The sequence below is a fragment of the Ambystoma mexicanum genome, chromosome 7q, assembly GCF_040938575.1.
Source record: "Ambystoma mexicanum isolate Mex_15411 chromosome 7q, UKY_AmexF1_1, whole genome shotgun sequence".
NCBI classification, from domain to species: Eukaryota; Metazoa; Chordata; class Amphibia; order Caudata; family Ambystomatidae; genus Ambystoma; species Ambystoma mexicanum.
In genome coordinates, this window is record NC_090941.1 from 1,136,062,490 (window position 1) to 1,136,346,975 (window position 284,486).

Consider the following 284,486-nt stretch of genomic DNA (forward strand, 5'->3'; position numbering starts at 1 on the left):
ACAGCCCCTTTCTAAATCTGCCTGCTTCTACTCTCGCCCTCTGCAATGCATCCAGGACAGGACTGCAAGACTTGTTCTTGGCCTCAAGCCCAGGGATCGTATCTCTCCTGGACTGAAATCTCTGCACTGGCTCCCAGTGGCTGTGAGGACCAAGTTCAAAACCCTCTGCGATGTCCAAAAGGCCTTCTGGGGCCTGGGGACCCAATACCTTCAACTCTCCCTTCCTAAAGAGAGATGGATTTTACTTTTACGGACTTCATCAGTTCACGGCGCGTCACCCTTTCTGAACTCTCATGCTGGACTTCCTTTGCATCTTGTACTCATGGTGGCCCTGAATCATGCTGTTCCCATTTTCATCTTGTATCCTGGCTTGCAACATTATGTGTTACTATTGACTTCTGCAATTGTATTTACTCTCCCCTCTTGCTTCTACACTCTTTTTGACTGCTTACTCTCTGTTCTCTCCTCCCCTTACTTTCTTCTATGCACTTACTCTATCAGAATTGTCCATGGACCTAGTATGATAGCAACCTTGTCTGTCGCTACCCCATCCCCTTACTGTTCCCCCCCTCCTCCCTCCAGCACTATCTGAAATGTTGTCAGGCCTAGTACGATAGTCGCTTGTTTTGTTCCTCCCCTCCCTTTCTGCACCCCTCTCCCTTACCTTTTGTTTTTCTCCTGCTCTACCAGAAATTTCTTCAGGCCTAGTACGGTAGTCGCCTGTCTGATTCCATTTCCTTCCCACTCTCTCCCTCCCTTCCTTATCTATGTCTTAGCTCTTGCACTATCTGAAATGTCGTCAGGCCGAGTAACGTAGTTAATTTCACATCCTTACTGTTCATGGCCTGTAAGATTGTCATTGGGCCTCATTACAACTCAGGCGGTAAGGGTTTTACGGCAGCGTAAACAGCGCCGACCCTTACCGCCTGAGTACGAGGTCCCTTAGCGCCATGGAGGTTTTAACACCTGCTTTTAGCAGGTGTTAAAATCCATGGCGCTAAGGGACCATGCAGTTAATTACGCCACCGTAATTTACGGTGGCGTAATTAACGCCTTCCCCACTCCCATTATGCCCTATGGGGCAAAATGGGAATGGGGAAGGGTAAATGGGAAAATGGGGATTTACCGCCCCGCCAAGGTTGGAATGGGGCGGTAAATCCACCAACCACCATGGCGTAAACGTAGTTTACGCCATGGTGGTAAAGTCACGGCCCAGGCGGTAACTTACCGCCTGGGTCGTAATGAGGCCCATTGTATTTTCCCTTGTTCCCTCCCTTGCCTTGAAGCGCTTTGAAACACATTGTGTATAGGCGCTATATAAATAAACTATCATATCATATCTAAATATCTTTCCTCTCGAGCTCTTCGCTCAACCGCCTCCAACTCCCTTAGGGTCAGTCGCTTCTCCTGACCGGGGAACCATGCTTTTGGCCAGTGCATTCACATGGGAGTGGGAACTGAAAGACTCACTGGCATCCCCTTGGCTGCTTGCCCCGACTTCGGCACTGCCAATACCCTCTATTCATTCAATGGAGTCATAGCAAGGGGTTCCATGGGGGCACCTATGGTGGCTGATGTCTCTCGCCTGTGCCCGGCGATGAGGCTGCGAATCCTGGCCTTCAGGTCGTTCCACCTCTTGCAGCAGTCTTCACTGTCCCATGGTGCAATGCCCACCGCCACGACCTTGAGGTCCTTCGCTGTCAGCTCTTCTGCATGTGCGCCAACCTCATCCACCAACATCTGCAGATCACCCTCATTGAACTTGTGCTTCCTCAGCATCATCTGTGGCACCTTCGCTGTACCCTTTTCCTGGGACATGTTCCTACCAACACTTGTCTCCGCATGGCACCAGGAAATGGAAGATTCAGAGTGGATTGGATTTTCAAAGATGGCCATCGGCACGCTTTTCGTTCCTGCAATGACGCTATTTCCGCCGGCGGTAACTCCGCTGGCTGCAATTCCTGGGGTGAGTCATAAATGAGCTTAGCAAGTTTCACCTCCGTAGCGGAGCTATGTAGTGATGCAGGGAGATTTTCAGGCACGGCAGTACACTCAGGCCTGTTGGGCCTTGTTTGACTCGCTTATCTGATATCGCAGTTTGAGAAGGCCCAGTCATGTCTGCCATGGGAGAGCCATCCCTAGCACTTTTAGGAACCTTTATGGAGGAACCTTCAAGCATATCGATTCATGTGGAAACTCCTAATTCCTCTTGACCTTCAGCGTCGCTCTGTGTCCGTTTCCTTGGTTATGTGCTAGCTGAAGTCGGCTTTGCTTGTGAGAAATTTGGACACTGTTGCTTCTCAGATAGTCTCTGAACCATGGTGCCTTTTTGAGCCTGATCTCTCAGTGGTCCTTGGTCTTTCTGATTCAGGTTGGTAAGATGAGGTTATTTGAGCATCTTCACCCATGTCCAAGGGGAAAGGTGGTTATGAAGTTGTTATTTGCAATTTTTTCCTGATTCAGTAAACTGGCAATTGGGCAGTTGGCGTTCAGCGAGGTATGTTTCAGACTTGTATGTGTCACCTACCCTCTTCTGACCTTGTTATCAGAAGGTCTGTGAAAGGACTCTGTCTACAGGCAACAGTTTTTGAAATGTCCCTTTATTATTCCCTTTATGATCACATCTATGTTTGGCTGGCATTTATGTTTGCAGCAGCTTGGAAAGGCAGCTGATCACCATGTCAATGCTTCCTAAGGAGTCATGTTTTGACAGGTTTATTTGTAAAGCGCAAAACATACACCAATCAAGACACCATGGCGCTGAATAAACCCGACAGAAACTAAAATGGAAATCCCCAAATCTTAAACCAATTTAAACAAAAAAGAAGGTGGACTTCAGTGGCCCGAAGCGGACGTGGTAGCTGATTAAATGAGGCAGCCGCAGCCACTGAAAAAGCACACCCCACAATCCGGAATCTAGGAACCTGGAAGAGAAGGGTATCTCGGGAACAGAGAGTACCTGCGGGAACATGCTGGCGAGACTTTGGGCCTCATTACAACCCAGGGGGTAAGTTACCGCCTGGGCCGTGACTTTACCACCATGGCGTAAACTACGTTTTACGCCATGGTGGTTGGCGGACTTACCGCCCCATTCCGAGGTTGGCGGGGGCGGTAAGTCCCCAATCCCCATTTACCCTTCCCCATTCCCATTTTTGCCCCATAGGGCATAATGGGAGTGGGGAAGGCGTTAATTACGCCACCGTAAATTACGGTGGCGTAATTAACTCCATGGTCCCTTAGCGCCATGGATTTTAACACCTGCTAAAAGCAGGTGTTAAAACCTCCATGGCGCTAAGGGACCTCATACTCAGGCGGTAAGGGTCGGCGCTGTTTATGCTGCCGTTAACCCCTTACCGCCTGAGTCGTAATGAGGCCCTTAGAATGAAGGTATTCAGCAGTGATAACATAAAGGCGCGATGAACAATAGACAATGGGCCTCATCACGACCCAGGCGGTAAGTTACCGCCTGGGCCGTGACTTTACCACCATGGCGTAAACTACGTTTTACGCCATGGTGGTTGGCGGACTTACCGCCCCATTCCGACCTTGGCGGGGCGGTAAGTCCCCAATCCCCATTTACCCTTCCCCATTCCCATTTTTGCCCCATAGGGCATAATGGGAGTGGGGAAGGCGTTAATTACGCCACCGTAAATTACGGTGGCGTAATTAACTCCATGGTCCCTTAGCGCCATGGATTTTAACACCTGCTAAAAGCAGGTGTTAAAACCTCCATGGCGCTAAGGGACCTCATACTCAGGCGGTAAGGGTCGGCGCTGTTTACGGCGCCGTAAACCCCTTACCGCCTGGGTCGTAATGAGGCCCAATGACTAAAAGTGAATGTGGCCAAGAACCAGCAGCCATTGCAGCAAGCGCAATAAAGGAGAAGCAGGGCTCTGGTGCGGGGACTGAGCCACAACTCTGGCAGCCAAATTCTGCAAGACATGCAGACCATGGATTATATATGCTGGTTGTGCTAGAAAAAGGGAGTTGTAGTAATCCATAATTCCAAAGACCAGCGAGGCTACCACTAGAGCACGCATGCGGGCCGGTAAGTAAGGAGGACCCTCCGAAGCATCTTAAGTTTGCCAGATTGACATACCACACTGATCTGAGGCTCCACTGGTTGGGATGCCGAGATCGTATAGACAAGATCCTTAACCATCGAAATAGGAGTCGGGAAAGACCCAAGCAAAGAGGGCCAGCAGGAAGGAGTCCAGAAAGAAGCAGCCAACGGAGGACCAACAACCATCACCTTAGTCCTGTCCCCGTTCAGCTTTAGCCAATTGCCACTCATCCAGTTCCCCACGTCTTCCAGGCAAAGCCTGAGACACAAAGCAGTGTCAGGCTGTGAAAGATCTAGCCGAAAGACAATATGAGTGTCGTCAGCATATGAATAACAAAGGGAGCCGCGGTATTGAATGAGTTTAGCAAGTGGCTGAATATAGACATTAAACAAGATGGGGAACAGGGCACAGCCCTGAGGAACCCCACAAACCAGTGGGACTGCAGCAGATTGATAGAGAGAAAGAGAAAGTGATTGAGCACGGTCTGCTAAAAAACAGTGCCACCAAGATAGCAAAGCGCCCAAAACACCTGACATCGCCAGACGATCAAGAAAGATGGAATGCTCAATGGTGTCAAAAGCAGCAGATAAATCGAGTAGGATCAATGCCCCAACCCCACACTTATCACAGAGCTGTGCAAGATTGTCGACTACTGAGACGAGCACTGTTTCCGTGCTGCAGCCTGGGCGGAAGCTAGACTGAAAAATGATTCTTCAAGAAAGGCACTAAGCAGGGGGGTACCAAAGATTCCAAATGATTCATTAAGAAGGGAAGAAGAGAAATAGAATGGAAATTAGCATGAAGAGTAGGTCCGATGAAGGTTTCATTAATAATGGGATCACCAATGCATGCTTCAGAGACGAAGGAATGAAACCGTCTGTGAAAGAATGGTTAACTGCCTAGGTAACCAACGATGCAATGGTGGGCATGACTCATTTCAGAGTGGTAAGAGGAATGGGGTCTAGTGGGGAGGCTGATTTCATTCGATTAGTGGCTGCAACAATATCAGCTCAGGCAAAAGAAGGAAAACTGGACCATAAATCAACAGGGTCCGCAACGAGCCACTGAGGCTTAGGGTCAGCAACCAGCAGCCCAGGCTCAGGGTCAGCAACCAGCCACCCAGGTTCGTGGTCAGCAACCAGCAGCCCAGGCTCAGGGACAGCAACCAGCAACCCAGGCTCAGGGTCAGCTGTCCTAAAACCAGAAAATAAGATTTTCTCCTGAATATTAGAAATGTTCTCAATAAAATAAGTTGCCAAAGAATCACAAAGGGGCTGCGAAGAGGGAACTAAGCTAGAGGCGGTTGTAGTAGAATGCATCAAACTGAATAGCTCCTTGAGTTGATTAAGAGCGGATTCGACCCGAGTGGCATAAAAAACACACTTCGCCTCATAAATAGCCTTATGATGAATGGCAGTGGCCAGCTGAAAGAGGACCTTAGCAGCTGGACAGTATGTCACCCGTCATTTCTGTTCATCTTGTCTCCAGAGGAGTCTTAGCTCTGCAAGGTGAGTGTTAAACCATGGCCCAGAGGGACGCTGACACTGCTTAGACAGTTGAGCTGGAGCAAGGAGATCATTAGTGACTGTAAAAGCTTGTGTAAGAGTGGCCCAATCCAGAGCTTGACCATCAGCACAGCACTCAATGATTTGAGCGCAAATCTTAGTATCCTACACTGAGCGCCATTTTTGCTCCCGAGGATCCCGAGCAAAGGATATATTGATAGATTGTGTACCCTGAATAGAAAAAGGAATAGGAATAATAAAGTGATCTGTCGAGAACACTTGATCCCTGTTAGGACTTAAATAGCCCAGTAGAGGATAATATTAAATCCAGCAGGTTACCTAACTGATGGGTCAGTCCAGTGACCAACTGATGAAGACCTAAATCACTCAAGGATGAGATAAAGCGAGCAGCATGATGGTCAGTGGGGTCATTGGTCCTAAGATTTAAATCCCTAACAATCAGCAGATTAACAAAACAGATCTGCAAATCAGCTGCCAATTCCGGAAAGGCTGCGTCAAATGCAGAGTCAACAGGAGGAGGACGATAAATGATTACAATGTGAAAGGTTAAGGATGCTGTAATGGACACTCGGACCGACAGAGCTTCCACTTTAATGTTATGAGAAAAGCACACAACCGTACAAAGCAAACAGGATCTTAGGATGAGAGCCAGGCCACCACCAGGGTGAGCTGAGATTCTGTCAAGACGAAGAATCGGATCATTAGCTGGTAGGGCTTGCACAACTGAAGGGCCTGATGGAACTCGTAGCCATGTTTCAGTAACATGCCAGAACAGGCGAGTATTCAAACAGAACATCATATCACGCAGTGGCAGGGGATACTAACGAGTGTGCATTAAACAAAAGACGTTTTAAAAAAGCAGGCCGAGCCTCTGAACCAGGCATTACCAGAGAAGAAACATTAAAACCTGTGGGGAAGACCATGCTGACAGGAGCAAGCTGCAGTAGTAAACTACGTTGCAGATGCACCCCTGAAGTACCTTCTGATGCAACAGTATGACAACTCGTTCACAGCACATCTGAGTCACGGAATGGCACAGATGGGCTTAACTTAGGTGAGACAGGAGTCACATTTATTTCAAGTAGGTGTTTGAGGCAAGTTCTTAAGGAATATCCATAAACACAAGTAGAGAGACAGCCAGAGGTCTCCCCCAAACAAGAGATAGTACGGGGATTATTACCGAGTGGCGTTGTTTCTGTTGCAGTTATAGGTGTTACCTTTCATAGAAACCAGTTGCCTCAAGTGATTCTTCTCTTCTGGTTCATAGAGTTACAGGTATGTCCAATTATATTCTCATCCTCTTGGCTTGAACATCTCCTTGATTGTTACACCTTTCCGTCATCGCTGCTTTTTACATTCGCATAAGTGGAGACTGTGCAGTTCCGCGCTTTGTTGTACGGCAGCGCTGTCTATTCCTGTCAATGCTAACAGTCTCAGCGGTACTGTTGTTCCGCGTTGCCAGCGCACGTCAAGAATAGGTCACATGATTCATCCACGCAACCAGCTGACTCTTACGACAAGTCATGTGACACTATTTCAGAACCGAAGGCTTTCGCCCTCTCGCGTCGCTACTGTCTTACATGACGCTCCGTAAGTTCGAATTCTAGGTACTCCTTACTCCTTACTCTTGTGTATCCAAGCTATCCTGACTGTGACTATTCCTTGTTCTCTCCTACCGTTTAGTGTTCCCCTACAGCGCTCCCTTCCAGCTAATACTACCTTTCAGCCTGCATTTCCGGGAACCCGTTCGCTATCCTATCCCAAGCCTCCATTACAGAGTGAAAACAGCGGAATCCCAAGTCTTCCTGACTCGGTGAGTTCCTTCCCCGGTCCTCCGTTTCTTCTCCGTTCCTGGTTAGTTATTTACCCGTTCTTTCCCGCTCCTGTTTAGTATTCTTTTCTCTCATTACTACAGAAGTTTCTGAAGGAACTAGAACTCCAGTCATTACCTCCCTTTCTCTCCGAGAGACCTCCACCTCTCATCAACCGCTAGAATCTACCAACACCATCCGTAAGAACATACTCACCTGTAATTATTCTGTTCTTCTATTCCGGTTTCCTCCTATATTTACCTGTTATTTTCTCCCGATAGAACCTGTTATACTGCCATCGAGCCAGGAGTTCGGTGCCTTGGATAGCCATCTTTCTGCAAGGATCTCCGACAACGCGTCCAGGGTTTTTTCCTCCTTTGGGGGTTTCCCTGGGGGTCCTGCCTCTCCCTGTTGAGGTTTTCTTTCCTCCTGAAGGGGTAGAGGGCTCAGGATTCTCAGGGAGGCTCTTCATTTCCGCCGTTGCTGTCCCGGTTCCGACGTTCTGACCAGGTTGGTGGAAACTTGTTTATACATTCACCCGCTTTTGGGTTATGTAGTTGATTTTCCGGATCAGATTGTAATAGTTAGCGACGCCAAAAAAGTTCATTAACCTGGTCGGAGCGGTAGTGCTGGGATGGAACAGCAAATGCAGCAATTGATGGCTGCTATGCAGTCCATGTCTCTTGAAATGCAGAGTCTTAAACAGGACAATGCACAGTTGAAGCAACAGTTTTCTCGGGCCTTTTCTGAAACCCCTCCCGTTACCCTCTCCACGGGCAAATATGATGGAGACCCTCATAGGTTAAAAGAATTTCTTGACAGTTGCACCATCCAGTTTACGTTTAAATCTCGATTCTTCCCCACTGATAAGGACAAAGTGGGCTTTCTTATTTCACACCTAACGGGCCCCGCCCTTGCTTGGGCTACTCCGTTAGTCACTTCCGGAAACGCTATATTGGATTCCTACCCAGCGTTCTCCAACAGTCTCAGGTCCATGTTTGGTCGGCAAGAGATTTCAGTAGCCACGCAGGAAAGGCTTTTAGATCTGAGACAAGGTAATAAGGACCTTATGTCCTACATTACCCAATTCAAACAGTTATCTTCCGAAACCGGTTGGCCTGATGACGGACTACTCACCCTCTTTCGACGAGGACTTGCTGAGGATTTGAAGGATGAGGTGTCCAAGATTCCACGGCCTGCAAACCTGGCTGAGATGATATCCTTGACTATGCAAATAGACTACCGTCTCCAAGAGCGTTCATTAGAAAGAAAGAAGGGGAAAGGCCCTCATCTTAACCCAGATCTCATGACCCTTCCACATAAGACCATTCCTTCTGAGGAACCCATGCAGATAGGATCAGTTAGGGGTCCTATTTCAGCAATAGAGAGAGAACGAAGGAAAGCCTTAAATTTGTGTATGTATTGTGGGTCTTCTTCCCATTTGTTGCGAGATTGTCCAGTCGTTCCTCCTCGCAGATCCAGACCTTTGCCGTCGGGAAACGCCAAGTCCCTACCGTAAGGGGAACCACGGTAGGAGTCCAGCTTCAGGGTTCCCCGACCGAAGATGAGTCCACTCTTGGACCGTTGGATCATAACCCTTCCATGATTGTACTTTCATTAACCATCTTGTTGCCTGACCGGAACTTGATGGGTATACCGGCTCTGCTCGACTGCGGAGCCGCTGGAAACTTCATTGACGATAACTGGGCAGCCAAGAATGGGATAGACAGAACTCCTAAGTCCTTTACTACACCCATCCTAGTAGTAGATGGAAGTCCCTTAAGCTCGGGACCTATACGAGAACAAACCAAGCAGCTAACTTGTTTGATCGCCTCTCATAAAGAGACATTGGTGTTTGATTTAATCAGAGCGGCACACTTCCCCATAATTCTTGGTCTGCCTTGGCTGCGGTTACACAACCCCTACATAAACTGGAAGGCAGGAACACTTTTTTTGGGTTCGGAGTACTGTGTCGCTCATTGTCTTTCACACAATTCAGTAGGCATCTATATTCCATCTGAGCCTCCTCCTGCCACTGAGTTGCCTTCCATCGGTCACTTGGGGCTGATTCCCGAATGTCACCAGCACTTTCTCAGGGTTTTCTCTACTCCCCAGTTTCCAACACTTCCACCTCATCGAAGAGATGACTGCCACATAGACCTGCTTCCAGATCAACCGGTTCCGTTTGGACGCATGTACGTGTTGTCCCAACGTGAGAAGAGTGCCCTTCGAGAATACCTACATGCTAATCTCCAGAACGGTCTCATTACTGAATCTAAATCTCCTGCTGGAGCTTCCTTATTTTTTATTCCAAAGAAAGATACAGAAGAATTGAGACCGTGCATCGATTACAGAGGACTTAATAAGATCACTATTCCTGACAAGTATCCAATGCCATTGATTAAAGACATTCTCGAAGCCGTCCGTGGAGCGGCACTTTACTCTAAATTGGACCTTAGGGGGGCCTATCACCTCATCCGAATCGCTCCTAATGACGAATGGAAGACGGCCTTTCGAACACCTTTCGGACACTTCCAATACCAAGTCATGCCCTTTGGTCTAGTTAATGCGCCTGCTGTGTTTCAGCGGTTTATGGATCACCTTTTCGCCGATTTGCTTCTCCACTGTGTCGTCATCTACCTCGATGACATTTTGATATACTCACCTACGCTTGAAGACCACATCCAACACGTCAACCTAGTCCTGAGTCGCTTACAGACGAATCATTTGTATTGTAAGGCGGAGAAGTGTGAGTTCCATCAAACTCAGATAACCTACCTAGGATTTGTCCTTTCAGCAAACGGGATCTCCATGGACCCAAGAAAAGTTTCTGCTGTGCTGGATTGGCCAGCACCTTCCACAGTAAAGGAGGTTCAGCGATTCCTCGGATTCGCAAATTTCTATCGGAAATTCATTCCCTGTTACTCTGAGACTATCCTACCTATTACTCGTCTACTCAAGAAGGGGATCGCCTTCTCTTGGAACCCTTCAGCCCAACAAGCCTTTGAGACTTTAAAGGGTTTATTCATCTCTGCCAGGGTTTTACTTAATCCGGATCAATCTCGTCAGTTCATCATTGAGACGGACGCTTCTCACCATGCTCTAGGAGCCGTCCTCCTACAAACAACAGATTCAGGGGAGGAGAGACCGGTGGCCTATTTGTCAAAAACGTTTAACTCCTCGGAACTCCACTACTCGGTACTTGAAAAAGAGTTATTGGCCATTAAGAAGGCCTTCGAAGAATGGAGACATCTTCTACTAGGCTCTCCCCATGCCATAGTGGTCCGAACGGATCATCAGAACTTGAAAGTACTACAACAGGCTCAAACCACAAATAGTAGACAAGCACGGTGGGCGTATTTTTTTTTGCCTTATCGGATCGAATTCACCTTTCTCCCAGGAAGCCAGAACCTGAGAGCTGATGCCTTATCCCGAAAGAAACCACATGTTTCTCAATTCTGTTCAGAGAAGTTGTTTCCTCAAGCAAGATTTGTGGCAGTCATTTCCGATTTTCTACAGTTACTAAAGCAGGATACCATTAAGAATCAAACCAGATGTGAAAATCTTCTTTCTACTCACCATCTTACAAGAGACCGAGGATTATATTTCAATGCAGAACAAGTTCTAATTCCTTCCAGCGTTCTTCAATCTGAGGTCCTTCGGATGTGTCATGACTCTAGAGCGGCAGGGCACCGGGGAATACAGACTACTCTGGATTTGATAAAACGATATTTCTGGTGGCCAACTCTTCAGGTCGATGTTCATGATTATGTAAACTCTTGTGCAACAAGTATTCAGTCTAAATCTTCACGAGCTCCTCCTTTTGGTTTACTTACCCGCATGCCTATACCAGAGAAACCTTGGCAAATCATCTCCACCGACTTTATAGTGGATCTTCCGCCTTCCTCAGGTTATACAACCATAATGGTCACCATAGACTACTTGACCAAGATGGCACACTTCATTCCCTTGGGCAAATTGCCAGGGGCAGCCCAAATGGCAAGGATCTTCATTTCTGAAGTGTTTTCCAGACACGGACTACCTGAAGTCATAGTCTCTGACAGAGGGCCCCAATACACTTCACAATATTGGAAGGGAGTCTGTCACTTTTTAGGCATTAAGAGGGCACTCAGTTCGGGATATCATCCCCAGACCAATGGGCAGACGGAACGTCTTAATCAAACGTTGGAGGGATACCTACGTTGTTACGTCTCCGCAGCTCAAGATAATTGGGCTGAGCTATTATCAATGGCAGAGTTTGCTTACAATAATGCCAAACACACAGCTCTTAAGACTAGCCCCTTCTTCTGTTCCTACGGATTTCACCCCTCTTTTGTTCCTACTACTACTCCTTCCTCCTCTAAACTACCAGGGGTAGACTGTCTGATAGACAACATCCAGTCTGGCCAAAGGAAGGCTCGTTTGGCTCTTCAAGAAGCCCAGGATCGAGCCAAGCGATATGCAGACCAACATCGACGCAAATTTCCAGAACTACAAGTAGGAGACAAGGTTTGGTTGGCCTCTCGGTTTCTTCCAAGACACTTAGTCCCTTCTAAGTTATCTCCTAAGTTTTATGGTCCTTTCAAGTTGTTATCCAAAGTGGGCTCGGCAGCTGTTCGACTGGCTCTCCCAGCTGCCTGGTCCCGCATTCATCCTGTTTTTCATCTATCTCAAGTGAAATCTACTGTAGCCGATCGTTTCCGACGCTCTACTAAGACCATTCCACCTCCGGTAATCACTGATACCGGGACAGAATATGAGGTGGCCGGTATCTGTGATTCCCGCTACCACAGGGGTCAGCTACAATTTCTCATAGATTGGAAGGGGTATTCTCCGGCTGAAAGAACATGGGAACCTGCTTCTGGGGTTCACTCTCCTCTTTTGGTTCGACGTTTCTTCCGTCTACACCCCGGGAAGCCTGGATCACCCCCCAGGAGGAGAGGGCATACTGTTACACCTTTCCGTCATCGCTGCTTTTTACATTCGCATAAGTGGAGACTGTGCAGTTCCGCGCTTTGTTGTACGGCAGCGCTGTCTATTCCTGTCAATGCTAACAGTCTCAGCGGTACTGTTGTTCCGCGTTGCCAGCGCACGTCAAGAATAGGTCACATGATTCATCCACGCAACCAGCTGACTCTTACGACAAGTCATGTGACACTATTTCAGAACCGAAGGCTTTCGCCCTCTCGCGTCGCTACTGTCTTACATGACGCTCCGTAAGTTCGAATTCTAGGTACTCCTTACTCCTTACTCTTGTGTATCCAAGCTATCCTGACTGTGACTATTCCTTGTTCTCTCCTACCGTTTAGTGTTCCCCTACAGCGCTCCCTTCCAGCTAATACTACCTTTCAGCCTGCATTTCCGGGAACCCGTTCGCTATCCTATCCCAAGCCTCCATTACAGAGTGAAAACAGCGGAATCCCAAGTCTTCCTGACTCGGTGAGTTCCTTCCCCGGTCCTCCATTTCTTCTCCGTTCCTGGTTAGTTATTTACCCGTTCTTTCCCGCTCCTGTTTAGTATTCTTTTCTCTCATTACTACAGAAGTTTCTGAAGGAACTAGAACTCCAGTCATTACCTCCCTTTCTCTCCGAGAGACCTCCACCTCTCATCAACCGCTAGAATCTACCAACACCATCCGTAAGAACATACTCACCTGTAATTATTCTGTTCTTCTATTCCGGTTTCCTCCTATATTTACCTGTTATTTTCTCCCGATAGAACCTGTTATACTGCCATCGAGCCAGGAGTTCGGTGCCTTGGATAGCCATCTTTCTGCAAGGATCTCCGACAACGCGTCCAGGGTTTTTTCCTCCTTTGGGGGTTTCCCTGGGGGTCCTGCCTCTCCCTGTTGAGGTTTTCTTTCCTCCTGAAGGGGTAGAGGGCTCAGGATTCTCAGGGAGGCTCTTCATTTCCGCCGTTGCTGTCCCGGTTCCGACGTTCTGACCAGGTTGGTGGAAACTTGTTTATACATTCACCCGCTTTTGGGTTATGTAGTTGATTTATCGGATCAGATTGTAATATTGATAGTGGAAGATGATTGCTCTGGTCATCTTCAGCTCCACCAGTTCCAAGATCGTAATGAGCTTTGATTAGAAACCTGCAGGCTGGCCACCCATGATCGATCAAATACTTACTCCTAGAATACATTGGCAACCTTGCCACCATTCTGATTATTTGGTGGAAAAGCCTGGGCAAGAGAAGACATAAGAAGTCAATGCAGTCCACGTCCAGAACGTTCCTGATGGTGCGGGTAGAATGCAGACTTAGCAGCAGTCTTGTGGACACTGCATATGGACCAGTCCTCACACTAATCTTCCACCTCTCAAGTCGTTCAGGGTCAGATTGGAGTTTCCATTGTGTCAGCTTGAGTCCTGGCGATAACATGACATGCCCTAGAGTGAAGATTGGAGGTTCTATCGCGGTAGTGTGACCTGGAGATGGCATGACATGCCCTAGAGTGAAGATTGGAGGTTCTATCGAGGTAGTGTGACCTGGAGATGGCATGACATGCCCTAGAGTGAAGATTGGAGGTTCTATCGAGGTAGTGTGACCTGGAGATGGCATGACATGCCCTAGAGTGAAGATTGGAGGTTCTATCGAGGTAGTATGACCTGGAGATGGCATGACATGCCCCAGAGTGAGGATTGGAGGTTCTATCGAGGTAGTATGACCTGGAGATGGCATGACATGCCCCAGAGTGAAGATTGGAGGTTCTATCGAGGTAGTATGACCTGGAGATGGCATGACATGCCCCAGAGTGAAGATTGGAGGTTCTATCGAGGTAGTATGACCTGGAGATGGCATGACATGCCCCAGAGTGAAGATTGGAGGTTCTATCGAGGTAGTATGACCTGGAGATGACATGCCATGCCCATGACATGCCCTAGAGTGAAGATTGGAGGTTCTATCGAGGTAGTATGACCTGGAGATGACATGCCATGCCCGATTGCCAGGCTGATAATGCAGGGCATATTTATTTTATTTTTGCATTTGTTTATTTGTAATGTGGTGGTAGCTCTCAAGCTTCAGAGCGCAGAGACAAGGACACAAAGACATACAGAACAATAGGAATGTGACAGAAAACGAGACACCCAGGTTCAGGTAACAAGGTAATTCATTATAAAGGAATGGAAACTTTAACTGAAGATGTGAGTTTTTCGTGGTTTGCCGAAGCACAGTTTGTTTGCCTCCAGTCTTATATTAGCGGGGAGGGTGTTCACAGGCCTGCAGCAATGACAGGGAAAGATTTTCCAGAGCCCCATTTGTATTTGTGTGGGGCTACCGTGATCTTGCCTAGATCGGTAGATCTTAGCACTCTGCCTGGTACGTAGATGTTGATTTTAGATTTTAGATATGCAGGAGCTTTCCTGAAGATACATCTGTGCACCAGTGTCAAAGCCTTGAACTGGACCCCATCTTTTATTTTCAACCAATGCAGCTCTCTTCGGGAATCGCTAATGTGATCGGAGCTTGACTTTTGCTTAATGATCCTCACAGCATTATTCTGAATAAGTTGAAAAATGGTTTATTTGCCCCTAGGATGAGTGCATTGCCATAGTCTAGGCGTGATAGTATAGTGGTCCTTGCTATAGTGGCACAATTGTCTTCCGACAGATAGGGTTTAATGGCTTTTAGTAATCTGAGATAATAGGAGCAGGTTTTTCTATGTATTGTGCTTGGGCTTCCATCCCCAATGATGCTTCAAGCATCATTCCCAGGGTCTTAACTTTACTCGGGACTTGAATTTGGGTGTCTTTTATCTGAAACGAGCTGTAAACAGGTAGTAGTTTAGCTCTGGCCTGATGAGAGCCAAATACCATTAGCTCTGTTTTGTTGCCGTTCAAGCACATCCAGTTTGCATCCATCCATGCTTCTACTATATTGTAGGTTGTTCACTGTCTTTCTTGAAGTTGCCACTCAGTTCGATCACCAGCTGAGTGTCATCAGCGTAGTTGGTGAAGAATATATTGATGTGATCTAGGACTAAGCACAGGTACCTCAGGTATAGATTAAATAGCAGGGGTGACATGTGTCCCCTTGTGGGACACCATATAGAATGTCTTTTTCCAGGGAGAATTAATCCCCCCAGCTAACCCTTGAAGTCCTGTTTTTTAGAAAAGACATTATCCAGCCAATTGCTTCTTTTGAGCAGTTGGCTGTTTTCTCTAAGGCTATTTTAAGAAGATTGTGGTCAAGCAGATCAAACGATGCACTTAGATCGACGAGAATAAGGAGACCTGCCCTCCCTTTATCCATTATGCTGAGCATTTTAGTTAGAAGTTCAAGCATAGTGGTCTCTGTGCTGTGGGCTGGGCAAAATCCTGATTGTTGGTGGTGTTGGGATTCTGCTGCTACGACATGGGCCTGGAGTTGCATGGTGGCTATCTTATACATGATTGTCAGGATGAAATTTCAGTTTGTGATGGGCCTGAGGTTGTTGGGGTCTCTTTGATCCAGCTGTTTTTTTCTTTTTACTAACAGTGTTACGGTAACCCTTTTTATCACTCTGGCTACTACCTGATCTCTAAAAGTGGCGTTGATAATTTTCATCAGTATTGGTGCGAAAATATCTGGGTGGTCCAGTATCATTTTGGGAGGTAGTATGTTTTCCACACAGCATGTGGGTTTCATTGCTGCTAGCACTTTTGCCATATCCTTTGTGGTGATTTCTGTAAACGTAAAGACTTCTGTGCCTTGGGCACCAATCGCAGGCAGAAGAATATCAGACTCCTTTTTACAGGATTGGGCTTTTACTATTAATTCCCTGGCCTTGTTGATTTTATGGGAAAAGGCCATCTGGGTTTTATCACATTCATCTTGAGTTGGTATGAAAGGTGGAGTGATTGCTTTAGGTTTTTCTACGGATTTCAGGATGTTAAAGAGTTTGCTGGTTGTGTTTGCTGCAGTGGATATCTGTTTGTTATAGAAATTATTTTTTGCCTCTGTGATCTTGTTCTTATACCTTTTCTCACTTTCCTTCCAAAATTCCCTTGGGATGGGTTTTTGAGCCATGCATTTTCTCTTCTTCTTTTTTTTCTTTTTTAGCTCTACAAGTTCTCCAGCGAATCACTGATGCTGTTTAGTATCTGATCTGACTATTTTAGTTTGTGGCAGTGCCTTCTGGTCCACCAGTTTCTTGATCATAGAATGCGGACTGGAGGTTCTATTGAGATAGTATGACCTGGAGATGGCATGACATGTCCAGATGGCCAGGATCATGCAGGGCATAGAGTGTGGATTGGAGGATCTATTGAGGTAGTATGAGTCATGAACATTACGTGACATGCCCAGTTGGCCAGGCTGATCATGCAGGGCATAGAGTGCAGATTGGAGGATCTATTGAGGTAGTATGAGTCCTGAACATTACGTGACATGCCCAGATGGCCAGGCTGATCATGCAGGGCATAGAGTGCGGATTGGAAGTTCTGTAGCGGTAGTATGAGTCCTAGAGGTGGCATGACATGCCCAGATGGACAGGCTGTCCATGCAGGGAAGAATGCAGATTGGAGGTTCTGTTGAGGTAGTTTGAGTCCTAGAGATGACATGCCCAGGAGGCCAGGTTGAGCATGCAGGGCATAGCGTGTAGATTGGAGGTCCTGTTGAGGTAGTTTGAGTCCTAGAGATGACATGCCCAGGAGGCCAGGTTGAGCATGCAGGGCACAGCGTGTAGATTGGAGGTCCTGTTGAGTAGGCACCTTCCTATATAGGCCATGTTCATTCTCGTAGAGGGGTGCCCGTACCTCTTTTTCTATGTTTAAGGTACTTAGGGTTGGTCACCTCTGATGCTTATTCAGGGCCAAGTTGTAAGTAAACCTTTTCATATGCTCAGCACACTAGTACGGTTTATCTCCAATCTGGGATTTCAGTTGAGATATCATGTGTGATGACAGATTAAAGTGCTTACCAGAGGACCTTTCCACATTTTGGGTCCTCCCACGCAAAAATGGGGTAGAAGTGTTACTGAAGCTCTTCTTTGATTGTTTGCATTGATGGGGGATTTTCCCCAGTATGGATTTGTGTCTAATGCTGGGTCAGATGTGAGCTCTGAATGAAGCTTCTCGCACACTCTGTACCCTGGTATGCTCCCTCCACAGTATGGATCCTCTGATGCTGCTCCTCTACCTTTTTTTTCAGATCCACCATTCCTGTACTTTTATTTTAAAAAGAAAATGTTCTGGAGTGGTTTCCTTTAAAAATAAAGTATAGGTTACACATGGTACGCTTGGAACTGCCCACTGTTCAGTTTAGACATGTTTGACTCAATGTGCGAAGTCATGTCACGTTACTTGGACACAGGTTTAGTACAGTGTACACTGTGCACAGGCGAAGATGACATCACGTCCAGAGTCACTTCATTTCACTTCTGCCTGGGAGGAGGATTCCAGTAGGACACCTAGGTCCTTGCAGCTCTCACTCCCAACCTTCCCTAGGATTAAACAGGCTTTGTGTAGCATGAACCCTGCTCTCCGACCTTCCCCCCCCCCCCCCCCCAAAGACTGCTTCCAAATAATAGCTGCATGACGGGCGTTCAGGACACGGCCATCGCATTTGGATCCAGTTCCTGGGGGGTGGACCAGTTTGGGAGGATCACCTGGGTGAGGGGTCTTCGGGGAGTGGGAGTGGGACACCGGATGGTGAGATGGTGTATCCCTTTCCCTGTAACACTTTTACCCCATCCTACCAAGTAGGATATTTAGGAACTCCAACCCGCTCCCCTTTTTACCACACAACACTTTTTCACGGACCACCGCTCGCTATGAGAGAAAATGAACTAACACCCGAGCCACATATACCTGACATGTCCCAACACAATGGTCAGGCGAGGTCAGGAAAATACTGACCATCACATACACCTGACATCCATTGCACTTCCCACACGGATAAAAGGCGGAGCACGAGAGCACACTATGAGCAAGGTAAAGCAAACGAGGAAACAGCAGTTCCAAGATGGCAGTTTAATGAGAGAAGAAAGATAGCAAGACAGAAGGGGGTCGCAAGGAGGGTAGATCCATTGACCTTTTCGACAAGGAACCATTACTTTCATGAAACTTTGAGAAGAGAAAATGTAAGACCAGTAAACCAAGCTGAAGAATCCTGCATTGTGTGTCGGAGGTACCCGGGCCCTCCTGAGTCGATAATCAAGGTGGGGAGAATCGCCAGCTGCCAAGGTACTGTCCTTGGCTCCAACAACAAAGCAGCGTTAGTGAAATCAACACAACCGTGAGTTGAAGAGACCAATACAAGACAGGTCTGTGTTAAAGCCAAGGTTGAAAACGGCAACATTGTATGGCGAACACTGGTACAAACATTGTTTGAAATGTATGTAATAACCAACATGAGTAAAGTTGAGATGAGTGATTGAAATTTGAAACCAAGATAAGGTACCTTTGACAGAGTGGTCCAGCACTGCACGTGTGCTCAGTCGAAGGTCTTTGTAAGGTATCCAGCTAAGAGTTGACAAAAGTGAAAGAGTGGCAAAGGATTGTGAATCGAAGTGGTCCTACAATGGCTCAAGCAAAATGCTGTGCACAATTGAAAGTCTTCGAAGTTGGTACATTAAAGAAAGTTTATGGCAAAGTAGATAAAGGGGGTCATTATGAGTTGGGCGGTAAGGGATTACCGGCACTGGTAAGGAGACCGGTGCCAGTAATCCCTTACCGCCCAATTCCAAGGTGCCTTAGCGGGAACCGTAACGAACGTGTGGTCTGACCACACGTCCTTTACGGGTCCCGCTAAGGGACCAGGGCGCTAATAACAGGCCTGCTATTCGCGAGCCCGTTATTAGCGCCCTCCCCATTCCCATTGAGCCCTATGGGGGATCAAATGGGAATGGGGAATGGTTTGTTCAATGGGGATTTACCGGTCCCTCCAGGGTCGGAATGCACCGGTAAATCCCCACTGAACAAGACCGATGCTGGACCCGGTATTGGAGGCAGCCATGGCGCAAATAACGCCATGGCTACCACCAATCTCGGAATGAGGCCCAAAGTTGACTCGAGCCCAGCAGAGGGAGATCAATTGAAACCTTTGGGTTAAAGCAAGTTTCTGTTAAAGTAGATAAATTGGTCCGAGCCTGGCAGAGGGAGACTGATTAAAGATTTTGTGTCAAAGTGGATCTGAGCCCGGCGGAGGGGGATCCAGAGTGAACAGTGAATCACCCGAGAAATTGGATAAGTGAAAATCCTGAGAACATTGTGTTAAAGCGCATTTGAGCCCAGCGGAAGGGGATACGAGGTGAATAGTAAATCACCTAAGAAAATTGTGTATATGTGAAATATAAAAGGGAAAGGAACTTTAAGGTTTGTTTGTTGCAACTGGCTCTCTGAAAGAAGAGACTTTGAATGGCAGAGACTTCGGAACAGAAGGCCATGATGTTGAAGTTCTGAACTGCACCCTCGTGCTAGAGAAGCCAGTGACTGTGCTAAGCTCAAGTGTGCCGCCTTGTCCCGTGCTGAAAACATGGGAAAGGAAAGGCTACGGCTTGAATATCCTGACATATGGTTTCTTTAATACTTTACTTTTGCATAACATTGTTTCACACACTATTTGTATTTGGAGGTAAGGATTGGCAATACGTTTATTAGTATCGGACCTTTTATTTGAACAGACACCACCTGGACTGCTTTATTATTATTTGAGGGTCGTAGCTTGCTCCCAACTGTAGAATTAGTATTAGATAGGCATTTTTCAAACCCAAATGAAGTTCAATAAACACCCTTGAACTGTGGTCACGTGTGTCTGTCTTACTGTTGATGCCAAGCCTTCCTTACAGATTCAGATAACTTCAGCAGATTGGAGGATGTAGCGTGGAATCCTCTAACAGCCAATGTGACTACGATCAGCCTGCTGTGCAGGTATGTCAGTAGGTTGTAATTGTCTTAGTTTTATTAGGATAATAATTGATTACATACATGCAGAGTAACAGACAAGTTAGATACAAATAAATGTATGTGGCATGATCCCTGCTGAAGTCAGAGGGGTATATATTTCTTTTTTGTTAAGCAAATTTTCCCGGTCTGTTCGTGAACCCACCTGCAGATGAAATTGATAAAACTTCTCAAAAGTTACACTCATGCAAATATTAACAAAGGAAAAGGCTGAGCTGGGGAATTAGGCAAAGGCATTGCTAAGTGAATGCTAAACACTGTAAAGCACTCACGACTATAGGTCTAGATCTGATTGACAGCACTGTGCATGAGTGGGGGAGCTGCCAGCACGCTACATGTTCTGGTCACTTCATCTTTAGCAGCAAGGAGCGATCTGAAAATGAACACCTAGCAAGATGTGTAGATGCTAGCATCGGTTCCACATCGGCACTATGGGAGTAAGGCCAGTCTATGTATGTGTGTGATTGGCACCTGCCCCCCACTGGTAGGTGTAAATGAAAAGTGAACAGCATGAGTGCAAATGCAGTAGGAGATGAATAGGTGTATTTGGGGGTAGTGGGACATGGGTATTGCAAATTAGGTCGTATCCCCCTGGAAAATACTCATATTAACATTACACTCTAAATGCATGTGATGTAAGTATGCCTAGCAGGCTCTGGAGGGGATACACCTGTGCAGGTAGTCTGTCTAGCAGGCTCTGGGGGGGGGGACACCTGTACAGGTAGTCTGTCAAGCAGGCTCTGGGGCGGGGGAAACACCTGTACAAGTAGTCTGCCAGCAGGCTCTGGGGCGGGGGGAACACCTTTATAAGTAGTCTGTCTAGCACACTCTGTTACATGTCCCTACCTCCTTCACATCCTGGCTTCTTAAACCACCCCACACCATGGCTGGTTCCTTAATTTGCAAAGCCTTGTTTGGCAAACAATGTGCAAATCCCCTAATTTGCTTGACTTATGATGTTCCTTGCTAGAGATGACGGTTACATTTAAAGATGTTGCCATTAGTAAACAAGGGACATCTTTGCGATGGACACAGGAACTAATGGTCACTGTTTATATTATATATGGAGCAACACTATAATCTGTCTCAATATGATTAAGGTTTTATTTTCAAAAGAACACACTGCAAAGTGCATCACTTCTATAGACTGGTAATTTTGGCTTTAAAAGGCACAGTTAGTAAAAATGACCTTGCCACCAAGTTCGCATACTCAAGTTAAGGGATGAAGCTAGGATTTGAGCCCAGTCAGCTGCTTACGATCTTGAACACCTATTTTCTTAGGTCTGGTTGGTAAATATATATAACAGGCCAACCTGACATGTGACATGGTACGATTGTGCACAATGTAAACAACATGTGAATTTCCTGAATAGCAAACTGATATATTTGATGGTGAGAAGTAGCCCTTGGAAGCATATTTCTGCGGTGGATGGGATTACCATAGAATAACTCTGAGCCCAAATAACCGGACAGACTCAAGAAGATGGCAAATTAGTGTTTTATTTCCAGGTTTTCAAACAGGGAGTGATAACGGATGTCGACGGATATACGCTCATTCTCAATGATCAAGTTTTCAAACAGGGCGTGATAACGGATAGATGGATACACGCTCATTCTCAATGGCCCTCATTACAACACCGGCGCTAAACCGTGGCGCTATTAGCACCATGGTTGCTGCCAGTATTGTAACAAGTCCGCCATGGTGAAATGGGGAAGTACCACCCCATTCCAAGGTTGGCGGGGCGGTACTTCCCCATTTCACCATGTCCCTTCCCCATTCCCATTTTTGCCCCATAGGGCATAATGGGAAGGGGAAAGGCGGTAATTACGGTACCGCAAATTGCGGTACCGTAATTAGCACCAAGGTCCCTTTGCGGGTCCATTCCTTAATGGCTGGTAAAACCAGCCGTTAAGGTGGGAACCCGCAAAGGGACCTTGTAATCAGGCGCTAAGGGATTACCGGTATCGGTAATCCCTTAGCGCCAGGGTCGTGATGAGGCCCAATGATCTTTGTTTTCAGAACAGCTTTTATATTCATAATGTACGTCAGTGTGACATCATCCTACGTTGCAAATACCAAAACCTATCAGGGGTTGGGATTGGTTAAGGGACACATCTAAGTATACAATCATATAGGAGCTAGTCCTGTTAGTGGCTGCCTTTTATCAGGTGGGCAGCCTGAGACTACCTCTCACTCGTAAAACACAAGGAGAATCAGTAATACAGCAGCTGATTGGGCGCTTCAATGCTAAATAGTCCATTGTTGTACGGACTCTAATAATTGGCTTGGCATGGCTGTACCCTATCTAGTACATTTTGTTGGTTTGCAGCATGTAAGCCAAGGAACCAGGTGCGGCTAAACACATCAGAGAGCTGTCCTACCACGTAATTAGCCCAGTATCTCTCATCACCCATGCAAGATTCTCTTTGTAGTTTAGCCTTGCAGAATGTTCTCTTCCTTAGAATTCAATGGGAGTGAAGGTACTCGCTATCTTGTCTGGAGCTCAAGAATAAATCTTATTGCCAGCCTCCGAGTCACGTGGTAAGAGACCACGAATGTGTCCATCTTGCAAGACTTTTCTACATTTTTATTGTTCACAGCTTGGCACCACCAGTGTTCTTTCTTGCACCTAATCTAGTTCATCCTATGCACACACGTTCCCTGAAGCGTAGGTAGCTGACCTTGGTGTACCACTCTTGACTTCAGGCCAGACAACCTCCCCTGGTTTTTTTTTCATGGATCTGTTGTTCCACTGTTGCAGCATCAGCTTTTCTCTTCATGATTTCTTCTGTTACTATTTTCACGATACAGATGTCCATCTTCTTTCTAATGGCGGCTTTGCTTGCGTTGTATTTACTTACTTAGCAAGCCTCTAAGACGACTGTAGCTACCTAGCGTTTCAGCATCTATACATCAATTGTGCTTCTTATTTCTTGACTTCTATTTGCATTTAATTTCTTTCTCTGTGCATCTGTTTTTGACTTTGTATCTTCAATTTCATCATCAATCTTCAATTTTCATACATCCTTTTCAGTATCTCATCTTGTTTCCTCATCAGTGACATCCGTGCTTCTTGGTATCACATCTTCTTATGATGTCACTGGGTCTCCTGCTTGGTTCCGTCTTATATAACTTCAGGCATTGGTTCCTGCAGGATTTTATCAACCCCGGGATACATTCCATACGGTTGTCCCAATGGGTATTGGCTCACAAATGCTTGCTGCGGTATTGGCATTATAGCATGTGTCAGACATGGCACAGTCTCATATCTCCAGTACATAGGAGGTGAGGGGTGGGATCTCCTGATGAAGTATATTTCTGCGGCACCACAATGACATACAGAACCCCAGCCGTGTATGCCCAGTGTGCCATGTATAGTCGAGGGTGTTTTGCTTCCCCAGCCTTGCATAGCGCCCTTGGACATGCAGTCTGGGGAACTGTGGTCCTTAAACTATGAAACTATGAAGTGGTGCACCTGCTCTTTCCTGTGCATTGACAGGGACTAGGGAGCAGGTAAGAGGCGAGCCGGCTCCACTGTGCATGTTAGGAACCCGGAGGGGTGAGGTGTTGGAAACACATCTCCCGATTCATGTCTGCAGGGTGTGCGGCAGATGAGGGGCCATGCAGCCAGCAAGTGGCGGCACAGGAGTTGGTTGGAGTGCTGAGGCTTTGGCATCGCGCAGGTAGGAAATAAACAAACCTATGTGTATGTATGTGTGCATCCCTGTAATGGGTTGTCTGCTTAAGCGCACTTATGACTAAGGATGCAGTGTGTATGTTGCAGTGTATGGCTACTTGTTTGGCGCATGAAAGTGCACCATGAATGTTGTAGCACATTAGTACATATGTGAATAGGAGGAGTGCAACGTGAATGTGGATGAATATTGTAAAAAATAGTCCAAAAAGACTTTTCTGCATGATCCAGCCACACCTCTAACACCCAGCAAAATATTTTCAACAAATTGCAGTTCCACTACATTTTTTTTGCACTTCCACCACTGGATATGTTCGCTCGCTTGTATGGATCCTCTGATGATGGTTCAGATTTGAGCTCCGAGTGAAGCTTTTCCCACACTATGTACACTGGTATGGTCGCACCCCAGTATGGATCTTCTGATGCTGGTAGAGATTTGAGCTACAAGTGAAGCTTTTCTCACACTCCGTACACTGGTAGGGTCGCTCCCCAGTATGGATCCGCTGATGCAGGTGCAGATGTGACTTCTGAGCGAAGCTTTTCTCACACTCTGTGCACTGGTATGGTCGCACCCCAGTATGGATCTTCTGATGCTGGTATAGATTTGAGCTAGAAGTGAAGCTTTTCTCACACTCCGTACACTTGTAGGGTCGCTCCCCAGTATGGATCCGCTGATGCAGGTGCATATGTGACTTCTGAGTGAAGCTTTTCTCACACTCTGTGCACTGGTATGGTCGCACCCCAGTATGGCTTTTTTGATGCCTGTACAGACATCTGCTCCGAATGAAGCTTTTTTCACACAGTGTACACTGGTATGGTCGCTCCCCGGTATGGATCTTCTGATGCTGGTGCAGATTTGAGCAAGAAGCAAAGTTTTTCTCACACTCCGTACATTGGTATGGTCGCTCCCCAGTATGGACCTTCTGATGACGGTACAGATGTGAGCTACAAGTGAAGGTTTTTTCACACTCTGTACACTGGTATGGTCGCTCCCCGGTATGGATCAACTGATGCCTGTACAAATTGGAGTTCTGAGTGAAGCTTTTCTCACACTCTGTACATTGGTAGGGTCGCTCACCAGTATGGATCATCTGATGCCTGTACAGATCTGAGCTCTGAGTGAAGTTTTTCTTACACTCTGTACACTTGTATGGTTGCCCCCCAGTTTGGCTCTTCGGATGCTGGTACAGATGTGACTTTTGAGTGAAGTTTTTCTCACACTCTGTGCACATGTACGGTCTTTCCCCTGTGTGGGATGTCTGACGCCTTCTCAGGTGAGCTGCGTGATGAATGTGCTTATCACATTCCATGCACTTTTCAGACTTCTCGCCAGCATGGATCATCTGACGGCTGCTCATTCTCTGTTGAAAGAAGCAAAGGCCCTTTGTATTATTTCATGACAACATACAAACTACAAATCAAAAGCTCTAAAACAGAACTGTTCATTCTCGTTAAACACAGTCCCATCCCCAATAATTATAACAAAATAAACCGTTATAAGCCTTCACAAACAAGGTACGTGAAAATGGCAAAAATACCTGGTAGGAGAATACAATGAATGCACCTGCCAAATAGGTTATTCATTTATGAAAGCACCTGCTGAATAGGTTATACATTTATGATCATTTATGAATGCACCTGCTGAATAGGTTATTCATGTATGAATGCACCTGATGAATAGGCTATTCATGTATGAATGCACCTGCTGAATAGGTTATTCATTTATGATCATTTATGAATGCACCTGCTGAATAGGTTATTCATGTATGAATGCACCTACTGAATAGGCTATTCATTTATGATCATTTATAAATGCACTTGCTGATGTGGGATGTTTTTACCCATGCATCCGAGCCCTACCTCAAAAACTGTGCAGTACTGGCATTGAAAACATCATGATGGCCAGAGCTTCCCAGAAAGTGCCCAGGGAAATGCATGAAGAATAGGCTGCCACCCATTTTTGCCGATGTTATGGGCACAGAAGGGCACTGCCTAAAACCACCATTGGACTACCCACACGGTAGCCTGAAACCATTGGGAATGGCAATGCTGATTGCCAAAAGCAACCTAGAACTGTGGAGAATTCATTTTCTTAAATCCCAAAAATGGTTGCATTACCAGTACTCACCACTATCAGAAAGCCGGCGTTTTAAAACCACCAGACCTTTGTGTAAAACTGAATAAATGAACCCAAAGCAGGCCAAAGAAAGACTTACTGAGAGGTGGATACAATGTAAAGTTATATTCTGAAGTGACTTGAATGTTCATAACAAGACTGGCTGAGCTCTGCAGGTCTGCAGCAGCCTAACTGAAACTGGATTTAAAACTACCAAAAATCGAAAATGTTTAAATTAACTGAGTGACCTACTTTTGAGCGTCACATAGTTTGTCACTGTTGAAATGTCATAGTTTTGAACTTAGAATCAGCATTCTAGCTGCATATGTAAAAATTGTCTTGACTTAAACTGGGGAACAAAAAGTGACATTTTATCTGAAACCTGGCTTAATGAAACTGAATTCTGCCCACCAGCTACCCCCGACAGGAGTTGAGACTTGCACAACAGCTGTGTTCCCAGGCCTAGCTGCCTTTTGCTGTTCCCACCAAAAGGGATATGACACTTCTCTGATTGAATTACCTGGGCTCTGCAGGAAATTGAACAAAGCCCTGTCCTGACTCAGGCAAATGTTTTATTATGGGGGTCGTAAAAGTGGCTTCCTCCTGGAAGGAAAGGGGAGGAGCACTGCCTGTGAGAGCAAGCTGGCTTGGCAGAACTGCAAAAACCAGAAATTCAACCTTGTGCTGGGGGAAACCACACCCCTTTGGGGCCAGAACATAAATCTAAAAAGATGGATCATTCATAGAGCGGACTTATGAACATTTTATAAGTGATATCATTATTCTTGTGATTTTTCTGTGCCTATTTGAAGACGTGGTAGGACCCGGTGGTATGTTCAGGGGGGTTTTAGCGGAAAAGAGGATATTACTCTAAATGTATGTATGTTAAAAATCTGACACTCCACCACCTAATGCCCACATGCTTTGCGAACATTTGTGTAAATGCGGGGACAGATCCAATATTGGTAACCCTACCAAAAAGTGAAATATGTTGCCATTTTTGAACCCAAGCTCCTAGAAATGACAGAATTGGAACAGGGGCTTACCATCAGTAAATGCATGATGTGTGTATGCAATGCCAAACAACTGTCTATCGGGGAAGTATGTATTTGTATCAGATATAGATTGTGTGTAAAGTTGACAGGGGTGGGTTCTCTGTATCATAAACAGACCTCATCATGATGACACTTCATGTCATTCCCCCAATCAAGGGGAAGAGGAGGAAGTGGCCAATGACAAGTGGAGAGGGGGGTAGGGCCTAGAAAGCTAGCCTTTCCACCCACTTTCAAAACACATAAAAGCAGACAGTCAGGACAGATAGAGACATTCAATTCCATTTGCTGCGGAGCATGCTGCCGGACCATACAACATCCAGAGATCCAGACTTCAAATCCATCAATCTCCAGAACCTGTAGCAGTACTTAGAAAGCAGAGCAGTATCCAGAATCCAGAGAGGCTAGACCAGCAGAGCAGAGCTGACCCAGACCGCTGTTCACAGAACCAGAGAGCTGAACCGGAGTCCAGTCCAAAACCTGTTGACCAGATCCGTGGCGAGGCCTATTTCTAAATATATTGTGAGTACCTAGCAGAACTGTGCAGAACCAATCTCTTAGTTAAAATAATATAATCCAAACGATTTTAATCTAAGTAGAACTGCCTCCTAGTTGTCACCTGTCATTTGCAAAGCTGTCACCTGGCATTTTCCATCTGCAAGCTGTAACTTGTCGCTTTGAACTTTTAAAATTTAAAATCCGAAAAACTACCTTTATTTAATCGTTCGTATCTCTGGAACCGTTTGGGCTAGGAACGTGGTTTAACTTTCCTCTGAAAGCTCAGAATCACACCTTTTCAACAAGCCTAGAACCGACTTCCTACTCCTTATACTTTCTCCGTAATCACGATTCTCGCACTCGCGAATTTTACCGCAATTTGCGATTTGGTTAAAAATCCAGCCACGTGTGAAAACAGCAGCTTCATTGCTTTCCTTTGCCAAAAATTCGTTTAACCTGCTAGTTACTCCTAGATCCTTGCTAAAGTGAGCCTGAACTCATCCCAAGTATATTTCACTCACCCTGAACCTCCTAAAGTGAATTAAAACCATTTTCAGCATATTTCTCACTGCATTGTCACCATATTCAAAGAATTTGGCCTGTGTTTCAAAACTCCTATCTGTTGTATAAGCTGCTGGGGGGGAATTGAACTGAATTCTATTTGATTGCATCCCTAAGAACTGTGTCATCTTCATCTCCTTACAGTGCATAAAAGTGGGGGTGAATTGTCCAAGAAAGTGATTACATTGTCTTTTGCTGAAATCCTATCAAGTTAATTTCTGTACTGCATTTCATTCCACATTGCATCCATTTGAAACCATCAGAGTATTGTTGCTATTGTATCCATCCTATAACCACTCATCATTGATTATAAAGAAGTGTGCTAGTGCTGGACTATCCATTATTGATTACTGCTCAGATTAAGTGTGAGATTCAATTATTAATTCATTATAAAGTGTGATATATATATATATGGTTTAAATTATCAAATAAACTGTTTAAACTGGCAAAACAGAACTACTTCGTGGCTCAGTGGGGTCAGGGGGATTCCAAGAGAGGGGTGTTATATAGGGGTAGTCATCCAGGACGCATGAACTGGACGTAAAGATATATCCATAAGGGTTTCCATTCAGTATCCCAGACTAGGCATTGACTTAGCTGTAGTGTTGAATTGAATCCTCTTACACTGAATAGGCTATTTGTTTATAATCATTTATGAAGGCACATGCAGAATAGGTTATTAATTTATAATCATTGATGAATGCACCTACTGAATAGGTTATTCATATATGAATGCACCTGCTGAATAGGCTATTCATTTATGATTATTTATAAATGCACCTGCTGAATAGGCTATTTGTTTATGATCATTTATGAATGCACCTGCTGAAGAGGTTATTCATTTATGAAAGAACCTGCTGAATAGGCTATTTGTTTATGATCATTTATGAATGCACGTGCGGAATATGTTATTCATATATGAAAGCCTCGAGACGGGATATTCTGGGTTAGATTTACCATTTGTGCAGATTAATACAGTGTGCCAGCTGACCAGATACACATATCCGGTCGGATCACCACGCTGTGTTACGCTGTAAAGCACTCCTCAAAGGAACGCTCTAAGAAAAAGGTCTGCTTTGCAAAAATAAAATACTAATTTCTGTAAGTCAGGACAGAGACCAATCTCTAGAATGACGACCTTAGTAGACATGAAAATAGCCAGAGAGCACTTCTTACATAAGTTATTTGTGAGAGGTGAGTGGACTCACCAGGACTGCATGGTCTGGTTGCAGGCCATCACGCAACAGGTCACTGAAACAGGGTCAGATATATGGGGAGATCAGGGTCCCCTACATGTGGCCCTGAGTGAACTATACATGGCTCCTAAAGCTAAGGATGAACAAGACAAGATGGTTAGGATAGCGGCATACCTGTACCTATATATGGGAGACATGCAGGATAAATGTACGGAAAACCAAGATCTGGCGAACAAGCGACAGATGGCGTTAGAGAAGGTCCAATCTGACCTGGTCTCTTCTAAGCAGAGGCTGCAGGGGAGCCAGGAGTCAGAAAATGATAGTAGGCAGTATATCATTAAAATGAAAGAGGGCATGGATATATACATGGATATACTGCAACAGGAAAAGACAGACCAGGATACCAGAATTCTGGCTTTGCAGAAGGAACGCCAAGACAGTTTGGACTCCCTACTGCAGAGCCAGAAAAAGCTGGAGCAACAGATCAAGTTCAACAGGGCATGCACAGAGCAGGTAGCCACCCTGCAAATCCAACTAGACAGAGAGAAAGAGGAGAGCAATAAACTGATCCTGAAAGACCTGGATACCCAGGCAGAGTTTGATCAGGAGCGCCAGAAAGCTGGTGCCTTCCAAAGGCAAAGGGACGACCTGGCGTCACAAATTCAAGCTCTTGGTCAGGAAAGGGACACCTTAGGCCAGGAAGTCTGCCACTTAAGGAGAAAAATGGAAGAAAATCACCTGGCCCACCAGGGACTGGGTGACCTCCAAAAAGAACACCAGGACTTTCTAGAGCACACCAGGAGGGTGGAGGAGGCTCTGGCAAGACAGGAGCAGGCCAATAGGGACACAGCTCAGGAGGTAACCCTCCTGCAGCAAAGACTGGCCCGGTGCTCCAGGACCAATCAGGAAACGCAGAGAGAGAATGAGGCTCTCTGTCAGCACAATGATAGGCTCCAACAACAGGTAGCGATACAGGAGAGACTGATAGAGTCTAGTAAGGCCTTAACTGAGGAACTGAAGGCACAGCCTCTTGCATTGCAACAGGGAGCAGGGGCGGATAGAGACCAGGTTCGCTGGGAAAGGGAAACTCCTGAGCATAACCTCAGGAGCCCTAGTACCAGAGGCCTTTATCTCTCGCAGTCCCTAGACTCTGCCACCCCCATGTCCCCTGGTGCGCATGAGCACCGGGCCACAGGGATGGCAGATTACTATCCAGCCAGAAGCATGGGGCTCATAGGCCAGTACCTCCCAGGAATGGATGGGCGGGCATCCGGGTATGGGCACCCAAGCACAGTGCAATTTAGTGGGGAACCCCAGGAGAATAGGCCCATTAACGGCATCCTGAAAACTTCTGCCCAGTTAGGTCAGTGGGGGGGTACCCATCAAATCCTGGCAGCAAAGAGGAATCTGAAGACTCCTCTGAACGGCGCAGGACACAGGAGACCAGGTCCCCACATTCTGCCAGCCATTCCCAGGCTCACAGAATCTGGGAAAACCTGGAAGATCAGACAGGAACCTCTGGGAGCAGTGCCTCTGAGTCAGAGGATGAATGGACCAGGGTTACCCGAACCAAAAAGGCCAATAAGGCAAAAAAGGGCCTTGCTTAAGGACCCATTGAAGCAAATAAAGGCAATAAGGAGTGTTATCACGCCTTATCATAAGAACGCCAAGTATTCCGTATGGGAACACTTGGAGCTCTATGAGCAAATGATGGAGACTTTCCATTTGAAGGACAGCAGTAGCTGCATCCCGTACGTCAAATGGACATTCTCACCAGAATACTCCAGTTTCTTTGCGGGGCTGGAGGACCAAAATCATTTAAGATGGTCCACCTATAAGGCGGCCATCTTGAAACATTTTTCTGTTCACAGAAATCCTCAAGAGGCTCGCAAGGCAGCCTACAATTTGCAATGTGGGGAGGATCAGGCCCCACAAGAATTCGTGCAAGAACTGAAACGTGCCTTTGCGCAGACCACCAGAAGGGTGCGCACAGACAGCAGAGACTTTGTTAATACTTTTTTCCATGCCTTGCCCAAATACATAATGACCCAGCTCGTGAGAGATTTTCATGAGAAAAGATCTTTAGAATGGGTCATTGAACAAGCCACCCGCATCTACGAGGTGCAGAAACCGGTGGAAAACAAACACCAGCCAAAAAACCCCAAAACCAACAGCACCCCTGCTGCTGCCAAGGTGGCAGAGGTAAAGGTTGCCCCCGTTTTGGATTTGGAGATGGGGGGGCCTAAAAACCTACCTGCACCTAATAATGCTAGGCCCAGAAGGTCCTCGGGCCAGTCACAGACAGGGAGCCAAGGAGGCAGCCCCACATATGGGGTCCCTCGCTCTCCTGATTATGTAAGTCCCCGTTACAAGGGAAATCGACCCATCCTGGGTTATGTGTGGACTCCTCCAGCCCAAGGGGGGGGGTCCAGCCAAGCACCTAACCCAGGGAACTTCCCTCCTAACTTCCCACCGGAGGGCAGAAATTCTCCAAATCCTGGGCAGAACTTTTTCCCCAGGTATCCACCCAATTTCCAGCCCCAAAATCATCCATCCTTCTTTCCCCAATTCCCTGAGCCCAGACAACCTATTCCGGGAGAGGGGAGGCCAAGGGTGGAGGGGTACCAAAATCTTCCCAACCAGGGGTACTACCAGAGAAGGGATAGCTACCCTTCCCGGGATCAGCCCAGGGGAGAAAATAGAGCCCCGTATCAGCCTGAGCGGGTTTCCCAGTTAGAGCGCCAGGTCCAAAATATGGCACGGGATCTGGGTCACATACTGAGGGCTCAACAGAACCCTCAGATGAGCATGCCACCGCAGAATGCCCCAAACTCTGGACCTGGTGCTCCAGAACAATGACGGGGCCAGCACCCCGATAACCCACCGGTTCCCAGGGAGGAGGCACAAGGGGAAGGGGGGTGTAAACCCTTGGAGGAGGCTTCCTTCCCAACTTGTAAACAGCCCATGGAAAACCAGGAACCAGAAACAAAATCTCCTGCCTCTGAAAGCCTGCCTCCCAAGGAGCAGGGGGGGTAGGAGAAACAAAGGACCCAAACAGACCCACTTTGTGGAGGAGGTACATGTCTTCCAATTTGAGGGAGAGGGATCCTCAGAGGATCCTGGGGAAAGGACCTTCTCCTTTAGAGATGGGGGAACTCCTCCCAAGGAAAAATGGGTCCCAAGGGATGCCAATTCAGACTGGGGAGATATGGAGACTGAGCTACCGCCGCCCATCATCTCATCCCAGAACCCACAGTACCAAAATCCCCTGGTTCAAACCCATCCTGATGACTGCCTCCAAAAAGGGGGGGGCGGCCCAGAACCGGAACCAGGGGAACCCACAATGGCTCTGATCTCCAGTTGCCAACTTTTTCTTTCAGATTCCCAAGGCTCTCCACAGAATTCTGCCTAAATTTCTTCTCTAGCAATGTCCAAAACCAGAAAGTTAGCCCACCAGTTGTCCAAAAATGTGCATTATCTGTGCCCCCTTGAGGAGAAGGAGGGAAGATATTATGCCCCGGTACAAGTACAGGGGCAGGGTACGATTTCAGCGCTGGTGGACACGGGATCTCAAGCTACCCTTCTGTCCAGAAGGGCCTTTGATGAACTGAATGCAGGAAGGGGAGGGAATTACCAAATTCCTCTCACCTCACTCCCTGGACAACTCCAGAACTTTGACGGGAAGGAAATTCCCGTCGAGGGGACGGCAGATTTGGACATTAAAATTGGGCAACACAAGTTGAAACACCCGGTCATAGTTGTGACTCCAGAGGGCACCCCTTGTTTACTAGGGAATGACCTCCTGAGAAGGTTGTCACCCCTAATAGATTGCGTAAACAAGGTCCTCTGGACCCAGACTAGCCGACCCATAAAATTAAAACAGAGTGTCAACCATGTTAGTTAAAACGGCACATGCCACATGGTTGAACAAAAATCTGACCAAGTAGAATTCCACTTCCAGAATAACCAAATTCCAGACGTGACAGTAATAGCAGTAGGACAACAGACTGGTGATGGGGGGTCCTCTCTATTTCTGAAAATCAACCTCCCTTCCAGTTTAAGGTGGTATTCCACACTGGAAGGAAACACCCTGAAATTCTTTACCAATCCACAATGAGAAACTCCCACTCCTATAGTCCAGAAAGATGTGAAATCAGCTCAGAGCCTGGCTGATATTCAGCAAATTGGAGAGCAGTTGTTCATCCCTGTTCAGTTAAATGATGGGAAGGACTCTGTTCTCGCTCGAGTGTGCGTGAACAATGGTAAGAGCTTCATCAGCGAAGCCATGTTCCGCCAACTCCCAAAAGATCCAGCCATTCCCACATTCAAACTGATAGACAAATGGGAAATGGACCTGGAAGCACCCAATTCCAAACATCTCCTGCCAAGCAGGTGTATGCTCAAAATCTCCATTGGCAACAAGAGCATAGTCCACAATTGTTGGGTCGTGCGAGACGTCACTGCCGCTTTTTACTTAGGCAGTGACATTCTCAATCGCTTTGCCATTAGTTTGGACCTAATAAACTTCAAAGCTTGGTCCCGATTAGCGGATAATCCCATGGGCTTTGATGATCCAGAAAAAGCATTTAGGTCAGCTCAATTGCTACCTTATGCAGTTGAAATTCAGATCAAAGAGGAAGTCACCATCCCAGAAAGGACCCGACAATTCTCCCTATAAGTGAAAGCTAAAAGAGGACAACATTTGAAAAACCCTGATGCTTACATACATCTAAACGCTTCTCTCCAATAGCAAGGGTTGGGGGTAAACCCAACTCCATTAGTCAACATAGAACATGACACCATTCTAATAGAGGTGGATAACAGCGACTTAAAGAGTATTACTCTAGCCGCAGGCACCATTATTGGAATGGCAGTTGATGACCGACATTTTTCCATCGATTTAGGTAATGAACTGTTAGGACCAATCCCCAAGGACTGTTTTGACAGTGACAGTGATGACAATACAGCACCAGACAGGATTTCTACCCGGCATGGTAAGGAAGATGTGACTTGTGACTTCAGGAGGGATGAGGTGATTTTCCAGGTCCATGAGGGTTGCCTTTCCCACCTGAGGCCTCCAGTCCAAATCAGCACTCTGACCAGGGACTTCTCCACCCAGCTGGAGGAGGCCGCTGAGATAGCCAAACCAGAAGTCTTTCCAGGCTTCAGGCAGATGGTGGAAGAGAGAGTCAACCTAGCTGATGCCTGTGTGACTCTGGAACAAAAGCAAAAGTTGAAACAAGTTTTCTTGGATTTCCAAGATCTCTTTGCGGTAGACTCATATGACTGTGGCCGCACCGACATCCACACAACAACAATCCCCACGGACCCTGGCATGACTCCAGTGTTTGTGAAGCAATATCGCTTGCCTCTCGCATCAATGGAGTCCCTTACTGAAATAATTAAGAACCTTGAGTCCAGGGGAATAATCCGTCCCGTCCACAGCACCTTCAATAATCTGGTGCTGGGAATATTAAAGCCAAACGGCCAGTGGAGACTCTGCGCTGACCTTAGGGAGCTCAACAAACGGGTCCATACTTCCCGATGGCCTCTGCCCTACATTGACCAAGGGCTGGCCCAGATCCAGGGGTCACAGGTATTTACTGCAATAGACCTGACCAATGGATACTGGACCGTGCCTGTCAGTAGGGAGGACCAATACAAGCTGGCTTTTACCTTTGGGGGCCAGCAGTACACATGGACCCGGACTCCCTTCGGATACCTCAACTCCGGCAATGAATTCAACATTTTCCTACACAAGGCCATGCCCGACCTGGGTGCAAGGGGTAACCTGGCTTATGTAGATGATGTTCTCATCAAAAGTTCATCTGTGGATGAACACATAGCGGAGATCCGTTATGTTCTGACGCAGTTGAGGGCCGCCGGAGCAAAACTTTCCTTTTAGAAAGCACAGTGGTGTAGAACCCGTGTTAATTTCTTGGGGCATGAGATTACTCCTCAGGGTCTCTGTCCCCAGGAAAAGAAAGTGGAAGCACTTGAGAAACTGAAAGACCCCACAACTCTGCGGGAACTAAGGAGCCTCCTTGGACTGACTAATTACAGCAGAAAGTTCATTGAGGGCTACGCAGAGATCACCAGACCCCTGATTCATCTCCTGAAGGGGGGGGTCAAGTGGGAATGGGGTCCAGAACAAGCCGAGGCGGTAAAACAACTCAAGAGAAGCCTCTCACAAGCGCCTTGCCTAGCTTACCCTGTCAGAAACAAGGAGTTCTTCCTGGAGACGGGGTTCTCTAATACGTGCTTGACGGCGGTATTATACCAAAAGCATGACAAGGTCAATAAAGTAATCTCCTATGCGAGTAAAACTTTATCCTCTGTGGAGGAAAAATTCAACGATTGTGAGAAGGCACTCCTGGCAACGGTGTGGGCATTGAAGAATTACCGCCCGTTTATCCAGGGGGAACACATCATAGTGGAGACTCCACACCAGCCTCTGCAATATCTCCAAAGTGACAGAATTCGGGCCGGAAATGTGAGTAATTCCCGAATTACTTCCTGGATTCTGTCAATGCAAGGCTTTCCTGTGGAGGTCAGATATGGCCAAAACAAGAAGAGTCCCCTCGCGCAAGGTCTGGCTGACTTGCATGATTGTGCCAGAGAAAACTGTCTCGAGGACGAAAGTCTAAAGATCAAGGACAACACGGAGGCATACCTTAATTCCCCACACAAAGTCTTTGAAGAAGACAGGGAATGCCCACTGTCTATGTGGATGGATGCTCTTACCATGTTGACAACGACGGGGAGAAAGAACTGGTGGCTGGCGTAGGGAATGCATGGGTGAAGGAGTTTCCAGAACCCTCCGCTGGATACAAAATTGGTCCCCGAAGTAGTCAGGTGGCAGAATTGATGGCTGTGCATCAAGCCATCCTCACTGCTGTCCAACATCAACTCCACGAACTGGTCATAATCACAGATTCTGATTATGTACGGAACGGGTTCGTGGAGCACCTGGTTAATTGGAAAACCAGAGGCATGTTATGTGCTAACAACAAACCCTTGAAACATGGGAAGTTGATCCAAAACATTGACGATCTGGTCACCTCGAATGAGATGACCATCTATTGGAAAAAGATCAAGGGTCATTCCAAAGTAGAGGGACCAGACAAAACTGGAAATGACTTAGCTGATCAGCTGGCCAAAACCGGGGCCATCGAAGAGGATCTAATTGAGATTGAGTCCCTGTTGGGGGAAATCCAGGTCACTGTTATCACTAGGTCCCAGACAAATGCTCACAATGATCTGTCAACTGCCCAATGGAGCAAGGAGACCCCTGATGCTGATTTGATTACCGCTCAGAAGGGGGATCCAATAATTGGTAAATTTTACCAACACATTGAGGACCCTGAGAACTTTCCCCTGACGGATACCGATTACAACGGGAAAGAGGACCTTAGAGTGTTGATGAAATGTCCAAAAATGTTCCGGATCCAAGACGGTTTGTTGGTAAGGAAATCCAAAGCTGGCCACGATCAGTGGGTGGTTCCTACCTCATTCCGAAGCCTGATGTTAAGTCACGCCCATGATGCGGCCACCGCCGGTCATAGGGGGTTTCACACAACACTGGAAATCTTAAGAGAGGTTGCATACTGGCCACACATGGGCCAGGACCTCAACCAATACTTGAAGGGTTGTCTTGTGTGTGCACAATTTCAGCCAACATCCCTCACACACCGGGCGCCTCTCCAAAAGAGGGGGATGACACTGCCATGGTCAGATTTACAAATCGACTTTGTAGGCCCTGTGATTCGCTCGACTAGAGGAAACAAGTACATGTTGACCGTTACATGCTTGTTTACCAAGTGGGTGGAATGTCTCCCAGCCCCGAATTGCAAGGCAGAAACAGCAGCTGCCCTGATGATTAACCACATCTTTTCCCGTTTTGGTCTACCTCAAAGGATTGAGTCAGACAGAGGTAGCCACTTCACCAGTGAAGTAATGACAAAGATGTGGGAGATACTGGGGGTCAAGAGAAAGCTACATATTGCTTACAGACCAGCTTCTTCTGGGGCAGTAGAGAGATACAACCGAACCATTGTGAGCATATTAAAGAAGTTTGTGGCAGATTCTGGGCCAAGTTGGGATATCCGATTACCTCTGGTCCTAATGGCCATTAGATCTACCCCTTCATCTGCAACCAAAATGTCACCATTTGAGTTGATGACTGGACGCAAGATGGTGCTTCCTCAGCATTTGCTCTACAGAACCCAAGAGCAAACGTTGATAAATGCCTCCACAACTCATGAGTATGTGGAGAATTTAAGGAAACACCTTCAGCATGCTTTTGCCTATGCTCAACGGAATTTAGAAAGATCAGCTGAGAGTATGAAGACCCACTATGACCTGAAAACTTCCAGGAAGGAATATCAGGTGGGGGACCAGGTCTATCTATACAATTTCCAAAGGAACCAGGCCAAGCAGCGAAAAAGGTTTGCCTACATGGAAGGGACCCTTTGAGATTATAGACAAGATCTCCCCTGTGGCCTACAAGATCCGCATCCCCAAAGGCGGTTTGGCAGAGGGGGAAGACAAGTGGGTCCATATAAACCAGTTGAAGTGTTCCCATCCCAGGCACACTTTGCAGCAACTGGAGGAGTCCTCGGTAATCCTAGAGGGTACTGTCTCAGATTAATTCAGTTCTAACTTAAAATATCCTACATATCGCCTATCAAATTCTGAGTTTCTCAATGTGGGTGTTTTCGTTTTTGAATGCAAAAAGAAATGTGCATGTTCATATGTTTTGACTATAAATGTATATGCCACCCCACTATATCAATGGTGGGGGAAAAATGTCTATGAATAGGTATTGCCGCTCTTCCTTTGTCGTCCTAGGAGAAAGAAAACCTTGAGACTGGCCAGGGAGGACGATCCGGAGACCGGGAGCAGAGACGCAAGGGGCCCGGGGTACCGCCCAATCTTCCCATCAGGACCGGCGAGGAGAACCGATCGATCCGACCGGATGGAGAAAAAGATGCTGAACTGTGCCATCTATTGGAAGAAGATGAGGAAGCATCCCAGATCTTGCGAGTTCCATCAGTGAAACAGAATGGCCATCGCAAGAGGGGGGCTTGTGGGATGTTTTTACCCATGCATCCGAGCCCTACCTCAAAAACTGTGCAGTACTGGCATTGAAAACATCATGATGGCCAGTGCTTCCCAGAAAATGCCCAGGGAAATGCATGAAGAATAGGCTGCCACCCATTTTTGCCGATGTTATGGGCACAGAAGGGAACTGCCTAAAACCACCATTGGACTACCCACACAGTAGCCTGAAACCATTGGGAATGGCAATGCTGATTGCCAAAAGCAACCTAGAACTGTGGGGAATTCATTTTCTTAAATCCCAAAAATGGTTGCATTACCAGTACTCACCACTATCAGAAAGCCGGCGTTTTAAAACCACCAGACCTTTGTGTAAAACTGAATAAATGAACCCAAAGCAGGCCAAAGAAAGACTTACTGAGAGGTGGATACAATGTAAAGTTATATTCTGAAGTGACTTGAATGTTCATAACAAGACTGGCTGAGCTCTGCAGGTCTGCAGCAGCCTAACTGAAACTGGATTTAAAACTACCAAAAATCGAAAATGTTTAAATTAACTGAGTGACCTACTTTTGAGTGTCACATAGTTTGTCACTGTTGAAATGTCATAGTTTTGAACTTAGAATCAGCATTCTAGCTGCATATGTAAAAATTGTCTTGACTTAAACTGAGGAACAAAATGTGACATTTTATCTGAAACCTGGCTTAATTCTGCCCACCAGCTACCCCCGACAGGAGTTGAGACTTGCACAACAGCTGTGTTCCCAGGCCTAGCTGCCTTTTGCTGTTCCCACCAAAAGGGATATGACACTTCTCTGATTGAATTACCTGGGCTCTGCAGGAAATTGAACAAAGCCCTGTCCTGACTCAGGCAAATGTTTTATTATGGGGGTCGTAAAAGTGGCTTCCTCCTGGAAGGAAAGGGGAGGAGCACTGCCTGTGAGAGCAAGCTGGCTTGGCAGAACTGGAAAAACCAGAAATTCAACCTTGTGCTGGGGGAAACCACACCCCTTTGGGGCCAGAACATAAATCTAAAAAGATGGATCATTCATAGAGCGGACTTGTGAAAATTTTATAAGTGATATCATTATTCTTGTGATTTTTCTGTGCACATTTGAAGACGTGGTAGGACCCGGTGGTATGTTCAGGGGGGTTTTAGCGGAAAAGAGGATATTACTCTAAATGTATGTATGTTAAAAATCTGACACTCCACCACCTAATGCCCACATGCTTTGCGAACATTTGTGTAAATGCGGGGACAGATCCAATATTGGTAACCCTACCAAAAAGTGAAATATGTTGCCATTTTTGAACCCAAGCTCCTAGAAACGACAGAATTGGAACAGGGGCTACCATCAGTAAATGCATGATGTGTGTATGCAATGCCAAACAACTGTCTATTGGGGAAGTATGTATTTGTATCAGATATAGATTGTGTGTAAAGTTGACAGGGGTGGGTTCTCTGTATCATAAACAGACCTCATCATGATGACACTTCATTTCATTCCCCCAATCAAGGGGAAGAGGAGGAAGTGGCCAATGACAAGTGGAGAGGGGTAGGGCCTAGAAAGTTAGCCTCTCCACCCACTTTCAAAACACATAAAAGCAGACAGTCAGGACAGATAGAGACATTCAATTCCATTTGCTGCGGAGCATGCTGCCGGACCATGCAACATCCAGAGATCCAGACTTCAAATCCATCAATCTCCAGAACCTGTAGCAGGACTTAGAAAGCAGAACAGTATCCAGAATCCAGAGAGGCTAGACCAGCAGAGCAGAGCTGACCCAGACCGCTGTTCGCAGAACCAGAGAGCTGAACCGGAGTCCAGTCCAAAACCTGTTGACCAGATCCGTGGCTAGGCCTATTTCTAAATATATTGTGAGTACCTAGCAGAACTGTGCAGAACCAATCTCTTAGTTAAAATAATATAATCCAAACTATTTTAATCTAAGTAGAACAGCCTCCTAGTTGTCACCTGTCATTTACAAAGCTGTCACCTGTCATTTTCTATCTGCAAGCTGTAACTTGTCGCTTTGAACTTTTAAAATTTCAAATCCGAAAAACTACCTTTATTTAATCGTTCGTATCTCTGGAACCGTTTGGGCTAGGAACGTGGTTTAACTTTCCTCTGAAAGCTTAGAATCACACCTTTTCAACAAGCCTAGAACCGACTTCCTACTCGTGTGAAAACAGCAGCTTCATTGCTTTCCTTTGCCAAAAATTTGTTTAACCTGCTAGTTACTCCTAGATCCTTGCTAAAGTGAGCCTGAACTCATCCCAAGTATATTTCACTCCCCCTGAACCTCCTAAAGGGAATTAAAACCATTTTCAGCATATTTCTCACTGCATTGTCACCATATTCAAAGCATTTTGCCTGTGTTTCAAAACTCCTATCTGTTGTATAAGCTGCTGGGGGGGAATTGAACTGAATTCTATTTGATTGCATCCCTAAGAACTGTGTCATCTTCATCTCCTTACAGTGCATAAAAGGGGGGGGTGAATTGTCCAAGAAAGTGATTACATTGGGCCTCATTACGAGTCCGGCGTTAACCGAGGCGGTAAAACCGCCTGGTTAACGCCGGACTCGTATTACCATTCCGCCTCCGTGATTCCCGGAATTACCGGGGCATCACAACCCCGGTTTTCCGGGAATCACGGAGGCGGAATGGTGTAAATCCCCATTCCCATTGAGTCCTATGGGACTCAATGGGAATCGGGATCATGGAAACACCGGCAGCATCTTGTAATGCTGCCGGTGTTTCCTCGTCCGCCTGCAGGCGGGCGGTGTTAAACCCGCCAGGTCAGACCTGGCGGGAACATCACCTCCCGCCTGCAGGGGTCGTGATCAGGCGGTCCGGAAACAACGGTGGCGGCGGGTTTACCGCCACCGCTATTTCCGGACCGCCACGGTCGTAATGAGGCCCATTGTCTTTTGCTGAAATCCTATCAAGTTAATTTCTGTACTGCATTTCATTCCACATTGCATCCATTTGAAACCATCAGAGTATTGTTGCTATCGTATCCATCCTATAACCACTCATCATTGATTATAAAGAAGTGTGCTAGTGCCGGACTATCCATTATTGATTACTGCTCAGATTAAGTGTGAGATTCAATTATTAATTTATTATAAAGTGTGATATATATATATATGGTTTAAATTATCAAATAAACTGTTTAAACTGGCAAAACAGAACTACTTCGTGGCTCAGTGGGGTCAGGGGGATTCCAAGAGAGGGGTGTTATATAGGGGTAGTCATCCAGAACGCATGAACTGGACGTAAAGATATATCCATAAGGGTTTCCATTCAGTATCCCAGACTAGGCATTGACTTAGCTGTAGTGTTGAATTGAATCCTCTTACACTGAATAGGCTATTTGTTTATAATCATTTATGAAGGCACATGCGGAATAGGTTATTAATTTATAATCATTGATGAATGCACCTACTGAATAGGTTATTCATGTATGAATGCACCTGCTGAATAGGCTATTCATTTATGATCATGTATGAATTCACCTGCTGAATAGGTTATTCATTTATGATTATTTATAAATGCACCTGCTGAATAGGCTATTTGTTTATGATCATTTATGAATGCACCTGCTGAAGAGGTTATTCATTTATGAAAGAACCTGCTGAATAGGCTATTTGTTTATAATCATTTATGAATGCATGTGCGGAATATGTTAGTCATTTATGAATGCACCTGCTGAAGAGGTTATTCATTTATGAAAGAACCTGCTAATTAGGCTATTTGTTTATGATCATTTATGAATGCACGTGCGGAATATGTTATTCATATATGAAAGCCCTGCTGAATAGGTTGTTCATTTATGATCATTTATAAAAGGACATGCTGAATAGGTTATTCATTTATGAATGCTCCTGCTGAATAAGTTATTAATTTATGAAAGCACCTGCTGAATAGGTTATTCTTGTATGAATGTGCCTGCTGAATAGGTTATTAATTTATGAATGCACCTGCCGAATAGGTTATTCATTTATGAAGGCACCTGCTGAATAGGTCATTCATTTATGATCATTTATGAAGGAACCTGCTGAATAGGTTATTCATTTATGGATGCACCTGGTGAATAGGTTATTCTTTTATGAATGCACCTGTAGAATAGGTTATTCATTTATGAATGCACCTGATAAATAGGTTATTCATTTATGAACATTTATAAATGCACCTGCTGAATAGGCTATTCATTTATGAAAGCACCTGCTGAATATGTTATTCATTTATGAATGCACCTGCTGAATAGGTTATTCATTTATGATCATTAATGAATGCACCTGCTGAATAGGTTATTCATTTATGAATGCACTTGCTGAATAGGTTATTCATTTATAATCATTGATGAATGCACCTGCTCAATAGGTTATTCATTTATGAAAAAACACCTGCTGAATAGGTCCATCATTTATGAACATTTATGAATGCACCTGCTGAATAGGTTATTCATTTATAATCATTGATGAATGCACCTGCTGAATAGGTTATTCATTTATGAAAGCACCTGCTGAATAGGTTATTCATTTATAATCATTGGTGAATGCACCTGGTGTATAGGTTATTCATTTATGAATACACCAGCTGAATAGGTTATTCAAATATAATCATTGATGAAAGCACCTGCTGAATAGGTTATTCATTTATGAATGCTCCTGCTGAATAGGTTATTCATTTATGAAAGAACCTGCTGAATAGGTTATTCATTTATGATCATTTATGAAGGCACCTGCTGAATAGGTTATTCATTTATGAATGCACCTGCTAAATAGGTTATTCATTTATTATCATTTATGAATGCACCTGCTGAATAGGTTATTCATTTATGAACATTTGTAAATGCACCTGCTGAATAGGTTACTCATTTGTGAATGCACCGGCTGAATAGGTTACTCATTTGTGAATGCACCGGCTGAATAGGTTATTCCTTTATAATCATTGATGAATGCACCTGCTGAATAGGTTATTCATTTATGAATGCACCTGCTGAATAGGTTACTCATTTGTGAATGCACCGGCTGAATAGGTTATTCCTTTATAATCATTGATGAATGCACCTGCTGAATAGGTTATTCATTTATAATCATTGATGAATGCACCTGCTGAATAGGTTATTCATTTATGAAAAAGCACCTGCTGAATAGGTTCATCATTTATGAACATTTATGAATGCACCAGCTGAATAGGTTATTCATTTATAATCATTGATGAATGCACCTGCTGAATACGTTATTCATTTATGAAGGCATCTGCTGAACAGGTTATTCATTTATGATCATGAATGAATGCACCTGCTGAATAGGTTATTCATTTATGAAGGCACCTGCTGAATAGTTTATTCATTTATGAATGCACCTGCTTAACAGGTTATTCATTTATGATCATTTATGAAAGCACCTGCTGAATAGGCTATTCATTTATGAATGCACCTGCTGAATAGGCTATTCATTTATGATCATTCATGAATGCACCTGCTGAATAGGTTATACATGTATGATCATTTATGAATGCACCTGCTGAATAGGTTATACATGTATGATCATTTATGAATGCACCTGCTGAATAGGTTATACATGTATGATCACCTCTCAGAGAATTTGGCAACCTCACCATATCCTCAGGCAAACTTCTGTCTATGAAGCCAAGACTTTCCCACACATCCACGATCAACATACACGTTGTCTACTGTGCTCCTGGCCCACTTCTCCCCTTTGAAGAGGATATCCTGCATCTACTCTCATCCTCCAAGCCATCCACTAAGTCCATTCTCCTTGACGATCTTAACTTAGGTTTCAAGGATGATGCTGATACTGATTTTTCTCTGCCTTAGCTCACTCCCTTGAAGATCTTGGCTCGTGCAACATATCTCAGCCCTACACACCTTAAAGGATGCACCCTAGATTGGTTTATCAAACTCAACTGCAACATCGACATCATTTCTAATCTGCCCTGCCCTTGGACAGATCCCATCATCATTCTATTCAATCTTCCAGTGCCCAGCCCCCTCGCCCAATGTGGCCCTCACCTTTACCACCTACAGTGACTCGGAGTAGTCGTAACATCACCAAAACTATTCTACCCATGTGAGATGAGCTACTCCTCTGACAGCCACCATATAATGACCCTGCCATCTTTGTAATGACCCTGCCATCTTTGTAGACAAATACAACCGTACCCTCACACTAGCTATCAATACAGTGGCACACCTAACTCAGAGGAAAGTCATAGCGACCCCACACCTGAATACCTGCTTTACTGCTGACATCAAAGCCCTCTGCATCCTCAAACGAGAGATGGAAACTAAATGGAACAGCAATCCTACAGAGCCCAACAAAATTGGCTTTACGTTTGCTGCCAATAACTACAAAAGGCTATGCTACATGTAAAAAGTTCAACTGTAGAATTGCAAACGTGAACTTGCGTGATAGAAAGCTCTTTGGCACACTTTGTGAGCTTGAATCTCCGGCGCCACCACCAACTCACTGTATGCTAATATTAAAATACTGTATTACATAAAATTGACTCCAGAATAATATACCCCTAAAAAGAATCCTTGTGTAACATCTCACCTATGCCTCCCACGACTGTTTCACAAGCCTCCCCACAGGACCTACCTGCCTTCAACTTGAAACAAGTCTCAGAATCAGAGGTCATTCTGATCATCAAAGACCTTATGCCCTCACGTTGTCAAGGGGACATTTGCCCTACCAATGTCATTAAGGACTGTGCAGAACCTCCGGCACTGTTTATCATAACCCTTATAAACACCTAATTCTCCTCTTGCATTGTGCCCACTAGCCTCAAGGACGCTTGGGTCCTTCCCCTACTAAAAATACCCACGCTGGACTTAGCCATTCCCACTATCACCCTATCACTAAAATCCCCTTCTTCCTTTAAACACTAGACAGCGTGGTGTGCCTGCAGAACCAACATCATTTGGAATCTCAATACCTCCTCGGTCTGTGGCAATCTGGCTTCAGACCAGGCCATGGCACTGAATCAGCACTACTGGACTTAGAAAAGCAACTGGAAGAGATCAAGGACTGGTAACACTGCTCTCCTCCTTTTGTTGGACTTGTGAGCAGCATTTGACTTTGTGGATCACTGCATTTTGTGCCAGCAACTTGCCTCAGAGTGCACTTCTCTCCAGAAGCCATCAACCACTGCCTCTGTTGCTCTGGCTCCTGTTACCTGCTGCATCCCACAAGGGTTGTGAATCTCCGCCACCCTCTACAACATCTCTACAAACCTCCTTTTTGACCTAGACACCCAGGGTATTTTGTACATTAAATATTTTGACGATACACAGATCCTTCTCTCTCTCAGTGGAAACTACTCGACAGATTCAGATAACCTGCACTCAATCTATCATTGCATCCAGGAATTGGTGGCCTCCCACCTTCTTTGCCTTAACGACGAGAAGATGGAAATCCTCCTGCTTGGCTCTGAATCTTCGCTCAATAAACTAGACCACGCCTACAAAGCTTTTACGATTGAAGGCATTTCCATCCGGGTCTCCAGCAATGTCAAGATCTTGGTAATATACACTGTCCCTATCAAGGCAAGTTAATGTGATTGCCTCCTTCGCAGCCTACACTACGAAAGTAATCAAAGCCTGCAGACCCTTTCTATCTAGTGACAGTTGCCTTTCCATTACCAGAACATCTATTGGCGTGGACTACAGTAACACCCCCTCTGCTGGTTCCTCTGTAACATCAAAAAACAGCAAATCATTCGTAAATAACTCACATAGGGCGGCTTTCAACATACCTAAACGTGAGCACATCTTAGCTGCAAGAGCAAGGGCTCACTGGCTACCCATTAGTGAACGCAACATGTTCAAAACCTTAGCCATTATGCACAAATGTCTAGCTAAAACACCCCAGAGATACCTGGCCCAGTCTCCAAGGCCTACCCGTTCACCCTACTCCAACAAACTTACCATCCCCTGATTCAGGAGGACGAGATCCGGTGGGAGCAGCTACCCAGTCCATTGCCACCAGAAACTGTAATTCCCTACCACCTTCACTGAGATCTAAGCAATCCTATTGGACCTTCAGGAAACAACTTAAAACTGTACTCTTCACCCTGAATGACCAAATTATTTGAACTGGAATTATGTACCTGTCTATCTTGTTCCTTACCTGTGATACTTCTATCTGTAACCAGTGCCTTGATGCCTCCCCTTAGTGCACTTTACAAATGTAAAAAATAAATAAATAAATCCAATGCACCTGACTGAAATAATGGTGTACTACCAATCTGCGATGGCCCTGGCTTAGGTTTTCAGCTGTGTTCCCCCTCCGGCTCCCCATCCACAGCTCACTAGTCAAGTTCTAACATTAGGGTATTTGCTCGCTCACCTTAATTATTTTGTGCATTATTTCTGATAGAAGAACTAAGATTCTTCTTCCATAAGTACAATGAGTAATGCTGCAACTGGACATTAAGGGTCACTTTCGGCCAGTTCTGGTTTTTTACACTAAAGCAGCCGCATGTCGGAATATATAGAGTTTCTAGGCCCATGTGTAATCCGACAAGTCAAACTACAACTCCCAGAATCCAAATCATTGCTGGCTAAAAGACCAGGCAAGGCTGAAGGTGAGCCTCGTGACTGGGGTCCAGTTGCGAGGAAGGACCTCTCTCCACAAGAAACACAGCTCACCTCTTGTGGCCCCCTGGCCGGGCATTTCTCTCCAGTGATCTTGGATGGATTTCTCCCTAGTGAGCCTTGGCGGGTTCTTCCACAGCGATCCTGGATTTCTCTCCGTGATCTTTTATTTCTCTCCAGGGTTCCTTGCCTGGTTCTCCCAAGTAATCTTGGGGTTCTCTCCAGGGGTCCTGGACTGCTAGGAACACCCACCAGGAAGACAGGAACGGGTCAAACAATGCAAGCAATGTCTCAGAGGTGAGCCATCGTAAGGTCTCACCGCTCTACTGAGGCTGCGCAGCACATGAGATACTAATTCCAAATGCTCTACTGAGGCTGCGCAGAACATGAGATACTAATTCCAAGTGCTCTACTGAGGCTGCGCAGAACAAGGGTCACGAATTCCAAGCGCTCTAGTGAGGCTGCGCAGAACAAGGGTCACGAATTCCAAGCGCTCTAGTGAGGCTGCGTAGAACATGAGATACGAATTCCAAGCGCTGTACTGAGGCTGCGTAGAACAGAGGATACTAATTCAATGAGCTGTACTGCGGCCGAGCAGAAGAGGGAACACTAATTCCAAGCGCTGTACTGAGGCTGCGCAGAACAGGGTTCAGCAATTCCAAGCGCTGTACTGAGGCTGCCGAGAACAGGAGTTACAATTACGAGCGGTGCACACACATAGAGAAATCATTCGCTAGTTGTTGATGTAGTCTGGAGGGACCCCTGCTGCTTTAATGCGTACAACAGGAGATACTAATTCCAAGCACTGTACTGAGGCTGTGTCTCAAGGAGATACGAATTTCAAGTGCTATACCGAGGGCCGCACTGAGACTGCACAGAAAATGAGACATTTCACTGCTTTTCAGCAATAGTGCAGCCGACAAAGAATAGTCCTTGGACCCTACCTGCCTACATTTGAAAATCAAAACCCCTGAGCTTTATGCCCCGCCCACAGTAACCCACGACCCCGCCCGTTTCCACATGGCTCCGCCCACATGTCAAAAAGGTAAACTCTGATGTGATGTGACGTCAGAAATTTGCAGTTCAAATTGAAATCTGCATATTTCATTAAATTGGCTTTTCACAACCACACACATTGCATAGGACAAAAGTCATTTGCCTTCCATAAAATCAACACGGTAACATGTGCACATGTAAACTCCAAGAACCAATACAAAGGTTTTCCTAGAATTTTGCAGTACCGAAATTGGACATTGCACCTTAGTTGTTTTTCATCATGTCATTTAGTGCAGTGGTGAGTTGTCCAGCCTGCAAACCTGATGGCTGTGGTTCAATGGGACTGAGTCCACCCTCTTAAAAATGTGGGTGGACTCTGTCCACCCACGTACCCTTGACTTGAGCCCTGGTAACCTGGGCAAAAAGAATGAAAGCAAAATAAACACGTGTTGGCATTGAAACTCGGCAAAAAAGAATGAAAGGTGAAGCAAAATAAACACACGTTATTTTGCTTCACCTGCATTCTTTTTGCCAGTTTGCTGGAAGCGTCGCTCTCACCGCCAACACACTCTTCCTTGCCACATTGCTTCTATGCATCCAGTCACCTCCGCCCTCCTTTCGGTCACGCCTGTTTGCTGTGGAGAGAGTGTGCGGACAGGGTTTGGTCAGGGTGCCCTGGCAGCAGTGGTGTGCGCAGGAAGCGGCGGAGTAGGTCCAGCCATGGTGGGATTGTAATTGAAATCAAAGTCCAGCAGCTGACAATGGAAACAAACAGCGTCCATGAATGAGGGTATACTACATCACACGCAGGCAGTGCATCCACGCCTCTCTCTCCAGCCTTCTTACTCGTTTCGTAGCACTGTGTCGAAAACTACTAAAACTTTTTTTTTAGCCACTTAAGAATATCATAATGCCTCAATTAATTGATTGTTGTCCTCCTGCTCTTGCCAAATACATGTTTAACTTGCAACATGTTACAGTCATTGCTGCAGAGACAAAGCAACACTCAGGCAGGGAGTCCGCGGAGGCGCAGTCCTGCAAGCATATACAAAAAAGCAATCAGTTAAAGCTGCCCCCACCCCAGCAACGGGCTCATGGGAGGCACATTTGCGCCATTTCTGGGTCCATGCAAACCTCCACCCAATTGGCTACCGGCAGCAGTCTTTTGCAGCCAATCGGATGGAGGATTGGCTGTGACCCAGAAACTGCTGCGAAAACCCGGAGACTGTCAGAGAAAAGTCTAAAAACCCAGAGTCTCTGGCGAAAACCCAGGTGTTTGGACCCTTCTTCCCAGTTGGTACTTAAGATAAAAAAAAGAAAAGTATTCTTAAAACTACACAAGTCTAAGGGCCTTATTACACGGACGGCGGTAAGGGTTAACGGTCACCGTTAATGGTAACGGTGACCGTTAACCCTTACCGCCGTACTACGAGGTCCCTTTGCGGGTTGGGGAATTTAACGCCTGCTTTTTGCAGGCGTTAAAACCCAACCCGGAATGGGACCTTGGTGCTAATTACGGCACCGCAAATTTGCGGTACCGTAATTAGCACCTTCCCCATTCCCATTATGCCCTATGGGGCAAAAATGGGAATGGGGAAGGGCAATGGTGGAAGGGGGAATTACTGCCCCACCAACCTTGGAGTAGGGCGGTAATTCCCCTTTCTGCCAAGGTGGTGCCAGTAATTTACCGGCATTGACCAAGGTGCTAATAGCACCTTGGTCCACCGCCTACCGTGTAATGAGGCCCTAAGGGCCTCTTTACACGGACGGCGGTAAGGGTTAACGGTCACCGTTCATGGTACCGGTGACCGTTAACCCTTGCCGCCTTACTACGAGGTCCCTTTGCGGGTTGGAGACTTTAACGCCTGCTTTTTACAGGCGTTAAAAACCAACCCGCAAAGGGACCAGGGAGCTAATTACGGTACGCAATTTGCGGTGCCGTAATTAGCACCTTCCCCATTCCCATTATGCCCTATGGGGCAAAAATGGGAATGGGGAAGGGCAATTGGGGAAGGGGGAATTACCGCCCACCAACCTTGGAATAGGGCGGTAATTCCCCTTTCCTCCAAGGCGGTGCCAGTATTTTACCGGCATGGACCAAGGTGCTAATAGCACCTTGGTCCACCGCCGTCCGTGTAATGAGGCCCTAAGACTTATTTAAGAATGTAAGTGTAAAAAGAGACATTATTTTTCATATTTTAAGCACTTTTTATGCCATTCTAGTGTTGCCATGAGTCAGTGGTAGGTCACAAAATGAGGTCAGGGCCCCTGTGTAGTGAAGTGAAAGTCTCTGGCTGTTCCCAGCACCAGAAACATGCACATATCCTGGAGGTCACTGACTAGTGGACTCCTGGAGGCCACTGGCTAGCGGAGGCCCGCCGGTATCCCAGCACTACACTGGCATACATAACAACATTCTGAAGCACATGGTGCTGTAACCTGAGGCCTCTCCTAGGGCTTGTGGAGTGTCACGTGTAGAGTGACACGTGGGATGGCCGCCATCATGTTAATGAAAGTGGCGCACGGCTCCCTGTGTGCCAGCCAATGCTATCTGACCCTGCCTCCCGTGTGTCTTTGCTGTGCAGCGCTCCAAGTGAGGCAGAGGTCCTGCCTCCAGAGCCCTTCACATGAGTGTGCCAGCACCCCCAGCTCCCATAACAAAAAGCGACAAGGGAGTTTCGATACCCAGTGTGCTGCACAGCTGTGCTGGTGCACGCCTTCATGAGCGCCCGCCGTGCAGAGCTCATCCTTTTGTTGGTGCTCTCCCGAAGACAGTCAGTCGCTCCGGTGAGGTGCCGCTTTGGGCGGGCGCATGCTCCAGAGTCCCTGGTGCATGCAGTGGAGCTAATGGAGGAGGACCCCTGCCTGAGGGAGACGCCTCGGCAAGGGCCGCTGCCGCATCGCAACACATTGAACTCCTGCCTGGGCGATAGTGACGGCATGGACCGCCGCCGTAGTCCTTCATGCATGGTTCCTGCCTGCGGGAGAAATGAGCAGTGAGGGTCGCCGCCACTGCAACGTGCTGTGGACTCCTGCCCTGGGGAGAAGAGCGGCATGGCAAGAACCAATGACACCATAACACCTCCCAAGAGATAACAGTGACCCTGCGGATCGTAGCGGCCATGTGCCAGAAGCAGGTCACGCAGCTGGGCCCTCCCAACACATGAGTGTCATGGGGCCTGACCACCCCAGAGCCCCATCTATGACCCTGCAGGGATCGAAATTAAGATTTGTTGACAAGGAGCAAAAAACAGCTCCTGTGTATCTGGCATCAACCGGTAAGCAGGCAGGAGCTATCTCTAGGGAACCAGGAGCCAGTCCATAGCACGCAGCAAATCTAATATGTGGGCAGGATCCAAAAAAAACATTTGTCCATTAAATATTATACAGTATGGTTTACATAGCTCTCAACTCACATGCATTTGGCGGGTGTCACCCGCCTTGTAAAGGGCCTACTCACCCGTCAACCCTCCTGCACACCCATTCATTCCAATGGGCGTCTCACCCGCCAAAAACAAAATAGGGTGATTTCACCCGCCTTTGCGTCGCAAATCGTTGAGAGCTATGGGTTTACATGTTCCTTAGGAGTGTCTTTTATTCACTTTTAAACACATTACCAAATCTACACAGTTGATATTGCATAGCTATGTTTGTATGGTACCACTAGCGTGGGGAGTCAAAAGTAGCTCCTGGTAGCTGTTAGTTTCAAGCTAAGCAGGCTCCTCTTGGCTATAACCAGGAGCTAAATAGCTCCTAGTTCCTCAACATTTAAAATTATGCCCTGCCAATTCTCGTGGCCACGAGCCAGGAGCAGATCATGTGATTGGATCTTTACCCAGCACCTTTAGCACCGCCCACCCCGGAGCCCCAACAAAGACCTGCCCATCCTTGTGGCCCCGCTGTGCAGCATGATCCAGGAGCAGGTCGATCTACGTTTCCATCACCACTTGGACCTTGACTATCCTTGACGCCCCGCTGCGCAGAATGATCCAGGAGCAGGTCCTGCTTTCTGTGTGCCTGGAAGGAGTACTGTCACCTGAATGGGGGAAAGAGCATATTCCTGCCACAACACCGACACAGCACGTGTGCTGCCAACAGGCAGCCCCAACAGAGGCTTGCACTGTAGGTTGTCAGGGACTCCGGAACCAATACCACAGAGCAGATGTGGCCCCCGGTAATACGGGTGTGCTTTTGCTTGTATGCAGTGAGCAGACGTTTGGGTCAAAGACTAATAAAAATGTCACGCACGCTATTTCGCAAGGGCTGTTCGGTAAGGGCTGTCTGTGGCTGGAAGTGCTGCTTTATTGCCATTGACTTTGTCGTGTTTGACAGCTACCACAGTGTCTTCAGGGTGCCCCTTCCTGCTGGAGCTACGGTGCCATTGTTTGGAATATTTTCTAAGTGTTGTTAGCACCGCCCTCTTACCCACAAGCCAATATACAGACAAAGTGCGAGCTTTTGCATGCACACTTTTTCGCAAGGGCTGTTCGGTAAGGGATGTCTGTGGCTGGAAGTGCTGCTTTATCGCCATTGACTTTGTCGTGTTTGACGGCTACCATGGTGGCATCAGGGTGCCCCTTCCCGCTGCAGCTACGGTACGGACTCTGAAACAAAATGAACTCATTCACGTTTCAGAACTTAAAAGTTGCTTCGCAACTTTAATCGTTGTTTCTTTCACTTCCAGGTGCTATTGTTTGGAATATTTTCTAAGTGCTGCTAGTACCGCCCTCTTACCCACAAGCCCATATACTTCCAAAGTGCGCGCTTTTTCGCAAGGGCTGTTCGGTAAGGGCTGTCTGTGGCTGGAAGTGCTGCTTTATTGCCATTGACTTTGTCGTGTTTGACGGCTACCACAGTGTCTTCAGGGTGCCCCTTCCTGCTGGAGCTACAGTACGGACTCTGAAATGAAATGATCTCATTCACGTTTCAGGACTTAAACGTTGCTTTGTAACTTTAATTGTTGTTTCTTTCACTTCCAGGTGCCATTGTTTGGAATATTTTCTAAGTGTTGCTAGCACCGCCCTCCTACCCACAAGCCCATATACAGCCAAAGCGCATGCTTTTGCGCGCATGCTTTTTCGCAAGGGCTGTTTGGTAAGGGCTGTCTGTGGCTGCCCGTGGATGGCCATGGGTGGCTGGGCTCTCCTTTCAACCTAAAGTGTTATCCTTAATCTATGTAAGGCATTGTTGAATGTGCTTAATCCTTGATCTTGTATAACGTGTGCTTTTCCTTTCAGTTTCATTGTCAAACGTGACACTGTTGTAATTAAGTACATTTGAGAGTCCATTCACAAAGTGATATCTGCATAGACAGAATTGATCCTAATTACGACTTTTAACTTCAATGCCTGTCTCCCTGTATACCCTCAAGTCAAATATGCTGGTATCTAGTCTGCACTCGATTAGGCAGATTTAAAAAAAGACCATAAGATTGACACCGGCAACTATAAAAAAATAGTCCGGTGGTGGATATATGGGGATTCTATGTGCCTCATGGCTCTACTAAAGGAGCCGTGCAGCCACCGGCTTCTGCAGCGGCAACTTTAAACCCAGCCAGCAGTGATCCGACTCGAAGGTTTGAATCTAAGAAGGCTTCTGAAATACGAACAGGTGATACTGGAACTATAAGTCCTTCACTTAGCTCTGCTCAAAGACTCAAAAATTAAATGGATGTAAGGAGCATTGACACATCACTGCCTACAAAAAAACCTTCAATTTTTGTGTGGGGATGGATAGCTCTTTGGATCAAACGCATGCATACGAAACACTGGCGGAGAGCACCATCTTGTCGACACCTAAAAATAGAACGCATACCTCCATTATTGATCTGGTACATTCATCGATCGCTGGAATTTCTCTACATGCAAGCCTATCTGATGAGGAACACTCTTCCAACTTGCCACGATCTGCGTCCAGTTGTGAGCACGAACGATCACAATTATCGAATGTCTCTATCTCCTTTGTTGCTCCTACACCAAGGAGACCTATCGCTCCGCTCATGGAAATGGCGGACCCCAAACTACAACCGCTATTGCAAATCACTCTAACAGCGATTAACACGGCCATTATCAGTCTGAGCCACTTGTTTGAATCTCTCAATCATAAACTATCCAATCAAGCGATACAAATTAAACAAATAATGGACTGGATTGCCCAAAACGAGCACATAAACACAAAGAATTGCACAGTCATGTATGCAACTAGGCAAACTGATACCGTTTTGAAACAAAGAATGATACAACCAACGGCTCCCAAAACTGGCACCTCAGTGCCTACCAAGTTTCGCTGCTGTGATTCGGCCAATTGCTGATTAAAACTTGGTGCTCCCTAGCAATGATGGTCGGTTGCCAAACGGCGTATCACGGTATGTGCCACTTCAACCAACAAATGAAATGTTTAATTTGGACTACGTAGCAGAACAGCCAAAATCCAAAAGACCATGCAAAACTTCAGACAAATCCCAATCCATGAAAACAAAAAATATTAAAAATCTAGGTGCAAAAGCGAAAGCCTCCTACAAACAATTTATAAGGAAAATTGTTGATTCACAAAAGCAAACGCAAAACGCTAGTTCAGCAGTTATGAAAAAAGACAAAAACCTAAGGAAGGAGAAAAAAGCTGAGCAAAGGCAAGGCCACATCACCATTGTTCCATACCAGCCATTAGATGATCTGGTCTCTGAACTTACAACCGATAAAAAGAGAGACCAGGTAATCAAGGGCCTAACCAATTCACAAATAGTTTCCGACGTTAAATGCACGTTTAACATCAATAAGAGTGCTGAAAGTCGAGCTCAGGAAGAGCGAAGAAAAGAAATCAGAGAGGCCATTGATGCCCACATGTCTACACAATCATCCCAGCATCCGACGCAAACACCTCTAGATGCAGAATCTTCCACTATACAAAAATGAGGATCGCTTTTGTCAAATGACTGCAGGTGTCCACAGTCCACACAAAACAATTCTTTGGCAAATCAGCGTCGGGAGACAAAAGCATGTTCGCTGAATGCCACACAGTCAGAAGCCTAAAGGAGCCAAACGCAAAGTGTATTGTTAATACCTTTGAACCACGCAAAACAAAACAAGCCAAAGAGGAATAAGGAACATGATCCAGTCCATCACACTTTGATCATGAGCTGTCGGGCGACCCCCTTCCGCCAATTTACACTGGCCCTCATTAGGACCCTGGCGGATTTTTTCCGCCATCGACGGACTTTTCCGCCATGGCGTAAAGTCCGTTTACGCCATGGCGGATGGTGGACTTACCGCCCCATTCCGAGGTCGGCGGGGCGGTAAGTCCCCATTGACCCATTTACCCTTCCCCATTCCCATTTCGGCCCCATAGGGTATAATGGGAGTGGGGAAGGAGTTAATTACGCCACCGTAAATTACGGTGGCGTAATTAACACCAAGGTCCCATAGCGCCATGGATTTTTACGCCCGCAAAAAGCGGGCGGAAAAATGACCATGGCGCTCTGGGAACTCGGAATTGGCGGTAAGGGGTCGGCGCAGCTAACGCTAGCGTAAACCCCTTACCGCCAGGGTCCTAATGAGGGCCACTGTGTTGCTCCAGCATATTAAGTATATGTGAGGACATCCCAAGGCTGGAAGACATCACGACAGGTGACATAGCCCAAGTTGAATTTCCAGACTTATATGATGCAACGACTGTGAGGGTCTGGATACCATCAAGAGTTGTCCTTAATACCATCTGGTTGGCCAAGGCTGAGCTGCACATGATAGGTTTCACTGTTTCATAGGATTTGCCGAAAATAGAAAACTCTGTAATTAAGAACAATGGGCCTCATTACGACCCAGGCGCTAAACCATGGTGCTATTAGCACCATGGTTTATGCCGGAATCCGCCATGGTGAATGGCAGAATTACCCCCCTATTCCAAGGTTGGCGGGGCTGTAATTCCCCATTCACCATTGGCCCTTCCCCATTCCCATTTTTTGCCCCATAGGGCTCAATGGGAATGGGGAAGGCGGTAATTACGGTACCGCAAATTGCGGTACCGTAATTACCTCCAAGGTTCCATTGCGGGTCCATTCCTTAACGGCTGGTAAAACCAGCTGTTATGGTAGGGATCCCGCAAAGGGACCTCGTAATAGGGCGGTAAGGGATTACCGGTACCGGTAATCCCTTAACGCCTGGGTCGTAATGAGGCCCAATGTTGTGACCAAATATGGGTGTGCTTGCCAAAATCTAGTGTCAGAGAAAGCTGCAAATACTCTTGATGCATAACTATGCACAGATGAACCAGGGAGGAAGCCCGTAGAGACAACAAAAGTGAGCACCATCAAGTTGGCAAGCTGGAACCCCCGTGGACACACACATCTTGCATATCCTAATCAAAATCACATCAATGAATATGATATCATCGCCTTGCAAGAAACATGGCTCCTTCAAAAACCAATTTGGGATGACCATTACATTGGGCCTCATTACGACCCAGGCGTTAAGGGTTAACGCCGTCGTTAACCCTTAACGCCTGATTCTGATTTTAACGGCTGCTTTTAGCAGCCGTTAAAATCCATGGCGCTAACCTGCCATGATGCTAATTACGCCACCGTAATTTACAGTGGCGTAATTAGCGCCTTCCCCACTCCCATTATGCCCTATGGGGCAAAAATGGGAATGGGGAAGGGAAAATGGGAAATGGGGATTTACCGCCCCACTCACCTTGGAATGGGGCGGTAAATCCGCCATCCACCATGGTGTAAACATAGTTTACACCATGGTGGTAAAGTTGGCGCAATTAGCGCCTGGGTCGTAATGACCCCCATTGTCTTTGTCGGGGCAATTGCGGCCCCTAAAGGCCGTCCAACTTCTGGACTCATGGTAGCCGTTAAAGTAATCTCAGGGTTCACTATCCAAGATTGGGTAGCACTAAACAATTTCATGCAACTTGTCAAAATCCAACATCAACATGGTGCCATTGCATTAGTTAATCTATACAGGAATCTTGTGGGCATAACAGATAAGAGATTTTTTCATGATCTACGACTTCTGTTAGATACCATCTCAACTGACCCCTTAATTATAAATACCACATTCAACGGTGACTTGAATTTAAGATGTTTTGACACTAAGACAAGGCCTGCTGATACCCACTGAGATGGTGTGCACTGATGAAGGACAGAGGCTTTCTTATGTCAAATGGATCTTTACCCAGTGATGTTCCTCCTTGTCCAACGTGATCTAGAGGCTCATCACGTAGTATTATCGACTACGTATATGTAGCCAAACAATTGTATAACTTAGCCGATAAGTTTGAAATTATTGAGCAATAAAATAGTGACAACAACATCCTTATGTTGCAGTGGCTCTAGCGATCAGCGGATCCCACTGATGCAAGAAGCTATTACACTCCACAGCTCAATACTAACAATGCAGCTAATCAATTTAAATGGAACAAACAAAGATTGGCACAATTATACACCATGCTGACAAACAACGATCTAACAGGTGGGAACATGTCATATGACTCAGCTCTTCTTCTTTTTCAACACACAATCTAACAACACAACTCATAATTCACTACAGAAGAGACATTGGGCCTCATTACAAGTCCGGCGGTAACCGTGCCTGAAATTCCGGCAGGTTACCGCCGGACTCGTATTACCATTCTACCTTCGTGATTCCCGGAATTACTGGGGCATTACGACCCCGGTGACCCGGGAATTCCGGAGGCGGAATTCGGTAAATCCCCATTCCCATTGAGTCCCATAGGACTCAATGGGAATGGGGAAGTGGAAACTCTGACAACATCTTGTGATGTTGCCGGTGTTTCCACGTCCGCCTGCAGGTGGGTGGTGTTAAACCCGTTAGATCAGACCTGGCGGGAATGACACCTCCGCCTGCAGGACTCGAGATCACCCGGTATGGAAACAATGGTGGCGGCCGGTTTACCGCCACCGTTATTTCCATACCGGGTGACTCGTAATGAGGCCCATTTTTTTGACATAGCCCAAAGGAAAAAAAGGCTGAACTACGACGAGAGAAAAAGGCTATTAAGAAATTACCGCAAGCCGAGAGAACATTAGCACTTCGGGCGGACAAATGTGATTACAGAAATTGGACCCATAATCAGCAGGTCATCAGATATCAGCAAGATGGTGTTACGCTCACCTGGTTTCTGCAGAGGCATTGCGGCACGGTTGCAGCCCTCCCGGCAGTGAGGTCGCTTGGGTCTGACTTTGCCTTCTGCGCTTATGTGGTGACTGGTGGTAATAGGTGATGCTGCCCGGGACTGCTCTTGTGTAGAGGATAGAGGGTGTGAGTATGCCAGCTTGTGAGCCTAATCCTCTCCCAGACCCCTTCTCCTAAACCGTGGTACCTGTGGGATGTGCTGCCCCTGGAAAGCTCACCTGTTGATTGGGTTTGGCGTGCACCCCATCCTGCTGCTTCTGGCAGGGGCGCTTGTATGATCTGGACCGAGTTCCTTCACTGGTCCCTTCCACGTGGTAGTCCTGTCCACCTGCGACTAAGCCACTATACTTCAGGTAAGAGGTAAGTGTTCCTGTTTGCCTTTGTCTTTCCTTGTCTGTTTTTGCTGAATTGTAAATTTTGTTGTCTTGTATTGCTGTCCGTTCCACTTTTGATGTTTGCTCTTTTGCTTTCTTCCCTTGCAGGTGATGTTGCCAGCCCGACAGAAGCTGCGGAGCTCGAGGCGGAAGCCGGAGGGAATAAGGAACGAAGCTGCAGGGGTACAGTAACTGGTAAGTTGTTAACTAGGGGGTGGGCGGATTCAAATGGGGCGCGGCCCTAGAACGGATGTTTTAAACTTGTCTTTCTTCTTCTTCACAGGGTCCAAGTTCGTGGATGCGGAGCGCAGTACTGCGGCGTCGGGATCTAGATCACTGGAAGTCAGGAGATGAGTCTGCAGATGAAGAGATGAAGCACCGGTTTCCTGGAGATGAGTATGCAGGAAAATGCCTGGTTTCAAAGGTAAGTAAACGGTGGAACTGCCTGATTAATCGTGGAGCGTGGACATGCTCACTGGGTTCCCAGTTCGGATATTGGGGTCCGTAACCTTTCCAGTCTATAAGGTAGTGTAGCTTGGACCTTACCATCTTAGAGTCTAGGATCCTTTTAACTTTGTATTCTGGTTCTCCTTCAACTATTTTGGCATTTGGTGGAGTATCGATCCGCGTACCTGGTGTCAATGGTTTTAGGAGGGAGACATGAAACACCGGGTGGATCCGCATGTGGGCCGGTAATTCTAATTTCATGGCTTCAGGTTTGATCACAGCCTTGATAGTGTGGGGTCCCAGATATCTGGGATGGAACGCCTCTGGTCCTTTCAGGGGGATGTTTTTGGATGCTAACCAAACCTTGTCTCCGACTTGGTAGTTGGGAGCTTCCCTTCGGTGTCAATCCGCAAACTGCTTCTGTTTCTCTTTGGCTCTGGCAAGATGCTCTGCTGCTTCCTTAAGATCCTGGGTGATGGTTTTGTGTAAGGTTGTTACAGCGGGCATTTCTAATGATTCAAGTGGGTTGAAAACGGACGTCCATGGATTTCGACCGTACACTATGTAGAATGGGCTTTGTCCCTTACTGGTGTGAATTGAGTTGTTATATACATATTCTGCTAACCAAAGTATGTCCTTCCAGGTATCCTTAGCTTGTTGCAGCATACACCTTATGTATTGCTTGAGGGTGTAGTTAGTCCATTCCGTCTGGCAGTCGGTTTGAGGGTGATGGCTTGTAGATAACCGGAGGTCGATTTTGGAAATTTTACAACACCTTTTCCAGAATGCAGAGACTAACTGAGTTCCTCGGTCTGATATCAATATTGATGGGAACCCGTGTAGCCGGACAATCTGTTCCAAAAATACGGTAGCGAGAGTAGAAGCAGTTGGGAGACCTTTCAGGGCAATAAAGTGGGCCATTTTGGAAAACAAATCTACGACGACTTAGACAGTATTGTATCCGTTACAGGAGGGAAGGTCTGTAATAAAATCTATTGATAGCCTATGCCAAGGTGCTGGGGGTACCTCTAAAGGTCGTAGCAGACCTGCAGGACTTTGTTTTTGGGACTTGTGTTGCGCACAGGTGCCACAGGTCGTGGTGAACTGGACAATGTCCTTTCGCCAAGTTGGCCACCAGTAATTTTCCTTTATTTTAGCTAGGGTTTTGGCTATTCCCGGATGCCCTTCTACTAATGAATCGTGATAGTTTGCGATTATTTGATTCTGTAATTTCTAATCTGGGATGTACAATCGTCCTTGGTAGTATGGTAGGATGTCCACGATCGTATACCGGTCTCCCTTCCCTAGCCATTCCTGTTGCGCTGGTGGACTCATCAAGTGTTGCAGGTCAGATTTTAATTTGTCTAGAGTGGTGGTTGCAGCAATCATGCCTTTGATTCGTCCTTCAGGGATGATGGCCACGGGGTCTAGTGTAGTGAATGCCTCTTCTCCCTCACTCATGCGAGACAGGGGGCCTCATTACACGGTAGGTGGTAAGGGTTTACCGGTACCGGTAAGGGCTCCAGTACCGGTAAACCCTTACCACCTTATTACGAGGTCCCTTTGCGGGACCCGACCTTAACGGCTGGTGTAGACCAGCCGTTAAAGTTGGGACCCGCAAAGGGACCTTGGTGCTAATTACGGTACCGCAATTTGCGGTACCATAATTAGCTCCTTCCCCATTCTCATTGAGCCCTATGGGGCAAAAATGGGAATGGGCAAGGGCCATGGAGGAAGGGGGAATTACCGCCCCGCCAACCTTGGAATGGGGTGGTAATTCCCCTTTCCTCCATGGTGGTACCGGTATAGTACCGGCGGCAACCATGGTGCTAATAGCACCATGGTTTACCGCCTACCGTGTACTGAGGCCCAAGGTGTCCGCTTTTCCATTGCGTACTCCAGGTCTATAGGTGATGACGAAGTCATATTCCGCAAAGAAGAGAGCCCAGCAGAGTTGGCGTGATGATTGTGCTTTAGCGGTCTTCAGATATTGTAGATTGCGATGATCCGTGACGATGTGTGACTGTATGTTTAGCTTCAGGAAGATAATGGGCCTCATTACGAGGCTTGCGGTCCAGTAATGAAGGGTGCTGGTAGGGGACCGGCACCGTTCATTACGGGATGCGCAATTACAAGGGGACCCGGAAAAGACGTCTGGTAAAACCAGACATCCTTTCCGGGTCCTGCGAGGGAAAGAGGTAGCTAATAACGTACTGTTACTAACGTGTCCGTTATTAGCTCCTTCCCCATTCCCATTGAGCCCTATGGGGACTCGAATGGGGAATGGTTCCTTCAAGGAGGAATAACCGGGTCCTCCAAAGTCGGAATGACCCGGTTATTCCTCATTGAAGGAAACCGGTATTGGAGCCCGGTATGGAGGCAGCCCTGCCCTTATTAAGGGCATGGCTACCTCCATACTCGTAATGAGGCCCAATGTCTCCAGGCTTTGAACGCTGCCTTAATTGCTAGCAGTTCTTTATCAGTGATCGTATAATTCAATTTACGGGCTGAAAACTTGCGAGACCAGAATGCCATGGGATGCAACTGACCTGTTTCGGGGTCTTGTTGTGACAGGACTGCTCCCATTGCTATGTTGGAAGTATCAGTTCGACCACGTATGGTAGTTCTGGTCGAGGATGCCGTAGAATTGGTGCTGTGGTAAATGCTTGTTTTAGCTCCTGGAAGGCTTTCTCTGCCTCTACGGACCAATTAAATTGTTTATTTTTCCGTAGTAAAGAGGTGATTGGGTGGACGATCTGTGAGAACCCAGGAATGAACGGGAATTTCTCTACATGCAAGCCTATCTGATGAGGAACACTCTTCCAACTTGCCACGATCTGCGTCCAGTTGTGAACACGTACGATCACAATTATCGAATGTCTCTATCTCCTTTGTTGCTCCTACACCAAGGAGACCTATCGCTCCACTCATGGAAATGGCGGACCCCAAACTACAAACGCTATTGTAAATCACTCTAACAGCGATTAACACAGCCATTATCAGTCTGAGCCACTTGTTTGAAACTCTCAATCATAAACTATCCAATCAAGCAATACAAATTAAACAAATAATGGACTGGAATGCCCAAAACGAGCACATAAACACAAAGAATTGCACAGTCATGTATGCAACTAGGCAAACTGATACCGTTTTTAAACAAAGAATGATACAACCAACGGCTCCCAAAACTGGCACCTCAGTGCCTACCAAGTTTCGATGCTGTGATTTGGCCAATTGCTGATTAAAACTTGGTGCTCCCTGGCAATGATGGTCGGTTGCCAAACGGCGTATCACGGTATGTGCCACTTCAACCAACAAATGAAATGTTTAATTTGGTCTACGTAGCAGATCAGCCAAAATCCAAAAGACCATGCAAAACTTCAGACAAATCCCAATCCATGAAAACAAAAAATATGAAAAATCTAGGTGCAAAAGCGAAAGCCTCCTACAAACAATTTATAAGGAAAATTGTTGATTCACAAAAGCAAACGCAAAACGCTAGTTCAGCAGTTATGAAAAAAGACAAAAACCTAAGGAAGGAGAAAAAAGCTGAGCAAAGGCAAGGCCACATCATCATTGTTCCATACCAGCCATTAGATGATCTGGTCTCTGAACTTACAACCGATAAAAAGATAGACCAGGTAATCAAGGGCCTAACCAATTCACAAATAGTTTCCGACATTAAAGGCACGTTTAACAGCAATAAGAGTGCTGAAAGTCGAGCTCAGGAAGAGCGAAGAAAAGAAATCAGAGAGGCCATTGATGCCCACATGTCTACACAATCATCCCAGCATCCGATGCAAACACCTCTAGATGCAGAATCTTCCACTATAAAAAAATGAGGATCGCTTGTGTCAAATGACTGCAGGTGTCCACAGTCCACACAAAACAAATCTTTGGCAAATCAGCGTCGGGAGACAAAAGCATGTTCGCTGAATGGCACACAGTCAGAAGCCTAAAGGAGCCAAACGCAAAGTGTATTGTTAATACCTTTGAACCACGCAAAACAAAACGAGCCAAAGAGGAATAAGGAACATGATCCAGTCCATCACACTTTGATCATGAGCTGTCGGGCGACCCTCTTTCGCCAATTTACACTGTGTTGCTCCAGCATATTAAGTATATGGGAGGACATCCCAAGGCTGGAAGACATCACGACAGGTGACACAGGTGACATAGCCCAAGTCGAATTTCCAGAGTTATATGATGCAACGACTTTGAGGGTCTGGATACCATCAAGAGTTGTCCTTAATGCCATCTGGTTGGCCAAGGCTGAGCTGCACATGATAGGTTTCACTGTTTCATAGTATTTGCCGAAAATAGAAAACTCTGTAATTAAGAACAATGGGCCTCATTACGACCCAGGCGCTAAACCATGATGCTATTAGCACCATGGTTTATGCCGGAATCCGCCATGGTGAATGGCGGAATTACCACCCCATTCCAAGGTTGGCGGGGCTGTAATTCCCCTTTCACCATTGGCCCTTCCCCATTCCCATTTTTGCCCCACAGGGCTCAATGGGAATGGGGATGGTGGTAATTACGGTACCGCAAATTGCGGTACCGTAATTACCTCCAAGGTCCCTTTGCGGGTCCATTCCTTATCGGCTGGTAAAACCAGCTGTTATGGTAGGGATCCCGCAAAGGGACCTCGTAATAGGGCGGTAAGGGATTACCGGTACCGGTATCGGTAATCCCTTAACGCCTGGGTCGTGATGAGGCCCAATGTTGTGACCAAATATGGGTGTGCTTGCCAAAATCTAGTGTCAGAGAAAGCTGCAAATACTCTTGATGCATAACCATGCACAGATGAACCAGGGTGGAAGCCCGTAGAGACAACACAAGAGAGCACCATCAAGTTGGCAAGCTGGAACACCCGTGGACACACACATCTTGCATATCCTAATCAAAATCACATCAATGAATATGATATCATCGCCTTGCAAGAAACATGGCTCCTTCAAAAACCAATTTGGGATGACCATGACATTTTGTCGGGGCAATTGCGGCCCCTAAAGGCCGTCCAACTTCTGGACTCATGGTAGCCGTTAAAGTAATCTCAGGGTTCACTATCCAAGATTGGGTAGCACCAAACAATTTCATGCAACTTGTCAAAATCCAACATCAAAATGGTGCCATTGCATTAGTTAATCTATACAGGAATCTTGTGGGCATAACGATAAGAGATTTTTTCATGATCTACGACTTCTGTTAGATACCATCTCAACTGACCCCTTAATTATAAATACCATAATCAACGGTGACTTGAATTTAAGATGTTTTGACACTAAGACAAGGCCTGCTGATACCCAACTGAGATGGTGTGCACTGATGAAGGACAGAGGCTTTCTTATGTCAAATGGATCTTTACCCAGTGATGTTCCTCCTTGTCCAACGTGATCTAGAGGCTCATCACGTAGTATTATCGACTACGTATATGTAGCCAAACAATTGTATAACTTAGCCGATAAGTTTGAAATTATTGAGCAATAAAATAGTGACAACAACATCCTTATGTTGCAGTGGCTCTAGCGATCAGCAGATCCCACTGATGCAAGAAGCTATTACACTCCACAGCTCAATACTAACAATGCAGCTAATCAATTTAAATGGAACAAACAAAAATTGGCACAATTATACACCATGCTGACAAACAACGATCTAACAGGTGGGAACATGTCATATGACTCAGCTCTTCTTCTTTTTCAACACACAATCTAACAACACAACCCATAATTCACTACAGAAGAGACATTGGGCCTCATTACAAGTCCGGCGGTAACCGTGCCTGAAATTCCGGCAGGTTACCGCCGGACTCGTATTACCAATCTACCTTCGTGATTCCCGGAATTACCGGGGCATTACGACCCTGGTGACCCGGGAATTGCGGAGGCGGAATTCGGTAAATCCCCATTCCCATTGAGTCCCAGAGGACTCAATGGGAATGGGGAAGTGGAAACTCTGACAACATCTCCTGATGGTGCCGGTGTTTCCACGTCCGCCTGCAGGTGGGTGGTGTTAAACCCGCTAGATCAGACCTGGCGGGAATGACACCTCCGCCTGCAGGACTCGAGATCACCCGGTATGGAAACAACGGTGGCGGCCGGTTTACCGCCACCGTTATTTCCATACCGGGTGACTCGTAATGAGGCCCATTTTTTTGACATAGTCCAAAGGGAAACAAGGCTGAACTACGACGAAAGAAAAAGGCTATTAAGAAATTACCGCAAGCCGAGAGAACATCAACACTTCGGGCGGACAAATGTGATTACAGAAATTGGACCCATCAGCAGGCCATCAGATATCAGCAAGATGGTGTTACGCTCACCTGGTCTCTGCGGAGGCATTGCGGCACGGTTGCAGCCCTCCCGGCAGTGAGGTCGCTTGGGTCTGACTTTGCCTTCTGCGCTTATGTGGTGACTGGTGGTAATAGGTGATGCTGCCCGGGACTGCTCTTGTGTAGAGGATAGGGGGCGTGAGTGTGCCAGCTTGTGAGCCTGATCCTCTCCCAGACCCCTTCTCCTAAACCGTGATACCTGTGGGATGTGCTGCCCCTGGAAAGCTCACCTGTTGATTGGCTTTGGCGAGCACTCCATCCTGCTGCTTCTGGCAGGGGCGCTTGTATGATCTGGACCGAGTTCCTTCACTGGTCCCTTCCACGTGGTAGTCCTGACCAGCTGCGACTAAGCCACTATACTTCAGGTAAGAGGTAAGTGTTCCTGTTTGCCTTTGTCTTTCCTTGTCTGTCTGTTGAATTGTAAAGTTTGTTGTCTTGTATTGCTGTCCGTTCCACTTTTGATGTTTGCTCTTTTGCTTTCTTCCCTTGCAGGTGATGTTGCCAGCCTGGCAGAAGCTGCGGAGCTCTAGGCTGAAGCCGGAGGGAATAAGGAACGAAGCTGCAGGGGTACAGTAACTGGTAAGTTGTTAACTAGGGGGTGTGCGGGTTCAAATGCGGCGTGGCCCTAGGACGGATGTTCTAAACTTGTCTTTCTTCTTCACAGGGTCCGAGTTCGTGGATGCGGAGCACAGTACTGCAGCGTCGGGATCTAGATCACTGGATGTCAGGAGATGAGTCTGCAGATGAAGAGATGAAGCACCAGTTTCCTGGAGATGAGTATGCAGGAAAATGCCTGGTTTCAAAGGTAAGTAAACTGGTCCAAGCGGCGGTGAGCGTCACGTTGCATGTGAGTTCACAGTAACGCGAAGCACCGTCCTCAAGGTTGGAGCAGCTTATATAGCTGAGCTTCTGTAGCCACGCCCACCAGGTTCAGCCTTCCTGCCACACCCGATGAGTCAGCACCTGAAGACCAGGCCTAGGAAGCCACCCCCGATGAGTCAGCACATGGGGATGTTTTCTGGAATAAAGGCTTCCAGCACCTGGAAAGTTCTTGTAAAATAAAAGCACTCCTGCACTGAAGTAAAATAAAACCACACCTGCGCTGAACTAAAGTGTGCACTGAAGTAAAATATAAGCACTCCTGCACTGAAATAAAGTGTTCCTGCTCACATTTCTATATGACAGTCCAGCCAGGGCCCCTGTGTTTATGGGTCCCAAAGGGACATAAGTGAGTCAAATGACCCATTGCCCCCATCGCTAGACAGTGTGGTTTTTGTGTTCTGGGGCCTGTGGCCACGACAGCACTACCCCGCAAGGCCCCTCTCAAGGGTGTTTCCCCCCTGGCGCTGGTTTAGTGGGGTTATTGCGGTGGAACTGCCTGATTAATCGTGGAGCGTGGACATGCTCATTGGGTTCCCAGTTCCGATATTGGGGTCCGTAACCTTTCCAGTCTATAAGGTAGTGTAGCTTGGACCTTACCATCTTGGAGTCTAGGATCCTTTTAACTTTGTATTCTGGTTCTCCTTCAACTATTTTGGCATCTGGTGGAGTATCGATCCGCGTACCTGGTATCAATGGTTTTAGGAGGGAGACATGAAACACCGGGTGGATCCGCATGTGGGCCGGTAATTCTAATTTCAAGGCCGCAGGGTTGATCACAGCCTTGATAGTGTAGGGTCCCAGATATCTGGGACGGAACGCCTCTGGTCCTTTCAGGGGGATGTTTTTGGATGCTAACCAAACCTTGTCTCCAACTTGGTAGTTGGGAGCTTCCCTTCGGGGTCGATCCGCAAACTGCTTCTGTTTCTCTTTGGCTCTGGCAAGATGCTCTGCTGCTTCCTTAAGAATCTGGGTGATGGTTTTGTGTAAGGTTGTTACAACTGGCATTTCTAATGATTCGAGTGGGTTGAAAACGGACGTCCGTGGATGTCGACCGTACACTATGTAGAATGGGCTTTGTCCCGTACTGGTGTGAATGGAGTTGTTATATGCGTATTCTGCTAACCAAAGTATGTCCTTCCAGGTATCCTTAGCTTGTTGCAGCATACACCTTATGTATTGCTTGAGGGTGTGGTTAGTCCATTCAGTTTGGCCGTCGGTTTGAGTGTGATGGCTTGTAGATAACCGGAGGTCGATTTTGGCAATTTTACAACACCTTTTCCAGAATGCAGAGACTAACTGAGTTTCTCGGTCTGATATCAATATTGATGGGAACCCGTGTAGCCGGACAATCTGTTCCAAAAATACGGTAGCCAGAGTAGAAGCAGTTGGGAGACCTTTCAGGGGAATAAAGTGGGCCATTTTGGAAAACAGATCTACGACGACTTAGACGGTATTGTATCCGTTACAGGAGGGAATGTCTGTAATAAAATCCATTGATAGCGTATGCCAAGGTGATGGGGGTACCTCTATAGGTCGTAGCAGACATGCAGGACTTTGTTTTTGGGACTTGTGTTGTGCACAGGTGCCACAGGTCGCGATGAACTGGAAAATGTCCTTTCGCCAAGTTGGCCACCAGTAATTTTCCTTTATTTTAGCTAGGGTTTTGGCTATTCCCAGATGCCCTTCTACTAATAAATCATGATAGTTTGCGATTATTTGATTCTGTAATTTCTAATCCGGGATGTACAATCGTCCTTGGTAGTATGGTAGGATGTCCACGATCGTATACCGGTCTCCCTTCCCTAGCCATTCCTGTTGCGCTGGTGGACTCATCAAGTGTTGCAGGTCAGATTTTAATTTGTCTAGAGTGGTGGTTGCAGCATTCATGCCTTTGATTCGTCCTTCATGGATGATGGCCACGGGGTCTGGTGTAGTGAATGCCTCTTCTCCCTCACTCATGCGAGACAGGGGGCTTCATTACACGGTAGGTGGTAAGGGTTTACCGGTACCGGTAAGGGCACCAGTACCGGTAAACCCTTACCACCTTACTACGAGGTCCCTTTGCGGGACTCGACCTTAACGGCTGGTGTAGACCAGCCGTTAAAGTTGGGACCCGCAAAGGGACCTTGGTGCTAATTCCGGTACCGCAATTTGCGGTACCGTAATTAGCTCCTTCCCCATTCCCATTGAGCCCTATGGGGCAAAAATGGGAATGGGCAAGGGCTATGGAGGAAGGGGGAATTACCGCCCCGCCAACCTTGGAATGGGGTGGTAATTCCCCTTTCCTCCATGGTGGTACCGGTATGGTACCGGCGGCAACCATGGTGCTAATAGCACCATGGTTTACCGCCTACCGTGTAATGAGGCCCAGGGTGTCCGCTTTTCCATTGCGTACTCCGAGTCTATAGGTGATGACAAAGTCATATTCCGCAAAGAAGAGAGCCCAGAGGAGTTGGCGTGATGATTGTGCTTTAGCGGTCTTCAGATATTGTAGATTGCGATGATCCGTGACGACGTGTGACTGTATGTCTAGCTCCAGGAAGATAATGAGCCTCATTTCGAGGCTTGCGGTCCCGTAATGAAGGGTGCTGGTAGGGGACCGGCACCGTTCATTGCGCGATGCGCAATTACAAGGGGACCCGGAAAAGACGTCTGGTAAAACCAGACGTCCTTTCCGGGTCCTGCGAGGGAAAGAGGTAGCTAATAACGTACTGTTACTAACATGCCCGTTATTAGCTCCTTCCCCATTCCCATTGAGCCCTATGGGGACTCGAATGGGGAATGGTTCCATCAAGGAGGAATAACCGGGTCCTCCAAAGTCAGAATGACACGGTTATTCCTCATTGAAGGAACCCGGTATTGGAGCCCGGTATGGAGGCAGCCCTGCCCTTATTAAGGGCATGGATACCTCCATACTCGTAATGAGGCCCAATGTATCCAGGCTTTGAACGCTGCCTTAATTGCTAGCAGTTCTTTATCAGTGATCGTATAATTCAATTTAGGGGCTGAAAACTTGCGAGACCAGAATGCCATGGGATGCAACTGACCTGTTTCGGGGTCTCGTTGTGACAGGACTGCTCCCATTGCTATGTTGGAAGCATCAGTTTCAACCATGTATGGTAGTTCTGGTCGAGGATGCCCTAGAATTGGTGCTGTGGTAAATGCTTGTTTTAGCTCCTGGAAGGCTTTCTCTGCCTCCAAGGACCAATTAAATTGTTTATTTTTCCGTAGTAAAGAGGTGATTGGGTGGACGATCTGTGAGAACCCGGGAATGAACCGGCGATAAAAGTTTGTGAACCCGAGTACACTCTGTACTCCCTTTATGGATGTCGGTGAGGGCCAGTTAAGGATAGCATCTACCTTGCGCGTGTCCATGCGTATGCCCCGTGGTGTGAGAATAAAACTGAGGAATTCTACCTCTGTCACATGAAAGAAGCATTTCTCTAATTTGGCATATAGCCGGTGTTGCCACAGTTTCTCCAAACTGCCCAGACATGGTTGACATGGTCCTCCTTGGTGGTTGAATAGATAAGAATGTCATCAATATAGACAAGAAGGCAGATGTCCAACAGTTCGCAGAGCACGTCATTCATGAAAAATTGGAACGCCGCTGGGGCATTACATAGTCCAAAGGGCATAACCTGATATTCATACAGGCCATATTTTGTGCAAAAGGCCGTCTTCCACTCGTCTCCTTTTTTTAGTCTTACTGGATGGTAGGTCACTCGTAATTCTAGTTTTGTATATATTTGTGTGTTTTTTACTTGATCCAAGAGCTCAGGGATAAGCAGTAACGGGTACCGTGTTTTTACCATGATCTGGTTAAGTGCTCTGTAGTCAATGCAAGTTCTCAAGTCTCCTTCCTTTTTAGGCACAAAAAAGAGGGGCGAGGATGCAGGGGACTGGGACGGACGAATCAAGCCATTTGCCAGATACTGATCGAGGTAGGTTTTTAGATGCTGGTTTTCCTGTTCTTTTAGGGCATAAATCCGGCTACAGGGAACTTGAGCTCCAGGTACCAGATCAATTTGGCAGTCATACGGTCTGTGCGGAGGTCGGGTGTTTGCTTGCTCTTTTTGAAAGACATCTTGGTAATCCAGATATTCAGGTGGTAGTGAACTGGTGAGGCCCAGTATGGTTTTTTTCTTCGACGAACCTGGGTTGGTAAGACCTTTTAATGAGAATCCCTTGCTATAGCAGGTGTCGGCATAGTCTTGGGGAACGGTCAGAACTAATTTACGTAGTCAATCCTGGGATTGTGGGTCTCCAACCAGGGCATTCCCAATATCATCTGGAACTGAGGAGCGCTGATGAGATCGAAGGTGATGTTCTCTTGGTGACCCTCCTGACACAGAAGCGTGACCTTCTTGGTGTAATGCGTCACTGGGCCGGATGATAGCTGAGATCCATCAACTGCTGTGACGTTTTCAGAAACCTGCTTCTGTCGGATAGGACGGCCTATCCGGGTAGCCAGATCCTGGTCCATGTAATTTCCCACAGCCCCACTGTCAATGTATGCCTCCAAGGCATGCATTTTCGACGGTTGCTTGTGGTTTACCAGGAGCACAGGGATGACTAGATGTGAGGTCTGTATGGGTTCCTTTTCACTGCTCGAGTTGGAGTTTCCTGAGTCCTGTTCTTCTTCTTCACCCTTGTCAGTTGCTCCGATTGCTTTCCTGGGTGGTCTCACCAGGCATTCTCGGAGATAGTGATCTGCCTTACCACAGTACAAACAAAGCTGCTGCTGTCTCCTTTTCTCCCTTTCTGCCTTGGCGAGTGGGCTCCGCAAACCTCCGATTTGCATTGGCTCAGACTGATCGTGTGATTGGGTTTGATTCTCAAGGGGTCGCACATAGAACGACCGCCCCTTGGCCCGATCCATCTTCCAATCCTGCAATCTGTGATCGACATGCACTGTCAGGTTGATGTATTCAGCACATCTTTCCGGGGGATTTACTACTTGGGCTATTACGTCCTTAAGTTCCCCTTGCAAGCCTCGGTAAAAGAGCGTAGTTCTTTTCTCCTCTGGCCAGTTAGTTTGTGCTATCAGACGATTGAAGGAAGAGATATTTGTTTGTAGGTCTTGATTACCCTGCCGTAGTGATAACAGCTCATTGTCCAGAGCCCGCCCTTGAGTATGCCGTGCAAATAGTTGCTCCATTTCACGCTGGAAACCTCTGAAGTCTCGAAGCGCAGGATCATAGTGGTTTACAAAGGCTATTGACCAGTCCTCTGCACTACCTCCCAAATATGGGAGTACAAATGCTACTCTCGCTTCATCGTTGGGGAATGCGCTAGGTCTGCACAAGAAATGTAGGCGACATTGATTCATAAAGATGGTGTACTTATTTGGATCGCCTGTGAATCGTTCTGGCGGGGCCTGGGGAACCCCCATGGAAGAACCACCTGTACTGGCGTGGGCTGTGGAGGCACGGCAGGAGGGGCATACTCCGGCAGTGGGACCTGGCCTGCCTGTGCCTGGAGCATTTGCTTTGCTAGTTCATCTGTCCGCTCCCGGTTCACAATAAGATCCTTCCTTACAGCATTGGTTTCCTGCCTTGAGGCATGAACTTCAGCCCGTAACTCTCCCAGTAATCGGGCCAACTGGTTTGTTTCAGAGGTTTCCGTAACACCCAGGCAGAGATTCAAAGACTCTTCTTGTTCTGCTATGCTCACCTGGGCTTCGCGGAGGCGTTGGGGCACGGGTGCATCCCTCCCGGGGGTGAGGTCGCTCGGGTCCGACTTCGCCTTCTGCGCTTATGTGGTGACTGGTGGTAATAGGTGATGCTGCCCGGGACTGCTCCTGCGTGGAGAATAGGGGGCGTGAGTTTGCCTGCTTGTGAGCCTGATCCTCTCCCAGACCCCTTCTCCCAAACCGTGGTACCTGTGGGATGCGCTGCCCCTGGAAATCTCACCTGTTGATTGGCTTTGGCGAGCACTCTGTCCTGCTACTTCTGGCAGGGGCACTTGTATGATCTGGACCGAGTTCCTTCACTGGTCCCTTGTACGTGGTAGTCCTGTCCAGCTGAGACTAAGCCACTATCAAGTAAGTCAAGTAAGAGGTAAGTGTTCCTGTTTGCCTTTGTCTTTCCTTGTCTGTTTTTGTTGAATTGTAAAGTTTGTTGTCTTGTATTGCTGTACGTTCAACTTTTGATGTTTGCTCTTTTGCTTTCTTCCCTTGCAGGTGATGTTGCTGGTCCGGCAGAAGCTGCGGAGCTCGAGGCGGAAGCTGGAGGGAACAAGGAATGAAGCTGCAGGAGTACAGTAGCTGGTAAATTGTTAACTAGGGGGCGCGCAGGTTCAAATGCGGCACAGTCCTAGGACGGATGTTCAAACCTTGTCTTTCTTCTTCTTCACAGGGTCCGAGTTCATGGATGCAAAGCACGGTGCTGCGGCATCCGGGTCAAGATCACTGGATGTCAGGAGATGTGTCTGCAGATGAAGCGATGAAGCACTGGTTTCCTGGAGATGAGTATGTAGGAAAATGCCTGGTTTCAAAGGTAAGTAAACTGGTCCAAGTGCCGGTGAGCGCACACATTGCAGGAGAGTGCACAGTAACGCGAAGTACCGGCCTCAAGGATGGAGCAGCTTATATTGCTGAGCTTCTGAAGCCATGCCCATTAGGTTCAGCCTGCCTGCCACACCCGATGAGTCAGCACCTGAAAACCAGGCCTAGGGAGCCACACCCGATGAGTCAGCACATGGGGATGTTCTCTGGAATAAAGGCTTTCAGCACCTGGACATTTCTTGTAAAATAAAAGCACTCCTGCACTGAAGTAAAATAAAAGCACTCCTGCACTGAAATAAAGTGTGCACTGAAGTAAAATAAAAGCACTCCTGCACTGCAGTTTCAAACTCAGATAAACAAAGTTTCAGAACCACAATGGATAGATGACTTTTCTGCTCTGTACGACAACTCTACATGGCCAACAATTGGGACTAAATCCACAGCACACAAACCATGATGTTTAAATATGTCAGTTGAAGACATCGAGCATTTCATCATGAAATCTAGTAGCTCAAGGGCCCTGGGGCCGAATGGCCTAAGTAACTACATGCTGAAGGCCCATCCACATAGCTGGGCTACAATTTTAGCCAATATATTCACCAAAGTCATAACAAAGAGGTGCATATCAACTTCATGGCGTAAAGCTATAGTAATCCCAATCTATAAGAAGGGGGATGAAGATCATTTTACTTCTGGATGTAGCGGGCAAAATCTTTGCCAGTTTTGTACTATGGGACTCCAATGCATGGACATTAAACTGTCGGAAGCGAGATCCCCACCAGACCGGCTTTATAGCTGGGATGGGCACTGCTGTAAATTTGACAACTCTATATCCAATCAAACAACCGTACTATGCCTTAAAACGGCCGCTATATTTTGCGTTTGTTGACTTCAATGCAGCATTCGACTCGATTTCCAGACAGAGTCTGGTAAACAAACTACAAAAAGAGGATTGTCCAGCTACTATTGTAGATATTGTCAATGAATTACACAGCCAAACTTTGTTCCTAGTCAGGCTGAATTTCCAGGGGATGCTCACTACAAGGGGGCTGAGGCAGGGATGTATACTCGACTCAGCCCTCTTTAACTTCTTTCTGTCTGACATACCGGATGCGTTTAGATATGTGGTTTCAGATGCTCCAAAATTGGGGCATGAGAAAGTAATGGCACTATTATACGCCGACGATTTAGTGTTAATTTCAAAGACACCAATAGGGTTGCACAACCTGTTACAAGCACTGTCGACGTATTTAGACACAAACCAGCTAACTGTTAACACTAAAAAATCTAAAATAATGATTTGCAACACCAAGTATGCAAAAAGGAGCAGAATGAGGTGGATATTCCAGAATTCTGAATTGGAGATAGTGGAAGCATACACATACCTTGCTATGCAAATTGACAAGCAGCCTTTTGACAGGGTGCCCTTATAGACCATGGAAATAAAATTAGCTACAGCCATCTCTCAAACCTAGATGATTTTACGAAAACATGGAACATTTTCCTTAAAATCGGCTATTGCATACTATAAAGCGAAAACAACTCCAATCCTTTTATATGGTCTGGAAACATGGCTTAGCACTAAACATATAAGCCTACAAAAAGTGGAAGGTAAACATTGGAGGTCAATCTTAAATTCACCTCAATGCACGCCAATTGCACGCCTACGATATGAGATTGGCCTCACCTTCTTAAACAGTATCTGTTCAGAAAGTGTGTATTAGCCATGAATCCCAGAACTCTACTCTGGTCCCTCTCTCAATACTTGCTTACTTCAAAACAGGGGGTCTTTGTAGAGTGGCGAAATACAATATTTGATATCATGGCCACGGCTGATCTAACGTTAAGCATCCTCTTAGAAAATCCAGAGAGAGCTAAGAAAAAGGTGTATTTACGAGATTGGAACCACACCTGGCAGCTTTGCTTTATTTTGTCAATAATCTATGTGTATACAAAAAACTTGGAATGTGTGAGTCATACCTCTTCTTATATTCTTCAGTGGCCGTTAGATCGGCTTTTACACAGTTTAGATTCAACCTTTGGTCGACCAAAGCGGTCCTAGCTAAAGGAAAACATTTTATTTTATTTTTCTATTTTGTTTGGCTGACTCACTCAACCTTTCAAAATTACATTTTATATAATTTTAAAAGAATTCTGATAAAAACATAATTCACAATATGAATACAAATATAAAATAATCATATTCCATAATTAAGACCAATGTTAAAACCATTATTATATTTACAAAAATGTCCCTACTTCCTGAATGTTTCTCATAAGACTAATTCCTTTTTATCCAGATCTAATTCTGCCAAGAAATTCATAGTCGCAAACCCCAATGATTTGGAATGTATATGAAAAATGTGAAACCATATCAACTCTACATCTGTCTTTACATATTGTTCAATGTAGCTCCAAATTGTTTTTAATACGCATTGGTTTCAGATTGTCACATTCCACCAATATATGTTTCAAGGTTTCCATTACACTATTACAAAATCGACAGTTGTTTTTGGGGTGATAGGGAATGCCATTTCCCTGTTACCTCCTCCGTTTTCCAAAGATTTAATCTTAATCACAAAAGACCTGAACAATACTTTCTATCAGGGGACTGAAGTAGATAAGGTTCCATTGAGCCACGACATTTATGTGTAAATGGATTTTTCTTAAACGCACTATAATTGCCACATCCTTCCCTTGATTCAATCCAATCGAATTCCCATAATTTTTTCTTCACCAGCTCTGGGTTTTGTGGAAGGATCTCCTCTGATATACAGGCATTGTCCATAATCTTTTGAACTTTCGATCTCCATTCAAGCATAAACGTTTCATTAGAGATTTTAACATAATTAGACACTATAGTTAAAATATTCTCTTTCTTATTGCGAGTAGGCATTTACGAAAAAGCATACATACTTTCCATTGGTAATGAGCATGTAAGGAGATCAGCCCTAACTCAAGTCTAACTAAGGTTATTGGGACTGAGGTTGGTAGCTTTAGGATTGCTTTCTAAAAGAAGCCTTCCAACTAATTCCAGTATTCTCCAGATTTTGGCGCTTTTGTTTCTGAACCGTAAGTTAATATTGGAATGGTTTTCTGTTTATAATATGTCAAAATAGGAGTAACATAACATTTACCTAATCTGTTATCAATGATCCGAGCTTGCAATGTGGCTGTACCTAGTTTTGTTTTCAGGCTTGTCTCATAAGGCATATCCCGGGGATGGTTATTTATATTAACCCCTAGGTATATATAGAATGGTACAATTTGAAGATCTACTTTATCCAAATGCCATACATTTTTTCGACAGCGTTGAATTCCATTTCCAAATTGCATAATATGCGGGGTTTTTGTGTTTATTGGTATCATATTTTGTTTGGCATATTTTTCCACGCTTTTAAGCATGTTTTTTATCCCGGCGGAGTCTTCGATAGTAACAGCAGATCATCAGCATAGAATAGCCATTTTACTTACTGACCTTCTACTTTGGGAGAATCTGTTATGATATCTCCAAACCTCATACCCATATCAAAAATAAAAGTTAAACAGAGTGGAAGCAAGAATGCATCCCTGCTTCAATCCTCTCCATGTCATTATTTACTCTGATAGACTACCCTCTCTGCTTAACCTTACTTGAATTGAGGTATCTGTTTGAAATTATACAATCCATTTAAGTATATTCCATGGGCAATTTTTCTTCCGGAGTTTCAAAAATAGTAGTTCTCTTGGTACCGCGTCAAAGGCGTTTTGAAATCAATGAATGCTATATATAGAGCTGGTTTCTTTTAACAGTGATTTGCATTAATAGCATTTAAGGCTAGCACGTTTAGACTGGTCCCAATCCCTGTGATAAACCTTGTTTGAAACGGGTCTCTCAAGTTCCTTTCTGTCAGCCATGAATTGAATTCTTTTAGCACAATGCGCGCAAAGATCTTGCTGGGACAGTCAGGTAAGGCTATTGGTCTACAAGAGGAAGGGTCAGATCTATTTCCTTTCTTATAAAGGGGAACAATCACTGATTGTTTCCAATTAGCAGGTATTTCACCTGATGACATAACATTATGAAAGATCTTATCAAGAATTCTTGCCCAAATGTCTGGATGTTTTTTCAACATTATATTATTTAGACCATCTGGTCCTGATGCTCGTGATGTGCTTAATACTGCAATAAAATATTTTAAATCTTCTTCGACAAAATTCAAAAGATGACTCCCCTTAACTTCCTGAATTACTCCCTGATCAATAGTAAAAGGCAATTTGTAAATGCCTTGATAGTATTCATACCATGTTTTTTCCGCTATGGAGTTTGATTGGACTGATTCTTGTGACTAAATAGTTGCTTCATTCAATAACCCTCAAATCTCTGTTGTGGATTTGGCTGCCATCTTCTTTAACATTTGCTCACTATCATTTTGATAGCTCAGGGCTTTCGTACTTCGCATCCAATTGTTGTATACTGACTTTAGATATTTTACCTGCTTCAATCTTTGTATAGATGGAAAGTATTGGATTTTCCGAATCTCAAATCTTAGCTTACATTTCCTAATTTTTACTTCTAGATCAAAAGCATGCATATGTCTTTTCCCATTGGAGTTGATGTTTGGTTTTGGTACCACATATTTTTGAATCAGGGATACATAACCACTTTCTCCTTGTATCTTAATTGCTGTCACTTGACCTTTAAAAAGTCTCTTTTCTTCCTAATGGCGTCCCCATTCCATGACCATGTTAGACGTAATTGACAATGGTCACTCAAGTTGTTAGGAATTATGTACAGCGACTCAATCATAGACAATTGGTTATTATCTGTGAAGATATAGGGGGTCATTACAAGGTGGGCGGTAAGGGATACCTGGCACTGGTAAGGAGACCGGTGCCGGTAATCCCTTACTGCCCTATTCCAAGGTCCCTTGGCGGGGACCGTAAGGAACGTGTGGTCTGACCACACGTCCCTTACGGGTCCCGCTAAGGGACCAGGGTGCTAATAACGGGCTTGCAAGTCGCGAGCCCGTTATTAGCGCCCTCCCCATTCCCATTGAGCACTATGAGGGCTCAAATGGGAATGGGGAATGGTTTGTTCAATGGGGACTTACCGGTCCTGCCAGGGTCAGACTACACCGCTAAGACCCTATTGAACAACACCGGACACGGGCACGGTATGGGAGGCAGTCAATGAGCTAATAGCTCCATGGATACCACCCATCTCGTAATGAGGCCCATAATCTATTATAGCTTTAGATGCACCTCTATGCCATGTATAATGGGCAGGATCATCTGTTTCTATTGCCCCGTTTAACATAACATATTGTCTCTCTTTTATCAGATTGTTCCATCTTATTTCTTCAGGCTTTTGATTAGCTATCACATCTGACATTAGATGGATATTTAAATCACCCATAATCATCACAGAGTCCATCTTCCTGATTAGTGCTAAACTGTCTAGTGTTGTTTCTATCTGCACAAAGAACTCTTCTGTTGATAATTGGGCTCTGGCCCAATAGATGTTTATTATCGCCATTGTAAAATCAGCTTTTTCCAAGATGAACAATTGGATGAAAGGCGGAGTTGGCTCATATAGTTGGGCATTAAAGTTCTTTTACTTCTTCACAGCTACCATCAAGCCTGCTATGGGACACCGCTTTCTAATTTCACTGCCGTAGAAAACAGTATATGATATCCGTCCCATGTTGGCATGCTAGTCAACCATGGTTCTCGTAGTACGACAATGTCATAGTCATTCAAATTGCTTTCCTTTGAATTAATAAAATGATGGAAGCCTCTGGTATTCCAAGACACTAAGGAGACAAGCTCCAATACTGGTCATTGTTATGACTGGTGGTGATTTTCAGCTTGATACATATTTTTAGATTGTGGTTGGTGATGAGGGGTAATTGATCTTTCCACCCCATAAATTTGCAAGCTTTTCTTTTCCACTTTCTCAATTTGGCTCCAGCTAGATTGATACGGCTCCTGAATAAGTGTAAATCCCATCTCACACATTAGCACCCGGCACGCGCGGCGCAACGGGAATACAGTGTGGTGATTGGCTCATTTGCGAGCCATACCACACGGTACTCCCTTTTACGCTGTGCGTGCCGTGTTCTCTGTTCCCGGTGGGGGGCGTGGCAGCCCCTCAGCCAATGAGGAGGCTTGAAACGGGGCAATCCCTGCTCCGAGCCTCCCCATGGCTGGAGGATTCCCTCGTCCCCCGCCGGGCACTCAGGTAAGACATTTTTTTTTCCCTTTCCTCCTCCCTCCTCCCTCCTCCCTCCTCCCACCCCACCCCACCCCACTTACCTTCTATCCCGCAGTGTCCGGCGGGGGACGATGGAAACCTCCAGCCGTGTGGAGACTCGGAGCGGGGACATCCCGCTCCAAGCCTCCACACGACTGGAGGCTTCCATCGTCCCCCGCCGGAGACCGCGGTACGTTTTCTTTTTTTTCTTCCTTCCCCACCCCACTTACCTTCTTTTTTCTTCTTTTCTCGGGAGCGGACGCGCTGGGAACAGTGTTCCCAACGTGCCCGCCCCCGATGGCCACCATGGAAAGGGAAAACAGACTACATTTTCCCTTTCCCGGTGGCCATTAACAGAAAAAAAGCAATTATTACCCCGCTCTAACGGGCCGGGGTACTAATAGCAATAAGCCCCTCGACTGCGGGCCAATACCGCCCGAGGTAATGCCCCCGGGGCTTTGTTAAGGCCCCCGCTACACTCGGGCCTGTAACTACGGCCCCGGGGGCATTACCTGGGGCGGTATTGGCCCGCAGACTCGTGGCTTATTGCCACAGTATAGACCTTTCTTCGCTATTACCGTGGAACGTATGGATAACCATACCCTTGATAGATCATTATCATCAAGAAATTCAATAGCATTACTATCGGATTAAATTATATTTCTTAGTTGTGCTACATCTCTGCATATATTCATTAGGTCAAATGTAGCAAATGGAAGACCTCGACATTCAACAATTAAATTATGGTAATTCATCAATGGTTGTTGCGGTATCCGGCCCATAGGCTTTTGCATATTTGCTATTCTTTCTGGCAATTAACGGAAATTAGTAAGTTCACCATGTTGTTCTAGATCTGGTTGTTTTTGTATAGAATTTAGTTTTTTTTCTGACCAACTCAGACCTTTCAATATAGGTTGATACGCATAAGTTGTTACAGCATTTTGACTTGCTGTTTGTATAACCTGGTTATTGTGTTGGTTGAGTAAATATTGCGCCACTGATTTTTGGATTTCTTCCCTCATTTGTTCAGTGGAGAGCCTTTGACTTTCTATCGCCTCTTTCGCGATGTCTTCCGGTACTTAATTCACTTTTTGTTTATTCTCCATTGCCGGCTTTAGTATATTTTTCTGTAAGAGGGTTTCTGAGCTCTGCAATTCTGCCAAAGCTACTATTTCATTAAGTGGTTCATACGTCATAATTCTGGGTAGCTTGACTTGTTTCAATTTCTGATCACGCATCTTCAATAGTTCTCGTGCCGCTTCCTTGTTTTATAGTTGTTTTTGTGATTTATTTATCATTTTTAAAAATCTCCTTGTTTTCGCTTTCTGAACGTTCTTTTTTGTATAATTTCCATCTTTTTCCTCATTTCACCAGCTTTATTTCCTGACAATTTTGCTTTCTTGCATATTTTAGAATGTTTGGAATTAAATATTTGAAATGTTTGGGCATCAACAGCTTCCATCGGCTCATCCATAGGAGAATGATTTACTCTTGATTTCACTTCATTAGATAATAAATTGTCATCAACAAGGATTGTTGTTACTTCCGCTAGATCTTTTTCACAATTCGCCTTTAGCGCAACAGAAATTTAATTTGCTTTTTTTACTTGAGCGTTACCAGAGTTTGCCTTTGGCGGGGCCAGGTTTTCTTCTATTTTGTCCATCTCGACTCTTGCAGAACCACCTGCATCCGTCCGTATACCTCTCATCTTCGGTTTGTGATCCTACCGTTGATTGCTTACAGTGCCTAAATATCCTCATTTCTGTTAGCGTGATTTTTATCCTTTGCTATTTGAGATAGCATAATAGTTTGCTAATTAATTTTTTGGTCCATGGCTACATACAATTTGGTGAGGGACAATAATGCCACATTCATGGCGGCCAGTGTATGCCCCGCCACATTCTCTTCAATTACAGTACACTGAGTAGCTGGACAGTTTGGCCCTCCATTTTTCATTCCCACATTTATTTGCATTGGTATCGGTGAAATCTCCTCTTACACATGTTCACAGGAGTTCATCGTTTGTGAATTGTTATGCACTCCTTGATTTTCAGTTACTATTATAGAGCTTTCCACTTGTGAAATCGACATTTTTCCAACTGGGCTTTGGATTGGTGAAACTTCCTCCAGCTGCATTAAATCAGCAGTGTTAGAGTGAACAAAAACAATGGGCCTCATTCCGAGTATGGCGGTAAGGGATAGCGGCCACCGGTAACGAGACCGGTGGCGGTAATCCCTTACCGCCATACTCCGAGTTCCCTCTGCGCCCTCGCCCTTAACGCCTGCTTTGAGCAGGTGTTAAAGTCGAGGGCACAAAGGGGCCTCCAAGCCAATAACGGTGACCGTAATGAACGGTCACCGTTATTTGCATCTTCCCCATTCCCATTGAGCCCTATGGGGGCTCATTCGGGAATGGGGAAGAGCCTTGGTGAATGGGGAGTTACCGCCCCGCCAACCTTGGAATGGGGCGGTGATTCTGCCATCCACCAAGGCGCTGCCGGTCCGGGTACGGCGTCAACCAAGGCGTTAATAGCGCCATTGGTTAGCGCCGTACTCGGAATGAGGCCCAATGTCTTCCTCAATACAAGATGTGTTACTGATGTTCATAAAATTTAAAGCTTCGTTGTCGACTTGGCCAGTGATATGCAGCTCATTATAAGCTGCTCTTAACCTTTTTTGATTCTCCACAGTACATTTGGTAGGCTAAACTGTTATGTGATTGGCTGACATAATTTGCTCCTCTGTTCTTGCCAATTCGCAACGATTGCCTTCAATTACCATCGTCGTATCTGAAACTCCTCCCATCGTTAAGACTCGATTCGCAATTACAGGCGATGTTTTTATTTTTTAAGGCTCCCATTTCTCTATCAATTTGGCATCTAATTGCTTTAATTTATTTTGGCTCCCCACCCATTGTTGAGTATTCATAACAATTGTAGTAGGTTCTTATATCAATTCCCATAGACTGAGAATGCGGGCGTCCTTTCTCTCAGCCATGATACCAAGCACTTTTTTGTGTGTGGGAGATTCCCCATTGCCCTGTGCTGTAACATTACTGGATACACATAGTGGCATTCCCGATTTCAAGCTATATTGAGAAAATGACATATTTCCTGACAATTTCAATAAACACAAGTACTTAGGTATGCAGATAGATCATAGCACACTACTATTTAACCGTACGCTATTTTCGTAGATTACTCTCTGCAGTAATAATCTCCTTATCCCCCTACTCAGGGGTATTGATCCCACTATAACCATCTTTGTGTATTGAATCACAGTTTCCACTCTTCAATTGCCATTACACAATATGGAAGATAGAATACAGATTTACCAAAGTCCAATTGTTTCAACTACATTCAACAAAAGACCTTTCTGAGCCTCACAAAACAGCACCACCATGTTCTTTGACCAAACTTCCCAACCCAGCCCAAGACAGCCACAGACAGCAGCCCTTTAAACAAATGCCCTTCTCACAAAAGCACGCAGGCAAAAGAGCGGGCGTTCGTTGTATATGGAATTCTGGGTCCCCAGGGCGTGGCTTCCAACACTTGGAAAATATTTCTTTTAAAACTCACTGTGCTCCGTGCTCCGGCAAAAGTCACTTGCTTCAAGTAGAAAAGGTTGCTATGGGCCTCATTACACGGAAGGCGGTAATGGTTAACGGCCACCGTTAATGGTAACGGTGACCGTTAACCATTACCGCCTTACTACGAGGTCCCTTAGCGGGTAGGTGCTTTAACGCCTGCTTTTTGCAGGCGTTAAAAACCAACCGGCTAAGGGACCTCGGAGCTAATTACAGCACCGCAAAATTGCGGTGCCGTAATTAGCGCCTTCCCCATTCCCATAGAGCCCATGGGGCAGAAATGGGAATGGGGAAGGGCACTGGCGGAAGGGGGATTTACCGCCCCACCAACCTTGGAATGGGGCGGTAAATCCCCTTTCCGCCAAGGCGGTGCCGGTATTTTACTGGCATGAGCCATGGCGCTAATAGCGCCAGCCGTCCTTTATACAAGTGCCCTCCTCACAAAAGCGCTCAAACGAAAACGAATTAGTCAAACATTGAATGTTTGTAGGTTCTGTGAAAGTGCTACTCAAAAAGAGACTCTACGTCACATCATGGTAGGATGCCCAGGACTGATAAGCGCCAGAGAACTATATTTATGCCAATATTATATACACTTCACTACACTCAATGAGGATGAAATATGGAACCTGTTCTTTTCAGCAAATCGAATGTCTATTCGTGTTGCAGTTGTAAATGACCTACAAGCTGTATTCGTACCATGAGTACATGTACAAGCTGAAATAACGTCATATGACGATGGCTTTTTCCAAACCACTGGGTCATTTGTGTAAAAATATAGCCTGAATTGTGACATTTGAATCGTAACACTTGACAAAATGTTAATTATTTTAATCATGGTGAACAGCCATGAATGTCTTAAATGTTTAGAGAAGTAATTTTGTTAATGCATTTTGATTTGATTTAATTTGTAACACAATGTTCTATTAAATAATAGTGTAAAGTTGAGTAATCAGCCAAATCAATAAAAACATTTTTTTTTAAATGTCACCCCTTTGATGTGTGTCTCTCTACGCCCCAATGGACAATGCTGTGCCCCTGCCCATCAAGTGGCCTTAAAATGGATGCAGAAAAAGTAAACGTCAGTGTCCACCTCCATGTAAAAATGCAAATGGGGTAAAGGGCTAATGGACTTTGCATAATGCGGCTGTGTTTGCCTTTATTTTATTTTATACTCCTGGCATGGATGTTGTAACCTGAGACCCCTCATAGGGCTCGAGGAGTGTCACATGTAGAGTGGCATGTGGGATGGCCATCGTCATGGTAAGAAACGTGGCACACAGCTCCCTGTGCGCCAGTTAATGCCCTCTGACCCAGCCTCCTGTGTGCCTTTGCTATGCATCGCAGCGAGTGAAGCAGAGGGCCTGCCTGCAGAGCCCTTCATATGAGCAGGCCGGCAACCCTGGCCCCCATACCAACTTGGAGGGAGAGTTTGGCACAGAAAGCAGGAGAAATACATTTTCCCATAAGCTTACACTGGGGTTAGAAGTATTTTAGGCAGGAGACAGGGGAAAATAGCAATAATTGTATTGAAAAGTCAGACGTCTCCTTCCTAAATGTGATGTCCCAGTTAAGCATGGCACATGCGCGAGCCTCGGTTGGGCCCGCGCATGCGCAGTTGAATAAACAGCGTCCGTGTGGGCAGTTGCCGCTGGGACGCGGAACAGGCAGCCTCGCGTCCTGCGCCTCTCTGTGTGAGTGTGTGGATGCATGAATGCGTGCGGGCCGCCCGAGGCACGGGTGGCCTCGTAACAACTGGCGACGAGGCGGGACGCCACCGGAGCGTTCTCTCGATGTACACGGCATGTTTAACATCAGCAACGTTACGACGTGGTGAGTCAAGGACCCGGCGGGAGCATTCCTTTGATGTTCTAGCAGCTGGTATACAGCAGTAGCGGCCTGAAAAGGTGCTTGTGCACTGCTTTTACCACCTCATAAACAATTTTTGGAACTTTTGGCTGTCCTCAACACCCAGAGGACAGCCTACATCTGACAGACACTCAGCGCCAGAAAGGGAGCAAGGACACGCTGTTTGTCACCGGACAGTAATTTGATGTACGTGCACTGCCCACCCAAGTCAGGTTTGCGGCCTCTAAGCCATAAGGAGGTGCCTGTGCGACCTGTAAACATGGCAGGAAGCGACAGAGAGGCAGAAGCTGCGGCAGTGGTGGTGAAAACACAACAGGGGTCTTTACTGCCGATGCAAGAGTTTGATGTGTTAGGTCCCCCTTCGAAATTGGGCCAAGATGGTTGCTATGGATAAACAAACTTGATATGTACTTTACAGCGACTGGGATAACCGATGACGATGTGAAGAGGGCCACCCTTTTGTACTCGGCGGGTTTGGAGGTCATACACATATATGAGTCCCTTAACCTGCAGGTAGTCACCTATGCTGCAGTCAAGACTGCTTTGGAAAACCACTTTATACCACTCTCCAATGTTGATTACGAGAGATTTCTCTTCTGTGGGGAAAACAGTTGGAATAGGAGTCACTTGATCAGTTTTGTGCTCGACTGCGATTGATGGCCACCACTTGTCGATGGGACAATGAAGAAGGAATCAAGTTCTCCAAGGGTGTACATCTGGCAAGTTACGGAGGCAAGTGTTAAGGGAACCGGGCTGGACCCTGCAGCAAATCCTGGACAGTGGCAGAACGTACGAACTGGCGGAGTCGAGAGGCGCCAAAATGGACGCAGTGTGTCCGGGGACAACTGAGGATGCGTTTGCTATCGGGAAACGGGCTAAGTCAAAAGACAAGTGGGGGCAGAGAAGGCAAGAGACTCGTCCTCCAACGGGGTCTGACTCTATTTGCCAGTACTGCGGATATGACTTGCCCCACTCCGAGGAGTGTCCGGCCAAGTCGAGGTCATGTGGCCGATGCAATGGACCCGGACACTACGCCCGGATGTGTCGCGCCCCTCTGCCTGTGTCTGTGCACAAGGGCCCGGCCAGGGTACGTGGTGGTGGTTCGAGGAGGCAGAGGAGCATTGCGGCCTTGGAGCAAGAAATGCAGAGACTGCAGCTAGCTGAAGAGGAGGAGGAAGAAGAAGTTTTCTTCATCTCGAGCATCGCCTCAGGGGCAAGGAGTAAGAGACAGCCCAAATGTGTTGTGGACATTCAGGGGGTGCCGACACAGGGGCCTCAGTCTGTGTGCTTGCCTCGGATCATTACCAGCGGATCCCGGGGCCTCCTGTGCTAGACATTTCGACTGCAAAGATCTTCGCGTTTGGCGGGGACACTCTGCTTCCCATCAGGGGCTTGTTCGTAGCGCCTGTGTCCAGGGGCGGGAAAACCATAAAGGCCCGATTCTTCGTCACAGATATGAGTCCCCACTCTCTGCTCAGCTGTGCGGCATCCGAAGCCCTGAGCCCGGTTCACTTTGCAATGGAGGTCTATCAAGTGGACATTGAAATGCTGTTGGACAGGTTTGCAGGTATTTTTGAAGGGGTCGGGAAGTTGAAGGCACCCCCGGTGCGTCTACACATTGACGACACGATCAGGCCAACGGCCCTCAAGCATAGGCGGATCCCATTCCATCTTCCTGAAAAGGTGGAGGAGGAGCTTCGCTCACTTGTCAACATGGATATTATCGAGACGGTGGAAGGGCCGACACCCTGGGTTTCACCCATAGTGGTCGCACCCAAGCCAAAACAGCCAGGGGCGGTGAGAATTTGTGTAGACATGCGCCTCCCCAATGCCGCAATTAAGAGGGAGAGACACCTAACGCCGACCCTTGATGATATCATAGGGGAGTTGCAGGGGGCGAAAGTCTTCTCGAAATTGGATCTACGAGCGGGCTATCACCAGCTTCAGCTCCACCCAGACTCTAGATTCATCACGACTTTCACAACACACGAAGATCTTTACCAATTTAAGCGCCTGAGTTTTGGCATTTCATCACCTGCCGAAGTATTCCAGAACACTATAAGGGGGGCGCTCGTAGGCCTAAAAGGCGTTTTGAACATGAGTGATGACATTTTGGTATTCGCCGACTCGGAAGCAGAGCACATGAAGAGCCTCGAGAACACGCTGAAAAGGTTCAACGATCTGGGTCTTACCCTGCACCGTCAAAAGTGTGACTTCTTTAAAGATCAGATTGGGTTTTTCAGATTCATTTTTCACGCAGCAGGTGTGTCACCTGACCCGGCAAAGATCAGAGACATTCGTGAAGCAGCGGCACCATCGTCCCCCACGGAGGTAAGGAGCTTCCTGGGGATGGTAAATTACTGTGGGTGCTTCATCAAGGGTTTGGCTTCCTTATCTGAGCCCCTAAGGGCATTGACCAGGAATGATGCCATGTGGAAGTGGGAAAGCAGAGAACAGGAGGCATTCCAGGCCCTCAAGAATGCCCTGTCTGATGGGGACACTATGGCGTACTTTAACTCTTCCGTGGAATCGGAGATTGTGGTCGATGCCAGTCCCGTTGGTGTTGGGGCAGTACTCTTGCAGCCAGATGAAAGAGGGGACATGCGGCCCATCGCTTATGCGAGCAAGGCTCTCTCCAACACCGAGAGGCGATATTCACAAATTGAGAGGGAGGCACTAGCCATCCTGTGGGGCTGTCACCATTTTCCCCTCCACATCCTGGGCAAGCCCGTTGTTGTGGTGACAGACCACAAGCCGCTGCTGCCCATCCTGGCGGGTGTGTCTTTGAAGCCACCACCCAGAATTGAGAGGTGGATGTTGGCCCTGATGGAGTATGGGGTTCGACTGAAATACAGACCGGGCACCAACAACTCGGCAGACTATCTCTCACGTCACCCTAATTCGGAGAACACCGACAAGGACGGTGGTGTGTTGGACTGCCAAGGGTTGCTCCATCATGTGATAGATGGGGCGTTACCAGTGGCGCTGTCGAGGCTAGCTATTGCGACTGAGTCATCCAAGGATGAGGTCTTTGGCATAATCAAAGCAGCAGTAAGAAGTGTAGATTGGAGGGAGGTGCTACGTAACAACTCCCGACGTCAGCCGGAGGCCCAAAGGGATCTTCAGGCACTCTGGAGGGTAAGGGATGAGCTCTCTATCTCTGATGATGGACTGATCCTCAGAGGGAGGCAAATTGTGATCCCACAGGCTTTAAGGATGCGGGTGTTGGAGGTGGCACACATCGGGCATCAAGGGGTTGTCAAGACCAAAGCAAGACTACGTCCCAATGTGTGGTTTCCGGATTTGGAGGGGATGGTCGAGAGTTTCGTGAGAAGGTGCCTGGCATGTCAGGCGGCGACCCCAGGAGACAGAGCCCCACCGATAAATTCGATGGAGCGAAGTGAGAAGCCGTGGGGAACTGTCCACGTGGACTTTGGCTCGACTGGTCGAGGCATGTATTTCCTGGTGGCAGTGGATCAATGGTCAAGGTACCCAGAGGTGGATGTGGTGGAGTCGACGGCAACTGAGTTTACCACGAGAGCCCTGGACAAAATGTTTGCGACACATGGCTTTCCGAAGGTACTTTGCTCTGATAATGGACCGCCATTTACCGGCAGCCAGTTTGCCCAATATCTCCGGGAAAGAGGGATACATCACCGCAAGGTATCCCCCCTATGGCCTCGCGCCAACGGAGAGGCCGAATGGCTGATGCGTACTTTAAACAAAGTACTGAGGATTTCCGCCAATGGGGGTGAGGACCTTCCGAAGAAGCTCGTGGAATTTTTGCGAGAGTACCGGACCACGCCCCACCAGTCCACAGGGGTTGCCCCTGCGGAGGCGCTGTTTGGGCGCTGCCCTCGGGGAATGATACCGGAAATCGAGGGGAGGAGTCCAGGTGTCATAGACAATGAAAAGGTTCGAGAAGAGCGCGCCACGCGCAATCAGAAGGAAAGCGAGAGACGAGGTCTGCAAGACAAAGAAGTGTGTGTTGGGGACTCAGTGCTCGTTCGGAACCGACACCCTGCGGGCAAGTTATCTTTACCATATGAACCTCGCCGGTGGAAGGTCACCCATGTGAAAGGGACCATGGTGACGGCAGCCTGTGAAAGCGGTACGGTCACCCGCAACAGGTCCTTTTTCAAAATAGTGGACATGTCAACAGAGACCGTGGGTCAGGAGGATGTGCATCACCAGGAGGCAGTCCCCGAGGTTCCAATTGATGATCCCACCAGTGCCGTTGCCCTTTCTGGGGACAGGGCCCATGGAGCACCACCAGTCACTTCAAGGTATCCCGTGCGCAGTGGCCGGAGACTGCCTGCTCATCTCAAGGACTATGTCCTGGACTCAGGAGACTGAGCCGAGATGCAATGGACCGTCAACAGTGACGGGTGGGATCCTGTTCATGTTTTACCAGTTATGTTTGGTGCTGCACCATAATGTTATGCTGTTTTGTTGTTAAAAAAAAAAGGGATGTGATGTCCCAGTTAAGCATGGCGCATGCGCGAGCCTCGGTTGGGCCTGCACATGCGCAGTTGAATAAACAGCGTCCGTGCGGGCAGTTGCCGTCGGGACGCGTAACAGGCAGCCTCGCGTCCTGCGCCTCTCTGTGTGAGTGTGTGGATGCATGAATGCGTGTGGGCCGCCCGAGGCACAGGTGGCCACGAACACTGCCTAAATAGGGAGGGTTGGCATGTATGCAGTGCTGTCTATCACACCCCTGCTACTGTTGCATTGCCTAAAATCATTTTTAATTTTCAAAATGTCGACTGGATGATTGTAAGATGGTCTGACACTGTGTGCGGTCTTCTGTCACTGTCCCTAAGCATGCTGTGTATGTATGTATGTATGTATGTATTTATGTGTTAATCTCCCGTGATCTGGCTGTGTGTTCAGTCTCCCATCGTTGCCCTTAAGTTTGATGTGTATGTATGTTGTCTTAATGTCCCATGGTCTGGCCGTGTGAGCAGTCTTCCATCACAAACCTTAAGCATGCTGTGTATGTATGTATGTCTTAATTTCTCATGGTCTGGCATGTGCAGGCTCCTGTCACTGGCTTTAAGCATGCTCTTTATGTGTGTCTTAATGTCCCCTGGTCTGGCCGTGTGTGCAGTCTCCCATCACTGCTCTTAAGCATGCTCTATGTGTATGCATGTCCCATAGTCTCACTGTGTGAGCCGTTTCCAATCACTGCTCTTAAGCATGCTGTGAGAAACCTGAGGGTGTCTCACTCGCTAGTCCCTGAGAATCTGTCATCCAGGTGGCCAGGACACAGCCATCACTATTGGATTCAGTTCCTGGGGGTGGACCAGTGCGGGAGGATCAAATGGATGAGGGGTCTTCGGGCAGTGTAAGTGCAACACCGAAAAGGTGAGACGAGGTACCTCTTCCTCATGACACCTTTTCCCGATCCTACCCAGTAGGTTCTCTAGAAATTCAACACCCCCTTTCTTGACAGGAACACTTTCACACAGATTACCGTGAAAGACAACAGACTAACACCAGAGCTGTATACCTGACATGTACCAATACAAGGGCCAGGCAGAGTCAGGCAATTGCCGATACTTCCACACACCTGACTTCCCTTTCGCTGCCCCATAGGGATAAAAGGCATGAGGAAGATGCTATTCCAGGACGGCTGTTCAAACGAAGGAGACAGGCGGCAAAACCTGAAAGGACGACAAGGAGGGAATTGCCCTTGCCCTTTTCAACCCAGATCCGTGGAGCCTCCGAGAAGGGAAACATAAGACTGGGAATCGCAGCTGGAGAATGGTGCGAAGGATGTCAGCAATACATGGGACCCTCCCGCACTGATAGCCAAGGCGGGGAGAAGCAGTTGTCATCGTGGTACCGTCCTTGACTCCAGAGGCAAGAGACGCAAACAGAGAACGGCACAGCCGGTGAGTCGGAAAGAACTGATAATAGACCAGACTGTGTTGGCCTCAAGGTTGCTAAGAGCAACATTATAAGAAGAAAGAAGACTTAAGTACAAATGTCTTTTGTGAGAAAACTTGGTATCAGATTTAGAGTGGTCACAGCGCCATGTGGGTGCTCATTTCAAAGGACTCTGACTGATGCAGGAGGAGGAGAGTTATGTTGAATCCCGTGAATAGTAGAAAGACTTTGGTTGTTTTAGAAACTACAAGTACCAAGAGGCCTTAGGGGAGGCCGGCATGAGGTGTCAAAGTGGTCATATGAGGGTCAAGCCAAGCCCCTTGTACAGTTGAAAGTCTTTGGCACGTTGTGGAGGCAAATGTGAACCCGACTGAGGGATGCCAAGAAAAAGCTAAGCAAAGTGAACTGTGTTACAGGGGCAAATGTGAACCCGAATGAGGGATGCCTGCGAATTAGAGTGACCAGTATCACCCCGAGAACCTTGTAAGGATAGAACTTTGTGAAGCCTGACTGGGGGCTTAAGGGAAAGCCTGATTGGGGGGTTTGAGACCCGGACTTAGGTAAGAGAAGAACGTAAGGAGTCTAGAATTACTTTCTTTGAACTGTGTTAAATGGCAATGTGAACCCGACTGAGGGTTACCAGGAGAAAGTTAATGAAAGTGAATTCTGCATTAGTGGTAAAGCAAAGTGAACTTTGTATTTTGGCAAATGTGAACCTGGTTGAGGGATGCCTGTGAATTAGGGTGAACAGTAATACACCTGTGAACATTGTGACAAGTGTGAACCCAACTGAGCGGTGTCCACAGTGAATGGTTGGTGTGAGCCCGACTGAGTGAGGCTAACGTTGAGAGAAGGATCAGAGCCCGGCTGAGGGGCATCCAAAGGTGAAGAGTAATCGCCCAACGTGAAGATAAATAGAATGATCTTTTGTTTTGTTGTTTGTGGTGTATCAGACCCTCTGAATCCAGAGACTTCGCATGAAAGAGACTTCGGTACAGAAGGCCCTAATATTGAGGAAAGGAACTGTAACCTCATGTCGGAGAAGCCCAGGAGTGTGCTGTGCTCAAGAGTCCTGCCTTGTCCCGTGTTAAAAACGTGGGGAAGGGAGATCCCCGCCATAACATCCTGACTTATCATTTTGTGAACATTTCTTTCTTTTCTTGTGAAACATTATCCCACACTATTATGTAGCATAGCGGTAAGGATTGGCAATAGTTTTTTTTTAGTATAGGCCCTTTTTATTTGACTAGACTCCACTAGGACTGTATTATTATTATTTGATGGTCGTAGCTTGCTCCCATCTTAGATTTAGGTTAAGATTAGGTGTTTATCTCACCCATTATACAGTTTAATTAAACCCTTGAACTGTAATCACTTGTGTCTGTCTTACTTTGATTCTATGCCTTCCTTACATATGCTGTAAGGTGGGGTGTGATTCAACTAATACAAATTGAAACCCATGCTATCATTGTTATAGCACCAGAAGGGGAAAATAGTATCGATGAACTCCTTGATTCTGACCGCGTATCCACACTAAAGAGGTGTTGTTCTCCCAACTTCAGGCCCCGACTGGTCAACAGGATCTGTTCTTTAAAACTCAAGTGTTATTGGACACCCTTCCTTTATCACATTATAATATACAACAGTGGGATCGAATAATACTGAAAGTTTGACCCGTCTTTACTTTTATTAGACCCAGTGCTCTGAACCCCTCTCCACTTGAACCTTTTTTTGGTACCCAATTGTCATCCGTCGCGGGCCATCAGGGATAGAGATTAATTTACCAAAATCCATCCCTTTGACAGACTCAGAATCAGAAGACTCAGAGGACTTTGAAGCCTTATGTGAGGGAGTCAAGAGTTATTTCTTTTCTGAGTTGGAACCATCCACAGAAGAACCCTTACACCCCCGGAAAAAGTGGCCGACCTAGCCAATGTCATCGCCCAGTTAGCAGCCCTTCAGATGCAGGCCGAAGCTAGACTCCAAGGAAATTTAACGAAATTGGTTGAATTGCAAGCGAGACCCTTACTCACACAGTGGGTACTTCAGCCATATCTTGAAGGCAAAGATTTAGGAAATTCTTTCTTGAACTTCGAATGTCTAACTGAACAACTAGGATTGGAAGAGAACCTTAATGATGCTATTTGGCCCCTTTGTTGAAAGGCGAACTCCAAACCTCCTATAAACTACTTAATCTTGCACAGGGAGCCACATTTATATCCATCAATGAGGGCTGTTAAAAAGAGTGGGGCAAACCTGCAATTTTTATTGGCAGAAGTTGAGGGCCATTAAACTAAACCCGAGAGAAACCCCCTTAGAAATGGACGAACGTGTCGAAAACACTGTGGCCCTGAGGATCAATAACAAATCCCTAGAAGAACTGACGGAGATGATCACCCTAGAACAATTCACTATCTCAAGCCGTTCGACAGTTAAATCGACCTACCCTAGCCACAGCCATTGAAACTGCACAAAAGCACTCAGATGCAGCTAAACAATTCCACTCAGCGATCATTGGGAGGAACGGAAGGATCATATGATATGGTATGGCATTTATAACGCACCTGTACACAAGTGATTCTGGGTGCGAATCATAAGCCTATCCACCAACCTCAACCTCAGGAAATAGATAAACAAGGCGCGTCATATGGATCTGAAGAAGCAATGCCACGATACAAAGTAGAAATCAGAAGAACTGACCCTGAAACCAAAGATGAAAGCAAAATGGAAGAAATAAAATGGAGCAGACCGCCTCCTTCTGTCTGTTTTTCCTGTACAGAAACAGGACATGTAGCTAGACTGTCCAAAGAATCTAAGGGAGCAACCTATGGAAATAGGCTGTATAAAGTGGGAAGAGTGGGAAGAACCCGAAGCAGAGCTAGAGACCTTTAGTATATCTTTATGTCAATCTTCTACTGATTTTACATACGAAAAGGCTTGGGTAGACAGGAGGCAACTAAGGGCCCTAATTTACTCAGGTAGTAAGCAAACTGCCATACGGGCCAATTTAGTTACAACAAAGGACCTGGAAAATGCAGCCCTAGTTAGAGTTACATGTGTACATGGGGACAATGAAGAATACCACAAAATACCTGTACACATCAATATCCGGAGCGAATCCTGTGAAATATCGTCAGCCATAATTCCTGGGCTCCCCGAAGAAGATATTCTGGGGTGGGATTTCACTACCTTCTCTACTCTCTTACAGGAAACTGTCACGATCCCACGCTCCTGTCCCTGCTACGGCTTTCCATGCTCCCAATTGTGTAGGCCTGATTCCCATAGTACTCGGCGCATGGCTGCTCCTTTCTTTCATCACTGGCGGTTGCCATGGAGACGCACTCCATTCACATTACCTTCCTCAATGTTGCGTTCCACTGCAGTGCACCGTGCATTGTTGAGTGATCAGGTGACTGTCCCGGCAGACCCCGCCTACCACGCTCACATAAAGCCCTTCCTGTTACAACAAACGCTGTTTCTGATTGAAGTAGTACTGACCACCTTCGTGTGCAGCTGCTTATACTTGGGAACTATTTTTTGCTCGGATCACAGACCTTTGCTTGCTTTACGGACGACCTCATTGCCAGCTGATTTTGTATCTCGCAGCCCGCTCCGTTGCCGACCTCAGCCTGCTTCCCGGGAATACCTCTTTGCCTGCCGATTTTGTACTTCTCAGCACGCTCTGTTGCCAAACTTAGTCTGCTTCAAGGACTCCTTCACTGCCTGCTGATTTGGTACTTAGTAACTCACACAATGCCGTACTCCAACTGCTTCACAGACTGCCTCATTCCCTCCTCTCCTTTGATTGTGTTACTGGTTCGGAACTGTATAAGAGCTCTCTCAGTTCCACCTCTAACTATCACATGCTCCAGTGCTCCCGGACTCAAACAAAGATTCAAACTTACCCAACTCCAGGAACGTTTAGTGCACGCAACCAGGACGCTCTGCAGATACCTCCAGTGCAACATCCCGGAACTAGTGTTTCCCTCATGCCGTTTGGGCATAGACCCCTGCTAACATTCCCTCCTTCCCTCGTTTATTCAGCCAGGAAATACCTTTTTCTCTGCAACACCATCATCATTCCTTGCCTTCCTGAGTCTCGGTAAAATCCCTGAGTGTCCAGACTGTAATCTTATAGTCTTATTCTATATCCCCATATTCCTAGTGTAACACCATTTTTTTGTTGCTATTGTTAGATAACAGGATCCTGAAGAGCCTTCCTTCATCTCCACACTAGCAAGCACCTGTGATAATCCAGCAGGTAGTCCTTCCACCTAGTGGGGTTAGGTTTCTTCTTCCACTGACACACTGTGTAATCTGTGTTTTCTTTCCCTTGCAGCCTGGCACCGTGGCAGTGTGTTCTCCCCACTCTTTCAGTTGATTTGCTTCTCTGTTCTGTTGCATCCTTAAGGCAGAGGAGTGTATCAAGGGAAAGAAAACCCTCTGTGCGGAGACTTGGGTTAAGGACTAACCCAGGTTACTTAATCAATCGGTATGGAATTAGACGGCCTGGTATACGGTTCAGTCACCATCTCCACATACCTGATCCAAGATCGGTGAATACTAACAGAAACTCCACCTCCATTTGGAGATTTTCTGCAAAAGAGTTGCTGGCAAACAGACTACTACTCCCAAAACTCGCCAATATGGGACTGTGAAAACTCTGAGCCTATGAAACCTGAAACAGCCCTTAAAAAACTATTCATAGGATACTGTAGAGAGGCCAGTAAAACCACTACACCTCTACAGACACCGGCCACAGCAAATCAATGGAATACGTGAGATTCCCTGGACATATCTCATCCCTGTTCTCTCCCTGTTCTTAACAACATAAAACCTAGACAAAGAACAGGCATATCCACCTCACATAGGGGAAGGGGAAGTGAGAAACCTGAGGGTGTCTCACTCTCTAGTCCCGGGGATCTGTCATCCAGGTGGCCAGGACACAGCCATCGCTATTGGATATAGTTCCTGGGGGTGGACCAGTGCGGGAAGATCACCTGGATGATGGGTCTTTGGGGAGTGGAAGTGGGACACCGAAGGGTGATATGCGGTACCCCCTTCCTCATGCCACCCTTTCCCCATCCCACCAAGTAGGATATCTAGAAACTCAACCCCCCCTTTCTTGATGTGAACACTTTCGCACAGACAGATTACTGCGAAAGACAACGGACTAACACCAGAGCCATATACCTGACATGTCCCAACACAAGGGTCAGGCAGAGTCAGGCAATTGCTGATAACTACACACACCTGACTTCCCTTTCACTGCCCCCTAGGAATAAAATGCAGAGCACAAAAGCACATGCAGAACAAGGCCAAATGCATAAGGAAGCAGCTATTCCAGGACGACAGTTCAAACGGAGGAGAAAGGCAGCAAGACCTGAATGGACGACAAGGAGGGAATTGCCCTTGCCCTTTTCAACCCAGATCTGCAGAGTCTCCGAGAAGGAAAACATAAGACCGGGAATCGCAGCTGGCGAATGGTGCGAAGGATGTCAGGGGTACATGGGACCCTCCCGCATTGATAGCCAGGGTGAGGAGAAGCGGTTGCCATCGTGGTACCATCCTTGACTCCAGAGGCAAGAGATTCCAACAGAGTTCGGCACAGCCGTTGAGTCGGAAAGAACTGATAATAGACCTTACTGTGTTGGGCTCAAGGTTGCGAAGAAAGAAGACTTAAGTACAAAGGTCTTTTGTGAGCAAACTTGGTCTCAGAGTTAGAGTGGACCAGCGCCACGTTGGTGCTCATTCGAAGGACTCTGACTGATGCCCCGCTCCTGAGCAAGGAGTATGTGTTGAACTAGGAAATCGAAGTGGTCCTGCAGCGTGTTATGTTGAATCCCTTGCATATTAGAAAGTCTTCGGTTGTTGGAGAAACTACAAGTACCAATAGGCCTTAGGGGAGGCCGATGTGAGGTGTTAAAGTGGTCATAACGAGGGACAAGCTAAACCCCTTGTACAGTCGAAAGTCTTTGGCACGTTGTGGAGGCAAATGTGAACCTGACCGAGGGATGCCAAGAGAAGTCTAAGCAAAGTGAACTGTGTTATTGGGACAAATGTGAACCCAACTGAGGGATGCCTGCGAATTAGGGAGAACAGTATCACCCCGAGAACCTTAGAAGGATAGAACTGTGTGAAGCCTGATTGGGGACTTGAGGGAAAGCCTGACTGAGATGTGGACTTAGGTAAGGGAAGAACCAAAGGGGTCTAGAATGACTTTCTTTGAACTGTGTTAAATGGAAATGTGAACCCGACAGAGGGATACGAGGAGAAATTTAAGGGAAGTGAATCCTGCATTGAGGTAAAGCAAAGTGAACTGTGTATTTTGGCACATGTGAACCCAGGTTGAGGGATGCCTGCGAATTAGATAATGAGGCTGACTAGGGACTGTGCAAAACAAGGCACCAGCGGGAGCTGCAGGTTCAGAGAGACAATCACTGCCGCAGGACCCCCGCCCATAAGAGATATTGCTCTCACTCTGCATCGGGGAGGAATGGCGACAGACTGCACACAGATGCAGTGCTTTGACGTATGCCTGACTTCATGTGAAGACTCAGAGAGCAGATCATGTGTTGCAGTGGAGTGGCGACAGACTGCACACAGATGGAGTGCTGTGAATTATGCCTGACTTCATGTGAGGTCTCAGAGAGCAGATTATGTGTTGAAGTGGAGCGGTGACAGACTGCACACAGATGCAGTGCTGTGACTTATGCCTGACTTCATGTGAGGTCTAAGAGAGCAGATTATGTGTTGAAGTGGAGCAGTGACAGACTGCACACAGATGCAGTGCTGTGACTTATGCCTGACTTCATGTGAAGTCTCACAAAGCATATCATGTATTGCAGTGGAGTGGTGACAGACTGCACACAGATGCAGTGCTGTGACTAATGCCTGACTTCTTGTGAGGTCTAAGAGAGCAGATTATGTGTTGAAGTGGAGCAGTGACAGACTGCACACAGATGCAGTGCTGTGACTTATGCCTGACTTCATGTGAAGTCTCACAAAGCATATCATGTATTGCAGTGGAGTGGTGACAGACTGCACACAGATGCAGTGCTGTGACTAATGCCTGACTTCATGTGAAGACTCAGAGGCATGCAATGAGCGGACAAGTGGGACAAATGGACAAATTACAGACCAAGAGACAGGTCAACAGTGCTGAGCCGATGCAAAGCCTCATTAGGGAAACAGAATCACACAGCAGAAATAAAAAGTGGTCTAGTGGTCCATGGGACCCAATGGAGAATGGGCAATAACCATTAGCCCATTACTCGTGATCCAGCGCTATTAGCGCCAGACAGAGTAGCAGTAACGCTCTTTGTGCTGGCGATATCCCAGCGGTATTACTGCCGGGATACTGCCAGACTCCTATGGAGGCCCTAAGTGTATCACTTTTGAAGGACTGGAGGAGAGACTGGGCATGGATGGCCAAGGACGTAGGAGAGCTCCAGGAGCGTTGAGAGGCCCAACAGAGATAAGAGAGCCATGAGAGCTGAGAAAATTGAGATGTCTATGAGAGCATGCAACTGAAAAAGCTGAGCGGTGTAAGAAAGCTGGAAGAGCTGAACAAGTTGAGAGGGCAGAGAGATCTGTAAGGCTCGAGATAGAGTAGAGAACTGAGAAACACAGGGCAAACTAAAAGTCTGGATGGAGCAGAACACTGGAGGGATGAGAGAGCTGAACACGCTGAGAGAGCAGAGAGGCTGGAGTCAGCAGAGAACTAAGGAAGCTGAGGGGACAGAGAGAGCTGGGGCAGCTGAACAAGCTAAGAAGGCTGGAGAGAGCTGAGAGACTGGAGAGAGCTGGCAAGACCAGAGAGACCAGCCGATACATTTCAGAAACATTAAAGACCTGCAAGACCCTCTCCCTGCACATGGGCTGAGAAATGCGACCTGACCAGAGGTTGAAAATATCTAGATCAGAAGGCGAGACTACCTGTGCGACACACACTCCCCGTCCAAGGGCCCAGTAGGGTGACCCAAACACTACTACAATCCTGGACCACCACCTTCAAGCCTGCATACTGCAAACTTTGATCACCACTGACTCATCACCCAATCTGGATGCTCGCTACTGGCCTGTTATTTTCTTAGGTCACTTTGACTCTGTTATTTTTTTGTTGCTACTGGCCTACTGTGCTGCACTGCTGTGTACTACCTGCGTGTTATTTAATTATATGCTCACTACTAGCCTTTTATTTCTTTGGTTGCTCCTCCCAATTATTTAATTTGTTTAAGTTGCTACCGTACTGCTGAACTTTATCACTGGTTTCTACCGGTGTGTGAAGCCTAAGGGTATCTTCACACCTACTCCCCTTGGATCCTCTTCTTAGGTGGCCAGGGAAAGGCCATGGTTTTGGATCCTGTCCCAGGGGTGGAGAAGTGAGGGGGACCACCTGGGTGGATGGTCCTTGGGGATTGGAAGAGGATATCAACAGGTGAGACACAGTATCCATCACTTCCATTTCAGCAGGAACCCTCAACCCCAAACGCTGTTATGGGGTATTTCTACCCCTCCTCCACTGACCGACAAAACACCAGGAAGAGGGTAAAAGCGTGAACAAAAGAAGGCTTAAGTGTGAGAAAGGCGAGACATGGTACCCCCCTTTCCCTATTGAAGAACAGTCTAACCCTCCCCCAGCCTTTATGGTCTATTGTAACACCCCTGCCCCCATTTTCCATCACTTGACACTCTCTAGTACTGGGACGAGGAAGAGGCGATGCAGAGTGATGAACACATGTCACTAATTTCACCACTCTAGTACTGAGACAAGGAAGTGGCATACAGAGTATTGTGGAGTTCAGGCATGTCTGTTTAATTGTGGTCAGGCAGTTGAACTAAGTGACAACCACATTTGGCTACTTAGAAAGCCCAGTGAGTATACAAATGTGGGCTTTGCAGATGGAAAGAGGTCACACAGCAGGCAGGATTATGGAACTGGCTAGAGCTGGAACCTGCCATATAACCAGTGAAGGTCGGGAAGTCCTGTGCCCCTTTGCGTTGAGCACAAACAGAAGCAGCAAGGCGGTGAAGTGCTCCAGTCACCACGGAACTCAGAGGGAGTTGATGGGGCTCTCACCACCCTCTGCTAGAGAAGCACAGAGACCATGGAGGCGGGGAAAGCCAAGCGAAGAAGAAACCAAAGCTGCTGGGAGCTGCAGCCTGAAGCCGGTGAGTGTAGAAGGGGAAAACTCATACTGGGGCTCTCTGCGTACTGGCAATAAGCTTCTTAGGAATAACAAACATTACAGACATTGCTATAAACACCTTTGAATATTGAAGGCGAGCGTCCCCAACCAGCACGATCCTCTCCGCAATGAGAGACAATGAAGAACTCTCCCAGAAAGGGAATAAGGCCAAGACAGAGTGCGGGTGAGCGTAAATGGGAGTTTATCAATCAGAATAGGGCATGCAAAGAACTCTGCAAACTCCGAGAGCGCTCTGTCTGACAATAGCAAAGACAGGCGTATATATTTACAAAACACGTCATCAGAGCCTACATCCTATAAGGGGCACAAGTTCAATGGGATTGGGTGGCGATGCCTAGCTATAGGCGCTGCTGCAATGTGGTTGGCCTTGGCTGGAGGACGTCACTGGTCAGCCTCGTGGGTTGGGCTGGGCCTGGCGGGTCAGCTGGGTCCATCTGGGCGGTGTTGTTGTGCCATCGTGGCCAGTGTCAGAGATGAATGTCTTTTCCTGACTTCTCTGCCCTAGGCCATGCACACCGCAGTCATTCAGTCATTGCAATATTATTTTCTTTAGTAAATCTTTCAATAGGTTATTCTACAGGTTCATGCAACACAGGAGGAATGCACCTTGAGAGGGGTTTGATGGTGATTCATCAGTGCATGGTTACCAGTGTCCTGTTGACCGGCACCATAGGTCGAGGGGCTAAGTCTCAGGGCATGGGACAGGCGGTACATGTCTTTCTGTCTTGTTAGAAGTCGTTATGAATGTGCTGCTGTATGTTGCCACAGTATTGGGTGTCCTAATTGTACAGGGGGCATAAGTCTAAGGTGATCCGGTGGGTTGTGGGGTTTAAGAGGGGGCGCCTTTGGATTTGTGTATTCAGGCGGAGGTTTACTGCTGGGCTGTAAATAATGCAGGTGGCGGGCCATGGCCTTGGGTGCTGCAGAGGGGACTACAAATCTTTGAAGCGGCTCCAGCCTAGTTGGGGGAGGTGGAGCAGCGCGGCGCGGGCCTCTGCTCTCTTGTTTGGCAGTCTTCGCAGGGTGGGAGGGGGAATGGCCTTGCACAGATTCACAAAGGTATCTTCCTCGTGTGTTGCCGATTTTAGGTGAAAACATCATAAACATTCGAACACTATACAATACTCATTTGGATCATTCGAAAACATACATTTTAACCTTGCTAAATGTCTCTCAAATATAGCCAGTCTGAGCACATTATTTGTACACTATGTTTTAAGAACTACAACATTTAGTTATATGCATATACATTTGCAGTAAGTGAGGTAGTAGTGAGGTTGGTGGAGCACATAGAAAATGACTCGCCACCGTATGTGACGGTAGTGGCACATAAGGGGCTTAGATATACACACATGACAGGTGCATTCTCACGCGTCCTTCACATAAGCCCTCTGTATGGTTACATTTGTCTTTCCTTGCACTCTAGCAGCATTAGTTCGGTTATGGCGCGGGACCGTGGGGTGTAAGCTTTTCAATGATACACATAACGAATAGTCCCCCGGAACGCTTTTTATTATTTGCACACAACTGCAGTGGTGTGGGTTCTTCATTGCTAATGTCATGTAAACATGCATTCTACCATGTTTATACATTTTACAGGTTTCCTTAATAGAAGAAGTTTTGTGGAGAAAATGCACGCATTGCAAGTAGTTTTGGCCTTAGTATTTGGGAACTTTTGCTTTTATCCGAGGACCATTTTACAGTTCTCTTTTTCACCCAGGCTTCGCTGGCCGGGTCATGCTGGGAGCAGTGATACACTGCGGAAGGTGAAATGTTACAGTGTTGGTATCTTACACTAGCTCATGTCCGTCTTGTTCGTGGGAACGGGCTCACAGCGGATCTGCCAGGGAGCTGCGACCACAGGGTTAATTGAAACTCTCCGAAGGTGGGGGCCGCGCTACAGTGCGCCGAGCTCGCCCCATCTTTATTAGACAAAATGGTTTCTGAGGCCTAGCTAAATTCAATACGTTTGGACAATGTCTTCAGCAGGTGAGCTCTCCACCACCTGGGCCCTGGTGGTAATGAGGGGACACCCGATGAGCCATGGCCCTCACCTGGGGAAGGGATGTAGGCAAGGGGGGTCTTTTGGACCAATCCTCCCCTACATTTCCCCCCTTTCGTTACTTAAGTAACAAATTCTTTAAATCTTCCAATCTCCTGCACTCCTCTTCATCAATGATTGCGTCATCCCATGCTGGTGTGCTTTTTATGGGCATCCACGCTCTGCACACCCCCCTTAAGCTCTCACCTCTCCTGGCATACTCATCTGGGGTACAGGTCAGGTATATACATCCGCTCTCTCCTTCCAAGTCTACCCACACCTCCTGGTACCATTCTAGTACACGGGGCTCTCTGATGGTGGTATGCCACAATTTGTCTACGATATCCTTGTCATGATACCTGGGCACTAGCTGATACCTGGGTGTGTCATCAGTTCCTGTTTGTACCTGCACTTCCTGCATAGTTTGTATTGTACCACGGGTGTTGCCCATTGTCACCATCATCATTGCACCATTAGGTACTGCGTTAGCACAACATCGAAGACCCACCTGGCACAGGCAAAAAATAAAGAGGAGGAACACCACAGCCAGCATCAAAAATTTCACAGTCATTGCCAGCCATGATGGAACCCAGGAGAAGACATTGTCGAACCACGTGCTTTCTTCTGCCCCGCCTTCCATTTTCATTCTTTCTCCTAGGTTATGTACTGCTTCGATCACATGGGACAGGGAGCCGTTGTCTGCGTCTTCAGAAGGTACGAAAGTGCAGCAGGCACTTCCGATTTTTCAGCAAACACCTCCATCCATCGCCATCTACAGGTCCAAGACAAACCTGTTTTGCATGGTCATCAGCCGTAAAGCTCTTAGTTCCACTTTTATTACGTTGAACCCTTCTTCAGTGTCATTTGCCAGCTGGATCAGCTCCCAACGTGTTATCTGGAGCCATTTTGCGTTTGCTCTGGCCTGGATACTTGGGATGAGTAAGGCAAAGAATGTTTCTGCCGAGCTGAATAATCGGTATCTGTCTGGGATCTGTGCCAGCAACTCTGACGATGCTTTTGATATGTAGTTTGATGCTCGTCTCTTTCGGGTCAGCACCTCTTCCTTGCTCCCGGAAGACAGGACATACATTTATGACTCTGCAGTGGGCTGGACTGCGCTCTGTTGGATGTTTTCTCGCGTCCTCTTGCTCCCATCAATGTGGCTTTCTGGAATTACCATTAGTGCTGAGTGCAGAGTGGCCATTGAGCAGCTGCCACTCCATGACTGGGGGAGGTGCAGGTATGCCTGGTTGCCACATACCCAATACGTGTCCATCAGGGCCGCTGTCCCCTTTCTTAAGTCTGGGATGGTGAGGGTCTTGTTACAGTTCTTGTTTGTCCCCATGGAGGCTTTTCCCTCTCCTTTAAAACACAGTTCATAGTCTATTTCCTTCTGCAGCTTGAAGGTTTTTTCAATGGCTGTTACCCAAGTTAGTTTTGAAATGTGTTCCTTCCATACTGGTGTGCACGTTTCTTCTATCCATTGCAATTTCTCTGGTGCCACACCCCTCAGCGCTTCAGCCTTACCCATTACTTCTTCGTCCTTCCACTTGTTGTCTGAAAAAAGTATCCCTTGTATTATAAAAAATGGTTCTTCTAGACATATCACTCCTACTGTCTTTGGATAGCAAGTTTTCTCGTTCTGCAGCATTCTAAAAGTAACTTCATGTGCCTGGAAGGTGTTCTTAATCCTGCACAACGTGAGATGAAGGAGACATTGGGCATCCACAATAGGCAACTCTTTGGGTAACAATACTTTGGGTGTGCCTGAAGCATGGGGAATGAGGGAGCAGACATAGCAGCGTTTGTTGTTTGTTTAGCTGTTGCACTCATATCCGCGTACCATTTATTTGTCTGGTGGGGGTGTCGTGGGTCTTCCATTTTATCTAGTCCTAACCCATAGTACTCATCATACTTCCTCCTCTCCGCTTCCCTTTTTCGTCTCTTATTTCTTATTTCTTTTCCTAATGTACTTCCCGGCTTCATGGGCGATAGACAAAGTGGGCCCCCCTTTCTCCTTCCCGCCCCCCTTTACCCAATCATCATATAATATTTCATGTGTTGCTGTCATTCTTTCATTTTCTTCCATTCTGTTATCTGACAATGTGTCTATGGCTACGGGGGCAGGCTGGCTGGTGGGGGTGTTATACAACCAGGATATGGCGGAGGGGTTTCAGTCATTTAAACTTCGGGCATTGTAATTAGATATTTTCGGCGGAGACACTGTGTTATTTTGCATTTCACCCTGTTGCCCTTTTGAGATGACAGCATTGGATGGTGTGGTATAATAACCCCATACAAGTTTAGTTCCGTCCCATACCAAAAAATCACCTTCCTTGGTATTTACACTTGCAGTTGCATTAGTGACAGTAGTGCTGTTAATCCCTCCCCCCTCGTTCATCTCGATAGAGATGAATGCTATGAACCAATATGTAACCAGGCCATACATTATTGTAAAAAACAATGTAACGCACACTGATAATCCACACTCATACGAATATCTGCATCTCTCAGTTAACAACTCTCTAAATCTAATAAATCTATCCGTTGCAGGCTGCCCGGTAGATGCCATGGTAGCTCCTGTTTGGGATATAAAAGTGCATTAAGTGCATGAATGTAAACATTTTGTTGGCACTACCAGTGCCAGTATATATTGAAAGGGAATGGGAACGGGTAGGGCTGTAGGGTTGGGGATGCACAGACAAGGGAGTAGACACTGCATATTTGTATCACATCGTTAATTATATATATATATATATAAATCCACAAAAGAATATATATATATTTTTTTATACCCTTAAATGCAAGTATACTTGTCAGCCACTTTTTCATTCAGGTGCCTTACTGTCACACACACAAGTTCATATTCAGACATTCTGTTCATTTGCATTGTTTGCTGTTGTCTGTGCCTCCTCATCCACCTCTTCCTGCACATTATTATATGCCCTTCGTACATCTGTCAAATGTACCCAATACTTCAGGCCCTTTACTTTTACTGCTGTGGGCGTGCAAAACACTACCTCGTATGGGCCATGGAACCGTGGTGCATTCCACCGGCGCACAAAACTCCTGACATAAATGAATTCACCCGGCATCAGCTGTAGCTATGTTTCAGGCTCCGTAACAGACCCTGTTGTGTTTCCCTCCTCTCTCGTGAAAGGTGGAGAGAGCTGCTTTGATATTGCGCGCGCTGCCCTCGTTAATTTCTTCAAATAGTCTGTGAACTCATCTCCCAATATCGCAGCGCTTCTGTGTGCATCTGAGTGTTCGCGCAGTGGGGAATGTACTGTGTGCATTCGTCTCCCAGTCACGATCTCATGCGGGGATAAATGGTGGTCCTTGCTTGGCTGATTTCTCAGCTCAAACAGTGCAAGGGGCAAACAGTAAATCCAGTTCTTTTTTAATGAAAAGCATAGTTTCGACAACCTTCCTTTTAACAGTCCGTTCATCTTTTCCACTACGCCATTACTTTGAGGATGATAAATCGAGCACAATTTATGCTTTATTCCCAACAAAGTTGTTACTTCCTTGAAGAGCTCATTTACAAAGTGAGTGCCGTTGTCCGAGCGAATCACGTCACAAATTCCCCAGCGCGGAAAGACTTCCCTCACTAGGAACTTGGCAGCGCTCTTAGCATCAGATCGTGCACATGGGCCTGCTTCTACCCACCTTGAAAATGGGCATACAACCACAATCATGTAACGTGCCCCATTACACCTTTCTCCCATGTCCGCATAGTCGATATGTAGCTCTCTGAATGGCCCAATTGGTTTTGGAATTGTTCCCCGGAGCGTACGTAATGTCATTCCTGAATTGTATATCTGACATGTTGTGCATTCCAGCGTTAATCGAGATAAGTGCTCCTGGAGACAGGGCACGAACCACTCCTCCTGTATTTCTGCTGCAATGTGTTGTTTCGTATTGTGTGCTGGGAAGTGTAGTTGTTGGAACGCAATTTCCAATAACTTTACTGGCATTACCACTTTTCCTGAGTTATTTTGTCGCCACAGTAAGTCTGTCGCCGATTGGCTGCACCCTCGTTTTACCCACATCAATTTTTCATCTGCACTTGCTCCTTCCTGTAATTCTAGTATTTGTGATATAGGCATCATATTGTACCCTTCTGGGAGCTCCTCGTTTATATTGTGCTGCAGCATGTACTCACCTGCTTCATATTTCTGAAAGTAGGAAGCTTCCTTGGCGGCAGCGTCCGCTGCCGCGTTTCCCAAAGACACAACATCTGTGTTGGATGTATGTGCATGGCACTTCACTATTGCTACCGCTGTGGGATCTTGTAGGGCTTCAATCAACTCCTTCAGCAATTCTGCATGCTGCACTGGAGTTCCATCTGCTCGTCGAAACCCCCTCCGCCCCCATCTTGCTAGACCCCCATGTACTGTTGTCATCATGTAAGCTGAGTCTGTGTAGATTGTCACTGCACAACCTTTAGCTGCATGTAGTGCTTCTATGAGGGCAATCAGTTCTGCTGCTTGTGCGGAGTAATGTGATGGGAGGCGGTACTGCACTAGTGTCTCATACTCACCATCTTCTAATCTCACCACTGCCATACCCACATGTTTCTCTCCCGTGTCCACGTCAATTGATGCTGACCCGTCTACGAAGTACACTTCCACCTCGCTCAGAGCATTCTCACACACCACTGTGTCCTCCAATCTTTCTCCTGTGTAAGTTGCACAATCATGTTCCTGCATGTCCTCTAGTGTGCACGCTTCTGCAATGAATGTTGCTGGATTCACTGTCCTGCATCGCACCACATGGATGTTGGCGCTGGACAATATTATTTCATAGGCGGTTGCCCGCTGTGTTGTCAGTGTGCTTTTTGACCTCTCAAGTATTGCAAATAATGAATGTTCCACAAACAATGTCACAGGGCATCCCATTACTATTGTGGCACTTTTCTCGATTGCGAGCGCGGCTGCAGCGAGCGATTGCTCGCACGCGAAAATGTCCTTGCATCACAACATCCAAAGTGCCACTATAGTAAGCCAAAGGTTTGTGCCCTAGTGACGTCTTCTGTGTCAGTACAGCTGTCATGAGTGTTCCCTTGCAGTGTGAGAACAGGTAATACTCGCGCCCATAATCAGGATTTGCGAGCACTGGAGCGCTTGAAATCAATTCCTTTAATGATTTGAAGGAGGCGCTCATTTCTTCTGACCTTTCTATTTTCTTGTTCTCCTGTTGGGCCTCCTTCAGTGCTTGCAATAAGGGTCTGGTGTATGCTGCATAATCTAATATCCATGCTCGGCAATAGTTGCACATTCCCAGGAATTTCTGCATGTCTTTCACTGTTGTGGGTTCTCCTACTGATCTTATTGCTTCTACCCTGTCGGGGATTATTCTTTTTCCATCTTTTGATATTAGCTGTCCCAAGTATAGAACTTCTGTCAGGCAGCACTGTAGCTTTCCCTTGTCTACTTTGTAGCCCTTATTGGCCAACAGGGTCAGGAGTGTTATTGAATCCTTTCTGCATGCTTCTTCGTCCTGTGCACAGACGAGTAAATCGTCTACGTACTGAATGATTGTACTCTCAACTGATAAGTTTCCTAAGTCTTCATGTAGTATGCGGTTGAATATGCTCGGGCTCTCACAGTATCCCTGCGGTAATCTGCAATGTTCATATCTCTTCCCCCCTAGTGTAAATGATGTCAGGTATCTGCTCTCTTCAGCCAGGGGGATGGAGAAAAATGCGTTTTTCAAGTCGACCACCGTAAAATGTGATGCCGTTTTTGGGATGCTGCATAATATTGATGCAGGGTTCGGGACCAAAGGGAACTCTTTCTGAATTACGTCATTTAGGGGGCGTAAATCCTGTATCATCCTCCAAGACCCTCCCTTCGCTTTTTTGATTGGGTAAATACATGTGTTACATGGGGAGTTTGAAGGCACTATTATCCCTTGTGCTAGTAGTGCATTTATTGTCTCTTTTATCCCTTCTTCAGCTTCACGGGACAATGGATACTGTTTCACTCGGGGTAGAATTGCTCCTTGTTTTAGTTTTATTATCACAGGTTGTACTCCATGCAACAACCCTACATCATGGGGGCCTGTTGTCCACAAATTATTTGGTACGAGCCTCATGTCATCATCGGAGAATGACGGTGGTGCTCCCACCACTGCCATCAGCTGAACAAGGATTTCCCTAGCTTGAATCAAAATGTCACAGGGCATTGCTATTTCCATTACTATTTCACCATCCCCCTCTGAATCTGAGAAGAGATCCTCATCAGTTAAGTCTCTTAGGGCAATATTGGCATTCGTACACAGTACTGTACGCCACTCACATCCTTCTATATCTATTCCAATCACAGAAATCCTTTTCGCAGATACCTGTACAGCGTGCAAATCTAATGATACCACTGATCCTGGTGCTGTGTCAGGGCACACTATTGGGCGGAAGAGGAACTCCGCTGGAATCCTCCAATCCATTCTTCTTAGCTCAGGAATTATGAGGGCCAGTGTCTTTAGTCCTTCAATAAACATTTCCTCGTTTACTGGCAAACCTCGTATTTCTGGTGTGGTTGTGTGAGCCTGTACTACCAGCATTACACGTAATGGGCATATTCCGGGTGTTGAACACACTATACCTCTCTCAGTGAATGATATCGTCATGTTGAGTTTGCTAAGAAGATCCCTCCCTAGTAAATTTATTGGCGAATGTTCATAATACAGTAAGGGTGTTTTCACAGTTTTACCTCCTACCGTCACATCCAATGCTTCTGTGTAAGGAACTTCAATTACAGCCCCAGAGAACCCCTGCGTCTCTAACTTCCGGTTAGATAACGGGAACCGGCCCTCCCTAATACATGATTTCTCCGCTCCCGAATCCACCATGAATATGAACTGCTTGTCTCCTATCTGCGCCCCCACCAATGGTTCCTCTGATGCATCGTAGGTGGTAGATAGAACTGGACACGCAAGTGTTCTCTGTGGGCTGTCCTATGCGGGGTGTTTCATTGCTCCCCCTTGGTTGAACACACTCCCTGAGACCACCGACACGCCACTATAGGGGGCTGGTGCTGGTGCTCCATTTGACGTTGTTGCGAAAGGGTTGCCTGGCGTGTAGTGCATATTGTCATTGTTTTGTGGGTGATTTTGTGTTCTGTACTGATGCCCCTGTTGTTGCTCATTGTACCCCTGGCCTGCTGTTTCTTTGTTGTTGTCCCATTGGGAGACCATATGGGCTCCCCGGATGGGGATGGCCATAATGTTCTGCCTCTTGAAATCCGTTGTTGGGTCTGCTTCTGCACTCCCTAGAGTAATGTCCCCATCTCCCGCAGTTCCAACAACTCCCTTGCGCTCCTCTGGGACCCTGCCATCCATTTCCTCCCATTCCCCCGTACCCCGGTCCACCTCCTCTTCGGCCCCTGTACCCACCTCGTCCCCCTCGAGGGGCCCACTCTTGCCACTGCGGACCTCCGCTTTGCTCCTGCTCGTTCCACTGCCATTGTCCTGCTCCCGCCCAATTAGTTGCCATCCTTCCTTGTATTGCTACCAGCCCCTCCTCCTCCTCATCTCCCTCCCTGCTGTGTGGGAGCGCGGCTACTGCTGCTGCGACCTTCACCAACTTTGTCTGCACTAGTTTCGCTTCGTCTGCCAATCTTTTCTGTGCCACCTCCTTCTCCCTTTCTTTTATTCGCTTACAGTGGTGCACTATTATGCTCTGAATCTCAGGCCATCCTTTCGCTTCAATACCTGCTATCTTGTTGAGCGCCTTTTGCACCTCCTTTGGCAACTCCCTCTTTATAATGAAGTAAAATAAAGATGTCGATTGATACCAGGGCGTACCCGTTTCTGCTCTCCACATCTCTTGGACCCGAAAAATGTAATCCATAGCATCTTCCCCGTCATTCATTGTACACTGCATTACTGACTCTAAGTCTGGGGTGTCTGGAAACATTTCCCGCAAAGCATCCCACACTCTTGCACGCACTGTGTTAAAGGAGGCCCCATCATGGCGGTCGCAGTCTAATGTTACTCCCGGGAAACCAGCCTTGACCCATACTCTATCAGCCTGATCCCCCACTGCTGATACAAGCAAGCTCTTCACATCTCCTATTGCTAGGGGTACCCCGGCAGTGTGTTTCTCGAAGGCGTATATCCACTTGCTCGCCCCTCCCGATAACTGGGGCAATAACTTTAGTAAGTTGGCCTTGTCCATCTGAGCCCAGGGTATATAATTCGGCCTCCCTCCTCCCCTATGTATTAGCGGGAGCTGCAACTTCCCTTTCATTGTGGTATCTGCACCCGTCTTTACTCCTGATGTTCCCAATGATGCCATTTTCCCCACCCTGTTTCTTAATCGCCCCGTCCACTCATCATCCAGTGTTCTCATTGAACATGCACCATCCAACCCTTTGCCTCCCCCTCCCATTTCCATGCTCAACCTGTCGCTTTCCTCCAAATCGTCCCTTATATCACATAGTAGCTCCTCCCTGTCCCCTATAGGCCTTTCTTCATTGTCAGCACATCCCTCTCTTTTCTCTAGTTCAATTATTCGGGTTGGTTCTTCTTGGATTCTGAACAGTATCTCGCCTTTTTTCCACCCTTCTTCAAGTCCTCTACCCTCGCTCTGCGCTCTAGACGCGTGCTCTGATCTCGCTGCATTAAGTGCTGTTCGCTCACATATGCTTTTTATCCTCGAGAGCTCATCTTTGGCTATCGAGAGTCTTGACTCTAGATCGTCTGTTAGCTTGTCTATGTCCACCCTTGGTGTGCTCACCTGGGCTCGCTCCCTAGTACTCTCGTATGGTGGAGGTGCCGTTGGCCTTTGGGTTGTGGTAGTTGTCGGGGGAGGCACATAAGTGGGGTCACTGTACCCCTCTGCGGGCACTGGCTTGTTTAATATTGGGTACAAACTTATTACCTCTATTGGTGGCTCTGCGTCTGGCAATGCTTTAGCATCTTTCTGTAGCATTAGTGGATTGTCAGTGGTGGATGGTAGATCAGGATTTAATTCTTGTGCCTTAGGCGGCGGTATCTCTTCAAACAACCTCCAGAGATCTAATATTTCTCTCCTATTATGCAACTGCTTCCCCTTGTATTTCAAACAAATGCATGTAGCTACCATATCTAGGACACTTTTGTCAAATGAACCCCCTTCGGGCCATATCTGGGGCAACCCCTCTCCCTTCAACTCCGTGATCCATTGGTCATGATATTTCCTAATCCGCTCTGCGTACCCCGGTAGGTTCTTACAAATATGTGATAAGGGTGTTTCTGCCCCCATACTTTGTGCCCTCCTGGTACTTATGTGTCTCTATGTATCTCAATATCACAATGTAAACGTATCACCATGTGAGTCCTCGTAGTTTATGTCTTACTCAATAGTGGGGGCCTTCGTGTTCTTTCCCCTACCTGCACACCATAAGAATGGCTGTACACAGCCTCTATTCTATCTTCTTTGGGAGGCACGTACAAGAGCAAACCATCAGTAATCTCGACAATGTTAACCCAGAAATCAAAAAGGTACACACTCACTTCACCTTATTGCTCTTGTCTTTATAAAGCTTTGTCTGGCCACACTTACCATGACCACTCAATGGCTATATATTTATGACCATTCTTACACGCCCATCACACCAAATTATCTCCTGACGCAGACGATGTGCACACACCTCTCTGTAACACTCTATTCACAGTTCAATTTACCCTCCCTTTCCTCCCTGGCCGGCTGTCCCTGTCCGTCTTATTCAGATATATGTATATATATGTATAAGTTTGATCTTCACTCTTACAGTAAAACTCTCTGTCTCTTACTTTATCTCTATGGTTTTGTACTAATCGCACCTTTATTTTTCCCACAACCCTAAAGAAAAGAATAGAAAGAATAGCAGTCACTAATATATTCTCCGTGTCTCCCTTTGCCAGACACTTTTATCTTATTTTCCACTTCTTCATATATTCCCAGTACTAGTCAAGATAGCACTATGCGGCGCCGCCTTCCACCCCCTTTCGGAGCTAGGTTCCCGTCACTTTTATCTCTTATTCACCTCTTAATCCTAATGGCCATATGCAAAGAAAAAGTAAAGAAAGTTTAAGATGGTCCTTAGTAGACCTACGTGCCCCCTTTTTTACCCCGCCTCGTTCCCTGTACTAAATTCCCTCCTCTACTCCCTTTATGATCGCTCGCACTCAATACTCACATGCCCGTCTTGAACCGATAGTCTCCGAAACTGGGTCCGTCCAGGCAGTGCTGCCGTCCGCTCAACAGTCAGCCCCGGCTCCGGCGAGCGGTACTCAAAGGGGATTTTTCCACCGGGATCCCGTACCCTCTCTCTGTTGAGTGCGCACTTCTGAGTGTACCGGTCGCCATTGGCGGGCAGCCTCCCGGAGCCGGCGCACCGTGCGTATCCCTTTTCGACCAGAGATTTTCGTGCCAAAAGGTGACGGTAGTGATACGTTGGAAAAATAAATAATAATAATCACGCTTTCGGGGTCACCACTGAAGGCGAGCGTCCCCAACCAGCACGATCCTCCCCGCAATGAGAGACAATGAAGGACTCTCCCAGAAAGGGAATAAGGCCAAGACAGAGTGCGGGTGAGCGTAAATGGGAGTTTATCAATCAGAATAGGGCATGCAAAGAACTCTGCAAACTCCGAGTGCGCTCTGTCTGACAATAGCAAAGACAGGCGTATATATTTACAAAACACGTCATCAGAGCCTACATCCTATAAGGGGCACAAGTTCAATGGGATTGGGTGGCGATGACTAGCTATAGGCGCTGCTGCGATGTGGTTGGCCTTGGCTGGAGGACGTCACTGGTCGGCCTCGTGGGTTGGGCTGGGCCTGGCAGGTCGGCTGAGTTCATCTGGGCTGTGTTGTTGTGCCATTGTGGCCAGTGTCAGAGATGAATGTCTTTTCCTGACTTATCTGTCCTAGGCCATGCACACCGCAGTCATTCAGTCATTGCAATATTATCTTCTTTAGTAAATCTTCCAATAGGTTATTCTTCAGGTTAATGCAACACAGGAGGAATGCACCTTGAGAGGGTTTGATGGTGATTCATCAGTGCATGGTTACCAGTGTCCTGTTGACCGGTACCATAGGTCGAGGGGCTAAGTCTCAGGGCATGGGACAGGCGGTACATGTCTTTCTGTCTTGTTAGAAGTCGTTATGAATGTGCTGCTGTATGTTGCCACAGTATTGGGTGTCCTAATTGTACAGGGGCCATAAGTCTAAGGTGATCCGGTGGGTTGTGGGGTTTAAGAGGGGGCGCCTTTGGATTTGTGTATTCAGGCGGAGGTTTACTGCTGGGCTGTAAATAATGCAGGTGGCGGGCCATGGCCTTGGGTGCTGCAGAGGGGACTACAAATCTTTGAAGCGGCTCCAGCCTAGTTGGGGGAGGTGGAGCAGTGCGGCGCTGGCCTCTGCTCTCTTGTTTGGCAGTCTTCGCAGGGTGGGAGGGGGAATGGCCTTGCACAGATTCACAAAGGTATCTTCCTCGTGTGTTGCCGATTTTAGGTGAAAACATCATAAACATTCAAACACTATACAATACTCATTTGGATCATTCGAAAACATACATTTTAACTTTGCTAAATGTCTCTCAAATATAGCCAGTCTGAGCACATTATTTATACACTATGTTTTAACAACTACAACATTTAGTTATATGCATATACATTTGCAGTAAGTGAGGTAGTAGTGAGGTTGGTGGAGCACATAGAAAATGACTCGCCACCGTACGTGACGGTAGTGGCACATAAGGGGCTTAGACATACACACATGACAGGTGCATTCTCGCGTGTCCTTCACATAAGCCCTCTGTATTGTTACATTTGTCTTTCCTTGCACTCTAGCAGCATTAGTTCGGTTATGGCGCGGGACCGTGGGGTGTAAGCTTTTCAATGATACACATAACGAATAGTCCCCCGGAACGATTTTTATTATTTGCACACAACTGCAGTGGTGTGGGTTCTTCATTGCTAATGTCATGTAAACATGCATTCTACCATGTTTATACATTTTACAGGTTTCCTTAATAGAAGAAGTTTTGTGGAGAAAATGCACGCATTGCAAGTAGTTTTGGCCTTAGTATTTGGGAACTTTTGCTTTTATCCGAGGACCATTTTACAGTTCTCTTTTTCACCCAGGCCTCGCTGGTCGGGTCATGCTGGGAGCAGTGATACACTGCGGAAGGTAAAATGTTACAGTGTTGGTATCTTACACTAGCTCATGTCCGTCTTGTTCGTGGGAACGGGCTCACAGCGGATCTGCCAGGGAGCTGCGGCCACAGGGATAATTGAAACTCTCCAAAGGTGGGGGCCGCGCTACAGTGCGCCGAGCTCGCACCATCTTTATTAGACAAAATGGTTTCTGAGGCCTAGCTAAATTCAATACGTTTGGACAATGTCTTCAGCAGGTGAGCTCTCCACCACCTGGGCCCTGGTGGTAATGAGGGGACACCCGATGAGCCATGGCCCTCACCTGGGGAAGGGATGTAGGCAAGGGGGGTCTTTTGGACCAATCCTCCCCTAAATATTGAGGCACTTGTTTACAAACGTGAATAAACTGAAAGCAATGAATATTGAGGCACGTGTTTACAAACGTGAATAAACTGAAAGCAATGAATATTGAGGCACGTGTTTACAAACGTGAATAAACTGGAAGCATTGCTAAACCTGTGAGTTTTGAATACCTAATGAGCTGATATCTTTCTGACGATTATGCAGAATGAAGATAAGTAACAAGGATGTTTGAACAAGCAATTTTGAATGCTGCACAGAAAGGAAGCAGATGATAAGAATATTCTGAATGGAATAAAAATACCATTGTACCAGATGCGAGTGCCACAGGATGAACTGACTGAACTACAAGTAGTAGCAAAGCAAGTAAAAGACCAGGAAGGGTATGAGAAAAGAAGTGATACAAGTCAAGTGCTCAAAGAACTGCAGGTTAGAAGGAGATCTGTATCAATGGGAACCAGAAAAATACCAAGAGCACACCTAGGAGAACGGTGAACAAGCCACAAGAAGGTGTTGAAAGAAAGTAAATATGCTGCAAGCATTGCTCTTCACTGTAAAGGGAAAGAAGTGAACTATAGTTGATGACCTGTGATGGGTGGACCGTGGACCGTTTGGTCTGTCAACTACATCTACACTGACGGACCCATGCATGCAAATGATGCTGATCAATCACAACCAAGAAAAGAGCACTGGTTGCGTGACATGTGATGGGTGGACAGTGTGGTCTGCCAACTACATCTACACTGAGGGGACCACTGCATGACAATGATGCTGATCAATCACAGCCAAGAAAAGAGCATCGGTTGTGTGACATGTGATGGGTGGACCATGGACCGTGTGGTCTGCCAACTACATCTAGACTGAGGGCACCCCTGCATGAAAATGATGCTGATCACTCACAATCAAGAAAAGAGCATTGGTTGCGTGACATGTGATGGGTGGACAGTGTGGTCTGCCAACTACATCTACACTGAGGGGACCCCTGCATGAAAATGATGATTATCAATCACAGCCAAGAAAAGAGCATCGGTTGTGTGACATGTGATGGGTGGACCATGGACCGTGTGGTCTGCCAACTACATCTACACTGAGGGGACCCCTGCATGACAATGATGCTGATCAATCACAACCAAGAAAAGAGCATCGGTTGCGTGACATGTGATGGGTGGACAGTGTGGTCTGCCAACTACATCTACACTGAGGGGACCCCTGCATGAAAATTATGCTGATCAATCACAGCCAAGAAAAGAGCCTCGGTTCCGTGACATGTGATGGATGGACAGTGTGGTCTGCCAACTACATCTAGACCGAGGGGATCCATGCATGAAAATGATGCTGATCACTCACAACCAAGAAAAGAGCATCGGTTGCGTGACATGTGATGGGTGGACCTTGGATTGTGTGGTCTGCCAACTACATCTAGACTGAGGGGACCCCTGCATGAAAATGATGCTGATCAATCACAACCAAGAAAAGAGCACTGGTTGCGTGACATGTGATGGGTGGACAGTGTGGTCTGCCAACTACATCTACACTGAGGGGACCACTGCATGACAATGATGCTGATCAATCACAGCCAAGAAAAGAGCATCGGTTGTGTGACATGTGATGGGTGGACCATGGACCGTGTGGTCTGCCAACTACATCTAGACTGAGGGCACCCCTGCATGAAAATGATGCTGATCACTCACAATCAAGAAAAGAGCATTGGTTGCGTGACATGTGATGGGTGGACAGTGTGGTCTGCCAACTACATCTACACTGAGGGGACCCCTGCATGAAAATGATGATTATCAATCACAGCCAAGAAAAGAGCATCGGTTGTGTGACATGTGATGGGTGGACCATGGACCGTGTGGTCTGCCAACTACATCTACACTGAGGGGACCCCTGCATGACAATGATGCTGATCAATCACAACCAAGAAAAGAGCATCGGTTGCGTGACATGTGATGGGTGGACAGTGTGGTCTGCCAACTACATCTACACTGAGGGGACCCCTGCATGAAAATTATGCTGATCAATCACAGCCAAGAAAAGAGCCTCGGTTCTGTGACATGTGATGGATGGACAGTGTGGTCTGCCAACTACATCTAGACCGAGGGGATCCATGCATGAAAATGATGCTGATCACTCACAACCAAGAAAAGAGCATCGGTTGCGTGACATGTGATGGGTGGACCTTGGATTGTGTGGTCTGCCAACTACATCTAGACTGAGGGGACCCCTGCATGAAAATGATGCTGATCAATCACAACCAAGAAAAGAGCACTGGTTGCGTGACATGTGATGGGTGGACAGTGTGGTCTGCCAACTACATCTACACTGAGGGGACCACTGCATGACAATGATGCTGATCAATCACAGCCAAGAAAAGAGCATCGGTTGTGTGACATGTGATGGGTGGACCATGGACCGTGTGGTCTGCCAACTACATCTAGACTGAGGGCACCCCTGCATGAAAATGATGCTGATCACTCACAATCAAGAAAAGAGCATTGGTTGCGTGACATGTGATGGGTGGACAGTGTGGTCTGCCAACTACATCTACACTGAGGGGACCCCTGCATGAAAATGATGATTATCAATCACAGCCAAGAAAAGAGCATCGGTTGTGTGACATGTGATGGGTGGACCATGGACCGTGTGGTCTGCCAACTACATCTACACTGAGGGGACCCCTGCATGACAATGATGCTGATCAATCACAACCAAGAAAAGAGCATCGGTTGCGTGACATGTGATGGGTGGACAGTGTGGTCTGCCAACTACATCTACACTGAGGGGACCCCTGCATGAAAATTATGCTGATCAATCACAGCCAAGAAAAGAGCCTCGGTTCCGTGACATGTGATGGATGGACAGTGTGGTCTGCCAACTACATCTAGACCGAGGGGATCCATGCATGAAAATGATGCTGATCACTCACAACCAAGAAAAGAGCATCGGTTGCGTGACATGTGATGGGTGGACCTTGGATTGTGTGGTCTGCCAACTACATCTAGACTGAGGGGACCCCTGCATGAAAATGATGCTGATCAATCACAACCAAGAAAAGAGCACTGGTTGCGTGACATGTGATGGGTGGACAGTGTGGTCTGCCAACTACATCTACACTGAGGGGACCACTGCATGACAATGATGCTGATCAATCACAGCCAAGAAAAGAGCATCGGTTGTGTGACATGTGATGGGTGGACCATGGACCGTGTGGTCTGCCAACTACATCTAGACTGAGGGCACCCCTGCATGAAAATGATGCTGATCACTCACAATCAAGAAAAGAGCATTGGTTGCGTGACATGTGATGGGTGGACAGTGTGGTCTGCCAACTACATCTACACTGAGGGGACCCCTGCATGAAAATGATGATTATCAATCACAGCCAAGAAAAGAGCATCGGTTGTGTGACATGTGATGGGTGGACCATGGACCGTGTGGTCTGCCAACTACATCTACACTGAGGGGACCCCTGCATGACAATGATGCTGATCAATCACAACCAAGAAAAGAGCATCGGTTGCGTGACATGTGATGGTGGACAGTGTGGTCTGCCAACTACATCTACACTGAGGGGACCCCTGCATGAAAATGATGCTGATCAATCACAGCCAAGAAAAGAGCATCGGTTGCGTGACATGTGATGGGTGGACAGTGTGGTCTGGCAACTACATCTAGACCGAGGGAACCCCTGCATGAAAATGACGCTGATCAATCACAGCCAAGAAAAGAGCATCGGTTGCGTGACATGTGATGGTGGACAGTGTGGTCTGCCAACTACATCTACACTGAGGGGACCACTGCATGACAATGATGCTAATCAATCACAGCCAAGAAAAGAGCATTGGTTGTGTGACATGTGATGGGTGGACTGTGTAGTCTGTTAACTGTGCCAGACCGAGTGCTCCACATCGAAAAGTAGCAGAGCTTTGATGGCTAGAATATTGGCACAAAGAGGAGCAAGTCAATGATAATGTGCAGAAAGAGACTTGTGTGATTACAAACGTGGATTGGTGAAACTGGGGAAGTAGGTCTGGTAAGGAGGTTGGGAAGGATACCTTGGTGAACTGTTTTGTTTTGAACTCTGGATATTCTTCAACTTGGGGAAGGGAACCCTGAGAGACTTTGTAGAACTGTCCTGAACTTGGGGAAGGGAACCCCGAGACTCTGTGGAACTGTCTAGAAATTGGGGAACGGAACCCCCAAGCAGGGTGTAAGCAAAGGGGCTAGACGGCCCAGAAAAGGCCTAAAGCAACTAAGCCAACATACGGAATACGAGGTGGGCCAGGAGGTCCTAGAGAGAAAGTTGAACATGACACACACACTGACTACTTCTGGGAAGAGGCATAGTTGCCCTAAAAAGGAGGAATCAAAAGTATTTAGCTGGGAACGAGAGAAGTACCCTTTTGTCTGCTTCAGTGAAACCTCTATGTTTGTGGAGGACTGAAAGGGAAATCATGTTTTCATGAACTGCTGCAAAACTAAGTGACTTTTGTGCAAAGGACTGTTGGCAAGGCCAAATACAGAGACCCATGAAGATCACTTCTTTTCTATGAACAGTTCTTTTCAAGAACTGCTAAGCGAGGTGGGGTCAGCTACAAGACCCTAAGCCTAATAGGAATGTATGTTAGGTCTTTTAATTTGTATACAGTGTCAGGGCCAATTAGTTACATTATGTTTCAGATTGAGGAGAGACGTTTTATGTTGACTGAAGATCCTGACGAGGACCTTAGGTTTTTCAGTTGTAGATAGGGAACACCATTGTAGCAATTGGGCCAGGTAAGGTAGGGGGTTTCACTTAAGTTAATAAACATCTTCTGTTTAAACCAGGTCCAGTGGTCTGACTCTTACTTCTGGCTCACCACACTCCTCAGCCAGGCGGGCAGAGACATGTTCCATTCTGAGGCAGACCCACTGAGGTTCCCTTGCCTAGAACCTTCTGCCACCTTCAGGAATGTTCCAAGTGACATGTGGCAGAACTTGCCTCATTCTTCATTACAACTAGTGTATCAAACCCCTGCTTAATTTTCTCAGCAAGCAGGAAATGTACACCTTATGAAATCACATTTCCATATCTTAGATTAAGGGACTCATTATGAGTTTGGCGGTATACAGTAAAAGTGCCGGTGACGAAATTACCACCACTTTCAACACACTGCCGAAGAAGAGGTTGGCACTAATTCCACTAGTTGAATTAGCTTTGGCAGAATTACCGACATCATCAGATGGTACTTCTGCCTCCTAAGAAGTTGAAATACTGCCTAGCATTGAAAATCATCAGTAATTCTGCCAAAAACACAGTGCACTCAAACCACTCAGAAAGGTTACATAAGGCCTGCACTGGCCCCAAACACACTTCCAAACAACATGCTGCCATTGGCCATCGGTAACTGGAACATGCATGCCATTTTCTTGCCACATGCACCTTCCAGCACACTGTGGGCATGCTGCATGGCATGTTCCAGCCCACTTGTACACTTGTGCTCAGGCAGATGTTGGATGCATTCCTGTGCACATATCTCTACCCGCAACCCTGGAACAGCTAAATGCCACAAAGGCACATATCTATGCAGCAGCCCACATGTCGAAAGTGATTACCTCACTTGACTGCACCCATGTGGCATAGTTTGTACCCCGCACCCCAAGGCATCCAAAAGGCAAACGTCAACAGGAAGCAGCTCCACTCCATGAATGGGCTGGTGAAATACGAGGCTGACTTGACAAAAACATACTGCTGCGCATACTTCCCTGAAACCACCAACAATGCCATGGTCCTCTGTAACAGCAACCTACCTGCGCATATTGAGAGCCACAGAGGGCAACAGACATGGATGCTGAGTGAGAACACGCGCCGCCACACAATACAATCTTGCAGCACCAATGATATGCCATGTGAAGAGGCGCAATGGAACATCACTACTACTGATCAATGCATGCCCTGTCAAAGCCCAGTAAATGCAGGACCTGCCCTCTCACGCTGCACATGACCTCCACCAACCCACAGGACTAGACCCACAGGACTAGACCTAGCAGGACTATACAATAGCATGACAGCAATTCATAATGCCCCAACAAACAACCTGCACGAACAGATTACTACAGGAACCAGAATCCATAGGGCACACATACCTACGCAGCCAATGCAACATTTCATCACTGCAAAATGACCAAGCAATAGTGCCAAACACTGATGGCATGTACAAGCCCGGGCGTCCGAAGTAAAGGGCTGACAAAGAAAAGGGCAATTCCTGTTTGTCCATGCTTGGACCAGCATGACCCAGGGCCCGACCCCATGCTCAGACAGCAGGTAAGCATGCACCAACATATGTTTACTCCCTCTGTCCCCGCAGGCCATCCCCATCCCCTCTGGTCCTACTGTGATGTTCCCTTGTGCCCCCCACCCTTCTCACACACAGGTGTTGTCTGTGTTGCTTGATTCTTCTACCCTGCTCCACCCACTCCAGCCTACTTCTTCAGGAGTCTGTCCTCATACATTCTGGCTTCACCATCACATCTTGTAGCCAATGCTGGATTTTACTTTTTTGGACTTCATTGATTCACGGTGCGACACCCTTTCTCAACTCTCATGCTGGACTTCCTTTAAATCTTGTACTCATGGTGGCCCTGAATCATGCTGTTCCCACCTTCATCTTATATCCTAGCTTGCAACATTATGGGCCTCATTACGACCCAGGCGGTAAGTTACCGCCTGGGCCGTGACTTTACCACCATGGCGTAAACTACGTTTACGCCATGGTGGTTGGCGGACTTACCGCCCCATTCCGACCTTGGCGGGGCGGTAAGTCCCCAATCCCCATTTACCCTTCCCCATTCCCATTTTTGCCCCATAGGGCATAATGGGAGTGGGGAAGGCGTTAATTACGCCACCGTAAATTACGGTGGCGTAATTAACTCCATGGTCCCTTAGCGCCATGGATTTTAACACCTGCTAAAAGCAGGTGTTAAATCCGCCATGGCGCTAAGGGACCTCGTACTCAGGCGGTAAGGGTCGGCGCTGTTTACGCCGTCGTAAAACCCTTACCGCCTGAGTCGTAATGAGGCCCTATGTGTTACTACTGACTTCTGCAATTGTATTCGCTCTATCCTCTTGTTTCTCCACTCTTTTTGACTGCTTACTCTCTGTTCTCTCCTCCTCTCCCTTTTCCTATCTCCTCCCCTCCTCTGAAATGTCATCAGGCCAAGTACGATAGTTAATGTCACATCCTTACTGTTCATGGCCTGTAACAATGTCATTGTATTTTCCCTTGTTCCCTCCATTGTCTTGAAGTGCTTTGAAACACATTGGGCCTCATTATGAGTTTGGAGGTACCCATGCCGCTTTTAGCGGTATGGCTACCTCCAAACTAGGGTCCGGGTATCGCAAAAGGGGATTTACCGGGCCATTCTGACCTTGGAGGGCCCGGCAATTCCCTTTCGTGGGACCCAGACCCGGTACGTTCCCATTCCCATTTGAGCCGCCATAGGGCTCAATGGGAATGGGGAGGATGCTAACAACGGGCCCGTTAATGACGTGCCTGTTGTTAGCATCCTGGTCTGCTAGCGGGTCCCGCTCTTCACGTCTGGTCTGACCAGGCATGAAGAGCGGGTCCTGCTGCAGACCTCGTATTGTGGCGGCCCGGAATGAACGGTGCCGGTCCCTTACCGGCACCGTTTTTTCCGTGGCCGCACACGTTGGAATGAGGCCCATTGTGTATAGGCACTATATAAATAAACTATCATATCATATCATATCATATCACTGCAAACCATATGGATCCATTGTGGCAGGAATGAACAAACCACAAAATGAGCAAGTACAACAAATAACCCAGCAGGGCACTACTTGCCTGCCCAGCAAACCACAGGCCCAACACAGACAACATGCACATTTTCTATCACAGGCCATGTCTGGCACAACTTGTTCATGAGGTCTGTCCACAGTGTTTCGCTCTAAGTGACAATGCACATGTACCCCCGTAGTATGTCACACATCATTGAATTACTGGGAATGTAAACCACGCTGTACAAATGCTACCTAACGACATCAAGAGAGCGTCCTTCAACAAGACATGTAACATGATATGCTTCCTCAATGCACTGTGACTGACATATGTGTCCTATGATAGATAGAACATTTTTCCTAGACACACTAATTTTCACATAGCTCATACTTAAGTAGATATGCACATTTTTGAACAAATCACCTTGACACAAAAAGGAATGTCTTTGCATTTCTTTGAGTTAAAGTGTGTTGTAATTATCAAGTGTGGTGAGCACCCATCCCCAACAGCCATACCCTCCCAACTCCCCAATGCCGAACAGCCCTTGCAACCCACCTCACTAATCCCCAACAGCCCTTGCCATGCACCTCCCCAAATCCCCAACAGCCATTGTCACCCACCTCCCCAAATCCCTAACAGCCCTTGCCAACCACCTCCCCAATCCCCAACAGCCCTGGCCACCCACCTCACTAATCCCCAGCAGCCCTTGCCACCCACCTCAGTAATCCCCAACAGCCCTTGCCAACCACCTCCCCAATCCCCAACAGCCCTTGCCACCCACCTCACTAATCCCCAGCAGCCCTTGCCACCCACCTCACTAATCCCCAACAGCCCTTGAAAACCACCTCCCCAATCCCCAACAGCCCTTGCCACCCACCTCACTAATCCCTAGCAGCCCTTGCCACCCACCTCACTAATCCCCAACAGCCCTTGCCACCCACCTCACTAATCCCCAACAGCCCTTCCCATGCACCTCCCCAATCCCCAACAACCCTTGCCACCCACCTCCCTAATCCCCAGCAGCCCTTGCCAACCACCTCCCCAATCCCCAACAGCCCTTGCCACCCACCTCACCAATTCCCAAAAGCCCTTGCCATCCACCTCACTAATCCCCAGCAGCCCTTGCAACCCACCTCACTAATCCCCAACAGCCCTTGCCATGCACCTCCCCAATCCCCAAAAGCCCTTGCCATCCACCTCACTAATCCCCAGCAGCCCTTGTCATCCTCCTCACTAATCCCCAGCAGCCCTTGCAACCCACCTCACTAATCCCCAACAGCCCTTGCCATGCACCTCACTAATCCCCAACAGCCCTTGCCATGCACCTCCCCAAATCCCCAACAGCCATTGTCACCCACCTCCCCAAATCCCCAACAGCCCTTGCCAACCACCTCCCCAATCCCCAACAGCCCTGGCCACCCACCTCACTAATCCCCAGCAGCCCTTGCCACCCACCTCACTAATCCCCAGCAGCCCTTGCCACCCACCTCACTAATCCCCAACAGCCCTTGCCAACCACCTCCCCAATCCCCAACAGCCCTTGCCACCCACCTCACTAATCCCCAGCAGCCCTTGCCACCCACCGCAGTAATCCCCAACAGCCCTTGCCAACCACCTCCCCAATCCCCAACAGCCCTTGCCACCCACCTCACTAATCCCCAGCAGCCCTTGCCACCCACCTCACTAATCCCCAACAGCCCTTGAAAACCACCTCCCCAATCCCCAACAGCCCTTGCCACCCACCTCACTAATCCCTAGCAGCCCTTGCCACCCACCTCACTAATCCCCAACAGCCCTTGCCACCCACCTCACTAATCCCCAACAGCCCTTCCCATGCACCTCCCCAATCCCCAACAACCCTTGCCACCCACCTCCCTAATCCCCAGCAGCCCTTGCCAACCACCTCCCCAATCCCCAACAGCCCTTGCCACCCACCTCACCAATTCCCAAAAGCCCTTGCCATCCACCTCACTAATCCCCAGCAGCCCTTGCAACCCACCTCACTAATCCCCAACAGCCCTTGCCATGCACCTCCCCAATCCCCAAAAGCCCTTGCCATCCACCTCACTAATCCCCAGCAGCCCTTGTCATCCTCCTCACTAATCCCCAGCAGCCCTTGCAACCCACCTCACTAATCCCCAACAGCCCTTGCCATGCACCTCCCCAATCCCCAACAACCCTTGCCACCCACCTCCCTAATCCCCAGCAGCCCTTGCCAACCATCTCCCCAATCCCCAACAGCCCTTGCCACCCACCTCCCCAATCCCCAAAAGCCCTTGCCATCCACCTCACTAATCCCCAGCAGCCCCTGCAACCCACCTCACTAATCCCCAACAGCCCTGGCCAAGCACCTCCTCAAATCCCCAACAACCCTTGCCACCCACCTCCCTAATCCCCAACAGCCCTTGCCAACCACCTCCCCAATCCCCAACAGCCCTTGCCACCCACCTCCCTAATCCCCAACAGCCCTTGCCACCCACGTCACTAATCCCCAACAGCCCTTGCAATGCACCTCCCCAACCCCCAACAACCCTTGCCACCCACCTCCCTAATCCCCAACAGCCCTTGTCAACCCCCTCCCCAATCCCCAACAGCCCTTGCCATCCACCTCACTAATCCCCAGCAGCCCTTATGGCCCACCTCCCTAATCCCCAACAGCCCTGGCCACCCACCTCACTAATCCCCAACAGCCCTTGCCACCCACCTCCCTAATCCCCAGCAGCCCTTGTCATGCACCTCCCCAACCCCCAACAACCCTTGCCACCCACCTCCCTAATCCCGAACAGCCCTTGTCAACCACCTCCCCAATCCCCAACAGCCCTTGCCATCCACCTCACTAATCCCCAGCAGCCCTTGCAGCCCACCTCCCTAATCCCCAACAGCCCTGGCCACCCACCTCACTAATCCCCAACAGCCCTTGCCACCCACCTCCCTAATACCCAGCAGCCCTTGCCACCCACCTCCCTAATCCCCAACAGCCCTGGCCACCCACATCACTAATCCCCAACAGCTCTTGCCACCCACCTCCCTAATCCCCAGCAGCCCTTGCCAACCACCTCAGTAATCCCCAACAGCCCTTGCCATGCACCTCCACAATCCCCAACAGCCCTTGCCAACCACCTCCCTAATCCCCAGCAGCCCTTGCAACCCACATGTCACTGTCATGTCACTTCTGTTACCTCGTGCCAGCCTGCTTGGGCACTGAATGGCAGGCAAGGACCCCTCTGTGGAGGTGATGGAGGTGGAAGGCTCAGATTTCTGGCCCCCGATGTGTTGCATTGTAAGGAGCATGCTTGAATGCATGAATGCGCAAAGGCCGGCACACCCTCCGTGTGCTCCCTCATCCTCTGGCCCACTGATGTGATGGCAGCAGTCGCCATGAACAGCTGTCAGTACTGGTGGTCCAAGGACCTGGCAATCCTCCTGGACAATCCCTGGACACTGTCCCTGATGGCCTACATGTGCTGCACATGCAGCTATGCAAGGTTATCTATTGTGACCTGCCACTGTCCCATGGCATCCAGCCACACCCGGATTGCAGCCAGTGAGTGCTGTGGCATAGGCTGTTGACTTAGTAGAGGGCCAGGGCTAAAGCAGGGTGACCTGAAGCCTGTGTTATCTTCCTCATTATCTGGAGTGCCACCAGTCCCTGTGTCTGGCTCAGCCTGGTGCTTGTAATGGCTGTCTGACACAGGTGGCAAGTGGGCTTCAGGGGGCAGATGGGTGGGTGCAGGTGTGAGAATAGCACCATGTTGCTCCTCAGGGATCTCCACAGGTGTCGGCTGTGGTGTGGCGGTCACAACTTCTGGGGGTGCTGCACCTGCGGCAGCATGTGTGGTGCCTCCCGTGCCATCTGCAGAGCTGGTGGAGGGGAAATTAAACACACTTGTGGGAACAGTGCCTGTCCCCACGCTATGCATGGTTGACCTGGGGCTGGAGTCATGTGGCCTTGGTGCCTCCCTCCTGCTCTTACTCGTGCTACTCCCATTGCCAGCCTGTGCAGTGGTGGTGGTAGATACGTTGCTAGCGGTGGATGTCTCTTGGCAGTGGAGGGCCCTGTCTCTTCAGCCTGAGTCAACTGTAAACATGTTGGGTGGATACAGACATGCTGTCAGACATCTTGCTCACATCTGACATCTCTAAGAGCTCACACTACCAGCTGCACCGCCTCAGAGGTATTCTTTTCCTCTCCTTCCCCCAGAAGCTGTCTCCAGAGCTCTGGTTCTCTTTAGGGTAGACTACTGCAACAGCCCCTTTCTAAATCTGCCTGCTTCTACGCTCCGCCCTCTGCAATTCATCCAGAACAGGACTGCAAGACTCGTCCTTGTCCTCAAGCCCAGGGATCGTATCTCTCCAAGACTGAAATCTCTGCACTGGCTCCCAGTGGCTGTGAGGATCAAGTTCAAAACCTTCTGCATTGTCCACAAGGGCTTCTGGGGACTGGGGCCCCAATACCTTCAACTCTCTCTTCCTAAATATCTTCCCTCTCGAGCTCTTCGCTCATCCGCCTCCAACTCCCTAAGGGTCAGTCGCTTCTCCAAGCAACGAGTTGGTGGTAGATCTCTTTCTTCGGCTGGGGCCTCCCTCTGGAACAGCCTCCCTGCCTCCCTAAAACTTGAGGAGAACCATCTCTGGTTCCGGAAACACCTCAAAACCTTTCTGTTTGCTTCTGCCTTTTCTTCTCCTCTCCCCTGCTGACCTCCTGGCTGAATCTGAATCGGCACTGATCACCTGGCCACCCTCTGTTCTCGGGCCCAGGTACCTCCCCCTCCAGTCACTCCCACCTGCACTGCCTGCCTGACAACCCCCACACTTGGGGACTGTTTCTGTATCCCTACAGTCCCACTACCAGCACTTGACACCTGATGTCTGCACACACCTTGGGCTTGCCACCTGATGGCCGTTACTTAATTTATTATTCTATGCTCATGTACTGCACTGTCCATCCCCCTCTCCCACACATTTTCCCCTTCCCCCTTCCCAGGCACTTGCGTGATCTGAATGACACCTGGCCTAGTAGGATCGTTGTCTGTCCTCCCTTTGTTTCCCCTCCCTTGCCTCTTCGCGCCTTAAAACACTTATGTATAGGCGTGTTATGAATGCCATATCATATCATATCTTGCATGAGTTGGGTAGACATTCCTACACACATCTTGTATGATGGGCGGGCTCGGCTTCAGGCCAATGAGTACAGCTAATGCAATATGGGAGTAGTGTCTGCTGAGGGTGTACAAGGGTGTACACGGCACATGCAGGGGCACATTGTCTGTTGGCCTGCCATTATAGGTTGTTGTGGTGGCGCTTGGGGTTCACTTTGCAACATGGAATTTCACAGCACACATGGGTGCTTCTGAATGGGAGCGTCCCCAAACCGCACCCCCCATTGACAGAGAGGCAATGAAAGACACACCCCAGGAGGGAATGAGACCAAGATAAGTGCGGGTGATAGCAAAAGGGATCTTTATCTAAATCAAAATAGGGCATGCAAAGAACTCTGCAGACTCCGAGAGCGCTCTGAATGACAATAGCGAAGACAGTCCTACTTATTACAAAACTACGTCATGCATGACTCACACTATAGGGGGCACATAATCTCAGGGATTGGGTGGCGTCGACTAGCTAGTATACATCATATAGGGTTGTTGCTCCAGGATTGGCGGACGTCCATGCAGTGCCACGAGGAGTGGATGGTCAGCTGGGCTCATCAGGGTGGAGCGCCGGGCCGGACACAACTTGCAGTGATGATTGGTGCCTTGTCTAACACTTTGCCCTTGCTGTCACACACTCACATCCATTCAGTCCATTATGAACTATCAGTTACCTTATAATTTATGATGGTACCATGACCTTATACTCAGGAGGAGACAGTGATACTGATATGTAGTGGGAAGTGTCCTTGCACATCTGTTGCAGTGGCAGCTTGAAAATAAGTTGGCCCCATGGGTCCATGCGCAGGGGCAGGGATGCAGGAGGGGTCATTAAATTACCCTGTCCTGATGGGTGTAGTGAAGGATGGTATTACAATCTATTGGTACAAGGGTAGGCTCCCCCCTTCGTAGCCATTAACTTGGGGTTAGCGGGGATACTAATGGGCCGTGGGGGGCATGGAGCTGGTGCCCTGGAGACGGTGGGATTTAGGACCAGGTAGGTCATAATTCATACAGCCGGCTGTGACAGCCTCTGCCATGGGGGAGGTGAATGCTTGGATCGGGCCCAGTGAGAATGGGAGGGGAGGCCAAGCTGTGCTATTTAAACACCAGCTATCCCTGGAGGGCCTGGGCGGGAGAAGGGGGAGATGGCCTTGCAGCTCAGGGCCTGTCTCTGCACAGGGCAGCGTATCATACCTTTGGTGAGGGGTAAATACCAACACTTGGATCGTCTAAGATCATGCATACATATTTACATTAATGGGTTTACAGGCTTGAGAGTTTTATCATTTTAGCACAATGTTATTTATTGACAGTCAACATACGAACAGGAGGTAGCATTAGGTTGTATTGTGTGCCAAGAGGACAATACATAGTATACTATGGTATTTTCGGGCTCTCTTATCGTTACGGGTTGCCATACATTTCAGATAAACTTGGATGATGGATGGCGCTGAATGAGCTGTGTTGGAGAAGACTTTCATAGCTCTGCCTTGTAGGAAGGAGGTTACCCATGAGGCAGCGTTTTTAGAAAAGTGTGCTGCATGTGTTAGATGGTTAGTGAGAGTGTTGTGATCTACCAGGTCAAATGCTGCTGATAGGTCGAGGAGGAGGAGGAGAGCGGGCTTGCCTTTGTCGAAGATGTTGGTGATTTCGTATTTTAGGTCTAGAAGGGCGGTTTCAGTTCCATGTCCCTTACGGAATCCAGATTGCCTTTTACCTAGGATTGCGTTAGGTTCCAGGTAGTGTTGGGTCTGTATATGTGCGGCTTTGTCAAGTAATTTTAGAAGGAATGGAACTGTGGTTATGGGTCGATAGTTGTTGGGGTTCGCGAGGTCAAGTGTAGGTTTTTTTAGGAGGGGGCGCACCCAGGCCTCTTTGAGGGTGTCTGGGACTATTCTGACCTAAATGATGCGTTGTTGAACGCAGTGAGGATAGGTGCGAGCTGCTCAGCACATTCTTTGATGATTTTTGGGGGGCATACATCACCCTTACATAGTGAGGGTTTGAGATGTTTAAGGATGTTGATGACCTCAGTAATGGAGATTTCGGTGAAGGTGAACCTGGGTATGTTGTTGGCTTTGACATTAGGTTTCATGAGTGTCTGTGAGCTTTGTTTGGGTAAGGAGTTGTAGTGGTGTGATATCTTTTTTTGGAGGAGGTAGATTTTTTTCTAGCATGGCTGTTTGTATACCTGTGCACCAAGCCTCGTCCTTGACGATCTCGTCTGGGCATGTGGGAGGTATGGTTAGTTCTTTAAAGATACAGAATAGCTCTTTAGATTGAGAGTTAGCCGTGGTGATGCGCTGGTTGTAGGCTTCGGATTTAGCTAGGAAGATGGCCTCTTTGTATTTTTTGGCTATGGCTTTGAATATATCTTTTGTGTTGTCGCAGGGATTACGTTGCCAATTTTTAAGCGCTTGGCGTTTGTCTGTGCGCATTGATTGAAGATCCTCAGAGAACCAGGAGTTGGAGTGGAAGGATTTTTTCTCTTTTTTGCTTTCTAGGGGGGCGGCAGTGTTGACTGCCCTTGTGATGGAATCTTTAAATATTTCAGCGAGTGTATTAGGGTCTGATGAGAAAGGGGGCTTTAGACAGGGCACGTTGAGTAGTGTGCTGACGTTGGCTGCTGTGAGTTTTTTGGCACTTCTAGCTAGAGTAGCCAAAAAAATGTTTTTGGCACTTCTAGCTAGAATATTCCATCACACCGGAGGTTTGGGGGGCTCGTGGGGGTGAGGGGCGCCATGTATTGTCTTGGGGCTGGGTGCAGGGTCAGGTCAGCCAGTGCTGAGCTGGTTTCAGTTACTTTCAAAACCCGTGCGGTCACGGCTGGGGCAGTGATGTACTGCGGAAGGCTGAAATGTTACAGTGTTTATTTTGTTGTTTGTTCGTGTCTGGTTGCTCGTGAGAACAGGCCTTCAATGGATCTACCATGAGGTGGAGGCTGGGGAAGTGTGGCACGGACAAATGAGGGTCAGGCTGCAGTTTCGTGTGTATGGGAGCTACTCTGAATGAAGTGGATCTTAGTGCCATTTACAAGATGGAGTTGTCCTAATGTAAAATGGAGTCTATTCTGGGCCATGTATCATAGGTGAGCAGCCTCATGTGTCGGTCTGCAGCCGCCCCGTCACCTGGGCCCTGGGACAGGGGGAGGCCATCGACGAGTCATGAGTCTCCTCTAGGGTTGGAGATGTATGTGAGGGGGGGGGTCTTATCGACCTGCCCTCCCCTACATTTCCCCCTTTCGTTACTTAAGTAACGAATAACGTAGCTCTCCTAGACGTTCTCGTTCCTTTTCAGCTAACATTGCCTCTTCCCACGCCGGGGTTCCTTTAATGGGCATCCAGGCCCTACACACGCCCCAGAGGGTTTCCCCCCTTCTAGCATATTCATCTGGTGTGCAAGACATATATATATACATCCCCTATCTCCCTCCAGATCCACCCATACATCTGTGTACCATTCTCATTCTAAAGGTTCCTTTATTGTAGTGTGATATAATCTATCTACTATATCCCTGTCATAGTATATTGGGACCATTCTAAATTTTGACTCGGCCGCTTCCCCAGTCTGTACCTTTGCTTCTTGTTTGACTCTTGCCACTCCTCTAGCGTTGCCCACAGTCACCATCATCATTGCTCCCTTGGGTATCGCATCTGCGCAGCATCGAAGACCCAGTTGACACGCACAAAAAATCAGGAGTAAAATACGATCATGGGCATTAGTATTTTGACAGCCAGTCCCATCCAGGAAGGAACCCATGAAAAGAGGTGGTCCAACCAAGTACTTGACTCTGCGCCTCATTCTTTCTTCATCCGTTCCCTCAAGTTATGCACTGCGGTGATGACGTGCCATGGAGTACCATTATCTGCATCTTCAGAAGGTACGAATGTGCAGCATGCACTTACAATTTTTTGGCAAACACCGCCATCCATCGCTGTTAACAGGTCTAGGACGTACCTGTTCTGCATTGTCATTAGTCTTAGGGCCCTTAGCTCCACCTTGATCATGTTGAACCCTTCTTCAGTGTCGTTGGCCAATTGGATCAGCTCCCAGCTCGTGATTTGCAGCCATTTTGCATTTGCTCGTGCCTGGATGCTGGGGACGAGGGAGGCGAAGAAGGTTTCTGCTGAGCTGAATAGTCTATACCGGTCTGGGATTTGTGGCAGCAGTTCTGAGGAGGCCTTGGATATGTAGTTGGACGACCTTCATCACCTGGATACGACCCCTTTGGCATTGTCCTTCGATACGGCATACAGTTGTGGTTCTTCTGTCTGTTGTGCCTCCTCTGTATTTCGAGCTGCTTGTATCCGTCCGTCTCCGATGTGGCTTTCTGGGATCGCCATAAGAGTGGAATGGAGCATGGCCATGGAGCATGTGCCCCTCCATGATGGTGGAAGGTGCAGATAAGCTTGTTTGCCGCACACCTAGTAAGTGTCCATGAGGGTTCCTGTCCCTTTTTACATATCAGGAATCGTGAGCGTTTTGCTGCAGTTTTTATTCGTCCCTATGTCCATCTTTCCTTCTCCTCGGAAGCACAGTTCATACTCTATTTCCTTCTGTAGTTTGAATGGTTTTTCGATCGCGCTCACCCATGTTAGCTTTGATATGTGTTCGGTCCAGGCTGGGGTACATGTTCTTTCGATCCATTTCAGCTTCTCTGCTTGCAGCCCTCATAGTGCTTCTGCTTTGCATGTTATCACGTCATCTTTCCATTTGTTTTCTGAAAATAATGTTCCTCTTATTACAAAAAATGCTTCTCTTAGGCACACCACTCCTTTTGCTTGTGAGTAGCACGTTTTCTCATTGTCCGTTATTTCAACAGAAACTGTGTGTGCCTGGAAGGTGTTCTTAATTCTGCACAGGGTAAGATGAAGGAGACATTGGGCATCAGTAAGAGGCAATTCTTGTGGCAATAAGACCTTGGGTGTACCTGATGCGTGGGGAATCAATGAGCACACATAGCAGCTCTCATTTGTCATTTGTTTTGCTGTGGAGCTCATGTCTGCCTACCATTTATTGGACTGATGTGGGTGTCGGGGGTCCTCTATTGTGTCCAGCCCTAGGCCAGAGTACTCGTCATACTTATTCCTCCCCACTACCCTCCTTCTGCCGTTCTTTAGGGCTTTTTTAGTGTTCCTTGCTGCTTGCAGCACTGCTTCTCTGTCCCCTGCCCCTCCCTTTGCCCACTCGTCATATAAAGTTGTTAGCCATTTCCGCATTTTCTTTTGTTCTATCTGTAACATCATCATTATGTGTAGAGGGACTGACTGTTTGTGTGGGCGGAGTTGCATTTGTGGTGTATAACCAAGAAATGGTAGAGGGATCACGATCATTTAATTCATATATGCTAAAGTTTTTTGTATCATGCTGAGGGGTTGGAGGCTTGGTGTCATTCCGAGGGCCATATGCCCATAAAAATTTGAAACCATCTCAGATTAAATAATCCCCTTCTTTAAACATTTCTGTTTCATTTCTCATGGTTGTTTAATTTCTCCCCCCCCTCATTTATTTTAATTGAAATAAATGCAATGGTCCAATATGTGACGAGCCCAAACATTATTGCAAAAAATAAAATTGCACATACAGTCAAACCACACTCATACGAATATCTACGCAAATTAAAAGAAACATTTCTATTGCTAGGTTCCCTATCTCTAGTCGTTGCAGGTCGCCTGTCCGTTGCCATGGTTTCTCCTATACATTAAAACAATAAAGTGCATTAAGCATATTTGTGCAGTAATGTTATTCATAATGACATAATGAGGGGATACAAAAGAAAGAGAGGGAGAGAGGAAGAAGAGATACAAAGGAAAGAGAGGGAGAGAGGAAGAGGAAAGGGAAAAGGGACTACTGATAGAGAAAGGTGGAGAATGAGAGAGCAAAGAAGAAAATTGTTGACTTATTTATATTGGCATTTTCACATTTTGTTATATGTTTATATTCAAGTATTTGGTTCACTTATATACTCTTTGGCACCTTCACATTAGCTTTTTCGGTCGCACTGGGGAGTGGTATGTTCATGTTGCTATATTGTCATAATTTTTACTCCTGTGCTCCGTGAACTTCATCTGTTCCTGTGCTACTAGTTGTGTTCACACTGTCATAGGCTTTTCTCACGTCTCTCAAATGTATCCAATATCTTAGGCCCTTAACTTTCACTGCCGTTGGTGTGCAATACACTACCTCATATGGGCCATAAAACCTTGGAGCATTCCACCTACGTACGAAACTCCTAACATATATAATTTCTCCTGGCTCTAACTGCCCTGTTGGTATTTCTTCATTTTGTGTTTGTTCCTCTGCTTCTCCTTCTGTTGTGAATGGTGGTGCTAGCTGTCTCGCAATCATGCGGGCGGCTTTGGTTAATTTTGACAGGTATTCGTTATATTCTTCTCCCAACACGGTGGCACTTTTGTGGGCATCTGACTGCGAAGGGGTGAATTGGCGGTGTGCATTCTCCTCCCTGTCACGATTTCATGTGGTGACAGGTGGTGGTCTTTGCTGGGCTGATTTCTCAGCTCAAACAATGCTAAGGGGAGGCAATGTACCCAGTTTTTCTTTAATGTAAAGCAAATTTTTGAGAGTCTACCTTTCAATAGGCCATTTATTTTTTCCACCACGCCATTGCTTTGCTGGTGATAAATCGAGCATAATTTGTGTTTTATGCCCAGCATTGATGTCTCTTCCTTAAAGAGGTCATTAACAAAGTGTGTGCCGTTGTCTGAGTGAATTACTTCACAAATTCCCCAGCCGGGGAATACTTCCCTCACCAGGAACTTTGCAGCGCACGTGGCATCTGGTCGGGCACAGGGTCCTGCCTCCACCCACCTTGAAAAGGGGCAAACTACCACTATCATGTATCTGGCCCCATTGCACCGTTCCCCCATATCTGCATAATCAATATGCAGCTCTCTGAATGGACCTATTGGCTTTGGTATTGTTCCTCTTAGTGTTCTCAAAGTCATTCCTGAATTGTAAATCTGGCACGTTGTACATTCCATTGTCAATTTTAAGAGCTGTTCCCGCAACCCGGGGATGAACCAGTGTTCTTGTATTTCTGCAGCAATGTGTTGTTTTGCATTGTGTGCTGGGAAGTGTAGTTGTTGGAATGTTATTTCTAACAATATAGTGGGCATTACCACCTTTCCTGTATTGTTCTGTCGCCATAACAAATCAGTTGCTGACTGGCTGCATCCTCTCTTTTCCCGCAGCTCAGTTTCTTCTTTCGTTCCTACCTCTTGTAGCTCTAGTATTTCCGACACTGGCATACTACTGTACCCTTCTGGAAGGTCTTCTTCCATTTGTTTTCTCATTAGGTACTCACCTGTCCTCTCTTTTACTAAGTACGAGGCTTCTTTTGCAGCAGCGTCCCCAAAGAGATGTAATCTGTGTTAGCGGTATGTGCCTGGAAGTTTACTATTGCTACCACTGTGGGATCTTTTAATGCCTGTATGAGGTCTTTCAGAAGTTCTGCATGCTGCACAGGGGACCAGTCAGCTCTATTGAAACCCCTCCTCCCCCACCTTGCCAGCCCTCCATGCACTGTTATTGTCATGTAGGCTGAGTCTGTGTAGATTGTCACAGCACATCCTTTTGCAGCACATAGTGCTTCAATCAGTGCTATTAACTCTGCAGCTTGCACCGAAAAGTGGGCAGTCAGGCGTTGTTATACTAATACCTTGTACTCACCATCTTCTAACCGTTCAACAGCTATTCCCACATGTTTCTCTCCTGTTTCCGTATTTATGGATGCTGAGCAATCTCTGAAAAATAGTGTGGCACGGTCAAATGAGGGTCAGGCTGCAGTTTCGTGTGCATGGGAGCTACTCTGAATGAAGTGGATCTTAGGGCCTCATTACGACCCAGGCGTTAAGGGTTAACGCCGTCGTTAACCCTTAACGCCTGATTCTGATTTTAACGGCTGCTTTTAGCAGCCGTTAAAATCCATGGCGCTAACCTGCCATGATGCTAATTGCGCCACCGTAATTTACGGTGGTGTAATTAGCGCCTTCCCACTCCCATTATGCCCTATGGGGCAAAAATGGGAATGGGGAAGGGAAAATGGGAAATGGGGATTTACCGCCCCACTCACCTTGGAATGGGGCGGTAAATCCGCCATCCACCATGGTGTAAACGTAGTTTACACCATGGTGGTAAAGTTGGCGCAATTAGCGCCTGGGTCGTAATGACCCCCTTAGTGCCGTTTACAAGATGGAGTTGGCCTAATGTAAAATGGAGTCTATTCTGGGCCATGTATCGTAGGTGAGCAGCCTCATGTGTCGGTCTGCAGCCGCCCCGTCACCTGGGCCCTGGGACAGGGGGGTCCGTCGACGAGTCATGAGTCTCCTCTAGGGTTGGAGATGTATGCGAGGGGGGTCTTATCGACCTGCCCTCCACTACACTTCTCATGGTTCCATAGCTTCACATGCACATTTCCCCTATGGTGCATGTGCATTACAACAGTATCTCACCTTCCCTTGCACATGCATGTGGTCACTATGCATTTGTAGTGATTGCCATGTGGTTGCCCATTCCCCTGACCGGGGAACCATGCTTTTGGCCAGTGCATTCACATGGGAGTGGGAACTGAAAGACTCACCGGCATCCCCTTGGCTGCTTGCCCCGACTTTGGCACTGCTAATCCCCTCTATCCCTTCAATGGAGTCATATCAAGGGGTTCCCTGGGGCCACCTATGGTGGCTGATGTCTCTCGCCTGTGCCCGGCGATGAGGCTGCGAATCCTGGCCTTCAGGTCGTTCCACCTCTTGCAGCAGTCTTCACTGTCCCATGGTGCAATGCCCACTGCCACGACCTTGAGGTCCTTCGCTGTCAGCTCTTCTGCTTGTGCGCCAACCTCATCCACCAACATCTGCAGTTCACCCACATTGAACTTGTGCTTCCTCAGCATTATCTGTGGCACCTTCGATTTACCCTTTTCCTGGGACATGTTCCTACCAACACTTGTCTCTACATGGCACCAGGAAATGGAAGATTCAGAGTGTATTTGATTTTCAAAGATGGCCATCGGCACGCTTTTCGTTCCTGCAATGACGCTATTTCCGCCGGCGGTAACTCCGCTGGCTGCAATTCCTGGGGTGACTCATAAATGAGCTTAGCAAGTTTCACCTCCGTAGCGGAGCTATGAAGTAATGCAAGGAGACTTTCAGGCGCGTGAGTTCACTCAGGCCTGTTGGGCCTTGTTTGACTCGATTATCTGATATCGCAGTTTGATAAGGCCCAGTCTTGTTTTTGTTTGTTTGTTTTATTTATAGTGCGCACCAGACCCTGGGGCATCAGGGCGCAAGAGATAAGGATATGTCCAACTTAGTTACATAGGTACATAAGATACATAGAAATAGATACACAGTCTCATTACGACCCAGGCGGTAAGTTACCGCCTGGGCCGTGACTTTACCACCATGGCGTAAACTACGTTTACGCCATGGTGGTTGGCGGACTTACCGCCCCATTCCGACCTTGGCGGGGCGGTAAGTCCCCAATCCCCATTTACCCTTCCCCATTTCCATTTTTGCCCCATAGGGCATAATGGGACTGGGGAAGGCGTTAATTACGCCACCGTAAATTACGGTGGCGTAATTAACTCCATGGTCCCTTAGCGCCATGGATTTTAACACCTGCTAAAAGCAGGTGTTAAATCCGCCATGGCGCTAAGGGACCTCGTACTCAGGTGGTAAGGGTCGGCGCTGTTTACGGCGCCGTTAACCCCTTACCGCCTGAGTTGTAATGAGGCCCACAGTGTAGAATACATGAGAGACTAAATAAAAAGTAATGAATGTGCAACAAATGGAAAGTGTCCAATGTGGACTAACACATAGTAAGTGAATCAATATACAGAGGAGTATACAATGAGGAAGAGTATACACAGTCAAGTAAATGTAGGCTGGCATCTACATGGTAGGGGCAGCTGTAATATGGCTAAAGCCGGGCTATTTACTTGTCATTTTCTTTCAGCCGGTCAGTCATGTTCTGTCTAAATTTAGTGAGGGATTGATATTCTCTAAGGCCAGGAGGCAGGGAGTTCCACAGTTGAGCTGCCTTAACTGGGAGGCTATGTCCCCCAATGGTGGCAAGTTTGAAAGGTGGTACTAGGAGGCAATTGGCATTGGCTGATCAGGTCTGTGAGAGGTTTTTCTGCTAATTATATCAGTAAGGTATGGCGGTGCTCTATTATTAAGGCACTTGTGGGTAAGAGAGGCAATTTTAAGTTGAATTTTATCCGAGGTAGATAGCAATTTGTATTTTCTCCTGGTGGAGGAGATATGTTCTTTTCTATTAATCTTGAGTGCTGCTCTCAAGGCATTATTCTGGAGTACCTGCATTTTTTGGATGATCTGTTTGCTCGCACCAATGTAGAGAGTATTACAATAATCCAATTTAGAGAGTATGAGGGCTCTAGGGAGAATTAGGCAACTGTCAGTGAAAAGGAATTGTTTGCTCGCTCTAATTAATTTGCACGTGTATGCAGTAGCAGAGGCCAGGGAGTTGACTTGTTTAGTAAAGTTCAGGGTGGCGTCTAGATAGAAGCCTAAGGTCTTCACTTCTTTAGCAACTTTGATGTCATTGCCATCAATGGTGAAGTTGGCATAATCCGGGCTTAGTTTAGATAGGTGAGCTGTGGTGCCTAGGATGATAAACTCCATTTTATCATCGTTCAGGGACAATCCATTGGTGGCCATTCATGCCTGAACGATGCCATAAATTCTATTCACCAAAGCCAGGTCAAGGGAGTACTCTCCAGTAAGAGGCAGGAGGATTTGGGTATCGTCTGCATAGTTCGTGTAGGCGATACCTAAATGGTCAATTTCATCGAAGAGGGCTTGGTGAATACATTGTAGAGTGTCAGTGACACACAGGATCCCTGGGGTACAGCACAGGTTATAGGGATAGGGTCTGCTGATGCCGATGGTCAAAAGACTCTTATAGTCCTGTTGCTCAAGAATGACTCAATCCATAGGGAAGTGAGCTGCAGAGTCTAGGTGGCTGCATAAGACTTTAACAGACTGTGTTTGCCATGGGAGAGCCATCCCTAGCACTTTTAGGAACCTTTTTGGAGGAACCTTCAAGCATATCGATTCATGTGGAAACTCCTAATTCCTCTTGACCTTCAGCGTCACTCTGTGTCCGTTTCCTTGGTTATGTGCTAGCTGAAGTCGGCTTTGCTTGTGAGCAATTTGGACACTGTTACTTCTTAGATAGTCTCTGAACCATGGTGTCTTTTTGAGCCTGATCTCTCAGTGGTCCTTGGTCTTTCTGATTCAGGTTGGTTAGATGAGGTTATTTGAGCATCTTCACCCATGTCCAAGGGGACAGGTGGTTGTGAAGTTGTTATTTGCAATTTCTTCCTGATTCAGTACACTAGCAGTTGGACAGTTGGCGTTCAGCGGGGTATGTTTCAGACTTGTATGTGTCACCTACCCTCTTCTGACCTTGTTATCAGAAGGTCTGTGAAAGGACTCTGTCTACAGGAAACAGTTTTAGAAATTTCCCTTTATGATCACATCTATGTTTGGCTGGCATTTATGTTTGCAGCAGCTTGTAGAGGCAGCTGCTCACCATCTCAATGCTTCCTAAGGTGTCATGTTATGACAAGTTTATTTGTAAAGCGCAAAACATACACTAATCAAGGCACTGTGGCGCTGAATAAACCCAGACGAAAACAGAAACTAAAACGGAAATCCCCAAATCTTAAACCAATTTAAACAGAAAAGAAGGTGGACTTCTGTGGCCCGAAGCGGACGTGGTAGCTGATTAAATAAGGCGGCCGCAGCCACTGAAAAAGCACACCCCACAATCCGGAATCTAGGAACCTGGAAGAGAAGGGTATCTCGGGAACAGAGAGTACCTGCGGGAACATGCTGGCGAGACTTAGAATGAAGGTATTCAGCAGTGATAACATAAAGGCACGATGAACAATAGACAATGACTAAAAGTGAATGTGGCCAAGAACCAGCAGCCATTGAAGCAAGCGCAATAAAGGAGAAGCAGGGCTCTGGTGCGGGGACTGAGCCATAACTCTGGCAGCCAAATTCTGCAAAACATGCAGACCATGGATTATATATGCTGGTTGTGCTAGAAAAAGGGAGTTGTAGTAATCCATAATTCCAAAGACCAGCGAGGCTACCACTAGAGCACGCATGCGGGCCGGTAATTAAGGAGGACCCTCCGAAGCATCAAGTTTGTAGAAGCCAGATTGCCATACCACACTGATCTGAGGCTCCACAGACTGGGATGCTGAGATCTTATAGACATGATCCTTAACCATCGAAATAGGAGTCGGGATAGACCCAAGAAAAGAGGGCCAGCGGGAAGGAGTCCAGAAAGAAGCAGCCAAAGGAGGACCAACAACCATCACCTCAGTCCTGTCCCCGTTCAGCTTTAGCCAATTGTCACTCATCCAGTTCCCCACGGCTTCCAGGCAAAGCCTGAGACACAAAGCAGTGTCAGGCTGTGAAAGATCTAGCCGAACGACAATCTGAGTGTCTTCAGCATATGACTAACAAAGGGAGCCATGGTATTGAATGAGTTTAGCAAGTGGCTGAATATAGACATTAAACAAGATGGGGAAGAAGGCAGAGCCCTGAGGGACCCCACAAACCAGGGGGACTGCAGCAGAATGATAGAGAGAAAGAGAAAGTGATTGAGCACGATCTGCTAGAAAAGAGTGCCACCAAGATAGTAAAGCACCCGAAACACCTGACATCGCAAGACGATCAAGAAAGATGGAATGCTCAATGGTGTCAAAAGCAGTGGATAAATCGAGTAGGATCAATGCCCCAACACCACATTTATCACAGAGCCGTGCAAGATCGTTGATTACTGAGAGGAGCACTGTTTCCGTGATGCAGCCTGGACAGAAGCTAGACTGAAAACGGATTCTTCAAGCAAGGCACTCAGCAGGGGGGTACCAAAGATTCCAAATGTTTCATTAAGAAGGGAAGAAGAGAAATAGAATGGAAATTAGCATGAAGAGTAACTCCGACAAAGGTTTCATGAATGATTGGATCACCAATGCATGCTTCAGAGACGAAATAATGGAACCAGCTGTGAAAGAATCCTTAACTGGCTAGGTAACTAAAGATGCAATGGTGGGCATGACTCTTTTCAGAGTGGTAAGAGGAATGGGCTTTAATGGTGAGGCTGATTTCATTCGATTAGTGGCTGCAACAATATCAGCTGGTGCAAAAGAAGGAAAAGTGGACCATAAATCAACAGGGTCAGCAACCCAGGGTCAGCCATCAGCAGCCCAGACTCAGGGTCAGCAACCAGCAACCCAGGCTCATGGTCAGCTGTCCTAAGACCAGAAAATAAGATTTTCTCCTGAATAATAGAAATGTTCTCAATAAAATAAGTTGCCAAAGAATCACAAAGGGCCTGCGAAGAGCGAACTAAGCTAGAGGCGGTTGTAGTAGAAGAAAGCAAATGCACCAAACTGAATAGCTCCTTGAGTTGATTAAGAGCGGATTCGACCCGAGTGACATAAAAAACACACTTTGCCTCATAAATAGCCTTATGATAAATGGCAGTGGCCAGCCGAAAGAGGACCTTAGCGGCTGGACAGCATGTCACCCGTCATTTCTGTTCAGCTTGTCTCCGGGGGAGCCTTAGCTCTGCAAGATGAGTGTTAAACCATGGCCCAGAGGGACGCTGACACTGCTTAGACGGTTGAGCTGGAGCAAGGAGATCAGTAGTGATGGTAAAAGATTGTGGGCCTCATCACGACTTTGGCAGAAACCCTTAAATCCGGCGGTAGCGCTATTACCGCCGATATAAGGGTCCGTCAAATGAGGACTTCGGTGGATTTCGCCCCAGCTCTGAGCTGGGAGGAAATCCACCGAAAATGTGCGCTATTACCGCCGGCGGGAAATCCGCCGGCGGTAAGAGCGCAAATTTTCCCCATTGAGCCCAATGGGGAATGGGGCATTCCCGAATGGGCTCAATGGGGAATGGGGATTTACTTTACCGCCGAACTCGTGATCCGGCGCTATTAGCGCCGGGGAGTTCGGCGGTAGGGCTAATACCGCCGGTGGTAATACCGCCGGCATTACCGCCCAAGTCGTGATGAGGCCCTGTGTAAGAGTGGCCCAATCCAGAGCTTGAGCAACAGCACAGCACTCAATGATTTGAGTGCAGATCTTAGTGTCCTACACTGAGCGCCATTTTTGCTCCCGAGTATCCCGAGCAAAGGATATATTGATAGATTGTGTAACCTGAATGGAAAGAGGAATAGGAATAATAAAGTGATCTGTCGAAAGCCCTTGATCCCTGGTTAGGACTTGAATAGCCCAGCAGAGGGGAATATTAAATCCAGCAGGTTACCTAACTGATGGGTCAGTCCAGTGACCAACTGATGAAAACCTAAATCACTTACGGATGAGATAAAGCGAGCAGCCTGATGGTCAGAGGGGTCATTGGTCCTAACATTTAAATCCCTAACAATCAGCAGATTAACAAAACGGATCTGCAAATCAGCTGCCAATTCCGGAAGGGCTGCGTCAAATGCAGAGTCAACAGGAGGAGGTCGATAAATGATTACAATGTGAAAGGTTAAGGATGCTGTAATGGACACTCGGACCGACAGAGCTTCCACTTTAATGTTATGAGAAAAGCACACAACCGTACAAAGCAAACAGGATCTTAAGATGAGAGCCAGGCCACCACCAGGGTGAGCTGAGATTCTGCCAAGACGAAGAATCGGATCACTAGCTGGTAGGGCTTGCACCACTGAAGGGCCTGATGGAACTCGTAGCCATGTTTCAGTAACATGCCAGAACAGGCGAGTATTCAAACAGAACATCATATCACGCAGTGGCAGGGGATACTAACGAGTGTGCATTAAACAAAAGACGTTTTAAAAAAGCAGGCCGAGCCTCTGAACCAGACATTACCAGAGAAGAAACATTAAAACCTGTGGTGAAGACCATGCTGTCCGTGTCTGTGGAAGCGGCAACGGTAGCGAACGTACGAAGCTAACTAGCTGAAGACCAGACCCTATCCATATAGGATCCAATAACACAAGGCGCACAGAAGGCTCCTTAAGTGAAGAATACAATAGATCTTCTGCACACCTGTGACACTGGAAAGCAATAGCTCAGATGTTCCACTCCTGGGGTACATAAGTGACATTACTCAGTCCACTTCAACAGTCATGAAGACGACACTAGAACATCAGCTACTTACTACGTGCCAGAAACACCATTTAGTGTCGACTAGACAGATGTTTGGTCATCACGACCGCATTCTAAGTCACCATTTGTACTAACCCACACTGTGAAAAAACTTAATGCAAATAGCCATTGTATGAGGTTTTTGAACATGCCTTAAAGTATTGTTTATTCCCGGCAACTACGGGCATGAAAAAGGTTATGACAATAGCCCTGTGAGGCTAATTTTAAAATCACATGAAAAATAAAAATGGTTAATGTGTTACATGCAAATTGGGTGCTCTCTTGTGTACGACCCTGGCGCTAATGGGTTAACGGCGCAGTAAAAGGCTGCAGCGCCGTTAACCCATTAGCGCCTAATTACAAGGTCCCTTTGCGGGACCCGACCTTAACGGCTGGTTTTACCAGCCGTTAAAGTAGGGACCCGCAAAGGGACCTTGGTGCTAAGTAGGTGCCGCAATTTGCGGCACCGTACTTACCGCCTTCCCCATTCCCATTGAGCCCTATGGTCTTGTCTTCCGCCAGGGTCGTAATGAGGCCCCATATGTAATGATCTGCTAAACGTGTGTTGTAACTACTACCGGCAAGTGGTAGACAGGTGGGGTAGCCCGTGTCCTCGCATCGCTAAACTGTTATATTCCCTCATGACATAGGCCCCCCGTATTAAAAAAGAGGGTTTTCACCCCACTATATGAAAAATGTCTTTTGTTTGGCGGTAATAGCGCCGAAAATCGGCAAAATCGCGGCAGATTTGCCCCAGCTAAGAGCTAGGGGTAAATCCGCAAGCCGGTGATTTGGCGGACCCTTAAATGCGGCGTAATAGCGTTACCGCCGCATTTAAGGGTTACTGCCAAACTCGTGAGGCAGTGAGTCAAAATAACTGGACACTCAAGAAGATGGCAAATTAGTGTTTATTTCCAAGTTTTCAAACAGGGAGTGATAACGGATATCGACTGATAGACGCTCATTCCCAATGATATTTGTTTTAGGAACATATTTTATATTCTTAATGTACGTCAGTGTGACGTCATCCTACGTTGCACATACCAAAACCTATCAGGGATTGGAATTGGTTAAGGGACCCATCCAAGTAGGGGCACATCTAAGTATACAATGATATAGGAGCTAGTCCTGTTAGTGACTGCCTTCTATTAGGTGGGCAGCCTGAGACTACCTCTCACTCGTAAAACACGAGGAGAGTCAGTTATAGAACAGCTTATTGGCCCTTCAGTGTCCATTGTTATACGGACTCTTACAATTGGTTTGGCATGCATGTACCCTATCTAGGACATTCTGTTTGTTATCAGCACTTAAGCCAAGGACCCAGGTGTGGGTAAACACATCACAGAGCTGTCCTACCATCCAATTAGCCCAGCATCTCTCATCACCAATGCCACAAGCTGACAAGTTTCTCTTTGTAGTTTGGCCTTGCAGAATGTTCTCTTCCTTAGAATTCAACAGGAGTGAAGGTACTCGCTATCTTTTCTGGAGCTCAAGAATACCTCTTTTTGCCAGCCTTCGGGTCACGTGCTAAGAGGCTACGAATGTGTCCCTCTTGCAAGCATTTTCTAGATTTTTACTGTTCACAGCTTGGCACCACCAGTGTAATTTCTTGCACCTAATCTAAGAAAGTTCATCCTACGCACACGCGTTCCCTGAAGCGTAGGTAGCTGACCTTGGTGTACCATTCTTGACTTCAGGCCAGACAACCTCCCCTGGTTTTCTTCATGGATCTGTTCCACTGTTGCAGTCTCAGCTTTTCTCTTCATGATTTCTTCTGTTACTATTTTCACGATACCAATGTCCATCTTCTTTCTAATGGTAGCTTTGCCTCTGTTGTATTAACTTACTTAGCAAGCCTCTAAGACGACTGTAGCTACCTAGCGTTTCAGCATCTATACATCAATTGTGCTTCTTATTTCTTGACTTCTCTGTGCATCTGTGTTTTACTTTGTATCTTCAATTTCATCATCAATCTTCAATTTTTATACATCCTTTTCAGTATCTCATCTTGTTTCCTCATCAGTGACATCCGTGCTTCTTGGTATCACATCTTCTTATGATGACACTGGGTCTCCTGCTTGGTTCCGTCTTATATACCTTCAGGCATTGGTTCCTGCAGGCTTTTATCAACTCAGGGATACATTCGATATGGTTGTCTCAATGGGAACTGGCTCCCAAATGCTTGCTGCGGTATTGGCATTATAGCTTGTGTCAAACATGGCACAGTCTCCTGTCTTCAGTACATTGGAGGTGTGGGGTGGGATCTCCTGTTGATGTATATTTCTGCTCCTCCACAATGGCATACGGAACCCCAGCCGTGTATGCCCAGAGCGCCATGTATAGTCGAGGGTGTTTTGCTTCCCCAGCCTTGTATATCGCCACTGGACTTGAAAACTGGGGAACTGTAGGCCTAAAACTATGAAGTGGTGCAACTGTGCTTTCCTGTGCATTGCAAGGGACTGGGGAGCAAGTTAGGGGGTGAATCAGCTCCACTGTATATGTTAGGAACCGGGAGGCTGAAGTGTTTGATAAACTTCTCCTGGTTCCTGTCTGCAGGGTGTGCAGGAGATGAGGGACCATGCAGGCAGCAAGTGGCTGCCTTGGAGCTGGTGGGAGTTCTAAGGCTTTGGCATCACGCAGGTGGGAAAATAAAAATAAAAAACTCTGTGTATGTATGTGTATATCCCGCACTGGGTTGTCTGTGTAATCAAACTTGAGCATAAGGATGCAGTGCGTATGCTGCAGCGTATGGTTACTCGTGTGAATGGGAGCATGAGAGTGCACCGTGAATGTTGTATCATTTTAGAACATATGTTAAGAGGAGAATGAGTGCAATGTGAATGTGTATGAATGTGCGTATGGTCTTTAGGCTGGGAACAAGGTCCTCTGATTGGAGTGGCTTGGAAGACATAATGTATACTGACATTATGGGCAAATCCAACATGAGTACTCTTAAGAGGGACTACTGGCCAACATTGGTGCAACCAGTATGTGCATGCTTTCTAACACTGGTATGACCATTTACTGGCATTAAGGGCACTATCAAAGCTAGTATGTTCCTACACGTTTCTTATAATATCCTTGCTGCCATTATGGGAAAAGCACACATGATGTTGTTCGTCAATGGGGATATTGGCATACATTTGCACAGCCAGCATGAATTTACTTCAAACCTATTCAATACTGGCATATATTGTGGGCAAAGGCATCATCATGTGTTGGGAAAGACTCCTGTACACTGTTGGTGCCCTGGGATCTTTTTGATTTTGTCCATTTTTTACCTTACAAGCCTTATTGGCAACAGTGCTGTTATTCACAGAAAGGGTGCTGTAAAATGCACCCTGTGAATCCATGATTTGAAAAGAAATTCTCAGGGAAAGGACTCTTCCCAAGCTCCTGTTGGTTTAATGAGGCCCCAGTTCTGCACTCAGTCGTTCATTCACATTCATGAAAAATATGTTTATTCCGCTCCAATTAGAATATTCACTAGCTGCCACTGCTAGAAAAAACTCGACTTGCAGGGGTCCATCTCCAGAATGCCCGAGTTGCACAGGATCCCATGCACTTGTGCTGCAGGTAGTGGAGGCCCTTGTGAGAGTTAATAATAACAAATTAACAGATTAATCAATAGTTTGTGTTTCTTGCCAATTACTTTTTACTTTTAAAGCATGGTTTCTGGTCTTTGGCTCATTTGTTTCTGGGGTATTTCACTCATTCCCAGAGCTCTTTGTGTTCTTTTCGCCAGAGTCTATCATTTCCAGGGTGTATGTACAGTAACTATCAGTAGGTTTGCCAATTAATGTATTTGATTGGCGCTTAGACCAATATGCTTTCTATAGAGCCGGCCCATCATTACCATGCAAAATTGAGCCCTAATTGCTATATGCATGCTGGGTGATTACCTACACATTTCCTATAGTAGTTGTAATTAAGTGAAAGTCAAAGAAGTAAAAGTCTAAAAAGACCTTTCTGCATGATCTATCCACACCCCTACCACCCAGCACATTATTTTCAACAAACTGCAGTTCCACTACTTTTCTTTTTTTTGCACTTCCACCACTGGACATGGTCGCTCGCCTGTATGGCTTCTCTGATGTTGGTTCAGGTTTGATTTCAGAGTGAATCTTTTCTCACACTGTGTACACTGGTATCGCTCGCCTGTATGGCTCTTCTGATGTCTGTACAGAACTGAGCTCTGAGTGAAGCTTTTCTCACACTCTGTACACTGGTATGGTCGCTCCCCAGTATGGATCTTCTGATGCTGGTACAGATTTGACTTTTTAGTGAAGCTTTTCTCACACTCTGTACACTGGTAGGGTCGCTCCCCAGTATGGACTTTCTGATGCTGGTACAGATCTGAGTTACAAGTGAACCTTTTTTCACACTCTGTACACTGGTATGGTCGCTCCCCGGTATGGATCTTCTGATGCATGTACAGGTGTGAACTCCGAGTGAAGCTTTTCTCACACTCTGTACACTGGTAGGGTCGCTCCCCAGTATGGCACATCTGGTGCTGGTACAGATGTGACTTTTGAGTGAAGCTTTTCTCACACTCCGTACACTGGTAGGGTCGCACCCCAGTATGGATCTTCTGATGCTGGTACAGATTTGACTTTTTAGAGAAGCTTTTCTCACACTCTGTACACTGGTAGGGTCGCTCCCCAGTATGGACTTTCTGATGCTGGTACAGATCTGAGTTACCAGTGAACCTTTTTTCACACTCTGTACACTGGTATGGTCGCTCCCCGGTATGGATCTTCTGATGCATGTACAGGTGTGAACTCCGAGTGAAGCTTTTCTCACACTCCGTACACTGGTAGGGTCGCATCCCAGTATGGATCTTCTGATGCTGCTGCAGATGTGATCTCCCAGTGAAGCTTTTATCACACTCTGTACACTGGTGTGGTCGCCCTCCAGTATGGATCTTCTGATGCTGCTGCAGATGTGAGCTCTGAGGGAAGCTTTTGTTACACTCTGTACATTTATATGGTCGCCCCCCAGTATGGCTCTTCTGATCCTGGTACAGATGTGACTTTTGAGTGAAGCTTTTCTCACACTCCGTACACTGGTAGGGTCGCTCTCCAGTATGGATCTTCTGATGCAGGTGCAGATGTGAGCTATAAGTGAAGCTTTTCTCACACACTGTACACTTGTATTGTCGCTCCCCAGTATGGCTCTTCTGATGCTGGTACAGTTGTGACTTTTGAGTGAAGTTTTTATCACACTCAGTGCACTGGTAGGGTCGCGTCCCAGTATGGATCTTCTGAAGCTGGCACAGATTTGACTTTTTAGTGAAGCTTTTCTCACACTCTGTACACTGGTAGGGTCGCGCCCCTGTATGCATCTTCTGATGCCTGTACAGATCTGAACTCTGAGGGAAGCTTTTCTCACACTGCACACCTGTACGGTCTTTCCCCTGTGTTGGATGTCTGATGCCTTCTCAGGTGAGCTGCAGGATGAATGTGCTTATCGTGTTCCATGCACTCGTAGAACTTCTCCCCAGCATGGATCATCTGACGGCTGCTCATTCTCTGTTGAAAGAAGCAAAGGCCCCTTGAATTATTTCATGTCATTGTACAAACTAAAAATCAAAAGATCTAATGCAGAACTGTTCATTCTCATTTTACACAATCCGATCCCCAATAATTATAACAAAATAAAACCTTTATAAGCCTTCAACAACCAGGAAAGTAAAAAAGGACAAAAATACTTGGTAGGAGAATACAACAATGAATAGGTTATTCATTTATGATCATTCATCAACGCACCTGCTGAATAGGTTATTCATTTATGATCATTCATGAACGCACCTGCTGAATAGGTTATTCATTTATAAATGCACCTGCTGAATAGGTTATTCATGTATGAATGCACCTGCTGAATAGGTTATTCATGTATGATCATTTATCAATGCACCTGCTGAATAGGTTATTCATTTATGATCATTCATGAACGCACCTGCTGAATAGGTTATTCATTTATAAATGCACCTGCTGAATAGGTTATTCATGTATGAATGCACCTGCTGAATAGGTTATTCATGTATGATCATTTATCAATGCACCTGCTAAATAGGTTATTCTTTTATAAATGCACCTGCTGAATAGGTTATTCATTTATGAAAGCACCTGCTGAATAGGTTATTCATTTATGAAAGCACCTGCTGAACAGGTTATTCATGTATGATCATTTATCAATGCACCTGCTGAAATGTTTATTCATTTATGATCATTCATGAATGCACCTGCTGAAGAGGTTATTCATTTATGAATGCATCTGCTGAATGGGCTTTACTTTCCTTGTGGGCATTTCTTGCTTTGGGGGGGCTCTACAGCATTGGATGGTTTGAGGGCATTTCTTGGTTTGGAGACGTTACACAACATTAAATGGTTTGCAAGTGTATGCCCCTTGTATCTGCATAGTCACAGCAAGTATCCCCTATATACGTTCATTGTGGGCATTTCTTGCTTCCGAGGAGTTCTTTAGCACTGGATGAATTGCAAGTGTATGACGCTTATATCTGCGTAGTTCTCCTACGTCTCTTCTACATACTTTCCTTGTGGGCATTTCTTGCTCAGGGCGAGTTCTACAGCATTGGATGGTTTGCAAGTGTGTGCCCCTTGTATCTGCATAATTCTGGTAAGTCTCACCTACATACTTTCCTTGTGGGCATTACTTGCTCAGGGCGAGTTCTACAGCATTGGATGGTTTGCATGTGTATGCCCCTTGTATCTCCATAGGTCTGGTAAGTCTCTTATACATACTTTCCTTGTGGTCATTTCTTGATCAGGAGGAGCTCTACAGCATTGGTTGGTTATTGATTTGGAATCATTGAACTCATGTTTCTCGGCCAAGGAAGATGAATCGAACCTTTCGAAATCTCCGGCATTATTTGAAAATGAAAATATTCCAGAATCTTAATCCTCCATATCATTTATTCCTCCGACTCCTAGGAGACCGAATAGGAATAGTTTGGTTGCAATTTCAGGCTCTTTCTCCAACAAAGCACTCCTGATAACACTTGAAATAATGAATACTGCATTAATGTCTCTTGCCAAATTATTTGAAGTTTTGGACTCTAAGGTAAATTTACTTCACATTAATGTTGAAAACATGGTGAGTTGGCAGAAATTATTCAGCGATTCTATGGCCCAGAGACAAGTGTCTGATGATGAAGTGTCTGCACTTCTATTAAAACAACTTGCAGAGATACTATCATTGCAGAAAAATGTAACTGATCGAGATTACTTGCAGTTGGTAAGAGCATACAATGCTCTAAGACTGCGGTTCCCTGTGTTGAGGGCATTATACGTGAACTATCGGTAGAGGCGGCGGAAACAGCACCTTCGCCTCCTCAGCCTCCGACTGCGGATGCACTGGCAGTTACCTCTGTTGCTGCTCCTAAGTCAGGAAATGTACAGCCCCTTAAAGAGGCGTATACGATTTTTGCGAAAAACACAAAAAAACAAAACTCTGAACATAATGTAAATTTAAAGAAATCTAAAAATCAAAAGACCAATGGAGTGGTCTCTAATAGACAAACAAGACAGTTCTTTAAATCTTTATCCAAACCAGTAAGATGCTCAACGCTGGCATTTAATGCCATAACTAAAAAATACTTAAATCTGACGCAAGAAAGGAAAAGAACAGTGAAAAATGGTGCGAGCATCCCCCATGCTGATCTAACCCATTCTCCGTTGGATAAGCTGGTGCAGGTGGTAGAAGACATAGAAATTAGTTTGGGGAGTGTGTTGCCAAAGATTCAATCTGCACCCACACTCCAAACTAATTTAGCGAATAGTGATGAAAAATCCGATTCTACATTCAACAGACAAGAACTCAGGAAAGCTGTGGATGAGTATATGAGTGAATTTCATCCAGTCCCAACAGTGAGCCATCCGCTAATTCAAGTGACTTCTGTAATTGTGAAAAAGTCTGGGCTGAGTAATGAAACGAGTGCAAATGCTGCAAGGCTTCCAATTACCTCAGATGCAAAGTCCCTAAACAAAAAACTACCCGAAAAACCTATGTTGCCTGACACCCAGAATATTTTGCAAAATAGCATCCTAAGCACAATTAAGGATTGCTTAGTAGCTCTAACCTCGGAACAGAAGACTCTTAAATCCTCTATGAAATCTTTCATTAGTAATAAATCTGACTCTGCAATTGCTCCAGATGTAAGAGCAAATTCCAAAAGTGTTACATTCAAATCTATAGTAGATGAAAGGAATTGTAATCTGCATGCAGAAACCATTGTTAATAAAAAAGAAATAAGCTCAAAAGGGAGCTCAAAGATCAAAAAGCCTCCTCAAATGCACTCACTATTTCTTAGCTGTCGTGGTGGCTCATTTCCATCTTACATCATGAATAGAATGGGTATTATGCAGATATTCTCTGATATCCCAATTTTGGAAGCTCTTTCCACAGGTGATATCGAGCAGATAGAATTTCCTGACGATAATGATCCAACTGTATCGTGTCTTTGGATAAGATCTCGCATTATTCTAAATACCATTTGGTCTGCAAGTTCTGCTCTCTATGACTTGGGATTTAATTTAATCCCAACTACAAAAGAGAGTCGCTTGTGGAGGCTTCACAACAGTCACGAAGACAAGGGGACAATAGTGCCCAGGCCTGCTGCTGTACAAAATCCTAACTAGAAACTGGTGAACCCTGTCCTCAGATTCACAAAATGGCCATTGCGAGCTAGAATACCAGAGGACATAAGCACCTACTGAACAATTTCAACTGCTCTTTAAAAGGTTTTGATATAGTCCTGTTGCAGGAAACCTGGTTAACTGCTCCATTTTCGTGGGACAATCATTATGTTCATTTAGTTCCTGCAGTAAAAGGTCAAAAAGGAAGACCAATGTCTGGCCTTGCAACCATCTCTAATAGAACTACAACAAACAATATAGCAGATTGGCCCTCCCCGAATTCTTTCTTACAATGCTCGACAATAGTGGTTCAAAAGTTGAAATTGCAATGGTCAACATATATTGGAATCCATTGGCGATCCTAACTTCCACATTTTTTAAAGATCTTAATGCAATGAAAGAATTATTACTACTCCTAACATAGCGCATGTTATTCTGGCCGGTGACCTGAATATTCATCTTCTAGCACCAGCCAAAAAGAGAAATTCGGATCGGGTCACACAGTGGGCCTCGGTAAGAGTCCGGCGGTAACTGAGGCAGTGAAACCACCTGGTTACCGCCGGACTCGTATTACCATTCTGCCTCCGTGATTCCCGGAAATATCGGGGCATTACAACCCTGGTTTTCCGGGAATCACGGAGGCGGAATGGTGTTAATCCCCATTCCCATTGAGTCCTATGTGACTCAATGGGAATGGGGATCATGGAAACACCGGCAGCATCTCGTAATGCTGCCGGTGTTTCTTCGTCCGCCTGCAGGCGGGCAGTGTTAAACCCGCCTGGTCAGACCTAGCGGGAACATCACCTCCCGCCTGCAGGAGTCGGGATCAGGCGGTCTTGAAACAACGGTGGCGGCGGGTTTACCGCCACCGTTATTTCCGGACCGCCTGACCTGTAATGAGGCCCATTGGCTTGAGTTTGTACAGACATGGGACTTAATAATGTTAAATGGTGCAATGGAGACTGACAATCCGCCCTCTCATACTTGGTCATGTGGATCTCAAAAAGCAATTATTGATTATGTGTATGTGGACAAAGGATTATTCGCTAACATTTCTAAGTTCAGTATATTGGCAACTGTATCTAGTGATCATTTGATGTTGACGGCCGAAATTACGATTCATTCTCATGACAAGGTTCGGTCTCAACAAAAACAGCTGAGTAATCTGATTGTAAACTCTCAACAAAACAGATCACATTCGACTAAACCTGCGCTAGAAGCATTTGCCTGTAGTTTGGCTGGTGACCATTATCATCTAGAGAGAGGTCTGGACTAACCTGAATACTATGATAAAATACATCTATTTGCATTATCCTCTGTATCTGGTGTTAAGAAATTTAATAATCCTTGTGCCCACATATTCGATCAATCTGTTAGACTGAGGAAGATGTTATTTCGAAAACAGAAAAGACAGATACTATCTCTTCCGGTGCATCAGCATGAGTCATCTTTACGTAAAGTAAAGACAAACTATAAAAATTGGATTCGAGCGCATAAGGCAGTAATGCATCAAAATGATGGTGAAAGGTGGTTACAAGTGGTTAAGACTAAAAATACCTCGCAGATCTGGAAGTTGTTAAATGCTGGCTCAGCATGCCCACAGCTAATATCTCAGCTTAATGGCGTTTTGGAAAAAAGATGGGTAAGTTACTTTACAAAAATGTATGAACTCCCACAGAATAGTACTTCACAATTGTCTCATGATCTTGTTCATACTCCTTTCTCCATTAACTTTGATCAAGCTGATGTGCTATTTTACATAAATAAGGCCAGCTCCTCAAGAGCACCTGGCCCAGACGGTTTATCAAATGTTGTCCTAAAACAGAATCCAGAGTTATGGGCATCTATTCTATATGCAGTCTTCCAAGCCATTCAAATAAAACAAACTGTTTGGCTATCATGGTGTAAAGCTATAACAGTGCCAATATATAAAAAAGGTGACCGAACAAATCCTGCAAGTTATCGACTGATAGCGCTCCTTGATGCCCCTGGGAAGATCTATAGTAGAATTGTCTTAAGAGACATTAATATCTGGGCTTCAAGTGAGAACAGACGTGATCCTTTTCAAACTGGATTTGTTGCAGGTCTTGGCACTGCTATCAACATCACGACACTTAATGCAATCAAAGAACTCTATGCGACAAGAAATGAACCTCTTTACTTGGCGTACGTAGACATTCGAATTGCATTTGACTCTGTAGATCGTCAGTTACTCCTTGAAAAGCTGATAAGATTTGGCTGTCCTCTCTCACTTGTAACGATAATATACCTACTCCACTCAAACACTTCAATGCAAGTCAAAATTAACTTGGACGGATTGTTATCTGAAGTAATTCACACTAAACGCGGCCTGAAACAAGGATGCATACTTGCTTCTACACTATTTAATTTGTTCATATTTGATTTAGGGATTGAATTTATGGAAGTAATTAATGATGCGCCAAAACTTGGAAATCAGGCTATAGCATGGCTTCTTTATGCAGACAATCTGGTCCTCATTTCACAGACGCCAAGTGGCTTTCAGAATATGCTTAATAAACTGGACCAGTATGTTGTTAAAAATAACCTAACTCTAAATTTGGAGAAAACTCAAGTTATGGAGCTGGTGAGAAATAAAATGAGGCAAAGGAAACATTTCGACTGGCTTTTGAAAAACCAAAAACTGACTCTAGTGAATGAATACAAATATCTGGTGTCATATTCAGTAACTCGTCCACAAACAAGCCACAGCAGAATTATCTGAATGGTAAACTGACTACTCTAATCTCACAAGCCAAGATCCTCCAATATAAGTATGGTAAATTGTCATGTGCACATATCCTTATATTCTACCAGCAAAAAGTAACCCCTATTATCACATATGGGGCGGAGGCCTGGCTACCATCAAACCTGTGCTACTGGAACAAAATTGAAGCAAGGTTCTGGAAAAAAGTTTTGAATCTCCCGAAATCAGTTCCAACTGCACTTCTGCGTTTCGAGCTAGGCATTTTATCTATACACATGCACGTGGAAGAGATGCTGTTTGTTCCGAAAATGTGTAATGGGTTTAGCTAACAACAATCTGCTGACAGTACTGACAAACTATTTAATGCGCTCTGAGCACTCATTTCCATCTAAATGGAGAGCTGCTGTCTTATCAAATATGTCTGAAGCAAATATTTTGTTAGATCTTTTGCTTAGCAATCCAACTAAAGCTAGACTTAAATTATACCAATGGGATTGGCACTTAACCCAACAGATCTGTTTAAAACTGAAAGATTTTGATAGAGCACTCTTTGGACATAAAAAATGTCGACAAGCAGCTGACTATCTATTAAAATGTCCTTCATTAAATCTAAGAAATCAGATATTGAGGTTTCGTCTGAATTTATGGCCCACAAACCAAATTCTACTGAGAAGAGGTCTCATCCCAGTGGAAACATCATATTGTCGATTTTGTAAAGTTGCAGAAGTCAAAGAAACACTGAAACACATACTAATTGAGTGTGTCGGCCTGAGAAAACAAAGAGAAGATATTATTAATAAAATAACACGGTCTCACCACATAATGCGCTCAAACGAAGAATTATGGCATGAGCTATTTGCGACAACCAAAATATCACTAAGAATAGCTACTGTCCAATTCTTAAACACAGTATTGTATACAATGTGTCCTGACAAGTAGGATGGTGTGCTGCTGCTCTAGTAATTTATTTTATTTTCTGAAAACTTTAGATAATTTTTTTTTTAATGAGGGACGCGATGAAGTTGGGTGTGACTCTTAACAAATGGAATGATTTAGTCAAAGAATATAAACAATGTTATTTTAACATAGTTTATTTTTTTTTCTCCTCTTTTGTTCTTTTCTTTTTAACTTGTTGATCTATATATGTAAAACTATGATGATTTGATGTTTAAATATGTTTTCATTTCTGTATTGTAATACTTGTTTAGAAAGGTTAATTAATTAACCAACCAAAATAAAAAAATAAAAAAAAATTGTATGCCCCTTGTATCTCCATAGGCCTAGTAAGTCTCTTCTACATACTTTCCTTGTGGTCATTTCTTGATCAGGAGTTCTACAGCATTGGATGGTTTGCATGTGCATGCCCCTTGTATCTCCATAGGTCTGGTAAGTCTCTTATACATACTTTCCTTGTGGTCATTTCTTGATCAGGAGGAGTTCTACAGCACTGGATGGTTTGCAGTTGTATGCCCCTTGTATCTCCATAGGCCTGGTAAGTCTCTTCTACATACTTTCCTTGTGGTCATTTCTTGATCAGGAGTTCTACAGCATTGGATGGTTTGCATGTGTATGCCCCTTGTATCTCCATAGGTCTGGTAAGTCTCTTATACATACTTTCCTTGCGGGCATTTCTTGCTTTGGAGGAGTTCTACAGCACTGGATGGTTTGCAGTTGTATGCCCCTTGTATCTCCATAGGCCTGGTAAGTCTCTTCTACATACTTTCCTTGTGGTCATTTCTTGATCAGGAGTTCTACAGCATTGGATGGTTTGCATGTGTATGCCCCTTGTATCTCCATAGGTCTGGTACGTCTCTTATACATACTTTCCTTGTGGTCATTTCTTGATCAGGAGGAGTTCTACAGCATTGGTTGGTTTGCAGATGTATGCCCCTTGTATCTCCATAGTTCTGGTAAGTCCCTCATACATACTTTCCTTGTGGGCATTTCTTGATCAGGAGGAGTTCTACAGCATTGGTTGGTTTGCAGATGTATGCCCCTTGTATCTCCATAGTTCTGGTAAGTCCCTCATACATACTTTCCTTGTGGGCATTTCTTGATCAGGAGGAGTTCTACAGCATTGGTTGGTTTGCAGTTGTATGCCCCTTGTATCTCCATAGTTCTGGTAAGTCCCTCATACATACTTTCCTTGTGGGCATTTCTTGCTCAGGAGGAGTTCTACAGCATTGGGTGGTTTGCAGTTGTATGCCCCTTGTATTTGCATAGTTCTGGTAAGTCTCTTCTACATACTTTCCTTGTGGGCATTTCTTGATCAGGAGTAGTTCTACAGCATTGGTTGGTTTGCAGTTGTTTGCCCCTTGTATCTCCATAGTTCTGGTTTGTCCCTCATACATACTTTCCTTGTGGGCATTTCTTGCTCAGGTGGAGTTCTACAGCATTGGGTGGTTTGCAGTTGTATGCCCCTTGTATTTGCATAGTTCTGGTAAGTCTCTTCTACATACTTTCCCTGTGGGCATTTTTTGTTCAGGAGTTCTACAGCATTGGATGGTTTGCAGTTGTTTGCCCCTTGTATCTGTATCTGCATAGTTCTGGCAAGTCTCTTCTACATACTTTCCTTGTGGGTATTTCTTGATCAGGAGTTTTACAGCAATGGTTGGTTTGCAGTTGTATGCCCCTTGTATCTCCATAGTTCTGGTAAGTCCCTCATACATACTTTCCTTGTGGGCATTTCTTGATCAGGAGGAGTTCTACAGCATTGGTTGGTTTGCAGATGTATGCCCCTTGTATCTGCATAGTTCTGGTAAGTCTCTTCTACATACTTTCCCTGTGGGCATTTCTTGTTCAGGAGTTCTACAGCATTGGATGGTTTGCCCCTTGTATCTGTATCTGCATAGTTCTGGCAAGTCTCTTCTACATACTTTCCTTGTGGGTATTTCTTGATCAGGAGTAGTTTTACAGCATTGGTTGGTTTGCAGTTGTATGCCCCTTGTATCTCCATAGTTCTGGTAAGTCCCTCATACATACTTTCCTTGTGGGAATTTCTTGCTCAGGAGGAGTTCTACAGCATTGGTTGGTTTGCAGATGTATGCCCCTTGTATCTGCATAGGTTTGGTACGTCTCTTCTACATACTTTCCTTGTGGGCATTTCTTGCTCAGGAGGAGTTCTACAGCATTGGATGGTTTCCAAGTGTATGCCTCTTGTATCTGCACTGCTTGGTTCTGCCTGGATGTTACGGCTGATCCGGTGCAGATTTGTTGGCAGGTTTTACATCTTCTAACATTGCACAAGAGCGTCACCTCTCTTATTTATTCTTGGTCTCGTAAAAATGCACTTCTGGTAAGGGACAGTGCTAGATGTTTGGGTTACTTGTATGCAATTGAGGGAATTTCCTTGAAAATGTCCCCCAGATTCTCATCCACTTTAAATATTGTTTGTAGAACCTTAATAATTCTATTCAGTTGTGTTAGTGCTGGAAGATTACAGTGCGTTTGGGAGTTTCCCGGTTTCTTTTCTGCAGCTGATTAATCTCTAGATATTCTCAATGCCCCATCAAATTCCCTTTCCATTTGTCTGCCTGAGTTACACCGCTGCATAAACGATGTATCGAGTGTGGCAAGATGTTTGTCTCGCGTCTTCCTGTTGGAGCATATACCTTGGTAACGGATGGTCTGGCTGTAGGTGATAGATTATTTGTTGTGGCTTTAATGGAAACTTGTCCTGTGCAGTTGTTTGTTCTGATCTCTTGGTTTCCTGTATACACCTGTTTCAAGACGCCGTCCCAAACAGTAGAAGTAGTGCTCTGCAGGAAGTGTATGGAAGCCACGTAGGGATTGATGGAACTGTTTAAGGGAATATTCGTCTTCTGTCCAAATCAAGAAGATGTCATTGATGTAACACGTATGTTAGTGGTTTATGGGATTGTTGTTGTAAAACAGCTCTTCAAGGTCTACCAAGAAAAGCTTTGAATACCAAGACACCACTTTTGTGTCCACGGCCATTCAGGTCTTTAGTATGACATTTCTTCAATTGAAGCAGAAATTGTTGTGTGTAAGTATAAACCTTGTGATTTCTCTTATGGCTCTGGTTGAGGTGTCTGTATTACTTGTGATGCTTTGCAGGAATCCCTGGCATGCAGCTATTCCATCTCCATGTGGATTCTTGGAATACAGTGAGGTAACACCCAGCGTGGCCAGGAGTGCATTATATGGTACACTTTCTTCCTCTGCAATCCTCCTGTGTACATGTGTGGTGCTTTCTGCAAAGCTTTCTATGTCTATCTCCAGGGGCTTCAGGATGGACTCAATATATTCAGCTATGTCATTGGATAATGTATTGACTCCACAGATGATTGGACGGGCCAGATTTCCTGGTTTGTGGATCTTTGTGGGAATACAGTCAGGCTGCTTGGTATCATATGTTGGTGGTCTTCCTCAATACGGCTTGACATGGACTTGATGTCTTCTTCTAGAGTTTTTCTATACTCCACAGTGGGATCACCACTCAGCTGCTGGTGCTACTTTCTGTTAGGAAGGTGTCTGCAGCGCCACCCTTGGGTGCGGATGCCATTATGATTTCTATGTTGATTGTGGGTGTTATTATTGCCTTTCCCTCACTTCGGAGGGAAGGTTCTGTTTAGTTATATGTTTTTTGTCTGGAGTTTCAGTGTGTGCACGTTTCCAGAGACAATCAATGTAGGCTTGAGGTTTCGGTAAATGGCGATACGGAAGTGCCTCATTTCCTTGTGCGGTTATAATCTGGGGTGGCCCTTTGCTTACTATTCTGCACATGGAAAAATACATATAGGGCCTCACAACAGGTTTGCCATTCCGGAAGCAACGGTGGCGGTAAGCCTGCCGCCACTTTTGTTTCCGGACCGGCAAAGTACAAGTCTGTGGCCAGGTGGTGTTACACCCGCCAGATCTGACCTGGCAGGCATAATGCCACCCGGCCGCAGATGGACGCAGAAACACCGGCACCATTACTGCATGGTGCCGGTGTTTCCAGGGCCCCCATTCCCGTGGAGTCCTGTTGGACTCCACGGGAATGGGGAGTAACGGAATGCCAGCATCGGAATTACCAGACCATCAGGGCTGTAATGCCCCAGTAGTTCCGGCAAGTCAGGCGCCGGTAAGTCCCCACGGGTACGGCGGCAGCCTGCCGGTTTTAGCGGCACGGCTACCGCCAGACTCGTAATGAGGCCCATAAACATTACAAATAGTCTTTTATTTCGCAACATAGTTGGAATTTGTCTATTTCCTGGCTGGGGCCGAATGTCAGACGATTGGAGAGTACCAAGTGCTCAGCACATGCACCATCATGCCCGGAGAGGATGGTAAGAAGGTTGATTGGTGGTGGGGGGAGGACGGTCGCTTATGGTATTCTCAGAGTTGGTTCTGTTTGTCTCCCTGTTTCAGGGAGTGCTGTGACCCCGCCCGGTCCCTGAAAAGCCCCTTGCATTGTTCCTTGTAAGTCATAGTTAATGTTGGTGTAATCATCATTTTGTGCTTATATACAGGTCTGCATTCCTGCAATAGTTTATAATAATCCGGCATCTTTCTCCCTCTCAACCATGACACCATGTCTAATATTTCCTTATTCTTTCCCCATTCAGTTTCATCCTTAGGAACCCAACGCAGAGCCCCTTAATCTGTACATATGCCAGGAGGTTGAGTTTACTGGTCTGACTGTGGGAGCTCCCTGTCTGCTTGCACCATCTACTGAATTACAAGTGAGTGTAGCTGCAAGAAGGAGTTCCCCGTACCTCCCCTGCTGGGATATATCTGAAGCTGCAAGAAGGAGTTCCCCGTACCTCCACCTGCTGGGATAGATCTGAAGCTGCAAGGAGTTCCCTGTACCTCCACCTGCTGGGATGGATCTGAAGCTGCAAGAAGGAGTTCCCCATACCTCCACCTGCTGGGATGGATCTGAAGCTGCAAGAAGGAGTTCCCTGTACCTCCACCTGCTGGGATGGATCTGAAGCTGCAAGAAGGAGTTCCCTGTACCTCCACATGCTGGGATGGATCTGAAGCTGCAAGAAGGAGTTCCCCGTACCTCCCCTGCTGGGATATATCTGAAACTGCAAGAAGGAGTTCCCCGTACCTCCCCTGTTGGGATATATCTGAAGCTGCAAGAAGGAGTTCCCCGTACCTCCACCTGCTGGGATGGATCTGAAGCTGCAAGAAGGAGTTCCCCCGTACCTCCACCTAAGACTAAAATAAATAAAAAGGGGAAAGGCAGTTCTGCGCTAAACTCAGTAAAGTGAATATAACCACACCATTTCAAATTATTCAAATAAGTGAATATTATATTTTGTAAGGTAAATTCGTATTTAAAATTATGAAGTTATAACATCCAACACACAGAATAGATTTAAATAACACACAAGTTCCATTCTTAAGTATCCTGACACCACACATCCATGTCTTTTCAATACAATGAAGTCTATGATCAATCTTCTGAAGCACAACACATGTTTCACGCAGAGGTCATGTGGTATCAACCCTTAGGGCGCTTTATCCAGGTCAGTGGGCAAAAACACAAACAACTATCTAGGTATCACAGACTACAGTTTAAATGCACCAACGAGAATACACAACAGGTCCCACAAAGAAGGCAACAAAAAAAGAAAAGAAAGAAAAGAAAAAGGGGAACAGCAAATGACATTAGTGTTTGTAGTTTGATTCCATTCTAACACACAAGACCAACTCTTCTTAAATAATAATTAAAAGCTCTGGTCTGCAGATGTATTTAATTCCCCCTCAGGTGCAGGAAAGCTTGCCCCCCAGAGCTGCAGGGCCAGTGCTGAAGCCCCTTAAGCTAGTAGAGGATGGACTCCCAAGGGTCCCCTGCTCATCCCTCAGAGGGGCCATCTCAGTAAGGCTGCCCTAGGCCTAGATAATGAGGCTGACTAGGGTCTCTACAGGCAGAACGAAGACCCATACAGAGCACCAGTGGGAGCCGCGGGTCCAGAGAGAGAAAATCACTGCCAAAAGATCCCAGCCCAAAAGAGATTTTGCTCTCTTTCTGCACTGCAAAGGAGTGGCCACAAACTGCACACAGATGCAGTGCTCTTACTTATGCCTTACTTCATGTGAAGACTCAGAGAGCAGATTAAGTGTTGCAGTGGAGTGGCGATAGACTGAACACAGGCGCAGTGATGTGACTTATGCCTGGCTTCATGTGAAGGCTCAGAGAGCAGATTAAGGGCCTCATTACACGGATGGCCGGAGAACCATGGCGCTACTAGCGCCATGGTTCATGCCGGTAAAATACCGGCACCGCCTTGGCAGAAAGGGGAATTACCGCCCCATTCCAAGGTTGGTGGGGCGGTAATTCCCCCTTCCACCATTGCCCTTCCCCATTCCCATTTTTGCCCCATAGGGCATAATTGGAATGGGGAAGGCGCCAATTGCGGTACCGCAAATTGCGGTACCGTAATTAGCTCCCTGGGTCCCTTTGCGGGTTGGTTTTTAACACCTGCAAAAAGCAGGCGTTAAATCCCCCAACCCGCAAAGGGACCTCGTAGTAAGGCGGTAAGGATTTACCGGTACCGGTATTTTACCGGTACCGGTAAATCCTTACCGCCATCCGTGTAATGAGGCCCTAAGTGTTGCAGTGGAGTGGCAACAGACTGCACACAGATGCAGTGCTGTGACTTATGCCTGACTTCATGTGAAGACTCAGAGTCACGCAATGAGCATACTGGTGAGATAGATTACAGACCAAGAGACAGCTCTACAGTGCTGAGCCAATACAAAAGCTGATCAGAGAAACAGAATCACACAGCAGCAAATAAAATGTGAGACGTAAACAGACAAAGGGCCTCATAAGTCCGGCGGTAACCTGCTGGTGACACCGGCGAGTTTCCGCCTGACTGAAACACTGCTTCGGCCCCGTGAGATCCTGGTGCCACTGAGACATTACAAGTCCCGGCGGCCCAGGATATCAGGCAGTGGAAAATGTTCCCCATAGGCCTACATGGGAGTGGGGAGATGGAAGTACCGGCACCGTTAGCGACTGTCCCGGTGCTTCCATGAAAACTCTGCTTTCCGGGGCCGTTGCTCCGGTAGGTCAGACCTGCCGGGCGCAGAGGCCCTGGAAAGCAGAGTTGTAGTCTGCCGGCCCAGAAAGGGTGCCGGTATGTTGTTACCAGCATCCTTATTTCTGGACTGGCAGACTCTTAATGAGGCCCAAATTTGTCACTTTCAAAGAACTAGAGGAGACAGAGCAAGGGAACCAAGAAACACAGGGGGAACTATGGGTCTGGATGGAGCAGAAAATTGGAGGGATTGAGTGAGATGAACAAGCTGAGAGAAGAGAGGTTTGAGAGAGAGCAGAGATGCTGGAGTCAGCAGAGAACCAAGGAAGCTGAGGGGACAGAGAAAGAAGGGGGAGCTGAACAAGCTAAGAATGCTAAGAATGCTGAGAGACTGGAAAGAGCTGGCAAGAACGGGAAGACCAGACGATAAACGTGGGAGACCTAAAAGACCTGCAAGACCCTCTCCCTGCACAAGAGCTGAGAAATGCGACTTGACCAGAGGTTGAAAATATCTGGACCAGAAGATGAGAATACATGCGAGATACCCCTCACAGGGTAAGGGCCCAGTAGGGTGACCCGAATACTACTAAAATCACTGGCCACCACCTTCAAGCCTGCATACTGCAAACTTTGATTACCACTGACTCATCACTCAATCTGGATTCTCAGTAATGGCCTGTCATTAAATTGTTTTAGGTCACTTTGCTTCTGTTCTTTTTTTGATTGCTCATGGACTACTGTGGTGCATTGCTGTTTGCTACCTGCCTGCTATTTAATTATTTGCTCACTGCAAGCCTTTTATTTGTTTGGTCACTACCGCCCTATTATTTAAATGTTTAAGTTGCTACCGTCCTGCTACCAGCCAGTTAATTAATTAATTATGTGGTCACTACCAATCTCTCATTTAATTTTTGGTCGCTAAGCCCCGTCATTGAATTATTGAGGTAGCTGCTGGCCTGCTGCATTGCTCTGCTGCTCACAAACACCTGACACAGAGAGGTGGTAATCTGAACATATGCTAACGCAGCCCTTAAAGTACTAACTCCCGACAACTTCCAAAGGCCCTAACCAATATTTTCCTGTGATGTTGTACAAGGGGCATACAAAAAGGAAATAATGGGCCTCATTACACGGACGGCGGTGGACCAAGGTGCTATTAGCACCTTGGTCCATGCCAGTAATATACCGGCACCGCCTTGGTGGAAAGGGGAATTACCGCCCTATTCCAAGGTTGGTGGGGCGGTAATTCCCCCATTGCCCTTCCCCATTCCCATTTTTGCCCCATAGGGCATAATAGGAATGGGGAAGGTGCTAATTACGGCACCGCAAATTGCGGTACCATAATTAGCTCCCTGGTCCCTTTGCGGGTTGGTTTTTAACGCCTGCAAAAAGCAGGCGTTAAATTCTCCAACCCGCAAAGGGACCTCGTAGTAAGGCGGTAAGGGTTAACGGTCACCGGTTCCATTAACGGTGACCGTTAACCCTTACCGCCGTCCGTGTAATGAGGCCCAATACATTGGGCCTCATTAGGAGTTTGGAGGTAGCCATGCCGTTCTTACCGGCATGACTAACCCCAAACCAGGTAACGGGTCTGGGTCCCAAAAATAGGGAATTACCGGGCCATGCCGCCTTTAGCGGGCCCGGTAATTCCCATTCTCGGGACCCAGTACATCCCCATTCCCATTTGAGCCCCTATAGGGCTCAAATGGGAATGGGGAGGATGCTAACAACGGACCTGTTAATGATGGGTCCATTGTTAGCATCCTGGTTTGCTTGCGGGTTGCGGTATGCACGTCTGGTCTGGACCAGACGTGCATTCCGCCACCGGCGAGGAAACCCGAAATGTGGCGGCCCTGAATTAACGGTGCCGGTACCTTACCGGCACCATTCATTCCGCGGCCGCCAGCCTCCTAATGAGGCCCATTGTTTATTCAAAATTGGATCAATAAAAACACATATTTGCAGCCTCCCGTTGCCACTTTGCTGAATAGGTTGCCAATGGAAGAACACTTGGCCAAGCTTTTACATACATACAAATATTTTCGGGCCTTCAGTTTCTTTAGACACATATACCTTTCTATAAAAGGGTGTCATGCCGCAGGAAGCAGGGTCTTTCACTGCCTGAATGGAAAAAGACTTCTTTTGAAGCGTGAAAGCTGTTGTCGGCCATGCGGATATCCCAATCTACTACACAGGACACCTCTATCGGCACCATCATGGTCTTCACGTGTTTATAGCATGTGCATGCAGTGCCACAGGGAAATGCAATGATGTACCTGTGTTAAGTTAGAGGCACTCTCCATCCTGTGCTATATAGGGGCATAGATGGTCTGGCTGCTACCCGATGTGCCTCCAGAGAAGAAGAATGGTGCAGGATTCCCTGCGCATATCACCCCCTTACAAGACGTAGTATTGCTCTGTGGACACAAGCACTTCAAGCAGTGCAAAGAAACCAGAAGCCACTGTCCTGGACCAGAATAGATCACTAAACTGAGTTCACTTCTAAGCCACGAGCGCTTAGCAGAACCAGCATAGCCACATTCTGAAGAGCATAGATTTCAGACCACCCGTGGACAGTGTGGTCATGCCCCCACTCGCCCAGAGAACCCAGTCCTATGTGCAACACCATGGAGCCACAAACACACAGAGGATATTTCAATATGGCACTGATGTCATGGGGAATGCTTAAAGCCGCAGAACGGGCAATCGAGACTACGAAGACTAATTTACATTTTACCCATTATGAAAGGGGTAACAATAATTGCATAAAGGAGAGAGAAAAATTGAGTCAGGGCAAAATCAGGGAACCCAAGACAAATCATCCAATGTCGAAACTATTCCCAAACCATCTTGCAAGGCCAGCCCTCACTCCAGGGGTATAAAAGTGGCTGGAGGAAGCCACTTAAGGGTGCAGACTGGCAGGAAGCCGATATCCTACTCACTGCTCCCTAGGTAAACATGGAGGTCGCTACCTGTGCTCTGGCAGCCCACCTGCTGACTGAGAAACAGCAGAAGCTCTGCCAGATATAAGCCAGAGCAAAGTAGTGGGCCGGAGGTAGAGCCTACAGCTGGGTTGCAGTACTGGAAGAAGTAGAACGGTCTGAGAAAGAGAAAGACATTAGAGGGATCAGGCAAAAGAGTCTGTGGAAAGGAATTGAAAAGAAACAGAGAGTGGAGAGGCTTGGAATAACAGAAAGGTCCTGGAAAGGTCCGGAGACGAGAAAAACTGTGGACAGGTCAGGAGAAGAGAAACACCATGGAGACCTCTAGAGAAGATGACAGACCGTGGAGAGGTCAGCGTTGTGAGCACTTCCTGGGGGAGGTTTCCTAGAGAATCATTACTTGTGTTTATTTTTAGATTAACATGGGAAATAGATAGACAAGGTTTGTGATTTTTTTTTTTAGCCCAGGATTTAAAACATTTCTGTTACACATATAGAGATAGCCAGGAGGCTATGGACCTGTTTAGAAGAGGTTGGACCTTTGCGTTGTCCTTCACTTTTTGGATTTCTTTGGATAGATTTGGGCATCACTATATGGCAGGACGACGACTTGTTAAAAATAGGTTTGAGACTTGTTAGGTTAAGTGTACGAATCATTTGAAGGTGTTGAGCACATCAGGAAAACCCCACGTTGTGTTTGCTCATCCTGCACACCGTTCCAAGCAGTGGATTGTTGATGTTTACCCTTCCTGTAGGCCTTTATCTAAACCTAACATTGAAGTAACTGTCCACTCTAAGAAATACCCTTGATCCCATAAGAGACAGGTCTGTTCACATTTCCTGACAACCTCTCAGTACAACAATGCTGCCCTGTTCCAAATGAGTTCCTCTGAGCTATGCAATCGTAACCAGATATGTAATGGCTTGAGCTGGGCTTTATATGAAATAAGTCGCAAGCCAGGTTCTAAATAGATCGGGTGGAAAGGGTACTCTGGGGAGTGGTAAAAAACATTGTTTTAGAAATAACTTTTCACCAGTCTCTAAATACCACCACCCCACAAGACCCCCATAATGCAAGATTACAATGATTCTAGGATTCTAGCTCTACCCGCATTGCCTCTCCCTTCGAGCATCGCTATCTTGTTCTCCTTTTGACACTCGAACACTCCCAGATCACTAATCTAATCCACTAGCTGAGGATGACCCTGCAACGCCATCTACGACGCTGGAGTATGCCCCACTCTCCAGCTCTCCCTGCCTCCTATAAGAAATCCCGTCTTGCTCCCTCCACTGCCCTGGACTCAGCAAAGTGCAGTTACCACAACAACCTAATTTCTTCTCTCCCCTGAAATGCCTGTAAATCATTCTCTGCCCTCTATGCCTTGCTCACTCACCTCCCTCTCTTAGCAAACAGGTCTGCCTATTTGGTTTCAGAAATCTCCAAAGAGATATTCTGACCACTCCCGCCCCTCCACTCATTCCTCCCCACCCAAAGTCCCTTACTCATCGTCCACTACGACCCTCTGAATTAACAGTCATTATCCAGGCTACAAACAACCATCTTCTGCTCCAGTGGTCCTGTTGCCCCTCAGACAATCAAAATCCTTGCCCCATTAACTTGCATCTACTTCTCTTCTCTGGAGGTGGAGGTGCCGGTGTTCTATGTGCTGGAGAAGGACCAGTCCAAGAGGTACGAGGAACCCCAGTTAAGGGCAAAGCCGTGGAGGCCCATGTTAGAGGGAGTTGAAGGAGGGAGGGGTGACCTTGTGTGTAGAGGCTGCGAGGGTGGATGATTGACAGTTTGGGGAAGATGGGTAGAGAGGGTGGGCTGATGAGCAGCATCAAAGGCAACAGAGAGATCAAGGGGGGGATGGGAATAGAGGAGTGGCTGAAGTGGTTGTGAGGAATTGAAGATGCGAGTGGGGACCATTTCTTGTTCACTATGTACCACTGTAAAGCGCCTCGTTAAGGTATTGCTCTGCTCTAGGCTCTCCTAACCTATGTACAATATTTCTGATGGAAGGATTCACCTTTGTATTCAGTAAAAGCAAAATACAAAAATTAAGTTCTGCATTACTACCAGCTGTCCTCATGTCACAAAGGTCACCTCTAGCCAGGGCTGTTTATTTAACAGCCAGAATACAAAGCGGTGATGTTTACAAAGGCCAGGCATGGCTGCAGGGGGGCCCATCATGACATGGGTCCAGGTGGCAGCAATGACCCCTGACCCTAAGAAAACCTCACAAGAGGCAGCTCACCTCATCTGGGCCTGGTCCAGGGACTGGGTGAATGTCACTCCAGTGATTGTGAGGGGGGTCTATTCCGCCAATGCTTGATGTATTTCTCCCCAGTGATCTTTAGTCGGTGCCTCCTAGGCCATCGTGGGTGGATGACTGCCTAGAACAGGGGCTGGAAGTCTTGAGGTGACCTTTGATGGTTCTCCGCAGGGATCTGGGGGGAGGATGGAGGCTGCTCTCCCAGGTGAGTGACCTGCGGGTGCCAGAGATGGTCACTCACATTCACTAGACACTGCACAGCACAGAAATGGAGACACGGGTCAACGGAGCATGCGCAGAACTTGAGATATTAGTCAAACAAGCATGCGCAGAGCTGGTAATACGATCCTTAGCGCATGCGCACAGAAGAAATCTGAAAATCTTTCGAATTTTTTAAAATGTACGTAATAATTTAATTTATTATATCCCACAATGCTTCAACAGCTATTTCACTTTTGAATGTGTTTGAAGATATGGAAATGTTACAAGTAAAATCTGCTGAAGCACACAATCAGTCGTCCTCTGTCACGTGTCACATATCATGCTCCTCCCACTTCTTTTAGGGCGGGGCCAATGCTCCAGTAGGGGGTGGTCAGGTGAAAAAGGGTGTAATCTCATCAGCCGAAGATCAGTTAAAGGCCCTCTCACAGGCACATCAACCATGGCAACCTTTCAAATGAAGCATATTTCAGGTTCCTTCCCATTACCCCGCACAGGGTCCACCTGCTGGGTTTTAAGTTTGTTGATGTTGTAAGTGGGAAAAGGGACAGAGCCCCTTTAAGAGGGGAGCCCAGGACTATGGGAGGGAGCGGGAAGCGGGAGGAAAGGGAGGGGCAAGGGAAGAGGGAAGCCAGTAAGGCCATGGAGAAATAAAGAGAAGGTTGGAGTGCACAATGGCTCCTGTGTGATTATTGGGCGTGCTTGAAGCAGCCCCATCAGGGGGCCCAACAACTGGCGACGAAGGGAAACGTCCCGCGCCGTGGAGGAAATGGTGAAGGGCCCGTGTGCCCAGCAGGGAAGGGCCCGGGCGCCCAGCAACAATGGAGGGCCCGTGTGCCCAGCAGTAACGGGGGCCTGTGTGCCCAGCAGCGACGGGGGCCCGTGTGCCCAGCAGTGAAGGGCCCGTGCGCCCAGCAGCAATGGAGGGCCCGTGTGCCCAGCAGTAACGGGGGCCCGTGTGCCCAGCGGCGATGGGGCCTGTGTGCCCGGCAGTAGGAGGTGGGCCCGTGAGCCCTGCAGCGGGCCTCCGCGCTCAGAGTAACGGGCCTGTGTGCCCTCGTGGTGGACCCGTGCGTCCTGCAGTGGGCCCGTGCGCCCAGGAACAGAGGTGGGCCAGAGCGCACTGCAATTACAAGTGGGCCTGAGTGCCCGCAGTGGGCCTGCGTGCCCAGCATCATCGGGCCTGCGAGCCCGCGCGAGCGGCAGGGCCCGTGCACCCAAAGTGTGGTAGGGCCTGCGCGCCCAGCAGCAGTGGAGGTGGAGGCTGGTGCGCCCAGCAGCACCTGGGGCCTGTGTGCCCGCTATGAACAGGGGCCCGTGTGCCCAGCAGCGGTGGAGACGGTGGACCCGTGCACCCGCAGCAGAAGAAGACCCGTGAGAAGCTCCGGAGGAGGGTCCGTGAGCCCAGCAGAAGGAAGACGTCGCGGGAGCCCACCCCGACAGCAGAGAGGACCGCCGGACGCAGCCCAGCAGAGGGAGACGTCGCGGGAGCCCAGCCCGACAGCAGAGAGGACCGCCCGACGCAGCCCAGCAGAGGGAGACGTCGCGGGAGCCCACCCCGACAGCAGAGAGGACCGCCGGAAGCAGCCCAGCAGAGGGAGACGTCGCGGAGCCCACCCCGACAGCAGAGAGGACCGCCAGACGCAGCCCAGCAGAGGGAGACGTCGCGGGAGCCCACCCCGACAGCAGAGAGGACCGCCGGACGCAGCCCAGCAGAGGGAAGACGTCGCAGGAGCCCACCCCGACAGCAGAGAGGACCGAAGACCAGCTGAAGGAGGAGCCGCCAAGTGTCGTCCAGCAGAGCCGTCGGAACGAATCCAACGGCAGGTGGAGGCCAACGCAGAAGGGAACCCCAGCAGGAAGAGGAGCCGCCACCAGGACTACGGAGCCGCCGAACAGCCAGGAGAAGACCACGCCTGCAGCCACCGTGACAGCGCAGCAGGCCCGGCTGTTTGCCCGCTTGATCCGTCGGCGGCAACAAGAGTAGGAGTATAAACAGACCGCGGCAACTGCAACCCCAACAAGTAAGGTGTTCTGTCGGGGGTCGGAAAAAAAAAAAAAGGGGGAAAGGGAATCCCCGTGTCTCCCACATAGTGACAGTCATATAGAAAGAAAATAACACATGTATCCTGAAACGCATGACCTAGTGGCAGTAACCCCGCGTCTCCTGCTAAGTGAGATTACGACAAGCATAAGTGCACCAGCGAAAATTAAAGGCAAACCCGAGAGCCCAGTAACCACACGTAATCATGCCGACTAAAGGGTGTTAACAGTGAACACCCCACAAAGCGTGCCATGACTCTCGTGCAGCCGCGAGGAAAAGGGTAATGCGAGCGCCAAAAAAAATATATAATAAAATATAGAAGGGACAAAATTTTTGGGAAGCAAGGAAACAAGCCCAACAGTGTCACAGGACACCCTACTGGCCACGGGACGCCAGCACACGAGCCCACTAATAGGCCTCAATCAAAAAAAAAAAGGGACAGCAGCACACGTGTGCAGACTACGCCTCGCAGGCCACACGTGTTGCCAACGCTATCACAGCAGCCCACTACGCGGATCAAGTGGATAGTGTGCCATCTCACATTGAACACGGCCAACACCCCACCAGAGTTACCTGCCACCACGCAGGCCACCGGTGCAGGAAAAGTGGCAGGCCCACAGAAGGACAATACCAGCACAATTTGTGCATCACCATTAGGACAACCACAAGGTGGAGAACCATCACGCCTCTCACGCCCCTGCAGACTGCAGAGAACCAAGGGAACACATTTGGATACTACCAGCAGCCCACAAGAAGTAAAGTGGCGCCTGAACTGCCGCTGCTCAACCCGAGGGTACCAGTAACCACGCCACAGGCCAACCAACGGCCCATGACCATCCAGAAAGGCAGGAGCGACAACCAAGGCCCTACTGCCACGTGGAGCACCACAACGCGCCCGCACCATGAGTGACCAAACACAAGCAGATGCCGATGCAGGCGTACAAACCCTAGCAAACCTGGGCCCCACATCATATGCCGTGGCCATGAGAAGACCCGACCCATTCGCCTTGAACCCGCGCCACGACCAGGAACAAGGTGGGAAGAATGGATCGAAGAGTTTGAAGACTTTCTAGGAGCAATAGGGAACAAAGACCCACCAAACAAACTCAGCATATTTAGGAACTTGGTAGGAAAAGAGGTAAAGGACATCATCAAGACAATCCCAGCTACAGACAAAACAACGTACCAACGTCTCCTCGAGGCAGTCAACGACAAGCTGATAGTAGGCTCCAACAAAGACTACGAACGCCTTGAATTCAACCAACACAGGCAGCGTCCGCACGAATCCATTGGAGAATTCGTCCTACGTCTCCAGCAGAAAATAATAAACTGCGACTTCACCAACTTCAACGATGAAGATGCTATAAGACTGCGGATCATAGAAGGGTGCACCTCGTCAACGCTCAGAAAACACCTTCTCAAAAAGCCCCTGTCCCTGGCGAAAACACTCAATCTGGCGAAGACATACGAGAGAGTTGAAGCACAGGCAGCTGCCATTGAAAGAAACGTTGAACGCGACATCATCGCAGCCCTCACAGAAGGGCAACCGCAACGGTCTAAGCCCACTCGACCCTGGAGAAGGAGGAAACCTGGAAGACAGCGGCAACAAAGCTCGAACAAAGAGCAGTTCCTCGGGCGAGGGTGGAAACACACACACAGAGAACCATACCCAGCCGTTGGACGAACATGCTGGCGCTGTGGCCAGGAAGGTCACCTTCAGGAAATGTGCAGACAGGACCACCCACAAGCTCTGCAAACCAACCCACACCTTCAGCCCAGACAAGATACCCTAGTCCACTGATGGCACGGTTAGAGATCAGAAAAGACATCAAGGCCACGAACACCAGCCCACCGAGACGTCACAGACATGCACACCCCCTCTACCCGGAGATAGCCCACCAAAAGGGAGACAGACCGGCACTTGGCACACGAACGCCACCCGTTCTGCGAGAGAACTATGAGTCTCGCAACCACCCAGTACCCTTCGAGATATCGTACGGGGGGGGGAATGCGGAAGCCACAGGAAACGTTGGTACAAGGCAAATGTACCAGACAGGGGCGGAAGAACAACCCCTAGACAAACCCCAGGACCATGCCGGCCAATGGAGGACTGCACCGACAATACAGCCAAAAGGTCAGTCACGACGCGACCCAACCCAAGGAGGCCGCAGAGTGTCTGACGCCATCCGCATGATACCGAGTCCCGCCATAGGGCACAGCCGTCTTAGCCACTGGACAGCACTACAGCATGCACTCACCAGCATTCACTATAGGTCATTCGGAGTAACCCACAAGAAGGACCACGTGCCCGAGCAAGATGCGGGAGAAGAAAACAAATCCAGAGGACAGACGAACCGCGCAGGTGACAACTATGACGGAGAACTACGGCAAAATGACGCCAAAGGACTCCCTCCTCCACGAGCTATACTTTGAAGAGCAGGAACCAATGAAAGGAGAAGCGATTGAGAGGAAGGAGAAGGAGAGAGCAAAGACTTATGAAGCACCGCAAGGAGAGAGCGTGGAAGAGACCCACGAGCAACCAGGCAGGCCCCACCGAGCCACAAAGAGACCCCAACGTCTCATCGAGCAAATGTGACCCCTGAAGTCTCATGTTAAGCAAGGGGGATGTGTTGTAAGTGGGAAAAGGGACAGAGCCCCTTTAAGAGGGGAGCCCAGGACTATGGGAGGGAGCGGGAAGCGGGAGGAAAGGGAGGGGCAAGGGAAGAGGGAAGCCAGTAAGGCCATGGAGAAATAAAGAGAAGGTTGGAGTGCACAATGGCTCCTGTGTGGTTATTGGGCGTGCTTGAAGCAGCCCCATCAGGGGGCCCAACAGTTGATACATTTTACTGTGACAAATGCCTCCCAGTGGGCTGTGCGGTGTCTTTTGCGCTATTCGAAAAGTTCAGCAAATTCCTAGGGTGGGCAATGAAGCAGAGGCTGCCGGAAGGGCACAGCATGCATTATCCTGACGATTTATTTGGCTGGAGGAATCCAAATGGCTCGCACAGGAGCTGGGGTTTTCTTTTATTTATTTATTTGTTTATATAGCGCTGGAGTATACGGGCATCAGGGTGCCCAAAAAGACAAAAGAAAGAACATAAATCACAGGACAAATGAGTGGGAAAAAAGAATTTGACTAGGGTTCCACTTGGGCAAGACCTTGTGCCCTCTCGGTCCCGGGGGGATAGCTCAGCGGCAACGTGCTCGCCTTGGAAGCAAGACAACATGGAGCGATACAGGTTCGATTTCCAGGTCGGCGCTTAGAAGCCTCTGGGTATTAAGCATGTTATAAATAACCTATCATATCATATCATATCTCTCAACAGGCTAACATTCTTGGGAATAGAGTTTGACTCAAGCAAGGGTATTACCATGGTGACACAGGATAACGTTGCAGCCTTAAAACAGCAATTGATGAAACGGTGGGAGAAGATAAGGCAACGCTGAGGGAGATCCCGGCTCTGGCGGGGAAGCTCAACTTCGCAGGAAAAGTGATCCCTGGGTGTAAGGTCTTTGTAAAGGGGCTGGTGATCAAAACAGTAGGGATTCACTATACAGTGCACCACGGATGCATGGGTGCTGTAGTAAAATTCCACCTGAGGATGTGGGCCATGTTTCTGGACAAGTTTAACAGTACCCTCCTGTGGAGAGATCCATGGGCAAGCACGGCGAGTTTGAGGCTTTACACAGACGCAGCTCGCAGGCACGGCTTTGGGGCTCTGCTAGGAAGAGAATCGTGCACACAGCCATGGCATAAAGAGGGGCACAACAAGGGGCTCACAGCAGATATTGCGCTGATGGAACTGCTTCCCATCCCTGTGGCTTTGCATATCTGGAAAGAACATCTGGGGAACAAGAAAGTTATATCGTGGTCAGACAATTTAGCAATGTTCACGTCATAAACGAGGGCGCACAAAATGCTAAGGCAGCATTGCTTAGAATTAACGCGGAAGTGAGGGCAACACACATACCTGGTATGAAAAAATAGCACAGCTGATGCACTCTCTCGTTCGCGGTGGTCAAGGTTGTGGGAGCTGATGCCCGAAGCCAAAGAGTTGATGACCCCATTCCAGCATGACCTTTGGAACGCAGTTGGCAGGATTTAACTCTCCTCGTCAACACAGCTTTAGCGCAGACCATGGCGAGGAGATACAAGGCCTGCTGGGAGACATTTTTGAAATATAGACAGGGACTAAGTGAGCGACAAGCAGGGCAATCAGTAAGGGGCTTCATAGGTTGGGCATTCGCCAACAAAAAATCTAGGGGCTGGACTTCCACCTACCTGGCAATAATATTGCACTATCATAAGCTGGAGGGCATCAAAGATCCTACAAAGGAGCATTACATAAAGAAGGCAATGAAGGGCTGGGCAAGACATGAAGGCCACAAAGAGGATGCTAGGTTGCCCGATTGACATGGGTAAACTCACAGAAATGTTAAAATCCCTCGAGAGTATTTGCAGGGATCGGTACAAAACAAGGCTCTTCAAGGCAGCCTTTGGTCTGGCATTTTTCGGGGAACTGCAAATAAGCGAGCTACTACCATGCAACAAGAAAGGGGAGGGGGATAGATTTCCTAATGAGGAAAGACACGGCCGTTGAGGGTGAAAGAGCACAAATTCACATACGCAGGTCAACGACTGACCATAGCGGAAACGGGAGAACCATAACCCTCTGCTGAATAAAAAGCAGCCCATGCTGCCCCGGGTGCCGCCTCAGGAAGCACTTAGATAGGAGACAGTTCAGCAGCAGCGAGGTTCTCTTACTGATACACAAGGTTCGCATGGTGCTTAGCCACTTTCAGGTCCAAGTGGTCATGGGCATTGCACTGAAGGAAATGGGTTTGGATGCTGTGGAGTTTGGAATTCATTCATTTTTTATTTTTTATTATTTTTTTATTTTTTATTGAATTGGTTGAATTTAATCAAACTTTCAACTTTCTTGTTTTTGTTTTTGATCAACATACAAAAAAAGCAAAATACAGATTGAAAAACATTATAAAAGCATACATAATAAAATTACAAATATTCATATAATCAATGTGAGTATTTTACCAAAACATATTAGATTGCTCAGCTGATTAACAATTGATCACATACCTCCTTTAAAAATGTCTCTATATATTATCACATTTCAAGTTTCATCCCATGTTCTCGATTTCAATTTGATTGTCCTTCTCTAGATTAAGGCTAACCAAAAAAATGTACAGCAGTTACTTGGATTGGGAGATAGGAGCTATTCAATATTATTGACCAGTATTGTTCTATTTCCTGAGTATCCAAATATTGACACTGTCTAGAGAAATTAGTTCTTCTTTTTTCAAGTAATGTTGGACATTGAGTTAATAAATGTTTTAGCGTTTCACAAATGGATTTGGAGTTACAAAAGCGACAGTAGCTTTCTTGATTTGTTATTAATTTCCTTTTCATAATTAAGGCTCGAGTTGGCATTATGTTGAATCGAAGCCATAAGATTTGAGCTCGATATTTTGGAGATGGGGCTTTGATGAGATATGCTGGTAATGATCTCATTTTCTTTGGTGGAAAGCGATCAAAGTCTCCATCAACATATAGATGACAAAGCTCACAGGTCCGAATCCAGTCAGTGCTATAAATTTGATTTTTTGCCTTGTCAGGATTGTTAATTAAGACATCAATTGTTAAGTCTGCATTGACAAGGATAGAATATGCGTTCTTAATCCAGAACTGGAAGAACTTGTGGTCTGATGAAAACATATGTGCAGTCAATTCTTTAAGAATTTCATTATTTGTAGTCGTGATTAGACATTTCCTGAATAAGGAGCATAAGCGCCACCCATATAGAGCTTCAAGGGAGATCAGAGTTAGCTCATATCGCAACCAGGAGCATGGAATAGATACAGGCAGAGATAACACTTTTTTCCAAAAACTGGCTTCCCATTTATCAAAGCTAAATTTAGAAGACACATCAAGTGTCTCTAACCCGTACAAAATAGATGGAACGGCTTTTTGCGTCCAGTAGAACCAGGCCGGTTTAATTGAGAATTTGCCGTATCTATGCGTAAGTATCCTGGACTGAGATATTGCATTGTCTAGTCTCTTCTCAACTTGCTCCAGGTAGGCAACAGGTTGAGGTAGGCCTTCAAAAATTAGACCCGAGTAAACATATTGTGCTACCAGATTCAGTTTCACTTATTAATATGCCATGTATATTTCTTGCCAGCATTTCTCCTATGAGAGTACATGATTATTTGTGTTTTGTTTGTATTTATAATAAGTTCATTGTTCACTATATAAGAGTTGAGAGCTGCAAGAAGATTTTGGAAGCCACTCTGTGTTTTTGACATTAAGACCATGTCATCGGCATACATCAGATTGTGTATTTGGTGGTTATTTATCTTTGGGGAATCAGAAATCACCTTTTTGAGTACCTGAGTCACGTCATGGATGAAATAATTGAAAATAGCGGATGCCACAGGCATCCTTGTTTCAATCCACGAGCAGTTGCAATAGGACCCGACAGGATTCCATCTAGAGATAGACGGACTTGTATTGATGTTCTTGAATGTAAAGCATGGATAATCTCAAACAGAGTAGTGGAACACAGGTCTCTCTTCAGCTTGTCAAATAAAAGAACTCGAGAGACTGAATCAAACGCAGAATTTAAATCTACAAACGCCAAATATAATGGCTGTTTACTTTCTTGACAGTGTGATTTGATCACGTTTATAGTTATTAAATTAATTTGAGTGCCCATGCCTGCAACGAATCCTGTCTGCTGGGGATCTCGATGATTATTATCTAAAGTCCACTTGTTGAAGGCATGGAGCACAAATTTTGAAAAGATCTTCCCAGGGGAGTCTAATAATGCAATCGGACGGTAGTTCTTTGCTTCTGATCGATCACCTTTTTTGAAAATCGGAATGAATACTGAGGATTGCCATGATGTTGGAATAGCTCTAGATGCAACAACGAGATCAAAAATACGATGTAATATGCGAGCCCATTTGGGGGAATTACTTTTAAGGGTGTGATTTGAGATGACGTCTGGACCAGCCGCTTTGGACGTACTGGATTTATTGATGGTATTTTTAATTTCTTCTACAGAGAAGGCTAGGTTCCACCTGTGCTCAAGGGACTGCGGATAATTTGCCTCGTTAAACCTGGGATCATCATATAAAGAACTAAAATATGAAATCAATTGAGCTTCATTTACAGCATTAAGTTGGGCTTCAGCTTGTCTATTTGACCCATTATTGTTCAAAAGATGCCACATTTCAGCTAAGTTTTTATCACTCATGGCAACAGCCATCTGTTCGCTGTCTCTTTGAAACATTAGTGATTTATGGCTTGGTATCCAATTTTTATATCGCGTTTTGGCTAATGTTAGTTGTTGCCATCGGTTCTGTGTATGTGACAAGATAATCCTTCTTTTTAGTTGTCTGAATTCTCTTCTTTTAATCAAAATAGCCTAATTGAAATGATGTTTATGTCTAATATGACCCTTAGTTGGCAGAGTATTGGTGTTAACAAACGGGATAAGAGTTTCAGTGTATTGGAGGCCAACTCTCTAGATGTTCTTTTGCAAAAGGAACTCAAACTCACAAACCCTTGAGTTTGTCCATTTTATCCTTGTCCCTGCATTATTGACTCCAAGCCCTACGTTATTTGAGCCTTCCCTTTCTTCTAAGGCATTTCAATTAATTGAGAGTGCAAGCAATTTACGATCACTACATGGTTGGGCACTAATTTCCAGCTTTTCTATTTTTGTGAACAAGAACTTATCAACATATATATAATCAATAATGCTGGAAGAATTATTGCGAAACCAAGTAGTTTGTGGTGGCAAGTCGCCACTAATTGACCCATTGAGCATCTGAAAGTGTCCCTCCAACATAACGTTTTGCCACGTTAATACTGCCTTAGAGTTTCGCTTTAATTTAAAGCAATCCATATTAAGGTCTCCCATAATAATCGTGTGAGTTGTTGAGGCAGATATGTTAATCAGTTCAAGAAGCTTATTCAGACCACAATAGAAAGATGTGTCAGACCAAGCCAATGGGTTTCTATAAACATTCAAGACAACAATGGATTACTCAGCAATTGTGACCTTTACTAATTGTAAATGAATGTTTTCTTGTGCCCAGGGACTAATAGACAATCCTCGTAAGCGATTGTCCGCTACAAGAAGACCCAATGAGGGTCTCCCCTTAGTTGCCAGGGCCGGAGAAAGAACAATTTCATGTCCGTCCCAAATCAGAGGCACCGTGAACCACGTTTCTTGAAAAACCAAGATGTCAAACTCAATGAGCAATTTCTGTATAGAGGATTGAAGGTGTGCATGACCTCTCGTATTCCAACTGGCAATTGTCAATACTTTTTTTTGCATATTTTTTAATGGTTACTGTCTTTGTAAGTTTTGAGTTGGCATGGGGATGGCATTATTTGCCGAGTGACTCATGTAAATATTTGATTTGAAACTCTGGCTCTTCAATGAATTTGTGAGGATTTTCGGTTCCTGGGCTAATAAAAACCCCATTTCAAAGAGAGACATTTTAGTTTGCCAGATTATATTTGCCACTACCCCAGATGGAATCCATAATCTGAGAATGGCTGCCGAATGGTCAGAAATGAATTCAATCTGTTTTATGTCTCTTGACGTAACATCTTGCAATTCAGGCGCATCTTTAAAGATGTTCAAGATGCTGCGTCTATTCAGATCATACATTGGGAATTGTCCTTCTCTGCATTTTAAAATGAATGAGAATGGACCAGTTCTATCCATCAAAGCCGGGGATTTGGAGAATGTGTTGGATCGTGCATGAGTCGAAGCTTCAGAAAATGTATTTTGAACATTTAAATGCTGAGGTTGGTGTGCCCATACATGATTCATAGGCATATCATGAGGAATTCGCTGAGACTCAACAGATGTGGAGATAAAGAGCGGGGTGTTGAGTGTTGGAGGTTGAATGGAGTGAGATTATACTTGTTGAATATCCTTTGAGCAGGGGAGCCTCTTCATCAAATACACATCAACCGCCTGCTTTAGTAAATCTGTGGCAATTTCACCTGGTTCCTTACTTAGGGAGGATGATAAAATCTGTAAGGAAGTGGGAAGGACCTTTTCAACATTAGAGCTTGCAAGAGCACTGGGGATAAGTGCCTGTTCGGCCTGAGCAATGCTCTCTACAAGATTGCCCGGCAGGGCATATTGCAGCGTGTTTTTTATATAGTTTCGATTCATTGCTGCATCAGCACCACTAAGAGACACTCGATTATCCAACAGCGCAAAATCATGTGCGGGACTATTTGCAACAGTTGTGGTCGTCAATGGTGCTCTTAATTAAGGTTTAGAAGCATGTGCTAAGGGCATAGATCCACCTATTGCTTTAAAAAAAGCATTCAGAGTACTTTTGACGCATCTACGGGCCGGAAGATTTTTGGATTTTTTTAACACAATAAGATGTTGTTGTTGCTTGGGGCGGGAAGGCCGCTTGCCTCTGGAGCCCAAAATGTGTTGGATTTTAGGGGCTGCATCTGATGATATCAAAGCATCTGATGCAATTGTTGTGGAACCATTTTGGGACTTATTTGCCTGTGCACTTGGGTCAACCAGATCAGCATCAGCCAGACAAATTATCTCAGTAAATTCAGGTAATACCGTGGTGATTTGACGTGGGACAGGCTGGCAATGAGTTTGGATGGACAGTTCTCCACAGTCAATCACAGAGTGGGCAAAATGCTCTGGTGAAGTCGGGGATGACCAATGGGACATAATTGGAGGGTGACTATTATTTTGAGTCCATAAGAGGATAATTTCTAGTTGAGCAGCCTGTTTTTGCAATTTTTCATCCATTTGTGCAAAAAGTTTGTGGACACCCAAAACAGAAGTATTAATTGCAGAAAGCGCTACTTCTTTCATATTAGGTGAAGAAACGACAGGACTTGTATGTGGGGGTCTGACAGCACGCAGAGTTGGGTAAACAAAAGGAGCGGCCAAAGAAGTTGTTTTAATGGAGGAGGAGGGAGAAGTTGAGCCCTCACTTACCGTCTGATGACCCTCAGACCAAAGAGAAGTGGGTGATTCACACTGGCTGGCATGTAAAGAGATGCCAGCATGATCTTCGGACATACTCAGGGATGAAATCAGAGCAATCGGAGAAATGTTCTTTAAGGAATGGTGATAATGTTTTTTTTTCCTTTCATCCATTTTCATGGAGTCCAGGATAGTTGCATCTGACAAAGATTGAGACGGTTGAACATTATTCAAAGAAAGATTGTTTCCACCCCATTTTGCGCCAGGTGGGAGAGGGACACACATGTGTGACTGTGCCATAGTGGAGGGCTGATTAGTAAAACCTTCTTTCAGGGGCACATGTCATTTTTTTTGTTGAAACCATGGTTGCAGTAAGAGTTCATGGTTGCAGTAAGAGGGAGCTCTTTGGTGTAAGAACAAATGCTGGAATTTGGGAATTGAACATTTGTGGTATGGTGTGGAGTTGCTCTGGGGGAACAATGTTGTTAGGAATGTTAGATTTAAGGGTATAGATTGCAAACACCATATACAACAATAGGACTTCAAACAATTGAATCAGCACTGATCAACACTGATAAGGCTCTTACCAATTGACCACAGCACAAAACCAAATGCAAAATCAAAATCAAAAATAACAAATGGGGTAGAGCCACGGCCGCTGCGTCACAGCAAAGCGGCAAAGCGGAACTTAATCGTGAACTTCCTAGTGCGTGCGCGCTGTGCGTTCGCGAGCAGATTTTATGCACGTTGAGGCTCGCAGGTTCCTGGGCGGGACAAGAGTATCCTGTCAATCACAGGTAATGCGGGAAAACACTGAGTGAATCAGGAAAGTTGCAAAGTTCAGTCCGTAATATCAGCAGGAAGCACACGAGCAGCAGCGATTCCAAGCGGCAAAGCGGAACTTAGTCGTGAACTTTCTCGTGAATTCATTCATTCAGAATAGGCGCTGCCACGTCAGCTGCATGGGCTGGTTTGGATCCAGAAGGGATCAAGAGAGTGGGTAGCTGGAGGTCTGAGTGATATAGGAGATATGTTAGGCTAAACAAGATGTGACATGCTCTTTCACCTCTTCCCTCCAGCCCCCATACAGGATGGTTGAGGTTAACACAGGGAACGGTTTGTGTGGTTGGTCACTCTTACATATTAAGGGCCAAGAAAAGGTGGAGCACCAAGAGGGAAGTGATTTGAGCAAAGAGATGTAAAGTGCAATGGTGGGCTGAGATGGGATGAGCTAGACAGGTACGTGGATGCACTCTTGCTGGAACATCAGCGACCAAGGAATGTGGTGGTGAATCTCGGAGCCAATGACTTGACAAGTCTAGAAAGAGGGCAGTGCCCCAGGTAAGATTTTGAAGTGGGAGTATTTTATAACCTATTTTTTTTAAAGTTGGGAGTAAAATGAGTTTCAAGGGAGTATTTAATAAGCAAATACAGATATTTCTTAACTGTACAACAGAAATGTTTTTTGATAAATATCTCTTTGCACCAATTTATTCATGCACTTTAAAATCTCAGTGTTAACCTCTTCAGATCAGTTTGTTGACTCTACATGCACTACTGGTCCAAACATATATGCGTGGGTGAAAGCCAGGATATGCTCCTACTTGTCTGTTTCCTATGTTTGTTGGGAGTATTTTACTCCCTATCTTTATTTTCGGGGAGTATTTGCCTATTTTTAGGGACTAAAAAAGGTCGATACACCCCTTATCCGTAGGGCTGGCTGCAGGAGAGGATGGCCTCGCGGCAGAGGATAGCAGCTTGCCTGGGAGGAACAGAAATAGTTTTGTCAGAGATTATACCCAGATTCAAGTGGAGAGGGGCCTAATCATTCAAGTGATTAAGAAGTCACGCAATACACTGAACAATGCCATGACTACGTTCTGCAAGACAAATAAGAAAGCCAAGGCAGGAATGTGGGTTAATGGAGACGTGAAGACAAAAAAGAAAGCCAAAGCTGGAATGTGGGTTAATGGAGATGTGAAGACAAAAAAGAAAGCCAAAGCTGGAATGTGGGTTAATGGAGATGTGAAGACAAATAAGAAAGCCAAATCAGGAATGTGGGTTAATGGAGATGTGAAGACAAATAAGAAAGCCAAATCAGGAATGTGGGTTAATGGAGATGTGAAGACAAATAAGAAAGCCAAAGCAGGAATGTGGGTTAATGGAGATGTGAAGACAAATAAGAAAGCCAAATCAGGAATGTGGGTTAATGGAGACGTGAAGACAAAAAAGAAAGCCAAAGCAGGAATGTGGGTTAATGGAGACGTGAAGACAAAAAAGAAAGCCAAAGCTGGAATGTGGGTTAATGGAGATGTGAAGACAAATAAGAAAGCCAAATCAGGAATGTGGGTTAATGGAGATGTGAAGACAAATAAGAAAGCCAAATCAGGAATGTGGGTTAATGGAGATGTGAAGACAAATAAGAAAGCCAAAGCAGGAATGTGGGTTAATGGAGATGTGAAGACAAATAAGAAAGCCAAATCAGGAATGTGGGTTAATGGAGATGTGAAGACAAATAAGAAAGCCAAATCAGGAATGTGGGTTAATGGAGATGTGAAGACAAATAAGAAAGCCAAAGCAGGAATGTGGGTTAATGGAGACATGAAGACAAATAAGAAAGCCAAAGCTGGAATGTGGGTTAATGGAGACGTGAAGACAAATAAGAAAGCCAAATCAGGAATGTGGGTTAATGGAGATGTGAAGACAAATAAGAAAGCCAAAGCAGGAATGTGGGTTAATGGAGATGTGAAGGCAAATAAAAAAGCCAAAGCAGGAATGTGGGTTAATGGAGAGCCGAAGACAAATAAGAAAGCCAAAGCAGGAATGCGGGTTAATGGCGACATGAAGACAAATAAGAAAGCCAAAGCAGGAATGTGGGTTAATGGAGATTTGAAGGCAAATAAGAAAGCCAAAGCAGGAATGTGGGTTAATGGAGATCTGAAGACAAATAAGAAAGCCAAAGCAGGAATGTGGGTTAATGGAGATCTGAAGACAAATAAAAATCCAAAACATGAATGTGGGTTAATGGAGATCTGAAGACAAATAAGAAAAAGAAAGCCAAAGCAGGAATGGGGGGGCAAAGAAGGGTGAGAACCCCCCTTTGGTTTGGCATTGTGCAACCAGGATGGCGATACATGCTTAAAAAGCAAGCTATGAGAGAATTGGTGTGGGTTTTCACTCTCTCCATGTTAAGGGCACCCTCTGAGGCGGGGGCTTACATTAAATGAGAGCGCTTGTCTTGCCACAACAGGAACAGCGCTCCTTCCAGCCCAGGACAGCCCGCAAGGGCAGGTCAGTCCTCTGAGACATGTGGCTGGGGATTTGAGGACTAAATAGATTGTATTGAAGTGGGGGTGGGAGGGACAGAAAGTTTAGCATGGCCTGTTGGTCGTCATGCAAAGGGTATTGTGCTGTGAAGATCAGCTTGCAATTCAGAGATTAAGAATTAGCACGTGAAGTGCTGAAAATTAACAAAACCTGCGGCCATGTCAGCCACAAAGAATGGTCTTGGCTTGCATTATACATGTAGTGATGACGTTAAGGCTGCGAGGCTTGCATGACGTGTATACCAGGATGGTCTTGGCTTGCATTACACATGTAGTGATAACATTAAGGCTGCGAGGCTTGCATGACGTGTATACCAGGATGGTCTTGGCTTGCATTATACATGTAGTGATGACATTAAGGCTGCGAGGCTTGCATGACGTGTATACCAGGATGGTCTGGGCTTGCATTACACATGTAGTGATGACATTAAGGCTGCGAGGTTTGCATGACGTGTATACCAGGATGGTCTGGGCTTGCATTACACATGTAGTGATGACATTAAGGCTGCGAGGTTTGCATGACGAGTATACCAGGATGGTCTTGGCTTGCATTACACATGTAGTGATGACATTAAGGCTGCGAGGCTTGCATGACGGGTATACCAGGATGGTCTTGGCTTGCATTACACATGTAGTGATGACATTAAGGCTGCGAGGCTTGCATGACGTGTATACCAGGATGGTCTTGGCTTGCATTACACATGTAGTGATAACATTAAGACTGCGAGGCTTGCATGACGAGTATACCAGGATGGTCTTGGCTTGCATTACACATGTAGTGATAACATTAAGGCTGCGACTGCGAGGCTTGCATGACGTGTATACCAGGATGGTCTGGGCTTGCATTACACATGTAGTGATGACATTAAGGCTGCGAGGCTTGCATGACGAGTATACCAGGATGGTCTTGGCTTGCATTACACATGTAGTGATGACATTAAGGCTGCGAGGCTTGCATGACGTGTATACCAGGATGGTCTGAGCTTGCATTATACATGTAGTGATGACATTAAGGCTGCGAGGTTTGCATGACATGTATACCAGGATGGTCTGGGCTTGCATTATACATGTAGTGATGACATTAAGGCTGCAAAGCTTGCATGACGTGTATACCAGGATGGTCTGGGCTTGCATTATACATGTAGTGGTGACATTAAGGCTGCGAGGTTTGCATGACGTGAATACCAGGATGGTCTGGGCTTGCATTATACATGTAGTGATGACATTAAGGCTGCGAGGCTTGCATGACGAGTATACCAGGATGGTCTGGGCTTGCATTACACATGTAGTGATGACGTTAAGGCTGCGAGGCTTGCATGACGTGTATACCAGGATGGTCTGGGCTTGCATTATACATGTAATGATGACATTAAGGCTGCGAGGTTTGCATGATGTGAATACCAGGTAAAGCTGGTGGGATGGGGTGGTGCCGGGAAGTGGCCTAGTGCCAAGGTTATGGGTCATGTTGGCAACTATGCAAAAGCGGGTGAGATGACAGCTGTGAGCTGCTTACCTTGGGGGCATGTCTGCTTTCCCTCCTTGAATAACGTAGAGGTCATTTTCTAGACCCCTGGATTTTACAGTCAAAGAGAAAACAAAGGAGTCTGCTCTTTACCTTTTGCTTTTATGATATGGGGGATTTTTGTGCTATTTGGGATCTGAGTGACATTTTTGGGAGATTAGGGAGGACTGGACTGGGCAAGGGTCCAGAGCGCCAGGCTTGAATTTCCTTTTAGAGATAGGAGCGATGAGAAGGGGGTAGCAATACAGAAGTGGAGGATAGAGTGGCCAGAAGGGTAGTGGGCAATAGTAAGACTAGGGGTGGGCAGTGAGGGGGAGAGGAAGCAACGCTGGAGATAGTTACCTTGGGCGTAGGTGGGTGTGTAGATTTTGCAGTGAGGTAAGTGAGTAGTCAGAGAGGGGAACATCAAACTCAAGCTGGAAGGTCGGAGAGACTTTGGAGAGGTTGAGGTTCCCCTTGTGTGCGAAAGGGGCTTCTTTTGGAATGGGCCATCAGAGGAGTTCTAGACCACTATAGGTGGAGTGGTGGGGGCCGGGAATCTGGTAACCCTGAGTAGGGGATTGGCTGGGTGCCAGTGAATTGAACCACCCACATTCCTTACATGTGTTTACAACCTAACACAAAACAATTAAAATCATACAGAGAGGGGCTGCAGGCACGTGTAAGTGGCCCCGGTACTTTCCTTCTACTTTAGACACTTCCTAAAAGGAGGGAAGTATTTCCACTAAATCACCTGGAATAACTCTGTGCGCGTGGTAATTATAAAGTTCTTTCCCATGCATGTCACCCCTTCCTATTCAAGAGGGAGGCTCAGTATGTATAGGCAAAACAATGCTATTTTCCATAGACTTTCACCTTCTCCCTCATAAAATATTCCATTCCAGTGCAAGTCTATGGGAAAAGGGAAATATCCTTGCTTCCATTTCCTAATCTCCCTCATTTTTCCTCAAATAGCGTCAGTGCTTCACTGACAGTTTGCTTCTGTGAACTCTATGTAGTATGTATTTGCTGCAGGCGTGCAATGCAACTATGCAACTAAAAAAAAAAAATGTTTTCTGTCCTTTTGATTCTACCCTTTTGTCATTCGATCCTTTTGATTCGATCCGTTCACCTATAACCGTTGGTACTAATGTAGCCCCCTATTCATTGAATGCCAGTTGGAAACAGAGAATGGTGCAGTACTAGGAATTTGCAGAAGGGGGGCTTGGTGTCAGCAAGGGTATAACATCAGCTGCATTGCAGATCAGTAATTGGCTGCTTTAAGTCAAGTGCCTCCACCTGGGCATCCAGGGGGAACTCCAAGAAAACCCTCAATACACAGAGCAACCCAGTGAATACAACATATGAAACCTTGGGTCAACACTGCTTTGTGCTCTTTTATTTATGTCATTGCTTCAGGTTAATCAAGGAAACTACACACTCTTTCTGAGCATAACCTCCTTTCTTTGGATACATAAAGACCTGCATGTAGCGCCCAAAACAACCTTTCAGAAACATGACTCAGTTGTCTGTCCATGGACCAAGTTATTAGCGATGGACTACAAGTCCCACAATGCAATCTTTCAAATTCCAGATTGTGGGGAAACGACAGGAAACTGACCAGAGCTTGAGGCAGGAAAGTAAAAACATGCTGCAGTAGATCATAGTTACAAAAATGGAAGATGGGCACAAACCCTGCAGGGGTTGTTAAGGCTTGTGCTGCACATCTCACTCCCCTGATCACCAAGTCCATCAACTGTTCTTTTTAGGAAAACAGCGTTTCTAGCCTTATTCAGCAGGCCTGGATCCCTCCCTTACTGAAGAAACCATCCCTAGAACATTCCATTTCTGTAGAAGATTCAGGACAAGGTGTCACACTTGCATATCCAGGAGTTCCTGGAATCGCATAACCTTTTGGGCCATAAACAGTCCGGCTTTAGGACAGCTGTCAGCACAGAATCTACCCTGCTTGACCTTAAGTCCAATATCCTACATCACTTCGACAAAGGGAACACAGTGCTACTAATGCTCCTTGATTTGTCTTCAGCTTTTGATGTGGTAGACCATAGAATACTGTTGCAGAGGCTATGATATATGATATGATATATGATATGGCATCTATAACGCGCTTGTACACAAGTGTGACACAGCCTTCTTTACCCCCGAAGCAGCTGCCTGGGTCAACTCCTTTCTATCAGGGCAAGCAGCAAAGGTCTTTCATAATGATGCCATGTTCAATACCTATCTGGCCCCATGTGGGGTACCACAGGGAGCATGCATATCGCCCACGCTCTTTAACATCTATACCATTCCACTTTTTGAAATGTTGGAAGAAGTTACCCTATGCGCAAACTATGCAGATGACACCCAGTGTCTCCTCACCCTTTCTGAGGACCATTCCAAAGACACACCTATGATCAATAACATCCACGACAAGATTGAATATTCGATGGTGGAATATGGCCTGGCCCTTAACGCACGAAAAACAGAACTGATGATTGCAGGCACAGCTGCCCAGTTAAGGAAACTCAGGAAGGAACATAAGACCTTTAATATCTCAGGCCACACTATAGCGACCCTTCCTAAAGTTAAAACGCTGGGTGTAGTTCTGGACCAGGAATTATCCATGTCTACACACATTAACAGCATTGTTTCCCGCTCAGTTTACCGTCTTAAATTACTGGCACAAATCAGACCTTTCTTGAATCGGTCAAACTGTGCCACCATCGCCAGGGCAATTATTGGCACTCGTATTGACTATTGTGGCATCCTTCTCCAGGGAACCTATAAAGGTGAGCTAACCCGCCTCCAGGTTGTCCAGAACAACGCTGTGAGAGCAGTGGAAAGCCTAAAAAGATCAGAACACATTACAAGAGCTAGGAGAGCCCTGCATTGGCTTCTGGTGGAAAGACATTACAAGAGCTAGGAGAGCCCTGCATTGGCTTCTGGTGGAAAGACATTACAAGAGCTAGGAGAGCCCTGCATTGGCTTCTGGTGGAAAGACATTACAAGAGCTAGGAGAGCCCTGCATTGGCTTCTGGTGGAAAGACATTACAAGAGCTAGGAGAGCCCTGCATTGGCTTCTGGTGGAAGGACATTACAAGAGCTAGGAGAGCCCTGCATTGGCTTCTGGTGGAAAGACATTACAAGAGCTAGGAGAGCCCTGCATTGGCTTCTGGTGGAAAGACATTACAAGAGCTAGGAGAGCCCTGCATTGGCTTCTGGTGGAAAGACATTACAAGAGCTAGGAGAGCCCTGCATTGGCTTCTGGTGGAAAGACATTACAAGAGCTAGGAGAGCCCTGCATTGGCTTCTGGTGGAAAGACATTACAAGAGCTAGGAGAGCCCTGCATTGGCTTCTGGTGGAAAGACATTACAAGAGCTAGGAGAGCCCTGCATTGGCTTCTGGTGGAAAGACATTACAAGAGCTAGGAGAGCCCTGCATTGGCTTCTGGTGGAAAGACATTACAAGAGCTAGGAGAGCCCTGCATTGGCTTCTGGTGGAAAGACATTACAAGAGCTAGGAGAGGCCTGCATTGGCTTCTGGTGGAAAGACATTACAAGAGCTAGGAGAGCCCTGCATTGGCTTCTGGTGGAAAGACATTACAAGAGCTAGGAGAGCCCTGCATTGGCTTCTGGTGGAAAGACATTACAAGAGCTAGGAGAGGCCTGCATTGGCTTCTGGTGGAAAGACATTACAAGAGCTAGGAGAGCCCTGCATTGGCTTCTGGTGGAAAGACATTACAAGAGCTAGGAGAGGCCTGCATTGGCTTCTGGTGGAAAGACATTACAAGAGCTAGGAGAGCCCTGCATTGGCTTCTGGTGGAAAGACATTACAAGAGCTAGGAGAGCCCTGCATTGGCTTCTGGTGGAAAGACATTACAAGAGCTAGGAGAGCCCTGCATTGGCTTCTGGTGGAAAGACATTACAAGAGCTAGGAGAGCCCTGCATTGGCTTCTGGTGGAAAGACATTACAAGAGCTAGGAGAGCCCTGCATTGGCTTCTGGTGGAAAGACATTACAAGAGCTAGGTGAGCCCTGCATTGGCTTCTGGTGGAAAGACATTACAAGAGCTAGGAGAGCCCTGCATTGGCTTCTGGTGGAAAGACATTACAAGAGCTAGGAGAGGCCTGCATTGGCTTCTGGTGGAAAGACATTACAAGAGCTAGGAGAGCCCTGCATTGGCTTCTGGTGGAAAGACGCGTGACCTAGGATTACACACACATGCCTTTATGGGAAAAGTCTGGGTTACTTGGTAAACAGACTCGAATGGTTACCGGCAAGGAGAACCCTTCGCTCCAACAACTCCCATCTCTTGTCAATTCCCAGAACCAAAGTTTCCTCTGTGGCCCAGAGATCATTTCCACACGCAGCCCCCAGGAAATGGATCCATCTGCCCCCCGACTTAAGATTTGAGAAATTCAAAAGTGAGCTCACAACCTTTTTATTTATATGATACCCCGACTAACGTGCAAGCTTCCCGCGCCCTGACTTGATTTTCGTTTTCTGTGTTGTATGTCTGTCTCTGTGCTATCATGCCTCCGAGGCTTGTCTATGTGCGTTACAAATAAATTAAATACATTTTTTTTAAAAATCATCCTTTGAAATACCCTTACGCTTCACACAATGTACTTGGGTCCCTCAGTGGCACCATTGCTCAAAGCTCTTCCACTCCAGGCACCTCGCCCAGGCACCCCAATGATTAAAGGGGCGCCTAGAAAAGCACAGTGCAGCACCTGGGATGTGGTTTGATTCACAGAGCTTTCATAATATTGCATTGTCTGAAAACCCAGGGCCCACTTTCAAGTGGTAGGTCCAGAGCAGAGCCTCATGGACCCCCTCACTTTTGTTCTCCTCACTGGTTGGATTGCCTGCTTTTGTCACTTTGCACACGCGTTGCTCCTTTCTGCACAGCACTCCCCACTGCAGTGCTCTGGCAGGATGCAGGCAGGGCTGTGTGGCAGAGAACTGGTGCAGATAGACTTCAAGAGAGGGGTGCACCCCACAGCAGCAGCAGCTTTCTTCCCATATGTCAAGAAGAGCCAAGAGAGGGAGCTCTTGCCTGCAAGGTCCTTTTATCCCGTTTGACGAATTTAAAGTATTCGTCACGACTCCCCATGGGGGAACCATCCCCATTGAGACTAAGAGGTGAGCCTGCTATGCAAGACCATCTCGAGGGGTTTTGGCTAGTGGGATCTCAGTGGGAGTGACTTAGGAAGGAGTCCCAGTTTTGATCAAGGTCTCCCCCAAATCCTGTGTTATCTGTCTATATAGGCATCAAAGAGGTTCTGAATGTGATAAAGCCATTTTTCCTGTCTAACGTTATCGTGACCCCCAACTCAAATCTGACATCCTGTAATCAACAGAACTTTGTCTCTTATTACAGAAACCCATGTGAAGACCTTTCAACCCTCACCTGGAGGAGGAGACCAGCTGATGTAGACTCAATCAGCTGGGGTGAAGGCGAGCTGAGCGGACGCTGTCACTATCGCAGAGAACCATTGCAGCCTGCATGCGCGACCACAGAGTGTACCTGGTATGCGGGCAGCCCGCACAACTTTGCTGAGCCCAGCAACAGTGAATAAATTAAGTTTTCCACTTGCATCGTGAGAGATGCTAGCAACGGCAGAGAAAGAACCGACAAGCCCACTAGAAGGCCAGCACTGGAGAAAGCCAGCAAAAGCATCTGTCACAATGTATCATGCACCCACCAAGTGGGTAGGGTGATTCCGCTGCCCAAGGGAGCTTGTAGGGGGAGATGGACCTGCCCCAGTGGATGCCTGCCCCAAGTGGGGGCTACAATGCCCTCTAAATGCAAACTGTCAATAAGCCTTTATCAGCTGGGTGCAGATTTTGGCAGAATTCAGGGCGCTCTGCTCAATATCTGTACTCGGGGATAATTATGGTTCCTACAAACAATTGTGTATTAGCTCCATGAGAAGCTCCCATGCATTACATGTTATATGTTACTGAACATTACTGCAGCCCTTAGCAGCAAAGCATGTTACCTGTAAATGCTTCATAATACTGGGACGATTCACGGGATCTCACCACTTCTCCCCACAGGGGAGCTCTTCCCTCTGAGGCTAGGGAGATGAGGCGGCTACCCAATAGTCCCCCTAGGGGTGGTGGAAAATTGGACCCCACAGGGAGAGACTACCCTCAGGGGGATAAGGACTACTGTTCCATGAAGAAACACCCTAAACCCTTTACCTCACAAGTCGTGACCCTGTTAAATACATCTGTCACCCAACTTGAGAATGCTACTATTGTTGTAAAATCTACCTTGTCTCACCTTCAAGATCTGGAGTGACTGTGACGGTTGGCCCCAAGAAGGCCTAAGGATTACAGCAAAGGCACTAACAAACGACTTTGACTTTACTTTGGGCGGGCCCAGCTCTGTTACATAAAATCTGAGGAAGAACTTATATTAACGGAGATCAGGAAGAACCGCAAGGGAAGCCAGCCTCTGGCCAGTCCAGCCTGGAAAGTTGAAAACCGGAGAGGAAGCAGTGCTGAAAAGGCAGTCAGTCCTCGGGCAGAAATAGAAGCAGCATTTCCTGAGCCGGTGGGACACTGACTTTCTGCCCAGAAGTGAAGAATCCAGGAGGTGGACCGTCTGGTCCATAAACTGCACCAATATCACTGCAGAAACAGCTCCACTGAGCCACAGAAGCAGAAGAAAATCATGCAGGGATCGCGTGGCAAAGCCAAAGAGACCCCAGGACCCAAGAAGAACCGGTGATGCTGCCCAGTCACAGTGAAGGCAATGTGAGAAACCTGAGGGTATCCTCACACATACTCCCCTTGAATCCTCTTCTCAGGTGGCCAGAGAAAGGCCGTCAGCACAAAAGTGATGGGTGGAAGTTTCTGAATGAATCTGAGAACAAAAAAAGCACCCATACCTAATAGTGGTTTGGACACTCATTTCACTGGAGGTTAGGAATTTGTCACACTAGAAACCAATTCAGGACAGTAACACATAGAAGTTCATGGAAAATACAACCTGACTTCATTGCTGAATCTGTTCAAATCAAATTTTAATACATGGCATACAAAGTTTAAAACAGTTACATAAAAACTAACATGTAAATAACTAACAAAGTGACCAGTGCTTCCGAAGAAAGTGCTATGTGCTCGTCACCAACTAGCTAATAAAGTGCAAAATATGCAATTGAACTGTATCTCTCTCTTGGATACATGAAAAACTCGAAGTGTACATGTAAATATTTAAAGGATTTGTATAAAAACTTCAACCACACAGGAAACATCAATTGAGACTTATCCTTATTCAATGTCTCTAAACACGGTGCCTTAGTCAAAGTATACCTAAAGTACACCAGAGGAGTTTTAATCCTTGTTCAAATACTCCGTGTTAGCATCTGTAGTAGCCCTACATGTTTCGTTCCTATAGTCCTTAGGATTGGTATTAGGAACTTCTTCAGGGGGGTGTGGAGGCTGGGGCAAACAGACCCACAGCCTAAATCGTGATGGTAGCTTGGCAGAACTTAACACGTTGAAACTGTCGTAGCAGTGTGGAGTCCTTGATAGTATTCCTAGTAGGCAATTCTAAATGATGCAAGCCCACAAACTCTTGTTCTTTGTACAAGGAAATTGATCCAGGCCAAACCTAATCATAAAAACATAAAACCACATTATATGTTTTGTGGTTGCACAATCAAAAACATAAGTAATCATTGTTGATTGACGAAGCCCTTGATGGGGAGTTTACCGTCTCTTAGTGTCGGTAAGTAATTCTTAGGTACTGCATGGATTCTTAGTGGCGCAGTCCCCAGGGAGATACCTGTCAACACACAAAAACATAACTCAATGTCCTGTAATCCACGTGTGTAAAGATGACTACCTGTAGGTAATACAATGGTTGCTATGTATTTACTATCCAAATTATAAAGATAATATAAGCTCTAAAAGAGGCTTACTTCAGACATCAGACATCTTTGTCTTGTAGTAGAGTCGTGTTTTCTGTACAAATGGTGGCGGTCTAGACAGGTAGTTATGCCCTGCAAGATAAATATTTAAATGGTATCAGCCTAATGGCGTAGGTGATGCTAGATGTAAAATAAGAACTAGCCCCTATCTCTTAGTATATAGCGGGTAGTGACCCGCCTCTGAAGTGGGACACTAAACTGAATGGTAAAAGATGTCCTTCGTTTAGGAGTGGTTCCTAGAGGGGCGCGATACCTGGTATTAAAGAGTAGCTCAAAAGAACAGCCACTCAGGGAAGGTGTAACACTGGACTGTAGGATTGGGCAGTTCCTATGAGCTGGCAATGCATAACTGGTTGGACCTGATGCTCGGAAAGTACCCGAATTACCTGGGATTTAGCAACACAAACAAGTACCAGTTTCACTGCGCCAAGTATAGCAAAATAAAAATCTGGAGTCCAAGTGATTTGCATGAAAGAACAGCCTTTAAAGTCCAAGGTTTAGTACAAGCAATAGCCTAACACGTGTTTCGAGCCTTCCACGGCTCTTCATCTGAGGCTATTATTAAACATAGGATACAATAACAAAATGGAGTGTGCAATATTCAATAATATAGTGCCACCATACAGTAACATAAGCAGGACAGATAAAGGCATAGCATCCAGGGGAAAAGCAGGGGATAAATGAGCCAACATTAAATGTATGCAATTTGCAATGGGGTTAATGCAAGACAAAAACGAAAATCGAAAGCATATTTGACAAAAGAAAAAATTATAAACGTAATACATTTAAAGCCATACCAAAAGTGGTGTAACTCCATTAGGAGGTGGATGTTGAAATATTCAAAATAGAGAGAAAAACAAATTTGTGCTAAGGTTACAGTTTATTCGATGGAATGACTGCAGCAGCGTAATCAAAAACAATAATGCCAAAAAAATAATATAGTGTAAATTTACACCTTATAAACCAGACACCAATTAATCTGAGGCAGTATTACCTTAATAGGGATAGAGCCTGAAATTTAAGCTAAAGGGACAATGCCCAAAAAGTAGTCTGCGGCTGAGAAAGAAACAAACAATCTATGGAGAAATGGCCAAATTGTTGCAATTTGAGGGATGAAAAAAAAAAAAAGGGTAATTAATTTAAGTACCTGAAGGCTTCGCAATTGCGGTTAAAGCTGCAAAATAAAGGAAAGGAAAGGGAAGAAAAGAAACAAACTGTATCAATGGATTAAAACAAATTTAAGTTAATATTTACCAGGCAGTGAAAAGCAACTGGTTAATGCAACAAAAAGAGTGCATGCAAGCAAACTTACCTCAGTGGAATTATACTGGCGCTATACCCACACTACCCAGATACCTGCAGCCTTGACCCTCTTTGTCTAAATTATGGAGCGTGACTTTTTCTGCCAATTTGTTCTTTCCTTACCTGGGATTTAGGATTGTGTGGACACCATGGCGGCAAGGCTGCACCTTCGTTCCGTACAACAGCGAATTAGCAACTGTTGCTAGGGCAGCTTGCATGCTAAAAGCTGTGCGTAAAAGTATACTGCGCATGTGCAGTAGCAATTAACGCTACACTAACGGGGACGGGTGCGCCCTATTGCAAGAGGTAACTAATCCACCGGAAAAAAGTCACATACAAACGCGTGTAGTTCGCAGAACAAGCAAACATCTGGTGAGTACGATCGAAATATGTCCCAAAGAAATGTTAGAATGATATTACTCACTACGTAACTACGAGATCCGTTCCTATGGGAACCTGGCATGCAAGTGGTGGGTCTGGTATGTTACTGCGCATGTGTTCTTTAGGGCACACTAATCTCTAGTGTATCGCGCGACAAAAAGCTTGGGATCGTTTGTAATACAGCTCGAATATATGGCTGTCCTCAAGCTGTAGAGCATAATTGTGCCCTGAATATAGTGTCTGTTGTTTGTATTATGAGGTTAAAGACATATAGAAAGACGTAAGTACACTTCTTGCAAAATGAGCGACAGATCGGTAGGTAAATACAAAGTTCCTTCGAGCGAATCATGCTTCACCCTAGAAATTGTTATGAGTAATAGAGGTGTGGCTAGCACTAAGAGAATGAAACTAATCATAACAGAATTGGTGAGTGTTCTGAGGGCGAGCACGAGTTAGAACGAGTGCGAGCCTTGCCTTAAAGCGCTACTATTGTAAAGCCAGGTGCAGAAGGCACTAAATGAAAGGAACCAATCATAACACCAATAGTAGGTATAATTCACCTATAATCATACCTATAGTCAATATGGACTATGGTGGGGCAGAATATGGATTGGAGGTGATAAAATAGAGATTGCAAAGATGCTAGGGCCAGAAGTCTTACTGGATTTGTAATAGTAAGTTTACACTATCAGAAAATACAGCCTAGCGTCTCAAGGGAAAGTGACAAGTTTTATAAGGGGCCGATTGGGTCACACATTGTCTAAAAGGGCCCGGAAATATAGTTAGGTGTATTATTTAATAAATACACTCCAGTCAATGTTCTCGTTCGGTCCATGCGGGTAACTTTTCGTTAAGAAAATCATTTTCTGTTCTTGTACGCTCAGCATATGTTTATCAATGTTGGAGTCTTGGGTTTGTTCAATTTCATAACTACTGTCCACCTTAGTTCTTCAGGTTTGTGTCCCAAACTCTTAAAGTGGCCCACTAGTGGTGCGGTGATGGTGTTGTTCCTAATGCAGCTTTTGTGGTCACCTATTCTGACCTTTACTTTCCTTGCAGTTTTACCAATGTACAATCTATATCACAGGCACCAGATAGCATACATTACCATCATTGAGTTACAATTTGTCAATACTCTTTGTTCCCATCTCTTGTTAAGGCCCAGATTGATATCTTTGGATCTGATAGTTTGTGCACAACAATTGCAGTGGCCACAAGGGCTGTGTCCTGTAGTTCTAGGCAAACCCCAAATCTCGGTTAGTGTGGATTGAACACTAGGTTTTAGGGCCACATCATTTCTAGTGACTAGTTCCTTCAGGTTTTTACTCCTACGAAAGGCACACTTAGGTGTAGACAGGGGGCAGTCTCCTTTTTCTAATATATGCCAGTTGTTTCTCACAATCTTGGATATTTCAATGGAGAGTGGGTTATATGTGCTAACAAACACAATGTTGTCATTATTTGTTTTTTTCTCTCTGTATTCCAAAATAGCGTCTCTGATGTTGTTGGATGCTCTTTTGTATGCTGTCTTAACAATTTTCCTGGGGTAATCCCTCTGAATCAAGTTCTGTTTCAAGTTGTCAGCTTCTCTTTTGGTGCTGCTGTTGTGCTTCATACGCAAAAATTGTCCGAAAGGCATATTTTGTCTAGTATGTTTTGGATGAAAGCTAGAATAAGCTAACATGGAGTTTTTATCAGTTTCTTTATGAAAAGGTCTAACTTGAAGTGTTGACAGTTCCTTGTTAACGTAGATGGTCAAATCCAAGAAATTGACTGATTCAAGGCTCACAGTTTTAGTAAACTGTAAAAAGGGATTTTGTGAGTTAAGCCAGAGTACAAATGCATCAAAATTCAACATATCACCTGACCAAATCATAAAAACTTCATCAATAAACCTTTTCCATAGTTGAATATATTTTCTATATGGATTGAGGTTGGTCATGATGATATGGACTTCAATGGTTTCTACATACAAATTTGCAAGAGTTGGTGCCACCGCTGACCCCATGGCAGTGCCATGTATTTGCATGTAAAACCGATTGTTGAAAATAAAGTAGTTTTCACATAAATCCATCTCTGTGCACCAGAGAATAAAGGAGTTCGGGGTTTTGCCTGTAGTTCTGGAGGATAACAATTTCTCTTCTACCATACTCAAAGTTGCTGCCTGGGGAATTTTAGTATATAATGAGACAACATCTAAGGTAACAAGTAGGTCATTATTGTTGATCTTCAAGATCTTCAAGCCTTCCACCAATCTGATCACTTCTGTTGTGTTTTCACCCGCCTAGGTGACAAAAGAGTTTGGGAGCTATCGCTGCCTCCCGTCATTCAGCTGAAAACGTGGACATGCTGAATGACAAGAGAGGACTCCTCTCCTGTCAGTCAGTGTGTTCATGTTGTCAGCGTGATCACACTGACTGATGGGAAAGGACTTCTCTCCTGTCAGTCAGTGTGTTCATGTTGTCAGCGTGATCACACTGACTGATGGGAAAGGACTCCTCTCCTGTCAGTCAGTGTGTTCATGTTGTCAGCGTGATCACACTGACTGATGGGAAAGGACTCCTCTCCTGTCAGTCAGTGTGTTCATGTTGTCAGCGTGATCACGCTGACTGACGGGAGAGGAGTTCTCTCGTCAGTCAGTGTGTTCACGTTGCTCAGCGTGACCACACTGACTGATGGGAGAGGAGTTCTCTCTTGTCAGTCAGTGACTGATGGGAGAGGACTCCTCTCCTGTCAGCCAGTGTGTTCACGTTGCTCAGCGTGACAACGCTGACTGATGGGAGAGGAGTTCCCTCTTGTCAGTCAGTGTGTTCACGTTGCTTAGCATGACCACGCTGACTGACAGGAGAGGGCTCCTCTTCTGTCAGTCAGTGTGTTCACGTTGCTCAGCGTGACCACACTGACTGATGGGAGAGGAGTTCTCTCTTGTCAGTCAGTGACTGATGGGTGAGGACTCCTCTCCTGTCAGCCAGTGTGTTCATGTTGTCAGCGTGATCATGCTGACTGATGGGAGAGGAGTTCTCTCTTGTCAGGCAGCATGTCTACGTGTCGGCTGCGTGGATGCTTTTTAAGGATGCATGAAGTTAAGGTAAGTGTTTTTCATTTTAAATTAAAAGTGTATATGTGTATTTAAATTAAATTAGTATGTATATGTGTATGTGTGAATGCATGCGTGCATGTTGGTGTTTGTGTCAATGCTGTGATTGGTTTTATGTATACATGCATGAATGGAGTTGTGTAACTGGTGGATGAATGCATGGGTGAAAGTGTTTTTTGTGAGTGTGTGTTCAGCACCACCCCTAAATGTAGCCGCCCTGGGGGCCACATCATTAAGGGGTGGGTTCATGGCATCAGTGGTGCACCTAGGCTAAAATATCAGGGGGCAAGGGGACTAACACTTCAAATGTTGGGAGAGGCTCTAACGTCAGAGGGGCAAACTTCCTTGTATGAGGGCACCTAACATATTTCCACATTTTGAATAAGACTATTCTGGTGAAGCTTCAATTTTACAAGCAGCTACCTCTTGCATTCATTTCTGAAACGTCACACTTAAGGACTGCTGTGAGAATGAGATATCTCCTGTCACCACTTCCCTTATAATCACTCCCCTAGCATGCAAGTGCTAACCCCACATCACGATTTCAATTACCTAAAAATATATGGAAATTAATGTAGATGCTAACAGTGAAATGACTTCTCATGGCCATGCTAATTCCTATGGCAATTCTCACCTAGTTGCTGCCCCCTCCAAAACGCCTTCTCACTGGAACTCAAGCTAGCTTTAAACAGTGTTTCTTTCCTCAAAGGAGTCTTCTGAGAATTCACGACTTCATTGGAGTTGTAAGCACGTAACTGGTGTAATAAAAATGTCTTAATCAGGTCGTGCCTTTCACTGAAATTCTTTTAAAAATAAGCATTAGCAAAGCCAACAGTTTTGGCTTGTGTATAAGTATTAGGCATTTACGAGGCACTGCTATTAGCTGCTCAGGTACTCAAACCATTTTGCACTGGCACTATCAATGGCCAGCTAATACCAATACAGAAGTGCCTTTCCCATGCCTACACGAATGCCCAAACTGTTAGCATTGCCAGTGCTCTTTTTGCTTTACCCTTGATGCACAGGACTATGCATCAAGGTTAAAGCAAACATACTACTTGACTAAATTGGCCCACATTGAATGTAGGCCAATCTAGCCAGTAATAACACTTATGGTACACAGTCAGCCTGGATATACTTTCTGTGGCATGGCATTTTACTGGCTGGAAGTCTGTACATGGTAATAATGGCATATATTGATGCAGCCTGCATCGACATAACTAGAACAACCAGCATGAATATATTTTTATACTAGCATATCTCGCGTGGAAAGGCGGCATGAAATGTATTGGAAAATGTTCCTATGCACAATTTGTGATTTGCAACTATTGGGAATTTCCATGAGCTTCCATATAAAACCAATTGCAAACTGTATGCATTTCTACCCAATTTTGCAAAGAAAGTGCTGTAAAATGCATACTTTTAACCCAATGTTTCAAACATTTTCTTGGGAGTGAGAACCCCCCTCAAGCAACCCTTGTTTAGTTTGGGCTCCCTCACTGTGCTCTGTTGATCCTGCCTAATTGGCACAAACATTTAAGCCTCTTAAGTTCAGAAATGTACCAGCCTCCACTGTACATCATCTGTCACTGTGTATGATGTGTCTTTTAATGCGCACACAGGGGCAGGGTGCTCCTTAATGATATGATAAGGCATTTATAACGTGCCTGTACACAAGTGTTTCTAGGCGCGACAAGGCAGGGAGGGGGGAACAAAAGAGTACTACAAAACACTGATCTTACTAGGCCTTGTGTCATTCAGATCGCGCAAGAGCAGGGAAGAGGGGAGGGGAGAAGTGCCGAGGGTGGGGTTGGATGCAGGAGTGCAGGAACAAAGGAGAAACAAGAGTGCAGCCAACTGGTGGCAAGTGTGAGTACTCCTAAGTGCAGCCAACGGGTGGAGAATACGAGCAAGAGCGGGAAGTGTAGGGCTACAGATACAGACCACAAGTGCAGGGGAGTCAAGAGGCAGTGCGGGATTGCAACACGACGGGCAGGGACCTGGGCCTGAATTCAGAGCTTGACCAGCTGACCAGTGTATGGATCAGGCAGGTGATCAGCAAGGGAGCGGAAGAGAGAAAGCAGAATCAAAGAGATAGGTCTTGAGTTGCTTCCGGAACCAGAGATGGTTCTCCTCAAGTTTCAGGGTGGCAGGGAGGCTGTTTCCAGAGGGAGGCCCCAGCCGAGGAAAGAGATCTGCCCTCAACTCTTTGCTTGGAAAGGTGACTGACGCTCAGAGAATTGGAGGTGGCGCAGTGGAGAGCTCATGCCATCCTATATATATTTATTCATATGATAAAAAAGTTAGTCTGGCATGAACCTTTCTTCAATAGAGAAATCTAACTTTGCTGTAGTTGATTTGGAGTTGTATTAATAAACCATATTTGGGATCCTGCACACAAACTTAAGGGTAGATTTCTCGAGTCTCCTGTTTGTGGATGTGCCGCCGCTGGCTGAGTGCAAAAAATTGTAAGGGGGCCTCACCAAATGTTTTGCCCCGGGCCTCACCACATCTTCTGACAGCCCTGGCTACGACACTTAGAATCCTACACTACTGCATTAGAGTGCAGCTAGGGAGAAGTGGCATATGGAAGGACACAAAGCTTGAAGGTGTTGTTTGGTTATTTGCCCACCCATTGACCATGCTAATCCCTCTGGCCATTCCCACCCAGTTCTTGCCTCTTCCTGCCCATAACACCTCCTCCTGGGAAATCTTTGAGCTTGCTTTCTTCAAGCCTTGCCTTGCACTCAAAGTGCCTGCCTGTTTTTTTTCAAAGCAGTCTTCTGAGAGTTAATTACGTAATTGGGGTTGGAAACCAACTACTGATATAATACCAGCCCTCCCTACCCCAGAGGCGAGAGGCAGCTCTGATTAGGGGGCGTGGCCTAAGTACACTCAGGCGTACTTAGGGCACACACCCTAACTAGAGCCCCCCCCCCAGACCCCACCCTTCGATTCTGCATGAAGCACTGGGTAGGTGTGACACGGGGTGCAGAGATGTTCTGGAACACCACACCAACACAGGCCCAATTCAGGCTCCCATAGTATTACTATCCTGCAGTCGGTTCTGCAACTGGGACCCCTAATGTAGGACTTCACATGTGTTAGAATTTACCACTGAGCCCCGCTCCAAATTCATCCATTCTCCTACCACACTCACCCCTCGCAGACCACACCTGCGAAGAGGCCCCATGGCGTGAGCAACCTGCTGACAAAAATATGGCCTTGCGCAGCTGAATCGTGTGACCTCTGGCCCCATCCCTTGCCCCACATATCCCCTGGGCGCGCATATAAACCTCTAGAGCCGCGCGGGCGCCATGTGTTGTTGCAGTGTTCCTGTAGTCCATCAAGGCCAGCCTGTGTCTGCTTTTCTCTCTAGGCCAGCCTGTGTCTGCTTTTCTATATAGGCCAGCCTGTGTCTATTTTTCTCTCTGGAGTAGCCTGTGTCTGCTTTTCTCTCTAGGCCAGCCTGCGTCTGCTTTTTTCTCTCTAGGCCACCCTGTGTCTGCTTTTCTCTCTAGGCCAGCCTGTGTCTGCTTTTGTATCTAGGCCAGCCTGTGTCTGCTTTTCTCTCTAGAGTAGTCTGTGTCTGCTTTTCTCTCTAGGCCAGCCTGTGTTTGCTTTTCTATATAGGCCAGCCTGTGTCTGTTTTTCTCTCTGGAGTAGCCTGTGTCTGCTTTTCTATCTAGACTGGCCTGCGTCTGCTTTTCTCTCTAGGTCAGCCTGTGTCTGCTTTTCTATCAAGGCCAGCCTGTGTCTGCTTTTCTCTCTAGGCCAGCCTGTGTCTGCTTTTCTCTCTAGGCCAGCCTGTGTCTGTCCCCAGCATTAGTTAACGGGAAACCTAGACCGGGCTTCCCAAAGATGGTTTGTGGCACCCGCTCGTCCATATCTGTGCAGTGCTGGGGCCCTTCTGCTCTATGAGGAGGGCGAGGAAAACCCCACTAGAAAGGAGCGACCTACACTTCATTACTTGAGGAAATTGACCTTTGAAGTTCTAAACATTACTGCCCTGGTGACCTTGTGTGGCGAAAAACAAGCTAATAAGTGCACAGAGCACAGCCCACGTAGGCCTCAGGCCTGTGCCTCTGAAAGGCCAATAGGGCTGGGGCCCTTTCTCTCTGAGAAAGTTGCATTTAGAAGTTGTGCCCAATAGCCTCTCTGAGAAATGTTGCTTTTAGAAGTTTACCCAATAGCCTATGTGTATATAGAAGTTGCGCCCAATAGCCTCTATGTATTTAGAAGTTGTGCCCAATAGCCTCTATGTATTTAGAAGTTGTGCCCAATAGCCTCTCACCTACCACTGAGAAAAGTTGCATTTAGAAGTGTACCCAATAGCCTCTCTGAGAAAAATTGCATTAAGAAGTGTACCCAATAACGTATGCGTATTTAGAAGTTGTGCCCAATAGCCTCTCTGAGAAACGTTGCATCTAGAAGTGTACCCAATAGCCTGTGTATTTAGAAGTTGTGCCCAATAGCCTCTGAGAAAGTTGCATTTAGAAGTTGTGCCCAATAGCCTCTGAGAAAGTTGCATTTAGAAGTTGTGCCCAATAGCCTCTATGTATTTAGAAGTGTACCCAATAGCCTCTCTGAGAAAAGTTGCATTTAGAAGCGTATCAAACAGCCTATGTGTATTTAGAAGTGTAGCTGGTTCCAGTATGGTCTGGAATGCAGGGAACGTTTGGAAGAGCATGTAAACCCACCATATCACACCCCACGCTTACTCTCTCCTCTACATCACCACTCAAATAGAACACAGAGATACTATGACACCATTCGGTATAACTGTTCTCATACCAACACTTCTCGCTCACTCCCCATCACTCTAAGTAAACACCGCTGGTTACACCCCCCCCAGCCAGGCGTTCTCCTCAGGCCTAACGCAGCCACAGTCGGTCTGGATAAATCCTGCCAGAACTAACACATACCCCTGACATCAACCACCACACCTACCGCTAAGAAGCAGCTATTTCACGAATAACGCACCAGCTGCACACATACCCGGTGCGCACACGCGCCGTTTGACCCTCCCCACTCTCTCTACTGACTTGAACTTCGGTTCCCAAGGGCGTTCAACCTACCAGCGCCTTCAGACCATACCAATGGTATATAAGGCGCTATATAAGTGCAAAATAACAATAACAATAACAAGAGTCAGTCCTTTGGCAGATTAACAGACCAGTGCTTTAGAAAGGGAGAGCTGTTTGAGTATGAGGATTTCGTGACAGGGCTGTACATTGTGATCGTGGATGTGCCGTTAGGTCTTTGTTGTGCTTCAATTTTGATGGGGGCAGGGACACTGCACCAACTTTCATCTCCAAATTATTCAAAAACGTTCTTACTGCACTTTTCATGAGGTCTTATTGTCCCAGGTTGCTGGCACCCGTTCCTTTATTTTACGCCAGTTTCGTAAAATATCAAAATGGTGCTGATGCACCCCCTACGGGAAATCTTAGCAAGATGCCCACGGAAATGTGGGGCCCACGCTTCAGGCAACCCGCAGCAAGAACAACGCCTTTCCGAAAAGACAACATACTCCACAGGAATTAATAGCGTGCACTGCTTATTGCAATTATAGTTTGGGTCAGTGACCACTTCCTGCAACAGAAAGCCCTGATTGTGGGCTCCTTGTAGAATAAAAGTTGCGTCGTTGCGTGATGGAACCATGTATGTCTTTACTTCGCCTGCATTCACTTTGACACTTGTACTTCTCCATACATTTACCTCTCCCTCTCTCACTTCTCATAGCATTCACTTGGTCATTACAGTGGGAGGGACCATGTGCCCCCTCTTCTTTCCTACCACATATTCGTCCACTGCCCCTCTTAATCCTGATCCGTGCCTTAAAGTGAACCCTTGCCCACCCCCACAGTCACCTTGGCACTGCGGAGATGTGTAGATGAGGTTTTCTGGGCAAAGTAAAGGGGGATACCTTATTTTCTCCATATTCTGTGCCTATGCGTAGATGCAGACTAGCGAGCAAACAGAATCAGGCCTGAGTGCTGTAATTTAAGGGCAATGAAAGGGGAAATGTGTGTGGGGGAAAAAGGTCAGATGCGGGCTTAAGCAGGCCAGACATTCGCCGTCAGACTGCCTCTGTAACTAAACCCCATGCAAAGCTCATGCAGCTTGAAAACGGAAGCTTTTTTGCTAGGCACAAACATTCAAATGCCCCTCTGTTTTTGCAAGTCATGCAAATGAAAGTAAACTCACAATAGTGTCATTGCACTTCATAGCTACGCTTTCCTATTTTCGCACCGTCATCAGAGTAGGGTCCCTCATAAGCATCAGTGGCCAGCAGACTGCTTGTGCTCGCTGATTCTGAAAAGCATGGGGCTTCAGGGCTCTTTAGGAAAGGGCTGTGATCGGCGCCCTGTGGCTCTCTGGACGTTGACTCCCAAGGTGCGTCACCATTGCCTCTGCTGGCTCCCGGTAATGGGAGTTGTAGTCCACAACAGCTGGCGAGCCAAAGGTTGCAAACCCCTGGCACTAGGGGTTTGGAAAGGGGTTGCTTTAAAGTGAGTGGTTTGGTAGAAAGGTGGTCAAAGAGGAATTCAGAATAAAACCTGGACAGAAAACGAAGCTTTGTAGATATTTATTGGGCAAGTTCTGGCTTGGGAGGGTTAGGTGTTGTGAGGTAGGGGAATTCCCGCCTCTAAATGCCTAATGGGCATGGCCAGCTTGTCTTCAAGCCCCAAATGACTCCATGCACTCCATGCTGATTCTGCCAGCCCAAGCATCCCCTGCAGACACTGATTATAGTGCCACTCCATGCTGATTCTGCCAGCCCAAGCTTCCCCTGCAGACACTGATTCCAGTGCCACTCCATGCTGATTCTGCCTGCCCAAGCTTCCCCTGCAGACACTGATTCCAGTACCACTCCATGCTGATTCTGCCAGCCCAAGCTTCCCCTGCAGACACTGATTCCAGTGCCACTCCATGCTGATTCTGCCAGCCCAAGCTTCCCCTGCAGACACTGATTCCAGTGCCACTCCATGCTTATTCTGCCAGCCCAAGCTTCCCCTGCAGACACTGATTCCAGTGCCACTCCATGCTGATTCTGCCTGCCCAAGCTTCCCCTGCAGACACCGATTCCAGTGCCACTCCATGCTGATTCTGCCAGCCCAAGCTCCCCCTGCAGACAATGATTCCACTGCTGATTCTGCCAGCCCACGCTTTCCCTGCAGACACTGATTCCAGTACCACTCAATGCTGATTCTGCCAGCCCAAGCTTCCCCTGCAGACAATGATTCCACTGCTGATTACCGGTATTTGCTTATCAAAGAAGCAAGAATTTACGTGATGAACTGGTACGCACAAGACCTCCCTTGAAAGAACCTAGTACTCAACGCACGGGAACATACCCTTGTCTCCATTGTACTAATTGTAACCTAGTCATCAAGGGCAACACCATATACCATCCTAGTACAGGCAATAAAATTCTGCTGAAGACATTTGGTACTTGTGATAGCGAGAATATCATTTATGGAATAAAGTGTCCCTGTGGGAAATATTATGTTGGCCAATCCACGAGAGCAGCTAAAATGCGTTGGAACGAACATCGCTCTTGCATACGTAACTCTAATCCCAATTCAGCAGTGGCTCGCCATTGGAACGAGAAACGCCACAATTTGACCCAAATCAGATTTCTGATTCTTGAAGTGTTGAGCAAAGTCAATCCACATGAGGATCTGGGACTTCGGCTTAACCAAAGAGAGACATATTGGATCGACAGATTGGGGAGCTTGTATCCCAATGGCTTAAATGAAGAAATCAATTATCATTGTTATCTTTGAATTTGATGCACCTATGTTGATTTCATGTGACATTATATAATGTTTTTTGCATGTATCATTGATGATTTTGCATGTTACACGTAATGGCTAGACTGTTAATTGACAACTAATGTGGTCCTTGACATTTTGTCAGGACCAACTTTGCCAACGCCAGTATCCTTAGGTATTGATAATATCCTTGTAGTGTTTTAGATCATCTAAGTCGTTAATTTAACATTTGCTAATTTTCTAAATTGCATGATTTATGCCCAAGCATCATGTCAGCCTTTCCCGGACACCCGTCTGGGACCCAAGGTGACACCTCCGGTGCCACCTACCACGGCTGAGATGCATGTTTACTATCTCTTATTTTTCCATGGGCTGCCATTTTTGGAGCCTGTGTTGTTGTATGTTTTCCTTCCATTACTACCTCTGTTGTCTATTTTTTATAGTATTTTTTATAGTATTTTTTCTATGTCTGTCATATTGTTGCACATTTATTTTTCTTTTATCCACTTTTCCTCTTTTATTCACCTGAGTGTTGACAATTATATTTGTAGCTCCACACATGCCCATATATCTCTAATGCAGTCTCTCTTATATGTACGTGCCGCATCACGCTGCTCGCCCGATGCGATGCGGTCACGTGGGTATTTATAGCAGCGTTACCATTAGCAACGCTTGCTTACAGAAATGCAGAACGGCGTTTTCCTAGCCGACACAGACCCCGATTATCCTCCAGGTAACCATTGAAGACGGTCCTTTGTAACCATAGCGCCACTGCGCTCCCGAAACTCCTTTTAATGCACACTTTTGTTTCCGATAGCTTTATCGATCCGTCTGTACTCTGTACACTGCTGTTACTGACAGCAGACCACACATCTGCTTTTTGACTGTGGATTCTCGTCTCTACGAGGCCAAACACGTCTCGGGAGTCCTTTTACATTATTTTCCCATCGTTCACCTGGTCACATGTTCCATGTTACTTTCAGTTATTTATTCTCCATTTTTTTCCATTTTCTCATTACATATTCCATCCTGAACCCACATCGTTTCTTTGGTATGTGATTTTCAATTTTTACCTTGTCTTGTTATATATTGTGTTATTTCTCACGTTGTCCGATTTGGCCGATTCCGGTGACTCCCGTTCCTCCCCACTCTCCTCACCTGATTCAAAGTCCTCCGGTTGCAGTTGACTGTGAGAGAGATAGTCCTTCTCCTTTTTATGTTGAAAGTATCTGTCTCGAGAGGAAGCCACAGTGAGTGCTAAAGTATAGCAAACCTGGGGCCCCCTTCCCGAGGCGAGACAGTACGAAGGGAAAAAGCCTGTTCAGGCCAAAAAAACCCTCCGAGGAGTGCAGCGGTTCGAGAGGATCTGGAGCAAGCAGTTGTAGTGGAGTTCTTGAGGCAGTTAGCTGATGGGAGCAGGCAAAGCCGGACATCCGAAGCAAAGAAGGTTCCGGAGAGAAAGATAGCCGCCGGAAAGGGTACCAGCAGAGAAAACAACTCCGGAGCAACAGGAACCAGGGCGGCTGAATGGCAGCGCAGCCGAAAGGTAAGGCAGAGGAGGCGGGCGTGGAGAACAGCGCACCGTAGAGCTGAGGGAAGGAAGCGAGAGAGAGATAGTCCGGAGAGGGCGGACCGAAAGTACAGAAAGTGACCGAGGAGGTCAAGGCTGGAAAACTAGCGTGTAAACCCAAAGCAGCGAGCTAGCGCAGAGAAGGGGGTTGCAACACCGCGATCGCTGGGAGAGGAGGAAAGAAATACTACCAGCGACGCCATGTTGGAAAACCACTAGACCGTAGGGCGAGTAACAGAGAAATCACGTAGTGGAACCTCCGCACGCCCTTCCAGCGCGTAACCGCCAACGCGGATACAAACGCCAAACAGGACGGCGAATGACAGTATGCCCCCTCCTAGAGCGTAGGACCCCCGGCTTAAAGGGGAAGCGGGCATGAAACTGAGCCAACAACCGAGGGGCATGAATGTTGGAAACCGGTTCCCACGAGTCCTCCGACCTAGGGTAACCCTTCCAAGACACCAAATACTCCAACCTACCACGGTAGTGGCGGGAGTCACGTAAAGCAGAGACCTCATATTCCCCAGAGGAATCCACCTGAGGAAAAGGCTGGTCGGGAACAGCTCTCTGGTGGACGTCCGGGATGAAAGGTTTGAGAAGAGAGGCATGGAAGACAGGATGAATGCGGCGGAGGTAAGGAGGTAGTTTCAGTCGAAAGGCAACAGGATTTATTTTGGAAAGAATGGGAAAAGGACCCAAAAAGCGAGGAGAGAGCTTAGAAGGGTGAACCCATCGCGGCAAGAACCTGGTGGACAACCAGACCTTGTCCCCTTCCTTCCATTCAGGGCAAGGCCTACGATGTTTGTCCGCTTGGGTTTTGTTGTATTGACGACTCTTCTCCAAACACCTTCTGGCAGTGACGTGTGCATCAGAAATAGACTGCAGTACTTCTTCAGCCGTTGGGGAATTGGTGGGTGACGGAATGTAGGGAAGAAGAGATCTTGGGTGTACCCCATAGGTGCAAAAGAAAGGAGAGAGTCCAATGGCTGTATGAAATGAGTTATTATAAGTAAACTCTGCCGTAGGAAGCAAAGAAACCCAATTGTCCTGAAGACGATTGCTGTAGCATCTAAGGTACTGTTCCAATGTGGCGTTAAGGCGCTCAGTTTGACCGTTGGTCTGAGGGTGGAAGCCAGACGACAGAGCACGTTCCATACCAAGGCGAGAACAAAGAGCCTTCCAAAACTTCGAAACGAATTGGCTGCCACGATCCGAGATGATCTTGTCAGGGAGACCATGAAGACGGAAGATATCCTGGGCAAAAACCTCAGCCATCTCGGTAGCAGTAGGAAGACCATGCAATGGGGAAAAATGAGCCAGTTTGGTCAAGGTGTCAACTGTAACCATAATACAGGAGCAGGAGTTAGAAACAGGAAGTTCTACAATGAAATCCGTAGAAAGCAAACCCCAAGGGCGAGAGGGTACCTCAGGTTGGGTGAGAAGACCCAAGGGCTTGCCGGTAATGGACTTAGTCATGGCACAAACCGGGCAACTGAGTATGTATTCCTCCACATCCTTTTTGAGTTCCGGCCAAAAAAAAGAACGAGTGATAGTTTCTGTGGTACTTAGCTTCCCACGATGACCTGCAGTGAGTGAATCATGACACCAATTTATGATCTTCAGACGTAGTGGACCGGAAGGTATGTATAGACGATGGTCGAGGAATAGCAAACCCTCTTTGTTGGTGTAGGAAGTCTCTCCTCTGAGTAGCGGAACGGTACCATCCGAAGCAACACCAGCTCGAACCTCTTCCAAAAAGGTATTAGCAACCGTTAAGATCCTATTCCTGTGGAACATCGGCTCTGGGGTATGTCTTTTCTCTTCACATATGGCACCCTTCCGAGAGAGAGCATCCGCAAGAGTATTGTTGGTACCAGGGAAGTAGGTAATTCGCAAATCATATTGGGCAAAGAAATATGCCCAGCGAGCCTGCCTGGAGTTGACACACTCCATATTCTGAAGGACCTTGAGATTCTTATGGTCCGTTCTGATGATAACGGTCTGCCTTGCTCCCATCAATAGATGTCGCCAGGTCTCACATGCGTGTTTTATAGCCAGCAATTCTTTTTCAAGTACGGAGTAGTTCAGTTGGCTGGGAGACAACGTCTTGGAAAGGTAACAAATGGGGTGTTCTCGTTCCTCGAACACTTGTAGCAGAACAGCTCCAATGGCCAAGGCCGAGGCGTCCGTTTCGACGATGAACTGTCTATTCTGGTCAGGATGGCGCAAAATGGGAGCAGTACAAAAAAGATTCTTGAGATTGTGAAAACTCTGTTCTGCTTCGGAAGTCCAGCTAAAGGGATTGTTGACCTTCTTGAGTAAAGAAGTAATAGGGAGAACTGCTTTAGAGAAGTTTGGGATGAATGAGCGATAGAAATTAGAGAGCCCAAGAAACCTTTGGACCTCTTTGATCGAAGCCGGAGAAGGCCAGTCCAGAATAGCAGACACTTTGCTGGGATCCATGGCGATGCCTCTTTCAGAAAGATGATACCCTAGATAGGGCACTGAAGTAGCAGCAAAAACACACTTCTCTGGTTTGACAAGAAGTTGGTTGTTTTTAAGTCTTTCCAAAACCTTTTGGACATGGGTTTTGTGGTCCTCTAGGGTGCTGGAATATATAAGGATGTCGTCCAGATATATGATCATGGAGACAGACAATAAGTCTGAAAACATCCGATCCATAAACCGTTGAAATACCGCAGGAGCATTCACCAAACCAAAGGGCATTACTCGGTACTCAAATAGACCGAAAGGAGTGCGAAAAGCGGTCTTCCATTCATCTCCTTTGGCGATGCGTAACAAATGGTAGGCATTTCTGAGGTCTAATTTGGTGAACCAACGTGCACCTTGAACAGCTTCAATGATCTCATGAATTAAGGGCATAGGATACCGATCCCGGATAGTCACCTTGTTGAGGCCTCGGTAATCGATACACGGGCGCAATTCAGTTGAGTCTCTCTTCTTGATAAAGAACAAAGAAGCTCCGGCAGGAGACTTGGAATGTTGAATGAGCCCATTCTGAACATTGGCATCAAGATAATCTTTAAGAACCTTTCTTTCCGCTTGAGTTAAAGAGAACATCCTACAGAATGGAACCAAAGCATTGGGTTCTAGGTCGATGTTACAATCTTCTGGCCTATGGGGAGGTAAGGTCGCTGGCTTTCTTTCAACGAAAACCTCTGAGTAAGGGGAACAGTACAGAGGTAAAGCATGAACCCCAGCCAGTTGTGTGGTAGACCCTGTAACAGTCTGAGGAATACCGTCGTCAGAAAAACAGTTGAGCTTGCAGTAGGAGGAAGTAAATTGTAGTTGATTGTCCGCCCAATTGACATGAGGGTTATGTTTTCTGAGCCATGTGATGCCAAGAATAACCGGAAAATGGGCAGCTCGAATAATGTCAAACCGGATTGTCTCAGAATGTTGAAATATGGTAACTGATAGATCCTCGGTGGTATGAGTAATAGGTCCTGAAGAGAGAGGAGAACCGTCGACCCCTTCTACCTTTTGATCTTCTTTGCGAGGCAAGGTACGGAGACCCATCCTTTTGGTCCAGATGACATCGACAAAGTTTCCGGCGGCTCCGCAGTCCAGGAGTGCGAGACACTCAACCGTTCTGCCGTTGACCTTTATTATAACAGGTAGAACCATAAGCCTGGAGTCCTCAGGAATGTATGGAGCCGAAATAGAGAGAGAGACATAGGGACTGGTGGATGAAACAGAAGCCCCTCGGAACCAGGTCCCTACTGGCGCCGAGGGAAACCGTTTCCCTGACGTTTCTGAGGAAGTTCAGTACATTCCTTGAGGAGATGTTGATCCGATCCACAATAGGCACATAGACCTTTCTCCTTCCTTCTTCTCCTTTCAGTCGCGGTAAGAGGTCCTCTAGTTGCTCCAATCTGCATGGGTTCGTCTGTAGTATGGGAAGGAGAGGAGGAGACGGTGGAATCGGAAAAATGAACGGTTGTTCGTTGTTTTCGGCGTTCTGACCTTCGTTCCTGCAGTCTGTATTCAATTTGTAAAGCTGCGGAAAGCAGATCCGAAAAAGATGATGGCCTGGAAGCCCTGGCGAGTTCGTCCTTAATTTCCTCCTTAAGGCCTCGCCGAAATATGGCAAATTGTGCCTGTTCAGACCACCCAGCACCCGAAGCCAATCTCTTGAATTCTGATATGTACGATAGAACATCCGATGACCCTTGTCGGATATCCAACAGGTCCTCGCAGGCGGTGAAAGTCAGTTCGGGTCTCTCAAAGGTCTGCTTCAACAGGTTCTGAAAACCAGCAAAATCGTGTAAGATGGGATTAGCCCCGGTAACCAGCGGAGTGACCCATGCCAGTGCATTGCCGGTCATGTTCGAAACCATGAACCCGATCTTTGTCTGGTCGGTGGCAAACAGCCGGGGCCTGAAAGTAAAATATACTAAGCAGGCCTCCAAAAACTCTTTGACCTTTTTAGGAGTTCCATCGAACTTCCCTGCCGAAAGAGCCATGACAGGAAGTTCTGGGGATTGTGGTTCGCGGGCAGTAATCATCTGTTTCAAGACCACATTCTCTGCCTTAACAGTTTGTAACTCTTGGGAGATTCCCTGAATGGCCTTCCATAATTCTTGCATCTGCTCTTCTGCCGACATCTTTTGGCGTTGCAATCTGTCCGATTTGGCCGATTCCGGTGACTCCCGTTCCTCCCCACTCTCCTCACCTGATTCAAAGTCCTCCGGTTGCAGTTGCCTGTGAGAGAGATAGTCCTTCTCCTTTTTATGTTGAAAGTATCTGTCTCGAGAGGAAGCCACAGTGAGTGCTAAAGTATAGCAAACCTGGGGCCCCCTTCCCGAGGCGAGACAGTACGAAGGGAAAAAGCCTGTTCAGGCCGAAAAAACCCTCCGAGGAGTGCAGCGGTTCGAGAGGATCTGGAGCAAGCAGTTGTAGTGGAGTTCTTGAGGCAGTTAGCTGATGGGAGCAGGCAAAGCCGGACATCCGAAGCAAAGAAGGTTCCGGAGAGAAAGATAGCCGCCGGAAAGGGTACCAGCAGAGAAAACAACTCCGGAGCAACAGGAACCAGGGCGGCTGAATGGCAGCGCAGCCGAAAGGTAAGGCAGAGGAGGCGGGCGTGGAGAACAGCGCACCGTAGAGCTGAGGGAAGGAAGCGAGAGAGAGATAGTCCGGAGAGGGCGGACCGAAAGTACAGAAAGTGACCGAGGAGGTCAAGGCTGGAAAACTAGCGTGTAAACCCAAAGCAGCGAGCTAGCGCAGAGAAGGGGGTTGCAACGCCGCGATCGCTGGGAGAGGAGGAAAGAAATACTACCAGCGACGCCATGTTGGAAAACCACTAGACCGTAGGGCGAGTAACAGAGAAATCACGTAGTGGAACCTCCGCACGCCCTTCCAGCGCGTAACCGCCAACGCGGATACAAACGCCAAACAGGACGGCGAATGACACACGTGTTGCGTTATATATTTCTATTCTATGTGATTAGATTAGACTCACCCTGATGAAGGAGCTATAAGCTCCGAAATGCATTGGTAAAAGTAGTCTATTTAAAATATGAGATGTGACAGCTGAATCCTCACTAAGACATTATTAGTGATTTTCCTCCTTTTTTTCACTTTGTTTCATTTTTTTGAATCCATGTTTTTGATAAACATATTACCGTCACTACTACTTTGAATTCAGTGTTTTTCTATTGAACTCATACATAAGAAGAAAAGAACTTACATTTCTATCGTTGGAATCCATGTTTAAACTATATCACCCATTTGGGGTTTGCACGGAGAGCGGCTGTTTGACTAGATTTTTTTATCTAGTCTTTTTTGGTTCTTTTTTTTTTTCTCCACTGCTGATTCTGCCAGCCAATCTTCCCTGCAGACACTGATTCCAGTGCCACTCCATGCTGATTCTGCCAGCCCAAGCTTCCCCTGCAGACACTGATTCCAGTGCCACTCCATGCTTATTCTGCCAGCCCAAGCTTCCCCTGCAGACACTGATTCCAGTGCCACTCCATGCTGATTCTGCCTGCCCAAGCTTCCCCTGCAGACACGGATTCCACTGCCCCTCCATGCTGATTCTGCCAGCCCACGCTTCCCCTGCAGACACCGATTCCAGTGCCACTCCATGCTGATTCTGTCAGCCCAAGCTTCCCCTGCAGACAATGATTCCACTGCTGATTCTGCCAGCCCACGCTTCCCCTGCAGACACCGATTCCAGTGCCACTCCATGCTGATTCTGCCTGCCCAAGCTTCCCCTGCAGACACGGATTCCACTGCCACTCCATGCTGATTCTGCCAGCCCACGCTTCCCCTGCAGACACCGATTCCAGTGCCACTCCATGCTGATTCTGCCTGCCCAAGCTTCCCCTGCAGACATGGATTCCACTGCCACTCCATGCTGATTCTGCCAGCCCACGCTTCCCCTGCAGACACCGATTCCAGTGCCACTCCATGCTGATTCTGCCAGCCCAAGCTTCCCCTGCAGACACTGATTCCAGTGCCACTCCATGCTTATTCTGCCAGCCCAAGCTACCCCTGCAGACACTGATTCCACTGCCCCTCCATGCTGATTCTGCCAGCCCACGCTTCCCCTGCAGACATCGATTCCAGTGCCACTCCATGCTGATTCTGCCAGCCCAAGCTTCCCCTGCAGACAATGATTCCACTGCTGATTCTGCCAGCCCACGCTTCCCCTGCAGACACCGATTCCAGTGCCACTCCATGCTGATTCTGCCTGCCCAAGCTTCCCCTGCAGACACGGATTCCACTGCCACTCCATGCTGATTCTGCCAGCCCACGCTTCCCCTGCAGACACCGATTCCAGTGCCACTCCATGCTGATTCTGCCTGCCCAAGCTTCCCCTGCAGACATGGATTCCACTGCCACTCCATGCTGATTCTGCCAGCCCACGCTTCCCCTGCAGACACCGATTCCAGTGCCACTCCATGCTGATTCTGCCAGCCCAAGCTTCCCCTGCAGACACTGATTCCAGTGCCACTCCATGCTTATTCTGCCAGCCCAAGCTACCCCTGCAGACACTGATTCCACTGCCCCTCCATGCTGATTCTGCCAGCCCACGCTTCCCCTGCAGACATCGATTCCAGTGCCACTCCATGCTGATTCTGCCAGCCCAAGCTTCCCCTGCAGACAATGATTCCACTGCTGATTCTGCCAGCCCACGCTTCCCCTGCAGACACCGATTCCAGTGCCACTCCATGCTGATTCTGCCTGCCCAAGCTTCCCCTGCAGACATGGATTCCACTGCCACTCCATGCTGATTCTGCCAGCCCACGCTTCCCCTGCAGACACTGATTCCAGTGCCACTCCATGCTGATTCTGCCTGCCCAAGCTTCCCCTGCAGACACGGATTCCACTGCCACTCCATGCTGATTCTGCCAGCCCACGCTTCCCCTGCAGACACCGATTCCAGTGCCACTCCATGCTGATTCTGCCTGCCCAAGCTTCCCCTGCAGACACGGATTCCACTGCCACTCCATGCTGATTCTGCCAGCCCACGCTTCCCCTGCAGACACCGATTCCAGTGCCACTCCATGCTGATTCTGCCAGCCCAAGCTTCCCCTGCAGACACTGATTCCAGTGCCACTCCATGCTTATTCTGCCAGCCCAAGCTACCCCTGCAGACACTGATTCCAGTGCCACTCCATGCTGATTCTGCCTGCCCAAGCTTCCCCTGCAGACACGGATTCCACTGCCCCTCCATGCTGATTCTGCCAGCCCACGCTTCCCCTGCAGACACCGATTCCAGTGCCACTCCATGCTGATTCTGCCAGCCCAAGCTTCCCCTGCAGACAATGATTCCACTGCTGATTCTGCCAGCCCACGCTTCCCCTGCAGACACCGATTCCAGTACCACTCCATGCTGATTCTGCCTGCCCAAGCTTCCCCTGCAGACATGGATTCCACTGCCACTCCATGCTGATTCTGCCAGCCCACGCTTCCCCTGCAGACATGGATTCCACTGCCACTCCATGATGATTCTGCCAGCCCACGCTTCCCCTGCAGACACTGATTCCAGTGCCACTCCATGCTGATTCTGCCTGCCCAAGCTTCCCCTGCAGACACTGATTCCAGTGCACTGAACATTCTCTTCCCTGAGCAACAAGAGAATGATAGCTTGTCCTTCTGAGTAGCCCCCATAGTTGGGGTCTGTTCACTCCTAGTAAGGAGCACTCGTGCTCACTGCTGCTGTGGGCAGCACACGGGGCATACATGCGCCTCGCATTTCCCAAACGTTTTACCATCCTTGAATTTGTATGGACGAAGAGAGGAACTGTTGGATGGGAGGATTGTGTGGATCCGTGGAAGGGACTTCCCAGGAAACAGGCGAGCAAAGGGGAGAGCGGAAGTGAAGCCGCAGACAAGACCGCCATTTCAAATCAGCTCGAGCTATTCTTAAAGTCCAACTTGTTTCTAAATAAAGCATATCAACTGGTGAAGGCAGGGAGTTCAGAGTGCAAGCAGGATGTGTGACCCCTGCGTAGCAAAGAATGGTCTGCCCCGGGGGAAGGAAGATCCCATTTGCCTTTGTTCTGGGGGGGAGGCAGGGAGGACGTCTCTGATCACTGGGGTTGAAGCGAAAGACAGATGGGAGCCGTGTCTGGTCAGCTGGGTGCTAGAGGGCCGGGTTCGGAGAGCCCCTTCTGGCGCAATAAACTGGCTTAAATAGGAGTGTGGCAGGCACAGGGGGGATTTATCATGAAAAAGAGCATTTGGGTGGGGGCTGGCCTCATAGAACGATGCTGCATTCAAGTAACATCTACCTGCGTGTTTAGGCACAAAGAAAATGGCTCTGCTAGCGACGTACAGTCACTTACTTCTCTCCCAAGGTGTTTGTGTGCCTAGTGTGATGTTTGTGTTATGGCCTGGCCCCGACTGGTAGGCGCGGGCGGGCCGGTTCAGGGGCGCTGCGCGGGAACAGCCGCAGCGCAATAAAACACGACTCGTTGTTGCGATGCTTAAACCCGGACTGGCGTTGTCACGCCAGTTCCGGTGATTCCTTTAATCCTTCCGCGTCACGTGACCCTCTGCGTAAGGGCACGTGACACCACATTCCTCCCCAACTTGGAGATATATATGCACAGCAATTAACAACAACAGCAATTAACAACAACTATTGTAAACTGATACGACCTACGAAGTAATGCACAATCATAATGCACCTGCTTTCATTCACTGCTTTCAGGGTTCATCTTGGCGTGGGTGTCTGACGATAGACTCCGTCTACTACATACCCCTGGAGGCGGCATGACGGTTTGGGTTTTTCTCTCAGACGGTAGCGGGTGCTTCTTTCCTTGGGCATGTCTTTCTTGGTGGCTTCCGCTTCGGTTCTCTCATCAGGCGGGTGCGGTCTGTCTAGATCTCCTGGTGTGGCCAGACTACCCGGTGGTGTCGGTCCTTGAGGTGTCCGTGGCGTTTCTCCTTCGTCTTCTCTCGGGGGCGTTGACGGTTCTTCCCACATTTCCGGAGGTACTTTCCTGAAGTGCGACACATTTCTTGTCGCGGTTTCTCCCCCTCGGGTGGCGGTGACCATGCTATGGTTAGTCGTCCTGACTGTCCATGGTCGCACTTCGAAGTTTAGGGACATCTTCTTGGGCGGTGCGTGGTTCTTGACGATGACGGTGTCTCCTGGGGTCAGTTCTCGGTGGCAGGCTCGCCTGGCGATGCTTTCTTGTTCGTTCCGCCTTAGCCGTCTGGCGTCTATTGCTGGGATGTCAGGTTCTGGGGCTGTCCAGTGGGGGTTTAAGGGGAGTTCCGCTTATATGGGTACCCCGAACATGAGGGCGGCGGGGCTGATCCCGGTGGCTGAGTGCGGCGTTTGTCTGTGTGTCCTCAAAAACCGATATACAGTCTTCAGCCACGGGTGCCCTTGTTCCTTGGCAATTCTGATGACTTTGTTGAGCGACCCCATGAATCGCTCAGCATCTCCATTTGCTTGGGGCCATCTCGGGTGATCCGCTGGTGTTTGACGTTCACTTCTTTAAAGTATTCGCGTAGTTCCTGACTGGTGAAGGAGGGCCCGTTGTCGCTTTTTACTTTCCTCGGAATTCCATGAGTAGCGAATATCTTCTCCAGTGCGAGGATGGTGGTTTCGGCGTTAGTAGAGGCTACGTGCTCTACTTCCGGATATCTGCTAAACTCGTCGATTATCACGAACAGGTAACCTTCTCCGGCAATGGTGCAGTGGTCCATGCTGACTGCGTCCCAGCGTGTGCAGCTCCTCGGGACACTGCTGATTGGTTCAGGGTTTTCGGGCCTCCTGGATGCTTGGCAGGCTGCGCAGGATTCTACTAACTCCACTACTCTTTGCTGCATGTTCGGCATCCACATCCTAGACTTGAGGTATGCTGTTGACCTTACGATCCCTTGGTGCCCGCTGTGGGCTAACTTGAGAGCTCTTTCCTCCAGGGACTCTGGTAGTATGATTCGGTGCCCCTTTAACAGCACCCCTTCTGGGGCTATTGAGAGTTTGTGTCTTATCCCGAACAGCGCTCTGAGTTTGGTCTGTGCCGATGTTGTGCGTTGGGCTATTGACATGAGATAGTTTTTCCAATTGCCGGAAAGGATGGCTGCGGCTGTGTGCTGTAGGACGGTATCCTCCTCTGTCTCGCGCACCACTTCCTGCAGTGTCAGGGCTCTCGGTCTTGCGCAGGCAACTACGTGACAGACATGCTCATCGGTCTCCTTCGCGTGGTGTTGTTCACTGTCAGTAGCTGGCCTCGGGTGACGGGACAGGTAATCTGCCGGGTTGTCCGATCCTGGGCGATACTCCACCTCGATGTTGTACGGTTGTAGCTGCAGCATCCATTTTCCTATGCGTGCAGGTGGGTGGGGGGCAGAGCCTCGGAAGATCGGGATCAAGGGTTTATGATCTGTGAACACTTTCGCCTGCTTGCCTAGCAGGTACACTTTGAAATGGCGGCATCCCCACAAGATGGCTAGAGCTTCCTTCTCTATGTGTGCATAGTTCTGTTCGGGTTTTGTGAGTGCTCTGCTGGCAAATGCGATGGGGAACACTTTGCCTTCGTTATCCGTTTGGGTCAACACTGCCCCTAGGCCAACTGGGCTGGCATCAACGAGGAGTTCAGTCTGCCTTTCTATGTTGAAGAAGGCCATGGTGGTGGAGGCAGATAGAGTGTCCTTGATTTGTTGAAACGCTTGTTGATGAGCTGCGGTCCACTCCCACTTCTGGTCTTTCTTTGTTAGCTCTCTGAGCGGGCTCGCAATGCTTGCGAGGTCGGGGATAAAGCGTGCGCAGTAGGTTGCCATCCCCATGAAACTTCTCACTTCGGAGGCTGATTGTGGTGCTTTGGAGTCCTTTATGTCTCGCACTTTCGACGGGTCGGGGGATACTCCTTCCGCGCTGAATATGTAGCCAAAGAAGCATAGTTCACTCCTGCTGAATTCGTACTTCTCTGCGTTGAGTGTCAGGCCTGCTTCTTCGAGCCTTTTCAGGACTGCCACTAGGCGTCGATGGTGCTCACTTTTGTTTGGGGCGTATACAAGGATGTCATCGCTGATGTTGGTGGTTCCTTCTAATCCCGTGATAACTTTGCGGATTTCATGTTGGAACACTTCTGCGGCAGAAGATATTCCAAAATTGAGCCTTTTGTACCTCATCAGGCCGAGGTGAGACGAAAAGGTGGTAATATATCTTGACTCTTTGGATAGTCTTAGCTGGTGATAGCCTGATCTGAGGTCAAGTTTACTGAAGACTGTTGCTCCGGTGAGGTCTACGATGAGTTCATCGATCGTGGGGGTTACATGGCGTTCTCTCCCAATCGCTACGTTGGGAAGTCTCATATCTATGCAGATTCTTACTGCGTTCGGCTGTTTGGGTTTTTGTGCTACAACCATGGGTGAGACCCACGGAGTTGGTCCGGATGTTTTCTCAATGATCCCTTCTTCTTCGAGCTTGGCCAGTTCTTTTTCTACTGCGCCTCTCAGGTGGAATGGGATCCGTCTGTGTCGAACTGCTTTTGGTTCAATGGTGGGGTCTATGTGAAGCTTGATGGTTCTCCCCTTGAGGCACCCGATGCCCTGGAATAGCTTTCTGTGTCGTCTTAGTAGGTTGCTGAGTTCGTCGTGTTGGAGGCTGAAGGCGAAATGTATTAGCTTCAGCTTCTCTGCTGTTCTGCAGCTCAGTAGCGTCTCGCAGCCGGCGTCCACTACATATATGCGTGCACGGCAGTTGGTGTCCTCGTGGGCGAAGTTTGACTTGAACGACCCTCGCACGGGGAGGGGTTTCTTACATCCGTAGGCATATAGCCTGACTTTCTTCTGTTGGAGTTTGGGTTTCGGGTGAAGTCTGTTGAATGCTGCCACTGGCATAACGTTCACTGTTGCGCCAGTGTCGATGACCACTTTCAGTGGTTCTCCATTGGAGAGAAAGGTGCACGACGGTCTTTTCCTCTGTCGTGACCGATGTGGTTCTACTGCAGATATGAGGTGTATGCGGTGTACTCGTCTGCTTCCCTTTTTCCGTCTTCCTTTGTCTTTCCTTTCAGGGGACGTGCTGCTGTCGCTGTCGTCGCTGTCGCTCGAGTCTGGGGACCTTTGGGATTCGTCGATGGCCCTGGCTTTTCCTTTGCGTGCTTGTTGGTGGGAGATTCTCTGGGCGCAAACTTTTTCCGGCGTTCTTGCGTCTGGCGCAGGGCAGAGTGTTTGTCAGGCGGGTTCAGGCAGACCGCGGCAAAGTGGTTGAGGCGATTGCATTTCCTGCACGTGGACCCCCATGCGGGGCAGGAATCGCCTTTGTGCCACGGGCCTCCGCACCATTTGCAGCTCTAGTCCCGCCCCTGTGATGGGTGGGGCTTCCAATCTTGCCTCGTGCAAATGTTCTGGCGTCTGGAGATAGCTGCTACGTCCTCCGCGGGTCCAGGGCTGTCTAATGGTAGTTTCTGGATTGCTGCTTCCATTACCGCTACCTGGTCCTCCGTTTGCTCGCGGAGGCGCGCCATTTCGAGGATGCGCGACAGGCGTATGTTTCGTTCTGATAGTATGGCCCTTCTCAGTTTTTCAGAGGATATTCCGTTGATGATCTGGAGACAGATGGCGAATTCTTCGTCCGGGAACTCACAGCCTACAGCCATTTCGCGAAGGCGAGCGTGAAATTTGTCTACTGTCTCTTTCTCCCGCTGCCTCGCCATGCAAAAGTGGAAACGTTCGTAGTCTGGGTTGAGATCGGGTTTGAACATGTTTGTGAGTGCAGATCTCGCTGCGTCATAGTTGTCTGCGTTGCCGCGGTTAGGTGTGGCATTGAAGAGGCGCAGGGCCGCTGCTCCGATGTTGAGTAGGAGGAAAGTGCGCATCTTCTTTGGCATGGTAATGTCTCTGGCTTCGAGGTGCATCTCAAATTGTTGGAGCCAGATTTCCCATCTAATGGCAGCGCCCGTGGTGAGTGGGTCAAACGGCGGCATGAATGATGTCTGTGTTGGGTCGGGGTGTTCATTGGATAGGCTCCTCCTGGAGGATGGACTCATGCTGGTCCTCCCGGGGCTGGTGCTTGGGCTGGACATGTCAGTTTTCTGCGTGTTCTTCCTAGCGTTGGGGCGTAGGCCTTGGGTGGCGGTGCAGAGAGTGACAATTTAATATCGCAGGGGCCAACGCGGCCGGCCTGTATACAGCTGCGCAGTACCTGCTTTGATCTGCCAGACTTCTCCAGGAGGTGCAGGAGGAGCGTTAAACGGCCTTATCCTTGCTGCGTGTGGGAGCCCCTGTCTTGAGCATTTGCGGGGCTTCGACCAACTTGTGCACAGCATTATGTTCAGCTGCGTGACATCCGCAGCTCGTGGCTGTGTCCGGGGTGTTGCGCCGGTGCGGGCGTTGGTGCGCGGCTCCGCGTGAGGAGGAGGCGCGGGTCCGCGTCGGGTTCGTAAATTAACTTCGTCGCCAGTGTGATGTTTGTGTTATGGCCTGGCCCCGACTGGTAGGCGCGGGCGGGCCGGTTCAGGGGCGCTGCGTGGGAACAGCCGCAGCGCAATAAAACACGACTCGTTGTTGCGATGCTTAAACCCGGACTGGCGTTGTCACGCCAGTTCCGGTGATTCCTTTAATCCTTCCGCGTCACGTGACCCTCTGCGTAAGGGCACGTGACACCACACCTAGTATGAAAGTGTTCCTATAGGCTCAATAAGTGATGACAGTCAAGGCCACATCAGGGTTTCAATCAATAAGGTTCATGTCAGCAGGACATGCCCTGGGCTCCCCACAGTTTATGGTAAAAAAAAAAATCTGAGATTGAGATAAGTGTCATATCTGTCTGCTTTACGCCCTAAAATCGGGTCAACACTAGGAACAAAGAAAAGCAAGTGGTCTGCAAATGTCTGACCCCTTTACATAGTTGCCAACATGATCCATTCCAATCTCTCGGTGCTTATCCAGGCCTGTTTTTGCCTTTGTATTCTGGGACTTGCAGTTCCACTCTTCCCATTATAAAATAGTTTCATGAAAAAATAGTTGTAATAGTTCTGTGAACTCAAAGACAACTAAATAAATAAATAAATTATAAAACTCAGAGGGCAAGTACCAGAATTCAAAGAATAAAGCCGGACTGGATGAGCACCTACAGATTGGAAGGGGTCATGCTGGCACCTATGCCTTTATGACGCTGCACTGGTGATGTGCTCAGAGCAGTGCTACGGGTAGTACCTTCCATAAGCAGGAGCACAGCTACAGTGCTGCCAAATCTGAAGACGGACTATGTGTTAGGTTTTGTGTCTTTCCTTTTGTGCTGCACTGAATAGCCCCTATAGTAGTTTTAAAGTGCTAACTCCTTGTCCAAGGAATGTTGTGCCCTCACCCGAGCTATTTAGACCATCCTTGGCTGGGAAGAATAATGCGAGCAAAGAAAGAGGGAGGGGAGTGAAGCAGTTAGGCAGAGCTAAATGCACGTATTAGCATGGATGCCTGTTCGTCCATTATATATGAACAGGACTGAAGTCCTTAAAAAAGGGGCGGGGGTTTCTGACATACGCAATGCAAAGTGACATCACAGGAAGTGAATATATTTTAAAGTGAAATTAGTGCATTTTATTCAATTTGCGCATTGAAGAGAAATAAAGCATTTGCCAAGAAAACAGATTTTCCTCTAGCATTGCTGGAAAGGTATAAAAGGTGCGCACCTTTTAAACCTAGGAATCTGTAACACAGCATGTCCTCTATAGCAGCATGTCCGCGTGAACCATTGTACAATGTGCTGGCGAGAGATTTCTGTGGGCTTGTGGCCAAGCGTCTGGTCTCTCAGCGACGTGGCCGGGATTCAAATCCTTTTCAGGGATGCTGTTTGCTTCAAGGGACTGCAGGAAATATTTGGTTTTAAATTCCGTGAAATTAAAAGCTTACAGGGGGGCATGTTCCCACTGTGAAAAATGTGGGTGGACGCCATCCCCCAGCGTATCCCTCGACTTGTTCCCTGTATATAGCCTACCTTCAGAGGATAGGTGGCACAGAAGAGTGTGTGTTGTGCTGGTAAATGCACCGGGATTCAAAGGCAGCATTGGAGTATTCTAAGTAGGAGAGTGAGTAGTGTTGTGTGCATGAGAGTCTCGGGAGCGCAGTCCTGGTAGTAGGTATGTAGGCTTCAAATGCCAGCACGTCTCTTTAGGCTACTCGTGATAGCAGGGCTTCTTTCATTTGCAGGAAAGAATGCTCGGGCTGCAAGAAAAGTGGCCGTTTTCCAATAAATATATATATATATATTTTTACTTGTTGTAAAAAATGCAGCAGTTGGGAAGGAGAACTACTTATCTCCTTCCTAAATAGTTCAAAATAGGGGCTGGCATACTGTTCCTTAAAAAACAAAATGGGGGCACCTGCTCAAATTCATGGTGTGATTAATGATGTCATCTGTGGGGTCATATGTGAATTCAATGTTAAGTCTCCATTCCTCTAATGTGAATGCTCCTGGCGTGGCTGCTAGTGACATGCATGACGTCATACGTGATGTCTTCTCATCAGGCTTTTCGGCTCTCAGTGTGGGGTGCTGCCTCCTGTTCAGTTAGGATTCCTGATGTGTTTGCTGACATGTCTCCAAGCAGGTCTTAATGGCATCAGATGTTGCTCTAACCCGCCCAAAATATGTAGCCCCCTGCTGTCAATTTGTGCATTCCTGTGCTGGCTGATGTCATCAGCGATGACGTTGCTAAGGCCTCTTGGTTCTGTGGTCAGCATTCTGAGTCCTCGCTGTTTTGGGAACAGCCCTGGAGCATTTATAAGTCAGGACATCAGTTCCACTTCTTTCACCAAATCAGGATATTGCCTCCCACTGCTTATAGGAGCCTGTAATAGCACACCTTCTCCCCACCCCCCAGCCCCCTGCTCTCTCTCTCCTCTTTTTGCACAAAACCATGATGATTTCTAGGTTAGTACTAAATGCCTCACATAATACACACATCTGGTTCAGATGTCACTTGTAAGGTCATATGTGATGGTATGTTCATGTTATTCTATCATACGTATTATAACGTAGCCTTATAGACATAGTGAAGGCCATTATGGCGGGATAATGACCCGCCCCCAAGTTATTGCCCGAGGTGAAGCAAAGGCCATAAGTAGGGGAAGGGTCATTCTCCTAAGCGACAAGACCCCTGTTAAGGCCATTAGGACATGATGGTACTAGGAATAACATGTTATGGAGTTTAGTGGTGAAGAAATAAATATTACTTTAAGAGTCAGAAAAGTAAATAAACAACCAAGTAAGTGAATTAAATTTGGGTTTCTGTTGCAGTATTTATATTAACATGGTTGTCATCATAATTTAAGCATTTTATTACAACTTGGTTGAGCTGGAGCATGTTGGACACACGCCTGCATTAGATGTCATGTAAAAGTAAACTGTTTCTCTATAAGAAAGTAAAAGCATTTTCCAATGTTTTAGCTTTTTTGTTTTCTTCGTTAAATATCATGTTGCAGGCCCTACCATAGAGGAAGTGCCTGTTGAAAAAAATCATGCCTGTAAATTGTTCTATTGTTTCCCTGTCTGCTTCTGTAAACAGAATTTTCAGAATGCAGTTAATGCCAGTAGTTATTGACAACACTCTAAAGATTCTGATTGGCTTAGAGGAGGTCATTAATAATCTGTATGTGCTAATATGTGAATGTCTTCTGTCAGAGCTTTGCTGCTCTCTGATAGATGGAGGATGTGCTGTTAACTTGAAGGTTCCTAGAGCGATTACTGAGGTCATTTGTGGTGTCATATTTGATATCACCAGTTGACACCTTAAGCACTTTTCTTTTTACAGGATAGCACCCTGTCCTTCCCCCTGTTTTGGGAGCATCGCACCCTGCCTTTCCCCCTGTTTTGGAATCATCGCTGGAGTTTGCGATGAAAGGGCTTCCCCATAAAGTCAACCCCCTTGCCTGTTGTCAATGATTGCACGGCGAACACCTCCACCAACAAGCATAGAAACATATATGGCTCCATAGGTTCGGGTGGATGTCCTAGTTATTCAACATAAGGCTTCATATATTCCTGAGTTCTAGTTTCCTTTCTTAAAACAGGCATTTGTGGCCAAGATCTGTGTAGGGTGAGTTATGTGTGGGTCATTATTTCTGCTGAATCGTGTTCACATCTGGGCCAGCTGCGTATTTGATGAGCTATTCATCCAGAAGGATGTTCCACCCGGCCAAGAACCTGTGCCTGATATACTAAGTATCCTGATATGTATTCGTGACTGGGCAGTATATCTTGAAGGAGTTATATATTCAGAGGATGCCCACCATTTGGTCCGTTACTTATTCTGGGTGCGGTTCAGCTGTGAGTGGCTTCTGGGTTGGGTGAGTTATTTAAGCTGAGATTGGTCTCCCGGCAGGAGAAGGGATGAGAAGGGTGTGCATTGAATGATACATGTCCTTGGCTTGATGTTCTGCACTGTCCTGGCTCCCTGGTAGATAAGTAATTTGTCCTGAGATGATTGGGAGTTGAGCAGGATCCTTGCTGGCTGAGACTCTGACCCTTAGATGTATTCACCCCTGAGCAGGATGTGTGAATGTGTTAGATGAGTTGTTTACCCAGAGATGGGGCAGCTCTGTCCAGGGTCCCTGGTAGATGAGTAATTTGTCCTGAGATTGTTCGGGTCTGGGCAGGACCCTTGCTGGCTGAGACTCTGACCCTGAGATGTATTCACCCCTGAGCAGGCTGTGTGAGTGTGTTAGATGAGTGATTGAGCAGGGTGTGTGAGTGTGTTGGTAGAGTTATTTACCCACGGATGAGGCAGCTCTGTCCTGGGTCCCTGGTAGATGAGTAATTTGTCCTGAGATTATTCTGGTCTGGGCAGGACCCATGCTGGCTGAGACTCTGACCCTGAGATGTATTCACCCCTGAGCAGGGTGTGTGAGTGTGTTAGATGAGTTGTTTACCCAGAGATGGGGCAGCTCTGTCCAGGATCCCTGGTAGATGAGATAATGATCCTGAGATTGTTCGGGTCTGGGCAAGACCCTTGCTGGCTGAGACTCTGACCCTGAGATGTATTCACCCCTGAGCAGGGTGTGTGAGTGTGTTAGATGAGTTGTTTACCCAGAGATGGGGCAGCTCTGTCCAGGATCCCTGGTAGATGAGATAATGATCCTGAGATTGTTCGGGTCTGGGCAAGACCCTTGCTGGCTGAGACTTTGACCCTGAGATGTATTCGCCCCTGAGCAGGGTGTGTGAGTGTGTTAGATGAGTTGTTTACCCAGAGATGGGGCAGCTCTGTCCAGGATCCCTGGTAGATGAGATAATGATCCTGAGATTGTTCGGGTCTGGGCAAGACCCTTGCTGGCTGAGACTCTGACCCTGAGATGTATTCACCCCTGAGCAGGGTGTGTGAGTGTGTTAGATGAGTTGTTTACCCAGAGATGGGGCAGCTCTGTCCAGGATCCCTGGTAGATGAGATAATGGTCCTGAGATTGTTCGGGTCTGGGCAAGACCCTTGCTGGCTGAGACTCTGACCCTGAGATGTATTCACCCCTGAGCAGGGTGTGTGAGTGTGTTAGATGAGTTGTTTAGCCAGAGCTTCCCCCGCTCTGGCCAGGGTCTCCGATAGATGTGTTAATTGTCCTGATATTTTTTAGGTCTGACGGGACCCTGTCCAATAGACTCTGAGAAGCATTCAGCTTTGTTCAGGGTCTGTGCTTGAGTGTGTTGGATGATTTATTTAGCGAGCACCCCCCCCCCCCCTCACCCCTCACCCTCCCCTCTCTGGGCAGGATCTGTCTTTGGTGAGTTATTTATCCTGAGAGATGGTCAATTCTAAGCAGGCTTGCCAGGGATGAGTTAAGGATCAGGACTGCGGTTCAGCCCCGAGCTGCATATGTGTGGGAGGACGTACGGACCCGGAGAGATGTCCAATAAACTCGCATGATGTGCACTTCTCCGGCCTATGAGTGCCCCCTGCTCTTTTGAAGCTGCTGGCTGAGCGCGTGTCCTTCCGTTTTTCTGTTGTGGCCTGAATTGTTTCAGCGCAGGTTGAACCATGTCCTGGTGTCAAGCCCTTTCATCTTTTTAATCGCTTCTCAAGATGGCCATAGGGGGGGGGGGGATCCCACTCAGCCCCCCTGGTTTCAGATGGCGGAGTCCTCGCCATAAAGTGTCACTGCTACTTTGGTGTAAGAAGATGCCTTCACCGTGAAAGCGTTTTCGTTTCACAGCGAAACTCGAGCAGGCCAGTGCTGTGCTCCCCCTTGCCCAGCCATCGCCCCCATACACCCGCCACGCTGCTCACTGCCGCCCATACCAGGTGTGGGGGGCTGTCTGCTCAAAGGACGTTTTCTCTTGGATCGCTTCCTTAATGTGTATATGCCATGTCTAAAGGGCGACTCATCATTGGGACTTTTCGTTTTTTTTTATATCAAAATATACCACGCCAAGCACTCTCCACTGCGTGTGTTATTTACCTGGTGAGAGCGGCCCCGCCGGAGTGGGGTCTGTGTTGTGGCTGCCCTGGGTAGTGTTTGTGTCGGATGAGTTATTTCTCTGTATAATATGTATTATTTCACACGTGAGATACCTGTCCTGAGATGGGTCTGTGTTGGATGAGCTATTTCTCCTCTGATATGTCTTCCGTGAACAGATTCTCTATTCAATGACTTATTTTCCCACTAATATATTCGTGTCCTGTAAAGTTTCTGTGTTGGGTGAGTTATTTCTTATGTGATATGTCTTCTGTATGCAGAGTTTGTATCAGGTCAGTTATTTCTCCAGTAATATATCTGTGTCCTGTAAAGTTTCTGTGTTGGGTGAGTTATTTCTTATGTGATATGTCTTCTGTATGCAGAGTTTGTATCAGGTCAGTTATTTCTCCAGTAATATATCTGTGTCCTGTAAAGTTTCTGTGTTGGGTGAGTTATTTCTTATGTGATATGTCTTCTGTATGCAGAGTTTGTATCAGGTCAGTTATTTCTCCAGTAATATATCTGTGTCCTGTAAAGTTTCTGTGTTGGGTGAGTTATTTCTTATGTGATATGTCTTCTGTATGCAGAGTTGTATCAGGTAAGTTATTTCTCCAGTAATATATCTGTGTCCTGTAAAGTCTGTGTTGGGTGAGTTATTTCTTATGTGATATGTCTTCTGTATGCAGAGTTTGTATCAGGTCAGTTATTTCTCCAGTAACATATCTGTGTCCTGTAAAGTTTCTGTGTTGGGTGAGTTATTTCTTATGTGATATGTCTTCTGTATGCAGAGTTTGTATCAGGTCAGTTATTTCTCCAGTAATATATCTGTGTCCTGTAAAGTTTCTGTGTTGGGTGAGTTATTTCTTATGTGATATGTCTTCTGTATGCGGGGTTTGTATCAGGTCAGTTATTTCTCCAGTAATATATCTGTGTCCTGTAAAGTTTCTGTGTTGGGTGAGTTATTTCTTATGTGATATGTCTTCTGTATGCAGAGTTGTATCAGGTCAGTTATTTCTCCAGTAATATATCTGTGTCCTGTAAAGTTTCTGTGTTGGGTGAGTTATTTCTTATGTGATATGTCTTCTGTATGCAAAGTTTGTATCAGGTCAGTTATTTCTCCAGTAATATATCTGTGTCCTGTAAAGTTTCTGTGTTGGGTGAGTTATTTCTTATGTGATATGTCTTCTGTATGCAGAGTTTGTATAAGGTCAGTTATTTCTCCAGTAATAGATCTGTGTCCTGTAAAGTTTCTGTGTTGGGTGAGTTATTTCTTATGTGATATGTCTTCTGTATGCAGAGTTTGTATCAGGTCAGTAAAGTTTCTGTGTTGGGTGAGTTATTTCTTATGTGATATGTCTTCTGTATGCAGAGTTTGTATCAGGTCAGTTATTTCTCCAGTAATATATCTGTGTCCTGTAAAGTTTCTGTGTTGGGTGAGTTATTTCTTATGTGATATGTCTTCTGTATGCAGAGTTGTATCAGGTCAGTTATTTCTCCAGTAATATATCTGTGTCCTGTAAAGTTTCTGTGTTGGGTGAGTTATTTCTTATGTGATATGTCTTCTGTATGCAGAGTTTGTATCAGGTCAGTTATTTCTCCAGTAATATATCTGTGTCCTGTAAAGTTTCTGTGTTGGGTGAGTTATTTCTTATGTGATATGTCTTCTGTATGCAGAGTTTGTATCAGGTCAGTTATTTCTCCAGTAATATATCTGTGTCCTGTAAAGTTTCTGTGTTGGGTGAGTTATTTCTTATGTGATATGTCTTCTGTATGCAGAGTTTGTATCAGGTCAGTTATTTCTCCAGTAATATATCTGTGTCCTGTAAAGTTTCTGTGTTGGGTGAGTTATTTCTTATGTGATATGTCTTCTGTATAAAGAGTTTGTATCAGGTCAGTTATTACTCAAGTAATATATCTGTGTCCTGTAAGGTTTCTGTGTTGGGTGAGTTATTTCTTATGTGATATGTCTTCTGTATGCAGAGTTTGTTTCAGGTCACCTATTTCATGGGGGCAGCAGCATGAACATTGAGCCTAGAGACAACACTAGGCATGGCAGGTGTTAGGAAAGATTTCATGATTGTATGTAATTTTCCCTCCATGTGACAACCCCCATACTTTGTGCTTCTGTTTTACACCCTGATCTAGAGTTTGCCAGAGAAGCGCAGCCTTCCGCCGCACTCCTCTGGGCTTTCGCTCAATTCTTATGGGGAAACTGACATGCCCTTAAGACCATCAGTACTGGGAGACTTCATTTCCCTTAATCCTTTCCTCATGTTGCAGCTTTTGTGCAACATGAAACAAGAGTGCACTGTAACTTACTTTACCGCGCTCTTGAGTCTCTAGTCATTCCCAAGGCCCTAGAAACTCTCGCTGGACTTATTATGAACAGTGCAAGTGTGTCACGGACAGGACTGGTGGCAGCTATCGTTTCTCTTGTGTTTTCAACCCTTTTTCGCCATGTTATCCGCGCTTACCGCGTTTGGCACAAATAAGTGGCCTGGCTATGAAATGGCCATGCCACAAGGTTCTTTGTCCTGTCCTTTGGCCATCTTGCCCCTTCACCTTCCCCAGGTCGAGCTGACCCGGGTCAGTCCATATTTGGTCATGCACTTTCCCGCGAAACCCAAAGCTTTCACAGGCTTCTACATGCCTTGTGTGTATGGCTCCAGGATGTGGGCTGGGATGTCTGTTCCAAATACACATCCTGGGTGCCAGAGAGTCTGGAGTGTCCTGAATGCCTGGGACCACCGTGGTCTGTGATAGGTCCACGTATGGTGTGAGTGTTTGTGAGCAGATCTCCCATTGGGTCCTCTCCGTTTTGGCACGAAGGGAACTTTGGATAAGAGGAGGCTGAAAACACCACTACCATGTCGATCTCCTGAGTTCACACGGAATGAGGGATAAGGAGCCAAGTATCCTACAACAAGAAGCTGAGTCGAGGAACCGCTGGTGACCCGCTGAAGGTTTGGCACCCTGCACCGCTGTCGTCCTGCGAGACCCCTCTGCATCTGATCGTCCTAGAAGGTCTGCGAAGGCGCTTCGACCCATTGGAATAGTGGGACCAACTATTCCCGGCACCTTCATCAAACCCTGCAAGTAAGCCTCTTCAGAAGTGTCCCTGGGCCAACCAGTGGGCTGACCAGCTTACACAGGACGTTTGCTCTGTAACTGCCGCTGATTCGGGGAAGCCCTCGGAACATGACCTACTGCTAGCTCTGTGTCCATGGCACGCTCACACTAAATTTCGTACACTTGGCATTCCCAGGTCTGAAGTGAGACAAGTGCGCCCGGACCAGAGTAAACACGGTTGCCGTATTGCCCTGCTGTGGTAACAACCTGTGCATGTTCGCTGCATTTGGGACACCCCCGCCCCTGCATCCTGCTACATGGAATCTACACGGTGTCGAAACGTCCTGATCACCGCAGCTGAACCTGCCAGCAACGTGAACTGAACTGGCGAAGTCTGGGTCTGCCTGCGTCGGGGACCGGTGAGTAGTCCATACCCCAACCGGTGGCCCCTAGCGCAGGAGCCCATTTCTTTTCTACCATTGTTGCGAAATAGCGGATCCTCCCCACACTCTCACTCTGCCTCTGCCCGCAAGTTCGAGTAGTGGGGACTTGTTCGTCATCGCTTCATCTACCTTCCTCAACTGTCAGAGACCCTTGAAGAGACCCTAATTTGTACATTGGCACAAGCTCGTGCAGGAACTTTTGAGCATAAGGCTCTTCTCTTCGTAGGGCTCGGACTTCCTCCTAGTTAGGTGTATTTCTGATGTCGAACTGGGTCTAATGATTACTTGCACTGCCTGTTTTCCTCCCCATCTAGGTGGTCTACATATTACGTGCTCATAACTCCTTAGACCCCTCAGTCTTGTATATATATATATTGTATTGATTGAGATGTGTTGGTTTACTTTAGTATTATTGTGATTCTTTGCTATGGTCGATGTTACAAAGGCCTTGTAATAAATGTGTCTATATTTTTAATATAACACCTGTCTGGAGTAATTTGTAAGTGTCCTTGCTTTGTGTGCTCATTGAGGTCTTTCAGTCACCCTCACCCCTCTTGAGACTTAGTTTTGACCGCCGCCATCGCTACCCTGATTGGTCTGGCTTGTCCAGAGGATACTCTATTCCAAGAAACTAGGCTGGCCTTCTGAACCTCTGCCCCTCCAGGTCCGAGTTCAGAAATCCATTTTAACAGCAGGCAGTGCAGTATTGACTGTGGTCATGGGGGCAGCAGCATGAGCATTGAGCATAGAAACAACACTGGATTTGGGCATGGGTGGTAGTGAAGTGTCAATATTAATATTGGGCTTAATGTTCGTAGCGGCCGTGGAACCTGGATTGGTGATGAGAGTATTGAAGATCTGACGTTGCGTGGCTACAGTGTACAGGGAGTCCCGGGGTTAATATTGGCCTTGGTAGCGTAGCGCCTGTGTGAAGATGGCTGGCATCTAATGGCTACCCTTATATTGCGATATCCCAGGTTGGGAATGTAGGTTTGGGGATACAGGGGCGGGTGCGCGACCGTAGACGTGCGTTCCTATAGCTGCACGGCACGGTGCACATGGTTGTGACCTGAGCAGCCCTTAGAGAGGGGTAGGGCATGCAGGCACTGAGGCACAAGGCCTTACCTTGTGTGAGCCGGTATGAGGGCGCCATCCGCGCGGTCGAGCAGCGGAGAGCTGCAGAGAGGGTATGAGGCCTTTTCCTATGGCCTTCGCCGAGTGGCGGCTTCGCCTGGCGGCGGTCCTCCTCTCCCTTTAAAGGGGGAGAGGAGGGGCTGCAGTCTCCGGTGCGCGAGTCAACTGACTCCCCTTCGGTGATGTAGTGGCCTGTTGCCATGGACCATAGACACAGCTCCCGCTTGTTGTGTATTGCGGCTGAGGCCGCATGGTCTTCATTGGCGGCAGGGGCTCGTCCTTCCATATGGGCAGGGTTGATGCTGGGTGTCCCTGGAGATCTCTCTCGCAGTGGAGCTGCAGAGAGGGTATGAGGCCTTTTCCTAAGGCCTTCGCCGATTGGCGGCTTCGCCTGGCGACGGTCCTCCTCTCCCTTTAAAGCGGGAGAGGAGGGGCTGCAGGCTCCGGCGCGCAAGTCAGCTGACTCCGCTTCGGTGATGTAGTGGCCTGTTGCCATGGAGCGTAGACACAGGTCCCGCTTGTTGTGTATTGCGGCTGAGGCCACGTGGTCTTCAATGGCGGCAGGGGCTGCAGGGGCTCGTCCTTCCATATGGGCAGGGTTGATGCTGGGTGTAATATATAATAAGAGGGGTGACCCGAGCATAGTCTGCTTTGGATGTTTTTTTCTCCTGTGCTGTGAGATCTGTCTGCTTGGATCAGTATCTGTGCTGGGTGAGTTATTTTATCCTGTGAGGCAGGGGGCAAATGCCTGCGCTCTGCAGTTAGTTTGCATGTAATATTTCTCTGCCCCGACAAAGCTGTTTATTGGGTGGGTTATTCCTCTAATGGGTTGCCTCTGCCCTGGGCAGGGTCTTGTTGGGTAGGGCATATGCCCCGTGCTATGTCTGCCCTGGGCAGGGTCTTGTTGGGTAGGGCATATGCCCTGTGGTATGTCTGCCCTGGACAGGGACTTGTTGGGTAGGGCATATGCCCTGTGTTGTGTCTGCCTTGGGCACGGTTTTGTTGGGCAGAGCATATGCCTGGTGCTATGCCTGCCCTGGGCAGGGTCTAGTTGGGTAGGGCATATGCCCCGTGGTATGTCTGCCCTGGGCAGGGTCTTGTTGGGTAGGGCATATGCCCTGTGGTATGTCTGCCCTGGACAGGGTCTTGTTGGGTAGGGCATATGCCCTGTGGTATGTCTGACCTGGGCACGGTCTTGTTGGGTAGGGCATTTGCCTGTGGTATGTCTGCACTGAGCTGGGTTTTATTGGGTAGGGCATATGCCCCTTGGTATTTCTTCGCTGGGCAGAGTCTTGTTGGGTATTGCATTTGCCCTGTGGTATGCCTGCCCTGAGAAGGGACTTGTTGGGTAGGGCATATGCCCCGTGGTATGTCTGACCTGGGCACGGTCTTGTTGGGTAGGGCATATGCCCTGTGGTGCGTCTGACCTGGGCACGGTCTTGTTGGGTAGGGCATATGCCCTGTGGTATCTCTGACCTGGGCAGGTTCTTGTTGGGTAGGGAATATGCCCCGTGCTATGTCTGCCCTAGGCAGGGTCTTGTTGGGTAGGGCATATGCCCCGTGCTATGTCTGCCCTGGGCAGGGTCTTGTTGGGTAGGGCATATGCCCCGTGCTATGTCTGCCCTGGGCAGGGTCTTGTTGGGTAGGGCATCTGCCCTGTGGTATGTCTGCCCTGGGCAGGGTCTTGAGGTAGGGCATATGCCCCGTGGTATATCTGCCCTGGACAGGGTCTTGTTGGGTAGGGCATATGCCCTGTGTTGTGTCTGCCTTGGGCACGGTTTTGTTGGGCAGAGCATATGCCTGGTGCTATGCCTGCCCTGGGCAGGGTCTAGTTTGGTAGGGCATATGCCCCGTGGTATGTCTGCCCTGGGCAGGGTCTTGTTGGGTAGGGCATATGCCCTGTGGTATGTCTGCCCTGGACAGGGTCTTGTTGGGTAGGGCATTTGCCTGTGGTATGTCTGCCCTGAGCTGGGTTTTATTGGGTAGGGCATATGCCCCTTGGTATTTCTTCCCTGGGCAGAGTCTTGTTGCGTATTGCATTTGCCCTGTGGTATGCCTGCCCTGAGAAGGGACTTGTTGGGTAGGGCATATGCCCCGTGGTATGTCTGACCTGGGCACGGTCTTGTTGGGTAGGGCATATGCCCTGTGGTGCGTCTGACCTGGGCACGGTCTTCTTGGGTAGGGCATATGCCCTGTGGTATCTCTGACCTGGGCAGGTTCTTATTGGGTAGGGAATATGCCATGTGTTATGTCTCCCTGGGCAGGGTCTGTGTTGGACGACTTATTTTTTCTGTGAAACATGGCTGCCCTGTGATAGGTATTTAATGGATACGGGCATTAACATGGGTAATGTTTCTTTAATGATGGCAGATTTAGGCGACTTTTTCACCCAATAAGAGTCACAAGGATATGCTGTGATTGTGTCCATTATTATTTTGTGAGAAAATGGTGTCCTGCGAAGGGCATGTATGTGAAATTAATGTATCATAATACTGGGATGGGGACAGGTTAATTAGTCTGGTCTGCGTTCCTATATGCTTGTACAATGTGTCCTTGCTCTGTGCATTATCTGCTTTTACTTATATCACGTCTGTAGTAGGTTGGCAGAAGTGGGTAGGTACAGCAAGCACATGTCTGCATTATGTGTGCATTATTTCTGCCTCGTGCATAGTCTTTGTACCCTACAAACAGCCAGGTGGAGACAATTTCCCCTTCACCGCCCAATGATACGCCTGCAAATGATTTGCCCCTTCAACATAAGTAGATTCGGGCAATGTGAGTCACACTTGTTTCCACTGGAGCAAATTATGATAAGCTCGTGGGCGTCTTAGACTGGCACCTGCCTTACTCACAAAGTCTTAAAGTGGAGCAAGCCTAACCCTGCCCAGTGAATCCGAAAATGCTCATGTACAAATGTGATTCACAAATAGTGTGTGTATGTGGGTGTGTGTTTTGGTGTGTGTGTTCGTGTTTGTTTTGCTAAGCTATGGCATGTGTTTGCTCTATGGGTCCACTATGCTACCCTCGCTATGCTCTGCCTACCTTTCATATGCTATACTGACTCACGTTTAAGTATGCTACACCAAGATATGCTATGCTACACCATGTGCTATGCTACGCCAGGTGATATGCTATGCTGCTCACTTTTAGTATGCTACACCAAGATATGCTATGCTACACCATGTGATATGCTATGCTACGCCAGGTGATATGCTATGCTGCTCACTTTTAGTATGCTACACCAAGATATGCTATGCTACACCATGTGATATGCTATGCCAGGTGATATGCTATGCTGCTCACTTTTAGTATGCTACACCAAGATATGCTATGCTACACCATGTGCTATGCTACGCCAGGTGATATGCTATGCTGCTCACTTTTAGTATGCTACACCAAGATATGCTATGCTACACCATGTGATATGCTATGCTACGCCAGGTGATATGCTATGCTGCTCACTTTTAGTATGCTACACCAAGATATGCTATGCTTCACCATGTGATATGCTACACCATGTGATATGCTATGCCAGGTGATATGCTATGCTGCTCACTTTTAGTATGCTACACCAAGATATGCTGTGTTACGCCATGTGATATGCTACGCCAGGTGATATGCTATGCTGCTCACTTTTAGTATGCTACACCAAGATATGCTATGCTACACCATGTGATATGCTACGCCAGGTGATATGCTATGCTGCTCACTTTTAGTATGCTACACCAAGATATGCTATGCTACACCATGTGATATGCTATGCTACGCCAGGTGATATGCTATGCTGCTCACTTTTAGTATGCTACACCAAGATATGCTATGCTATACCATGTGATATGTTATGCTACACCATGTCATATTTAAGGTGAAGGGACCTACTGTGCAATGTTTGGCTGTTAGGATATGTGTTTTGTTCCCAAATCTAAATGCATGTTAACTTGAAATAATACTTTTTTTTGGACACATTCCTTTTGCTTTTAGGTGGTTGCCAAACACCCTTCCACCCCTGTACACCCCTGTTTGGACTTACACTCCCAATCTCACTGGTTGGAAACCTAACATCACTCTGCCCTTGGGTTTTTCCTTTTTTATTTTCCCTTCCCAGTTTTGTAACCTTTTTGGACGGTTTTGTTTTTTAAAGAAGTTTTGCTTGATTTTCAATTGTATGTTTTTATTCTTTTATTTTTGGGACATGACGGCTTTGCTGGCTCGGTCCTTTTAAGTCACGTTTTGTTATGTCGAGTAACATTAATGTCTAAAGTAAAGCACTTTGTAGCAACCCTGAATTGGCAATAGCAGTCCCCAAAACACCCAGAGAAATAAAGAATACATCCGCGTGGCACATGCAAAGAAGCCCTGCGAATGTAAGCGTGGCAGCACTGTACACCCCTGTTTGTACCTGGCACGCTCTTCTCTAGCAACAGGGCAAGGTAACTGCTGCTCAAGTAGAGAAGGATAGACATGGCTAGATTGTGCAGATTAAATCCCAGAAAACCCCAGCCTCAGTCTTGGAGGAATCCTGCCTCACACATCACTATCAGGGGTGGACTGAGAACCAAAAGAGGCGGCCATGGAAATAATGTTCAAAGTGGCCTCAGATTACACGTTTCTAGCCAGCCCAACCCTTTCCTATGGGTACATTTGGAAATAAAATAGGTTATCACAAAAGAGACACAGAGTGCAGAGTCCTGCAGGGAAATCTCCAGAGTTGCCTACAGGCCAGTCCACCCCTGATCACTATGCCCATGCCCACAAAGTGTCTAGCTTGCCTACACAACTTCCATGAAGCCCGGTCTGGGGTGTTGCTCCAAGAGAAGCCACGATTCAAAACCGACCCTCACATAGAAGTGCCCACAGCTTCTCCTAACCTTTCCTTCTATGGCCCACAGCTGCCCAGGGCCAGTGTGAATAGTAGGATGGCTCTTTTGTGACAAGAATGCCATGTGTGAGGGCAGAATAGCCTGGGCGTTTTTGAGTTTCAGTAATAAAATGAGGCTTGCTAATCAAGCCCCCGGCCCTGTTTCATAATGCTCCATGCTGAAAAGCACAGGGCAAGTATGTAACTCTGCTGGGCCTGTCTACCCCCTTTCATAATCCTCCACGCTGAAAAGAAGCATACGGCAAGTATGTAACTCTGCTGGGCCTGTCTACCCCCTTTCTTAATGCTCCACGCTGAAAAGAAGCATACGGCAAGTATGTAACTCTGCTGGGCCTGTCTACTCCCTTTCTTAATGCTCCACGCTGAAAAGAAGCATACGGCAAGTATGTAACTCTGCTGGGCCTGTCTACCCCCTTTCTTAATGCTCCATGCTGAAAAGAAGCATACGGCAAGTATGTAACTCTGCTGGGTCTGTCTACCCCCTTTCTTAATGCTCCATGCTGAAAAGAAGCATACGGCAAGTATGTAACTCCGCTGGGTCTGTCTACCTCCTTTCTTAATGCTCCATGCTGAAAAGAAGCATACGGCAAGTATGTAACTCTGCTGGGTCTGTCTACTGATATCTCTCGTCCGATGTTGTGCAGTTTAGCAACATGGCAATATGAAGTGACTGATAGAGCCCAAATCTCAAGCAGCCAAGATCTGCCTTTGAATGTAGGTATTCCGGATCCTAAATTAAATTATATAATTGTGTGCTTCTAGAGCCAGGTGGCAGTTGATTACTCACTAACTAAAACAGGTCTGGTTATGATATGGTGGTCGCTGGGAATTCACAATTATACTAACCAAAACATCTTGGATGCAATTTTTTGTCAGCTTGATTTCTAGTGACAGAGTAAGTTAGATCAGTGAACTGCGCCAAGTTACAAGCAATACAACAAACAATTGAATTGTGTTTTCAATTCTATTCAACAGCCTGACACGTGTTTCGAGCAAAGCTCTTCTTCTGAGGCTGTACAGTAATTGACAAACGATTAAAAACAATTTGCATGTGCAGCAATCCATACATAACATGACAGTTGGACAAAACAAAGGGGGGGCAAGGGGGATGATCGCCAAAATCATAACGTGTAATGCATGACACCATTGTAAGGATTCATTCCAATTTAACATAACAATATAAATGTGTAATCATATAAAAAAATATAAAGATAAGATGAAATTACATTAGGTCAGTTACCGTTTCAGAATGGCATCAATTCGATTTCGAAACCATAAGGAAAAATAAAAAAGAACAAAGAGAAATTCAGTATTGTACGGTGCCTAAACAACCATGGGTAGATTAAATGGCTAATTAGCCTCTATTAATGTTAGAAGTACCGAAAAAACTATCTTTACCCATAAATCTCATCCAAAAGGGGGTAATCTGTGCAGCAAAAAATAATATCCATAATCACAATTTGTTGAAAGAGTCAGCAAGAATATCAGAAAGGCAGAATACCAATGTACATCACTTACCAATAGTATGAATAATTCTAAGGGACAATTCCAGAACTAAATCAGAGAGAAAGTGAAATGTGACTTAAATATTAATGTACGTTGTCCGACTAAATCAGTTCTCAATAATAAAGAGACACAAATTATATATGAAATGAAAGAGATTACCTTAATAGTGGTTGCAATTGAATAATTATAATAGACTGCATGGATCCAAAAGAGGGGGGATGAATGTAGGTGAGGATGAAAGTCATAAAAACACAGCAAGGTAAATCCATGGAGCACAGATGATCCCATTGACAAAAGTGGTCGACCAATTCATAAAAGTAAAAAAGAAGAAACAAAACCGGAGTTAAACAAGTCTCAATTAAGAAAGATTGTGCATAGTTAAACCGGAGTTAAACAAGTCTCAATTAAGAAAGATTGTGCATAGTTAAGAGGCAGGGACCGTGTCAAAGGTACACACGTCTCGCTTACCAGCCTTCCGGCAACAACTGTATCCAAGGGAGAACACGCGCGAGCACAACTCGTGTTAATTAAAGGGAGCTAGGTCGCGGAAGCAACAGCGTAACCGATCAAAAAACAGCGGCCATATTGGGTGAGTGAAAAGCCCTGGCTGCCGTCCAAGCCACAGTAACTACAGTCTAAGTAGCCTACAATAACATCAAGGTGTTGAAAATTTGTTGAGTTGGAGAATCATCTGGCGCAATTGTCAACAATATTTTTTATTTTGTTACAAATTTGATTATATACAAATTGCATTGGTGCAATTACAATGTAATGCACCATGTTTGTGTAACGCTCCGTACATATTTACTACAATAGTCTCAACACAAAAATCATGGGGAATATACCCTCCTTTCTAGTGACGTTCCTGTCTTGGCCTCCTTTGTATTCAATGTCTCAGACCGATTTTCACCCAAAACAGACCATTTGGGCTCTGCCCCAGCAAAAGTATTTGTCTTCCATGGGAACAGTTTGTCACCTTCCTGGAAAAAAGTAATTGCCCAACGGAGGTTTGGGTGGTGTCCATTACTTCAAATTATAGCCTTTGCCAGATCAAAGGAAATCAAAAGATGGTGGTAATTAACAGAAACATTTTGCTCCTACATCAGCCGCTCCAAGATGTGTCTGCAGGTGTCCGCAGGGGAAGCAGGGGAAGCCAGCAGACACCAACAAAACTGTAAGTGTGGCATGGGTTGGGTATAGAGCAATTACTCTACTCCAGAAAGCCCCTGACACTCTACCTTACCCTTCCATAGTGTAGACTGGCATAGACCTAGACAATACATGCTTAGGAAGACCTGTAACCACTGTAAATGGATTGTAAATGTTGCCTTGTGATGCATATTAACTTACTTGCCAATTCTACCTAGTGCCGCACCTGTAGGGAACTGAACTTTAGCTTACGTCACATCTAGATAGAAATTTGATTGTTAGCGTGTGCCAGACTCAGGATTCTTAACTTTAGCCTGCGTCGCATCTAGATAGAAATGTGATTCTTAACATGCACCACACTTAGAATTCCGAACTTTAGCCTGCGTCGCATCTAGATAGAAATGTGATTCTTAACATGCACCACACTTAGAATTCTAAACTTTACCTTCGTCGCATCTAGATAGAAATGTGACTGTTAGCATGTGCTTCACTCAGGATTCTTAATTTTAGCTTGCTCCACATCTAGATAGAAATGTGCCTGTTAGCATGTGCTTCACTCAGGATTCTTAACTTTAGCTTGCTCCACATCTAGATAGAAATGTGACTGTTAGCATGTGCTTCACTCAGGATTCTTAATTTTAGCCTGCGTTGCATCTAGATAGAAATGTGATTGTTAGCATGTGCCACACTCGGGATTCTTAATTTTAGCCTGCGTCGCATCTAGATAGAAATGTGATTATTAGCATGTGCCACACTCGGGATTCTTAACTTTAGCCTGCGTCGCATCTAGATAGAAATGTGATTGTTAGCATGTGCCACACTCGGGATTCTTAACTTTAGCCTGCGTCGCATCTAGATAGAAATGTGATTGTTAGCATGTGCCACACTCAGGATTCTTAACTTTAGCCTGCGTCGCATCTAGATAGAAATGTGATTGTTAGCATGTGCCACACTCAGGATTCTTAACTTTAGCCTGCGTCGCATCTAGATAGAAATGTGATTGTTAGCATGTGCCACACTCAGGATTCTTAACTTTAGCCTGCGTCGCATCTAGATAGAAATGTGATTGTTAGCATGTGCCACACTCAGGATTCTTAACTTTAGCCTGCATCGCATCTAGATAGAAATGTGATTGTTAGCATGTGCCAAACTCGGGATTCTTAACTTTAGCTTGCGTGGCATCTAGATAGAAATGTGATTCTTAGCATGTGCCACACTCAGGATTCTTAACTTTAGCCTGCGTCGCATCTAGATAGAAATGTGATTGTTAGCATGTACCGCACCTAGAAGGAATCCCATAATTGCAAGAACAGCAATGCCAACTAACCAACCAACTAACAATTCCATCCCTCTGCATACACCTCTCAAGCTCTAACAAAACACAACCACAAGCCTTAAACGCAGCAATCCGCACAAACTTCACAACAATGCAACAACAAAACAAACCACACATAGACTTGCACAACAGCACACAATGACTACCGACCCGTAAAACACCCCAAGCCCAGCCAACTGACCCACCGGGCTGAGGCTGCCAACAGCACATCATTTCTCTCCTGCACTTTTCCAGCTTATTCCCACTAACACACCCTCTAGCCCCCCTTTTTCAGAGCCGCCAGAGCGCCAGGGGACCACTTCGGTGGTGATAGTGTGCGGTACAAATGTCCTTTAACATTAACATTAACATATAGGCGGACAGGATAAGTGGCAGAGTTAGAGTAGCCAGGAGGGTAGCATCAGTCCGCAGAAGGATCACACCATCTTGCAACCCCACAGGGATTCTAAACTTCCTGTGTCTCCCCCTCACTTGCTGCAGACAGAGCAAGCTATGTAGGATGGCACCAGAAAAAAGATTCTGAAACAGAAGCCAGGGCTCAATCAGTTTCAAGAGGCTACAAGGGAACCCGTCAGCTATGGACGATTGTCTATTTAAGGGGGTGAGAACACACTCTATTGAATAATCTTTGAAGAAGGATTATACCTGTAACTTTGTTGGGGGTACAGTCTACTCCAAAATCTTCTTTCAGAGAGGTGAAGGCAAGCCTTTTCCATCAGCCATCCTGGAAAACATTTTGGTTGATCGGTTGGCTGGCCAAGGGAAGTAGCCTCTGGAAGTGCTCTTTAAATTCTTCCTGGCTGTGAACTGCAGAACAAAGGACTTGCCATGTGGAGCCAACTTCAATCCATTTTGGATCTGGTTCGGGATGCTTCTTGAACCATTGCATGTACCCAGAGCTGCCTTTGACACTTGCCACTTTTCATTCTGCTGTTGAGCAGTGAAGCCTCTGTCTCAACCCAATTCCTGCCCGCGCTCCAGCCGTTTAGAGCCGATCACCACTGAAGAACCGCATTGCATCGCCGGACCTGTTTGCGACGACCCGACTGATTTCAAGCACTGTCTAAACCCATCGCCTGGCTGTTCCTCACCAGATTGAAGAAGAAAACCACAACTGGCCTGCATTGCATCGTATTACTGGACCGCATTGAGCCGACTCCATTGTCTCAATGCCCGCAATCCATTGGGAAAAACCCACTCAAAATATCTGGACACTAACTCTGCCCATTGAAAAGCACCTACAACCTTAGCTTGATGCTGTTGATCCCCAAGAACAAGTATTAAAGATATTTAAAGTGGATCAGGGAGAGTTTATGGTGTTTTGCATCAGTGTGTTTGTATTGTTAATATGCTTAAAGTATCCATAGGACTCTTGTTCCATACAAACGCTTATTTTGATACCACAGTACTATTGTTATTTGGTCTGCTTCTGCGCTAGCTCACATCCCTCTTGAAGAGTGCTGCCTTGCTCCGGCCAATGATTACTTATAACTGTGGGGCTATGCCTGTTTCACCTTTATGATGGGTATCCCTGCTACAGCAATTGTGCCCATTATGAATTCCTCTACTCTTTCAGAGCAGTAGTCATTTTGTCACAGTTTGCTCTCCTGTTTCTTTGTGCATGGTTTCAACATGCTCAGTCTCACGACCGCAGAATTGAACTCTGGAAGTCTTAAAGGCCCAATCACTGCGGAGCGAAAGACGTGCTCATGTGAACATGTTGCACAAATAAACACTGCTTGGTGCTCCGAGAATTGTTGGCACAGTATACAAAATATGTTACATAACGGAAAGAAAATAAAACGGGGCTATTTTGATCATTTTCCAGGGAGACATACAAATGGCAAATGTTCCTTTCGGAGAACCGCTCCTGAAAGTTGTTACTGAAAGGGTTTCCCAGGTCACCATTTGCCTGGAGTATAGGCTGAGTAGTGTGGGTTCACTTTGCTTCTCTTACCAGATCCCTACCTAAGCAATAAAATTACAGACAACTTATGTGTATGGAAAAGTTGTAGGCCGTAGGCATTTTATTTTCTTACAGAAAATACAACACAAAAAACATAATTATACAGCCATGTGCTTTTGGGCACATTGTGTCCAGTTCCGAAGCTGCCCAAGGCTCCTCCTGAGTCCTTGTTATCCCTGAGCCTTCGTTCCTGGGCACATGCTGCCTACGACGTGTCTTGGACCGTGTACCGAAAGAGTACTCAGCGTTCCTTTCTTCTGCCTGCTCCTTCTTTTCTTGGACCGTGTACCGAAAGAGTACTCAGCGTTCTTTCTTTTGCCTGCTCCTTCGTTTTTGGACCGTGTACCGAGAGAGTACTCAGCGTACTGGCTCCTGCCTGAACCCCCTCTTCTTCCGTTTTACTTGTAGGGTGGGTTGGGTGGCAAAACGTTTTTCCTTCCCCTTCTCCAGGTACCAAGAGCCTACCCGAGAGAGGTGAGCTCTTACCTGGTTTGTGCCGCCTCTCCTTTTCCAGGCTTACTTATACCCCCCCGGCCTTTTGTTCCTTCCTGGGGGCGGCCGGGTTACCCCCCTGACCCCTCGCTGTTACAATTCGCACCTACCCAGGGGCTGTTTCCTGCCCTTCCTGGGCTTTTGTTTCCTGTGGCGCCATTCGGACGCCCCTCCCTACGCTTTCGCGCCGTTTTCCCCCACCCCGCGCCTAAACTCCCAGACCCTCTATCGTCCCGCATTTCATGCGGCCCGGGGACTGGGTCATAGGCTGAGTAGTGTGGGTTCACTTTGCTTCTCTTACCAGATCCCTACCTAAGCAATAAAATTACAGACAACTTATCTGTATGGAAAAGTTGTAGGCCGTAGGCATTTTATTTTCTTACAGAAAATACAACACAACAAACATAATTATACAGCCATATGCTTTTGGGCACATTGTGTCCAGTTCCGAAGCTGCCCAAGGCTCCTCCTGAGTCCTTGTTATCCCTGAGCCTTCGTTCCTGGGCACATGCCGCCACACCTGAGTGGGTGTTCCTTACGCCCGCTCAGGTCCCCTCCAAAAGCACCTTACCTACAACCCCGTTCCTGGAGTGCCCTAAAAATGTTGTCGAAAAAAACCCCATCCCTTCCTTTGATAGGTGCACCCCATCCTGGTGAAACATGTCCGGATTGCTCCGGTGTGAGCCATGTCTTATGAAATGCAGCCCTGTGCTCTTGCAGTACTTTTCTACTGATTTATTTAGTTTCTTTCTGGCTATTTCAATTGCGTGCCTCTTCTGTGCCCCATGCCAGACCCTTCTTGGTATTATCTCTGACATAAAAATCTCGGTTTTGCACCAGCTGCGGGCTATGCTATGCAGTGACTCGCAGGTTTTCCTTTGTAATTTACCCCTGTTTGTGCTCACTAGGTCGTTCCCCCCTAGATGTATAACCAGGTACTCGGGGGGGGTCCCTGAAACCTATCAGGTCCGATAGCCTGTCGTGGATGTCCTCCCAGTGCATCCCCGGGAGGCCCCACCATGACGTAATTGTGCTCCTGAAATGTAGTCCTTGCTTCACCTCTTCCAGCCACCTGCCTGCCCGGGTCACGAAATAGTGCCCCACTATCCATGCCGATGTGTATGGTCCGGCCTCTGTAGAAACGGGGGAGATAAGTTTCATATCAGTTCCTCCCTTATGTATTTCTTAAAACATTGCGACTTCCATCCCCCAATTCGTCTCACCCCCTTTGCTCCCAGGCCCCCTGCCCACGCAGAGGTTGCTGCCCCATCCTAAAAGAGTGTGTCCCAAAATCGTCTGGATCCCATCCCGCTTTTCGCCACCGCCTGTTTTAATACTGCATGAAACTGGTACTTGCTGAGCGCACTGCCGTCCCTATGGATCAATAACTGTCCGTCGACCTCTGGTTGCAGCGCCAGGAATTCTTGGGTGATGCATCTGGGACAGTGGTCCTTTTCTCTGATGCAATTGAGATCTATCGCTCTCCCCTTCCCTATTTGGTCTGTCTTAGATTTCCTTAGCATTATCGACATCCCCTTGATACCCATACTAACGTCTTTTCTTGCCAGGCCGTCTCCTGCTACCGTATTCCTGGCCACCAGTTCCCCTACTCTGAAAGCCCCATAGTATGCTAGCGCAAATGCTGCCCTGAACAACGCGGTTTCGTACGTGCTGCTGCACGTGTCTTGCAGCACCTTTAGCAGAATTATCAATTTCCCAAAATTTACCGGCCTTCTGCTATCTGGTTTCTTCCCCTCTAATTTTGCCATCCCCTCATAGCGTATTTTATCTTAGCGCTGTCAGTCGGGTCCGGTATGCCCGCCACTTTTGAGGTATATGCCACCGCCGCCAGGTGCGCTGCTGCCCAGCTTTTCTTTTTCCCTTTGGCAAATGCCCCTTCAAGAAATGCACAAATTCTTTCCGTTTAATTTTTTTCCACCTCTTTTCCACCTCTTTCCGTCAACACATTTTTTACATGCTTTTCATACTGCTTACCCGTCTTGTATGTCAGGGCATTTCTGGTCAGCTTGTCGATGAACCTTTCCTTTCTCCGTTCTTCTCCCACCTCTTTTGAGTCGACCTTGAGGCCAACCGTGCTTTCCTTTCTAGTGCCTCCTACGGGACCCATGCCTTTCGTGGCGTGGGCGTTCTTTCCTTGTCGGCGCCCGGTCTCTGCTCCCTGAATTTCTCCCACTGAAAGCGAGAGATTGCATCAGCCACCAAATTTTCTTCCCCAGCGAGATGCCTCGCCTTTATGCATGTATTCATTTTTAGGCTTTCCAGTGTGATTGCCCTCATTAATTTTAATACTGTCATGCATGACGCACTTCCTTTGTTTAACACGTGCACCACCGCCATGTTATCTGACCATACTGCCAACTCCTTGTTCCCTAGCAATTCCCCCATGCGCATAACGCGACCCATATCGGGAAGAGCTCCAGGAGCGTTATGTTCTTTGTCCATTCTGGCACTTGCCACTGTTTTGGCCACTTGCCTGCACACCATTTTTTTCCCAGTATTGCGCCAAAACCAAAGCCACCTGCTGCATCGGTGAACAACACCCTTTTACCTTCCTCGTTCACCGGTGAGCGCCATATTACCGCCCCCTTGAAGTTTTTCAGAAATTCTGCCCACACTTCCAGATCTCTCTTGATTCCTCCCCGTAGCCTGACTCTGTGGTGCCCTTTGGTATAGCACCTCTCGTTTTCAGCTCAATACTTCTCTGGAACACCTTCCCCTGAGGTATGACTCTTCCTGCGAAGTTCAGTTTACCTGCCAGCGCTTGCAATTCTCTCACTGTTGCTTTGTTTCTTCCTTGTAGTTCCTTTATTGTCTTCAGCAGCTCCGACACCTTGTCCTCCGGGATCCGACACTTCCCCTTGTTTGAGTCGATTTCTATACCTAGGAATTGGATAACCTGCGTTAAACCCATCCTTTTCTCCTCCGCTAGAGGAAAACCCCACTCGCTCGTTATTTCTACGAATTTGTCCAGGGTTGCCCTGCATATATCCGCACCTTTGGGGCCGACGAATAAGAAATCGTCCAGGTAATGCACCATCATGGACTCCCTCATTTCCTGTGCTACTGCCCATTGTAAGAATGAACTCACCCTCTCGAAATATGCGCATGAGATGGCGCACCCCATCGGAAGGCATTTTTCGATGAAGTATTCCCCCTCCCAATGCATGCATAACCATCTTTGTGAACTGCTGTTGACTGGCAACAGGCGAAATGCCGATTTAATGTCTGCTTTCGCCATCCATGCCCCTTCCCCTGCCTTTCTGACCAGTTCCACCGCCTCCTCGAAGTCTGAATATGATACTGTCGCCTCGCTCTGGGCGATGCCGTCGTTCACTGAGGCACCCGGGGGATAGGACAGGTGGTGTATCAACCTGTATTCCCCCTCTTCTTTTTTTTCGGCACCAGTCCTAGTGGTGAACATAAAAATTATTCAAATGCTAGGGCCGTGAACGGGCCCTCTACCCTCCCCAGTTCTACTTCCTTCCTGATCTTACTGGTCACTATATCCCTGTTTTCGCTTGCTGATTTTAGATTCCTAAGAATGTCATGTGCTCCCTGCCCGGTAAACGGGATGTTGAAACCCTCTCTAAAGCCTTGCCTGATCTGTTCTGCCGCTTCTTGGTCGGGGTATTTCCGGAGCCACCTTTCCATCTTCCCGATTTTTACCGGCGTGGCCCCTTTCCTGTCCCAGTTTTCATTTCCGCGTCTCATCTCTTCTGCCGCTTGGCGCCGCGGCCCTTGTGCACTTGGAGCTGCTGTGGTCACCCTTGCATCTCTCGCACTTGTGGCTGAATTTGCACCTCCATCCCCAGCTGCAAGATACCCCCTTTTTCAAAGCTCCTGCATTGCCCTGGTTCCGCTTGTGCCGTCCCCGTGTTCCCACTGCCCCCACCCTGTGTTTTCGGGGGCAGGCTGCTCTGCCATCCTCTCTGTGACCCGTAATTTCTGCTCCGAAAACTCTGGTCTCTATTCCTGTCATAGCTGGATTCGTACCTTCTGCCACTCGATCTATAATCCGTTTTGTAATCATTCTGCCAGTACTGCCTTCTCTGCTGTCCCCCTGTGCTCCGCTCCTTGGAATCCCATTTCTCTTTTAGCACGTTAAAAATTTAGAGGTTAAAGTTTTCTTCGTACCAGCCCATTTTCGGAAAGCAGTCCATCTCCTTTCTGAACTCATGGTCATACTCCAGCCATGCATCCCCTCCAAATGCTGCATGGACCTTCAGCACCCTCTGTTGATATGCCACTAACGCTACCCCGTCTTCTGGGAATTTTTGTAATATGATTGTAGACATTATGGTGACATCCAATTGTCAAAGTTCCTTACTACTGGCCCCTTTTGTAGTAAGCTTTTTTCATCTTCTTTCATGTCCTCCAGTGCCACATTCATCCCCCTCTTTTGACAATCTAATAATGTAAATATATCGATCAATTCCTTTCTCCAGATATTTTTTCCTGTACTTTGTCATTTATGTACCAAGCCATCGCTTTCATTGACCTGCCCTGTGCGTCTTTACCCATGGTTGGCCTGCCATATTTCGTCATGAGCGGCGCCTCGTTTTCTGCCGCTGCCACTGGCGGTATTGCCCCCGGTGGTGTGGCCCCGGCCCCTATGTTTGGCCCTACCGGTACACCTTGTGGTGTCGATAGAATTGGTGCTCCTTGCGGCACCGGGACTACTGGTGCCCCTTGTGGTGCCGGGACCGGGGCTTCCCTGGGCACAGCAGGTGCCCCCTGTGGTGCAGGGACCGGGGCCTCTCTGGGTTCTGCCCCTGCCCCCCCTGCCCCACTCCGCCTTTCTGTGCTCACCACTCCTCTCCATTTAACCCAAGCCTTTAGGTGATCCCTTTTTCCTCATCACTGCTTGATTCGTCTGATGAACTCCCCTGCCACTCTTCCCTGCTTTTCTTCCCCCGTCTGCTCTTCTTGTCATTGGTTCTGGGCAACTTACCTGAAACCGTGACGCAATATTTTAACATTTTTACTATTTTATTCCCCACATTATTATTCACAGTACCTTTCTTTTTATCTTTTTTCTTTCTCTTGCTCGGTGCCTCCGTCCGTTCCTCTGATCTTTTCGACTCCGCTCTCCCCCTTTTCTGTCCTTGCGGTACCTCGTCTTCTCCTTCCCTGCTGCTGGGCTCTATGAACAGCAGAGGTGAAGTTGCCTTCGCTCTTTCTTCTTTACTTCTAGCACCCATTGTGCTCCATACTCCTTCTCCGCCTTTCTTGCCCATTCTGAGAATTCTCGGGCCCTTTTCGCTCTTCCTTCCGCCATCCTTCTCGTCTGAATTCTGTCGGTCGTGCTTCTGTTTGGCCACTGCGAAAATATCCTTCGCTCCTGCTCCGGCACTGTTGTAGCGATAGTTTAAACTTCTAGAGAGGTAGAAAATGCGTGAGCCCGCAAGAGCAAACGTTTTTCCTTCCCCTTCTCCAGGTACCAAGAGCCTACCCGAGAGAGGTGAGCTCTTACCTGGTTTGTGCCGCCCCTCCTTTTCCAGGCTTACTTATACACCCCAGGCCTTTTATTCCTTCCTGGGGGCGGCCGGGTTACCCCCCTGAACCCTTCCTGTTACAATTCGCACCTACCCAGGTGTTGTTTCCTGCCCTTCCTGGGCTTTTGTTTCCTGTGGCGCCATTCGGACGCCTCTCCCTACGCTTTTGCGCCATTTTCCCCCACCCCGCGCCTAAACTCCCAGACCCTCTATCATCCCGCATTTCATGCGGCCCGGGGCCTGCGTCACATTCACTTCCGTTTCACACATGTTGGCGCCACTTTCGCTGGCTGGCTCAGTGAGGGGCCCATCAGTGCTGGTCTATAAGCTCACCATTTGTTGGCTTCCTCCCTGAAAGAGTTCCTCCCTGCTCAGGAACGTACCTACGGCATCTTAAACAGCTATGCCTGTACATTGGGCCTACATATCTACTAGGATTGCCGGGGCTTGCACTCAATTTTATTTTATTTGCATTTTTAAAGCACTCACACAGCCCTCGGGCATCGATGCGCTGTTACAGGAATTGTTTTTTTTTAGTTGTGTAATTTTTTTTTTGTCTTAGTTGCGTATTTATAATGCGCTTAAATACCCAGAGGTTTCTAAGCGGACCCGGGGATCGAACCTGTGTTGCTTCGTGTCGTCTTGCTTCCAAGGCGAACACGTTGCAGCTGAGCTATCCTCCCGGGACAATCAATCCTTTCACGCACTCAGCACTACACAACATCAAATACTACACGTTTTCCAAAACTAAGAATCCCAATGCATGCATTAAACCAACGCATACCTTTCTGTATCCTCTCTCCCTAGAAGGTAGTCCATATACCGTGGCCTAAGATACATCGACTCTGATACAAAGAATTGCCTCCTGGCATGACTTCCTCTCGGCTTCTGCAACCTCCTTCCCCACGAGCACAACCTCTCTTACTTCACTCTTTCTCTTGTCCTCCTTCCCAGCAGACTAGCATCCGGGGTTACAATATGGCTCAAGCAAGTATTAGAATGTGAACCTACTACAGTGATAAATTGGTTCAGTGCCAAAGCACAGTAACCTAACACAGAGGCATAGACAGGGTAGGGCCTGAGCGGGCAAAGCCCACCCACAATCTGTAAATGCCCACTCAGCAGTACTGTGTGGGCACTAACATAACATAGCATAACATGTCTCAATTGCCTCACTGAGCTACTCCAGGGATTTCCCAATTACCCCCCAGGTAAAGGCTTTGTGGGTGAGGTATATATATATGAAAGTAGGTTCAACCCTGATATCTCGCGGCCATCTTCATGTTTTCTCAATTGCACCTTTGGAATTTTCTGATATTCATTTATCAATGGGCGATTTCAGGGTGCAGTGCATTATGCACTGACATGGCTTCTAGTTGCTATGTAAGCAAACAGACGTGTGCAGGCATGTTATCATCATGTCTGCACACCGTTTGTGTGGACGGTGGATACATCATCAGTGTGAGATATATGTTCATGTGCTGTAATCAGTGGAATGATTGTTGGTAACATTGAAGCCAGTGTGTCTGTGTTTTAGTGTGCTGGTGGTCTATTGTGATAGTGTGTTTTCAAATCCTTTTCCTTGGTGGCCTGCAGGGAACAGCCTCCTGCCCCCTCACCCCCCAATATTCTCCCAGCTGTTTATAAAGGGGTTTCACTCCAGAGAATCTTCACTCCAGAATCAAGGCACAAGTACTGGTGATTCCGACCCAAACTCAGAATGATGGTGCCATGCAATGATATGATATGATAGTTTTTTTTTATAACACGCTTAATATGCAGAGGTTTCTAAGCGAGGACCCGGGAATCGAACCTGTGTTGCCGAGCACATTGCTCTTCAGCGATCCTCCCAAGACCAACTAGATAGATTACTTAGTCAGCTGAAGCTCAACATCCCTCAAAAATATTTCAAAAATACAATACTTGTGTTGAATTGTTCCCTGTAGTCTGCATATTCACTGTGGACGTTTTTTTTAAAACTATTTTATTTTTAACTAGTTATTACTTTGCAATGCTCTAGTACAGGGGTTTCCAAACTTTTTAAAGCTGCGATCCCCGTCGAGTAAAAATACTCTTGGGGGAAAGGGGAGGTGAGGAGGAGGGGGTCGGCCGCATCAGATGTTAGATTTTTCAATAAAAGCAGTCACCCTCCTCCCTCTTCAACGAGATGTGCCCCCTCCTGCTCCCACTACAGGGCGTCCTCTTCCCCCAAAGATTTAAGACCAGTCTGTGAAATCATGTGTAACAGTGTGGAAACACACACGCCTGTGTCTGCAGGGCACGGCCGGAAGTTGATCGCCGCGCAATGGGTGAAACTTTAGAGAAGGAAGTTGACACATTGCTGCGGCCTGTGCTGACGCAGGCGCACATGTTGTGGCCTGGTGTGAGCCTGGCCACCTCTGAGCCCTGGACTTCCCCGAGGCCTCTTATCTCTCTGCCCTTGTGGACCCCGAAACAGCGGGTCTCCCGTGTTAAGCTCTGTACTGAGACACCGTAGCTGGCGATAGAGTCTAATTCTTGGCATAGCTCTCAACTCGCACGCTTTTGGCGGGAGTCACCCGCCTTGTAAAGAGCTGACTCACCCGCCAAGCCTCCTGCACGCCCATTAGTTTCAATGGGCCTCTCACCCGCCAAAAATAAAATTGGGTGTTTTCATCCGCCTTTGCAACATAAATGGTTGAGAGCTATGTCTTGGGTATAACGCTCTGATGCATGCAAGGGTCTTATTTACAGGCAGGGAGATTGTGTGCGGTGTCAGTGGCAAGGTGAGCGAGCCGCCCTCTAGGGACCAGCCTTTGCTATGGCATTGGTGGTGAGAGAGACGCCAGTCACCAATGGCGGGGTGGGGGGGGGCATTCTGGCAGAATGGAAGGTGGTATCTCATAACTTGAAAGATGTACTGTAATGGCATCAAGGTGGCACTGCAATAATGAAAGCAAACGAGAGGCCATTGATGTGCACTGCATTGGCACAAAGTGGTATTGCAAGGGTGGCAGGGCCACTGGTATGCTAGAAAGTGGCACCGAAAATGCATAATGGGGTATTGCAGTGGCAACAAAATGAAGGAGGCCCAGTAAAACAGGCACTCAGGTGGGTAGTGTAATGCCACCATTACTTAATGAAGTATCAGAAGGGGCACTGAATCATTAGAAAGGGCACCATATGATGGAAGCATGGGCACTGTGATGACTTGATAGGGAGGCCATGTCACAGTAGGAGGAGTGGGCACGCGGCCAGCAGACACTGGCAGTGTAGTATCTGATGGTAGCACACTAAAGAACACCTGTGTGTGAGTGCGATATAAATAAAATATCATATATCATAATGGAGATAGGGGTGGGCACTGTAATGGTGGACATCAATTGCAGAAGTTGGCAGAGTAGCGGCAGGAAGGATGGGCACTGTGATGGTAGAAGACGATACCGTAGCCGCAGGACGGCCCGGGCTATTCACTATCATACTGGTTCCTACTGTGTTAGTGGAGAATATGGCAGAAAGATACAAACTGGCCGGGGCATTTTTTGATCAGATACTAGGTGCTGGTGCCAGTTGCAAGGGCAACACAGCAGCAGCGTAAAAGGCTTTTGCCATGAGAGGGGCCTCTGGTCAGCTGAGCATGATACACAAATGTTCTGCCGTCGAGGTGGAAGTTGGAATGGTAGAGATTTAATTGTCGGCCCATGAGGAAAGTCACGCGGTGCCTGTCGTCCACTCATGGGTACTGGTGTGAGTGATCCACCCGACTTCATTTGAGCCTTGTCCACATGAGCGCTCTTTCCTGGGTTCCATCCATCAGTGTTTCCTGTCTAGGGCCCACTAAGCACCCTTTGGTTCCACCAGCCCCAGAGGAAACTGTGGGTGCCCGGAATGCACCTGAGGTCTACCACTCTCCTGCTGGTGCCTGCCCAATCCAACGGAAGAGGCATGGCTGTGCCTGTCTTGGATCCAGCCACCTGTCCAGGCAAACATGGGCCCCAGTCCTCGGCTATCCACGCCTCAGCACACGTCCCATGGCCTGCCAAACTGCCATTTCAGATGGCGACATGGACTCTTTCTTCTAATTGATCAACATGTTGAGAATCTATGGATGTTTCTTACTGGCTCTGTTTGGTTTAAGTCCATCCATCTGCAAAGGAACCTATTGTGTGCTTGTGTCTGGGGCAAGTGCTCTCTGGAACGTGGCGCTGATGTAAGCTTTATAGAAAATGGCCCTCTGGTGCTTCGCCCAACTATATTGTAAGCCGTAGGTGCTTCTTCTTTCGTTACATGTCTTTCTGCATTGCCTAGTCTGTAGCATTGCACTGGCTTCACTCAGTTCCAGACTACAGCGGGTTTTGTTAGGTCCGGAAAAGATCCAGTGCTACGCCAATGTCGGGACTGTCTGGACTTGGGGCTAGCTAGCCTTTTGGTTGTAGCCGATCAGCTTCTATCCGGGGATACAACCAAAAGACCTGCTGTCATAGCCCCCTTACACCTCCCCCCTCTGAGGGTACCCATGGGTACAGGTGTCCGTATCTGCCTCCCCTTAGAATCAGCGCATTGAAGGAGAAGGAGTGATTCCCATTACGCACCTCCTTGAGGCAAGCAGGTGAGCAAGCAATGGCAGCGAGGCAGAGTACCAGCACACGTGAGGTTGTAGCTGATGGAAACCAAGCAACCCCAGACATGTTTCGGCCTTGTTGGACCTCTCTCACATGGAGAGACAAACTGTGACCACAAAAGTGATGGGTGGAAGGTTTTGAATGAATCTGAACCATTGACAAACCTTCCACCCATCACTTTTGTGGTCACAGTTTGTCTCTCCATGTGAGAGAGGGTATGCCCAGACGTGGGTCCCTTGCTCGCTGCGCCACACGGAACCAGGCTGCAACTCACTGAGGAGGTCCAACAAGGCCGAAACATGTCGGGGGTTGCTTGGTTTTCTGTGCAGAGGGGACCTGGCCTAGCAGTTCGGGCTGCGCTGCTACCATTGGTGGCGGCAGCTGATTGATTTGCATATGGCTGGACCCCTTTTGCAATGGTGCAGACGGGCTAAAAAACGGTGGTGTGGAAGGTTGCCCAGAGCAGTTGCCAGAGGTTCAGATTCATTCGAAACCTTCCACCCATCACTTTTGTGGTCACTGGTGGTCATGAAGGCAGCCAGCCACTTCAGTATGCAGGGTCAGTTGGGGGATTACCAGTTTCTCCATAAGTTTGCCCAAAAAAGGGGTGATAGAGTGTCAGAATGCACCAAAGTATCAACTGAAAAGGATACGATATTCAAAAGGATACAGGAGGTAGGGTCTTCCGGATCCCTGTTCACCCGACTTGATAGTCGTGAAGTCAACAAAGACCTTCCAAATGATACAACCCTCTGGCTGATAAAACAGGCAGAGCGATGGATCACTGGAAAGGGCGTGGGTAAGGTATAGTAATCCAGCCTAGAACAAATTAAAGTATCATGAATAACTGCTCCAACCTGAGTATGATGAGTTAGATAATGACAGGAATGATCACACTGACCTGTATCTCTGGGTAGAACAATCCAGAAGCCTCTTGATGGATTTGAATTGAAGAACAAAACGACAGGGAAGGGAAAATTAGTAAGGGAGACTTATCCCGGACGGAACGAGGCTCACGCTAGATACGGGTTGAATTCACCACAGGATAGCGTCCAAAGTTCAGTTCAAAGTCACTTCCAATAATCCTTGAAAGGCTTCCTTCCCACTTAGGGATCAATCCTTCTGTTAATGCCACAGATGCAGGAGTTAGAAGAAAATAGCGTTTGAAGACAACGTGAGCGTGTGGATTTACACGCGGGCAGGAATCGCGCAGCCTGGGCCAGCCGCGTGTGAAGACAGCGTGCGCGTGTGGATTTACACGCGGGCAGGGTTCGCGCAGCCTTGGCCAGCCGCACTTGAAGACGAAGAGCGCGTGTGGATTTTACACGCGGGCAGGATTCACGCAGCCTGGGCCGGCCGCACTTGAAGACGAAGAGCGCGTGTGGATTTTACACGCGGGCAGGATTCACGCAGCCTTGGCCAGCCGCGTATGAAGACAAAGAGCGCGTGTGGATTTTACACGCGGGCAGGATTCACGCAGCCTTGGCCAGCCGCGTATGAAGACAAAGAGCGCGTGTGGATTTTACACGCGGGCAGGATTCACGCAGCCTTGGCCAGCCGCGTATGAAGACAAAGAGCGCGTGTGGATTTTACACGCGGGCAGGATTCACGCAGCCTTGGCCAGCCGCGTGTGAAGACAAGGAGCGCGTGTGGATTATCACGCTAAGGGATAGCTCCAGGAATCAGCGTGTGGCGGAACACACGCTATCGAAGGCCCAAAAGTAGCTGTAGGAATATACCAGGATGTAGATCAGAGGTTCAGCTACACGACGCCAATAGAGACGATCAGAAGCAGCGAGTGAAGTTTCTACGCTGCTTAAATACGTGATACCGTATTTCACGTGACGAAGCAAAAGTCACGTGAAGTTAGCGACGTGAAAAGTGTAAACGTCGTTTTCCCGGTAACGTATCGAATAGTCTCCATTTGGAGTAGAACGGTCTAGCTGTTCTACGAGCGTAGCGTCCAGCATGCATGACAGTGCCATCCCCCAAAGGGACAACCTCTCCCCTTCTTGTGTGGAAGCGCTTCAATAAAGCAGGAGCATGAATGTTGGAAAGAGGTTCCCAGGACCTATCTTCGGGTCCATAGCCCTTCCAGTCCACCAGATAATATGGTCTACCAGAACGGAGTTTCATATCCAGTATGTCTTGTACCTCGTATTCATCAGACCCCCGCACAGAAATAGCAACAGGCCGTACCGGCAGTCTAGTAGTGTCAGAGAATGGCTTGATGAGCGAGACGTGGAATACAGGATGCACCCGCCATCGTTGTGGCAAAGCCAGACGTACAGCAGCAGGATTCAGAACATGGAGCACAACATACGGACCGATGAATCTAGGCAACAATTTCTTTTTGCCCGGAATTCTTAAGTTCTTAGTGGATAGCCAGACTTTCATCCCAGCCTTATAGACCGGTGCGGATACCCTATGAGCATCGGCATAGAACTTGTCACGTCGTTTGGCCTGCTCCAATTGCTGCTTCACCTTTCTTTGTAATCTCTTCAGATCACGAAGCGTACGGCCTGCGGCAGGCGTGTCCAGGGATAGACCGGAATCTAGAGGTATTGATCGGGGGTGTTGTCCATAGAGAGCATAGAACGGTGAAGTGCCTATGGCACTATGATAAGAGTTGTTATAGGCGAATTCAGCCGCCGGCAGTACCGTGAGCCAATCCGATTGGTATTGCAAACACAGACACCGCAGATATTGTTCCATAGTACAATTGACCCTTTCAGTCTGTCCGTCGGTTTGAGGATGATAAGCGCTGGACATTCTATCATCAATTAGTAATGCAGATGTTAAGGCTCTCCAAAAGCGTGACGCAAACTGCGAGCCCCTGTCAGTAATGATTACTGATGGTAGACCAAAGAAACGGAATATATGTTGGATGAATAGATCAGCCAGAACAGTAGCAGTTGGTAAACCAATACAAGGAATGAATAGGGCCAATTTAGTGAAATAATCCACTACGACCCATAGGGTATCATATCCTTGATTTGGGGGGAGTTCCACCACAAAGTCCATAGATATCATGTCCCATGGTTTGGTAGGGACAGGCAGGGATTGGAGTAAGCCCACTGGTTTACCAGGAGTATTTTTACATTGGATACATACAGAACAAGAAGATACGTAGTTTATAACGTCTTTTGCCATGGATGGCCACCAGCACCACCTTTTGAGCAGGTCCAGTGTTTTCTTCTGTCCAGGATGGGCTGCAATCAAGGAATCATGGTTCCATTTGAGGGCTTTATTCCGCATTGAAGGAGTTGATAGATAAAGCACCCCCTGTGTGAATGGTAAACCGTTATGCACGTCTAGATTCATATCCTGGACTGCTTGTGGATTATTTTTTACCCACTCTTGTATTTCGGTTTTTAAGGATGGTTGAAGCGAACAACCACAAATCACATGATCTGCCAACAGCTGGATCTGTACTTGTTTTTCTTCCTGCGCCTCTTTACTCATACGGGACAAAGCGTCCGACTTAACATGTTCTCGGGCAGGACGATAGGTGACCTGGAAATCGTATTGGGCAAAAAAGACATGCCATCTGGCCTGACGGGCCGTAAGGCATTTCATGGATTTGAATGCTTGGAGATTTCTATGGTCAGAGTACACCAACACCTGTTGTTTGGCCCCAAGAAGATGATGACGCCATTCTCGGAAGGCATCTTTGATAGCCAGTAGTTCCCGCTCAGTAACGGTGTAGTTCCGTTCATATGAGGTGAGTTTACGAGAGAAGAAAGCCACTGGGTGTTCCTCCTTGGTTTCTGTGCAGACTTGTGAGAGCACTGCGCCAATAGCGACACTGGATGCATCCGCTTCAACGACAAACTGGCGATCAGGATCCGGATGTTGAAGCACGGGTGCAGTGGTAAATGCTTCCTTCAGTTTTTCGAATGCTGCTTGGGCATGTTGGTTCCAACAGAAAGGTACTTTGGAACTAGTTAAAGCCGTCAAAGGAGCTACTGTTTTGGAAAAGGAATGGATGAATCTGCGATAGAAATTCGCAAAGCCCAAGAAAGACTGTAGCGACTTGACGTTATGTGGAATTGGCCAATTCAAGACGGCCTTTACCTTGGAACGACTCATTCGAGCACCTAGATTGGTAATGTCGTAACCAAGGAATTCCACTTCCTGCGAATGAAAGACACATTTTTCGGCTTTCACATAAAGGTGGTTCTCCCTAAGTCTTTGTAGGACTGTAGAAACATGTCTGACGTGTTCCGATAGAGATGAGGAGTAAATCAAAATGTCGTCCAGATAGACAACCACAAATCGGTCCATGATGTCTCTGAATATATCATTCATGAAGAATTGAAATGTGGCGGGAGCATTGCACAGACCAAAAGGCATCACCAAATATTCGTAAAGACCATACCGTGTCTTAAAAGCGGTCTTCCATTCGTCGCCTTCACGAATGCGAACCAAATTGTATGCACCTCGCAAGTCCAGTTTGGTGAAGTAACTGGAAGTGCCTAACTGATCCAACAGCACGTTTATTAGTGGTAAGGGGTATTGGTTTTTGATGGTGATATCATTAAGTGCCCTGTAATCAATGCATGGTCTGAGGTCTCCCTCTTTCTTAGGAACAAAGAATAGAGGAGATGCAGCAGGAGATTGCGAGGGTCGTATAAAGCCCGTGGCTAGCGCCTTGTCAATGTATTCCTTTAACACGACATCTTCTTTAGGGGTTAAAGAATAAACACGGCCTGTAGGGATCTTGGCACCCGGAATCAGTTCGATAGGACAGTCGTACTGTCGATGAGGAGGTAATTGTTCTGCCTGGCCTTTATCAAAGACATCAGCATAATCAGCGTATTCGCATGGTATGATATTGTCGCATTGATGTACAACGCTGATAGTAGAATCCTCCACCACAGAGGCCAATATGTGTTGTTTATTTGACACCTCCTGACTGGTAAAGCAATGTTCGTTGCAATGAGTCGAAGGATATTGGAGCGATCCCGAAACCCAGTCAACAGTAGGATTGTGAAGGGTTAACCATGCAAGACCAAGTATGATCTCGTACTGCGGAGCAGCAATAACATCGAAGACGATTTCTTCTGAATGGTTATTTGATAACGTCATCCGAACAGGTACCGTCTCCTGGGTTACCATACCAGAAGTTAACACAGATCCGTCCACGGTATTCACCGTTTCAGGTTTTTTTTTGTTTACTAGGGGTAAGGAACGGTTCTTGGCATAGGTGATGTCTATATAATTGCTGGTGGCTCCAGAATCAACCATGGCCTTGGAAACCACTTCTCGCTCATCACAATGTAACGTCACCTGAACTATTACAGGTGCATGTTTAGGAATGGTACTGGAGTCCGATGAAACACTCGACATAGGGACTCCTGCTAATGTCGAGTTTTGGCGTTTCCCGCACGTTTGACGGGTTTTTTAGGACATGTTGCCAATAAATGCTCGGAAGAACCACAATACATACATAAGTGGTTTTTTCTTCGGTTCTCCCGTTCTGCATTGGACAATCGGCCTCTCACGGCGCCTATTTGCATGGGTTCAGGGTCGTTAGAGATGACTGCTGGTGTCTCTGACCGCCCCGAGACTGGCATGAAGGGCTTTTTCTCTCCCTTTCGAGCATTCCTTCGGGCGTCGATTTGTAGAACCAAATCGAGCAGCTCTGGGAAACCCGTAGGAACCACAGGAACAGTAGATAAGGCGTCTTTCAGTTCTTCAGAAAGACCCTTGTAAAAAACAGCCGTTTTCTTGCTGTCAGGCCATTGGGTTTCCGCCGTCAGTTGATTGAACCGGGCGACGTAAGACATAAGGGGTTGGCTGCCTTGTTGTAGGTTAAGCAACTCTAAATCTGTGGCTTGAGTAGAGTAACGCATGTCAAAGACTTTACTCATAGCAGTCAAGAGATCGTCACAATCGTACAACAAAGGGCTATTAGTTTCCAACAAAGGGTTAGCCCAAGCAGCAGCCGTGCCCCCTAAATGGGAAAGCACGAAGGCTGCTTTTGTGGTTAGGTCAGGAAAAGATGTAGGACGGCAAAGGAAATGGAGTCGGCACTGGTTTACAAAGGTTCTGTAGGTTTTGGGATCACCCGTGAACCTTTCTGGAGGGGCCAAGGGAAACTGAGTGGGCATAACCACGTTAATAGTCTCCTGTGGGGGTGCCGTAGTCCCAGATCCGGATGCGGTAGCCATCGGCGCTTGTGTTCCCTGAGGACTACCATGTAGGGCGTCTTGCATAACGTCCATACGGTGCCGTAACATGTCCTGTGCAGTAACCATTTCGTTTCTCAAATCGTGGATCAACTGTGTCAAAACAGTTAAAGGATCCGTACCCTCCATGGCTTCTGATTCTGTCAGAATGCACCAAAGTATCAACTGAAAAGGATACGATATTCAAAAGGATACAGGAGGTAGGGTCTTCCGGATCCCTGTTCACCCGACTTGATAGTCGTGAAGTCAACAAAGACCTTCCAAATGATACAACCCTCTGGCTGATAAAACAGGCAGAGCGATGGATCACTGGAAAGGGCGTGGGTAAGGTATAGTAATCCAGCCTAGAACAAATTAAAGTATCATGAATAACTGCTCCAACCTGAGTATGATGAGTTAGATAATGACAGGAATGATCACACTGACCTGTATCTCTGGGTAGAACAATCCAGAAGCCTCTTGATGGATTTGAATTGAAGAACAAAACGACAGGGAAGGGAAAATTAGTAAGGGAGACTTATCCCGGACGGAACGAGGCTCACGCTAGATACGGGTTGAATTCACCACAGGATAGCGTCCAAAGTTCAGTTCAAAGTCACTTCCAATAATCCTTGAAAGGCTTCCTTCCCACTTAGGGATCAATCCTTCTGTTAATGCCACAGATGCAGGAGTTAGAAGAAAATAGCGTTTGAAGACAACGTGAGCGTGTGGATTTACACGCGGGCAGGAATCGCGCAGCCTGGGCCAGCCGCGTGTGAAGACAGCGTGCGCGTGTGGATTTACACGCGGGCAGGGTTCGCGCAGCCTTGGCCAGCCGCACTTGAAGACGAAGAGCGCGTGTGGATTTTACACGCGGGCAGGATTCACGCAGCCTGGGCCGGCCGCACTTGAAGACGAAGAGCGCGTGTGGATTTTACACGCGGGCAGGATTCACGCAGCCTTGGCCAGCCGCGTATGAAGACAAAGAGCGCGTGTGGATTTTACACGCGGGCAGGATTCACGCAGCCTTGGCCAGCCGCGTATGAAGACAAAGAGCGCGTGTGGATTTTACACGCGGGCAGGATTCACGCAGCCTTGGCCAGCCGCGTGTGAAGACAAAGAGCGCGTGTGGATTTTACACGCGGGCAGGATTCACGCAGCCTTGGCCAGCCGCGTGTGAAGACAAGGAGCGCGTGTGGATTATCACGCTAAGGGATAGCTCCAGGAATCAGCGTGTGGCGGAACACACGCTATCGAAGGCCCAAAAGTAGCTGTAGGAATATACCAGGATGTAGATCAGAGGTTCAGCTACACGACGCCAATAGAGACGATCAGAAGCAGCGAGTGAAGTTTCTACGCTGCTTAAATACGTGATACCGTATTTCACGTGACGAAGCAAAAGTCATGTGAAGTTAGCGACGTGAAAAGTGTAAACGTCGTTTTCCTGGTAACGTATCGAATAGTCTCCATTTGGAGTAGAACGGTCTAGCTGTTCTACGAGCGTAGCGTCCAGCATGCATGACATAGAGATAGGGCGATAGTTAGCAGAACAAGAAGGGTCAGCAGATGGCTTTTTTTAGGAGAGGGTGCATAAGAGAGTGCTTAAGGGTTGTGGGAAAGAGCCAGTGGGAAATGAGTGGTTGCAGAGGTCAGCCAATCCTGGGGCGAGAGAGGCGATGTTGTCCTTGTTGGTTCTGGAGGAGCAGGGGAGCACCTGTTTAGAGGGGATTTTCATAGAGCAGACAACTATAGAGATCTCATCTGGTGCAATGGGAGAGAAGGAGGAGAGTATGGGGGGAGAGGGAGGCCAAGGGAGGCACGAGAACAGGAGGGGGAGGCAGAAGACAGAGAGGACAGGATATCTAGAGTTTTGGAGGAGAAGTGGGCAGCCAGAGCAGAGTAGAGGGCCTGGGCTGGAGGCAGAGAGGAGGAGACTTTGGTAGGATTGGCAAGTTCCTTGCAGATTTTAGAGTTCAGCCGTGTTATTGGTGGCTCAAGAGATGCAGGCTTGGACATGGGCCCTCTTCTTGGAGCAGATGGTGAGACGATATTGCCTTTGGAGTAGGCGGCAGGCCAGTTTGTCAGAGGATGAGCCAGATGCCAGCCACTTCCGCTCTACAGCTTTGCACTTGTGTTCCAAAGCTGCCAAGTTGGAGTCATACCAAGAGTTGCATTTGGAGGGAGGCTTCATGCGTATCCCCATGACGGGGGCAAAGATGTCTGAGGTGTTGGAGATAGAGAGATGAAGGTTAGCAAGAACAGGGTCAGAAGTAGAGTCCGAAGGAAAGGTGTGGAGGAGGGAAGAAGGAAGAGGCAAATGCAGCGACTGACACACACTTCATCAGTCGAATGACGGAGAAGGAGACTAGCAGTGCTGGAGGAGGCATCATCAGGGGACAGGGGATGTCAAGGTGAGAAGATGTTAGGCGATACTCTGCACACCGATCCACTGCACACCAGAACACTGCTCACATTTCCCCAACACCTCCCTCCAGGGTTTGAGGCTCATGTGATTCGGTTTACCCAAAGGATCGAAAGCTCCGTACCAGGTACGATTTACGGGCTCGATTGCAGCCCTTCCTGCACTGGCAGTTGCCATGGAGAACATACAGCAGAAGGGGCGGCGTTACACCTCCACGCCGATCGTTCACTTGCTCACGTGCTTCTCAGCTGTCTTCAGACCCTGTTTGGCGCTACGTTTGGATAACACTACTGGTTTACCTTGATCTTGGAACTCTCTCTTGGACTCCTTCGGATTACCCTTTTGTACCTTTGCTTGGAACTGCTTACCTGTTGCTGGATTTCTGACACGACCCTAACTTGTCTTCGGATCATCCCTTGGTACCTTGTTGAACTTCTACGCCATTTCCCTTTTGGTATTCAAGTCACGTCTTCAGTCCTACGGGTGGCTTATCCTGCATCCACGCTTGTCTGCGGTCCTCTTGTTCTAGGGACCGCCTCATCTGAGTCTCGAACCTCCCTCCTAGGTTTCCTGGGTTTTCCAAACACCGGATAGGTAAGACTATTCAGATCCTTTGGTTCTTGTGATATATTGTAATTGCCTGGTACTTAACCTCGTTCTTTTTGACAGCAGCATCGGTGTTCCAGAGGTTCCGTGGATCCGGGAAGTAACATCTCCCACCTGTGGCCACAAATGTCGCACAGCGGGTTTCTTTTAGTTCCCCTGTGCGTCACTTGAGGACGGAGGTTTCAACGGTCTACACGACACTCAAGTCAGAACAGAAGAGAGGAGAGAGTAGTTAGACCAGGAGAGAGGGGTAGAAAGAGGGTTGGAGAGAGGGATGTCTGTTGAGATGAGAGCATCCAAGGTGTGTCCGGTAGAGTGGGTAGGGCAGGAGTGAAGGATAGTGAGGGAAAGAGTGTCACAGAGGTTGCGAAAGAGAACAGTAGCCACTTCTGGAGAGTCGAGATGGATGTTAAAGTCCCCAAGGATGATAAATTTGGGGGCAAGGCAAGAAGAGAGGAGGACAGGCCAGCACATTCTGACAGGAAAAGGGAGGTTTGTCTGGAGGAGCCTGTAGATAGCAAGAGTAAGGGAGAAGGTAGGAGAGACAGAAATCCTGCAGACTAGCCTTTCAAGGGATGAGTATTTTTGAGTGGGGATGATGGTGGCAGCATGCCAGTCAGTTTTAGGCCAATCACAAACACGCAGTTTCTTTTAAAAATCCTAGACAGAGTTGCTTACGAACAGCTTGCACAACACCTTAACAATCATCCTGTACTTAACCTTCGTCAGTCAGGTTTCAGAGTCAGTTTTGGCACAGAAACCCCCCTATTAGAGTTGAAATCTAGGCTCATGGAACGGATGAATTGGGGCCTTGATTCTATGTTAATGCTCCTTGATTTATCTGCTGCCTTCGACCTGGTCGACCATTCTATTCTGGTCGACAGGTTGGAGGCACTAGCCAACTGCTTCCCGATAGCAGCACAATGGATTGCTTCTTTTTTGAACAACCGCGAAAGCAGAGTATTTTCCGGAGAAGCGGAAGCCCCCTCTATTCCCATCTGTGAAGGATCGCTATGAGCCGGTGTTCGGTTTAACAAAGGATAGTCTTTATTGACTTAAGGTAAAAAAGAAAAGCTGTGACAATCGGGTTAATTCCCTTTTTGTTGGTCCAAAATTCATCTGGAAGCGTGTATTAGTCTTCGTATGCCCAACGGAATGTATCTCCTTCTTCCTCGCAAGCTGCAGACCTCTGTAACACAAAGGAAACAAATTTGTCAGTTCTTCTTCATTTCCTCTCTTAAATAGGGGCCGGAGCCTGTCTAACCAATCAGGTGGCTTTCCTGACCGTAGGCTTGATAAGCCTCCCCAAGCCTCACCCCCTTCTTCCGAGGACTCAGGCCACCATAATGGATCCCGCACTCGTGCCTCGTGGTGAACACTGGTTTCTAATCTGTCTGTTCCCGAAGGTTTCGGTAAGTGTTGTGTCGGGTTGAAAGCCTGTTGGGCATTGTTGACTCTTTCTGAATTGTCCCGTAATAAAACACGTTGTTTGTGAGGCTGCTCGTAAGGTGTCCGGTTGCTGATGTTAGAATAACGTTTTGACCGCGGGTGCCCTGTGTGTTTTATGCTTTGTGGAAAGGGAAATGGTATTGTCTCCCCTCCCGTTACCATGGTGATACAACTCCTATGAGCATGTGTTCCCCTGGTGTTGGTGTTCCCATTGCAGATCCGAGATGTGTCACTGACTGTATACGGTTCCCTCGTCTGCTTCATAGGCGTTGCAATGTCCGTGTCCTGGCCCCACCATGCCTCTTTCCGGTCTTCTGTGATCCATTCATCAGTCAGGCTGTCACCCCATCAATTTCGGTGCTCCACAGGGCGCCTGCATATCCCACTGTCTTTACAACATATTCATGACTTGCTGGATCAAGAGGGGATCATGTTCACAAACTATGCAGACGATACCCAGTGCGTAGTCCCCATGGTGGGTACTCACTCAGTGGATGAGGCTGAACTAAATTGTGTGTATTCTTCCATAGAGGACTGGATGTTGAGGAACAATCTCGCAATTAATAAGAGCCAGACGGAGCTCCAGATTGTGGGCTCGTCATCCTTACTGTCTAAGTTGGGCTCACCCTATCTTAGTTTTCTACTCGGTGAAGTCACGCTAGTACCCTTGAAAAAGGTTAAGCGTGGGAGTTGTCTTAGATCAGCAGCTATCAATGAAGGCCCATGTAGGAAGCTTGGTCTCTACTGCAGCTTTTTACATAAATTTGTTAGCCCATCTTAGACCTTTTATTAATCAGACTAATGCTGAAACCATCGCTCGTGCGTTTATTGGAGCCAGAATTGACTAACGTTGCAGTCTTTTGGCGGGCATGAATAAAACAGAAATTAATAGACTTCAAGTTATTCAGAATGGTGCTGTTCGTGTCGTGACAGGGCTTAAACGCTGCAGCCACGTCTCCGTTGCTAGAAGGGGCCTGCATTGGCTCTCGGCGGAGACTCGAGTGCAGTATCGGTTACTGGTGATCACCTTCATATGTATCCAAGGCACCATGACTAGTTACCTGAGGCAATTTACTACGGACAAAATTCAAAGCCGAGCATTAAGATCCAGCAATCAGAAACTCTTGAGCATTCCCAGAAGCAGAACCAGAAGGGCCGTAAAAAAAGGGGCCTTTTACCTCGCTGCCCCCATGGTCTGGAATAACCTCCCTCTTGATCTTAGAGCTCATCCCAATTTAGAGTCTTTCAAAAAGAACCTGAAAACCTGGTTGTTTACTTAATTGATCGCGTCCGCTGACGTTTCTTTGTCCCCCCTTGGCTCCTTCTTGAGGCTCACCCCTTGCTTTATGTTTTGTCAGCGCCCTAATGCCCATGGGTCCATGGCTGTGCTATACAAGTGTTTAAAGTAAAGTAAGTTAAGCAAAGAGGCACTCCACCACCAGGCTGGGAGGGCCTGGGATTGGACAGTATCTTGTAGCCCTCAGGGAGAAGAGTGTCAAAAGCAGTGACAGAACCGGCCTTGAACCACGTCTCGGTGAGAGCAAGGACGTCAAGGTCAAGGTCTTCAAAGAGGTGACAGATATCAGAGGAGTGTTGGATAGCAGAGCGAGAATTGAGCTAAGTGAAGCTGGTTGCCCCTTTTAAAGGTTTTGTGAGGGGGAGCAGGGAGGTGTGGGGGTGGTGTTTCACCACTGGGGGGGTGAGGGGGATGAGGGAAAGAGGGGTGGCAGGAGAGGGCGAGAAGTTGGAGCGATGGAAGATGCCTGTCAAGAAGTAGGAGGTTGGACTGAGAGACCTGAGCCATGATAGCACTATTGTGAGAGACATTAATGGTGCATTTGGAAGATGCAAAGTGAGCCAAGAGCACTTCCCTTCTGGTGCCGCAAGTAATAGGTGAGTAGGAGAAAGAGGAGAGTACAGAGACCATATGGGGAGTCCATAAGTCAGAAGAGGGAACAGCAAAGAGAATATCAGTGATGGTCTGTCTGGAGGAAGCATTGATGTAGGTGTCTGTGATGGGCAGACCAGGGTTGGAGCTCATGAGTGCCTTTTTAAGTTTCTTCCTTCCAGACTTCGTGAGAGAGGGAGGATAGGTGATGAAGAAGCTATTAGAATAGATAGGAGAGACGGAGAGCACCATGGGGGCAGAGACAAAAAGGGGTGGAGGACAGAAGAATCACAGGGGAGAGGGTCAGAACACTATGCAGTAATAGAATCTCACCAGGCGTCCAAGCTTACAAAATCCATGGCTACACTGGAAATGCCCAGAATTACAGTTATTAACAAATTGGAATGCACACCTAAAATCGAATTTTGACAGAAAGCACTGAAAGCAGTACAAGATGGTGGATGCACAGTTGGAAGCACAGTCTTCTCAATATCTCTCTTGCTACTTCTACTTTCCCTCTTCTATTCAAACATGCTATTATACTTCCTGTCCTGAAAAAACCCTCCTTGGCTCCTGCCATTCCCTCTAATTTTCATCCTATTTCCCTTCTTCCTTACCTTTCTAAATTATTATAGCATCTTGTTTACTCCCAGGTTTCTTCCTTTGTTACTCTTAATCCTATTTTGACTCGCTTTCAGTCTGGTTTTAGACCTATTAATTAATTCTACGGAAACGGCTGTTCTTTCCTTCTGCGACTCTCTCCTTTCTGCCCGCCATGCTAAACCCTCTTCTATTCTTATACTCTTGGATTTATCCGCTGGTTTTGATACTGTGGATCACACACTACTGTCCTCCATGTGTTTCCTGGTTCTGTAATCACATGCTTTCAATCTTATCTCTCTAATCGTACCTACTCGGTATCCTGGACTGGTGTCTGTTCTGATCCTCTTCCTCTTCTGCACAGTATTCCACAAGGGTCCGTTCTTGGCCCATTTCTTTTCTCTCTATATACCTCTCATTTGGCTAATATTATGTCTTCTTTTGGGTTGTCTCATCATTTTTCTGCTGATGACCCTCAATTATGTCTATCTTTTTCTTCTTTTACACCTGCTAGTCACTTGAACCTCTCTGCCTGTCTTTCAGCTATCAAAACTTGGATGTCGGACCACTTTTTTGTCTAAATCCGTCTAAGGCTGAAGTCATCTTTTTTCCTGCTAATACTATTCCCTTCCAGTCTCTCCTCCCTTTGTCTTGTTTTCCCCTTTGCATCTGCCTTTTTCTTTGACTGCCCGCAATCTTTGCCTTCATCTAGATACTAATCTGTTTTTCGCACATCATATTTCGATCACATCATGCTCCTGTCGTTTCCATCTTTTTAATATTCAGAAAGTTAGACCTCTTCTCACTTTTAGTGCCACTAGGCTGCTAATCTTTTCCTTAATCCTTTCCCGATTATTGTATTGTTCTGTACACCTCTTTGGTCTTCCCATCTCTTGTCCAGCTCCTCTTAAATCTATCTTCAATTCCTCTATTCGTCTTCTCTATTACTTTCCTATTCACGACTCTATCCCTCCATCTTTGGCCTCTCTTCGTTTGGCTACCCTTTCACTTTCAACTTAAATTAATTTTTCTCTGCATAGTGTTTAAATCCCTTTATGGACTTGCTCCTATTTTTCTTACCTCTCTTGTTTCCTTTTACCTTCCTTCTCGTGCTCTTCGCTCGCAAACCCACTACCTTTTAATTGTACCTCGTCCCCCTTGTGCTTCCTCTCGTTTCTGTTCTTTTTCTCAATTGGCTCCTCTTTACTGGAATTCTCTTCCTTTCTTTTTGCAGTCTATTCACTCTTATTCTACTTGCCATGCTGCTCTAAAAACGTTCTTATTTCAACCTTAATTGTACCCTGAGTCTCATTGTAAATGATATTCGGCCTCATTACGAGGTATGCCGGTAAGGCAAAAACGATGCCGGTGTGGTAATACCGGCATTGTTTACCGTCCCGTTGCATTCCGACCCGCAAACCCGGTATTAGCGGCACACTAAACAACGGTGCCGCTAATAGTGGCATAGGCGCGTACATGCGCCCCTTCAGGGAGCAAATACCGGCATGCCGGTAATAGGGGGTAATTCCAACCCACGCATACATGCAAATACCGGCATCGCAAAGCCGGTAATCACGGGCTTCACGATGCACGCCATACAGGCATCGCGGACCACCCTCAAATAGCAAGCAGGATACAAGGCAGCTGCCACAGGTGCACACAATCCCCACAGGTGGAGTCAATGGAGGCTGTGCCTGTATAAACTGAGCACACCCACACACCACAACCCCCCCCCCACAGGTGCAGCCAATGTAGAGTGGCCCAGTACAAAAGGAGCACACCTACACACCATACCCCTTCCTACACCAAAATGCTACCACTAGCATTTGCAATAATGGCGCTGGAGGACATGCCCATACTGCTACAACTACAGCAACAACAACAACAACAGCAACAACTACAGCATCAAGAAAAGGCAGCACAGAGGAGACGCAGGAGGAGAAGGAGGGTGAGACAGGCCCAGCAATTACCACCAGCGCATCCACCAGTGCCTCGTAGGCAGCCACCAATCCCTCGCAACAGACCCAGCCCATTCAACCTAACCTCTGAGCAGATCCACACCCTGTACCGATTGGAGCGTGACACCATCACCACCATAGTGGACATGATACAGAACGACATTGCCAGCCACATAGAAATACGCACTGCCATCCCCCCACTACTAAAGGTGGTGTCTGTGCTACACTTCCTGGCCACAGGCACCTACCAACACACAGTGGGCCAGCTGCATGGCATTTCACAACCACTATTCTCACGCATGCTGAACCAAGTGCTGGATGCCCTCCTGAAGCACGCAAGCACCCATATATCCCTACCACGGACTCCCCAGGAGATACCCAAAACCGAAGTAGGCTTCCATGCACTGGCAGGCATGCCCAATTGTGTTGGTGCCATCGACTGCACCCATGTGGAATTGGTAGTCCCCCATGCCATAGAGGCGGTGTACCGCAATCGCAAGCAATACCACTCCATCAATGTGCAAATGGTATGTGACTCCAGCAAGATCATCACCCATTGCTGCGCCCGATTTCCTGGATCCACACATGATGCCATGGTACTGCGCAACTCCACGCTTCCCCGTCACATGGAGCAACATCCTGTACCACGTGCCTGGCTGCTCGGTGAGTTGCACAACAGGGCCATGGCCATGCTGAGGGGTACTGATGTGTGCGGATGCAGAAGGAGGGGGGGGGGGCTACTGCACCCGGATAGGAAAGGGGGGGGAATAGTGCACCTGGGTGGGAAAGGGGGGGAATAGTGCACCTGGGTGGGAAAGGGGGGGGGAATAGTGCACCTGGGTGGCACTAGCCAGTGAGTGGAGAATGCATGCAGAGCTAACACTCTTCACCTGAACCAGCCAAATGGAGCATAACACATCACTGGGCCACATATCACAAATATTGCATATGGATGACAACAAGTAAGAAGCACAACCAGGGCACCATGGTGATGGCAAGCAATGCATGACTGAATAGGATGGCAACAGTGGCAATGCGGCTACTGTGACCATGCATATTAAAGAATATACATCATGATTTGGAGGCCAAACATTTTTGCACTACCACAGCACATCTGCCAGAGCATGCATGATTACACCCTGCATCATCTATTGAACCCTATCCAGTGTACCGCACCTCTTTACAGTATACATTGCATCTAGGTGACTATTTGTACATGTACAGGGACATGTGCATGCCCACACCAAATAGCTGCTGCCATGACTGTGCTCCCTGAAGGTGGCAGTTCAGAGTGACACACACCTATTTGTATCTGCCTGCAGGTGATGGAGGATATCCCATGAGGCCGTGGCTACTTACCCCTGTGCGGAACCCGCAGAACAGCCATGAAGAGGAGTACAATCGTGTGCACACTTGTACCCGTGTTGTGATTGAGCAGACCTTTGGCCTGTTGAAGGTGCGGTTCCGCTGCCTAAGCAAGTCTGGTGGGGCACTCCTATATAGGCCTGAGAAGGTGGCGAAGATCACCATGGCCTGTGTCATGCTGCACAACATGTGCGTCCGAAGGAATGTACCACTGTCACCTGACATTGACATGCATGGGCCGGGTGAGGATGAAGGGGATTGAGACAGAGGCAAAGGAGCCCCCCTGCCAGTACGTGATGCATGGGATGGCCATGCTGTACGCCAAGCACTAATTGATGAATACTTTTGAAACGCAGGGACCATAAATGTAATGTGCCTGTGACACACTGTTTGCATGTGGACATGCACACTTGTTTTGTTAGAATTGCCCCACTGTACACCATCACAGATTAAATGTACATGCACAAAAATAAGTATGTCCAGCCAATGATTTTCTTGCACACAACGGGTGTATTTTCAAGACACGTGAAAATGTGAACAAAATCCCCTCTCAACACCCAGTGAACACCCTCACCCATCCTACAAACCCCAAATGCCCCCATATGTCCAACAAACACTGGTCCCTTCACCAACGTAAATTATCAAAATGTCATTGGCTGCCCACTCTATTTCTTAGCAATTTTGGGATCCAGGGGTGCCATGGTCAAGCGCCGTGCACTCCTCCGCGTCAACCGCACGGGGCTCGATTGGGCCGAGGTAGAAAGGGTTGTGGCAGTGGAGGTGTCGATGATCAGTCCCATGCCTGCCCCAGGGTGTGGGCACTGCGTTTGAGGTAGATTCGCAATCAGGGCCTGTGTAAGTGCCCCCATACACTCCCTCTTGGCACGTGTCGATGCATCAACAGCAGCAGTGTTGGCACAATGGCTGTGGCAATGTCCCTCATGGAGTCATTCCCGTTGGATATTTGTTGCCGCATGAGTTCGAGCATCGACTCCTGTCGGGCCTCAACCCTTGACAGGCGAGCCTCGGAGTCGTTGGCTGCAGGAGTACTGGTGGGCGGGGTGGTAGTAGGCAGGGTGGTGGATGGCAGGGTGGTGGATGGCAGGGTGGTGGATGGCAGGGTGGTGGTAGGCAGGGTGGAGGATGGAACCTGCGTGGGGCCCACGTCCAGGGCACAGTCCTCCTCAAAGAGGGCCATGTCTGAGTCACCAAGGTCTGAGTCGTGGAGGCAGGGATCGTCCATGCTCTCGGCCTCCGTAGGGTGGGGTAGGCTGGTAATGGGGCTTGGGGTGGGTGTGCCGGACATGATGTCACCCTCATTCTCCACTTCTGTATCCACAACGTCCGTGGTGGCTGGCGGAGCGGGAATGGAAACGCCTCCCACTTTTGTGGGTGGCTGCTGCTGTACTCTGGCTGCAGGTGTCTCCTGCAGAGTTACTGCCCGGTGTGGCACACTGCCTGTTGCTCTGGGCAGTTTCTTGGGCTGGTGGGTGGCGGTGGCCCTGGTCCCTTGCCGTGCAGTGGATGAACTTGCACCCCTGTCCTGCATTCCATCTTCCTCATCGGTGCCTGGGGGATAGAAGAGATGCAGGTCATCAGTGATGGTGTCACATGGCAGCTATGATGTATTGCGCTGCGATATGTTCATACATTCATGCATCAAATTAATTCTGGGGTGTGGCATTTGGTGTTCTGAGGGAGCATGTGGGCAATTAATGCATGGCTGGTGGCATGGCATTGGTATGGTGTCTGTGTGGTGAGTTCCATGGGCACGGTTGGGTCATGTTGCACTTGTGTTGGCATTGGGATTGGCACTCAGCATGCGTGTGTTGCAGGGTGTGCCACACATTCTTGATTGGATATGTTGATGTGGGCCTGGGACATGCATTTCCTTGCCTAGTCTCACTTTCTCATCACTTATGCCACATCATGGTTTCGCCTACATGGATGTGATGGGTCACTCACCTTCTTCTGTGGATGATGCGGCGCCTGCCTCCTGGTCTCCAAATCCCTCGATGGATTCAGGGTCAATGAAGGTACTGGTGGTCTCCTCCCATGCCGTCAACTTCACTGGGGAGTGTGGGCCCCTTCCTGTCGCCATTGCGGCCCTCCTGTTATCCGCCAGGATCTTCCTCACCCTGAGGCGGAGGTCATCCCACCGCTTCCTACAGTCACGCACACTCCTTGGGGTGGTTCCCACTGCGGACACCGTCTGTGCGACCTCCTGCCAGACTTCTTTTGTTTTTGTTTGGGCTGCATGCTTCATGTCAGTGCTCCTGATCGTGTCCGCATGCTGGGCCATGGTGTCAGCAAGCATGCTTAGTTCAGCGTCTGAAAAACGCTGTTTTCTCTTCCTTTGGGTCGCCTTCTTGGTAGCCTTGGACATCCTGCTTCTATCCTGCCACAGAACAACACGAAAGCACTGGTGGTTGTGGAGGATGGCAATGGATTGTGTTTTTAAAGATGGCCGCCGGCCCATTTCCCATTCCTGCGTGATGATGTAATTTCCGTGTCTGTTTTTTGCGAACACGGTAATACCGTGCCGGTATTACCGTGCCGGTATTTAGGGGTTGTTATGAGGCGGTAACACTATGGGCAGGCCGAGCAATGCTGGTATAGGGGGGTTGGTGGCCCTTTACCGGCATGGCGGTATTGCCACTACCGGCATGGGGGAACGCGCGTGCTCGCGCACTCGTAATCACCCGTTGTTAGCGGGTTTATACAAGCACGGACCCGCTCATTCCGGCATGCCGTTAATGAACCCGCTTTTACCGGGCAACTCGTAATGAGGCCCATTGTTTTTATTGTATTCACCTGCTCATTTCTATTGTACAGTAAATTGGTTTTGTACAGCGCCTTGGCGTAAGGTGCTATATAAATAACAAATAAATATGAAATACGAAAATACCTACATTCAAATTTTGCCAGAAAGCACTAAAAACGCAGTACAAGATGGTGGATGCACAGTTAGAAATACACCATAGAATAGAAAAGGAGTTTAAAGTTATTTGTGACTTTTTCTCTTTTTTCTTTTTAAGGCACAGAGAAGATCAAAGATGCAAGAGTTCATCAACACTGGGTGGAGGCTGAAGGCTTCCGTATGAAGTTCCGGAGTGGGTCCGTGGATAAAAATCAAGAGGCGCAATGTGAGGGACAGCAAGACTGTCCAGGAAGCCACAGAAACAGGCGCGGATAAACGTATGTTGTGGCAGCAGCGCCGGGTGGGGGTGAACAAGAGGGTTAGGCTGGCAGAGAGTAATATTGCAAGGAAACGTGCATGAGCAGTGAGCATGGCGAAGGAGTAAGGGGTGTGAGAAACCAGAAGGTGTCTCACCCACTAGTCCCGGTGAATCTGTCATCCAGGTGGCCAGGACATGGCCATCACTTTTGGATACAGTTCCTGGGGGTGGACCAGTGCAGGAGGATAACCAGGATGGGGGGTCCCTGGGGAGTGGGAGTGGGACACCGGGTGGTGAGACGCGGCATCCCCTTCCCTGTAACACCTTTACCCGATCCTACCAGGTAGGATATTTAGGAACTCAAACCCCCCCACCCCCTTTTACAACATGAACACTTTCTCACAGACAGGCCGATATGAGAGAAAACGGACTAACGCCCGAGCCGTATACCTGACGTGTCCCAATACAATGGTCAGGCAATTACTGACCATCACACACACCTGACTTCCATTACACTTCCCCCACACAGATAAAAGGCAGAGCCAAGAGCACACTTTGAGCAAGGTAAAGCACACAAGGAAAACAGCAGTTCCAATAGGGCAGTTTAACGAGAGGAGAAAGACGGAGAAACAGAAGGGGATAGCAAGGATGGAAGGTCCCTTGACCTTTTCGACAAGGAACTGTTACTTTCACGAAGCCTGGAGAATAGAAAGCGTAAAACCAGGAAAACAGGCTGATGAATCCTGCATTGTATGTCAGAGGTACCCGGGACCCTCCCGCATCGAGAATCATGGCAGGGAGAATTGCCAGCTGCCACGGTACTGTCCCTGGCTCCAACAAAAAAGCAGTGTCTGTGAAATCAATACAGCTGGTGAGTTGGGGAGACTAAAACAAGACCGGTCTGTGTTGAAGCCAGGGTTGCGAGCGACAACATTGTATGACGAGCGCTCGAAAGAACATTGTATGAAATGCATGTGATAACCAACGTGAGTAAAGTTGAACTGGAGATGAGTGATTGAACTTTGAAACCAAGATACGATACCTTTGACAGAGTGGTCCGGCACAGCGTTGGTGCTCAAGCCTCTGTAAGCGATCCAACTGAGAGTTAACAAAAGTGAAAGAGTGGCAAAGGACTGTGAATTGGAGTGGTCCTGCAACGGGTCAAGCAAAATCACGTGCACAAGCAAAAGACTTTGATATTAATACAGTAAAGAATGTTTATAACAAAGTAGATAAAGTTGGTCTGAGCCCGGCAGAGGAAGACCAATTGCAAACTTTGGGTTAAGGCAAGTGTTGTGTTACTATAAATTGGTCCGAGTCCAGCAGAGGGAGACAGATTAAAGATTTTGTGTCAAAGCGGATCTGAGCCCGGCGTAGGTGGATCCGGGGTGAACCGTGAATCACCCGAGAAATTGGATATGTGAAAATCCTGAGAACATTGTGTTAAAGTGGATTTGAGCCCAGCAGAGGGGTATCCGAGATGAATAGTAAATCACTTAAAAAAATGGTGTAAATGTGAAATACAAAAAGGAAAGGAACTTTGTTTGTTGCATCAGGCCCTCTGAAAGAAGAGACATTGAATGGCAAAGAGACTTTGGCACAGAAGGCCATGATGTTCAAGTTTTGAACTACACCCTCGTGCTGGAGAAACCAGAGACTGTGCTAAGCTCTAGTGTGCCGCCTTGTCCTGTGCTGAAAATGTGGGGAAGGGAAGCCAACAGCTTTAATATCCTGACATAACATTTCTTGAACACTTTATAGTATAGGCCCTTTTATTTTGACAAGACACCACTGGGACTGCTTTATTATTATTTGATGGCCGTAGCTTGCTCCCATCTTTTGATTTAATATTAGATAGGCATTTTCCAAACCCAAATGAAGTTCAATAAACACCCTTGAACTATGGTCACTTGTGTCTGTCTTACTGTTGATACCATGCCTTTCTTACATGGGCTTACTCGTTCTTACAGGAGTATGACGCAATGGTAGGATCCAGCATTGTTGTAGGGGGCTCACACAGCCCTGGACAGGGCCAGACAGGGTAGTCCCAGGGGCCTTCGGAAAGGGCCTTGGGAGGGGAGCCGGCTACTGCCTGCCGGCTCCCTGATAGGGCACAAGAGAGCTGCCCGACCTATCAGGAGGCAAGAGGCAGGACAAAGAGCAGCAGAGGTGCTTGGCTAATGGAGTGGAATGTCAGCGGCCATCTTAGGGAGACCTCAACAAGGCCATAACAGCAGGATCCAACTGGGCAGGTTTTCCTCACACAAATGAAATGCTACACAGGGCACAGAAGAGGCACTGAGGTGCACACAGCCAGTTTCTTGTGCAACACTGCTCCACTCCATAAAATTAAATACATTTTTTTTTCGTTTTCGCCAACATAACGCTAATTGCCCAAAAGACACAGCAAAATCAGAAGATACCTCAGGAGAGTTGTGGAAGGCTCCGGGCATCAGGCGAGGCGGGCAGGGAAAGGAGACCTGCCGTTCCGAGAGTCACCTAAGCAAGAAGATATCCCACGAAGGGGTAAGAAACACAACAACACCAGTCGAACACGGAAAGGAGAGAGGTGGAAAAGCAGCAACATATCAAGTATCCCCAGGTGTGGTCAAAGACAGGAATAGCCAACCAGCCGGTTTCCCAGATGGGGAGAACACACACACAGACAGTGGGCAGATCTAAGGTTTGAGCTGCAGAGCCAGGCAGATTTCCTGGAGAAACAGATAAGAACATTTTATTTATTTATTGTGCATTTGTAAGGCGCTTTATACAACAAAATTGTGTTTTAAAGCACCACAAGGCTAAATGGGAAGGGAACAGGGAAATATTAAGTGCCTGAAATCAAAACAAGAATAATATATATATACAGTTGTGGTCCTACTAGGCCTTGTGGCATTCGGCCGTGCAAGTGCAATGAAGAGACGTGCGAGGGAAGCGGATTGAAGGGGGAGAGGAGGAGTGGATAAGTGCTGGGGTGGGCCAGGGAAGTGCTAAGGGGAGCCCGGAGGAGAGCCTGTGGCTAAGTGCTAGTATAGGCGACTCTCAAGGGTGGTAGGTGGAGCAGCCAGCCAGGGGCCCGCAGGGCAGTGCAGTGGGGAGGGATGCGGGTGCTGGTAATGACTAGGAGGCTGTGTCTGAGATCCATTGAGATTCATGAGGATCGGGCCACTGGTCACAGCGGGGAAGGAAAAGAGGCAGAGAAGAGCAGAGTTTTGAGCAGTTTCTGGAACTTGAGGTGGTCTGGCTCAAGTCTTAGAGAGGCAGGGAGGCTATTCCAGAGGGAGGTACCAGCCGAGGAGAGAGGCCTACCCCCACTCTCTGCTATGAGAAGCATTCCACAGTCAGAGAATTGGAATTAGAGGAGCGTAGGGCTCTAGCAGGCATGGGTGTAATTTTAGGGAGGGACAGGGGTGTTTGTCCCCCCCCCCAAATTTCATGGCACAACATTGTGTCCCCATTCATTTGGCTGGGGCACCTTTTCTTCAGATGTGATTGCCCCCCCAACATTTTCAGCAAAGATACTCCACTGCTAGCAGGGGAGTATTTATGGAGGGAAGGTTGGTGATAGCATGGCCCCAGGCCCCAGAAGGCCTTGTGGATGATGCAGAGGGCCTTGAATTTGATTCTTGCAGCCACTGGGAGCAAGTGGAGAGATTTTAGGGCTGGAGAGATACGGTCCCTGGGCTTGAGGCCAAGGATAAGGCTTGCAGCCCTATTCTGGATTAGCTGGAGGGGGCGAAGGGAGGAGAGAGGGAGATTGAGAAAGAGGCTGTTGCAGTAGTCCAGCCTGGAGAGGACCACAGCTCTAGAGGCATTGAGTTTATGGGGGAAGGTGAGAAAAGGAAGAATGCTTCTGAGAAGGTGATGGTGTTGCTGGAAGTGGGACTTTTTAGTATGGTCCATGATGTGAGGAGTGATGGAGAGAGCTGAGTGAAAGATGACCCCAAGGTTTTTGGCCTCGTGAGATGGTGGGGTTAGAGGGCCCAAGGAGGCTGGCCAGAGGGTAGGAGGAAAAGAGGACACAGGTGTCCTGATGAGGAGTATCTCCGTCCTACTGGCATTGAGACAGAGATCATTCGCTACACACCATGCCTGAATGGCGGACAGACAGTCAGGGATGAGAGAGGAGGAAGAAGGGGAGTTAGAAGGAAGTTTGAAGCAAAGCTGTGTGTCATAACATGGGAAATGTGGAGAGAAGGGGGAGATCAGGTGAGCAAGAGGGGCGAGATAGATATTGAAGAGACATGGCGATTGGATAGAGTCCTGGGGGACGCCGAGGGTGGTGGTGGAGGAGAAAGTGCCCAGTTGCAGCTGGGACGGGCGGTTAGTGAGGAAAGAGGTCACCCCATCCAGTGCCCGGTTAGTGATGCTGAGGGTGCCACATAGGGCCTCATTACAACCCAGGCGGTAAGTTCCCTACTTTACCACCATGGTGTAAACTCCGTTTACACCATGGTGGATGGCGGATTTACCGCCCCATTCCAAGGTGAGTGGGGCGGTAAATCCCCATTCCCCATTTACCCTTCCCCATTCCCATTTTTGCCCCATAGGGCATAATGGGAGTGGGGAAGGCGCTAATTACGGCACCGTAAATTACAGTGCCATAATTAGCACCAAGGCGGGTTAGCGCCTTGCATTTTAACGCCTGCTAAAAGCAGGCGTTAAAATGGTAATCAGGCGTTAAGGGTTAATGGCGCCGACAGCGCCGTTAAACCCTTAACGCCTGGGTTGTAATGAGGCCCATAGTCATTTTATGAGGATGGAATGGTTGACCATGTCGAAGGCTTAGGATAGATCGAGGAAAATGAGAACAGCAGGAGAGTTGGAGTCAAGATTTGCGAGCATGGTTTCATGGGTGTTCAGGAGTTCCGTGCCTCTGGATGCCCGGATTCCAGATTGATGGTCATGAAGGCAACCAACAAGATCAGTGTGGCGAGTCAGTTGGAGGAGAACCGACTTTTCCAAGAGCTTACTTTGAGAAACCAGACAGTGTCTTCCTGACTAGTCCCCGGGGATCTGTCATCCAGGTGGCCAGGACACGGCCATAGCTACTGGATCCAGTTCCTGGGGGTGGACCAGCGAGGGAGGATCACCTGGATGGGGGTTCCTCAGTGAGTCGAAGTGGGATACCGACAGGTGAGAGGCGGTATACCCCTTCCGATAACACCTTTTCCCCATCATACAAACACTCTACCCAAACCCGGTTTTCCAACTCTAACACTTTGCACATCACAAAAGACGATGGACAAACACCACAGCCATTTACCTGACATGTTCCAACACAAGGGTCAGGCAAAGTCAGGCAATTGACCAGAATCACACACAGCTGATGGCCCTTTCTCTTCCCCACAGGGATAAAAGGTGGAGCATGAGAACACCATATGAGCAAGGCAGACCGCAAGATGAGACAGCTATCCAGCTACAGCAGTTCAAGAGGAGGAGAAAGACGGTGCGAACCGAGAAGCTGAGAAGGAGAGAAGCGACCTTGGCCTTTCCAACCAAGGCCTGTGACACCTCCGTTGAAGAAATTGTAAGACCGCGAACATTAGCCCAAGGGTGTTGCAGCAGATGTCAACGGTATACAGAGCGTGTCTATTCTGATAAGCAGGAGAGAGGGAGACGCTTGCTACCATGGTACCGGCCTTGACTCCCGATACGAAGAAAGCCAAGCGGTTCATCACAGCCGGTGAATCGAGGGGAGAACCGATAAAGAAACCAAACTCTGTTGAACAAAAGTAGCAACCGGCTGATTGCCGAATGTACAAAGAACTGTTGATTTAAAAGGGGAAAGCCAGCTGCAGATGGGCCAGGCACCACCTGGGTGCTCACTCGAGAAACTCCTGGCGATTACCCGATTGTTGAAACTACTATTACCAGAAGGCCTTCAGAAAGGCGAGAAGACGGTCAAAGTGGTCACACAGGGGTCTAGTAAAATCCTATGTACAGTCGAAAGTCTTTGGCCAGCAGATTATTGTGAAAAAGGGAAGTGAATCCCAAATCGTAAGAAAGTAGGAGGAACTGTGAGATTGGCAAGAGTGAACCCAAAGGAGGGATGCAAGTGGAAAGGGGCAAAGTCTAAAGTTGCAAAGAACAGTGTTTTGACAAGAGTGAACCCAGCAGATGGTTGTCCACCTTGAACTTTTTAAAAAGACATTAAGATTCGTGAATACCACAGAGCGGAATTTAAGGGTGAAAAAGCATCACCCAACATACAAGCAAAAAAAGGAACTTTTGTTGTTATTTTGAATGTATCAGGCCCTCGAAGTCAAGAGACTTTTTACAGAGCAAGAGACTTGGCCATCGAAGATCCTGATAGCTGAAAATAGAACTGTCGTCTCGTTCTGGGAAAGCTGAAGCGTGTGCTGTGCTCCAGAGTCCCGCCTTGTCCCGTGCTCAAAATGTGGGGAAGGGAGACCACGACTACTGCATCCTGACTTATTATTTGTAAACACTTCTTCGTTTCTTGTGAGCCCTATCCCACACTCTTTTGTATTTAGCGGAAGGATTGGCAATAGGTTTATCTTAGTATAGGCCTTTTTATTTGACAAGACGCCACTAGGACTGTCTTTTTTTTATTTGATGATCGTAGCTCCCATCTTAGGTTTAGGTTTTGACTAGGAGTTTTTCCACTCTACCTATACAGTTTAATAAACAGCCTTGAACTGTGATCACTTGTGTCTGTCTAGTCTTGATACCATGACTTCATTACATTACCCAGGAAGGGGATAGTAGAGAAAGGGTGAGGCAGGGGTCCAGGTGTGGAAAAGGATATGGGAGTGGAGGAGAGTGAGGATTGGATGTCCTGAGTTTCGGATGTGAAGTGGGAAGCCAAGGCTTTGCAGAGAGCCTGGGAAGGAAGGAGAGCAGTGGAGACTGCAAATGTATTGGTAAGTTCCTTGCAGATTATGAAAAATTCATCTGTGTTGTTAGTGGCTCCAGAGATTGGGGTTGGATGTTGGCATGCTTCTTGGAGCGGATAGAGGAGCGATATTGACTTTGGATCAGGCGGCAGGCCAACTTGTCAGAGGATGAGCCCAAGGTCTGCTACTTCCGCTCAGCAACTCTACACTTGCATTTCAGAGATGCTAGATCAGAATCGTACCAGCTGTTGGTTTTGGTGGCCGGTTTTAGGTGGATCCTCGTGGCGGGGACAAGGATGTGAAGGGTGTTAGAGATGGCAAGATGCAGATTAGCAAGGACAGAGTAAGCAGGAGAGTCCAGAGATGGGGTGTAAGGGGGGATGAAGGTGGAGGCAAAAGCAGCAACTGACACTAGCTACATCGGTCAAATGACGGCGAAGGAGGCTGGCAGTGCTGGGGGCGGCCCGGGATAGAGGGCCAAGGGGCCCCAAGCAAGGAAAGGAGAGAGTGGTCAGACCAGGACAGGGGGGCAATGACCGGATTAGAGATAGGGATGTCACCAGAGATGAGGGCATCAAGAGTGTGACCAGCAGAGTGGGTCAGGCCAGAAGGGATAATAGTGAGAGAGAGGGAGTCACATACAATTTGGAACTGAGAGGTGGATGGATCAAGAAATTCAAGGTGGATGTTGAAGTCATTATGGCGGAGTTTGGAGACAGATGTTGAAAGGGCTAAGGCAAGGTTGGCCCATTCAGAGAGGAAGAAGGAAATAGGGCCAGGGAGTGGCAAGCGTGAAAGAGAGAGTAGGGGAGACTCCAGGCCTACAGTTGAGGCATTTCGAGAGAGGAGTTAGATTGAGTAGGAACGATGGAAGCAGGGACCCACTCGGGGAAGATCAGGGCCACTCCACCTCCAGTTCTGTTGGGTTTGGAGAGGATTTCGTAGCCCTCAGGAAGGAGAGTGTCAAGAGAAGTGACAGAGCTGGCATTGAAAACGTCTTGGTAAGACCGAGGACGTCCAAGCCGATGTCTTTGTGAAGGAGACAGATGTCAGAGGAGTGTTTGACAGCAGAGCGAGCATTCGGAGTAGCTATGTGAAGCTGGTTACCACCTTTGAAGGATTTCCGAGGGGGTGTACAGGGTCGTGGAACTCCCATCGGTGGTAGTGGAGAAGTGAGGGGAGGGGAAGAAAGGGTGGCAGGAGAAGAGAGGACGTTTATATGAGAAGGCAGGTGCCAGTCTAGAAGAAGAAGATCCGGTTTAGAACCTTGAGCCATGATAGTGCCATTGTGATAGGCATTAATGATGCACCTAAAGGATGAGAAGTATGCAAGGGGTACTTCCCACCTAATGCCACCATTGATGGGTGAGGAGGAGAAAGGAGAGAGAGTGGAGACCAGATGGGCGGCCCATATGTCAGCAGAGGGGGCAGAGAAGAAGGATGTCTGTGAAAGTATGTCTGGAAGTGGCATTGATGTAAGTGTCAGTGATAGGTAGACCTGTGTTGGAGTCCAGGAGAGCTTTTTCAGCTTTTTTCTTCCAGACTTCGTGAAATAGGTAGGATAAGTGATAGAATAGCAGTTGGAATAGATAGGAGAGATGTAGAGTGCCATGGGTGTAGAGAGGGATGGAGAGAAGAGCAGGGGGGCTGCATGGTGCACAGGAACTCACTAAGAGGCCTAGCAGTCAGGCACAGATGGGGAGGTGTTCAGACAATCAGTACACAGATATTAAAGCCCACCAAATTTCGAAATCCACCAAGGTGCTAATACAGCACAAAAATTGAGGATGCAGCGATTTTAAAAAGCACACCTAGGGCCTCATTACGACCCTGGCGGAACAGGTTAAACAGCGCCGTAAAAGGCTGCGGCGCCGTTCAACCCGTTCCGCCACATTACGAGGTCCCCTCGCGGGACACGTTAAGCACGCCTGGGAAAACCAGGCGTGCATACCGGGTCCCGCGAGGGGAAGAGGGAGCAAACAACGGGCCATCTCGTAATGGCCCGTTGTTTACTCCCTCTCCCATTCCAATTCAGCCCTATGGGGGCTGAAATGGGAATGGGGATGAACCGTGTCCGTGTCCTCGAGTGAGGAATTACCGGGCCATCCGAACTCGGAATGGTCCGGTAAGTCCTCATTCCGAGGACACGGACACGGATGCGGTTTTGCCGGCAGCCATGCCGCCAATAGCGGCATGGCTACCGGCATACCTCGTAATGAGGCCCCTAGATTTGAAACTGCCAAGAATTACTAATATAGCACAAAAATGGAGGATGCTCGGGTGTAATGCACACTTAGAGAGTTATAAGGAAGGCAGTAACAGCAGTGGAAAAAAACAAGTAGTGCAACGATCATGCAGATGCACATTATACATTTGGAAGGAAAGGGACACAAAAAATCCATTCTAAGCAGGTAGAGAGTTGTAGTGTAAAGGTGCTGTGTCTGTGACCCTGGAACAAGCACCACCAGGAAAAGAGAAAGATTAAAAAACTCTTGAAACTGTGCAGCCAGACCCATGGCCTGAGGGAGAACTATGAGCTTATGGTGTGGTCAGATACCAGCCACCATTTCCCAACTAAGGGAGGAGTCTGTTTCCCTAGGCTGTTAGTAGTACATTAGTGGTAGGGGCAGACACTAGGTTACACTGCAAGTGAAGCAAGAACTCAGGCTTAGTGCGCTGCACTAATCTGAAAGAGAGCTCTAGTTTATTATGAAGATCACAGCTGCATATATATAGTTTGAAACATCAGCATACATTCTCAAAGCATCATTAAAACAGCTGTCTTCTGTCTTCGCTTGATATTCATACATTATAGCAGATTACGAAAGAATATGCGCATACACCAAAGATCTTTACCGTGTCTACATAGCTTATCTTATCGGAGGTAAACCACTCTAAGTCCTCCAATCTGTACCAAGACCTGACATGTCCGGCTCATCTTGCGAATACCCAGTCTTGTAAACTCTTCTGTCATTCTCGTGAAATATGGCACACATTCCAAGACAAATAGAGCAAGGTCTTGAGATAATAGTAAAGCAAATATAGATTTCTCCAAGCACAGCACATTCCCACAACGGCTGGCAGTCAACATGAATTCTCAAACAATAGAGACATTCTGCTTCATCAAGTAAGACAATGCTTTCTCTACACAGACGCTTCAGCAGCTAAATGCAATTTAGCACACAATATCTGTAAAGCTGTGCCTTATTTCTGGAAGATTTGCCCAGAATCATCAGGTGAACGGATGAGTTAATGTTTATAATCAGCCAGCCCATGAGCTTCATAACCATGTTGATCTGAGAGAGCGCTGAACCTTTGGCGAGCCCCAAATAAAATGTGACCCAGGGGTTCAAAGTGAGTTTTCAATTTATATCCACTGAGAATGTTCCTGGGTGAGCATTTCAAATGGTTTGAGCACGGTCCTGTCTATACTAATGTGGAATTCATAGTGTGATGGTGTTCAAACATATCAAAGAAGCCTATGAGTCATCGGCGAGGATGAGGAGGTAGGACTCTCCCTGGGTAAGCATACAGAGGGCATTATTTGTGGCTTGGAGCACGGGAGATTCCGGACCTTATTACGAGTATGGAGGTAGCCATGGTGCTATTAGCGCAATGGCTGCCTCCATACCGGGTCCCAGTACCGGGTTCCTTCAATGAGGAATAACCGGGTCATTCCGACATTGGAGGACCCGGTAATTCCTCCTTGAAGGAACCTATCCCCATTCGAGCCCCCATAGGGCTCAATGGCAATGGGGAGGGAGATAATAACAGTGCCGTTAATAAGGGCCCGTTATTAGCTCTCTGTTCCCCTCGCGGGACCCGCTAAGGACGCCTGGTTTTACCAGGCGTCCTTACCGGGTCCCGCAAAGGGAACCTCGTAATAGGCGCTCCCGTAATGAAGGGTGCCGGTCCCGTACCGACACCCTTCATTACGGGAGCGCCTAGGTTATAATGAGGCCCACTGTGTTTCAACCTAATCTGAAACCTGATTAGTGCCCTCGCAGCACATTTCCTTCAGAGTTACACTAGATCATTTGATTCACTGCACCACTCTCAATGTATGCCATACAAGAGTCGTCTATTTTGGTCTGGAAAGAATGTGCATGGGAACGTTCTGCTAGTGGCCTGACCCACCATGTAGATTATTGCCTGCCAACAAAAGATCTTAGCTTGGGCTCCTACAACCAGCTTACCATCCATATGAGCAAATATACCATATGTGGTGGCAGAATGCCGCACGACTTAGCCGCCAAGCTCTGATTCTGCCTCTATTCACTACAAGCTCAGGAAACACTGCCTAAGATGTCAGAGGCTTGAAGAAAAACCTCTGCCATGCAACCAAGCACCCACGTATATAATGATGTGATATTTATATAGCGCTTTCGCCAAAGCGCTTTACATAAAACATATTTACATACAATATCACCCAACCAAAGTTGTTACTCATTTATCAACCTCGGAAGGATGGAAGGCTGAGTTGGCGTTGCTGGGATTCAAACCTGCAACCTACAGATCACACACAAATTGTAGCAGCAAGCACTCAGCCCACTGAGCTATCTTACCGGCTTACCATAGCATATGTTGTGGAGGACGAGGACATGAACAGAGTCATCAATGAGTGTTTGTCCTGCATTGGATCTTTCATATATTAATATGCTGTTTGAATATGCCACGTCATCAGGCTAATACAGCAGTTTACCTTTACATTTTTCAACTGCTTGTCACTTTATTGCTCTTTTAGAGTCATTCTGGGTCATATTGCCCACAGCCAAATAGACAGTTCTCCCTTAGCACTGCCCCTGGATGGCATCTTCAGATTTTTTTCTGCCTGTTAGGTGTTGGGAGTCCACAAAAAAATCTCTGACAATTTTGTCTCCATTTTTTCATTGTTCGCTTCAAGATGTTATTCGTTTGGTGCCGGCTGGTGTGTAAATTCAGTCCATTCTGCCATCTCTGGGGTTGCTATTCTACTTCTTACCGCTGAGGTCTTCGGGAGGGAGGTGACTGAGACACCATGGCAGACACTCGGAAGCAAAGCCTATTCAAGACCTGTTCGATTTGTCACCACAAAAGCGTGTACATCGAGGATCTTCATGAGGAGTGTCTCCATTACCTGTGTCCATACCATGACCTGAAAAACTGTTCCATCTGTCAGTCGTTCTCCTCCAAGACCCGTAAGGATCGCCACAGGAGGTAAGTCGCATGGTTGGATGACGGTGCCAGGCCTCTGACCTGGCCTCTGTCTGCAGTTATGCTTCTGCAAGGCACAGCAGACCTCTTGAGCGTAGCCCCTCATCAAAGAGGTTGAGGTCCCATGAAGAATCTCCCCAGTGGAAGAGAGTGAAAAGGGATCATCGACTCTGTTCACATCCTTGTTTACGACTACATCTACTATGGTCACTTCTGTGACGGGTACGGCATCCAAGGCGTCCTCGGTAAGGAAGCACTCTACTTCTAAGAAGAGACGCTCATCCACGGCGTGGCACCTCCTGACAAGGAAGTGAAACAGCTGGACACTTTTGGTAAATGTGTCATTTCCACTGCTGCTACCACTACCACTATGACCCAGACACTGCTCGTTGTGTAGGGACTCTGCAACAGTGACACCAGTCCTTTTGATTTGAATTTGTATTTTGTTGATTTTTATATAGCGCTTTTTACCAAAGCGCTTCACAAAGAAACCGTTCACAGTACATTAAAATCAGTAACAATTGTGTTCAGGATCAGCCGATAGCAATCAAACAGGAGAGTGAAGTAGGTGACATTTTAGCGAGTAGCGAAACAAGGAATAAGAGGTTATGGATTAAAGGGATAGTGGAAGAAGGTTCCAGTGAAGAGGGGCCAGCAGATGAAAAGATTGAAGCTAATCTGATCTAGCAATTCCCACTTTCCCAGATTCGCAGGATTACAGATCCTCTTATTGCCCACAAACGTCACGCTCTGGCAGTGCCCAAGAGGGTTACAAAGGTAGATCACAGGCCTATTGTGGAAACCAGCATCAGTGTCGCTCT

At 47.2% G+C, this 284,486-nt stretch overlaps 1 protein-coding gene and 1 pseudogene across 1 annotated transcript; both read right to left on the reverse strand.

The window, feature by feature from the left end:
* Positions 1-21,770: 21,770 nt before the first annotated feature.
* Positions 21,771-167,081, reverse strand: LOC138528232 (zinc finger protein 850-like; annotated as a pseudogene).
* Positions 167,082-182,594: 15,513 nt separating this feature from the next.
* On the reverse strand, positions 182,595-183,782 carry LOC138528233 (uncharacterized). Its single transcript, XM_069639689.1, has one exon. It carries the CDS (start codon positions 183,780-183,782, stop codon positions 182,595-182,597), a length of 1,188 nt encoding a protein of 395 aa, XP_069495790.1.
* Between the last annotated feature and the right edge of the window lie 100,704 nt (positions 183,783-284,486).

Coding starts and splice junctions, on each gene's coding strand:
- LOC138528233 (XM_069639689.1), bottom strand. CDS start 183,782: ATGCAAGCCCAGACCATCCTGGTATACACGTCATGCAAGCCTCGCAGC.